General features: G+C 37.4%; 1 protein-coding gene across 4 annotated transcripts; it reads left to right on the top strand.

Annotated features, from left to right (window-relative positions):
* The first annotated feature begins 47,638 nt into the window (after positions 1-47,638).
* Positions 47,639-278,189, top strand: NTNG1 (netrin G1). 4 transcript variants are annotated; one of them, XM_025163541.2, is made up of 10 exons: positions 47,639-48,613; positions 55,287-55,988; positions 147,273-147,910; positions 196,909-197,081; positions 201,415-201,441; positions 227,367-227,432; positions 235,168-235,222; positions 243,574-243,746; positions 250,751-250,888; positions 276,916-278,189. In XM_025163541.2, the coding sequence occupies exons 2-10, from the start codon at positions 55,743-55,745 to the stop codon at positions 277,149-277,151; spliced, it is 1,752 nt and encodes a 583-aa protein (XP_025019309.1). In that variant the 5' UTR covers positions 47,639-48,613; positions 55,287-55,742; the 3' UTR covers positions 277,152-278,189. The 4 variants fall into 4 exon arrangements, with proteins under 4 accessions (XP_025019309.1, XP_088009942.1, XP_088009943.1 ...); XM_088153816.1 differs by lacking the exons at positions 235,168-235,222; positions 243,574-243,746 and having other exon boundaries at positions 47,641-48,613; XM_088153817.1 differs by lacking the exons at positions 227,367-227,432; positions 235,168-235,222; positions 243,574-243,746 and having other exon boundaries at positions 47,642-48,613.
* The last annotated feature ends 10,169 nt before the right edge of the window (positions 278,190-288,358 follow it).

The following is a 288,358-nucleotide window of genomic DNA, read 5'->3' as shown; positions in this document are numbered from 1 at the left end:
GTGAAAGAAACAGGAAAAGGGATATTTATTTAATTCCTATAATACAGAGTTAATAGGTTTGTCCTTTCCCTGCCTTCATTCTGAGTAAGTTCAGCCAATTCAAAGAAAAAGAATGTTTTCAATCAGATTTTGAGATGTGATCATATCATTGCATCATAATTTCTCTGCTGCCATTTCACATTAGTGGCTGACAGTGGGGAAACTGCATCATGCGGTGATGTTGTATTATATATTTCCTTAGCCACTTATTACAGAAATTCAAGAGGGAACTAGTCAAATGGCTGCAATTTTGTAACAAATCCATATTCATTGTAAAAAATATATATATTTCCTAAGCATTCAGACATTGGACAATATAGAGTAACTAGACTGTAAGATACATGTCTGCTAAACCCCCCAATATTTTGCTAGGAAAAATATCAAACAATTTTTTAAGAGAAGAGAGAGAGAGAGAGAGAGAGATTCCATATCAAGACATATTGATGCTAGGTAGAGGAAATAAATATAAATTCAGTATGCCTTGATACAGAGGAATTATTGCAGTCTGAATTAAAAATCTGAGAGTACAGCAAGTTATAATCTTGGCAAGATTATGGCATGAAGCATGGTGAAAAGTATAATGCCTATTTGATTTCTTAAATCAGTACTGAGATCTTAGCTTCTGACAATGAGATACAAGCACACATCAGAAACAAGAAAGAACTCTTGGTCATGCCACTAGCCCCATGACCCAGCATTTTGGAAGCGCAAAGAAAAAAATTGGTTTAACTTTTCACCAATTGGGGGAGTTGCCTGAAGGAAATTAGTGGAACTTTGAATTAGAAAGTTCAGCTACAATGCTGAGTCAGATTCATTAGAAAGGCAGGTTGTTCCAATGCAAAAGCCAGAATAGCCAACAGCCAACAGCACAAATTGGATGCAAAATGCAGGAGCTGTTAAGTGATAAATAAGAGATATTAAACCACATTTGGCTGAAAAAAATAAACCATATTTTAAATTGGCAAGTTCTGAATCAATTGCAGACAGTGAAAATTTCAAATTTTCCCATAATAAATATCTACTGACCATCTCCCCCCCTCCTTTTTTTAAATAGTCTGCAATGTGGGTATGTACATGTGTGCACACACAGAATTGATAGTTACAGCTCCCAGAAACAAAGTGATTTCTTTCTTTTGATGCTCCTTTATGCTTTATTATCAAGTCATTTAAGAAGTCCTTAGGGATATTCTGGGAGGGAGGAGGACTCTTGATGGTGTTATGAAGGACATAGAAGCATTTTATACATCCAGAATGAGAATCTAAGAGAAGAACTCTCATGGACTACTTCATAAAATCAATCTTTAAATATTTTTATTCATTAATGATACATGAACTACTGCATTTCCTAGTAATGCATTTGATGGAAATAAAATCTTGCTCCATTACTTTCATCTCATGGTTAAGTAGTTCCACTTCCTTGAAACTGTGATTTACATCCATGTTTCTCCATAAAGAGATGTGTTCACATGCTTTTCTTGTATACAGCTGGTATCTAGCCATGGATTCATAATATACTCAGATTACACATTCCTTAGGATATAATGGATTTATGAATCGCTAAATATATGCAAAAGTGACATGAATCCTAAAGAGGTGGGTGTAGCTACCCACCTTCAGTCTACTTTTGTTCTAGAATATTTGAAAGTAATTTTTCCTTACTATTACTGTGACCAGCTGTGGTGAAATCACCTTCTGTCCTCATGGAGGTCATCAGGAAAAAGAATAAGCAGACCAGAGCTGACTACATCCCCTAACTTTTGCTCAGATCACTTGGCTTGTTGGCTTCCCTGATTTCCTCATGGAAATCCTCAAGACAAGTTCGCTTGTGAGAAAGAGCCACCTACTCTATCCATTGCAAAAATGGTAAAGGCAGCTACCTTTATTATAAGCTCTTCAGAATGAAGTTTCGGATAGTAATGTTAATGTAGTGCAGTGCAATGCAATGCAACACAGTACAGGATTGTCTTGAATGTTCATCAGTTTGGATTTTGAAATGTCCTTCCCACATCCCTACCTCCAAAAACACTTGTTTGTTCTCCATCTATTTCACAATTCCCTCTTGCTTCCACAGTATTTTTCTTCGTTGCTACTTCTTTCTTTATCAATGCATGGTTTTGGCCATCCAAGAATCAAGAAGAACATGGCAGGAATGATGACAGTGAGAACTTCCAGATGACTAGCCTTTCCATCACACATGCAGGGTCTGAGTTAGCTGTTATTATTATTTAAAAATAAGCAGATTATATAAAAATCCCCACATAGATATTAGTTTTTTTATGAGTCTGCAGCGCTCATAATTGATAGCCAGTCATAACTTGCCAATTATGAATACAGAGACGTCTCAACAAATCATTGCTCAGCTATTAGTTGCAATTTGGTGCATCACATTACCCTTTCAGTTTTGCACTGAAAAGCAAATCTGTTGCAGGCAGGCAGGCAGGCAGGCAGGCAGCAGGCAGGCAGGCAGGCAGGCAGGCAGGCAGGCAGGCAAGCAAGCAAGCAAGCAAGCAAGCAAGCAAGCAAGCAAGCAAGCAAGAAAGAAAGAAAGAAAGAAAGAAAGAAAGAAAGAAAGAAAGAAAGAAAGAAAGAAAGAAAGAAAGAAAGAAAGAAAGAAAGGAAATTTCAAGACTCTCACCTGCCCACCATGATGGCATATAATCCAAAGTGATGGTTCTGTATTAGGATTCATTTCTATAGCCTTGTCATCATCCCACCATCATAAAGTAATAGATTTGGGATATGGGTACAAACCAGGCATCCCTTCCAATGCTTGTACAGATCACCCGATGCAAGAGATCACTGATCCATTTCTCCAGCACACTAGCTACTTCTCAGTTTGCACAGAACCTTATGAATGTAGCAGGAGAAAGCAGGACCAAGAAGGACCACAATGGTAAGTATCTAGCCTCAGCTGATCACTGGGGAGGCTCAATTCACTCCATAAACAGATTTGAACTTATGTCTGGTGATGCCCAAGATGCAGCCTGTTATAAGAGAAGATCTCAGAACTTCACAGACTGCAGAAAAGGAAAAGAGGAAGATTGTGATGGAATGTAACTATGAGGAGGAGAGTGATGTAGGAGGAGAAGGAGGGGGTGCATTCCAGGAGAGAGGAGGAGGCAAGAGTTAGTTGAGTCCACAATAGGAGCATGGGAAGCGAAAGAGGTTCAGAATAGCCACTCTTTAGAATCTCACAGGGTATATCCACTAGTTGCTGTAGTATAGATTTAGTTTGGCAACATTCTGTCTATAAGGTGTAAGCAAATAAAAGAACTGGACTGGACTGGACTATTTCATCATTGTTCTTGGGCTGGGCCTGACAAAGAACTTGGTAATAATTCCTTTCATCATCATTCTCTACTTAGGGTAAAGCCTTATGATGGCTAGAAAAATATGCTAGAAGGCATAGAATTCCCTTTCTTATCTAGAGTCCATGGGTGGAGAAGCAAATCCATCCTCACCAGCCTTCCTACTGTAGTTACTTGGAAGTTTGTACTGTGAAAAGAGAGTATACTGGGAATGGGGGGAGGCTCTGATTCAGTCAAATATAAACTCTTCAGATCCCCTGGGTATCTGAGGAGGAAACACGTTAGACCTCAAGCCAGATTTCCAGGGGCAGATCCATTGTCCAGTGAAAGCTCACCCACCCCATTTCCCCTTCTCAAGGGAAAGGGGATTTGGAAATCTGAAAAATGAAAAGGGAGAAAAGATTGGGTGGGGGGAAGGGATGTCATTATCTCTCACCCCCAACCTGCGATTATGAGCCCAGAAAAGCTTTAGATCTGGCTGTTTCTCCACATTAGATTCTCTCTTTCTTCTGTCCCAATGGTATTGTCCTATTAATATCCCATTTCTTCCATTTCTAACAGCTAATATCCTTTTTTAAAAAATGAGAAAGAAGCTGAAAATCTACAATATCTTATTTAACCAGGGCAGAAGATAAGACTGTTTCTTTGAATCAATCACAAGGGCAAAATTAAGTTAACAAAATTAATTTTACAGCAACATAGTCTCTATATATTAAAGTATTCAATTATTTTCCCTGTTCCTTCCTCCTAATGAGAAAAAAAGATTACATTCTGGTATGAAAGAGAATCTGCAAGAAAATATTTTTTATTCATTGCATGGCATATAGTAGCAAGAAACATAAATCACACATATACCAAGGAAGGGTTAGCTCCCAAAAATAACTAATAAGGGTGAAACATAGTTCTCAGAGAGAATGGCACAAAGGTGTACAGCTTTCTTTATCTTCATTATGACACAAGTCAGCCATATATTAATGTAACAAGAAGGTGTTCCTGCTGTAGGAAAAGTGGTAACTATGGTGGAAACATTAACAGGAAGAGAAAAGCATCCCAGAAGAATTAACTATCAGTGCTACAGCTAGCACAGGGTAGTCTCCTCCTTCTCCTTCTCCTCCTCCTTCTCCTTTTCCTTCATTAAACTTAAATTTTCTCCCTCAAGCATGATCAGACTGCAAGGGTTTGAAGTGAGGAAATAGAGCATACAACTTCATTTGTGCAAATATATTGGGGACTGTATTTGCTATAACAAAGGAACTGTCTGTTGAACACACATAATTGTTCATTTTTTTCACATAATGTTTTCCATTGCACAAGGCACCTTTTAAGCTATGCCAACTCCTACTGGTTCAATTAAGAAATGCATGCTCATTTTGTGTTTATGGCTGAGGCTGTACTTAAGTTGATCTTCCAAATATTGTTCAGCACAAGACGTGTTAGCCTATGGTTTAACTCATATACAATCTCGTGACCACATGAATCAAGCACCTTATTCTATGGCACTATCTAGGTCAAAATAAATGGTGTGAGAGACTAAGAAGCTTTTTTTTTTAAAACCAGACTATTAATTCACAGAGTTTATTAACAATGTTAGATTTGATTTGCACTTCTTATCTCCTTCCAAAAGTGTAAATCATGATCAGGTAATTCAAGAGGTCTGTCTCTAATGGACCTGGATGGGTTTCAGAGGGAACTTAGAGTTCTTCCTGGGGATTTGGTGGGCAGTTCAACCAACACCTAGAAGCTCTGGAATACTCAGTGTGTGCCATTTGGTGTGCCATGTACAATGTCTGTTTTGGTTAGGATATGTTTGTATCCTCCATTATGTTTACTGTATATATATATATATTTTTAAACATTGTATATGTTTTTCATCAGTATGCCACCCATAGCGAGCGTTGAGTTGAGTGCTCTTACGTATATAAATTACAGAGAAATATATAATAAATATGGTTAGTTTTGAAGGACTAATGGGGTGTTGTGGACTATATGCACAGGTATGCTTGCATGATGACTCACATATATACCAAAACCACTCCCACCATCTTCCATTTCACTTAGCTTCTACTCTGCCTGAACTGAAAGCAGAGGTTACAGTTCAGGCAGAGTAAGAGTTACTTGTCGAGCAGAAAAAGCAATGAGGTTTCTCCACCACTTCCAATGACTCTTCTAAAAATGGCTACTTTCTGCTGTCATTGACAACAATGGCAAGCTGTTTTGAGAAGGCTTGCTGGGAGGGAGGGCTGTAGATAAAATGAGACTGTCTTCATAACTATCCAATACATACATACACAGCCCCAGTTGCCACTGAAAATGACTACTGACAGCAGTAAAACAGTATCCTAAATCTGGTTGCTATAAGGGGGAAGAAGGGTGCAATTTGGGAGTCTTCCTGGACTCACAGTTTCTGCCTGAGGAGCAGGTGGCAGTTGTAGCCACCAATGCCCTCACACAAATTCATCTCCTGGGCCAATTGCACCATTCTGGATTGGGAGGATCTTCAGACAATCATACATGTTTAGTCATCTCACATTTGGATTATTGCAATGCACTCTACATGAGGCTGCCCTTGAAAACGACTCAGAAGTGGCAGCTGGTCCAGAATGCAGTAGCATGGAACCACATCCCCCCAGAGATTTGTTTGGACTCCATCCTAAACTTGTTTAAAAGAGTCCTTAAAATCTGGCACTTATCCCAACTTTGGGCTAGAGTAGATGATGGGCCCCTTGTATGTTATATGGATGTGATTAGAGATTGGTGGGGGGTTTTTTTCCTGGATTCCTGTTATTCTTTTATTTGTATTTTTAAATTGTTTTAATATTGTATGCCACCCAGAGTCACAGTGGAGTCAAGCTGCCTTATAAATGTAAAAAATAAATCAATCCTGGTCCTTTCCTACCCAGGGTTCTTGTAAACATGGATTTTTTGCTGTCATTATTGGTCGGAAAGCAGTGATCTGCTATCTGGTGTCAAGCTGATCTATTCTCTAATGCGTATCCAAGCACTGAGACATCAGGGAAAAGGAGGGAGCTGATCAAGAACAGCTTGATGCTGGTTAAAAGGATTGAAATTCACATTATATTATAACCTAAAAGAGATTTTTTTGCAAAATGATGTACCATTGATACATGACTCCAGAAAAATTATCTGAAATGTATAAAGGTACCTCAAATTTATGTTGGAAATGTGGGCAACATGAAGGGTCATTTTGTCATGTTTGGTGGACTTGTAAAAAAGCCAGAAATTTTGGGGTTCAAATACATATAATATTACAAAGAATTTTAAAGACTAAGATACAGTTGAAACCAAAACTTTTTTTTTGCAGGGATTAATGAACAGACAACTAGAAAAGAGCCATGGAAGATTATTTTTATATATGATCACTGCTGTGCGACAACTATATGTGCACAAATGGAAAGATTCTGAAATACCCACAATGGAGGAATTATTGGTGAAGATGACAGAACTAGCAGAGATGGCAAAATTAACTTGTTTGCTTAGAGAAAGATCAGTTACTACATTTATTAGTGACTGGAAACCCCTTATGGACTTTTTGCTGAAAAAAGAAAAAAATAAACTAATCATTTATGGATCTGAGGATTAGAAAGGGTAGATTATGAACAGAAAGAAACTTTGATGTAACTTTAGAGAGAGAGGGTAAAAAAATAAATGTACTTACAACTGCTGTTAAGAAGACTGGTAGCCATTTCTTTATTATTCTTTCTTTTTATTTTTCTTTCTTTTCTATCTCTTTTTCTTTATTTCTTTTTCACTTTTCTATCATATTACACACACACACACACACACACAGAGAGAGAGAGAGAGAGAGAGTTTGATGCCTGCATCCCAGAAACCAAATTCTTCCTACCGTGGTGGAGACTATTTTTCTGATGTAACTGAATACATGTATTGCATATTAACAGCCCGTAACCAAATTGAAGCATTTTGGAGTTCAGTGAATTCAAAACTTTGGGGAAAATACTAGGTAACATCATCACCTCTGCTTCAGTCACTTTCTCTTGTCTTGCCTTCTAATAAATGTATGAGATTAGATAACCAGGACGGTTCTTGAGTCATAGTCCTGGTGCCTGTGATTTAGAGCTGTCTATACCGTAATGCACTTGATTCTGCTTTCAGACTGCAATTTTCATTTAAGACCCTAATTCAGGGATACATTTCAGTATTATGGAGACATTCTTAAGAAAAATCCCTAAATCTAACAATTTATCAGGGCGTCACTAGTGGTTAAACTTGCATCTTTATGCTGGAAATCTACTCCTTTTTTTCATTTCAAAAAATTAATCTACTCAACAAACAGGATAATTTATAACTGAAGAGCACACCGGGTGGCTTTAATCTCAATTTGGCAATCCCTTCTGAAGTTATTTATATATTAGAGTATTTGGAAGTTGTTGAAGTCATCATCCACATACTGTGTTAATTGAAAAAAAAATAATTTTGAGGATAGAAGGATAAAAACTCTATGGTTGTGTGGGATGAGATTCAATAAGAGAGAGTGCAGGGGGTTGGCTGCCAGCTTCCTAAATTTTACCCATGCACTAATTTATCTGACTCCTCCAAAGATTGATAGAGAGGATTAACTCTCACTTCATACTTCAACCCTCCCACATATTTAGTGGAAGGTTCTCTTCTGACAACTTTTGGACCAGACATAAAAAATATACTTGAAACTTTCCCTGTATAATTAGGCATAAATCCAGTTACCTAAGCACTTTGAAGTCCAATTTATTTCAATAAAAGAGTTAATGACACAAATCCTACCCATGGAAATCAACAGGTAGGATTTAGCTTCTTTGTGCCCAGCGTAGCCATCCTGGTCCAATAGAGAGCCATAGACCAAATGAGATTTTTCACCCTGTCTCACAAAAGCTGAAAAATATTCAAAGACTTCGTTTTTCCCTCCTGTGAGTTCTTCTGCAAATATGGAAGAGGAGGGTTGTTTGGTTAGTTGTTATACCTTTTCTTTGTTTCATTGTGGAGGTGGTGACCTTCCCAATCTGGGATCCTTCAACAGGCATGTCGACAACAATTACAATTTTATAGAGATATAGGCTTCTGTGTTCTTGAGGGCTGAAATCAGACTGAAAATGTCTTTAGGGGGCCATTTTGGTAAGATTGCCTCAGCAGACAATCTTGTACATGTTCAGGGTACAGGGAACACTTCAAATGCCTCCATTACTTTATTGCACTTGAGTAGTGTTTGTGAACTGCTTTGTACTGTTCAAAATGTTCCATTGCTCTAGAAACAAAACAGTCTAGGGTGCGATTTCAGTGTCTTTTGGGTTGGGATTTAAAGCTTTGGGACAGACAAGACCAGGAAAAGATCTTGGGATGTTAGGAAACAATGGGGAAGGAAAGAAGGAAGGAAGGAAGGAAGGAAGGAAGGAAGGAAGGAAGGAAGGAAGGAAGGAAGGAAGGAAGGAAGGAAGGAAGGAAGGAAGGAAAAGTGAGGCACAGAAAGAGATGAATGGGCAGGTGATTCTTCTTCTGAAGACACAGCTAAGAGACAAGTATAGAACAGAAGTACATAAAAGGAAGGTGTAACCTAGAAATCTGGAAGCAAAGAGTTTAGACTCAAAATTAAATAATGAGTCATATGAAGGTTTTACATAAGTTTGGTACAGATGCTGAACTTTGTTCTAAATCCTTTTTACTTATGGTACTATTTATATATGTAGCTGGTGTATCTGTATAGCTGTGTGTATCTTCTGATTTAACCCTCCCTCCTACTTTTGTATTAAAGCTATCAAATAATCCATATGCATATGTATATGTACATCCATTCATTCACTCAGTATATTTATAGTATATTTTTATGCCCCTTGTCAAAGCATCTCCAGGCAGTGCATAACATTAAAAATACATTAGGTACAACATAAAGTGCAATAAAACACATACAATAATATTACCAGTGTTAATGATAGATATGGATAATCTATAGATATATCGACATAGATTATATGGTTTCTACCCTAATGGTGAAATCAACTTTGTGTTGGGATTACCTTGCCTTCCCTAGGTCAGGACTAAGATACTAAAACATTCCCACTCTTTTACAAAAGAGACAAACTCTCCATCCTATTTGGAAAGACTTGCTTCCAAAGAACAAGGTTATGTTAGTCCTTAAAAGCCAGTTAATCAAAAAGGAGACTAGGTTAATTTCCTTACATTCTAGTCACCATTGAATATTTTAACTGCTTTTGCTGATCTAATCAACGCCTTTCATCCCGATGCTCAATGCTAGTGATTTCTGGATCTCCAATTTTTGAAGTTCTGTATGCGTATTTCTTAAAAGAGGATTTTTCTTTGTTTCTTTGCTTGCTTGGTGCCTTCAGGTCAGTCTTGACTAACAGAAGAGAGTATGTGTAGCTCAGGGTTCTATAGGAATGCCCTGCCTACCGGCGTCAGATACAAACCTCCAATAAACTGCACAGCTGGGTGGAAAATAGTGCAACAGAGCGGCCTCCTCAGTCTTGACTCCTGGCGACTGCCTGGACAAGTCCCTGCAGTTTTCTTGGCAAGGTTTTTCGGAAGTTGTTTGCCATTGCCTGCTTCCTAGGGCTGAAAAAGAATGACGGGCCCAAGGTCACCCAGCTGCCTTTTTGCCTAAGGCGGGATTAGAAATCATGGTCTCCCAGTTTCTAGCCTGGTGCCTTGACCACTACACCAAACTGGCTTTCACAAATGAAGAAGATAGATGCATCCAAATTTGTGGCAAGTTTCAAGTAGAATGTTTATTTTTACTATTTGATATAACATGTATGAAGCATTGTAGTAAATAAAGCCTCTGCTTTAGCAGCTGAGGTTTATTCAGTCCAAAGAGCATTGAGTGTTTCTGACAAGAAACCATGTTATTCCCATTGCCACTGGGGGCTGCCCAAAAATATGTGTGTGGAAACTCTGCTTACCTACAAGCTGACTTCTCTCTCTTTTAAAAACACTTATCAGTTGCATGGAGTGAATCTTATCAACTCACTTGGTATTACAAAATCCATGAAATATCATCTCCAATTAGAATAAATCCAATCCTTAAGATTATATAACTAGAGTATGGTTACCATATTTTCCTGGAAGAAATAAAGGACAAATCTGGAAAAAGGGGCAAATCTGAAAGAGGTTCGTAAGGATAAAAAGAAAGTTTATAACTTTGCTTTGCAAAGGAAATTCAAGAGCAAAACCCAAAAAAACTTTACAAAAATGCATATTCTAATAAAAATATCTAAAATCAAATGTATATGTAAATTTATTTGAAGAAGAAATTCAATTCAATTGCCATATTTTTCACCTGAATGTGAAAGACCGCATTAAGTGGTACCATTTGTATGGTAAAAGTTAAATGACCAAAATAAAGGACAAAACTGAGTTTTTGAAAAATAAATAAACCTGAAGAACAGCTTTCTGAAATAAAGGATGGTCCTTTATTGTAAAGGACATATGGTCACTGTAAGCTAGAGTGAATAGGGACCATGGAAATAGACTGAATGTAAACCAATGACCTGAAGTCCTATATAGAAAAGATAAAAGTTAGGTAATAGATAAATGCAATCACATTCAGCCTATTCTAGAAGGGATTATTGTTCCTCTAAATCAGGGGTTCTTGAAGTACGGCCCGTGGGCTGGATACGGCCTGCCAGGGTCATTTATCCGGCCCGCCCGCCTGATTGGCCGCCGCTACTGTCTGTCAGAAGCGGAAGTGTCGGGGCTGTGTCGGGAGCTGCAGGCGATGCACGAGGAGGGAGATCGCAGAACTGGACTATTCTACGTGACAGGTATGCCGGGTCCGGCGGCTCTCCTCCTCTCATGTTTTTTTCAAACTATAGTCTGGCCCCCCAACATTCTGAGGGACCGTGAACTGGCACCCTGTTTAAAAAGTTTGAGGACCCCTGCTCTAAAGGATCAAGATCATAGCTTGGGTACTTCTAGACCTATCTTTGTATATAGAGCACCAAAGTCCTCTGTGGCAAGTGATCAATGATGATGTGCCATCAAGTTGTTTTAGACACCTAGTGACCACATAGGTAGATATTCTCCATGAAGGTTTGTCCCTAATCTGGTCTTTCAGGTCTCCCAATGGTGCACTCACTGCCTCTGTAACTGAGTCCATCCAGAGAGCACACCCACTCCCCTCTAGCACTGAAGATGTTGCCTAGCTGGGTAACAAAACATCTGCAAGAAAACCACCAAGTTCAGAGAGCCCCAACTACTCCACATTGCAAGTGAGCTACACATATTCTCTTCTAATGATTTCTTGACTGTCCACAGTATTCTCAGGAGTCTTCTCCAACACCAAAGTTTGAAGGCATCAATACTCTTCTTACCCTGCTTCTTCAAAGTCCAACTTTCACTTCCATGGAGTGTCACAGGGAACACCACGGCTCACATGATTCTGATCTTTGTAGGTATAAATACACCATGGCATTTGAATATATTTTCTAAGGCCCTCACGTCTGCTCTTATCAAGTGCTAGTCTGCAGCGTATTTCTTGACTGCCTGTGGCAGGTTGGAAGCATTTTTTTACTAGCTGAAGCTGGTGTGCCAGCTATGCCATACTTGCATAGAAACCATGCTGCTTCACTATTCTATGATCCAGTAATCTATTGCCTAGATTACATCAGTATGTTATTCTATCCTTGAAGACAAAGCAAAATATGACACCAGTAGTATTGGTTGAAACTGCATTATCATCATATTATGCCTACATCACATAACAGGCTTCCAATTAATTTTTGAACCCAGTTTGAGATGCTAATACTCCTCTATAAAGCCATTCAGTACTTGGATCCAATTTGAAGGAATGCTTTTTCCCATAAGGTCCTACTTTAACTTTTCAGTGCCCTGATGACAATCTACTATAAGAGCGGGTCTTCTGAATTATAACCCCCACTCCAGCTTTGCAGTGTTCTCCCTGGTAAAGCAGACCTGCACTTCTTTTGTTATCCTTCTTTTAATTTTCTTTGGGTTTTAACATTTTAATATTTAAACTAGTTTAGCATTCCATTTAGATATTTGTTATTACTTATATGCATTTTTTTTCTTGCTGTTTTAATTGAAATTGCAATTTTAGCCTGGGAAACTTTGGCCTAAACACAGAATAATATAAGCCAGCATTCCAGTAATTAGGAAGTATGGATACTTCTTTAAAAAAACTGCTCACATTCTTTTCTTTTCATCCAGTCTTCTGTCAAGCTGCCCTATACATATTTCCATACCAGTTTATTTTCACTGTACTCTTTTCTCTGTACATAAAGCTATGAATGTACCAATACCCTGTATTGATCCAAACACAGGAAAATGTCCTGGGCAAATGTTGGGTTTCATAACATAACCTTTATCTGTTGTATTAATATATTTAATGATGCTAATTCTGTAGGCATTCTTAGACACTTTAATGATAAGATGGGCTAACATATTTTAAATAAATAATCAAGGTTTGTCCATGTTGATATGGCTGGGTCTCTTTTCCTTTTTTATCTGATGCCTTTGATTTCTTTGGCTTACTTGTTCTTACTTATCTTCTGATTGTTGCATAACCTTGCTTATCCTGAAAGACAACAGCATAATAACTATGTATGTACATTAATAAATGGGTCACCTCCCAATTCTGTATTTCAAAGCATGACATGTATTGTTCCAGGGGAGAACATGATGCAGTTTTAAGTCGCTTTCTGATAGTGAAGGATATGAAAATATGCTTCAAAAGAGGAATGTGGTGCACATTTAAGCAGCTTAACATCAGCAAATGCACATATGACCCCCAATATAGCTTATACTTTCAAAAACTATGATTTTTCTTTGGGAAACATGATACATCTCTACACCAGTTTTAGAATATTAAAACACATTCATGTCTTCCAACAAAATCTCTTTCCAATGCTGCAGTCCTAAATATGTTCCCCGTAAGTCCCACTGAGTTTCTTCTGAGTAAACAAGAGGCCTGCTCTATTAGAAACAAGTGTAAAATCACTTCCAGGTGTAATCCATTAGGACCTGAGCCCAGACTTCTAACCCCAGGTACTACTTTTTTCCAAAATGTTTTCTCTTTATAAAATCACCTTCAAATTTAACTCTACTTCTAGTGACTCACAAAGACACACTTTCATAAATCAGAAGAGATTTGCCATCTTTTCTTTTTTCTTTTTAGTTTCTCACTCTTGTTGATGCAGATACAGATGATATAATGTGAGCCTGGATAAAGATGATCATAAAGATGCAGGGACATTCAGTATAATGATATCAGACACAAATATGGACAGACTCAGTTCACAGCCTGAACTGCTGGACTAGCAAGACAATGAACTTTTATTATTTGCTTGCTTTCAGCCAGTCCACTAGTGAACAGGTAAAATGGCGGACCTTTTTCCTTTTTAATTGGTCCCATAGAAATGGCAGAAAAGCAAAGAAATGGCAGAAGGACAGAAGGGAAGGGAAGGATCCTCGTTGTGTTGTGTGTGTGTGGATGAGCTACTGCAGGAGACCGGTAACAAATGAAGCAGACCCCAAACCTCTTCCTGGCAACCATAAAGAAGAGAGAATAAAAATAATCCTCCCCTCTTTTCCTTCTAGTGTGGATGTTCTTCTCAGCACTCCTGGACTAGAAGCAGGTTTGTTGAAGTCTCCTACTGGGGCTCCTACATGCCAAGTACCGGGAGAAAACATCTCTCTGGACTGAGCAAAAGGCTTGGGATAAAAATGACAAGAGTTTGCCTATTTCCAACCCAAGTGATAGCAATAAGTCTAAAAGAGTGAAATGGGGTGGGTGTGTTTTTTTCCACCAGTCCACCAGTTTACCTATGAAATATGCACCGTGAGCAAGCAAATTCTGCACCGAGCACAAGGTTGGACCAAATTGCCTTAATGGTCCGTTCCACCTGCATGATTGATTGTAGGATGCTAGATGTTGTTTGCTTATGCAAATGGAAACCCCATGGTCTCAAAGACCCAGCTCCAGAATGGAAAGTCATTGGTGCTTGCCTTCCTCGCAGGCGTGGCAGTAATAAAGAAATAGACTGGAAACAACCTATTGGGAGCTGGGCCAACTATCATCTAGGCAGAACACCTGGGCAGCACCATTGTCAAAGCTTGAAATTTGGAGGGTGATTTCTTTCATTTCCAGCTGGTATCAACATGGGGGAAAAGCAGCTTAAGGCTGCCATATGGAATTGCATATAAATTCTGATCCATATTGGGACCCACTTGTGGAAAAAGGGGAGTTTCGGAACTTTGCTGATTAGGAGGGGGACTGTGAGGAAAATATACCTTTGGGTGAAAGAAGCAAGTTTTTGGGTGAAAGAAGGAAATTTGTAGAGGTGTCAGATGAATGGGATCGCCTTAATAAAATTGAAACATAAAGGAATGTGCAGCACCCTTGAAGCTGGTGTGAACTAATCTGATTGTAAACTCCTTATCACAAATATCCCCATAGCAACTTAAAGGAGGATGCCTTCTTCCTGGCATTTGGTACTTTGAACTAATTTGTTTCTTTTCTTCTTCCTTGTAGATAGCAGTTGTCCTTGTAGACAGCAGATAACAGAGGGGCAGAAAGTAACTTGAGAAGTATTGATTATTTAGTATGCCTGCATCATTGTATGAATATGTATGCATATGTGAACATATTTTTCCCTTCCCCTTCTTGTAGAACTGTATAAATATCAGGGCATTCATTTTGCCTGCAGGGGAGTGTCTCCCACTAACCCTTGGTGGGGTCCTCCTCCAGTTCGTACTGCCTAATAAACACTGCAGTGAAGCCTTGATTATTTTGCATTTGTGTCCTGTGTTTTGATTCCACAGGGACTTTAAGTATTTGCCTCCTGCTGTATTCCTAATCTAGATCAGACTGCTCCATATGAACACCCAGGTTTGGCGGTTTCTTGGCATCTCCCCATCCCTGTAAATAGCTGGGACAGGGGCCATGATCTAGATGAGAACTGCATTAGGGAGGAAATTAAAATCTCTCCCATCCCCATATCAGGATTTGAATCTATATGGTGGAGAGCATGGCAGCAATTAATTTTTTAAAAGCCAATCACATTATAGCTAATTGTACGACTGAGAATCTTAGTTGAAAGGAATGAATGTAGAAACCAAGAGGCTTCGACCATGCCCATCAACCTCTACCTTTAGAAGTACTGATAAAAATAAATAATTAATGGAAGAACTCTTTCAGGATTTGCAATAAACAGATCTGTGCTGGGCTCAAGCATGACAATTAGGCACATTTTCTGGTATTTACAAACCATATTTTCAGCTTCCTACTTAATGCCCTTTGGATATAACAATCAGCCTTGACTATACGGTTCTTACCAATTCTAATTAACAGTTATATGGAGTTTGCTTCCAATAAGAAGGGCAATATGTTAGTTGTCTGCTTTTGCTACAAGTGGCCTTCCAAATGAGCTGCTGTCCTCCCCACTGGTGATACAGGGCTGATCATGAGATTCCTCTGAGTTGAGTGCAAAGGACTTTTAGTAGTAGATAGAAAATAGACTAATTTGCAGGTAGTGATTGCCAAGTAGGCAGATGGGGAACCATCAGATCCATTTCTTCTCAACAGATGCCCAAGTCTTTAAAAAAATAAAATATGAAACATTTTGGCATGGAAAAGGCAGGCCATTCCAGTTATGCTGAGAATGTGATGCTTGCAGAGTATCACTGTGGTGATCTTTCCTTTCCAGGGGGACTAGCTGTGCAATTTTGAGTGGGATGATAAGGGACACTTTATGACTTGGCATCTTCCTAATGGAGCAGAGGCTTATTGCTCTACAGTGTGTATTCAGAGCCTTCTAGCTTCATCAGTGAAGCTTTGCTGAACCTTGGAGAATGCTCCTCTTGCATCTAACAACTGCAGGGATGAGGGTAAAAAAACTTAGTGTTTTCAGTCATAGAGGGTGAAGACCCACATATCTAGAGGGCATATATCTTGTCTGCCAAATCATCACAGGGGAAGTAGGCAAAGTTGCAGATCATTTCCTAACTTGTAGATATTGAAGCCCCAGGAGGCAAGAGAACATTTACGGTGGTGATTTCTTGCTCTAGCACTTTTCTGACAAGTAGTCCCAAGAACAAAATATTTCCAAGAAAGAATTCTGAAATGACAGTGAAGTCATACAGCTCCCTAGGAAAAAGGAAAAAAAAAAGGAGGGAGAGAGAGACTGTGAATCATTGCCTTGAATTAAGGGCAAGATGCTACATTCTCAATATATATTTGGCACAGCTGATGTTTTGGAGTGTTATTCTGATCAAAAACACCCTTGGAACTCTTAATACTGGTTTTTCATTTCTGATAAAAATCAAAGCTTGGTAATCATGCAATGTAACTTCTATATCATTTTCTAATAAATAACTCTTTCATCTATCTATCTATCTATCTATCTATCTATCTATCTATCTATCTATCTATCTTGTATCTATTTAAATTGTGGGATTCGCTATTACAGATGTAGTGAAAGCCATTGCTTTATGTACCTTAAAAAGAGGATTAATGAAATTAATGGAAGGTAAGTTTCTCCAGGACCATTAGCCAGGGAGGCTATATTCTCAGCATAATATGTAAGAGAGAGGACATGAGCAGGAAGTGTTATTGCATTACTTTCCTACTCATTTCTGTGGGCATCTGTTTGGGCACTACGGGAATAAAATGCTGAACCAAATGGGCCTTTGGCCCAATCTAGCTGGTTCTCATAGACCAAAGCTATTCCCCCTCTAGGCAGATCCTAGGTTTCCTTTGTTAATTCCATTCCCTTCTTTCATCTCTGTCCCAGATTCCTCCCTTTGGTGTTCCTTCTCCCATTTCTAAGCCCACATTCTCTTTCAGAAAACATTTCCCATGGCCTCCTGACTTCCAAGGTCTCTATTTCCTTTCCTACACTGCTGCTTCTTTTGCTGTCTCCAATGACTTTTCAATCTCCCTTGTTCATCTCTGTGGTCATGCAGGGGAACTTAGGTTAAAAAGCCCCTTACCCAAATACACCTTCCCAGAGAAAACAAAGCACTAGTTCAGCTGTAAATCAGTCAGACACAAGGAACACTTGATTGGAAGAGAAGATATGGCATCAAATTAGGCAAGTAAAAATACTCCCTCCGTTCCCCAAATGCACTTTCCCAGAGAACCTGAACTGTTAGTTCAGCCATAAAACATTTAGAAGGCCAAGAAATGCTGAGGCTGGGGAAGGATACTGTACTGGGAGCCAAACAGAGGTCTGTGAAACAAGAACAATATAAGATAAAGTAACTCTCTGGAAAGAAACTATGTTCATGAAATACTGCCTTTTTATTTATTTATTTATTTATTTCAAAACCCCTATTGTCTTTGTAGAGAGCCAGTTTGATGTAGTGGTTAAAGGTATCAGGCTAGAAAGCAGGAGACTGTGAGTTCTAGTCCTGCCTTAGGCACAAAACCAGCTGGGTGACTTTGGAGCAGTCCCTCTCTCTCAGCCCTAGGAAGCAGGCAATGGCAAACCACTTCCGAAAATCTTGCCAAGAAAATTGCAGGGATCTGTCCAAGAAGGCACCAGGGGTCAACACTGACTCAAAGGCATCAAAATAATAATTATTATTTTTTAAATTAATATTATTATTATTATTTGTTGATAAGAAAGACAAAAAGGTCTGGATAGTGAAGATTGGACATGGAGACAGCAGAATACAAGAGACAGAACTGGAGAAAATCACAAAATATAAAGACCTGCAAATAGAAATAGAATGACTATGGCAAAAAAAAAAAAAAGTACCAAACAAAATCACCATCAGTCAATTGCAAAAGGCAGCTTTAGTTGGAACAGTTGAAATCCTGCGACAATACCTTTAACACCATCAAACAACAACTTCTGCCTATCCCAGGTCCTTGGGAAGGACTCAATAGGTGTAGAAAAACACCACACCCAGTCCAAACATCTGGCTGACTGTGTGACCAATAACAACAACAACAATAATAAGCTGCTACAAGACCCCTCTGCTGTTGCCTGTACCTTTGTAGCTGTACCCAATCACATGTATACTTTAATTTGCATGGATCTATAAAGAGGGACTATAATCACTCTCCTCTTTGGGCCTGTCTTTGCCTCCAATGCTGATTTGTAAACCAATTTGTGCTTCAGTGAAGATGTGCTGGTCTCTGGTTTAAGGAAACTAAAAAATTCTCCTACGGTCACAAATGGCAAGCAGAGGCATATTATGATCACGGCTATGCAGGCAACAGATGCCAGACGTTGCTTGCTTATCTCTCCTGTGGTGAGAGAAGAGAGAAAGAGAAAAATCTCATGGAAAAAGATCTTCAGTGCATTACACTGTACATCATATGATTCCTGAACCCGCGTCAAGTGGTAATTCCAAATAATTTAGAGGGGGATGATTCGTGTTATGTGAGAAGAGCAAATAAATAAACCAGTAGGCGCTATCTAAAGCACCATGCAACTTGACCTTCCGCAAGAAAAGTTCAAACTAGCACATCTAACTGTAGGAAAAAATAGACTTTCCAAGACAATATCCCTGAGGAAACGTGAAATCAGCTTAATTTAAATTTTTAATCTGATGTTTGAATAGCTCTTATGTATTGCATATATCGTGACCCCAATGATTGTCCCTATCTGTACAAGATTTGATCTATGCGCCTTATTTCTATTGTGAAATTGGAAGATGGGAAAATGTTATTTACAAAGCAGATGATTATTGGTCCATCTACTGAATCTGATACTGTCTTCTACATTGTGTGCCAGGGCTCTTCACTCTTTCAAGGTAAGTCTTTCCCAGTCATCAGTTGCCAAGGATTTAACCCACAAACTTTGTCACACAAGACATGTGCATCTTTGATCTACAGCTTTCCCCAAGTTAATATCCTTGGTAAGCCTCTCTTACCCAAATTCTTCCCATCAGATTCTGTTTAAACTATAGCTCCTAGATTACATCATCTAGCCATCCTTACTTAATATGGCATTTGCTGCTATTAAAATAAGTTTCTTCCTGCATCACCTACTCCTTTTTCTTCTTGACCTTATGGTAAAACTTGAATACCAAATTTGTAATTTCTATGTTTTGCAGTTCTGTATATCTGACTGTGATAGCAATGATTAAAAGTATTATGAAAATAAAGAGTCAATCTTTCAACACCAGCTAGATGCCACAGACATGATGTGAAATATGTAGTTATAACATTAAGAATAGTATCTCAAAATAGAGTCACGGTTTGTTCTTTTCAGAGAACAGCATATAATGTTGGAGCCTGCTACAAATTTTAGTTTAAAAGCAGCTTGGTCAATATTGCTCATTGCTCAGAAAAGGAAGAGTGCCCCCTAATTAAATTTAGTGGAGAGGCACCTATTGGGTAAAAATAAATAAAATAAAAGTTTTATTTGCTGATGGAACCATTAATCAAGCATGTTAGCCATGGCAGGGTCCTGCAGCTGCACTGAATGGCACATTTTTATTGCCAGTACAAGAAACTGAAGAAACTTACTTGCAAAAGAATTTTCTTACAGTAATTTCTAGATCTCAAAATTACCAAAAGCACATGCCTTTGCAAGTAAAAATTTGGGAAACAGACCCTTGGCTGAATTATGCTTAATAATATTTAACATTTTATTATGCTTTTGAGTGTTCAGTGTACCTTATGCCCATTATCTAGTTTAATTCTTACAATAGTCTTGCAGCCATGGGCATTCATAGGCAAGGGAGGGCAAGTAACATCACATGTATCGTGAAGCCATCATACAAATTATGCAAATTAAACAATTCACATCATTTGCTCAATTAGGGGCACATATAACATTATTGTGGCTTGTTTTGGGGGACACCTATGTATGTAGCTCTCAGCTTCCAAACGTAAAGGCTTCTGTGTGCACATATGAAGATGTGCATCTGTACATGTTAATGGATGGGTATATGCGTGTGCATGTGTTCCTGCAATCTGCAGAACCATAAGGCTGAAAGAATTTGGTCGCTCATGCTGTAAAGTCAATCAATTATTGGTATTTCCATTTTAAATATTGTATGCAATGACTTCTATAAGGTTCTAATGAATTAACAGCAGAGTGAGATTCAAACGTAGACTACCAGATTTACATAGCTCAGTCTCTTTATCGCTACATTGCTTTGTGTACAAAAGCAGGCATTCTGCACAGAGTTCCCAGGTCAGTCTTCCACAACATGTCTACCCTCCAGATGTGCTGGAACTACAACTCCCAGCAAGTACAGCCTGAATTGCATTCCTATCGCATCCAGGGAGATCCAGGTTAAGGAAGATGGTCTTAGATCAACCAGCAGCTGGAACTGCCTGAGTACAGCTCTCTCCAGATCACAGCAAGGAAGAAACGGTGTTACGTTTAATCCCGTGAAACAAAAATGCACAATAAGCAGTTTGTTCCTTTCTGCACTTTTACTTTATACCTTTTAAGCCCTAGCAGGCCCTGAAGCTATTTATCTTTCTGGGACGTCTTGCATGTACAGAGCAAACCCTGGTAGATACATACAGATTGCCTGCAGCCCAATTCTTTCCTCCAAATTGGTACATTGGGTATATCCGTTGTCAGCTCTTTACACTTTAGTATGAGTAGGGCCGTCTTCTTATGGCTCTTGGCTAGTTTTGTGCTGATGTGAAATGACTGGAACCACAGATATTTTAAAATAACATTATCACAAAGTATTAGAGGAACTGAAAAACACTGCCAAGGACTAGCCAGGAATGACACATTGATGAATAGTTATTGACAGCTCTTCAGAAGGCACATATTCATAAAAACTGTCAGGCCGTTCCTGCCACATTTGGAATGAATGAAAATACCACATCTGCTTATGTACAGTTGTAATCATATGTCCCTAAGAGAAAAATATAGATTGTGAAATCTGCTAAACCAATCCTAGCCTTTTCCAGATGCCCTCTAGAGAAAGAGTTATGAATTGAAAAGGAGCGTAAAAGGAGCGCATCGTTTTCTTTTCAAAGCTTTCCATTCACTGAGTTGCTAGCTAAAATTGCAATTACAGATTCAGTAGATAGAAATATGGAGATACACATATAAATAATAATCACCAAGTCCGGGGCAAGTTCCCGAAGTCCATTCAAAATGCGAGCTGGTACATTTGTCAATGTGTGCCTATGTTGTAATTCTCTGGGAGGGCACAGAACAGTTTCTGCTCCTTGAACAATTGAGCTTTCTTGTATTCCTTTCTCTTAAAAAGCATAAACAAGATCAATATGTCTGAAAGTGTGTAGGCATTGCCAGATGATCACACTTCATCAAAGGTGGTGGTGGCTGGTTGGCCGGAGCTGGTCCTTCCATTCCTCACAGAACCTCTTTGCATGACTTGGAAAATAAGGCTACTACTCCAAATAAATCATGCAAATGCCCCCTTTTTTTTGCAGAATTTATATGGGCTTGAGTTGCTATGGTTGTCATTGCTCAGATTTTATCTTCTTCCCCTGAATCTCTATGAGCTAAATCCCAAACGGAAAGTGGATATATCATATCTATTGACAGTGCACACGTTGCAACATTCAGGTGCTGTAAAATCCTGAACCTGCCAATTCAAATGATATTTCACTGATATACTTCAGAACGTGTATGTTTTTCTAATATATTTTTCTAGTATATCGTTATAATTCATTATTCTATTTAAAATGTAAAAAAATTCCTTGAGCGAGCTCACCTCCCGGTTAACTATGTGTGCCCATCACGTAGTTTTCTTTGCAATAATATAAAAGCAGTTTGCCGTTGCCTTCTTTCCTGGTAGTCTTCCATCCAAGTACAACCAACCAGCTTGGGGTTCAGGGGATCAGATAGCTACCTGTTTATTGTAAGCTATTGTTGTATTGCTTCCATCTGCTTTTAATATTGCTTCTTCCTCTTTTAACATAGTGCGGATTGCCCTAGAATCGAGTGATGGGCAATATATAATCAGTAAATGGGACAATATTTATTGAATTATTTAAATGATTTGTATGGCCACCAACTCACAGCGGTGACTCTGGGCAGTGTTCAAGATTAAAACAAAAACAAATTCACAATACAGACCACAATGTCTGAAATTAAAACAACAGGCCAATTTATAATAAACACTTTTAACCAACAGAACTTCCCTACCATCTAACCCAAATGCCTGGGGAGACAGCTAGGTCTTCACTCAAAACCTAGCTTTTGATGGAGCAATTTTTTCTTCTGCTTCATGGTGGACAATTCTCCTGCCAAACTATCCCTGATATTCTATTCTGAGAAGATTCTCATTCTCCTTACAGCATAAAACAGTTATGGAGCTGGTATGTTTATGGCATAGTTCATCATTCATTCCAATGAAATGCTTGTTTTTAATATTTATTATCATAACCTTCATCATCACTATCTCTACCACAGCCATTTATTTCTATTTCTATTTATTCCATGTTTTGCTCATACTGGAACTCAGGGGGGCATGCCTGCATTCGCGTATTATCTCCAGTCCAAGCATCAAGTCGATGTACCAATGCTTAGCTTCAGCAAAGTGATAACAAGCTATTGCCACATTCCTCTGGCCAGATAGTATTTACTTACCTAACATTGCAAGGTCCTCAACCAAAATTAAACACGTGTCCTAATAGTGGTTCAGATGGGCCATCTCTAAAGGTAGTCCTCATTTAGTGACCACAATTAGGACCAGCAGGTCTGTCATTAGGTGAAATGGTCATTAAGTGGGAACTCCCATAACCATGATTGTGCTTTCCTTTCCCCCACTCCCCCACCATTTGGAATGACTGGGATAATTAGCAAGAAGGGATTTAATGTTTGTATTTACATTCATTGGAGAGGAAGGGATTACAAGAGACCAAGTGGCTTCCAGCCCTGAGTATGCTAGGCAAACAGCTAGCACTAGCAGATTCCTTTCAATGTGTATTCCCCATTGTGTGCCTGCTGACTCTCTTGTAATCCCTTTCTCTCTAATCTCTCCACTCTATGGGGGGGGGGAGAAAAAAATCAGGTCAGGCACAGGAGAGATTGTCTACAGAATTTGCTTGTGTTTTTTGCCCCTCACAGAAAGCAAGGGAAGGAATTACAAGAGAGTAAGCAGGCACACAATGGGGAATACACTAAGCTGTTTCCTTTCTATGTGTGTCTGCTTACTGTCTTGCAATCTCTTCCTCTCTCTCTTCACTCTGCAATGGGGGGGGGGGGAAGAAAAATAACAGGTCAGGCACAGGACGATGCGTACTGACTGTAATGGCAATCACGTGACTGAGGGATGCTGGAAAGGTTGCAAATGTGGGCACTGGTCATAAAGTTTTTTTTTTCCAGCACCGTTGTAACTTTGAACAGTTGCTGAACAAGGCAGTCTATAAGCAAGGTCTACCTGTATTTAACATAAAGGCCACAGTTGATTATTTTTTCATTGACATATGGTAAATTCAGCCAAACAGCAACACAGCTGAGAAAGGTAATTATAAAATGTAGAAAATATCTTGAACTTTTTGCTGCTGACTTTTTCAATCTTTCCTTAGAAGAGTCTTATAATTTCAGATGATAGGACAATAACAAATTTGTACCCAGTCTAAAATGTGTTATCATCTTGCATGGAAAGCAAATCATTCACACTGAGAATAAAAAAGTCTATATATTTCATATGAGATTAAATGAATACAATTTATTTTTGAAAGCATGGGTAGCTTCAATAGATTTGTTTCTAAAAATGAGTGTAAGCAGCTGATAATGATTTAATAATTAGAAAATTAAAGAGCAAAAGTATAGTCTCCATACATAAAGGGAAGGGTAAATCAAAATGTTATGAGTCCAGTTAGCTTAAGCCAACAAGGAAGATCTTAATTAATATCTTAATTAAAATATTTCCATTATGAACAAACTATCCTCCTATTTTCTTCTGTGATAGAGGTTAGACCTGGAATGACATCAGATGAGTGAGCGAGGATGGTAAGTGATTTTGAAAAAAATATTCCCTTCAAGTTTTTGTTTTCTTTTATTTCCTGCCAAGGAAATGGCAGGCAACCATCGTATTTTTCTGAATCTTGCAATGAAATGTTAGTACCAATTTCATGGGGCTTTTGGGTCCACAAAGAGGGAAAGAGGGCACATTTGGCCAGTGGTCTATGTGTTGACTATTTCTGGGTTAAGAAGGGAAGAAGAATGGAAGTTATCAATCTTATACGTCAGGATGATGCCTATTTTCAAGATGAGTTTTGAGCCCATCCATTCTTTGGCAATGCCTTTCAGCTAGCTTTGGGTGCGCTATTCAAGCCTGGGTTTGTTCTTAGTTTAGCATAAGAAATAGCAGCTGCCAGTTGCATTTTCACTATCCAATAATCTTAAGTCAAACTTCAGTTTTCCTAGTCTGTCTCTTTTGTTATTATTCCAGTCTCCCTGGTTCACTAATATATTAAATTTGCAAAACAAAATGTCAGATCTGGATTGGCCTACCAACTAAAGCATATTAATCTACATCAAGTGATCCTGAGAATATATAGTCTGTATGTTTTCCACAACTTTGCCTTTCACATGTCTTTGGTTTCCAGCTACTACAGCTGGGCTACAAGCTTTCCCAGAGACAAGGACTATTCAGAAAGGAATTATGTACTAATTTTATACAGGAAATGGTAGCCATAACAGACAACTGAGAGTCTCTGAGCAGGTGGGAGAGATGAGAGGGAATTTATACCCTGTCATATTTTGTATCCTTCACACTCTGTAATGGCACTACCCCCTGTGAAAAGAAGTCGTGAGAGTCTTTTTCTCAATTGCTTTACCCCATCCCACTCTCCAGTACAGATGACTACTTCAAGTTTGGTTGAGGTTCTCCTGCCACTAGCAGAGCTCTGACAATTGGCCCCTCTGCAGAGAGTTTTTGAAAGCTCTAGCACCACAATACATGGGGGCCCAAAGTTGATAAAAGAGATAAAAACATGTTTAGAGATGTGGATGACACATCTCTTTCATGTGCATTTTAAACAAGAATTGATCAATCTGCAACTCTCCGGCCAACAATGAAAGTTCATGCATTATTCATTCATATTTTTCACTATTTGTTATTTTCGTAATTTTTCAGGATGACTTGCTTGTAAGAGAATAGGTAGAAAAAATGTATATGAAGAGAAAGCGTCCACAAATAGCCAAGATATGCACAAAATATAGTACTGTATAGTATATTGGAAAAGAAGAACATATAAGAATTGTGGCCACTAGGAAAAATGCATCTGCTTAATAGAAGTAAATATAAAATTGTGTGCGAATTTTCAAATGACTCTTTCCCCATTCCACCTCCCCCCCCCAAAAAATTAGGGCTATCATATTTGGGCTGCAAAAATGTCAGCAGTATCTAACAACAAACAGAAAATCTGAATTCCTCCCTGCCATCACTGATCACCTGGATTTTTTGCAACCCAGAGAGAGATTACATCACCATGATAACACTCAGTTTTCATTTCAAAACATATCCTTGCTTTATTAGATGCTTTCCATTCATCTATTCATCATGAACAATATGAAAAATTACATTTTAAAGCATTTAACACTGCCACTTCTTTTTGCCCCAAAGTTGGTCAGAATCTATTTTAAATAGCATCACTTAAATCTACTTATCTGACCATGTACCAGATTACAATACTACCTAGCAGAGGAAATGATATTGCCCCATAATACAACATAGTATCACAACATTGTAAGGAATAATATCTGAATCAACGTAGCCAACTTGATACTATTCAGGAAAACAAGGTATACAGTAATTATATATTAACCTTGGAAATTGTTTGAATTCTTTGCAAATTATATGCCAAACCTAGCATTTAAAAAAAAAATTGTTGCAAGGAAACATTTAACTAGAAAATGCATTAGTAATTTCAGCTAAGCCTTAATATTACAGAATTATTCTCATAAAATAGAGACTATATTAGACAATGCTATCATAATGTGGAGAAGAAGGAGCATTATATTAAAATAATTATAATATTTTTCTAATTGCATCTGGTAGATAAGCAACAGGGCACAATATTAAAGTCAAAGTGCACAAGTGCACGAACCCTCGAGCTATTGAGAAAGCTGTGCTACTGTAAGAGGTAAATCAGTTGCTGATCCGGGAGAAGCACAGAAGAAAGTCAAAAGACAAGGAAGGACTTGTTGCGTACGGCAGATCTCTGCCAAAGAGGTATTTTAAACCAGGGATGGGTGCAATGGCCAGCGAGAAGGAGCCAAATACTTCAGTCGCAGAAGCCCAGGAGTGATTTTTCCAAGTCATTTTGCCTGGTATAAATTTCAGCTGCCAGGAAAACAGGATTTTTATCTGGCCATAGCAAAGGAATGGATGCTATGCATTTATTAATGAATGCTATTAATGAATGCTATTGAAAGTATTCATATAAACAAATATTTTATTTCTTTTATTCTTTATTTCTTTTCCATGATATTGATGGGGGAGGGGACTGACTTAGGCATCTGACTTTGAGTGTTGCACAAGGGTATTTATTTCCAAAGAATGGGAGACATGCTTTTAAGATATCTTGCCCCAAGTACCACATTCATTTGACTGGCCTTGGGTATTACACATCTTAGAAATTTGGGAAGTATTTGACTCATACCTTTGGTTCCCCTTGTTTAGCAATAACTACTCCTTGGGTATTGTATTTAGAGTTGCTCTAGATGTTGCTGTTGGATTATAATTTTAATATGAAGGAAGGGAAAATGCTTGAAAAACAAAGATATGGAGAACAGTTACATGGCATTTAAATTTAATTAATTCTTATGAATTATCTGGCTTAATTTGTAGGGTAGTGAAAGGATGGATGGATAAGAAAGAGTGGGAGGGAGGTCCATCTAATCTCCATAGCAAAAGAACAGAGGCTATGACTTCCTCGTGGATTACATAGATGGCTATGAATAAATGAAAGAATGAATAAAAAAGTTACCTGGGGAAAGCAAGCAGAAAAATAAATGGACTTAATAAGTGAAATAGAAATCCAGGCCTGGGCCCAATCTAGACTTTATCAGCAGGAAGAAAGAAAAAGAAAAAGAAAAAGAAAAAGAAAAAGAAAAAGAAAAAGGGAAGGAAGGAAGGAAGGAAGGAAGGAAGGAAGGAAGGAAGGAAGGAAGGAAGGAAGGAAGGAAGGAAAAGTGAGGCGCAGAGAGAGGTGAATGGGCAGGTGATTCTTCTTCTGAAGACACAGCTAAGAGACAAGTACAGAACAGAAGTACATAAAAGGAAGGTGTAACCTAGAAATCTGGAAGCAAAGAGTTTAGACTCAAAATTAAATAATGAGTCATATGAAGGTTTTACATAAGTTTGGTACAGATGCTGAACTTTGTTCTAAATCCTTTTTACTTATGGTACTATTTATATATGTAGCTGGTGTATCTGCATAGCTGTGTGTATTTTCTATTTAACCCTCCCTCCTACTTTTGTATTAAAGCTATCAAATAATCCATATGCATATGTATACGTATATATTCATCCATTCATTCACTCAGTATATTTATAGTATATTTTTATACCCCTTGTCAAGATTATCAAGATGTGAGCCAACTACATAATTTTTAAACACTCTTTTCAGGCACCATGTAAAATAGAAATATAAAATTATGGATAGCTACTAAGCTGTCTATTTGCACACTGAATGTATTTTGGAAAGTTAGTGTTCACGATTAGTATATGGAACTATAATGTTGGAATGGATATATACAGAGATCCAATAGAGATCTTTTGTTTATTATTCATTACCATAATCTAATCACAGTTTCTGAGATGGTCCACTGACAAAATGACACTTGGTAGAAGCTCCCCCCTCACACCATCATTATTTCTGCATTGCTCAGCATGAAGAAGCTGCAAAATGTATTAGAAATCCCTGTTTTTAATGACTTTATCTTGAAACGCATTTCAGTTTATTTGCACTGAGAAACACTTATGGTTTGTATTCTCAGACTGCAAGGTTTTGCAAATTTAGCTCAACTGTCTTGTAACTCCTTGGCAACTGACTTGGGTGGCCATATAAATTCCTTAAATAATTATATTACTAATAGTAATTTGTGCTATTTTCATAATAACATTGTATAAATAACATAAATTGTGCCATTTATGTAATGACAGCAATATCAGTGAAAGCTATGTTGTCAAAGACAGGAATGATGATGGAATGCAATTACGCAAGTGGCATAAAGTGTCACAATGAGATACTTCTCTCTTGAATGGATGTTTGGAAGTAACAGAATTCCCCGCCCACCCTCAATGGTCCACTAAAATAACCATTTCACTTGTATTTTTTAAAATTTAAAATGAAGATATAATTTCAGACGATATAATGTCGATGAAAGTACAAAGAAAATTACTAAAGTTATACAATACTCAGTGTAACTTTAATAAAGATTGACCATACCAGATAAAATACATTGAGTTATTTTTATGATAGGAAAAAGAGTATAAATTTTTGAGCTTGGTGCCAATCTCCACTATATTGTTATTTATAAATACAAAAAAAATAAGAGAAAGAAAGAAAGAAAGAAAGAAAGAAAGAAAGAAAGAAAGAAAGAAAGAAAGAAAGAAAGAAAGAAAGAAAGAAAGAAAGAAAGAAAAATTGTATAGATAAGTATTTGATTTCTGACTTCCCCCTTCTTTGTACTCCAATCAATTTACAGTATGCTTATAACTTTAGAAACCACACTGTTTCTCAACCTTGGCAGCTTTAAGATGTCTGGACTTCAACTCCCAGAATCCCCCAGCCAGCATGGGAGTTGAAGTCCACACATCTTAAAGTTGCCAAGGTTGAGCTCAGTTACTTTATCAGCTTACACCTACTAGACAGAATCTCACCAGACTAACTCTAACCCCCAACGACAGCAACTATAACCCTGAATCCCTAGGGAGGGGCCAGTCTCCTTCTCTTCACTTTCACATGCTCCAGCTGGGGGCTGAGGAGATGCTTGGAATGTCTCTCCCCTTCCCTGTAACCTTGAAGCTCCATTCCAGGATCCTCCTCGCTCATGCCTTCCATCACACAAGGCCATACCACGTGAATCAGTGTTGTACTTCCTGAAAAACATAGGTGTCCACTATATATTAAATAAAATTTCTGTTGAATTAATCATAATTTTAAATCAATGGAAATACAATGTATAGAACTCATAATAATAATCTTTCATTCATGTTTAATTGGTAGGGCTAAAAATGTATGACCTGGTGTGTTCTCCAGTCAATTTGTGCTTAATTCAGGAATGTTATCTAAATTTAGCAGTAACTGTTTCCAACACTAATTTGTCATGTTTGCCCTTCAAAATGAGAAATATCAAAATAGTTGTTAATCAAGATGTACCAATATATCTTTTTTAAAAAGCTCTTATTATTCAACAAAGATAAAAATATGGTGAGTCACAACATCACCAATAAGAGATAGGTTTTCAAACTTAGTAACGCTCTGATCCCTTAAAATTTTAAATAGGATTGACCTTCCTTATCACCTTGATATCATAAATTCAGGATTCTGCCCTAAATAACATAATTTAAAACTAAAATTCAACTGAAACCCTTGAGAAATGTTCAGAAGCAAGATTAGCAGAATAATGTAAGAGGCTTTGAAATGTAAGAGTGGAAGAAAAAAAATATTCCATATAAAAATTTCCTTTGTGCTACACAGCATTTCTTGATTTAAAAAAATGATGACATAAAGAGAAATAGGTTGATGTGCCTTTTGAGCATGGATGGTGAAAATATTAGTGTGTACAGATTTCTTTTATTTAACTCCCCATTTAAAAAAAAATATTGCTGATATAGTACACAGGTAATTAAAAGAATTTTAAAAGGTTTACTAGTTAAGAGGCATCATTTGCAATTCTAAACTCACTGGCTGCTTAGAATTAGGTTGATACACAGTAATACAGCTTTGCACCCAGGCATATGTACACATAAAAAATTTGGGGAAAATATTAATCCATAAATCCCAATTATACACATGAAGGTATATTAAAAAAGAAATCAACATAAGTTAAATTCTTCATGAGCTGCTTAAGTCCAAGCGTTTTCAGTACAATTAGAGCTAAGACAAAACCTTAGTTTCTCCACTCTGCCTGGACAAGTTGGCTATATGGAAAGCCCAAAAAGTAGTAATGTCAAGGCTGTGGTTTTGACTGTTGTATGCAAAACCCAATCCCACCTCAGGTTTGTCCAGGCACAGCAGGAAAAAGAATAAGTTTTGGGCTTAAAGTGAAAAAAAATATAATAACTGGTTCTCATGAACCATCTGAACCAGCTAGAATAACATTGTGACAGCATGGAAAAAGTAGGACACTGTCTTCCATCCTGTCAAGAACTCTCTCAGACATACCTACCACGCTTGTACAATGATAAAAGGGCTGGGAAACTGGGAAAAAGAATTAGGGAGATACACGGCTGACCATACACAAAAACTTTCTTGGAGAAGAAGGGGAAGGAAGTGAGCAGGGGCAATGAGTTTGCAGGAAGAAGAATTCTTTAGGATTGGAAACAGATGGCTAGTTAACAAAGATGGATTTAGACAGTTTTAGGTGCTCAAGCCACACAGAATACAGGATGAGGCAAGTTCACCAAAGCATTCCAAACGAGCCCAGAAGAAAATCACTGAAGAAAGAGGATGGATGGCAAGGACATCTCAGTTAGGAACAGATCAATTCTATACAGATGGGCCTAATGACAAAGATCCAGAAAGTTATTGTGATGCTAATCAAAGAGATAGCCAGCCAAGTATAATTAATGCTCTTGTTTAACTCCAAGAGGGAAGAAGGGTTTTAGAATTAGACAGTTGCAAACACATGAGTTTAAGTATATACTCTGAGGAGGTAGAGAAATAGTTAACCTAAGCATGCTTAATCAAAAACACAATAAATCAAGCTCCTACTTCTTGCAGCATTTTTATAGCTGAAGTTATAAATGGTGGAGTAGTTTGTTTGTCTTGTTGAAAGCTGCAATTAACCTCGTATGGCTGAAGACGAAACTAAGATTTTCCTAATTCTGTTTATGTATAAATAAAAGGAAGAAACCAAAAAAAAAAAAATCACAAGGAAGTCTGTATGTGTTGTGGTTGTCTGATCACTTCCCAAGAATCCAAAGCTTCATGATAAACACCTCTAAAACAAAGCCAGACTTATTGTACCATGTGAATTCAATTACACTAGCTAAATAATTATGGGTAATCTACATAATTACCATGTAATGTAGAACAAAGTTTTTTTCTGTGGCACACAGAGAAGTATATACGCATACACACGCTTACTAAATTAATTCCTTTTCACATCATGTGACATGTATTTAATCTCTTTTGGTTTATGGCTCCTACCTTACTACTTTCTACAGGAACAGAAGGAATATTCATTCATTCATTCATTCATTCATTCATTCATTCATTCATTCATTTTATATAGCCATCTCAACAAATGACTCTAGGGGACAAACAATGTTAAAAGTAAAACATTAAAAACAACTAAAAAAATTAAAATACATAACAGCCAAGAGAAAATACAACAGTCACTAATACAGCCAGGAGACAGGTCCCACCATACACTCAAGGCCCCAGGCCCAGACACAAACATAAGTCTTTAGGACCTTATGAAAGGCCAGCAGGATTGGGGTCAACCTGATCGCCAGAGGGAGAATGTTCCAGGGGGCAGGCACTATGGCAGAAAAGGCCCATCTTCTGGGCCCCACCAGCTGACATCCTTTAGCTGACCAAACCTGGAGCATGCCCATCCTGCCAGACCGGATAGGACAGGTAGAAACAACTGTGTGGAGGTGGTCCCTTAAGTAACCTTGTCCCAAGCCATGAATTGCAAAAGAAAATATATGAAGGTAGAGTGGAAAAGTTGTGAGGAAAAACAAGATCAAGAAAATGAACTTGGCTATGGCAATGATCAACATTTATGAACATGTATTTATACAATTTATTTAAAACATTTTAAATTTACACTATAAAAGTAGCTTCTCTGTCTTTTCTATGTCTGCATTCTGGTCATTAGCCTTCCTGTTGTCCAATTCTCTGTTTATCTGTCTACTTCATTCAGGTATGCTCTCTAATTCACTTTTTCTCTAATACACAGGAAAAAAAAATCAATTTAACCAATATCTGCTTAGCAGAGTTTAGATGCAATGGACAAAATTTTCATCTAGAATCTGCCTGAAACATGAACAATTCTGCTGCATCTGAAGTAGTCATAAGAGGTGCTTAAATTTATCTTACTTTACCTTAAATTTACACTGCATCAATTTACACCATTTGTGTAATGACATTGTTACACAAATGAAGTAAATTGCTGCAAATGATGTACTTTGGATTTAATGGACATTCAGGAATAATGGACACCCCCTCTCCCTGAATGGTCCATTAAACTGAGGTTTTACTATATTTATCTGTCTAGTAAGCAAAAGTGTTCTTTCATTAAGATTCAGATGTGCTGAGAGGGCCCTAATTTATAGTTTCAACATTCTCATTTTGAGATCATAGACTAGATTTTTAGAGAAGAAAGAGAGAGGCCATAAACAGAGATGGATATATCTCCAAAGATATTAATTTAACTGGTTATCCATTATTTAAACCTTAAGCAATTAATTAGTCATTTGTCATTATTTAAGACATTTGATTACTGAATCAGAATATATACATCCATCCATCCAAAGATAAACATCATACTATTCCTTTTTATACAAGTCATGCAAAGGACAGACAAGCAGTAAACAATAGTAAGCCAAATGAATTAAGGTGTGAGATAAGCAAAAGAAAAGAAGGTTAACTCTAGTTTACCCCATGGGCATCTACAGGGGGACCAAAGGGGATCAAATGATGGAATGTGCATGATGACATCATTACAACTTACATATTGCATCAGATATCCTAAAGTAAATATATAACTGTGGTATTTTAATGACTACATGATTGGGCATCCATTCTAATGTTGGCATCATTATGGTTTATTATGGACCATCGGTTTACACCAACACCATTGACTGTACTGTACATCTTTATACCTTTCTATCCTTACAAACCATCCTTGTTTCTATTGCAACCTTCATACACTGCTTTTTCCCACCTCATCAGCTCCATGTGACTTTCTTGCTCTTCCTCTTCCTCACAATTTCTCTACTCTGTCTTCATATATTTGTTTTGCAATTCAGTTCTCATTCATTCTCTCTATATGACTAAATCAACTTGACATATCTATTTCATACTAGTTACTTTTGTGTTCAGTTTATCATCCATTCATTCTTGACCATCTCTTCCTGTTTCATCACACATATGTGATCCACTCAATACAGTTGGTTGTATTTTCTCAACACTCTCGTTTCTTGAAATTCTCTAACTCGTTCATCATATACAATTAAATCAATCATGCTTTATGCAAGCTAGCATCTCTAATTTATAGACTCCTTCAAGGCAAACTATTGTTTCCCTCATCTCACTAACTAGGAGACTCGGATATGAATGTCATATATCTGGTTCCTATCAGGTTCCTGCCAAAACATTATGCAGACCAAATAACAGTTAAATGTTGATTGTATTTTCTTGTCATTTTCAATGCTACACTCCATCTACCACTGATTGGGGGGGAGGGGGGGATAGCTAACAGTTTAGTCCGGAGGGCTGAATCATTAAGCAATGTAGATACAGGTTCCTTTGGAGTATATTAGACCAATATTACCACAACGTATTGACAGAGGATTTCCACATTAGCAATTTATAGTGTCAGTGAACCATCGCTATGGTGATAAATCTCTAGTGCAGGCAGGCTTTAGATCACCAGAGTGATGGCTGGGTGATGCTATAAATCACTAGTGTGGAAATGCTCACAATGATTAGCAAATGGAAACTAAACTCATGGAATCTATCAGCTGTCAGCTATGGTAGGTGAAAGACATTTGCAACATGGGGACATATAAGACATTTGCAACATGGGGACAAGGCTGCCATTGCACGTATGTTTCCCAGGGTTATTTGCCATCCTTACAGGAGGACTGAATGCTGAGAGCATATTTCTCCTTATGTTCCTATGAAGCAAACCATTAAAAGAAGAACAATTAGAAAGGCTAATTAGCTCACCGTAGTTAAATATCTAATGATTATTTTGATTATTATATTATTTCAGTGTTATTCTAAGAGGAAAAATGTATTTAGTTCCCCACCTCCCTTATTTTCTTAAGAACCCTGTGAGGAAGCTTCTATTTGGCTGGCTACAAGTTCCTTAGTGAGCTTTATGGCTAAATGGTGGCTCTGAATCAATATCTAATTGGTCTTGGTCTAACATCCAACAGATGTGCAAAAGTAGAACAAAATGTAGAAAAGTAGAATTTGTACAGGTCCATCCAAACACCAAAATACGTGATTAATAAATTTTCCATTGCTTCTGTGATGGTAATTAAAAAAAAAAGTCACCAAGCAGCAAATGTTTTTGCTGTTTACTTATAAATGAATGAATATGCTATAATATAAGGTCAACTATGGTTGGCCTTATATATTTTACACTTTTTAAAACAAAATATCCTGTTTTCAAAAGTTATATTTTTAAAACAGCTCAGAACTTCAAGTTACAAAGCAGATTTCACAAGTCTAACTTGGATAACATTAGAGAAGATTGGATGAAGTCAGGGACTATTAGTCTATCGAACAGCAGTATTGGGGGTGGGGGTGTCAAGAAAGGCAAGATGTTGGTTGCAACATGATAAATGTGCCACGTCTTCCTACATGCCTATGATGGTGATGCCACAACCACCATGTTGCCTTTTTTACTCACACAACCCCCCATGGATGCCACTGCTACGAATGGGTGTTAGTCTTGAGGACACAAGGCTATCACTGGGTTGGGGCAGAATGCCTCAAAAAATTAATCCGCAGATGAATAACAATGGGGAAAAGATATAGCTCCATCTTGCAAGCATTCCAGAAGTATTTGATTGGTCATTATGAGAAACAAAATGGGGGAATGAGAGGGGCATTGTCCAACTGAAGACATTCCAGAATGAAGAAGCTGTGTTCTCTCCATCTTTTAATTACCAATATTTTCAAACAGCATCTCCTGTGTCAGGCAGCATTTTAAAAATCTGATGAATTACTAGCATAGTGTGATTATTTTTGTTAAAAGTGAGGAATAGCCTTTCAAGCCAATTGTTTCATATGCACCCCACCATAGAAAGAGAATCATACAAGGAGAACTCAGGAGAAACAGGGAGAATTCTGGCAACCCTTTGTATTATTCTGGACTGTTTTCAGATGGTGCCCGGTCTTTCAGAGCATATTTTATGGAATTTTAAGGAGGCTGCAATGAGCTGAATTGTCTTTCTCCATGTTCTGCTGATAGAAGTAGTTCCATCAGGAGAAAGACTTAATTGGATACAATCCATTATCAATTATTAAACCCCATTTTTATTTTTAGTATGTTCTAATACAAATCTTGGAAAGACTAAAATATTCGGAGTACTTACAGAGGTTTCATTGTAGATTGCAGTCTGAGTGTCCTCCTTTGTGATCTAAAGCTTGACATTTGGAGGACTGAAAAGGGCTGGATCTTTCAGTCTGTAATTATATTAAATCCAAGGAGCATTTATTTAATATTGCTGTTCTTTATCCTCCCCCACTCCAAAATCATTACCCAAACAATGCAAGTTATTTCATAATTCCCTGGGAGCAGTTTTTTTTCTATTTTGTTCTACAAAAGGGGTGGTGTGTGGGTCTAATTTCAAACATAATTTTGGAAAACAAACCCAAAACTCCAAACAAAATTAGCCCAAGCCTGCAAAACACTCTTGCAATAAAAGTTTCCTGCTGCCAAATAATCTAGCTTTATTCTCTTCTGAAATGTTCAGTTCCATAGTTATAAGATCTTTTTACACACCCCCAAAAATGAAATGAAAGGATGGAAAACTAAAGCAAAATACAAAATACGTTAACATTTCTGTGGTAGTTTAGAAGCTGTACAAATATATTCATCTTTCTCTGCCCTCTAACTCCAGATCTGTTTATTGTTTGAACTGGTTCTGTTAGGCATTCCTTCTTTGTTACACGCTGTGCACACTGGATTAAGGGCATTTCTCTTTCCAGAGCAATTTCTCCCCAGTCACTCTTTTTCTTATGGGATTCACAAATAAAGCTGCTGAAGGCACTAAAGGTACAGGTCTGGATCAATATACAAATAATCTTCTATTGACTGGCCAGATTGGAAATGAGTGAGGCCAGAGAAATCAATAAGAAATCACATGGGGTATTTTGGTTCATGGGACCATGAGCTGTTGCTGATGGAAATATTTCAAGACCTGGGTGCAATTGCTAATCATGAATAAATCTTCATGTTCCTTTTCTCACTACAGGTTTCCTACACTAGAAATCATTTTTTATTCATGAAACAAATTATACATTATAAACACAAATGTTTACATATATACAACCTCAAACATTATTTTGATGATTTTTAATTAAAGCAATTAACTCATACTATTTGAATTCAAAAGATGTTCAACGGTCAAGCTGAATTACTGCTATAAACTCAGCCTGTTGAGCCATCTGATGCTATTATATACTATGATAAATCTACATTAAAATGTTACCTATCAGTTTGGAAAAAGGGGAAACAAATCCTAGCCCCTTTCATCGCTCCTCTCACTCTTTCATCATCAAAGCTTTAAACAGACAGATAAATATTATTAGTTCAACTAATGGGAAGAGAGAATTGAGGGAAAAATAGTCTTCAGAAAATTCTGAAGTCTGCAACTTCATTTCAAATGAGACAAGTTCGCCATCTTTTCTTGAGTGCAATGAAGAACATTAATGTGCCTGCCCGCTGGAACACCGTACCGTTGTCCTCAGTTGCCATTATGTATATGTATATGCATTATTGTATCATTGTTTATTATATTTGTGTTTTCAACCTGATATCAACTATCCAGAGACATTATTGCAAGATTGGTGGTCACAAAAATTGATTAAAAATAATTTTTAAAACAAATTGATATTATTATTATTATTATATTTTTATCCCACCTTTTTAATATATTTTGGCTAACTCAATGCAGTAAACATACCTAATACTTCTGCCTCCTATTTTCTCCACAACAACAACTCTGTGAGGTGGGTTGGGCTGAGAGGGAGTGACTGACCCAAAGTCACCCACCCGGTTTTCATGCTTAAGGGAGCCCTAGAACTCACAGTCTCCTGATTTCTAGGCCAGAATTTTAATCACTTCCAAATCTTGGAAGAATAGTGTATAAACACATTATTTAAAATCAAAGAAAGATATTCAATATAATACAAAACTTATATATGAACTATAACAAGCTCTCTTGGAAATCTTTTGAAGTTAAAAGATCATTTGGAATTTTTCTAGTAAAAGTTTAATTCTATTTTGGCAAAACATCAGGAATTAGTTATTAAAATCATTCATAGATATACTAGACCCCTTAAAATGGCATTCTAAAAATATTTTTATATAGTGGAAGAGGTCTGTAATTAATCTCTGATGGTGATGCCCAGTTAGCTGGTCACTTTGGTTGAATGCTTTTGGAAGAAATTAGAAGAATTATACAGCAGTTGTAATCCATAATAGTAACAGCTTTATTATCCATTAGTCCATGTAAAATGGGGCAAAACAAAAATATTTTTTTAGTGTTACCTGCCAAATTTACTATAGCAAAACAATAGAAAGGTAAAGTACGTCGTTCTTAAGATCAACATTGTTTAAAAATAAGGAAAATAGTATTGGCTGAAAAATAACACAGCAGCAAAGAGTTTTGAAAAATCCTTTAATTAAATATGATATTTATATCTCATTGAACTCTATTTTTCATTCATAGCAAGCATAGATTATCTTCCTTCATACAAATGCCATCGTGGATTGAAACTGCCTATATAGATTTTACATCTCTCTCCCTTACTCCCATCTCTCTGTATCAACATATTCCCAAACAAACTATAGTTTCATTTCATTTGTTTTTAGCTTTTGTGTATTTTCTTTCTTTCTTTCTTTCTTTCTTTCTTTCTTTCTTTCTTTCTTTCTTTCTTTCTTACAATTGTTCTGTGCATAAATGTTCAAATGCATTTTTAAAGGATAAGGTAAGTAATAATCATAAGGACAATAATCATAATGATGAATAATATGGTTAGGAATAGTAACTGAAAGCACTTTATAAATGAAATAACAAACACTCTTCATATATATTCATAAGACTCATAACAACAAGAATAACAGGAAGAATATAAAACAACATTTTTTTCTCTTTATATGTCACACCTGAACACATCACATGTGCCTGGTACAATGTCAGCCCTTCAAGGTAGTCCTAGTCTGTGGTTCCTCCTCCTGTCTCTCAAAGACATTCCCACAGATCATTACATATAGTTGCAGTAAGCTGAGAACCAAGCCCATGGTTAAAATAGTGAACAGTGAAAAGCAAACCCCTACTCTTGGGGAACAGAACCAGTTTGGTGTAGTGGTTAAGGCAGCAGGCTAGAAACCAGGAGTTCTAGTCCTGCCTAAGGCACAAAGCCAGTTGGGTGACTTTGGGCCAGTCACTCTCTATTAACCCTAGGAAGAAAGCAGTGGCAAACCACTTTCAAACTCTTGCTAAGACAACTGCAGGGAAAACTTGTCCGGGCAGTTGCCAGGAGTCAATACTGACTTGGAAGCACACATACATAATCTTGGGGAAATTGTTGCAGTGAAAGTAAAACTTTATTCTGTATTCTTGATAGCCTTAATCTACCGTCCTTTGATACTGCTTTCCTGAAGAAATAGGTGTCTTTTTGCTCAAGACAGTTATCCCATATTCAGATATTTTTTTCATAATATTTTTATTAGAGTTTTACATAATTAAAAGCTAATACATAATTAGAAAAGATATACAAACGAAAAAGAAGAAAGAGAAAGCGAGTGAAAGAGAAAAAGGAAAAAGACATATAAAAAGTGACTCCCCCTTCCCTCCAGACAAGTAACTTAACTTACAGTAAGTAACTTACAGTAACTTAACATCTTCTCTGATATTACAGAAAAAGAAACTCTTCTTCCCATTTCTCATCACTAAACAATAACCAAATGATTAAAAAATTTCATCCATCAGTTTTACACAGCAAAAGCATTAAGAGTACCAGTAATAATAACTCATATGTTTTAAGCTTAAACAACTAAATCTCTTTTACATTTTGAGTTATAACTTTCTCTAATAAGTAAAACATAAAAAATTATCCCCATAAACATAAAGAATATCAATAATAGTAATATATATATTTTAAACTAGATCCAATAGGTCCCTTTTACATACTAACCCCCAACTTACTCTAACAAATAGGAAATAAAAGATTCATCCCTATATAAAAAAATCTTTACATCGTCTTGCAGTCCTGGTCAGAAAAAAGATTCCAATAATGACAACCCAAAATCAAAACTTACACAATTTAACCCTGGTCAAATAAGTCCACTTTGAACACCTCTTTCTTCTTTTTAAGAGGCCTGATCTTCAGTCGCTTCTTCAAATAAAGTCCCACACAGTGATTTCATATCATTTGCTCCCTATCTGTTTTCAGAAGCAACTTCAGAGATTTAACGCTTCCCTTAGTAAAATAATTCTCCAACTCACTCTTCTGATTTGTAATCTGGATATCCCCTTTAATTGTTAAAACATCAACTATTAAAGTTTGTATATCCATTACAACTTCTTTCTCCATGTCACTCTTGTAATCAAACATCTTTAGGTCCATTTTCAGATCTACAGAATCTTTTTCCATATCTTCCGTATCTCTTTTATAATCTTGCATTTCTTTAAAATCCATTTTAAACTCCTTATTCAAATCATCTTCAGCTTCTGTATTATTCAGTATCACCTTTTCTTCTTCTATAACCTCTGTTAGATCCAATTTTAAAAATAAGTCCTGAACATATTGTTCCCAAACAGATTTAAATTCTTCTATAGTAAGACCATGTTCCCCCATTATGTTAGGATGTTAGATGTTAGGATGTATCTATTCCTTTTATTGCTCTCTGGTTCCTTCTAGATAACCTTCAAAGCCCAGTCTTATCTTTTGTTTACTTTCAGAGCCAAGACTTTCCCACAAGAGTTTTTTTACAATTAAGTCCAAAATCATCTGCTGTATTTTTATAACATTTAAAACATAAAAAAAACCCTATCCTTTCAAATCCCCCTGGCCCCTTACCTGTCCCCAGTCAGCATTCTTAACTCCCTTTTGCTGTTTCCAAAAGTTAAGATTTTCCTTTTTAATCTTTAAACTTACTTAAATCTTCTTTCTTCCAGGATAGAAGGAAATTCTCGCTGTGTACAGCAACTTGCCTTTCAGAAGGTTTTTAATGTCCAAGTAAATCTTTAATAAGTAATTTCCCATCCTAATTAAAAGAGGAAGCGAAAGCAAATCTCGTGTCCTTTTGAAGGCTCCGAGCCACAGTTTGGGCTCGATGTTTCCCGCGACTCCCAGAGTGCTCAACCTGCTGGAGATTGCTAAAATGTGATCTCTTCACAGGGAGCCTCTGTAAGGAGTACTTGTGGATGTTCCAGTCATCCCATATTCAGATATAAATGACTGCCTTACTCAAAGAATGATCTGGTTTTCATCATACTAAACAGTGATTTGCTTAACCTTGGTTTGTTGAACACTGCACAATTGACAGGTTTCACATCAAGTCATGACAGTCTTGCAAATCATGGGTGTGTTCAACTTGCTAAGCAAAGCCAAACAACATTTTGGGTTAACTCGAGTTGGTGTATAATGTTATAAAATCATTTTGCTAATAGCACATAAGGACTATTTCACTGCATTTCAATTATGCTTTTAATATATGTTTAGGAGACAAAAAGATTTTTAATATTGTGGATACTTCTGGGTGGCTTTATATTTAAACTAATCTAGTAAACTATTTCCAAGGTGTAAACATATTAGTTATGGTTTATAGTATTAGTTATGGTACAGTATTATGCGGCAAAACAACAGAGCAATTTGTAGTGCCTTAAAAAACAACAAATATATTAAGAATCATAAGATTCCCTGCTATTCTTATTATAAAGTGGGAGAACTGTGTAAAAAGTGCAACTAAAATGCTAAATGGATGGGTCATTTGTTTTACTATTTTTCTTACTGGAATTTTAGCATTCTTAATATGCGTCAGGATACTGCATATGATTCCCAGTTGGTTGGATGTGGCCACAGTATGTTGGTTTGCAAGACAGTATCTAGATTAGAGATCCTGGTTTACATAGACTAGTGCAAGTATGCTTGGGGATAAAAGTGGGCTTTGGTTGTGTTTCTGGCATTTAGCCGAGAATGCTACATGTGGCATCATTAGGACTAATGCTAGGAACCTAGTCTAGGCCTTCTGTATCTTTTTAAAAAGCATTATTTGAAAGCATCAGCTGACAAACTGTGATGGACAGAAAAGCTCTATGTGCTTATGGATATATCTGGTGACAAGCACTGCATATAATATTGCAAATTGGAATAAAAAAAATTAAATGGTAAAGAGCACTTTGAATGTAAGAAGAGTAAATGCTAAAGAGGAAAGTAAGGTATAGAGCAATTAACGAATATAAGGAAAAATAGAAAAACAGATGTGTTGTGCATCTGTGGAACTAAGGGAAAACTGGAAGGATGTAAATCAACTGAACGAAGGCAATTTGAAAACATGGAAAGACATTGATAAATACATTCAGGAAAGTGAAGGTCTATGTTTATGAATGAAAAGGCTAAAATGTATGTTAGAATCTATGAATTGGTATCATCTAGGTTGTGAGTAGGTATGAAAATAGACATCCATAGGTAATTATAGCCAGTAAACAGCGATAATGAAAGAAACAGATACGTTTGGGGGGAAATTGTGCAACATTCTGGAAAAATACAATTCAAGAGAAAATAATATCCTGCTAGTTGACATGAATGGTTGGCTAGGAATGAGACAAGAAAATGTAGAAAAGGAATTACATCATTCAGAGACCCAAAAACGAACAAAAATGGCAACTGCTGGGTGAGTATCTGCTTAGAAAAAAGTCAGTTTCAATTATATGGCCTAAACATAAGTCTATTTATATATGCACGTGGCCAAGCAATGACTAGCACTTTAAAAAACATTTATTTGAGTGTTTATGATTAAAAATTGAGATCATTAGTGAAGAATATAAAGGTGATGAGAGGTTATAAATGTAGGATAGGGCATTTTTTGCTGGTAGAGAATAGATCTTGTGAAAAATGGACATGAAAGAACAGAAAAGATATGAACAGAGTGAAAAGAATTTTATGGAGTGTTATCATGGGAAAGACAGTGTTATATTGAAGAGTGGAACTAAAACAATTGTCCAAGAAAAAGATTGAAAAGAAAGTTGCAAATGCTGTGAAAACACTGGGAAATGGTAAGACTGCAGGGGTAGATCATATAACCCATGAACTGTTAACATATACTGTAGATATGGTTTGCCTAGGGAATAGCTATGCAAATTATTGAACACATGTGAACACCCCATCTGTGTCTTATCATTGGAAGAGAGCCATTACTGTTCCCCTATACAAAGGGAAAGGTAACAAGAATGAATGCAAAAAACTGCAGGTAATTAGTTACCTGCACCCAGGAAGTGTATGGCAGAATTCTGATTACAACAGCTGACAATAAGCAAAATTTGAGAATGGCAGTATAGCTTCATGCTGGACAGAGAATGTGTGGATTTTTGCTCTTCAGCGGGTCATTAAGAAATGTATGAATGTGGCAAAAGGGTTCTTTGAGAAATTGCAGGATAAAGCGAATAGGCTTCGATTATGGAATATTTTGATGAATATGGAATTGAAGGTTGGCTGCCCAATGCAATAAGGGTCATATAAGATAGAAGTACAATGTGTCAGAATGGACTATTTAGCAATTGGTTCAGCACTGAGCAGAGAGTAAAACAAAAGCTGTAATGTCCCACTGGTTGTTTAATGTATTTATAAATGTATAAAAAATATTTGTGCAGATATTAAAAAAGTGCTGCTTGGGAACATGAATATATGTGTACGTTTGTATGCAGATTATGCTGGGTTGTTAGCTGGAAAGCTGAATGATGTGCAGGAAATGTTAGATTGTAGGATGCAATGAGGAGTATGGATCTGAAAATTAATGTAGCAAAGACCACAACAGTTCAAAATAAAGCGAATGATTGCAAATCATACATGAATAGCAAAAAATAAATAAAAAATAATAATCAACCATTAAATGAATTTGTGTATCTTGATAGAACGTTTACTAAAAATGGCAAAATGGAGAAATTTTAAGACATGCAAATGCTGGTAGAAGGGTAGTAAGTAATACGTGGTCTGTTGCAAACAATGAATGCTTGTTGAAAGAAGCAAAAATGACTGCGTACCAAACATGCTTCTGCTCACTTTGTTATATGGAAGTCAGAATTAGGTTTGTTAGGAGAAACATATAAACTGAATGCAATGGGAATGGGGTATGTAAGAAGTATATGTGGCATGACAAAAGTAATTCAAGAATAAATGAATAGATTGTCTTCAATGTGGATTGAATATAAAAGGGAGTAACCAGTAGGAAAGTATGTTGAGACGGTGGGTCATATGGACAGAACAAATGGCAACTGAATTGTGAAACAAATATATAAAGAAAAAATGAATGGGTTAAGAAGCTGCAATTGGATGGAATTGAAGAGACCCTGTAAAAGAGAACGGTGAAAAGTTTAAAGAACAAAAGGCAGTATATGAAGCTGTGTATGGACATGGTGGAAGCCACAATGGTTTGCAAGGACAGAAGGATTTGGAGATGTAGATATAGCAAATGGTATTGATACCAACTAATTTTAGCTAATTTTAGTTTCATCTTAAAGTCATGTCACAAATAGTTTTAGCTATATTTTCTTTTCTTTTCTTATATTTTTAATTTCTTTGGCTTATTATTTCTTACTCCTTTTCTGAGTTGCATTGCTTATCCAAAAGGGAATAGCATGATGGCATTGATGGGTATGTATGAGTACTGTATGTATGAGTTTTAGCCTGTACAACTAGTATTAGGGAAAGGTTTATTGGCTAGGAAAGACAGAAAAAATGTGTTCACTTTTAGTTTCAGGTAATGCATACAAAGCACACATATATAGTTGGGGTAACAACATGATAATATTATGGATGTTGTATATATAGTAAGGACAGGAAAGTCAGCCAAGCAAGGAGCTAACAAAAGTAGCACAAGCAACCAAATATATAATCTAAATTCACCAAAATAAGCAGCTAAGAAATATATTTATTCTACAGAACTATGGAAATTACCAGTGTGACAGAAAATTGAGATTAACAGCAGGATCCAAATACAAAACTGGGCAAATATTAAGGGTATGAAGCTGAGGAAGCCATAGTGATGGACAATTGCCAACCCTTTGACAGAGCTGGTAAATTGGAAATATCAATTTTTAAGACTGTCAATAGCGATCTATAATAAGAGAAGAGTAAGAAAGTCTGCCATATTACTTTAAGGTATTAAAAACAAGAGTGAGAAAACTATTCACTGATACGTAGTACATTCTTATTTTCTCAAGATATTATGGAAGAAAATTCACATTTCCAGCCCAGTAGATTTGACCAAGGAGGTTGAGAGCCCAGACAAAATGGGAGATGTGAAAATATATCCTCTAAATTTCCTCTAGGAAGGAGAAGAAGAGGTGGATGGACTCTGTTACAGCACAGCAGCTCTGCACTGTTGGAAGAGCTGAAGGACCAGGTTAGGCACAGATTAGAATGGAGAAAATCTATGTGGTCTCTGGGAGTCAAAAACAACTTGATGGCACATAATCAACAATCAGAAAAATCATCTAATAATCTTTTTTTAAAAAAACCTCCTTGGCACATTTTTCCTATCATAAACCTTTCTCTCTGATCCAGGGAGAAATCAATTATTTAAAATAAAATACTGTCTGGAATTTGAACTGGTCAATTGTCTCTTCTGTAAGTTTTTTTTTTTTCCTCTTTTTAGTTACAGGGTCACAGTCAGAGATTTAAATGATTTGTCAATAAAACCTGACTCTTTTCTCCATCCCATAGCTGCCACCATCCTTGTTAGCACACATATTTCAGTCAGATCATTGTAGCTTTTGTGAAAAACAGCACATTATTTTAATTCAGATATGTATTATTTATATGAATATATTTTATTAGCTGGTGAGGGCCCATTTCACTTCCAGTGTGATAAGCACTTAACTAGAATTTGCTCTTATAGGGAATGATATTGTTTTATTGTACCACTGACACTGCTTTTCTTGGGCTGAATCTGGAGCTGAAAAGGGATATAAAAATAAATAACATGTAATCCCACATATATATATCTGATATATACATACTCCCATATGTTTGGGAAGGGAACAGCACTAAGGATAAAAGCAGCTCAACTTGGTTGTTCCATCTGTGTTTCTAAACGTTCAAATGAAACTTCATTCTGTGGCTATCATGTGGATTGTGAGATATCAATAAATAGTTTTGCTAACATGTAATACTCATAATACAGTGTTTATATGTGTTGTACTGAAATTAAGACTCCTTCCTTCCTTCCTTCCTTCCTTCCTTCCTTCCTTCCTTCCTTCCTTCCTTCCTTCCTTCCTTCCTTCCTTCCACCTTGACTTTCTCCTTGCCTAAATTATTTTTCTTACAGTCCCTTCTTTACAGCAACAATTTATTCTCTTGAATATTTCCTACTACATCTGGGGAAGTACTCCCAAGGCGAATGGACTAACTCCTAACGTTCTTAGAAATTTCCTGGCTGGGCAATTCCTGGAGTTGAAGTTCACCCATATCTCAAGAACTGTAGCTTGAGAAAGCGTGCCCTAACTCTTCCAGGAGTATCTGATTTTTCTACACGTTTAGCCCAATAGTTGTCATTCGACCTCAAGCACCATTAAAAAATGCCTATGTAGTTTGGCTGCGAATGTTGGTAAATAGCTTCTTAAGATTCACAGCAGTATAAAACAGGTTGGTTCCACTTCACCAATGATTCCGTATTGTGTGGCCCCATCAAGTTCTAAACAAATTGTGTACAGTGCAGGTAGATGAGGCAAGAGACATAAGAACCCCTGTAAGGCTCAAACTTTTAAGTCACACTGAAATTACTCTAAATTTAAGCATGTTGAACAGAGCAAAAAAAAAAAAAAAAGTCCAGGTAACTATTTCTGATATTCTTCTACCATCAGGCAAAATTTCATTTTGTTGGTGCATTGTAAGTGGATTTTAGTGATTAAAAAAAAAAAGATTATTGCCTTATTTAATCTATATTTTATGGGATTATTTATTTTGTAATTTATTGTAGTATAATTGTTTAATATTTCCATTATTGTTAGCTGTGTTGAGCAAAATGTACACAAACCAGCAGTAACATACTAGCTTCTAACCAAAATTAAACATCTTTGTCCTGTTCGACTATAAGCTGAGCATAAATATGTGAAATCAGTGGGATTTAAACATTCTTAACCTTATCTGAAACATACAATTCATTTTAATATCAACATCAAGGTTGCTCACTGGATACTGGTGCTATGGAAACAATAAATAAAATATGAGTTTATGTAAAACTCAAAAAAGTCCCAACAATTTCATAGTATTCATTCTATTAAATAGGTATCCTGTGTCTCTGGATCTGGGGGCTTAGAGATTCATCACTTTTTAAATTGATCAAACTGTAACATGAGCAAATTACAGCTGTGGAGCATTTTCACATGCCTTTAATTTCAGTGAAAATCTACAGTACATACATTTCTACCACAGAAATTACTGAGACTTTAAAATGCTTAACTTCAACGGTGTCATGGCAGATGACTTGTTGGTTATTCATCCCACTAGATCAAAAAAAAAAAAAGAATCGAGACTATATAAAGCAGCCTGTTGCCTAGGAAAACTCATCGTTTTATTTCAAACCAACCAGAAATGAATTAAGAAAGTAATATGCACATGTGACATGATCAGTAGTGAATGGTACATCGTAGGCTTAGACGTGAGAGCAGTAATCCATCTCTTTGCAGATCACTGCTTCTGTGTTAATATGGAGGGGGGTGTTGTAGCACACACACTACAACTCACGGGCAACAGCGTCGAAGATTTATTCTGCCGCCCGAATTTAATAAAGGGAGTGCAAACTTGGGCTTGCCTTTTAAAATTGCTTAACGGCTAGAGACCGTCCAAGAAAAGGGGGACTTTCAAGCTGGAGCCCACTGGAGACGGCCAAGGGGAACGTCAGGCGTGGGGAGATCGAGCTCCTCGCACAGGGGCGCATCGGCGTTAGGACCGCTCGGAGCGCTCCGGTCTGGAGGTAGTATAAGCTTTGCAATCTCTCTACTTGCTGGCAGTTGCAGAAGATTGCTTTTAAGAGAAACGGCAGGGCCACCCCTTCTGCGCTTGCCTCCCCCCTCCCCAATTAATCGCGTCCTGTCCTTAAGTTTGCGAGCTTGTCTAAGCCGCGGCGAGAGCGGGAGCGAGGGAGCGCCGCGAAGCGCCTGCTGCCGCGGTCTGAGGAGCATTTGCAAGAAGGCAGCCTCGGCGCCGACGGGGTGCGTGCCGCTTCCCCCCCCCCCATGGACTTTTCTGACCGGAGCGCCGCGACGCCCCCGGGAAACCCCTCCGGCCCTGCCAGGCGGAAAGGAACTCCGCGGCGTCAAGGCTGATCGCGGGGATTTATGTCCCTTCCGAGCCCCTTCAACGCCGGCGATCGGAAATAAAATGAAAGCTGGCGGGATCCCGCAGCACCAGCAGCCGCCGCGGGAGCAGCCGCGCCACCTGGAGCTGCCGCGGCCGGCAGGCGACCAGCAACCGCCTCGCGCCTCCCCATCAAAAGTTTGATGCCAAGAAGTGAGCCGGGCTCAGGAAGGGCGAAGGCGGGGCTGGAGCGGGACGGCTAGAGGAGGCTACCTGGATCCACCGGTCCTCTCCCTCTCCCGCGCCGCCCTCATCGCCATCGCGGTCCGATCCCCGCCTGTCCCCGCTCGGGGAGGATTCCCGCCCCGTCGCTGGCCCAGCCGGGCTGGTCTCCAAAGGGGCAGCGCCAGAGGAGTGGCTAATCCAGGGGGCGCGCGAAAGAAGCGCCGCTCGCCCGCTCGCCGGGTGGCTCCAGCTCGGCTTTTGGCTTTTCCTCCCGACTCGCCCGCGCGAGTCTTTCGCCGCGAGCTGCAACTTTGCGCGGAAGGCGAGAAGGGGCGGCCGAAGGAGCCGCCGTTTCGCCCTGCATCGCCGCGGCTGGAGGGAGGGAAGCCGGCTGAAGCCCGCGCTGCCATCCGAGGTCCGGGGCACAGGCGGTGGTTTGCTTCCGCGGCCTCTTTCCTTAGCAAAGCGCGGCGATCGGCCCGTGACGGTGAGTAACCCCGCTGATCCCTGGCTTCTGCCTTGGCCCTCCCTCCCGGTGCGTTAGCTGTGCGGTTCGCGAAGGGGCGGCGGTAAACTTTCCAAGAAGGGGCTTCGCGCTTCTCTCTCTTTCCAGATACCAGGGCTGGAATCGGAAGAGTTTTCAAGCTGCCCTGGGAAACTTGGCTGCCTGCAAACGAAACTCCGCCGAAGCTCTTCTTCTTCCCTATCTAGGACAGAATGAAGAGGACCTGCCCAGAGGGTTGGAGGGTGGATGAGGTGGTCGTGTGGTCGCATTAGATGCAGGGCTGGAGCTTTCTGAGATCCGCTACAAATTGAAATTAGGAAGCGAAAGAGCGAGTCGCCGAGGTTGGGTTAGCACCTATATTCATTCATCCTTTGGAATTTTGACTACCTTCAGAATTCATATGATGTGTAGAATCCTTGCCTGTATATGGATCGCTCTGTTACAAACAGAGTTATTACACAATTAATGTGATTTTATTGCATTTCCTCCTCCCCCTCGCAATAACCAATTAAGAGATTTTAGAAGAGAAAAAGGAGATCAAACTTAGATACAAATAGAAACCGCGCCCTCTAGCGTTCATTTGGAAGTCTTCCACAGGGAAGGCGCTCCGATTGGTAATTCCCTTACTTTTGCAAAAAGGAAAAAATGTGCCAGCGGGGATTTCAAAGCCTTTGTTCGTAGAAGGTGCCCTTTGACCGATTTTTATATGCCAAATATGTGGAATGGTACAAAACTGGCATCTTTTCTTTCCAAGCTGTGAAGGTATAAATCATTTACTGGTAGGCAGTGTATTACCTTCATGTGTGTCCGTAACTCTGAACCATCAGATAAAAATCCAACTTCATATTGAAAATATGCAGTCACTGACTGCATCCAGTGGACATGGATTCCTGAACTGTTTAGCCACTGCATTTAAAGAAGACAGAGGCCTCCCTTTTATCAGTAATTACAAAAAAAAAAAACAATGAGAATTTTAAAGTAAAAAAAGTTACAAAATATACGACAGGCAATAAGGAATGAGTAGAAGACCTTTGAATGGAAAAACTTGTTCCTTGAGATGATAAGAGTCATGCTTTTGAATCTGAACATTTTTCCTGTTCTGTGTTCTGCGAATACAGCTTTCTTTTTTCTGCAGGGGAAAAGAAAAATCGGATACTAAATACAGCAGCAAAAACCTGGAGGAGGTTGTATTATCTCAGTCCAGTGTATCCTTAATTCAGATCTAAAATGTCAGTCTGATTTGATAAAGGGGAAATGTGCTCAGCCCTTCAAAAACACCAGATGATGGAAAAGGGTATTCAACAGCTCAAAATTTGTGATGCTTAATGAAAAAGAGACTTGACTCACATTCACAGAAGCTTTCCATATTAGCTTTTCTTTGCTCAAATTTCTGTTTTCCAAATACATTCCTTTCCAGATGAAGAATAAAATGTGGATATTATGACCTCTTTGAATGCAGCTGAATCAAAGTGCTTTTTACAGATCCACCAGAAATAAGTGCCTGAGCGTCGTTTATAGCGGGAATTGGAAAAATATTGCTCATCAGGTCCACATTGGAAGAAGAGTTTTAGGGTAACTTAAAAACTCCCTGTCTTAGGAAGTTGACTTAGCAAAAGATACCATTTTAAAACAGTTTGGGTCCTGCCTGGAAAATATTTCAGTGGCATTTTGTGATAAGAGATGGAGAAACATTCTGTGGCTTGTGGTCACAGGTAAATCATAACCAGAAATGCTGTTTCAAGACTGAAGTACAGCATTTCTTGTTAACAAAACAGGGACTTTTCAGCTCTTTGATACTCACTTCTTTGCATACCATTAGCCGCTTAAAATTTGGCGGGAAAATACACCAGAATGATACAGGAAGCTATCTGATGCAGAGGGTTACCTACTCATGGATGATTTATTACTGTGACACTGGTGGTGGAGTTTTAATTGCCAGTGCTTTCCATCAGCATTTGAAGGGTAATTTCATTATGTCACTGAAAATCCTAGCATTCCTAAAGAAAATACACGTGGTTAAAGAAGGAGAGGCAATTTGTGAATTGATAGGGATTACCACATTCCCTGCTTCTGACAGGTGCTAAGAATACTGCCTTCAAGTGAAAGCCTGTGATTCAGCCTTCCTTCTGTTTTTTGAATATTAGTGATGTGCCACAATTTGTAACATTTTTGAGGCTTGCTTTCCTTGTAATGCTGCAGGCAAGAGAAACTTGGAATTGTCTGCAATGGGCTAAGTATGTCTCATAGACCTATTTTTATGGTAAATCTTCCTTGTCTTTCTCTCCCTTGCTACAGGTTAGAATAATTGTAATACATGGTGTACTTTCCTGAAGAGAAAACATCTATATTTTCCATCAGTAAAATTTGTAAAAATAACTTGGTTTTTACTAGACTCATCACTATAACAATCCTATTGGAGGTTCCCCACCCGTTTTCCCAGAATGGATTTGACTTTCTTTCAAGCCTGAGGGCATAAAACATATATCCCATTATTCATATTGTCCTATTTTTACTCATTCAGCAAACTAATTTAGCATTTATGAAAAGCAGTGAGTTGGCATTAAATGCAGAAATTTTGTATTATACTCCAAAATGAAGAGATTTCTGACATTTGGAGAATTGGTATTTATCACTTTTAATCCATATTTGAGAGGATAAAATATAAAACCCATTAGATATGTATTCTGTTTAGTTTCCTAAAACAATTGAATGGATCCTCTTTTTTTAAAGCAGTGCATACATCTTTAAATGTGTGTGTGTGTGTGTATAAAATCAGTATTTAAAGATGTATGCGCTGCTTTAAACACATGGAACTATAGTTATGTATTGTGTTTATAGCATTATTATTGCTGGCGTTCAGGAAAACTCAGTCAGAATTCATACAGAGTAGAGGATGGAATACATTCCTTAAAATACAGTTGACTAATCTGCTTTATGGATTCCTCAGATGGTATGTGTCCGTGTGTGTCTTTATTAAAATAACTATTTTACCTAAGGCAGAGGGCTACATTGTTTGATTTGCAGATGATAATGTAAAAGCTTGGAGGTGCAAGCATACTTAATAACAGTGGGATAGATTTCCAAATAATATGTATAAAACTGTTATTTGGGGGTTTATTTCTTTATTTTTTGAATTCAACTCTGTACATAGAGACAGTCCTCACCGGGGAGTTCTATTGATTAACTACCCAATCAGCTTCTTAGTGCCAAATTCTATTATGAGAGAATGATTTTGTGTGTCTGTGGGTGTAGATGTGTGAGAGAGACAGAGAGAAAAGGATGCTATTTACAGGGATGAGACCACTACAAGATGCTTCATTTGCATCTGGGATATATTTCAGGGGGATCAGCAGTTATACATAAGCAAGGTATCACATGAGACTAAATAGCAGTCATCTGAAAGCCCCTACAGGGAAGCTAGGTTGTAGAAGCACTGGTAAGGGTTAATATTCTGTAGGGGTGATGAGATATCAATAACAAAGGACATTCTGGGTCTCTTTGTACCATTTTTTCCCCAGTGATTGCAGTCACCTTTTCTTTAGTTAGGCAAGATTCTAGGGATCACTTTAGTTTAACCCAGCAGATTGTGGGATCAGCACATGGTAAGCAAAGATTTTAATGTTAGAAAGGATTTAGCAACATAGTCATCTCTCAGTTTTTAACACTTGTGTTAGAATTGATCAGATATGAGCAGAGGAGAAAACATAGAAGAAAATCCTACCTTCTTGTCCTTTACCACACTAGATATTCGAGCCTGAAAGTTTGATCTTAAGAAAGCTCAAGTAGAAATCTTGATCTCTCAATCACAACAGCTTGGATGGCCTTGACATAAAATTCAATTCCATAGAAATATGTTTAGGATGGAAATAAAAATGTTCATTTCTACATTAAAAATATTATTTCATCATGCTCTTAATTAAGATCTGTATTCATGAGTTGCAATATACAAATGCAACATGAGTTGAATTCTGCTGTTATTAAAAATTCTCATGATCTTTAGCATATGATCTTCAAGCCAGTATCTTTCCCTGTGTCAACGAGAGCTCATTAATAATGAGATACTGCCGACTGCTAAGCTATGCTGCGTTAGCTCTTGCCAAACCATGACATTTTTAATACATTAATAATATGTCTGAAATGTAATGGAAAACTATTAATCACATACTGGACAGGTGCCAGAAATTTAAGCTATAATTGGCTGTTTCTTGTCAAGCATGCCAGTCGCATGTTCTGGCATTCGTCTGATACTTGAATCACCTGCACAAAGATCCCTACTTTCCTCTTGTCATCATGTTGAATGAGATCAATGCTATACTCTATAATTCTGTGTAATGACCATAATCATGACTTTTCACTTGCTTCAACAGTAATTCATTATACAGGGGGAAGAGTATAGTCTAGTGAGTGGAACATTTGCACCAGTGTTGCATTTTAATGCAAACCTTCTGCAATCTTGATGGTTGTTTTCATCTATTTGCATCCTGATATGAGTTTCCAATTGTTTTATTGTAGGTTGTTAAAATATATGCTTCTTGGAAGTAAAGCTATATTGAAAGGAATTGGGCTTAATTCCACCATTAAATGTTACAGAAATATATAATTTCTTCAGAATTCATTATATGTTGCTGCTTGGTAATTTGTTAACGTGGTACAGGACAAGGAATTATTTATTTCTATTTATAATTGTTAATTTAAAATGCATGCTTTCAATCTAAGTATTTGAAATGAACCAAATCCTGTTTCTGAATGATCAGATACATACAGAAGTAAGTTGATGATCAGTAGATAAGATAAAATATGTAGAAAACAAAGATTTTGATCCTGGACTAGATGGCATGGTTTTAAAAAGTATCTTCAAGCTCTTTAAAACCCTTCTAAGTTTGCTATCTGAGTTGGAATGTTGTGTACCTCATTCCTGAAAAGAAACTGAACTTTCTAATACAATACTGGGTTATGAAATAAATATAATAGGAAGCTGCATATGTCCATAAGGCAATTATTGTAATTTGCTATGGAAACACTATTCAGCCATCTGTTGGCATTGCATCAGAAATAATTTCAGATCCAAGATAGTGTCATATCTGAATAAAAGGAACCTGTTTACAGATTTGCTTTGCAGGCCAGATTCTCTCTGCCTGAAAGTAGGTATTTTGGTTTGAGCTATTATGCTGCACAGGTCACCAAAATGCAGTGTTCTTTTTATGTATATGTTATCACAACTCATTTCCTTAACTCATCAGATCATCAGACTCCAAACAGGAAAAAAATGGTCTTGGGAAACAACACAACTGTTTCCAGATGTTTACCTGCCAAGCATAGGAATTTAATAAGAAGTTATGGGTGATTCCTTAATAATAAAATGTTAGTTAAGAATACAGCAATATGACTGCACACTTACTTTTCAGTGATTGTGTGGGAAGGGCTTATTACTAATATAACTAGTAAGATAATACATAGTAAGTATTGCATTCTTTTTAGTAAGATAATGCAGTTAAAAAACAGGATACTGCAATGATTTTATCAAAGGTTTTTCTTAGGATTATGTTCTAGATTGATATAACCAAACTCTATGTACTCCAGTGTTCCACTATTTCATAAAATGGTTAAGATCTTTAGTATATCTGTCATAATTTAGGTGGCATAATTTTTAACTCAAGTAAATATGCACAAATGCATTTGCATACAAAAGCTAACCGGGGGTGGGGAGGGTGAACAGTTCTTCTATCACAACTTAATTAAAATCTAGTTAGAGAGGAAAGTGTTGAGGTTGGATTGAGCCTGAGGGCTGTCACGTAGCCATTCCTTGTGTTTATGTGCCTTTGCAAAGTTGACAAAGGTCAATGTGAGAATTTCTTTGAGGTGTGCCTTTTCTGTCACTTAAAGTATAGCCCAGCATTTTATGTCCTGCTCCAGTGAACACAGGAGGGAGTTTGGGAAGATTGCTTTCTGTTATGGAAATTGACACATAAAAGGACTTTAAAATAATAATAATAACAACAGCCAGCCTGTATAAGGAATTATTATTATCAGCCGCAAATGAGCCCACTGTTATCTTTATCATTAAACACAATTAAACAAAAGCAGAGCTTTTCCACTACTAATGAGAAAAAAATCCAGAGAGATAGAAGTGGGCTCATTAGATCACTTATTAAGCTAACAAACCTGAGACACAGAACAGATATTTTGAGCTCTCAGAGGTCTTCTTTTGAAGAGATGAAAAGCACACAAGTTGCCGTCAGTCCTTTGTCATTGTAATAAAAGCTTTGCCACTTTTGGTAGGCCGGGGATTTTATCTCCTATCAAGCTATGAAATATGTGACTGGTTTGAATACTTTGCTTGGGCCCAGGTTTTGCCAAGATGAAAATAATGTTCTTAATGTGGGTGGGTGGGTGGGTGGGTGGGTGGATGGATGGATGGATGGATGGATGGATGGATGAAAATGAGAGAAGAGTTAAATCTCTCATGTCAGAATAATTTTGGTGATGAGTGATTCAGACATTTGGTTTATTTTAGCAAAGTACCTCCAGTAAAGGTTACCCAGATTATTCCAATTTACCTTGTATTGCAGCAAGGCTCTCAAAATGTCAACATTTCAGATATTTTCTATTGCATTGATCCTGGAACAGTAACTCTTACTTTTATTGTTTCCAAAAGGGTGCTGGTGCCAGAAGAAAAGAATGATTGATGGCGAGCAGACTGTAAACACTCATCATTTTGGTCCACCAGCTGATTTATCAGTTTGGCTGACTGCTCCTCATGAGCCAGGAAAGGGGAGGATTGCTCAGGATTACTGACGGTACAGCTGAGAACTGGCAACACTGCTAAATTGCTACCTGATTTTGGACATTATTTACATATGTGATAAAAAGTCCTGAAACACCTGGGAATGTGACAAGCATCCTTCACTTGGCTTTGAACGGTATACAATATGCTTGGCTTCCACCAAAGTTTCCAAAATTAAAAACACAGTCATTGTAACTTAAGCTCTTCTCTGTTTTGGAACACGTTTTGCAATAACTTTGCCCGTCCCCATGTATATTTATGTATAATAAAGACTGCACTTAGTTCCGTATTGGTAATTGCTGTCAAGGCATTCAAAAGGATATAGAGATGTATTTGTCAAGATTCCTGTCTCTCCACGCCCTATGGGTTACTGTGTCTTCGGTAATGCAACATTATCCTTCAGTCTGGGGACATTATGATGTGTGCAAGACACAGATTTACATGGATGAAGACAAGATATGGGATTATACAGCCTGTCAGCCTGAAGCCATAGATATGATGAAACATGTGAAAGTAAACCTGGATCCACCTAATATAACATGTGGAAATCCACCAGAGACCTTCTGCGGAATGGTAAGGCAAAAAACATAAATCTTATCTTTTAGCATAGAGCACAGAAACAGAATAATGTCAGTCTATTGCATCATCACCAACATGTTTAATTTAGGACGGCTGGCATTGTTTATTACAGGGCTGAAAAATGTCTGGCATATAGGAAGCATTAGAAGCTTTTAAAGCTGAAGGGTTAAGAAGTCCATTTAGGTCCACTTGAATGAAGTGAAGTGATTCTTGAGTCAATGGTACACTTCTACTGCTTTTTTTAGGCCTCAGGACCACAGACAGCCCTGTATGTTACAAGGACCCCCCCTCAAAAAGTTGCCATTACATTTTAACTTTTGATTGGATGGAAAGGGAAAAGTATTACTTGCCTCTGTAATAATCCTATTAAGTGTATATAATTGATCAATTTAATTTTACTTACATTTAAATTAAATCTGCTTAGTTTGTGTTGTGGCCTATATAATTTTTAAATGTAGCCCCCGGCACATCATTCAGAGATGCACTTCCCACTAAGTAAAGTATACATATCCTCGCAAAAGGTGTTTGGGTGACAAGGTCCAAATTTTGATTTGACTCAAAATGCATTGTTGTTAGATTGGATGATAAATTTGTTTCGGTATTTTCAGCTTTGTAAGATGGTACATAAATGATTCTTGGATTTCTGTACTGTGCCAGCTAATATTTTATATTAAGACAAAGGCTTCTGCAGGATTTGTGGTTCTTAGCAAAATAATCCAACAACCTGTAGCTATAGTAGTTGGGTTTTTCAGAGCTGATTAAAATGTACATTTTTCCCTTAAATATACCGTATTTGATTATGTGTTTCTGCAAGTGCTATTATTTTTCTTTTAAACTGCAAGATATGAAATCTACTTCTCTGATATGAGCTGAATATTGTATTTGCTGAAAGGAGGATTGCTCTCCAATTATGGTGATCTTTCTGAAAGGATAAATAGGGGGACAAAATGTCAGACACAGTCAAAAAGCCTGTGCAGTGTCCAGCATCCATATCTTGTCAAACCAGAATTGACAACTCCAGCTGAAACCAGTCCTAGAGATTTCCATTCCCCCATAAATGTATGCAGGTGCCAATTTGTACATGTATGTGTGCATATGTGTTGCTATATCTATACAACTTGTAGAAGCTATTCAAAGAATAAGACAATCTCCCCCCACCCCCAATCTATCTCTTATTAAAATGAGTTGTGTGTAAAATTAGGTGTCCCTCTATACTAGAAAAGAACCATTCTCTCTTACACACAACCCATTCTCACACACAGAAACATACAAATTCAGGCACACGTTCCCTCCTTCGAGGAGGAACAAAAGAAAAGAAAGAAACCTCAGGATGGTGATACTGTGAGGAGAGGAAGTTGCACTGGGGAGGAAAGAAATGAGAAATTTGTGAACAAAACTGGATGGAAAAGAAGTGAAAGGCAGAGATAGCTAGACAAAGATGGGGAGGAAAGAATAGCCTCATTTGGGCATTATAAAAAAGGGTTAAGATTCAGTGGCAGCAGGGGTGAGCCTCACATCTCCAAGTTACTAATTTTGGAACACATTTTAGCAACTACGTCTGCAGCCTTTTGTACCTGCTACCCATTCATTTTCTTTCAACAGGTTTTCAGTTCTCAGTAGACGTAAGAAGATCCTAACAGATTATTGGGGTTTGGGCATTCTCCTTTCTGGGTGGCAAGGGTAATCTAGTGATGATTTAAAATAACTGTGATTTTAAAAATTGCTTTCATGTGAGACCTATGACTTCACATCTGCAAAAGTATTCTTGCTTCAGAGACAAGGCTCTCAGGGTTCAGAAGATAAAAGAAAGAGGGGAGATGTAAACTACATTCGTTCCCTAATTTAAGCACAACCAACATTTCAGATGGCAGCTTAACATCTGCTGTCTTGAAGCAGATAGTCATTACCTTTATAAACTATTTATATCTGGACTGTGTAAGTCAGCTCCAGCTGTGTGTGTACACTTTGTAAACTATTGTACACTTCAATGTTAAACCACTTGTACCCAGTTGATGGCATAGGCAATGGAATTGCATCACTTAATGCTATGATGTTCATATTACTTGATTATTCACAACATGTTGCACATCAATCCTGGCTCAATGTCTGTGCTGTCATATTCTGGGAGAGAAGCGCACTTCAAACAGAAGCCTCATTGAGATGAATAAGATTTCTGCAAGAGCAATACTAAGCATGACTCTTACTCATTTCATTTGGAATAGGGCACCAGAACATCCTACTGGATTGTACTTATCTGTGATCTACTATGTTTAGATTATGGCATACACTTCTGAAATGTGAAATAAGCTTTTCTATACAACTGCTGGAATTTGCATTTTTGGAGAAAGGCTAGTTTATAATGCTTTGCAGAGCTCTAGGTCAAAAAGCTATCAATCAGTGTCAGTAATACTGATCTAGGTGGAATGATAGTCTGACTCAGTATAAGGAAACTTCATCTAAACTATTTGATCTGGTGGAATGGAATGTGTTTAAAGGAAGATTTAATTTTGGATACCCTAACTTTTTAGGAATAGTTTCATACCAATAATGAAAGACAAACATGAAACTTTCACAAGATTTTTAAATAACGTAAGGTATTTCAAATCACATAAATTAAACAATTTACATATGATAGATTAAATTTTCTTTGAAATATGCCTGAAATCCTTCTGATAGGTTGTACCCTTTGTTAGAATCTCTGGTACATGTGGCTTCAAAAAGCAGAACTGTATTGCTCACAAGCTGTACCTCAGCAGTAAGAATGAACTTAATATAAAATGTATTGAGACTGCCATTTCTTTGATTCTTGAGCTTCCTTTTCTAAAATTGGTGCAGTGGCTCTAGAAAATGTGAAATGTATGAATTGTAATGTACAGTTATGATTTTGGTATATTTCTCTACGTGTATGACAAAGATGTTAGGGAACTCATTCAACAAATACTGCCAATAAAGGCAAACAGCAGGATCCTTCCTGTGTTATCTAGTCAGCTATATTATTTTAGGAGAAAAAAATTGTGCTTAAAGTTCTCTTGAGCTTTGGTTGTATATATAACCTAGGGTGCTACATACAGGTAAGTATACAGGTAAGTCTGCACTATATTTGATCATTCTAGCCCGCGGGTAGATTCAGCTGGTAGTTCTTAGTTCTGTTGCTTTTCAGGAAAAGTCCTAACCAGGTTTCTGCTGTTCAAGATTGGGCTAGTTAGACTTACCTTCTTCTAGGATAATACAAAGTTTAAGATGAATCCTGAAAGCATAAACATACTGATTTGATAAAGCCTGGAATAAAATAAAACAAAATATGCTATTCAACAAACAAAGTCTAGTAATTCTAGATCCTCAAATCTAAGACAAAATTTGGATGATGGGAACGCTTTTTACTATATCCACTATATATTACATATTGATGTTTGTATATGTGGAAATTTTTGTTGTTTTCTGGAATACTTTTCTGAAAAGAAAGATACCATAGAGAAGTGACTGTGAGGTTGGCAGAGATAAAAAGTGCTACTATCTGCACGATGCCAGTGTTAATTTGTAATTCACAATAAGCAGTTGGAGTTTAGAAGACTGAATAATGACATATAAAAGAGAAGGTTTGCTGTTAAGGTTCGAACAGGCCTGGCTATCATAAAGTAATGCAACATCCAAGGCAATTTGAAACAGTTTCATTATCCCTTTTTTCCTGGAAAGATCATATAGAGAGCTTGAAGGCACCTACAGATGGACATATACATTTGTACGACTCCTGGAGCAGAAGCGCTGATAACAGCAAGCCTTTGAGTGCCACTGTGGATTTCACAGCCAATCAAAACTAAATTAAGAAACAAAGGTTATTAAAAAGAAAAGTCTTCCCACATGTAATTTTGGCACAATGTTATGAGTTGGATGTTAGATGTTTTCCTTAGAGATTTTCAGCATCATTAATACCGTGTGGCTTTCATTACCAGTACATTTGCATTTGCTAAAAAATTACAGAAATAAAGGACTGTCTGGTACCATGATGATGTTTACCGAAATAATTAAACCATCAGATAACATTCATCAGACTAGTTTAGAAGGCAAAATGAAAATGAGGTTTTATTTGGAAATGCCTTAATAATACATGCATCCCTTCTGCAGAACAACAAATCAATACAGCGCTGCAGTGGCAGTATCAAGAACAAATCTGTTTTGGAAGGTTGCTAGCTGGTAATTTATCATGAAGAAGAAAATAATCAGTTCAGATGGTATGCTTCCTGTTTTCTTTACAAAATCTCTTAAAAGGGTGAGCTTTACCTTCTGAGGTTCCACACACAGCCTTTCATGTTTTCATGAATGAAGGTTATGTAACCTCTAAGCACTATATCAATATTATATTAATGGCTGGTTTTATTGAGGCTGTTTTCTGATACTATTTATTTGTTGGTTTATTTAACACGTTTGTAGGGCCACCCATCTTAACCAAGTAAGAGAAGAAAGGAAACACGTGGATAAAATAGCACATTTTAAAAGCTGTAAGGCAGCACAGACTTTTTTAAAAAGAAAATTAATTGAGGCTCCTTGCAAAACTGTCTCACAACACAGGAAGAGCATACATACTGGGCTGCCCTAGCATGTTGTTTTGCCCTTTTTATAGTCACCTTTAGCATTAACATTGTAAACATTTAATTTTTTTTTTTTTTTAAATGGACTGATTCCCACCAACAAATGTCTGGGGGCTTATGAGCTGTGCGTGTTTTCTGCCATGCTATAAGGTGTAAGGTGAATGATATATGAGTAAAGCTAATCAGGACACCTTCCTCTTCTTTTTTGGTGGAAAAGCTGGAGTAATCACATTTATACACACAAGGCGAATGAAAATGTTTGAAGCTAGCCATCCCTTTCCATTGTTGTGTGGGTAACATTGGGGCCGCTTCAGAGCACGTAGCTTTTGTTTGCTTGTTTAGATTTCTTATCCCGCCTTTGTTATTTTTTAATAAATAACTCAAGGCAGCGAATATGCCTCGTATTCCTTCCACCTCCTATTTTCGCCACAACAACCTTGTGAGGTGAGTTAGGTTGGGAGAAAGTGACTAGCTCAAAGTCACCCAGCTGGCTTTCATCCCTAAGGCAGGACTAGAACTCACAGTCTCCTGCTTTCTAGCCTGGTGCCTTCACCACTGGACCAAACTGGCTCTTCCAAGGAACAGTTTCTTCCATGGAACAAAAATCTGGTCACTTGGGATTTCTAGCCCCACTTCTGTAGCTCTACATGTGTAATAGCTCTTTGCTTCATACTGATCCCAGTTCCTAATTAGCTAGACTTTGACTGGCATTTGCTGTAGTTAGAACTGAATGCCTACAATGAGCATCAGCCATACATGTATTTATTTGATTTATATCCTGTTGTTTCTCCAGAAGCACAAGGTGGCTTATATGAGGATCTTCTTTCTTTTATCTCAAACAGTACCCCTGTGAGGTCAGATTACTTGAAAGTAAGTTAAGTGACTGACCCAAAGTCAACCTGTGAGTTTTCATGGGAGAGGGTGTATTTAAACCTGCATCTCTTCTGTCCTAATACAACCATACATGGTTATGGATGTTTCACAGCATGTGTGTGATAATGTACATATTATGCAGATGATAATACAGATGGTCACTATTGTCTTTTTGGCATGTACGTTGTTCTTTCTGTGAAATAGGGAAACAAGTTTGTTCAGACTTTTATTTTAAGTGCTTTTAACAATTATTTTAGTTGGTTTCACTATCTTATCTACCACTATTATATTGTGAACTACCTGAAATACATAACAGGATGAAGGTAGTATATAAGTGATTTAAATTAAAACAAAAGAGAAGAAAGATACAAAATTGCTGTAACACTTTATAGGGTAGTGACAATTATGGGATGGTTTTGATGCCCCACAGCAAACTATAGGGACTTAGAGAGAAAAAATTGTGCTGTTCACTAATCTATGCTGAAGACAAATAATACACTGAATTTTTTGTGGGCCTGGAGTCATAATTGTGCTGATCAACACTTCCAAAGCAGGTAAATCTAGAGCAAAGAAGGACCAGTTCCTTCCCAAATAAAAATTCTCCTACAGTCAGTATTACAGGAGTTCAGTGTGCTGTTTGCCTTCAGACTATTATATTTCTTTAAAATTCTTTAAATTTCTTTAACATTCAAATACTTTTCCATGTGATGTGGACCTCCAAAGAGAATTCACTGTGTTATGTGGCAATGGGGAGACAGAAATTGCAAATATGGTAAAAGTTCTACGTATCGTACTAAAATGTCGTATGTGATGTGTGTGAGGTAGTGAAGAGGCTTATGTGACCTCTCTGTGCAAGCAGCAGTGATGTCCCAATGTACTTATGAGCTGGGATGTAGCTAGATTCTGTGCTGCGCTCCATGTTTTTTGCATCTGTTATTGTGAAAGATAAGTTAGAGACATGAATTTGTCCAATGAATGTACTAATGAAATATGTCTGATTGTTTCCATTGTCAAATTTGTGTTCTTCTGGTATATACAAAACATGTTTCTTAATACTCTATTCAGATTGGGACTTTTATCTGCTGTTTGAAATGACATTTTAAAAATCATCAAAAGGACACAGATGTGCCTATTTTTTTATATAAGAACTTTATTAAGTTATAAAAAGCATAAATATAAAAGCAAACAAGAACTAATAATCAGGGAGAGAAGTAGAGAACAAGAGAGTTAGAAATAAAGAATACAAAAGTGATGGAAAGTAAAGGAAAGGGAAAAGGAAAAATTACAAAAAGAATGACTTCTGATTTCTTATACAGCAGATATAGATAACTCGTATAATAACCTTTTACTCTAAAATTACATCTTAACATATTTTGTATAACCTATTAATTTAACTAATCATCAAATCCATGTATTATTTCATTTTTTTCTGTCTCCTACAAAAAGTCCAAAAGGGGCTTCCAACTGGCATTAAAGTTAGTCAGTGTTTTAATGCTGGAAGCTTTTTTAGTATTGTTTTAATGCTGGATGTATTTGTGTTTTAGATATATTTATAGTTTTTATTGTTTTTTGTAAGTCGCCCAGAGTCCCCTCTTGAGGGGGAGATGGGCGGGGGAGAAATCCAATAAATAAATAAACAAGCAGGCAAGCAAAGCTGTCAATTTTGTCATCTCAGCTAACTCCATCATCTTTACCATCCATTCTTCGATTGTGGGTAATGTCAAGTCTTTCCACCTTTAAGCATATAAAAGTCTAGCTGCAGTTATCATATATAAAAACAAAGGTCCATGAGCTTTTTCCAATTGTTTATCCATCAGATGTGCCTAATTATTAAGTTTAAGCAATGACTTCCCAGGGGGATACTTGTTTGTACCCTAAAGTGAACAAAAATGAATAAAGAAGTAAAAATATCTCACAAATGAAAATTAAAATTGTACATTCCAGAAAAGAATAGATCCAGCTGTTCTTTAATAAAATGCCCATAAAATCCCCTCTGTAAATTATTAACAAGATTATGTTCTCATGAATTTGGCGCTATACACAAACACACAGAGACACACAAAACTTTGGGGCAGTCTTTTAAAAGAAAAAAATTAATTGTCTTGAAGTTAAAGAGACATTTCTCCCTAGATTATATAGGAAAGCAAGATTTTACACAGAATTATGCTATTAGGTTTAAACAGTGCTTAGCTGAGCCAAATTTTAGAGTTGCTCTCCCTGGCAGCTAATCCCAGTCCAGTGACCTATGTTGAGTTACATATTATAATTTAATTTGGCTTCATGAAATCTGCTTCTATTTCAGTGATCTGTTATGTAAACTGGCATTGGCTATTTCTGGCTTTCTAGCCAACCAAGATATTGCTGGGCATTTGGCTCAGCTAGTTTCTATGCTTCAGACAGACATCTCACCAAGGAGGAATATTATAGTAGGCCATTTTATGTATTTCTTAGAATTATATTTCAGACATGAATGGAAATCAACATCCATGTTATTTTGGAATGTCCTTGCTGAAAACTTGTAGAAACCTGAGATTTTCCCATTTCCTCTGCTTAGAGGTGGACTTGAATTGGGAGGTGGAGGGAGAAACAGTCCCTGCTCCTAATATTTGTTCTCTAATAATTTCAACACTGTTAATTTCGATACTTTCAGGAATGTCTGCTTCTAACTGTAATCTCTCCAGAATTTGAGATTATCAAAAGAAGCCTTGCTAAGGATTTCATCATATTTATTTAACAAATTTATATGGCTGTCCATATCACATAATGAGATTCTGGGTGGTGTACAGAGCAACAATTAAAACATTGTAACCATCTTAAACCATTGAAACATGAATGAAAAATAAAAACATAAAAAGCCAAGATTGTGGGAGAATAATTTACTTAGGACTAAATTCATCTTGATTTTCACTGGATGAAGAGCCTTCTCAGTTATTATCACGTAAGAAGTATATTTCAACTGGCTATGTGTTTAGCACTCCTATGGTATAAAACATTAAATTTCTTTTAAAGTACCATCAGCTGTCACTTGTATTGGGTTGAATACTACCATGACTGACAAGTTCCTATAATATCACAGGCCTAGTCATGACTAACACTGAATTGAACCTTTTATTTTTTGCATGTAAATGGTGAATAATGAAATTGTATATCTACAAAACCTTGTCTGCTAGCTGGTGCTAAATTAATTAAAAAGTGTACATGCAGGGGAAGTTTAGATAATGTTAGCTCTCAGACTATCATCTCAAATCTGGAGAGTACAGAAATTGCTAGGCCTATTCTGAGGTCTTTTCCAGAGACTTATTCAATAGTTACCTTTTGGGTTAGTTTTAAACTAGTACAGCTCTGCTTTGGATCCAGGGACATCACTCCCACACCAGAAAAGGACCCATATAGACATAGAGGGAGTCTACTTACCTGGTTCTGTTGCTTTTCAGTGGACCAAGCACGGAGTAAAAATGCATTGCTTTCCATGACATTAATTCATGTTGCACTATATTGCTTAAAATAAAGCTGAGATTCTACAACAAGAAAGGGAATATTTCTTTCTGTAAAGAAATCAGCTGAGCAACAGAACAGTTCAGCTATGGAAACATAATTTCCCAATCTTTACTCAATATTTTACTTTGAAAAATTGGCAGTAATCCTGGATACTTTATTTAATGGAGGGAGGCAAAAAAAGCTTGGGATATAAAAATGTTAGTCTCTTAAGAGCAAAAGGTTCAGCAATATCCTGAGGCAGAAATATCCATAAACACATCATTTCTTAAGGTTATATTTTTAGTCCATTTTTTTGCCTCTAGAATTTAATAAATCCACATGGGAACAGTCACTTGGCAGTGACATTGTCTTGATATTTAAATCCTGACAGTGTGAATGTAATTATAGAGAGTAGCCTTTGAATGAATTTTAATAACATGTATGCCCTATGAAGAGAATACTTTTTTGCGCTTTTTCAGGTTATTAATCTCCTCTTTTTACTTATGTGCTCAGTTATTTTCAAGCTTTAGGGATCAGTCTGAAACTCAATTCTGTACAAAGATGATTTTAAATCCAAACTATGGATTTCAGTATTGCAAAAGATAAGAAATAGAAACCGCAGAAAAAGTTAGATCAATTAAATCTCAGTAAAGTTTCTCAGGCACACATCTTAATCCAGTTATAGAAGTCTGCATGTGTATAGCCCCAAAAGGTAAGATCATATATACAGAAAAGATTGGATCCAGACTTAGTCCTGCTTATAATAGTGGAAAATATGTAGTGCAGGGTTGAAATTGTTGAGTTCTTAGTGCACTCTGAGATTGATTTTGATCTTATAGATTACCTTCCTTGGTAATACATCAGTGCACTAATATGAAGTGGAGTTTGTTGGTTCTTTAAAATAGTCAGCAAACCTCATTTCATATTAAATTGATGTTACTGAGGAAGGTAATAAAATGTCTGCAAGATGAAAACCAAGTTTAGAGAACACCAGGAACACAACAATTAGTCCTGCTTAGATGAGACCAATTAAAATCAATGGCTTGGGGTTTTGTTTTTGGGAGGGGAGGTCTACCCTAAACTTTAACCCAAAGATAATTCAATTCAGAAATTACACACACATGTCCTCCTGTAACTGGTATTGAAAGGCATTCTCTCCTTGGTAATGGAGGTAATATGTAGTTATCATGATGAATCGTCTTCCCACATCCTAGTAGCACTTTCTGAAGCAACAACAGACATGTGGCATTATATTAGGACCCCCAAGTCAAATTCCTAGTGTTTTCACTTATAATCTCCCTGCAGCTCCTCAAAATACCTGTCTTTCTTTTTCCTATTTCTTTACCCATCTTTAGTTAACACTGATTTTTTTTTTTTTAAAAAGGAAGAAGTGCTGCAGATTTTAATTACACATTTGTTCCTTTATGCCAGGAGGCAGAAGGAAAACCTTTTATAACTAGGTAGTTAAAAAGCCATTAAAAAGGACTTTATGATGAGGAAAGCATTTTTGTGCAAGTATTTCCATAGTGCCTTCTAACATTTATATCTGTAAAACTGTTGAAAGCCATCCTCTGAATTAATCAGTTTAATTCTTTACTGTCCTCATCTGATGGCAAGAATCATTCATTTCATTGAATGTTAGGAACCGTGCTGCTCATAGCTGACATTTACAGAAGACTGAAGTGGCAGGGAGCAGAGGGGAGGGAGGGAGGGAGGGAGGGAGGGAAGGAAGGAAGGAAGGAAGGAAGGAAGGAAGGAAGGAAGGAAGGAAGGAAGGAAGGAAGGAAGGAAGGAAGGATCATATATATCATATATGCAACCATAAAAGGAAAAAAATATACAAGTTGCCATGCTTGTTGCAGGCTGCAAACAGTGAGGTCTGAAATTTGCCCTCTTTATTTTGAATGCTGTTTCTAGAGTAGTCTTGTCTGTATTTGAATGGAAGACCAGCAGAAGATCCCAGGGATTGTAGGGTTGACTGAGATCTTGAAAAAAATATCTCAGAAAAAGGCAGTAGCAAGCCACTTCAATTGTCAGGAAAACTCCAGGGATGTGTCAGGAATTGAGCTCGACTGGAAAGAGCCTGATCTCTCTCAGTATTCCTGCATGCTGATGGATGTCTCATCTGCACATATCTGCGCAAAGAAATCATGCTACTTCAGTGAAATCAGCTACTGGAAATCAGTTTTGCACCTTAGATACAATAACTGCAGTAAACCTAAACACACATCCTCTAGTCAAAAGTATAGAAACTCCTCTAAGCAATCAAATGCTGATATCAGTCATTGTATGGATAGCTTTTAAGAATGATACAAATAATTGTTCAGAACATCATCATCATCATTTCAGAGCCTGTATATATCCTTACTTTAATAGAATTTAGGCTACAATCTTACACCTGCTTACCTTAAATTTATCAAATTTACTTCTGAGTAGGATGATATAGTATAACATTAAGAAAAGGTAATTAAGAGAGAGAGCCAGTTTGGTGTAATGGTTAAGGCATCAGGCTAGAAACCAGGAGACGGTGAGTTCTAGTCCTGCCTTAGGCACAAAGTCAGCTGGGTAACCTTGGGCTAGTCACTCTACCTCCTTCCCAGGCCAAGAGAAAGGCAAGCCACTTCTGAAAAACCTTGCCAAGAAAACTGCAGGGACTAGTCCAAGCAGTCTCCAGGGGTTAAAAAAAAAAAAATTACTTGAAGGGAGCAAAAAAAAAAAAAAAAAGAGGTAATGGAAACAGAATAAATTGGAGTTTCATATATATAGTCTTCATTGCAATCTGTCAGGAGTTTTCATTCCAACTATTCTCTGTTGACCTTGCTTTTTGATGGAAAATTCCCCATAATTTGAAATAAGACAAGACTCACTAGATGGTGTAGTATAGAGTATTTTAAGATTGAGCATTTGATTATTCAAAAGGAATGTTAGCGGGTCCAATGTTGATCAGATACTTTTGATGTCATCAGTAGATTTTAAACTCTATGTTGATGCCCTCAGAACTTTATGGAACAATAGGATTAATCTAAAAGAAATACAAATGATTATTGCATTGCATTGTATTTTTATTTTGCTCTTCCCTTAAAAAAGAATATAGTTCTTTTACTCTCAACAGTCCTGTGAAATATGGGCTGTGTGTGTTTGACTAGTGAGAGAGAAATGGTCCCTTCTAATCCTCTGTTCTCCAGGCCAAAGATAGGCAACCTGATGCCCTCCAGATATTTTGAATTGCAGATCATGCAACCCTTTGCCAGTTGTTATGATGGTTGGAGCCCATTTGGCCAACTTGCCTACTCCTGTTCTAACTAGTTGTTACTAATGAACAGTGATGGTCATTCCTAGAGATGCCTACAACTATAACGGGCTGCCAGGGGAAAATTGTTTCCATGGTTTTCAGTTTGCACTGGGTGACACAGGTCTGGGGGCAAGTTGTCTTCACATCTGCTGTTGCTAACAGTTGATAGCACCATATATTTTAAAGAAGCTCACTTGTCATCTATAAAGTCCCATTTTTGGAATATGTTAAAATTGAACATGGTGCTCTCCAGTTCTGGCCCAACACAACTCAGCTTTCACCAACCTGATGCCTGCCTTATGGATGTGGCTATGATTTCCGTAATCCACATTGATCTTAGTTATACAGTGCCACAAATCTGGGAGTTTTAATGTGATATATTGGGGTAGATACACCATGGTGGAGAAGACTTTTCTACCCATTACATCAATGTATCTAGCAATAAACATATGTTTATTATTCAGCATTACTGATGCTTTTAGATGTACTATTATGAAGCATTTGTCATCATTACAAGCAGTGTAATTATAATAAAAGTGCAAAAGATAAGAATGTGACTTCCAAAGCTTCCGCTGTCTTTGACAGTAGGGAGAGAACCGGGACAGGAGAGGGATGCCGATGGGAGATGTAAAAAATGCACGGAGCAAAAGTATTTAAATGTTGTTGCAATGAGTACTGTACTTCTACTCCAAATATTACATTTTTTGTTTTGATTGAAGCATACGAAATTCAAACTGCCAGCTATACTATAAAAAGGAAATGAGTTTTGAGACCCTTTTTTTTTCAGCCACAATTTCTTTGTCAGCTTGGGATAAAAGAGTTCCTTTCCAGAGCTGCCTAAGAGGACATCTGATAAAATCTCTTTAAGCCTGTTTTTTTATTCTGTTACCTAGATCAACCTTTTCTTGTAAGTTTCTTTAGCCAACATACTGATCTGTCTCCAGCAGTTTTTTAAAAACTTGTACACAGAACAAAAGTAAGGGGCCCCAGAGATTGTATCAAAACTGATAAAAAGCTATTATAAGCTTTCAGGCAACTATTTGTTGGTGGAGGTAATATGACATTCTCAGCTGACTTTTGCCAGATTTGGAGATACTGAAGTATTTCTCCAGTGAAAATAATGACTTTTAGTCATTTACTACTGCATGTCATATTAGTAGGATTGAAAAGAAAGTACATTTTTGGTGTTGGTAGCATTATTAACAAAGAATGCCAGAAATCACAGAACAGGACTAAACAGCACTAAATACTGTGCATTGTCCTGCTGTTGAATTTACCTATCAAACAGTTTGTGGCTTCAGATATGATATGAGCTTCTGAACCTGATTTCTAAAGCTGGGTTGAGATTTAAGTCTTCCTGCTGTTCCCAGACTTCTGTTTATTGCTTAAAAGAACAGTTAGTCTGACCTAACATAAAGTTAGAATAGTTCTAACTAAAGAAATCTGATTGTTTGAATTCCCAGTTGCCACCACTACCCCTACATACCAATCCAGGTCAGAATTGAAATATATCCAAGTTAAGAGTTTATCAGAATCTGAAAGAAATAGTACTATTTGGCAAGGTGGAGTCTGAGTCTTAGATCACTTGAGGCTCAACCATGCCACAGTCATGTAACACCTAAAGAAGCCATAATGATAGTGATTATAATGATTTTCATTATAAGGTTGGAGGAACTTTCCCCAGTGTGTTAGACCACAAGTCACAGAATTCCTAGCCAGCACATAACACCCATTTCTGAATATATATTCTCTTGAAGGACACATTTAAAAACTGTGCTGTGCATTTTGATGCATGGAGCTGAGAAATATCTCCACATTTCATATTTGGTATGTGATGGAACAGTATCACTAACTACTGACAGAGGAGAGAGAGAGAGAGAGAGAGTATCTTACAACTTAATTAACCAGAATATAGGGAAATAGCCAGCTTTTCATTTTAATAAGATGTCAGCTATCACCCTTGCTGTCTTATGCATCTTAATGTACCTGGCTGACTTGAGACTTGGAGGCTTTGTCATTGCTCGGCAATGCATTTCTCTAATTTCTTCTGACACATGGTGCTTAAATCCCCAGAAGTATAAGTGGAGGTAGGAAAGATTCCTACAGACTGCCTTGCTGTGAGTGTGCTCATTTGCATTATTCATTAGGGGAGAGCATTGATTTGCATCTCATTGTGGCTGTCGCCGGTTCTGAGGCAGAGACAGTTCTTGAGATTACTATATTTTTACAATATTAATATTGCTCATTGGGGATTAAGTTATTGTCATTGCCTTGGCCCCAGGTTTTGTCCCATATCACACAGGCTTCCCCAGGATGACATTCTTTATGTGAAGTGCAGCTCTCTGCTGTTATATGCAAAGTATTTTTTATTACTTGGGTTTGTAGATATTGAGTGTCTGTGATGGAAATATCACTCTGCTAGTTTGTGCCTCCAATTAAATGATAATTGCTGGTTGCTTGCTATTTTTATAAGGCAATACTTCAGATGCACATATCTCTCTAGTGGCAGTGTTTGCACACTGTTTAATAACAGCTCGAACACTTTCTGCCGCTTAAGGTTGTCTGGAGCAATTGCCTGTTAAGGATTGTATGCTTTCAGTTCAATAGGACAGCTGTTTGGAAAGTTTAGGGACATAGATATGAAATCATTCTCTCCTCCTAAATCTTGTTAATGTATGTATATTGTGCACTGCATTCACTCCCAGTTATTCATTCAGAAAACAAGAGGGGTAGGTGGGTGTCAGAATCACATATGCCATGCACATTTTGTTTTTGTTGTAAGTGGCTTTACTGAACTGTGCCAGGCTAGTTTATTTAAAGAAGCAAAATAACAGCTTTTAGGTTGTCTGCATGTGTATGTGTTCTTAAAAAAATAATCAGAGGTGTCAGGACAGAATATTCAACATGTACAGGAAAATCTGTCTTTAATACCACCTTCTGCAACCTGCTAACAACCAACTCCCTCATTTGCTTTAATAGTTATGCTTCAGCCATTTGTGTGTGAGAGAAAGAGTGAGTGAGATGACAATGCAGAGTGGTTAAAATGTCCTCTTTGAAAACAAGATAATTTTTCACTTCCACAGGATGTCCTTCAAACAGAGGGAACCAGGTGAGAGCCCCATTGGCAGTTCTTAGTCTCAGAGAGGTGTGAACAAGAGGAAGAGGTCCTTGAAATATCAGGATCCCAAATCGTTTAGAGCTTTGAATGCAGCTCGAGCTTGGACTGGGAATTTAGTCCCATGTCAGGCCTGTAAAACTGTTGTTAGAATCTATCCATCCCATTCCGCACCAGTCATCTTCAGGGACAGCCCTATCTAGATTTTCCCAGAGTTACTACATGGTTAAATATTTGTGTAAATCATTGTACTGTATCTGATATTGGCAGAAAGACCATTCAAAATACATAGGGATGATTTGAGATTTTAATGTAGTTTTCCCACACCTAAGTGAAACATTTTGACCTTTATTATTACTTTAACCCAGTCATATCTTGCCTGGGCTATCCATCGGCAAGCCACCATTTCTCAATTTTTATTTCTCATCCCCAAATTGGGAGATCATAAGTTCTAAAGCATCAAATCTGGACCATTTCTCCTTTTTCTGGCACTTCTTAGTCCTTTCTTTTCTGCTAGTGAGGTGCACAGATGGGCTAGAAGGTGAGATTGCCATAGATCTCATTGTCATAGATCATAGCTCCTTTTAGAGCTAGCACAACTTTTCACAAAAAACCCTGTCATTTCAAGGCTCAGTGGATACTGAACTGTGTGTCAGTATATCCTGATGCAGGCATTGCAATGACGCATAGGAAATGTGCTATCGTAATTGAAGAAATGAAAGTATGGCTATTTGTGTAACTCCAGCTCTCATAAAGATTTTGTACAGAGAAAATAAGCAGTTGTATTCACATTATGTGGCCAGAACACAAAAAAATGGGAGAAGCCAGATCCTGTAGACTTATATACCTAACAACTTGGGTGAAAATCAAAAACAGGTTATTAAGTAATTGATCTGTGGACACTGAGAAAATACTGCAATGATTACAGGTCATATACAAATCTCTTGCCTTTCTCTGTAGCTTTTGGAAGAAAACAGATACCATTGCTCTCTGAGATCTGAATGCCAAAGCAAGATTAAGGTGTATGTGCATGTGTGCAGGCACATGCAACATTTAGCCTTCCTGTTAATTCCCTCTGACAGTTAATGGACCAGGAACCCTTCTAAGAATTTAACACATTCCCATAATGTCCCTGATTATTACAATACATTGTTTATTTGGATACCAGATGTATTAGAAGTTTGTGGGTAGCCTCCACACACATAAATCCACCCATTGAGTGGTGGTTAAAAGTTAAAAGTTCTTTGTATACCAAAGAGGAAGCAAGAATGCCCATTATTCCAGCAAAGTGTAACATTAAGTTTAACCTAAAGACCATTTCTTGACCTGCTTGAGTTGGTATCCTGTGGCTAAGTGTTGCTTTTAGCAGATTTCTCATACTGTGGGTCAGGTTAGATTCCTTTCTGAGGTCTTCACAGCTGTAGAAAACCTGAGGGTAAAAAGAGAATTGTCCCTTTTGGACAGATGTGTCCTGATGTATCTAGGACAGCTGGCGATAGCCTCACAAGTGCATCAGGAAAAACTAAATTATGAAAGAGACCGTAAAAATAGTAGCTGGTTTTTCAGTGAGTTGTTACGAACTGCCAATGTCCATTAAAGTTAATGAAACTGGGAGGAAACAAAAATATATATAAGTGTTGCTTTTTATATGCACTTTTGGAATGGTCTGAGCTCAAAACTTGGTTTTCCAAATGACTTTAATAGCTTGAACCTTCATCCTCCAGCTTTGTATGTGGTGGGTGTGCTACGTTAAACTCTACAGGTTTCAAGAGACTGCTGCTTCAGAGATTTACATTGTAATAGTTCCACTCTTATCATATTTGTCTGGAGTAAATAGACAAATCTTGCAGATTCTCCATATGCAATGTTGGAAGAAGGCCAAGTCCTGCTTCATTTCTCAGCCAAACTCCCACTGAAATGAGTGGCATCTTTGCCTCATTAAGGAGTTCAGAACCAGACCTGCAATATGTAAAGTCCCAGGGCATGTTAATTTTGCATATCCCTTGTGAAAGGAAGAATTCTAAAAAGGCATGCTGTAATTCTGTAGCCCTGCCTCTTCGTTGTTCACTTCACATCCTTTGAAATGCCAACTTCCTTTTGACGAAATAGCTCATAATTATTTCTTCCATCCTGAACCACATGACTTTGTGAAGGAAGCCAGGCTGATAGAAAAATGGTGAAGTTTTCAGTCTGCTCGTATCAGCAACTCTGCCACCGAAGCTTGCCACTGTTCGCATGCAAATCAATTCATTTAAAAAGCACATTGGAATGACAAAGTAAATTTTTCACAGAGCAGGACCTGCCAAAATCAAAAGAGGCAAAATAAGCCAGGCTTGGACTTTTGATTGGTCTTCCAAACTATCTAGTGAAGTGAACCTGGATTTGGAAGGTAATGTTAACATCACTTCCTTTCTGTCTCATCTGGCAGGGTAAGCAGCATAGCCCAGATAAGTTGAGTGGATGAACCATTCCTTTGACAATATTTGGATGTACCTGTCATGTTCAGCGCAAGGAACTCCACGAGACAGTACAGATTTAGTTCTATAGCCTTTATTAGCTTTCACCTTCAAGACAGAATCTTGCCAGACTGAATCTAAAATTCCCAAGCCAGCAAGCCAACACTGTGAATTCCTTAGGGTGGTGCCAGTCTCATCCTCTTCACCTTCTCATGCTCTTTCTGGGGGCTAAGTAAATGCTTATCTCCCTGAGCACGGCCTTCACCAACCCATTCCATCACAGTACCTCAACTTTCTCCAGTCTGCATACATCCAGATGTATTGATCTACCATTTCCATAATACTTAGCCAGCATTGGCTAAATTGCAAAAATTGCAGTGTCTGGTCACTTTAACCTGTGAAGAGTTTTAAACTGATTTGGAGAGTTGAGATAACACATATGAATGTATGGTACTTATTGGGTGTGCATATATGTCACACATAGATGATAACCAATGTGGTACAGTAGTTAAAATATGAGACTACTACCCAGATTCAAATGCACCCACAGCCATGAAAACTCACCAATCATTCTTTTTCAGTTCAACCTATTTCAGAGGCATATTGTGGGGATAAAACAAATGGAAGCTCCCATATAAGCCATTTTGTGCATCTAAAGAAAATGTGGGATAAACATCTAAATAATAAATAATAATAATAATAATAGAATTAATAAATCAGATTATTTCTACTCCTTATTTTTGCATTTTGACACACTGCATCATTGAGGCACATATACTTCATTTTTAACTCTCCTTGTTGCATTAATTGTTAAAGCAGTTTTCCATACATTTAAATATCACTGATCTAGTGAAAGTCATATTTTATTATTCCAGTATTTTACAATAGCAGACTTGGCAACTAACAGGAATTGAATATATTTTGTATGTTGCATTAGTTTCTATGCCTTGGGAAATAACGGACAATTAACGGAGAGGTTCCCTGTGAAAATTGGGGTTATTTTTCCAGTTCCTTCAAGGATTATACAAATACTAATAATTACATTTACTTAATGAAAAAAATGTAAAGACAAATGTTCTAAACCAGAGATGGACAACTTTTGGCTTTCAACTTTTGGACTTTATGTTAATTTCATATGGCCCTATTCAGAATACTAACATTTCACTGTTCTTTGTAGAGTGCTTCTTAGAAGAAAAAGAGAGTGTGAAAGAAGAGAAAGAAAGAGGTGTTTCTGTGTAGATTAAGAGCTTCATTTTAAAGAATGGGTAACCTAGCCTGATTTTACTTTTCTGATGGAATGCACCGTTCTTTGAAATGAAGACTAAAGGAAATGCTGAGGCACTGATCTCTAATTATCTACATACAGTATCTGTCTATTAATCACTAGTGCTTTAATGTCTCTTTCTAGTTTGATTGAAAAGATTTATGTAATTCAAAGTATTGTTATTAAGAACTATAGTTTAGGTTATTTATTTATTTATATTTTTTATTCATTAACTTAATTTATTTCTTCTACCATAGATGTTTTAGTCCAATATTTACTGTTGTTAAATGCTAGGAGTTTGAATAGATTATGGAAATATGCAAGTTCAATAAATAAATAAATGTCTCTGGTTCTAATGTGATGGTGTGCTTGGTTAATGTCAATATAATATCTGCAAGTTATTAAAAAATTGGAACAAATAAAAACTATAATTAAAACATACTTTACTTTACACTTTACTTTACACTTTACTCTACTTTACTCTACTTTACTTTACTTACTTTTTACTTTCACCACACATCCCTGAGAAGTAGCAGTTGAAATTCCCATCTTGTGAATGGACAACTGAAGTTGAAAGTTACTTGTTTTCCTGAATTGGTCCAGAACCAAATCAGGAAGATAAAAGCTGCCTGTGAACGTAGCTTCTTCCTATTTCAGAGTACCTTTGCATCATTCCTTGATCACTGTCCTTAAGAACCCTGTTGATTTTCTTGGATTTGCAGTTGTTGAACTGTATATTTTTTTAAAATTTAAGCAGACATCTGCTGCAAGGCACCTGTAAGAGGCAGAACATTCACAGCAGCCCTAAATGAAGCCTATTTGCTACTTCCCTCACCCCCTGTTAAATTAAAAATGGCCCAGATCTCACAGGGAGCTCTCCCTCAGTCATTCAACATCTGGTGACTACATGGACAAGTTTGTATTGTTTTCTTGGCAACAAAATGAGAGTAGTTTGCCATTGCCTCTTTCCAGTTATTTTTTATTTTTAACTTCTTAGGCTATTCTGTAACCATAGGATTTCTTCCATCTGAATAGTAACTAGGTCTAACCTTGCTTAGCTTTTCAAAATCATTTCACAAATTCTCATGAGATCGTAGTGTTTCCTCCTGAAAAAGCTGCCAATCTCTGGTTTTAAATTGTTTTTCTTTTCATTATTATTGTTTTTGCTACACATATTTTGAATTTTTGTAAATAGCTGTGAAATTTTGGGTTAGTAGCAGTATAGAATTATTTTAAGCAGTGTAGAAATATGAAGTTGTTGGTGCTCTCTGAGCTTGGTTGTTTGCTTGCATACTTTTCATTACCCAACTAGGTAACATCATCAGTGTGAATGGGTATGGAGTTTTCTATCTGTTTATATACAGTAGCTTGCCCTGCCAGTTTTGGTGGGGGGTAGTTACCTCTTTGGTGGTTCCTTGATTAGGATATTGTTTTCTGCCTGATTGTTTGTATGGTGTTGATCCCTACTTATCTGAATGCTGGCTACTAGAAGGGATGTGTTCTAGTTTTTTTCGTTTTCTTCTTAGGTTTCTTTGTTGGTTCTTTTGAATGATTTGTAAATGTGGTTTATCTCTATGTGTCTATTGATGTCTGAATGCCAAGCTTCCAGGAATTCCTTAGCATTTTTGGATTTGGCTTGGTCTAAGATGCTGACAGTTTCACAGTTGAAACTGTGGTTGCATCTCTCCATGTGTTGTGAGAGTGTAGAAATACTTTGAGGCCAATTAAATTCCTCTTTTCCAACCAATTATCATCTTGCCGGGAGAAAACAATGGTCAGTAAATGGGAAAGCCCTTCAGAACTGGCATTTCACATGCATTCATTTTGCACCTAGTTGGGTCACCCAATAAATAGAGGTTCAGATTATGCAACTTTAGACTATGAATAAACTCTTTGAAAGGATCAGAATACTGTGGAATGTCCAATAAGTTAGGGATCCAAGGGCCACATCTTATTTAGATGTGATGGACCATGCATGGTGGAACAGCGGAATTTGTAGTATGAGATTTTATATAAAGGGTAGAAGTAAGTTGCTTCAGTCACAACATGCTGGGGACGGAGGAGAGATCTTATAAGATTGATCCTTAGTTGAATCATACATGACACCACTTGACCCCTGATCTGGAGTTATATTATCTAATCCTTCTTACTCAGATGCCTTCCCAATTTCATAAAACCTGTAGAGATCCTGATAGAGGTGTCTTCCAGGTACTTCTGACTCACCTGGAAATAGATATACTGTATGTATAGCTTTATATACAATGGCTTTCTTTTTGCAGATGCTTTCAAAATTAACATTGTTAAAGCAGTATCAGCTGGGAGAGAGGACAGGCAGGGCAAAGTTGAGCACTCTGAATAATAAACACCTGAAAAGGATAGTTGTTTTTGAGTTATTTCATTTGTTGTAATTATATGTTGGTGTTTTGTGATGGTTGATTTTATGAAAAGCTGGGTTTGACATATTTTCTTTTAGGAAAGGACCAATGAGCTAATCTGTTTCTTCAACTCAGATCGTAATAGATGGCTCTGTGGATGTCAGGAGGGACATTGTTGTTCCTTACCACTAAAAGTACCTACCTAAACACTGGAAGATTTTTAAGCCACTGCAGTTGGATACCTTTTCCTCAGCAATTTTAGGGGATAGGTTCATAAAGGTGACTTACATTAAAAGAGATTTCTGTGGGGGAACTGGAATAGTTGCTTTGATGGTTATTTTCTATTACATTGTGAATTTTACAGAGATTTCCATATAGGTTGGTAACTCCCTTATCAAACCTTTTCCCGGGCATCAATATGAATTCTGTCTTCCACTAACTTTTGGCTGAATTTTTAATATCACCACAATTTCTTCAATAGTTTTTAAAATGTGTCTGCAATTAACAGCTGGTTTATTTCCCTTTGATTATCTTCACCAACAGTCCTGATATTTGATCATATTGGGACACTATAAATTCAGTTGGCTTTATATTCACTTTTAGTGTTTTTAGGTTTTTCTCTCTCCCTTGCCAATGTAAACTGTTGCATTTTATTTGTTGTTATATTGTACTTTATCATCTTATTATCTAGTGACCTAATAAAAAATGGAAATGAATGGTTAGTTTTGCAACATGCATTTTTTTCCATCACAGTTGTTGAATAAAACTCACTGTGATATATATTATGAAATACACATTCTAAATATCCTAGAACAGAATATGTTGCAGTAGAATCTTTCATCTTTTGTAACATCAAGCTCCCCCCCCCAATAAAAAATGAATAGATCACAAATAACTGATCATCCTCCAGTGTTGAGAACTTATTACCACTTACTGCTCTTGGCACTTGTAATACCTGAAGTAAACAAAGTAATATTTATGACATATTTTATTCTATGTGCTACAGAAATAAACATGCTGCACCATCTTTCTTAATTGAAAACACATTGGGGAAAATGCATCATTTTTCTGAACTGAGCTCAGGGATTTTGCTTCCTAGTTTGAATTAGAATAATAATTGTAATGCTACATGACCCACCCCACCCAAAACCATCCAACCCCTTAATTAAACTAAGAGAAAAGCTTCATTTTCTGGCTGTAGCCAAAACATGTTTCTGACTATTGGAGAAATGCTTTCATTAGAATCCCATTTCTTCCAGCCATACAGGTGCAATGAATGAAATAGAATTAATTAAAACTGTGGACATGTTTATCCCCTCCAGGTGCCATTAAAAGGTACTGGTAGAGATATTTTTCAAGTAATTAAACAGGCATTTTTCTGTTTCCTAATGAGTTCTCAGTCTCCTCTTTTCCATTGCATCAAGCAGGGTTCATCATCACTTTGTGATCAGGGGACAGGAGAGGGCTGAATGGGAATGTGTGACCGGAGTGGGCGCATTTGTTTTGATTCTTGCCTGTGTCATAATTGATCACAAGAACTAGAAATATTGCTCATGCAGTATTTAATACAGGGGTGGGTAGCCTGAGACCCCAGGACTGCATGTGGAACTGTGACTTCTTGTTTTGCAGTCCCTAGAGCCACTTAGAACAGTTTCTGACAGTCACCAGCAAAGTTGCTGACCATCCTTCCTATTTTGAGATGGGAAATATCTAAAATCTATAGTGGAAATATACAGGGGTGTCTGGGAGGTGTCAGAAGGTCAAGATGGTGTTCATGCCATTGAAATCCCACTCCTTTTTTTATATGCATGTGTAAAGAAGGGGGCAGGGCTTTGATGGTACAAGTGCTATCTTAACTTCTTTGACAGCCCACTTCCCTCAAAATATAATTTTGGAAAACATACAAAAAGTACAGACTTAACCTAGATTTTAAAAAAAAAAAGCCCTCAAACCCCATAAAATTATGCCCATCTGTGTGACACAGCAGCATCCATTTTGCATCACCATCACCATTATCCTTCTAACGAAATACTAAGTATAGTTCCTGCTCCACAAAAGATGGCCAATCCTTGATTTAATGGCATATACAAGAATCTTACCAAAACATTTGTTTACAGTGCCAGTTCCAAGTTTTGGAGCACCCTGAGATAAGATTAATGCTTGGCCAAATTGGGGCACCGATATTCACAGGAGTCCTTTCTTCTTGTGAAAGAGTGATGTTGTTGTTTCTGCTGCACAGTCCGGTGATTAATATTTATTAAGAGAGAAGGAGGACTAGGAGTGCTCTCCTATCTCCTGTGAGTGGATGTCCAGCTCTTTTAAAGAAGAATTGAAGGATAAAAATAAGAGCTGATCAGGAGAGGCAGTCAACTTCCCTCTGCCTTCTTGTTTTTGTTTAAACTAGCCTGCAAGCAATGTAGCAGCTCTTCTGTTCCTTCATGTTTCTTAGCAAACAATGATATGTGATCATGGTAAGAATTCTCCTCCTCCTTTCTTCATAAATGCTCAGGGGACAACTGTTTGCTAAGAGGAGGAGGAGGAGGAGGAGGAGGAGGAGGAGGAGGACTCTTATATCTCATAGTAGGATGCAATTATCAGAAGTCAAAGCAATCTGCCCTCCCCTCCACTGACATAACTTGCAAAGAATCCTTCCCCCACCTGACAAGGGTCCCGAAGAGAGGCATTGTGCTCTCTATCAAGGAGAGGACTACCATTCATGCACTTCCCATAATCCCTAAGTAGCTGTGGGCAAGCCAACTGGGGAAGCCTGCCCTACATCAAGAAAACAGATGACATTGTTATCTCAGAAAGAAAAGTGCTTTTGTTTGGCTTTTCCTTATTTAGTAAAGCTGCAATACAATAACACACTCTCAGCAGCTGCATGTGGGTCTTCCACATCGATTTTGTTTCCATGTCAGGGAGAAATGCCAAAGTGCAGATGTTATGCCAGTTAAGATTAATTCTGTAAAGATTTTTCATTTGACCATCTCTCTCCTTGCTTTATTGTTTTGAAAAAGAAATCTTTAGGATTCTGATATTTTTGAAGCAGGTTGCTAAATAATATCAGTGGGCTTTTCATATGAAATAGTGGCATGACCTTCAAAAACCTCACATGGCTACCACAAGAATTTTTATGAAAGTTGCTGGCTGCAGTCTAGCAAACTGAAATAGGCACACCATTTCCATGGGGGGGAAGTTACCCAAAGGGAAATGTACAAGAATTAAGACGAGCATGCAAATAGTGAGTTGTACATAACTTTTAAATAATTATCTATGTTAAATAACTTTGGGCCTGTCACTTTCTCTCAGCCCACGACATCAGGCTCGGGCGACAAGCCGGTCGGTAAATTCCTGTTGCAACCAATGTATCAGTTGATCCAAAAAAGCAGACTCTGCATCTGCGGGAAAAATGCTGGGAAGGAAAAAAAAAATCTATTTTAAATAATAAAGGAGTTAGAATGTAAAGGATTTGCATTTCCTTTACAGCCCATGGTTCTTAAAAGAGACTTCAGTATGGGCTGCAGGAAAGATACTAATAAATATTTGTAAAGACAATTGAGCATCACAACAAACTGCTTTGTAGAAGTCTGCATGCCTTGGAAGAAGTAGACATCATAAGAAGTATGTGGCTCCAGAACTATAGGTCTGGCAAAGTGAAAGCCGAGGGGAAAAAAAGCCTAGAACCATTGGGGGTTAAGGGGAAATTAATTTTTCTATTCATTATGGGAACTTTCTCACCATTTTCCTCATTTGAAAAATTAAAAGTCCTGGTTCCTGGAGAATCTGCATAACTCTGTCCTGCACTTTGAGCCTTTAGAAATATTCCACTTTGAAGTTATTATCCTCAGTCATTAGGACTCGGTGTCTGCATTCACAACCATCTTCAACCTAGTGTGTTTTTGTACATACTTATACATACATAGATGTATTTATGTATTGGTTGGTTGATTGATTGATTGATTGATTTATTTATAAGCTGCCCATTCACTAAGGCTTCAGAACCAGTCTTCCCAAACCGTGTATCCTCCAGACTCCAAGGCCCAGGAGACCTTCTCAACTGGGAATCCTGCAAGTTCCATTTACAAGACTCAGGATCACTGTAGTTTGGGAAGGCTAGTTTAGAGGCATGGAATGCACTAAGACTTAATAGCACAGGACAAGGTGATTATAAATTATTTTCTTTAAGTGGCTAACCAAGAGCCATTTTCTTTCTTATTCAGGATTATTGAGGTTAGCACTGGCTTGCTAACCAAAATCTGGTGGGAGAGAACTATAAATTCACCAGTTGTATATTTGGGAGATATTTTAATGTATTTTCAGTGTGTGTAATGTATTTCTTAATCAGGCTTATAATGTTATTTTATCTGTTTTTAATTTCCTTGTTAGTTCCTTTGAGTGCTTTTTAAGTAGAAAAGTAGTATAAAATATTTTAAATAATACATTCTCATATGCATCATAATGGAATTTAGCTGTAGGGGTATTACAACAAGAATGTGTACTTTGCAAAAATATGAATGAGGAATTTGAAACTACACTCATGCTTTTCATAATTTAGATTTGTTGCCAGACACCTTCAATATATTTGAGTTCTCTTGCTTTACATAGGAAGTGAATGTGTTCCATTAACAGAGTTTTGTTCTATTGTACTTGCCGTAGTCAAACAGTATTCTTTAGCAGCAAGTGAAGAATTTGTGCTGAAAACTATGCTTTATTTATGGATGGACAAGTCAGTCAGTTTTGGGTTCATATGATTGTTCATTAGCCCATTCTGTCCTTTTTCTGCAGTTTTTCAAAATCTGCATGAAACTCAATATTTTAGTGATCATTTTTTAACCATTTTCCTCTGGAAACATGTTTCAAAATGTTATTTTCCTAAGCATTCCTAAACTTACTGGATCCTAATATTCATCAAGATCAAATTCTGCAAGCATCTAACCCCCCCCCCCCCCCCAAGGATCTGTTCTTTGTGTTAAAATACTTTCAGAGCACTTTGTCCTGAGGCAGTGGTGAGCTACAGTTCTAGGAGGAAACTGTTCTTCCTCTGGTGTTGGGGAGGGAGCTAGGTGGTTATTGTCCAACCTCTAGAACAGATCATAGTTCAGATAATGAATAGATCTGTGTGGATTTTTATAATTATGAAATCTCCATTCAAGTGTTACTAAAATGTAATATTCAACATATGACCTCTCCAGATAATTCCTGGGATCGGTGACCTCACTTAAATGATGTCAGCTTTTGGTAGGCTGTCACAAATTCAGCATCATTACCTGCAAGAGGAACATGCTTGTAGAGAATCCTGGCTTACATATAGCATCAGGCTTTTCTCCTGCAGTCATTTATACCTAACTCATAATGATGTCCTCAGAGAAACAGACATCATTGGAAGGGGGCGGGGATATAAATTTTAATAATGCCTGAAAGGGGCTAAGATTATCTAGGGATTCACATATAATCAGTTCCATTACTTTTCTCTGTGTGTGTGTGTGTGTGTTTTTAAGCAGCTGGAAAATCCACATTCACTGCCATTTGCTAGTATTTGGAATGTTGTATGCAACATACTTTTTTAGTCATACCCTGAGAATTTCTGAGCAGAGAATGACAAGGTTTAGTGGAACTTATTCACTGCTGTTCCTTTGGTTTGATGGATCACATTGTTTCCATTCCTGTTGAAACCTGTAGTATTCTTTTATTTTCCTATCTGTATTAGTGTATATATTTAACAGTAGGGATTAACTACCCAATATTCCCTCTTGGTGAGCTTTCCAAGCTTGTAGACCCTGTTGGAGACTGTATCCTGAACTAAAGGAACTCTGAGTGATCCACCAAAAACAATCCTTGCCTTTCTATTTTAAGGAAGATACAGCTACTTCTGAGGACAATAATTTTAGGTTTGAAAAAGGGCAGGGAAGTAATGTTAAGGCATGAGAGAATAGACGTGACACAGAGGCATAATCATTACTGAGTTGGCCATATAGAGTAGAAACATATATGTAATCAGAATTAGACTAGAATGTGCCAACACAGATTTGGCATTTCTTATAGTTTCTGCAAATGTAATGTCTATTTCCCTGCTTTGTGGTTTTATTGCTTTGTTATTTTACAATTTTTAAAAAGTTGTGTGCTGCCCTGAGTATCTTGTTACTTAAAAGCAGCTTATAAAGAAGGTAATAAAATACGAATCTTAAGAAACACATGAGCTCTGTGCTTCAGAAATAAAGACTATGCCATGTTACAATATGAGAAAACCATTCTCACAAATGTGCTTGTCTACTCCATTATTACATGAATGAACTCTGTAAGAGTAGAAAATAGCATTAGGCATAATCTTCATAATATGGATATTCAGTGTCCATATTTTAAAGGATTCTGATAATGGATAATCCAGTGAAGAGGATATGTATGCTAAAGGAAGCTTCCATGTGCATAGCATATGTGGATCACCTCTTCCTCATTAGAATCACAGCGCTCCTCTGGGCCATTGAACGGTATGGGTGTTCCTCAGTCACAGTTAGAAGATGGTACCAAATGGGTGGTTTCATCCATTATAGGGGCAGAGGGATGAGACCATTTCTAGTGATCTAGATAGATTAATTCTGAACAACATATTCTGTAAAATGGACTACCATGAATCCATTTTTCTAGCTGACAATGGTCCATTTATACAACAGGGTTTAAAGCTTTTTAATTTCATTTTTTAAAATTCTATTCAACATGGAATGGTAGATTGGGGGTGGGTTAATGGAGCAAAAATGTTTTCTGTCTACAGTTCCTCCCTCCCTTTAATGTCTATGCACTTGACTATGCAGTTGTATCAATAAGTATTCCCCAAACATTCTTAATAGCATCCAAACTTTCTGAAGCATAAAGTGAGTCTTACCTGGTAATCTACATTGTAAATGAATGCAGCATAGACAGTTTCATTAAGAGGTAGGGGAAACTTTCTGGAAAAATCAATTTTAACCATTGATATATTATGTTCTTTATTGGAAAAGAAAGTGCTTGTAGCATCTTAGAAAACATTCTGTGCACACCTCAACCCTTTTAGCATACTTCCTGACAGGCCAAATCTAATACAAGCCCTTAAATTCATAAGTAGAAGCCCTGACCTCGTTGCATATTTAAACCGACAGCCTCAAGTTGCCACTCAGTTAAACTACTTTATGGTGTTCACAATTTACCAGTGAGTGGAATACTTCCTTCCCAAATTCTTTTTTGTTCCAATGTAAAATAGCCCTCATTTTTAAAAATCATATATAATTACATTTAGTCACATGGATCTCTTGTGCACTCCCCCCCCCCTTCTTTCTCTTCCTTTTGTCATACCTTTTTCAAAATTTTACACTGTAAGTTCCTTGGTGCCCAGAATTAGAATTGCTATGATTTATTTTGCATTAGATTTGCCAACAAAATAACCACAATAACAACAATACTTTCATGTGCAAAAAATTGTTTGCTTCTCCCTGAGTGAGGGGAATGTTTACAACTATCACCCCAATTCTAAGTACTTGAATCAGCGCTGTCTGTACCCAATATGAATCAAGACTAAAAGCAATAGCAGTATCTTAAGGATGCTTTTACATAACAACCCACCTATATGGTAGACTATTCAAAACTATATTTGCCAGGATAAGATCCCTGACCAAAGGGAGGCCTTGAAGTGCACCTCTGAGATACAGTATTTGCCCCTGAATTGTAGGGTGCACTTATGAAACAGACATTGGTGAACACTAAGGTATTAGGTGACCTCATCCTGGGAGTGCATGTTGTTATGCCCTGTGATTTTTTTCTTGTTATTGACTTGGGGTTTGGGGGGCAGATGTTGTGATCTTTTTTTATGGTTGTACATCACCTGAAGACATACATGAACACATGAATACTTCTATACACTGTAAAGTTAAGCTTGGGACTGTAAAACAGAGAAAAAAACTTGCTTTGTGCTAACTGATAGGGATTCTTAGTATCAAGTAATCACAGAACCAAAATAAACCCAGAATTGCTCTGAAGCTTGGAGCTGGGAAACAGAACGCTGCAAAAGCTAGTCATACCATTAGTTCATATCCTTCGGCACTGTTTACAATGACTAGCAGTGGCTCTCCTGGATTTCAGACAGAGGTTTTTCCTATCCTTCCTTAGAGATGTTTAGAAGATGGGTTATCCATATAGTAGGCAATTGTTTTTGCCACCCAGTACAGTTCCAAAATTCACCATTGTAAGAAGAGCTCTGTGGATGTAATTAATAAGGTAGCAGAAATGACGTCTATACAGGACTCATATACTGTATAGAAAAGTTCTAAATACATAAATATAGAATACACAAATACACAAATTCTAAATACATAAAATCAAGTCAAAGATTTTCCTGCATGTTGCAGACGCTAGAACTAAATGATCCACGTAATTCCTTCCAACTCTACAAATTTATGATTCGAGGATTCTGACTGGAATTCATACAGCTAAACTATCAGTACCATTCAAGAATTTCAAGAAAGTGGTTTACTGTTAGGTTCTTGAGTTTTAGATTACATGTGTTTCAGGAACACCTGTGTGTCCAAGTAGCACTGTTCTACATATTAATGAGCAAGCTAGGTTGATGTTTGCAATTATGAATGATGTTGGGCAGCATGAAATAAAGTTATTTCCTTTTCAAGACTTTAAATGCAACTGAATCTTGCAGCCCTTTTCCCCTCTCCAAGCCCCAAACCTGTTTAACTTGTGTTTGCAAATTGATGTTGCAGCTGTTGTGGTGACATTGGACTGTGCAATTTTCATAGGGCACTGAAACAAATGTCAGGCATTCTGGAAAAATTATATATCCTGTGGCTTCTAATCATTGTGATGCTGCTCTGAAATCCAAAATGGCAACCCTAAGAGAATGTGGCACTCATGGATACAAATCACTATTTATGTAGTAATTGCCTTAAATATAGATTAAAATGATTAGAGTCTTTTCAAACAAGATAGCAAATTGTTTTTCTTGTTTAAATTATGTGACTAGAAAATAGTTTTATAAGCATTGCCTGAATGAGAAGAAGCTGCTTTCTCCAATGATTCTGGATTGATGATGTTTCAAAGAATACATGCAATTTCATTTGAAACAATGTTATCATCATCATCTTAATAGTAGGAAGAATAAACTTCCTTGGTTTTTCCATAATATAGTATAATAGCATATGTAATGATTAGCTTTTCCCTCAAACTTTCAGAAATCATACTTTAGTAAGAAGCTTTTGTTGAACTTTGAGAGCCACTAGCTGGAAGCCTGACCTCTATGTTTGACATCTTCACAATTTTTAAAACTATCAGCATTTGGGTAGCACAGGAGTACAATAAACAACACTTCAAAAATCCAGTGATGTGTTTATGTCTAACCTGTGTACAGCTGGAGAATATTTAACTCAATAATAATGCTATTAGAAGGGGAAAATCAAATGCAAAATAATTCTCTAGGCTTTGTATGTATAATGACACTTGCTCTTTTGATGAATTGTTAATGCAGCTGTGTACAGGAGAACTAGTAGAACAGCCGGGCCTGAAACATCCCTTTCCCTTAGTTCTGTTCAGCACTAAGTTTTATTTAATATTTACAGTTCACCTCCAGTGCACTGCAGAAGAATCACACTAATATCCAATTCTTAAATCCTATTAAATAACCCCCTCCCCAAAAAACTTGTAAACTTAACACCCAGACTGTATTTGGATGCCATAATCAATCACCGTTGAACACGATGGGAAGAAGCCTGTCTGGACGGTTTGGAAAAAAAGGCATTGGGCTTTCCATAAGCACAGCCTCTCTCTGCTGTTTATTAAAGCAGCTTAGCAATTTTCAGGTGTACATGCAAGCTGTGAGCCTGGAAAGAAAAAGAAAGATGCTCCCGCTTCAAGGAATCTACTCCATAATGTTAATGCAACTCTTGAAACACCAGCAGTTTTTATTCAGGCTCACATGGAAATTTTAAAAAGTCAGGTGACAACTTGGTGAGATCAGCACACTTCTGAATCATGTTTGAAAGGTGCATAGTTCTAATACTTTGACTTTAGAAGTTTTCATTTACATTTTTATGTCAACTACAGCCTTTCATGGCAACTGAGCCCCAATGTCTATAGTGAATATTAACAAGCACTGAGTTAAAACACTCAAACTCTAAGCCATGGGTTGTTTCAATCTTGAGTGTGTATACACATGAATGATGAAGAAAACTAAACCATGATTTTAAAACCTGACATTAACTTGTAATTTTAAAGATGAAATATGCAGTAATTCTTATAAATGTCATTTTATAGAAAGCACTTGGATTATAAGACTGTATCATTCAAAAAACAGGCAGAGATGCCGTGTGATCAAAAACACCATGACTGGTGAAATTTAGCATACCAGCTTGTACATTGTCTGTGTTTCAGAAATGCTGTGGTTAGTTGTTTCTTCAGTCACATGATAGTTTAAAGCTACGCAGAACTTCTAATGGTTCTTTGAATCCTTCAGAGTTCAGTTCATTCTGTCTCTTTTTAAAGTAGAGGATATTTCTAGATCTCAGGGTTACAACAGAGTAATTTGAACAAGAAAGAAAAAGTTTTTACAAGCTGAAAGCTAAACAAAAACAGAAGAAAATAATACAAATGGTTAATGCCTCAAAGAGTGTAAGTAACTGCAGATTCCCAAGTGTTCTCTGGATTGCCATAACATATTGATTCCAAGACTATTAGGAGGTAAATAGTTTCTGGCTTAGAAAGGCAATAAATATTTGGCAAAAGTATGTCTTTGCTAGACTTGAAGTAAGAAAGACAGTTCTTAATTAAAGCAGACAGCCTTACCAATTCATATTTTATGCATTTGTGGGACTTTAATACAGCCACAACTAAAAGGTTTGGTTCAGAAGCTTTGAAACCTCTTATAACCCTTTAACAAAGCACTTTTGACTTAATTGATGTACTTAATGCTACTATGATAATGCCTGTGCAACATGCTAAAGAGATTTCAAGTAAAGGCAAATGAAATATTTACTCCAATTCTCTTCTATACTTGTATGCTTCTTTGTTTTTCACAGGGTGATCATTATTGATAGTGTAATCCTAAACATCTGTGATTAGAAGTGAGTTTCATTGCTTTTAGTGGGACTTACACCATTTGGTGTAAGGAGCAAGATCCATCCCAGAATTACACACTTAGTTTATCCACATCTGGCTTGTCAGGGCCCAGAGACAGCCCACTAACCATTTATATGTTCACATGATGTCACCCATCACCCAACACATTGTTAGCCTTCTCCTGAGGAAGCCTATTGACTTTAGGTGTTCCAGTGTGAAAATGATGTTTTTTCTCTTATCCTGACACAAAAGTTTCCGAGCAGATAATCTAGGGCACATGGAAGAGGAACCTTGGAATGATATACATGTAGTCCTCATTTAGTGACCACAGTTGGGACCGGCAACTCAGTTGTTAAAGTGGTCACTAAGTGAAACCACAACTGTGCTTATGATCTTGCTTCAGCTTTCCTTTGCTTTACAGACCTGTGAAGGTCATAAATGTGAGGATTGGTCGTAAAGTCACTTTTTCATCACTGTTGTAACTGCAAGCAGTCGCTAAACGAGAACTACCCATACTCAAAATCAGAGTACTGCTCAGCTCCAGTTGGCTCAGCAAATCTGCTGTGGGACCAGATCCTTCATCAAGTCCCTGGACACTGCCTCTATGGCCAGTTTGGCTGTGGTATGAGAGAGATTGGACACCTCGTAGTGGGTGGGTGAGTAGGGGTATTTGATATAGGTACACTAACCTTTTCTTTCTTTTTGATTCAAAGGAGCATTTGGATTTTCAAAGCATTGTCCCAACATGCGTCCTATATAGCGATTAGTTGTAGCTTTTCCCATGGTTGATTATGTTGAATGGGGCTGTAATTTCAGTTGGGGAAACCACCAATGTCTGTCCTCACAGGATCACCCAGTGCAGCCATATGGACAGCAGCGCAGTATGGCTAAGCCCCAGTTGTGTGTTAAGATCACAATGTGGGGGCATATGCCAATATGATTTCTTTCTGGTTCTGTGACATGAGAAAAACAAGGCAAGGCAGATGTGAGAATAAGCTCTCAAAGTGATTCAAAAGGCCATCCTCAAATTACAATCTCAGAATGACTAGAATATATTACTTAGGTATTGTCTGACTATAGTGTTTTCCAGTCCTTTAAAATGTCAGCTGTGCCTACCTAAACAGTCCTGAATGGCCTGAGGTCTGCCAGTCTGAAAGATCATTGTCCACCATATAGGCGTCCTCCTATTCAGAGAGCCCTCACCATCTGAATTTATGCATGCATCTACTGGGAACAGATTTATTCCATCCCTTCCCAAAGGATATCTGGATACTCACTCCGACATTGTATGCCCAAAGCAAAATTAAGAAAAGTTGTCTCTTAGGAAAACATTTGGAACCTGCCAAACCTGTGTTTTTCTCTGTTGTTCATTTTGTCTTTCTCCTTATTGATATTTTATCTTCCTTTGTTCTCCTTTTTGTTTCTCCAGCAGGTATGTATCTTGTGTTATTTAAGTCTTTCTTTTTAATGAAGTTTGTTTTTGAAATTTGCATGTTAGCCATTTCTGGATGCATTTTAACTGAAACACAATAAAGCTAGATAAAATGAAGTTCAGTGCTTGCATATTCCATTGGGAGGGGAGGGGAAGGAATGCTTTCTTTTGGTAATCTTTATCATGGGATAATCAAACCAGTAGTACCACCTATACCAGATTGCAGTATGTACATACAGACGTCTCTCAATTCAGCTCCTGGTATTTCTAGGTAAGATAGCAAAGCTTGGAAGAGCTGCTGTCCCTAGCTAGGTTTGGGATCAGGCATCTTAGATTATTGGCAGTGGCTCTAGATTTGGCATCCACTGGACTCAGAAATTGTCTTACCATCAACTGCCTATACAGCTATCTACATGCCGTCAGCAACGGATGATATTTAGGCTGCCATGCTTACTTGAATTATGTGGGACTTTCATCTCAATTGTTATGTAATACCAGTCGTCATTAGAAAAACTGGCAACCTGGGAATACTTCTTTGGGGCCCACAGGATTACAGGGTCAGTCTTCACCTGTAAATATGATGAGATACAGGTCTATGACTTGTATTAGTATTCAGTTAAAGGGCTTCTAAAAATGTGCAGTATCTCCTCTCTGTCTCTCTCTCAGTCCTGCAAATTAGGATCAAAATTATGAATCAAGACAGAAATGCAATAATGTAAATTGGGGAAAAAAGAGAAAGTGCCAAGAATGATCCTAAGTGCAGCAGGGATTGGGCCAGTTCCATCTGCAATCAGAAAGCATCATAGATCAATAGTCTCCCCATGAATAAAGAAGTGGCCTGGTATTTTATGCGGAAGGTAGTACGAAGCAGTTAGCCAGATAACTGGCCATCTCACTTAGACAATAGAGTGAGATGAGACAAATGGAAATGACGGCAGCCATGATAGCCTGAGGAAAGTTTGGGACTTGATGTGTGTCAGAAAGCTTGGAAGCAACCATTACTTTTGTGCATTTTACACTCTCTGTAAGCCACTGAGGGGATCTTTTTGGCATAAAGGCATATATTCACATTACAAATTACGTTCTGTCTGAACGTTTAAGGTTTTGAAGATGTTTGAAAGATCGCATCACTGGCATTCTAGATTGCACTGAAACGTTAAAATATACTCCTTTGGGCTTTGCATCTGGCTCCATTCTAGCCAACTTCAAATAGAACATCATGAACCACCCCTTTAATTTGGCCTCTTAATTGATTTTAATAATGGATGTGTGGGTTATTTTAATATTTTCATTTTTAATTGTGTTATTTTTTAAATGTTCATTGTTGCACATCTTCCTAAGGTGAGAAGATGGGATACAGCCCTAGTATTAAGTAAAAAATACCCACCATTTCATGCATTCAAACTTTTGACACATTTGAAATGCATATGTAAAAGGGTTTTTACTGAAAGGTTAAATACATTCCAGACACAAAAAAGGATTACTTGTCAAGAAACAAACTCTTATTAGGAGAAATTATTTGGCATTGTATAAACTAGTTTTAATTTAGTTACAATGGCCAGAAGTCTCCTCATTTGCATTCCTGAAGGTGGATTGCAGACAGTAGGATTAATGGAAAAGTCTGCTTCCTTCAGACATCATTATCTAATGGATACTGTGTTTTTAGTATTGCACATTGCCCTGCCACCCCGAAAACATCCCTAGTCCGAGATTGAATTTCACCAATTTCTGGATCCTCAGTAACCGCTCTATTGTATAGATATCCATGTGCTCTAGAACTATCCAACCTTTATTACAAATTTTGTATAAATTTGGCATAATTAACCAGAATGTGATTTATAGATAATGAACATACTTGTTCAGGTCATATGAGGCATGCCTGCTCGAAGGTTTTTTTCAACCTGAAGGCTAGTTTTTGGAAGATTATGAAAAATTAGATGGTCTTTGATTCAATCTAGTAATTTTTTTTACTGTCCTAAGGTAGATGTATACACTGAAGATCACTTATTATGAATTAGTTAGTTCTTAACTGTTAGTAGTTTTCCTACTTTGTAAACTTAACAGACATCAGTGGATTATACAGAGACTTATGTGTTGAGAAAAGTAGATCATGCAAGATTGCTAGTCAGCATATTTTTAGTTTATAAGTCATCCATAAGAGTGGTGGCAGGGGGGAAGTAAGAAACTCAACAGCTTTTTTCTTTTTCTTTTTTTCAATTTTTTACCTACTTTTTTGTCTTATTATTAGTATTATTTTAGTGTTTTAAATTTTCTAAACTTGTTTTGTTTGGCTCAATTATTTCCCTCTACCAACATGTATAAAAACACATATATCCATACTCATACATATATGCATGCAAACATATATACACATACCAAGTAATAACATGATAGAGACTTTAATATCAAGTTTAATTAATTAATTTAGCTTAAGATAGAAACCCTTATCATAAAACAAATACCTTGAAACTCATTATTTTCTCACTCATTCCTAATATTATATTTAATTTTGAAGAAAAGGTTAAATAGTAATAATGATTGTAACATTAATATCCAAAACTGTAATTAATATTGATAGAATATCCACTTATCTATATTCATTATTCTAAGGCATCTAAATAACAGAATATTAAGAAGTATATTATATAAATATTGTTGAACTAAAATAATATACTGTATTAAAACTGAGAAGATGGAGTAATAGATGGTCTATATGGCTAGTTTTAATAATATGTTAAAGGACTGAGCTGGTTTTATATTAATAGTTTATGGGTATATATCTAGTTTCTTCAAATGTCACTCTATTATTTTATATATTACTTTATTATTAGCAGTGTTATATTTTTGGTTGTATTTCATCATTTCTTCTAGTTGTTATACTTAACTAATAAAATATTAAAATGTAAAAAAAGAAAAAAAGATGGTGGCAATCAGAGGTAGAGGTATGTTCCCTGAAGGATCCCTTCCAGAGGTCATCAATGCCCTTCTAGAGTGATGGTCAGACAGCAAACAGTATAATTTACATAGAATATATTAGCATTTATTTATTTTTTAAAAAGAACTTGCTTTAGGTGTCAGATATCTATAAAAGTTGACAGGTGACTATGCAAGCTCCTCTCAAGTACCAATGCTAAGAAAATGGGACTGTACATTTAGGACATGTCACTGCCAAGTTACAACTAAAACTAAGACGGGGTGGACAGAAGAAGAAACGTGTACTATACAGAGACTTCTGTCAGCACATGGACTCCATTTACGTTATCACCTCAGATTTGTTAGCAGCTTCTATACAGATTGTAGTATAGACCTGCAAAAATGTATGTCCCCACCTTCTCAGAGGACTGCTGATCATCATAATTGCATCATGGGGAAGGGTCAGGGAGAAGAAAGCAAGCCCAAAAGATGTGTGGTTACGAAGGAATTAGGGATCAACAAGGCAAGCATAGGAAAAAAAATTAGGGTTATTTAATGTTGGTGCAGAAGCTTAGTCTATATCCAGACTTGGGTCTTTACTTTGAAAATGTATTATATGATCTACCAATTGTCATATTTCCCAATACATTTCATCTCTAAGCAGCTGCTGTGGATGGTCTTGATTGATTTAATTGAGGAAGCAATTAAATCTGTTCACCTAGACAGAAATCTGTAGCTAGTTTGTCAGCTATAGAAATAGAACTGTGCTGTGTAGCATGATTAATTTCTCAGTGCTCATTACAGTTAGCTCCACATTTTGGAAAGCTATCACTGTCTATTTTTTTTTCCTACTGGGATACACCATGTTCTCATTATTGTTTCACAGATCTGTTTCTTCAGCCTTCTTCCTCAATCTTGAACATGTTTTAAAAAGGTCAGTTCTTCAGTTCACTGAATTAAAGCTAGTCAAGTGGCCCAAGTTGTGCTTTCAGCTGTTGCCCAAAAAGGTTGCTTGGAAGAGCACAGTAAGAAAAGACTACTACAATGTAGATCCCCAAGTTCTGAAAGAATGGACTTCATCCAACATGTTAACTGAAAATTAGCACCTAGTGCCTGTTTAATGTCCTGATAAATCACTAATTCTTTCTTTGAATTCACACGTTTGCCTGTGTCTTTGTATTCAATATCTGACACTGATTGAACTGCTGCAAAACAGAACAACCCTCCACAAGTATATTGTATGCTATGATCTCCAGTCCTGAATCAACATTGATGTAGCATTGTCATGAATTATAATGATTATCTGTTGCAAAAAGGTGGAAATAGGTGCCTGGTAAGTCGTTCTTCCTAAAACAATTCCTTATATGTTTTGTCCAGGAATTGTTTACCTTGAGTGTGAATGTGAATTTTCTATTTCTTCTTATCCCAGTTGTGTGCTTGGAAATTGCCTCTGCTAATAATAGTATATGAGCATCCTTGCTTGACTGTGGTACAGACTTAATAATTCTTTTGCCATATACTGATAAACTCAACTTGTCTGAGAAGAGGGTGGAATATATAACTGCCTGTAGCATGTATCAAATTTATGGTGCAGGCATATTTGGAATCATGTGCATAGCTTTATTACATCATCTCAAAAATCAATATTTAGGATCGGAGTGAGGTTGAAGGCAACCAAATTTGGAGCATCTTGCTTACAAACAGCATACAGTACCTGGGAGTTGAGTTGAGAAAGACAATGACTAAAGGAGAAAAGGACCATTATGAATACTCACCATTGGGCCAACAATTCTTTACAACTTTTAGGAATGGAAACAAATTCAGTGACGAAACCCATACTTCATATGCCAGAAGTTCCACTTTCAGTCCCTGGCCCCTCCAGTTAAGACTGGAAAGGACTCCTGACATTGGATATAGATAATACTGAGCTAGGTGGAGGAGAATATGATTTAAAATTAAGCCAGCCTTCAGCATTCCTTTTTTCCCACTGGTAAGGTGGCTAGGATTGAGAGATGCACCAAGCTCGGAAGAAATCAGGGCATGCCCACACTGAATCATGTTTTAAATATTTTGGCAATGCAAAGTGCTGGCTAGTTAGTTTTCCATTCAACGATCTGGATTACCCTTGCTAAAGAAATAAGTTCTAAAACTGACAGATTCAGTTTTAAATCTTCGGACTAATATTTAAGGGAATTTGATCTTCGTTGGAGGTGACAATTCACAGTGATGCCAGTTCCATATCAGAAGAAAAATTAGGTCCAAGGGAACTTTCATAAGCAATATGGTAAATTCATTAAGTGGGAAGATGCCAAAAGAAAAAAAGAAAATTTTGGAAGCCCATGGTAGCTTATCCATTGATATCAAGACTTACATAAAAAAACAGAATAGTTAGCACTCTCCTTTTTTTCCAGTGCCAATGGACTGTACTATGTGTTTAGGATAGGCTGTAGCAAAGATAACTCTGAAAATAAGGACAAGTGAATGTCAGAGCAGTTTGCTTTCGAGAAACAAAATAGCTCTAACCCGTTATTCAGGTTTTTGCTGCCAAAATCAGTAGCCTCACATTTTGGTCTTTGCTTACATCTAGAGAGAGTTGGTTCTTCATTTCCAAGGCACTGCAGTGCTGTGGCATTAATCATGTGCCAATTGTCATTGGCAATTGGCAACAGGCACCAAGTTACCTATCCCCCTATTTGCTATTGTTCTCTGATTGGGACCCATCTTGGTTCATATCTCACAAACTCAATTTTTTCCCACAGAAAATTCACCCAGAAAGTTGCTTTTGTTTTATTCTTTGAAGAAGTGGTAAAAGTACTTCTGATTTTTCCCATTTAAGACAAAAGAATATCATAGTATATATTTGCCTGATATTCAGCAGGAAAATGAAGCAAGAGAAAATAAGTATTTTAAAATGTTTAAGTCTTTTTTCAGGATGGAGGAAAGGAAGGAGAGAAAGGAAGCAGAGTGATTTTTGAACTGGGAAAGTTTTTAAAAAATAGGAAAATTAAGAGGAAGAAATTTATTTATTTTTCATATTTGGACACCGCCCATCTCACAAGAAGTACATATTATCAGGGCTGTGGAGTCAGCACATAAAACCTTCAACTCTGGCTCCAACTCCTTTATTCATGGTACCTCTGACTCTGACTCCTTTAATTATATATCGATATAGGAAAAAATTATAAATATACTAATTATATATTTGCTATATTGACTGCAAGCATCCAACATACAAGGTATTTCATCACTCCCAACATGAATCGGCAGGCAACTTTTTAGAACCCTAACCTTTTGGTCTAAAGGCTATAGCTAAGACATTCTGTTTTTTAAAAATTTTATTTGTTAAAGAAATTACAAACATTTATTAATCTTATAGTTTAAACAAAGGATAAAAGCTAAAAAATAAAAACAATGAGGTTATGTTTTTATCAAAAGACTATAGAGTAATAGGATATAAAAGAAAAACTATAAAAGAAAATCAGGAACAACTTTCTCTACTAGATCAAAAATCTAAAGTATATCCTTTGATATTACTAAAAAAATTCAAAGTCAAAACCACAAAAAAGTAAAAAACAATTGAACACCTAAGACAACTTAGCAAATTATTGTTTTAAAAGAAATGAATTCAATTAAGTACATAAGTAACATAAACTTTCTTTTTTGAGATTAAAGTATCATTTGGATATAAAATTCAAGTGAATATAACATGAAACGTTACACTTAATGAAATAAAAATTATATTGTAGAAGGTTGTTGAAGTTGAAGACTAATATATTGTTCTTAGAAACAGAATTGCTTCTGCCAAATCCTCCCTCATAAAAGCCCTTACATCTGATTTGACTATTTTCAGTGCCGAAAACAGTCATTCAACACTGACCTGGGGGGTGGCATTTCTGTTACAGTTCTAGCTACATCACTAATAAGCTCTGGATCAACAAGGATGGCTTCTTCTATAATCAGTTTCAATGAGTGGTCATACTTTTTCACTTCTTTAATCCTTCAAAAAAATCTTGCTGAAATTTCTTTATTTGGATATTTACTGGTGGTTTTTCCATGCTTAAGCAGCGTCACTTTGAATGTTCCATTCTGTCCAAGTAGGCTTCAAACTCTAATTCTTCATTTGAAGAGAATGATTCTGAGTTACCAATGCTTCTAGCTGCATCCAGTGGTTCAGGTGTTTCCAGTAGTATTTGTAATCCTTTCATGCGAACTGCTACTTCATAGAGTGTCTGTTTTCCTGTAGCAACTTAGTCATTGCTCAACAAAAGTTGGTTCATTGGATCAATGTAAAGAGCAGCTAACAGGATTTGATTATCCAGCATGAGAACCTCCCTTTTCTTTATTGAAGATACAGTGCCATCAGCAATTAATCCTCTTTTGTTCAGGCGATACATCAAGCTTTTCCACTCCAACAAGAATTTACCAGGTGTTAAATCCTCAGATTGCAACTTCTTGGTGATAGAAAAAGGGTGAGAAAGTAGACTTTCTAATTCTATCACTTGTGCCCACTGGCTTTCAGTTAGTGAAACATTTATGTTGTCCAGATCTTCAAGAAAGTCTTTTAGTTCAAGCAAACACTTTATCGTCAAATAATTGCTTCCCCAGCATGTTGCTTGATCCAAAATGGCTCCTTTTCCAACACACCTCTGCAGAATAGCATCTGTTTTAGGGGTCCTGGCTGCAAAAGCTACTTGCCTCAACTTGCCAATGAGAGTAACTGCATGACAACCTTTCAATCCATCTCTTATTGCTAGTTGCAAAGTATGTACAGCACAACACATATGTTGAATTGTAATAAGCTTAGATGCTTCTTCAGCAATATCATCTAACGTTTCAGTTTCACTACTCTCTTCTCTTTGCACCGTTTGTGGATTACTTGCAGGAATGGGATCTTCATCTTCTAATATTTGTGTGCTTTCTTCGTCAACTTTATTCATTCAGCTTAACATATTTGAAGCATTATCTGTTCCTCTTTAATTTCAAAATCTTCCAAAACATCTTCCACTAACTTCTGAAGATATTCGCTGGTGTGATGTGCCTGGGTGTCCTTTACTCCTAGTGTACGAATTACCAGTTTATTGCTTTCAACAACAAATCTAACATTAATAGCAAAATAATTGACTCTGTGCCATGTGCATGCATCCATTTTAATGAAGACAAAATGTCCCTTCAAACTTTTTCAAAGTTCTTCTTTCTTACATTTGGCCTCTTCAGTTATAAGTCTCCTTATGCCTTTCTCTTTCTAGAGAAACTCCAAGTTTTCTAGCCATTTCTCCATTTAAGCCTAAAAAGGATGGTTGTGAAAAAAAGGATAGAGGTACACTATTCTTCGTTGCCATTTCAATGATGTGGTTTTTAAACTTTTCTTGTGTCATAGATACGATAACGTTGTCAGATGTAAAGAATCTTGATAGTTGTATTTGGCCTCCAGTAGACTTCTGATCTTTCTTTAGCCCTGAAGTAGATGGAATGTTGTTATTATCTTTCTCATTCACAGCTTCTAACACTTTATAGGGTGCAAACGCTGCAAGTGTCTTTTCAAATTTGATGCTCTTGTAGGTGCATTTTTGTCAGAACCACTAAAATATTTGCATTACATGTTTTTTCAGAATCATCATCTTCTATAATACACTGACATTCATAATGTTTCTCATCTGTTATTGTAAAATGTTCAAAAACAGCCAACTTTGTTGACACTCTTTTGGCCATTGTGATGTTCTTCATAGGGTGCTAGAATATGTTATATTTTGAAATTTGCAGAGAATTTGAAATTAAAATATAGCCTGAAAAAAATAGGTTAATAAAATTATTATCTGTGAAATAGCAAATTTTAACATATATTATTTATATTATATACAATTTAAATTTATTAGGAGTCCGAGTCAGTGCATTTTTACCAACTCCAACTCCAGTAACCCAAGAATTGCTTCCAACTCCAATTCCACAGCCCTGCATACTATGCTGCCTGTATAGGGAGAAAGTAGATGATATAGCATATATTGATATCAGTATGGTCAGAAGAAGATAGCTGCTAATGAGAAGTAGAGTTGATGTAACCCAGAGAAAGAAAATAGTTTGTGCTATGTCACACCAAAGGAGAAGATAAAGAAATGGCTTATTAAAAGGGAAAAGAAAGAAAGGAAAACTGGATTATAACTATACCTCATTACAATTTTTCCATTTGGCCAAAACCAAATAAATCTATACTTGTACAAATTGGGGTGCAAGAAGAATTGAGTTTCCTACCATTTTTAATTCAGCGAACACATTTGTGTATTCAGATAAAGGATAATACCTGGGCTAGGCTACCACCTGTTTTTTTCACTCTGAGATACTGTGAGGCCTTTTATGCTGATTCAAGTCCTGGCTGGGGTAGTCCTCTTGATTATGGATGCAGGAAGTTTAAATGCAATTTCCTGCTCAGGCATTCTAGCCAGCAACTCAGACTACAACCTTCTTGAGCTGAAGTACCTGGACAGATCTGCTCTTCCTGATGCCAGTGGAATTAAATTGGTTTAAATCGAAGCACTTAACTTTAATTGGGGTGAGGATTTGGTTTGTGCATCTGACAGCACATATATATGTGATGAGGGTGGTGATGCTGCATTTTCTCAGTTTGTGATCAGTTTCAGTGGGAATGAAAGTCACAAACTGCTGAAATGGCTTTGAGGGTCTGTTCTATTTTGGCCATGTGATTTTTTTTCCTGCTATTCATCTTCACTAATAATTTATATCAGCAGAGATGTAACAGGGCTAGAGAAGAAAACAGCACAGATTTCTTTCTCTCCCCCTTCCCCTTTACAGGTAGTCCTCAAGTTACAACCATTTGTTTAACAATCATTTAAAGTTATGGCACTGAAAAAAGTGACTTACGACCGGTCCTCACACTTACGACCATTGCAGTGTCCCAGCAGTCACATGATCAAAATTCGGGCACTTGGCAACCAGCATGTATTTATTACGATGGTTGCAGTATTCCAGTATCACGTGATTGCCATTTGCAACCTTTCCAGGAGGCTTCCAACAAGCAAAGTCAAAGTTTGCTTAACGACTGCAACAAAAAAAGTAAAATCTGGCACAACTCACTTAATGACCACATCGCTTAGCAACAGAAGTTCTGGTCCCAATTGTGGTCATAAGTCGAGGACTACCTGTAGTTCAAGTTAAATGTTGACCTCTTTAAGATTTTGGAACTTTAACTCCACATTTTGATGAACTTTGTTCTGAAGCTTTGATGGCTTTGCTTAGGATCTAAAGCTTTTTAAGTCTTAGCTTCTGTTTCTTTATCTCTTTTGCCAGTAGTAAAACCATAAGAGTTTGAGAAATTATTAGAGAGAAGGTATATGTTGCTTTGTCCTACAGTCCTCAGGATATCTTTAAAAAATGAAAGAGATAAAATGGAAAACAAAATGAGTTTGAACAAAGACTGTCTGCCTGTATATAGGGCACAGCAGAAAACAGCTACTTCAGGATCACAGTGATAGTAATATTGTTCTGAATGGGAACAAGAACAATCATGTTCTTTTAGCTTCTTCCATTCTCCATTTCCCAGGCAATCACAAGTGCTGTTGTGTGCTTGGTTGGCAAGAGTATACATTTCATTTTCATTGAAAAGTTGCTGAATACAGCAGTATATATTCTATGTGCTAACCACTGAAAAATATACAGTCTGTTATTTTCAAGCCCATCTTGAAATGTGGGCCCCTTTCACTCTTCATTACATCACTGGGATATGATTGAATCTAAAGATCTCTTCTTCTCTGAAAGCTCTTCAGAACCACTCCCCCCCCCCCAGCCTTAAGCTCTTTCCACTGGCCCCAAATTTACTTTATCGTGGCAGAGGGAATAGAAGTTAACAGGAAGCCTTTAGGCCGGGGTTTTTGTGAGGATCAACATCACCTTGAGCTACAAGTAGTCCTTGTTTAGCAACCACAATTGGGAACAGCAACTTAGTCATTAAGTGAAGTGGTCACTAAGTGAAACATCACGATTTTACTATTGCTTTACACACCTGCGAAGGTTGTAAGTGTGAAGATTGGTTGCAAAGTTATTTTTTCATCACTGTCATAACTGTGAATGGTTGCTAAATGAGGCAGTTGCTAAATGAGGACTACCTATACTTACATACTGATGTAGACATTATATTCTTAGAAGTGTATGTACAGATACAGGAACACACACTCGCACAATTTATCTTTATACACGCACGTGTGTATATTTGATGTAGTGTTTAAGGACTGCCCAATACCATCAAATGTACAGTATTGTACATGAGAATATAAACAATGGATCAAATAATGAAATGTCCTGGGAGCAGTGGTAGGAAAAAAGCCATAACATATTACTATTAATTATAATGCTCACAAAAACCTGGGTTCAGGCTTTATTTTAGACTAAGAAAGATAGACTACTGCAATGCGCTCTGCATGGGGCTACCCTTGAAGAGTATATGGAAGCTACAGCTGGTCCAGAATGTAGCCGCGTGGGCTATTTTGGCAGCCCCAAGAAGGACCCACATAACACCATTGCTCCACGAGCTGCATTGGGTACCAGTTTGCTTCTCGGTCCAATTCAAGGTGTTGGTTATCACCTTTAAAGCCCCACATGGCATGGGACCAGGTTACCTGAGGGAATGCCTCTTCCCCATGACTTCAACCATCCCACCCAATCACACAGAGAGGGCATGCTCCGGACCCCCTTGGTAAAAGAACTCCGATTAGTGGGGTCCAGAAGGCAGGCCTTCTCTGCTGTAGCCTCCACCCTTTGGAATATCTTGCCGCTAGAGGTGAGATTGGCCCCCTCACTCCTGGTCTTCTGGAGGGATTTGAAGACCTGGCTCTGCCATCTGGCCTGGAGTGGGGAGGGAAGACATCAAGTGTGGGGTTGGCTAGCCCCTTAGAGGCTTGGCGTTTGCTGCTCCGAACCATCGGCCTCCTGGACTCTTTCTTTCTTTTTTGGTAATTGTTTTGTATAGGCTTTTAATTGTATATTTATTTATTATTTTTAATAAGTTGTGAGCCGCCCAGAGTCCCCCATTGGGGGGAGACGGGCGGGGATAAATTTAATTAATAAATAAAATAAATAAATAATATTTCAGTTTATTGTTGTTTGTCCATTTTTAAAATGCTTTGGTGCCATGGCTTCCTCTCAGTTTGAGAAGCAGCTTCCTTTATTCAGAAATTTACTTTTTATTTTGTTTTTAAAACATCTACAACCTTGTTTCTCAAAGATTGAGCTTATCAATAGTTTCACTCTACATACCCATTTAAATGGTATACATTTATTCTGACCAGAAGGGTATTCTAGAAGACTTACATGTACTACGATTTAAAGCATTTTTTTAATGAAACATTGCTATTTTCATTGAAATACATAGTTTTGTCAGCTTTTCCTAAAATCCCTTTGGAATTGTTTATCTCCTTTCAAATATCACCTTCTAGGAGACTAAGGCAAGGCACTCTGAGATTTTCACCTTGAAACATCTAAGTAAATACCTGAAATAAACAAAACAGCTGAAATCTGGTCTTGAAGCCTGTGACAGAAGAACTTATGAAACTTAATTATTGCTGAATATTTGTCAGCAAGGGTGTGAATTGCATTGGGCTTTAATCTGTCTGTAAGGTCTCAAAGTATAGAAGTTGCATAAGGTGAAATGAGATTCTTTTTTCTTTAGAGAGGTTTAAATAGCAGACCGTAGTCCTCTTTAGAAGTTTAAAAGTGGGCTACACATGTATAAATTTGCTTGTACTCCCAGATATCTATGCATTCAGCCTTGAGGTCAGAAGAATGGTTGTGCTTGTATTTTCTTAAATGCGAGTATAAATTCTCTTTCTGCCTGGAACCCCAAGAAAGTAGGATTGTGTATCATGTGGAAAGCTGTAGTTATATTCAAGCAAATGTGAGTACGGCTCTCTTCACATCTCCTGACTGAACACCCAGAGGCTGGAAAGAATAGTAGGTGGATCCGGTGTGTGCGTTCCATTCTGTAATAAGTTTGAAGCTCTCATGTGTTTAGGTGAATGTCTGAAGAGGCTGAAAATATGCAACAGTATGGTTGCAATTAAGACAAGAAAGACTGTGTATCAGCCTGTATTGAACCAGAGGCCATGAAAATATCTTTCCCTGGCCATTTGTCTTATTTAATATTCACAAGCCATGTCATTTGGTGATGTCTATATTATTTTCCCCTCAAAGTATACTTGTCCTTTTTGTTCTGCTTTGACACTGGCTCTATGCTTTGCTTCACTCTGAACATGAAAGCATGCGTGCCCTGTGCTGCTTGTGTCATCTATTCCACCTGAAATTAGCATTCCCTTGTGTCAACCAGCATACTTTTACAGAACATAACATCCTAACTTTGACAAGTTAGGAAACAAAAACCAGCGTACAACCAACATGCCAACTGAGGCTGATGATATTCATTGTTATTCATGTCAGAGCTTAGATTAATTATTATGTTTGTGTAGTGTGTTGGTTAAGTGGTTGCTTGATTGCTGCTTAGAAGATTGATTAGTTATTGCATTTACCTTGTGGCTTCCGTGGGAAAACTGCCACTTGCATTCTGTCAATTAGAAGCTCAGCATTGAGGCAACACATTCACTGCAGCAATTATAGCAATCCATCTCATTCGTTGTGTGGCCTTTGGGGGCTTGGGGTGCAAGAGAACCATCTTTAAAAGATATTATGCTATTAAGGACTTTTATAATTCTCCTTGTTTCACTTTACATTATTTCATCCAATATAAAATCCTTGTTTTGTCATAACTTGAGTGTCTTCCTTTTCATTCTGTGATGATATATGATTTCTATCTATAATATATGATATACTAATATTGACTGATCTTTGATTGTAATAAACCAAAACTCATTTTTTAACAGTCATGCAGATCCATCAGGACAGAGAAGGAGTACTAAAAATATGAATACTATTATTAATAATTAAACTGGTCAATTGTTTAGTAATCCTTATTCTTTGGCTTCTTAGAATGTAAATGGAATTGTACTCCATTGAGGTAGCTTTTTCCACTATCACAAGGAATTGTGGTTGTTATCCAACCCATGTCAACATTTCTCTCTTTAAATAGATTCTACCGTTCATAATATGAGTGGCACCATCTCCATGAGATAGGCTTGTAAGAAGCCTTTCCTTGTGCCATAATTTACACTGATAATTACGTATGATGTTATCAAGTCAGTCATGTGATTCTTCTCAAAGGATCACATGCTCAGGGCTTCCTGTTCATAAGAACAATATGTGTGTGTGTGTGTGTAAATAACCCCTTAATAAATAATTTTCATGAAGTCTCATGCTGCCATCTTCAAATGTTGAATCTGTGAGGCTGCCATATGATTACATGCATCTGTGGTTGGTTGTTTTTGTTGTTTTAAGCAATACACTCATGCTGAATATAAAATACAATGATTTAGTGGACGTAGATTCATTGGATGAAATTCCCATTGTACTGACATTATTTTATGTCATTTGCAAAGATGTAAATTTATGTCATTTGTATAAATTTGTGCCATTTATGTCATAATGCAAATGATGTAAATTGATGCAGTTGAAGTAATTTGCATGATTTGCATAATAACGTAATCACAGATTATGTACTTTCCAATTTAACAGACGGTAGGGAATAATGGACACTCCCGCCACTGAAATGAAGTTTTACTGAACATTAACATTTTATTCCTGATTAAAGTTTTGCTTGCCTTCATCCAAAGCTAGGTGAAATAATACGATATGCTATCCTCCGCACAAAAAACCCCAAGCTTTAGATTTGTTTTTGTTTCTATTTTAGAAAGCAGTTCACAGCTGAGCAGCTATTACTGCATTTTTTCTTTGCCTTGTCCTTTCCTTAGAAAAGATGGCCCACAATGTGAGTTTGGAGAACATGAAAGTGTTCATGTTCTCACTGACTGCAGTTGGGACCGGCAACTGCATCACTAAGCAACATGGTAGTAAAGTGAAATGTGACCGTGACAACTTATGACATCAGTTCTGGCTGCGGTCATTAAGCGCAACATAATATGACCACAACTTGTGACTTCCTTCTGGCTTCCCTGTTGACTTTGCTTGTCAGAAGCCAGCAGTGAAGGTCACAAATGGCAATCACATGACCACATGATGCTGCAGCTGTCATAAATGCATGCAGGTTGCCAAGTGTCTGAATAACAAGCATGTGACTGCATGGATGCTGTGAGGGCCACTTGAGGCAACTTTGAGGACCAATCATAAGTCTCCTTTTTCAGCACTGTCATAACTTTGAGCGGTTGGTAAGCGAGGGCTATCTGTATTATTTTTGTATGCTAGGAGCAGAGGAGTTACTAGAACTACTGAGAGTTGGCAGTTAATAGTATGGGCCATGCTGCATGGAACAGTCAGTCAACTGCATTCGTCCCCATATTTGTCTTAACTCAGTTTTTGAAGAAATAAAGCTGTTAAGTGGAAGGGCCACGTTCTTGGCTTTATTACTCATTAAAACAGAAAAATGTATAGTGTCCCTCCCCACTGCTATTGTATCATGAGCAGAAAATCATGTTCTGGGAAGAAAGACAAGGGGAGCAACAGTGAATCCAAATAACTTCTTACAGTTAAATTTTGTTTTAGCTGCAATTAAAAGAGACTTGTGCAGAACTTCAAGTGTGAGAAGTCTTTGCTATTCCAATCAGTCATAGTCCAAAGGCACAATGTTTTTAAATTTCACTTTCCTGGATGACTTTTTTGCTAATACTTTTCTAGACTTTTTTCCCTACACTCAGAAATTGTGACAATAAAGCAAAAGCATCTGACCCTCATCTTATCCCACTCTGCCCCTTGAGAAAAAACTCATTAGGCAAAATTCAATATTTTTGCTCCCAGACTTTGCAGGAATTTTTAAATAAATAAATAAGCAAATAAATAAAAATGGATTTGAAATATAGGGCATTTCACACAGGAGCCTCCTGAGTTGAAGTCACTTTGTGCAACTCTTTGTTTTTTTGAAAGAGCATATATTTTTATATATATATATAGAGAGAGAGAGAGAGAACCTGCAGATACTAAGCTGCAAATTTTGTAATAGTCTGTGTGCACTCATCCATGTACGTTAGCTGTTTATGATATAAAGCATACAAAAAAGAACCTTCATAATTGTTCTTTGCCTTTTCTTGTCATCAAAAGAGCTTCTTGCCTTATGATATTCTGCCACTAAAGGAGAACTGCAGTGGTCCAAGAGACAGCTGCTGCCCAAGGCTACAGTCGTGTGAATGAGCTCAGGAGGGCAAAATCTCAAGGCAGCTTGGCATTTGCTCACATGACTTTTTTGAGATTTCAGAATAGAATAGAAGAAAGAAAAGCGATATTAGAGTCTTCTCACCCTTGCTCTATCCTGCTGTTATTTTTCACTGACCCACTATTTCGAAATGAAGCAGAAGCAAGCCCAATTTTATTGTTAAATTGGCAGCGCTATCTGGAAAGGGAAAAATAGAAAACAAAACATTGTTACCACAATTCTTTGTTATTCCTGCTTTCAGCATTGTCATGCGACTATGAACTTTTGTCCTTTCTTTTTCCCTTTCAGCAAGGCTCCAAAGAATCACTTTATACTTTAGATATTTAGAGGTAAGTTTAATTGGGAATGAAATTATGCTGTTCCCCACAGTTAGAAATTGCATACAATTCAGTTTGCATGTTTATCCTTTCACTTCATACCTCCCATGTGGTGGTGGGTGGATGGATGGATGGATGGATGGATGGATGGATGGATGGATGGATGGATAGATAGATAGATAGATAGATAGATAGATAGATAGATAGATAGATAGATAGATAGATAACTTTATTTCAGTAGTGACCAGTTTGAAACAAGATACAAGATTATCCAATCTTCTATGTGAACATGAGAACACTGGAGTAGAGCAGGGGTTGGCAACTTCTTGGAAGTATGAAAGGTCAAAGTATGCATTGTGACATCATCGCACATGTTTCATCATGTTTTCATCACAGTTTGTACCAAATGCCTATGATTTTGCATTACCATTGCATTATATCACATAATGACTAAGGAAACCCATAAAAATGATGAAAATTGTGATCTTCAGTGAGTTTTTAGAAGATTGGAGCATGAGATTGGAACTTTTGTGCATTATGACATTTTATTTTATTTTATTAGGAAGGGATTTCAGCTGCATTACATATCTAAGAGATCCAGGGGACCCCCAAGCCCTGGATAGAATTAAAACAGAAGGTTTGACTTTTTTGTAATATATAAAATGGTTCCTGAGGCTGTGATGGCATGTACATTTGCCTTTGAGTATGCATTTAGAAATGCAGCATTAAAATCGTTCCGTGCACTACCAAGAAAGATCACTAAAGGTTACTCCAAATAAGGAGTTATAAAGTCAGTCTTAAGAAGGGAGGGAAAGAGGAAGGGACTAAATATAATTAATTGTCTATGTGAATATATATGTACTTGCATTCATATGCATTATCCTGGGGCCTATTACATACACCTAACATTTTTCATTCCCTGATAAAACATTGCTCATTTTTTATAGAGTTAAAAAAAAACCCTCTAAAAATAATAGTAATTTTGCTTTGATGTGACAAATCTTGCCAGCAATGGAGACACTCATGGGAAGTGCTCCTGACTATGGACATGCTTCAGCTGCCTGAATCAGATTGCTCATTTTCACCAAAGAGATGAAATTGCTCCCTAGAAGAAATCAATTCCTCTCAGTGACAGGCTATTGTTCCAAAAGCGGACAAGTCCCATCAGATGCAGATCCAGCCAACGTTAAACCCTCATGTGTATCTCTTAGTTGCATATACTACATAAGACACCGGTATAATGTTTTCTCCCCATTATGTCTCATTCTTTAAAAGCAGGAGCTCAGGTAGCTTAAGTTCCTTCATCCTGGAGAAGCATTATAGCTATAACTGTCAGGCTGCTGGTTCTTGTTTAACTGGAAAGCCATAAATCATCTTTAGCAGCCTGATTGCCTTGTACATTCTTTTTACTTTTTTCCCATGCTATTAGCTTTGGACATTCTGAAAAGATCTCAGGCTAGCATGCAAGACTTCAGGAAGAAAACAGTGAGACTCCTCCAGGAAATCTTGTCACAACTGTCTTCATCCTAACTAGTGATCTCTCTTGCTAACCTATGACATGAAGAACTGTACCTTAGCATACAGCAGGTTCACCACCCAAACTGCTGATGTGATTAGAGGAAAATAGCACTTTTTTTTTTTTGTAAATCATGTGCTCTGCGCCATCAAATGTTTAGCCTCTGACTGAAAGTACATACATAAGTGATAAGTTATAATTGGAACTTCCTCTTAGCAAAAACGAGTGGGAGAAAACTTGCTCATATTCCTGTTCTTTTGCAAGACATGCATACATTCACTCCAATTTACTCATTCACACGTATACACACACAACACATAAATAAATATATTCTCAGCACATCAATTACCTATGTGTTGCTCTCTTCCCAGTGTTTGGCCCTGTTATCTATTCTTCATAGCTCATTTATTCCTTAATTCTCCTGCTTTCTCCATTCTTTGCACAAAGACCTGAGCACAACATTTTGATGTATGCTTTAGGCAAGTTTTAAATTTGTCTGGAAGGAATTCTGAGTTACGCCAGACAGTGTGTGTATAGCCCTGGGAAATCTGCTATATTTAAGGAATATCTCAAAACAAGAGTTGCTGTCCCCTGATCCTGCCATAGGCTGTACATGTGTAGTAGCAAGAGGTATTTTGTGCTTGCCTACATGATGCTCAGTGGGAAATTATGTTTGCAAACATGCAGTCTTATATTTAAAAAGCTAGCAATCTCTTCAGGGAATACAAAAGGGGATAACGTTAGCCGCTCCTCACTATTCCTCCCAGACTGCAATCCGTGGGGAGGTTGATAAAGAGCTACGCACAAGGACCTATATGCATGTTCCCAGTGGATCACACCTGTAGAATCAATGTCACATTGGACATGTTGGAACATTTTTAGTCTTGATGTAAACATATTTGGCCTTTGGGGGGTTTGTTAAGTAGAAGTATGAGATTTAGTACGAAGACTGTCAGAGCATAAGAATGAGGGATGCGGAAGGCAAACGTCAAACAGAACTGTCACCCAGGCTTTAAAATGTAATCCGTTTCTTTCTGATGACTTGAGTTCTTCACACCCTCTTTTTCATGCTTCATACCATTATCAGGTCTCTATTTCAGTCTTTAGTGATGCTGCTTACAATTATCACTGTTATGTGTCAAAGTAAGATTCCCCCCTCCCCACCCCACAACAGCAACAACTGACTGAATTGAAAGCATTTCTAATACACTGTAGGCCAGACTTTGGTGCCCTTCAAATGAATCCTGGGAGGTATTCGGATGAGGAAGGCTGCTTCCTCATTGGATGATTTGCTTAAAGTACCACATATATCAGGGAAGAAAAGTAAACCTCTACTAGTAAAGCATATTATATACTATCAATCCCTGTTCAAGGGACTCATTATCTTAGGCAAACTCTGTGATTTATATAAAATTCAAACCCTTTAATGAGCAAGAATTTTCATGATTTGGCATCTTGTTCAGGTATTTGAATTTGACGGACTGATGCTGTGAATTTCTACATCAATTGCGTGTGGATTTTGTTCAGTGAAAGCAGGATTTTTCAAACTATTTTTTGTGGAACCCTAGGATTCCGTGAAACCTTGATGGGGTTCTGTGAGAGACAAAGGGCAAAATAAAAAGTTGGCTCTAAGGAAGGCAAGAGCATCCATAGCAAATTTTTAAAGGCACAGCAGAAAGAGTGGCACCTGACATTGGGAAGCTCCATCTTTGGGGATGTTTGTGCTCATATAAACATCATCCTCTGTGGATCTGAAAGAGAGGCAGCAAGGATTCTGGGAAATATTTTTTTTAACTAATAGTTTCCATGGCCTGAAAAAGTTTGTAAAGCCCTAAAGTTACTTTTCTCCTGTTTCCAGAATACATACATGCCCCCTTAGAACAAGGCTAGGCAATCTGATGTCCTCCAGAAGCTTTGGACTTCAACTCCAATAATCCATTGTCTGTGCTGTTGATCCTAATGAAAGTTAAAGGCTAACACGTGGAGATTACCAGGTTATATATCCTTGGATTGCAATGTCACAATGGGTCAGAGTCAGATTAAGTTGCAGTTTGGTCCCACTGTAGAGAATGCGGCAAAGTTGTGACTTTGTTCAGGATTTAGCATTGTAGCTGCCTCAGTATACATGGTAATTGCTTGGCCTAGTTAAACACCAGTATCTATCACTCTTTGAACAGAAGTCTTCACTTTCCATGTTTACCACTTAGCAACATTATAAAATGACCAGAGGAAAGAACCTGGAAACATTTGAGACAGTATTTGAAGGAATACGTCACACAATAACCATTTACCTGGTATATTTTAAAACCATCTGTTAGGAGATCTTGGTATAAAATCCATGTTACTAAGTAAGTTAAAGCATTTGATAACTAGGTGTTATTATTTCCAGAGAATAAACTAAAATATTATAATTTGAGATAATTAATGAAAATATACAGATTTTATAAAAAATTGGAAAAAGTTTTGGGATTATGGTGTCTGCTCTGAATTTTTTATATATTTTATTTAGACTAATCATTAATTTGGGATGTGAAACTAAAAGTCACAGATATAACATGGTTTTTTATACATATAATTTTTAGTGAAGATTTTAATTACAATAGTAAAGCAAATACAAAGCAAACTCAGAAGGAAAGATAGAAACAATTAAAAGTGCAAAGAAAAGAAAAGAAAAGAACAATATAAAGAAGTGATTTCAGTGTTCATCACAACAAATATAAACAAACTTAATAACTCTTCACCCCCTATAAGGTTACAAAGAAATATCTCTTCTTCCCATAACCCATCTCTTATCTATATGCAAATCCATAAATTATCAACTTTTCAGTCCTGGTGTCAGCAAAAAGCCTGTAAAGGGTTACCAGCACTTTATAGAAACATGTATTATTTTAACTTTGGTCAAACAAGCCAATTTTATATTCCCTCTTTTTACTTCTAACAATCTTGATCTTTAATTCATTCAGGTGTTGTAGGATGTGATCTCTCTTCAATTTTTCTTTTTCCCACCCCAAAGGCTTCTTCAAGGCTTTAGCAAATCTCTTTTTTAAGTCCAGTAAAAAATCATTATCGAGGTCATTCTCTTGGTTTATCATTTGTATTTCCACTTTGATTTTCAAAGCTTTAACCAACTTCTTTTGTATATCCAGTAGGAAGTCCTTGGCTTGTCATTTGTGTTTCCATTTTAGGTGCCTTCTCTGTCTTATAATCCACACTTTTTTTTGTTATCCAGTATTTCTGGTTCTAATATTTCTACATCAGGCAAAATTTGTTTCACATCTGTCATTCCTTCATTAACATTTTTTAGACATAGTCTATCCATAGAAGCAAACATCATTTCTGACATTGTAGCTGCTAATTTCTGGCCCCATTCTTCAAAAATCTCCTAGAGTATTTCCAGTATTATAACGTTTTATGTCATTTTGTAAATCCCCTGTACTAACCAAAAACCAAAGCTTTCCTTTTCTGCCTGGAATCTTTACTCTTCTCTAGTGCCCAATTTCTGAAATCATAGTCTCAAATCTCTATTATGACTTAAGATAGACAAAACAATTTGGTTTTCATGAAAAGTGTTTATTTTATATAATTATTTCCAAAATCTTATAGCAAAAGTCTCAGTATTCCTAATTAAAAAAAGAATTATCTGGACCTTCAATTCATTTATAACTTTCTTGAATCAAAGGCTTATTTAGTTTTTTGCCATTTATTTCCAATTCTTAAACTTATGGTTAATTTTTCTTTTGTTCAAGAATGAAGGTAAACTCACCAGGCGGCTTTTCAAAATTGATGTTCCAAAGATCTCTAATAGCCTTAGGATTGTTAAATAGGCAATTTCTGAAAGTGATTTGAAAGTGAGGTTAACGAACCCAGTGTCCTTTAAAAGGCTCCACCGCAGTTGTGAGCATGATGGCTGATCCCTTTCTCTCCTGGCACTCAAACCCGCAGGAGACTGCTGTCCTGCAGTCCTCAGGAGGAGCAGCCATCCAGAGCACGTGTAGGTAATCTCCTGTCCTCTCCTTATCTGGAGAGGTCCCATAGAACTTGTCTACTCACTGGTTCTTCAGTCTTTGCTGCGATCATCATGTCCACTCTTTCAGAGACATGCTTAGCTTGCCACACTTCCTCTGGAACTCCCACAGATATAACATGACTGATGTGGATGAATTCAGTTTCTTTAATTGCCTTTATTTCAATTATTATTTGCAGTTGGGCTAATCACTGTCTTTAAAATATTATACAGCTATAATAAATTTGTAAATAAACTTAGGTTAAATAAGGTATAATTAACTGGGATATAAATATAGGTGATTGCATGGAATAGGAGTTTCAGGAGATATAATTGGAGGATTAAGTGGTGACAGAGGGTTACCACCACTGCCCAGAGGATCATTGGTTGCCCTCTCCCCTCTTTGGAAGAACTTTATAGTTCCCGCTGCCTTAAGAAAGTTCAAAACATTCTTAAGGATCCATCCCACCCGGGACATTCTTTTTTTGAACTATTACCATCTGGCAGACGGTACAGGATAATGAAAACAAGGACAAATAGGCTGAAGAATAGCTTTTATCTTAGAGCTGTAACTATACTGAACTCTACCGCATAGTGCAGTATTAATGCAGCATCAGGGGTTGTGCAATGGTGAATGGAATGTGAAGGTTGTGTTTTATGTGTTCTATGGTTTTTATATTTTTAAAGCTGCACTGGGTTGGTATTTAATTTCGTTGTACGAGAAGTACAATGACAGTAAAAATTACTTTGACTTTGAGATGGTCAGAGGAAACATCAGATCACAATTAGTGTAAAATGTGAGTAAAGATTCCAGCACTCTGTAGAACTGTAGAATTAGAGACAAATCCATGCATCCCAAGGTTTTGCAAGCCCATTCTAATATATTAAACAGGCTTTGTCCAACATGTAGCCATTTAGATTGTAATTCCAACAATTACAAGACAGAATTATTTAGTCATGCTGGCCAGGAATTCTGGGAGCTGCACCTGGAAGGTGCCAGGTTAAGGAAGGCTGTACTAAGGTATGCTTTAGTGTACATCTGAACCAGCCATTTTTTCCCATGTACATGAGAAAGGAATGCACCTTTTAAGATACTACAGGTAATCCTCAATTAATGACTGTCTTGTACAGTGACCATTTGCAGTTGCAACAGTGATGGAAAAGTAACTTTGTGACCAATCCATGCATTTATGACCTTCACAGGTCTGTGAAGCAAAGGAAAGCTGAAGTAAGATTGTAAGCAAAGTCGCAGTTTCACTTAGAGACCGTTTTGCTTAATGACTCAGTTGCTGGTCACAGTTATCACTAAATGAGGACTATCTGTACTGCTCCTCGTGGCTTTGACTTTACTACTTTCCTGTGTAAATCTAACCTGACCAAGAATTGCAACAAATAATTTCAGTATTTCTTAACACTGATTCCATTATTTAAAAATAATGTGTATTCATTTATTAATCTGATTGAAATACATAAACTCAACAAGTATTTCGCTTTTCCTTCTTCTAATTGCATTCTGGAGTAGCATGTGCATGACTGCAACCTTTATTTTTAAGTGATTGTGAGTGTCATTTTTTTCTCTCCATGGAGGGATTCTTGGAACAATCTCTTGGACGCAGCATGCCAACGATAGGTGGAGCAGAAACAGTCTGTGGTGGAATGAGAGCAAACACTGTAAGCAGCTACCTGTTCTCTTCTTTTCAGAAATCTCTTTCCTTCCTCTCCCCGCATCTTTCTTATACCTCTTTTTCTTTCTTTTTTCCTCTTGCAACATCTTATTCTGTTTCTCCTACATAGCAGGCTGCCAGGGTGGAGAAGGGGAAGGTAGAATTGCTTGCTTGCAGAGGATTTCTGAAATTAAGTTGGGGCTGCATGTGATCTTAGAACTGCATGTCATTTCCAGAATAATTGAAACAATAAAAATAAACTAAATCATAAAGCAACAAAGTAAAATATGGTTTGGTAGGTAAGCACCACTGAAATGGAATGTTCTCTAGGAAAACTCAATTTTTAGCAACCTTCTGAAAGCCATCAAGGAAGGAGCTAGCTTGATCTCCACAGGGAGGCCACTCCACAGCACTGGCCTGGCACTGAGCAGCAGTACCTTTTTGCTTTGGCTTCTTTCACCTCCCAGAAGTGTTGAACCATGAAGAGTTTCTCCCTCTATGACCTAGTAGGTTAGGCCAATATAGGTTGGAGAAGATTGTCCTACGATACCCAGCTGCCAGGCCGTAAATCACTTTATAGGTTAAAACCAGCATTTTAAATTGTGCTCAGAATTAAATAGGTAACCAGGGCAGGGCCTGCAGTATTGGTGTTTCATGCTCCTAGCACTGGGTCCTTAACACATGGGTTGCTGCATTCTGGATCAGTTGAAAATTCTGAGTAGTTTTTAAAGGCAACCTCATTTAATAGCCTATCCAGGTGTAACAAGGGCATGAGTTGCTATAGCCAGTCCTCCGAGACAGGTCAGGCTACAGTTGAAGCTGGGCAGAGACTCCTATAACCGTAACGTCTATCTGCTGTTCAAACAGGAGCTGTGACTCCAGAAGGATCTCAAAATCACAAACCTGCTTTTTTGCAGGTAGTGTTTGCCCGTTTGGAGGTAACAGCCTCTGACAGAAAACCTCAGTGTACAGATAGCAACTCCATCTTGTGTGGGTTCAACTTCAGCCTGTTCTTTCCCATCTAGACTCTTACAGCTACCAATAAAAGCAAATGTGTGTAGCTCAGGGTTGAACTGTGGAGTCCTTGGGGTTCTCTGAGCTTGGCTGTTTTCTTGCAAACAAGAAAACTTTTGGTTAAGCAAACCAAAAGGCCCAGTAGCCCAAGAAGAAAAAACAGGAGTCATCTACAATACACAGTATAAGGACTGTAACAGCCACTATGTAGTACAGACAGGCAGAAGGCTAGCAGAGCGCATCCATGAACACCAACTAGCAGTCAGAAGACATGATGAAAACTCCTTAATCTCACAACACATGGACAGATTTACCATAGTTTCAACTGGGAAATTGTCAGCATCTTAGACCAAGCTAAATCCAAAAATGCGAGGGAATTCCTGGAAGCTTGGTATTCAGACAAGACAGCCATCAACAAGCACATAGAGATAAACAACATCTACATACTATTCAAAAGAGACAATAAAAAGGAAAACAACAGACCAAAACATCTCACCAGCAGTCATCACCCAAATAAGCAAAGATTAATACCAAGATTATCACCAGACATACAATCAGCAGTAAACAATACCCTAATCAAAGAAATACCAGAGGGAAAAAATGAAACAAAACAAAACCCACACCCCTACCAACACTGGCAGGGCATGCCACTGTATATAAACAGAGAGCAAACCCCATTCCATTCTAGCACTGAAGATATTACCTAGCCGGGTAACGAAACCTTTGCAAGAAAACAGCCAAGCTCAGAGAACCCCAAGGACTCTACTCTTATAGCTTTCATGCACTGGGATAGAACATCAACAGCATCTCCCCTCGTGTACTGTGTGCATAATTGGGTATATCAGGAGCATACTGATGATACCACACCCCAAACTGTTGGATAACCTTGCCCAGAGAGTTCACATTGAAGTTCAAGAGCAGGGGAGAGAGGACCTATTGCCATGGGACAATAAACTAAGGTGCCAACTGAGACCAGCCAACAGAATAAGGCTGCTTGGAGCAATCATGTGCAGTGCCCAGCTTCCCTCCCATTGCCAGTGGCTTACCAGGCACTGAATTAAACTGCCTGGCAGAGAACTGCACCATCCAAATCAGTCCTGCCATACTACACAGGTGGCTCTTAAACACAACTGGATCAGGGTGTGATCTGAGCATAGCAATGCAGTCGTGGAAGTCCCTTCCATCTTTAAATTGTATAGCATCTGCTCTGAGATAAAGACAAGCTCTAACATATGACCACCTATATGTGTTGGGCCTGAAATTATCTGAGACAATCTGTGATTGCCATGGAGCCCATGAACTCCCAGATCTTACCAGAGCCAGCCACCAGGGCACAGAGATTATACACTCCAGCACTAAAAGGAGGTGGTTCTTCATTATCAGTCCTGAAACCAGGACCAGCAATCCAGGAAGGGATCCAGATGGGTGGCTGGTACACTAGCAAAATCCTAAACTTGCCTCTATAGGTCAGTGTAACATATAGGCACTCACACCCAACTGTCTCAGGAGTCCCTGATCATAGGTAAAGTATTTCTCATAATCAAGGCCACCATCTCCCAAGCCTTGGCATGAAGCCTGCTGAAGAATCTGATAGCCAGCTGGGCAGACTTCACCCAAGGCCACATCATTGCCTTCACCCAGGCAGGTTTCATTAATGCATTCGTCAGCAAGTTGGCAGATGAAAGTGCTGCTAAAAGAGGGAAAATAAGATTTTGGCACATTGGTATATAAAATCTCCATTATAAAACAATATGTGTCATCAATTCAACCTCTTCTGTGCTACACAAACAAATGTAATGTGCTGTAGGAACATTGTGGTATTTGCCCTGTAACAGCGCTGAGAAGACGGCATTGTGATATGCCCTAGTAAAGGCCCATCTATGTTTTTGGTGTATCAAGCACTTCTTCTCCCATTAAATATTTTTGGTGTCTTGCAGAAGCTGAGTAATTGGTTCAGATTATATTGTAATTCAATCATGCTTTTTGCATTATGAATATTTTTGGCCATGGCGAACCAGAGTTTTAAAATAACATCAATAAAGAAATCCTCATATTTAGTTCTCACAAATAGCAGACAATGTGATCAACTTGTGCCTAGATGATACCATTCAGGCTGCAAATGGGAACTCCCATGAACTGCCACATGACTATTCCTATAGAAAGAAATCTAGCATGTCAAAGGAAATGTACAGCTAGAAGAAAACTGTCTTGCAACTGTCTAAGCTGTCTGTGGTATCCTAAGAAGCGTTCTAATTTATAACTCTATCTTTTTCTATATTTCATAACTTTAGGAGTCATAGATATTTGAAAAGTTTATGCTGTAGCTTTTAGGTCATTAATACATAATCAGGTCCATATCCATTTGGACGTAGTATCTGCAAAGGTGATTCCATATTAAAACGGTTAGACTTTCAGTCATAAAGGAAGGGGGGCGGGGAGGTTGAGCAGCCTCAGCAAATATGGAGAAGGGGTATCTGGCACTATAAAAGCTGTAAATATTGTGAAGCAGTAAGTAAGAGAGTGCTGGGAAGGGTTACAGGGAACAGATTAGGGGCAAAATGAACCTCTGACACTTTTGGGGCTGTGATGTAGAATCTGGCTATCCTGACTTCCACAAAGAAAAGAACGGCACAGAAGGATCAGTAGCTTGACCCTGGGGAATGAAAGGACATTTTAAAGAATTTTCCTGGGCACTTTGTGAGCATAGCGTAGTGTGTTACTGCTCCTATTGAGTGGATGTTCCCAAATCCACTTATCCCAACAAGTTTGCAGTTGTGATTCAGAGGAGATTGAAACAAATAGCCATGAATTGCTGGACTGTAATTTATATAGCAACATATAGGCTGTAATTTATATAGCGGCATATAGACATGTTGTCTCTTCTGTGGCAGTATCCAGGATGAACAGGTCAGTATTATGGAAAGCTCCTACTTTCCAATTCCAGTGCTAGCCTTAACAGGGCTATGGGTAAATTCTGTGTTGCTGCAGTTAAAATCCATCATCAAATATTGCATCCCTGATCACTATGTTTTTATGTGTATCATTGATCATAATCATAAATAAAATAATGAAAAATAAAGATTGAATAAGCATTATGAAACATGCTTTCAAGAAACAGAGATGTTCAGAATAAAAGAAGAAATATGACAGGTGCTCAGTTGGCATTTTAACCTGCTGATGCAGCTTGGTTCAAGATGGTGGGGTGTTTGTCTGGGGTGTCAGATGATAATTAGGAAGTAATTATTCAATCAGCTATTAAATTAATTGGTTTAAAAGTGCCAAACTGCATTTGGATCTCACAACTCTTTTGCTTAAGCTGCAGAAAAGAAGCACAGGATAACCAACTATAAATTGCATGTAAATCAGGTGCAGGGCCTTGCCCATGTAGCTTTTCTCAGAGCAGTTGCATGCTAGACAAGGTTGTAGTATGATGCCAACAAAATAACAGCATATAAACTATTCATCTGAAGCTTCTAGCAAGACTCAGTAGAAACAAGATACAGCTGTCTCTTCCATTAATGTAACCCATCTCATTCTGTATGCTTACCATGTCATCCAAAAGCTAAGCTGTGATTTTTTAATGTATCTATACAGAATTCTTTCTGGGGTTCTGGTTTTAATTGATGTTAAACTTGTAAGACACATTACTGCTGTTCTTGTCATTAAAAAAAATTAAAATTGCCAATGATTCTTTTTTCCTCACATACCTTGGGAATCTTTGCTTGCTTATAGAAAGGCAATATATCTCCACATTATGTTACAACATGTTAGAACAGCAGTGTGCAAAGGTTCATCTTTAAAAAATCTAGTTCATGTAACATCTTACTGAATATCATTTATGGATACTCCTATGACCAAGTGACAGATTTTTTTTCAGGTGGAAAATTTTGATCTACATTGTCTTTCACTCCTGTGAGTTTAGCAGTGTATTATGTTCGATGCTCTTATAGTTGAGAGAAGCCAGCTGCTTCTCCGTCTGCTTTCATTTTTATGTCAGCCATAACAATGAAGGGACACTTGTATTGTCGAAGGCTTTCACGGCCGACATACGATGGCTGGTGTGGGTCTTCCGGGCTGTGTGGCCGTAGTCTTGTTTCCTAACGTTTCGCCAGCACCTGTGACCGGCATCTTCAGAGTGCAGGAGCACAGACAGGAGCAGTTCTCTCTGTGCCCAGGGTGAAGTGACCCTTCTGTGGGTATTTATAGAGATATTGGGGGGTGGGGGGGTGTTGGGTTACTGAGTGGCTGCTTGTTTTGGAGTCAGCATCTCTGTGTATTTTCCTGGGGATTAGGCAGGGTTTTTTCTTCTACTGAATTGTTAACGAGGGGCTGCTGGGGGTGATTAGCAAGTTCATTGTGTGAACTGTTCACATGTCCTGGTGGTTGAGCTGAGTTCGTTGACCTTTTGCAGGCTGTATTTTTCAGGATTGGTAGCCAGGTTTTGTTGATTTTTAGACTCTCCTCTTTTTTATTGAAACTGTGCTGGTGTTTGTGAATCTCAATGGCTTCCCGGTATAGCCTGGTATAGTGGCTGTTGGTGTTGTCCAGTATCTCTGTGTTTTCAAATAGGATTTTGTGTCCAGTGTGCTTGAGAGCATGTTCAGCTACTGCAGATTTTTCTGGTTGCTGGCCACCGCTGCAGGAGTATACCGCATACCATGCAGTTGCGGACAAGTATACATCGGGACCACAAAACGCAGCATCCATACCAGGATAAAAGAACATGAAAGACACTGCAGACTATCAGTGACTTTCCCCTTGGCTGGCTGGGGAATTCTACACATCCTAAAGTTGCCAAGTTTGCGAAACTGTCCTAGATTAATTGGTTTTTCTCAGTTTCAGGCATTGACAGTCCTTTGTCTAGCCTATGTAGAACAGGCTACATCGAATTATATGAAGATCACAAAGATACATGGATTTAATTTAGAGAATATTCACAAGTATAGTGTTAGTAATTTATAAGTGCTACAATATGTTGAAGCACTGATATGATATAATTGGTATATGTGTGCATATGAAGTATGTTATGCATGCTTCAGAAATGATTCGGCAGAGGTCCTTTGGAATGTGAAGGAGCAGAAGTGCAGCTTTTTTAAGGCTTCAGGGTGAGCCTGAAAACTGTTGATGCTTTAATAAGGTAGCTCATTACAGTACTGTACATTACAGTAACATGATTCATTAAAGCAGACGCATCTTTTTATAGGCTCACACAGAAGTCTGAGAAAAGATACAGCTCCTCTAAAGAGGCGCTGTGCTTACACTCTTGGATGCTCCAAAACACCTCCTCCAAATCGTTTTCAAAACATAAACAGCCCTATAATATTTATAAAGGTGATGACAATCAAGGTTCAATAAAAAAAAATCAACACTCTGATCAATATTGGGACATTTGTATCTTGAGTTTTTAAATAAATGTATAATTGTGTATAAACTTATTTTTTTAAAAAAGCATGCTTCTTGCATTTCTGCTTATGAAGTTAGATGGACATGTATCTGCATAGCAGCTGCTATCATAGTCCTTTAATGCTATATATTATTTTTTAAAGTAAGTTTATCAGATTAGAAGTATTCCATTTGAATAAGATTGTTCTATAAACACAATGACAGCAGCTTACATGCTGATTAAACAGATGCAATTTCCATTTATACAGTGGGATTTCAATGTTGAGGAATAACGTTCCCTAAGGTGGCAAATTCTAGATTGCGACCTGCAGAAATCCAAGCCAGCCTGGCTCTCCAAAGTTCTCTAAATCACCTTTCTTCTGTTCAAAATAATTTCATCTCTGGTCAGCCTTCTGCTCTGCTGCCCCCAAGGTGCAAAATCCAGAAACATCCATCTCATGTACTAAGAGACTATTTACCTCATGGCATATTCACTCTTACATTTGGCTTCTAGAGGAATTTGACTTGACATCTCATTCTTCATCGTGATTCATTAAAATAATATTTATTTTGGCTTCATGACAAAATCAAATGAAGGCAAAGTAATTTAATAGCCCAAGTGATCCCAAAAGTATGTGTTACCAATGTGACGTAGAAGGTTACATACACAGATGTATTGATTCCTACAATTGGTATTGGGGTCATTCAGATCACCATTTGTATCACTTCAGTACCACCTTTAGCTCCTGAATAAATCCAATAAAGACACACAAACAAGGCATTAGGATTAAAATTAATTTAACTCAGTGCTCCAGAACTGTTTTTTTCTCACACTATCTTCGGTCACTTTGGGCTGTTGTTAATTGTGAATGGTGCTACGCTGGCATACTGTACCATGCTGCAACACTTGGACTAGCATAACTCACCAGCTCAGTATTCAAAATCAATATAAGAGCAAGCTGTTGAAAAGACTATTTCTTCCTACTACTGTCATTCACATCCACATCATGCAATGGGAGAGGCTATTCTCTTTTTCCAGTTTCTCCAGAGATGCAGTTGGTGGGACACCATACCTAGAGAGATGGATCTGGTTTCCTCCTTTTCGGTTTTAAGTGATTTTATAAGGTACTTTGGTTACTATGCTGTCTGTGGTACTTACAACATGTTCTTTTGGTCTCAGTTATGCTTATATACTGTTTTATACTTGCCTTTTTTTCATTTCTTTAGAAAAAATAAAACCAACCTGAGAGGCATTTTTTTTTTAATTCCTGCCACCAAAAGTCTTATTCAAGTCAAGCTCAAGGCCATGAAGTTTTCTGGGCAACAGTACAGAAGTAGTTTGCCACTGCCTTCTTCCAAAATGTTTCTTAGCTTCCCAATTTAACCTATAGCCCTGAGATTTTTCTGGAGGTCTTGTATCCCAAGACTAACTCTGATCCTGCTTAGCTTTTTGAGAACCATCCATGCTGCCAGCCAGCTCTGCTTTAGTCCAAAAAGTAGAATACAATTATGCAAAGCCTTTTACAGAAGCATATAAATAAATAAAACATGAAAGAAAATTATTCTGTGTGCAATTAACATGTTTAATTTATTATCCATGCTTCTGTCCTTTGCAGATAAGTAAATAAGTGGATCTATGAAGAACTGCAGGTCTTACTACCAATAATGCTATTATTTCTAGTTTTTGCAGCTAAGAGCTATAAGATGGATCTTCCTCAGACTGTATGCATCCTGGCTTTTCTTCAAGACATTCTATAGGATTCTGGCCTTAAGTTTCATAGGGCTCCATCTTGCTCAAAATCAAGCAACGTCTGGATAGATGAGAAAATGTCTGTAGGAGTTGCCTCAATCCACTTCCCAAAACAACTCACAGAATGTGCCTCAGCCTTTATAAGCCAATTTTAACAAGAGGTCAATAATTGTCTAGGACATCCAGACTGAATAATGTTTTCTTCAGGAAAGGGTGTGCCATCATTTCCTTCAAGGCCAGCAGTATCACCCCTTCCCTTAAGCAGGTACAACTGTATACATTGGGGGGGGGGGCACCATCCCAGTGGACTAATCCTGCATGTGATATGACACTTAAAATAAGGAGCTATGGTATATAAATGGAATCTTTCACTTGACTCAAAGATGAGTCTGTCCTAGAGATTTGAACATTATGGACAAGCGAGTGGTTTGTTGGCATAGTTTAGATAGAAGTTTACTGATTCTTCCTCTGTTGCTTGCCATATTTTAGTAAATTTTCCATTAGTTCTGACTTGGTAATGACCAGAGTGCTGATCTAACTTCGTTTTATGGTACTAGAGGTTTGACTTCTAAGGGGCTCCATCTGATGATGCCCATAGGTATCATTTTGGTTGTTTGAAAACTGTGTTAGCAACTAAGAAATAACTGAACTGACAGAAATTGATAAGTCATTCTCCTGCCTAATTTTTGTTTCCCAGGCCATATAGTCCAACTACATTTTCCTCCTTACTATTTCCAACATTGGCATTCCAGTGTCAAACCAGAAGAGCATATCTTGCTTGCGTGTACTGTCAATTTCAAATTGAACTTAACCATAAAAATTGCCATCATTCTCTTCTGTGTCAGTGGATGAAACATAAAGTTGGATAACTGTCACATTAAAGGGTTGTCCACAAAATCTAATTAATATTATTCAGTCACTGAATGCATTGTACCCATTGTCATTGCTATATCCTTGCTGTCTATGAAAGCAGTAAAGATCTTTGTTTTTTGTGTCCTGAGTAGTAAACAGTATGATTTTCTGACTGAAAGTGTCCAATTCCAGCCCTTTTCAATTTACCGATGCCTAAGATGCCAATAGGTAGTCAATTCTTTTCATCTTTCACCATGGTGAGCTCTCCCTTATGTTTATGCTTCTTACATTCCATGTTCTCACTGTAATTCTGCTTTTGCAGCTTCATATTTTCTCTTTCTGAGTGGCAACATCAGCAAGGCTTTAATTGATTAATTATATGCCATCAAGTCATTGTTGACCCCTAGCGACCACTTAGATTTTCTCCAGGATGATTCATCCCTAACCTAGTTTTTCAGGTCTTCCAACAGTGTATTCACTGCCACTGTAACTGAGTCTATCCGCCTTGCTGCTGCTGATCCTCTTCTTTTCTTTCCTTCCACCTTTCCCAGCATTAGAGCCTTCTCTAAAGAGCTAGGTCTTCACATATTGTCTCCAAGCCTGATCATTTGTGCCTTGAGTGATAAATCTGGATTGATTTGTTTGATAATCCACTTGTTTGTTTTCTTGGCTATCCATGGTATTCTCAGGAGTATTCTCCAACACCAAAGTTCAAAAGTATCAATACTCTTCCTATCCTGCTCCTTCAAAGTCGGCATATACTCCTGACATTCTTCACTCATTCCTCCCAGGATTTCCTGCTATCTGACTTGAGGGGCCCATCATCCAGCACTGTATCATCAGTCACTTTATCTTGTCTATCCATGTGGTTTTCTTGGTAAAACAGAGAATTGGTTTACCATTGTTGTCTCTTGTGCAGTAGGAAATTATGGCCTTGCTGTTGCCACTAAAGTGATTATCTGCCTCCAGCATCTTCCTGTAACACTGCTGCCCAATACACTGTAGGTGTTTGCTTGCATTAGCTGGGGAGCTGGGATGACCTTCACACCTTGGGTGACCCTGCTGGGAGTACATACTCTTGGAGTACACTCCTAATGTTCTTCACTCATCCCTCCCAGGAAATCCTAGTGCCCCATTGCTATGACAGTGAGGCAACATAGCAAGCCTTGAGAGGGTTGTATTATGGTAGAGACTATTTAAATATTTTTAAAGTCTTTTTAAAAAGTTTTATTGAGTAGTCAGCCTAGTGGATAAAATGTCTGGGAGCACATTTGGTGAGCATGGACAGCCCATTATCTATCACTGTAACCATTTGCCTTTCTTTTTCTTCTACTTTCTGTCCCCTGAGCTACCTGACCAATCCTGAAGACCCCATCCTATAAGGCTTCAAGCTTTCATTTTTCATTATCAGTCTGTCCTGTACAAACTCATAGATACACTGAAGTTCTTGAAACAATGTAATGCTGTGGAACATATGATCAGACACAAGATAACCAAGTGTTGAATTCTCTGTCAGTAAGTCAGATTTTTTCCCCCATCTTGTGGGGAAAGCACCCTGTTTTTGCATAACATTAGCAATTATCATTGTGGTACTTGAAAAATTGTCAGGAGTAATACTTGTTAAAAATGTAAGATGAAATGTCGAATATAGCAGGAATACAGATTTTGCATGGAATGCACAAGTACAGAATCAATAATATGCCAGAGAACAGTAAATAATGCCTACAGATGCAGATAGTCCTGGCAGCACTACACTCTTATTATAAAATAAACCCCTTTGTTTTAAAAACTATGTTTTAATATCTTTGTCTATGCAATGCCCCCTAACCTAAACCCCCATTTGATTAGAATTTACATCTGAGAATAAATTCCAATTGTGAATCAGTATTTATCACTAAACTGCAGAGTGATGGTGGTCAGATGAGTTCATTTACATTTGTCCTGGCCTTCTGAAACTCCTGAAAACTGAATTATTCCGTCATGAGTGACAGGGTGTGCAATTTTGTGGTTTTAATGATGTTAATGGTTTTAGGATTGTATATAGATTTAGTTCCTACTCTGGACATTTTATTTAAATACTTGAATTGCTAGTAATTACTGTAAACTGAAAGTCTCATAATTGTGGTGAGTGTGAAAATGATAAATAAGTAAATAAAATGTGCTTAAATGTTTATTTTTCAGTGGGGAAACATGGTATTTATTATCTTTGCAAACCCTTTCCAACAATAAAGAGACAGAGGTGGTAGTAGCAGTAGTTAATGTGTTATTACCAATTATAAACAGAAACATAGCACTGATTGTGAGCCTCTCCAGGCCAAATTATACGGTACATCTCTGCTGTTTATACTATTTTTTGAGGCCATGAGATTAGCCTGGTCCTTGCTTCTTTATTTCAAGGCATTCTTGGAAGGTTGCAAGATAGAAATAGCAGGAGGGATCTATCTCTCTTCTCATCTTGCACTTCAATCAGAGAGTGTGGGAAATAGCAGTTAAGTCAAAGAGACAGAGAGTTGCTGCCTCCAAGCCTGATTAGAGTCCAGTTATTTTTCACTTATTCACAAGCCGTATGGACAGCCATTAAGAATAACTCTCAGATGCAGCATTCCTGGACATCGTTTGGGGCAATTGTCACTCAAGAAGTAGGGGGAAGACTTCCTGTTATCTGCATGATATTACTGTTCCTTTTGATACCCCAAGTTGTAAAGCAGATTGAGAGTGGTATTTGGAGAGTTAGGGACAAGGGGAAGGGCTTTTCCATGTCACATTAATTTGGAAGATGGTCCAAGGCATTTCCAGTGCAAAATAAGCCCCAGATAGACCAGAAAGTCATGAGCTGCAGCCCCACTGTTAGGCTTGATACTCTTTCCCAGTTTACTCAGTTTGGCTTGCTTAGAGTTCTATGTTAGCTATGGGGCTGCAGCACAGGTGCGAAATTTGTACTTGAGGGTTGCATGGTGAAAACTTGTATTCTTCCCCCCCCCCCCGTTTCTGTGACTGACCAGCAGCAACATCCCTTTTTCTTACCTTGTTCTGATCATTCCTGCAAATATAAAATGTTTATTTCTCTCTCTCTCTCTCTCTCTCTCTGTGTATGTATGTGTGTGTGTCTATGTGTGTGTATAAATATGAAAGAAAGAGAGAATGGGCTATTTTTACCCTTGCCCTTCATTTATTTTAAACTTTGGGCTCAGTTGAGACAGATTATTTATTTATGTGCCATGCCTCCCCACAGAGGACCCTACAAGTGCTATATAACAAAAAAATAAGGTTTCTACAAAAACAATCAACAGAATACCCCCTCTCCCAAAACAAGCTAGATAAAAATAAATGTAGATGGATTAAAATAAAGTTCATTTTAAAATGCTGGTCTAAAGATATTCCTGGAGCAGTTGTTATTCTGCAAATATTGCTATATACAGGCCTGTCTACATTTTGGGGAGATTTCTATAATTGAGTTCTTGCCAAACTCACCAGACTGTGAGAAGGCCTCCCAGCAGATCTTAGTAGGGACATTTGTTGCAATTGCTGCATTAATTAGAAGAAATAATAGCATTTTACTTCCCCCACTTTTTAAATCTTTTTATATGCCTCCATTTTTCAATATAGGTAGTCCTTACTGACCACAATTGGGACAGGCAACTCCGTCATTAAGCGGCGCAGTCATTGAGTGAAATGTCATGTGACCATGCTGACCTACAACGTCAGTTCTAGCTGCAGTCATTAAGCAAATCACTATGGGTCATTAAGCATAATATCACATGACCACGACTTGCGACTTCCTGCTGACCTCTCCATTGACTTTGCTTGTTGGAAGCCAGCTGTGAAGGTCAAAAATAGCAATTGTGTGACCACGGGATGCTGTGACTGTTGTAAATGCATGTCGGTTGCCAAGCGCCCAAATCATGAGCACGTGACTGCGGGGATGCTGCGATAGCCACAATTTCAAGGACCAGTTGTAAGTCTCCTTTTTCAGCACTGTCATAGCTTTGAATGGTTGCTGAATGAGTGGTCAGTAAGTGAGGACTACCCATAAGGCCCCGAGAGTCAATGTTAAGGTATTGTACTAGGAGTGGAAAGATCCAGGTTCTAGTCTATCCTCAAACCACAGAAGTTCACTGGATAATTCTGGACTGGTCAATCTCCCTTATCCCAACCTATTTCTCAGGTTGCTGTTGTGGGGGGAAATAGAAGGAGGGGGCACTATGTACATCACCTTGAATTCCTGTGCAAAAGATGGGATAGGAATTTAATCAATCAGTAATATACAATTCAAATTCTTGGGCAGTTTTTAGTTCAACAAAAGTTGCACATCTCTGGCTTATGCCTTTTCTTGTGGTGAAGAGACATCATGCCCCCACCCCACGCTATTTTTAAAGAAAAATTGGAATCAGTTGCCCTTCCACAGCATTGTGGTCTCAGTTTGGATCAGGGAACTTGAGGCTGCTTTGATTTTTGTTGTTGACATATTGGTGGGTCATCACAGGAATTAATGGCTGTGAAAGATCCTGTTAACAAGATGGTAAGAGGGTTTCCGATGTATTCATTTTCACCATCTTTCTGGGTCAGTAATCACAATAACTTCATGATAGTTCTTAACTTTGTCAAATGCATTCATTCTTATGACCAAGAAAAGGGCACGTACTGTATGTTGGGAGAAAGGAAGAGATACTTTATCTTTACATCATGTAGTGAACAAAATGTTCTTTCGTTATTAGTTCAGCAGTGTGATTGTTGTTGCTCAGGATGGCCTAATGAGATACTGCAACATGTCAGCTGGGTCTGGACAACACTTTTCTATTACAGCAATAGTTAAAATGGCTTTTCTAGACTGCATTTTAAGAATGGCTGTATCTGAGCTGAGTGTGTGTGTTTCTGCAATTCATCTCAGTTCTGACTGGGGGAGGAAAAAGTCAACATCTCTTTGAGTATGTGTATCTGTATGTATGCAACAACTATCCCGGAAAAAGATTACTGAATTAATGTATTAGTAAATTAGCTAATTATTAATAAATATTAGAGAAGTTTGTTACTCTGTTTATTGTCTTGTTATAATTGATACTCAGTATCCCAGAGACTATGCAGAATGGATGGTGTATCCCACGTTACAAGCACATTCTATTTTATACATTGGTGAAAGAAAGAAGTGAGAAATAAACATATCAACTTCCCTAGATTAATTTAAACCTTTTTTCATAAGGGATGTAAGGTTTTTCTCCGTACACTAGACTGGTCCGGTGGAATGCAAATACCACCAGATAACTGTATTTTACCATTACACCAACATTTATCATTAAAACCACAATGTTATGTTTGTGTAAAACAGTTTGAGGGATCTGTGTTTGTGGTTCTATGTCCATTTTTTAGAAGGGAAAATATTAATTATAAAATTAATCCACAAATATACATAGGGATATGACTCTGGAGAATAATTGGTATGTCATTGATATACTATAACAAATGAAGTATTGAATAATTAAGATATGCTTCTGTCAAGTTAGCATCCTATGATGGCAGCATATATGAATGTAGAGTGCATTGAATACAGTGCAGAAATGGATAATGCATAATCATGCATGGTTGATTTGGCATATCTTGGGCATCATAAGTTACACGTACATTATCTGGACAAGCAAGATCACGGCATCATGTGATCTCCCAAAAATGTCAATATTGTTTTGTTTCCCACACCTTAAAACAGGGCACAGCTCTTCGGTCTTTGTACGTAATATGGAAAATAATAGAATTTGAAGGTTATTGCAAATTCCTATGTATGCCTCTGTGATTAACTAGGTACAGATCAAACTAAGTTCAGTGGTGCATTCTCTCAGGAAAGGAAACATCCATTTCTACCAATTTGGGAGAATGAATCATTGAAATTAGTGAAGCTGAGTAAATATGCGTAAGATGGCACTGTAATACATGGGGAAAACTCTGTAAGCTCTTCCAGTGTTGTGTAAAAAATACACTTCTCCTATTTATAATTCATTCAAAGCTCTTAGAATGCAGAGTACACTTTTCAGTCCAAAACTGAAGCGTAGCCAAATTTAATATAGAAAAATTAGTGTACAGTAGTTCAGCTTCCCTGACCTAGCTGTCCAGATGGGATAGACCATAGCCCCATGATCTCCAAGGTTATTGTTATTGGAATAGTTAAGCAACAGACAATAAGCAAATTGCATGAAATAAATGCAGAATTGATTTACAGAAGACAACTGAGTATTTAAGTCTTTTTAAATTCAAAGCTGTTTCAAGGCTCTTTCAGGGACTATTGCTAAATGCAGCTGCATAAATTAAAGGGAATAGGAAACTCCCAAATGAAAATATTAGTGGGAGTAACTAAACAAAATGGCAGAATACCAGAGTAATCTAGGAAAGAATGCTAAAAATTGATTTGCAACCTCAAATAAACAAAAGCCCACAAAATTCAAAAGGCTTCAAGGATGTATAAACAAGGCATAATTTGAATATGGAAACAAGATCTCAGGATGACTTATGTTAATTTAATGTTAATTTAAAAGGCAACTTTGTATTTTCATTTTCCCCAGTATTACCTATACATCAGGCATCTGCATGTCATCATGCTGGTTTCTTTCTCTTGAGTATTACGAAATACCACGGAGAGGTTCCAGAAGTTAGGATTAAGACTTATTTGGATAAACAGACACTTTTCAGATCAGGTCACCATAATATGGAATTCACCAGCCAAGATTGGTGACAACCCAAATCTACTCTCACCAAATCCAGATGATACTGACACAATGCCTAGGTGGGATATTTCCACTCAGACAGAGATGCTGCTTTAGGTGATTTGTTTAACTTGGAATATTGCAGTTAGCCTGTCCTAAATTGGTATTTTTTTAAGAGGAAACTTTACAATGTCGAAGCTGCTTTTGGCCCTGAGTCTGTGGCTCATAGTATCAGCATTAGGCTCATGTTGCACTTGTAGGCATTCGTTCTAACAATGTCCTATTTGAAGTGTTGCAGTCTGTTTTGCAGAAAATTGCCCTTGAAGGCAGTTTGGAAACCAAAGTTCTGTCTAAGGCATGCTGGCTAAGGAATTCTGGGAGTTGAAGTCCACTACAGTAATCTTAAAGTTGCTGAGGTTGAGAAACACTGGTCTTAGGTAGCAGAGACCAATGTAAAGGAAATGCATTACATGAGGCCTGAAACAGTTACCCTATTTCCACAGACCACTTAAGGTTATTGTTTTTAAAACCTTCTAAACTTAAAAACTTTACCAAGCTAATTCCTATCACTAAACCTTTACTGTAATATCTTCCATCTTTTTGCTTTCCCAGATAAAATAGTTACCCTGCAAGGTGCAGGTGCTTAATTTTCATTTGACCTTTCGTTAAATCCATCAGTATTCCTTAAAGAAAACAACACATTCCAGATTTTTATAGTCTGGAGAAAACTTGTTTTATAGCTTGTTGTTGTTCTTGTTAAAGAATAAAGATGAGGCAACTTCCACAGACCTAAATCTGATTCCAAAATAATTTAAGTGGGACAGATTTCTTTTCTGTGGGCCTTTCTAGAGCTCAAACTCCTGTTTCCATTCTTAAACCAGGTTGTCAGCAAAATTCAAACCCTGTGCCACATCTGCTGCTTTTCACATGCACTCCAGAGATGGAGAAGGATTTTTAAATAACTGCCACCATTGTGTTTCATTAACAAAGCATTTGCAAACTTTCATTTAAAAATAAAAACTGTATAGTCTGTTCTTTATTCATTTATGACACACTCACCAAAACATTTTTAAGTTGGCTTCAGTACTACAGAGCTTTTACACCAGAATTTCCTATCCCTTTCCAAGATCCTCATTCTGTCCATCTAGTTCTTTTATTCATGATGCATATCTGAGCTAGCTATGCATGTAGATTTTGTCCATCTTAAGTATGTCCTAGCTACAGGTGAAACTCAAAAAATTAGAATATTGTGCAAATGTTCATTTATGTCAGTACGGCAACTCAAAAGATGAAACCAATATATGAGATAGACGCATTACATGCAAAGCGAGATATGTCAAGCCTTACTTTGGTATAATTGTGATGATTATGGCGTACAGCTTATGAAAACCCCAAATTCACAATCTCAGAAAATTAGAATATTACATGATATCAATAACACAAGGATTGGAAATAGAACAATATTGGACCTCTGCAAAGTATAAGCATGCATATGTACTCAGTACTTGGTTTGGGCCCCTTTTGCATCAATGACTGCCACAATGCGGCGTGGCATGGATGCTGTCAGCCTGTGGCACTGCTGAGGTGTTTTGGAAGACCAGGATGCTTCAATAGCGGCCTTCAGCTCCGCTGCATTGTTCGGTCTCATGTCCCTCATCTTTCTCTTGGCAATGCCCCATAGATTCTCTATGGGGTTCAGGTCAGGCGAGTTTGCTGGCCAATCAAGCACAGTAATCCCATGGTCATTGAACCAGGTTTTGGTACTTTTGGCAGTGTGGGCAGGTGCCAAGTCCTGCTGGAAAATGAAGTCAGCATCCCCATAAAACTTGTCTGCGGAAGGAAGCATGAAGTGCTCCAAAATCTCCTGGTAGACGGCTGCGTTGACCCTGGACTTAATGAAGCACAGTGGACCAACACCAGCAGATGACATGGCTCCCCAAATCAACACAGGCTATGGAAACTTCACGCTGGACTTCAAGCATCGTGCATTGTGTGCCTCTCCATTCTTCCTCCAGACTCTGGGTCCTTGGTTCCCAAATGAGATGCAAAAGTTGCTCTCATCAGAAAAGAGGACTTTGGACCACTAGGCAACAGACCAGTTCTTTTTTTCTGTAGCCCAGGTAAGACGCTTCTGATGTTGTTTGTTGTTCAGGAGCGGCTTGACAAGAGGAATACATTTGAAGCCCATGTCCAGGATCCGTCTGTGTGTGGTGGCTCTTGATGCACTAACTCCAGCCTCAGTCCACTCCTTGTGAAAGTCCCCAACACTTTTGAATGGCCTTTTCCTGACAATCCTCTCCAGGCTGCGGTCATCCCTGCTGCTTGTGCACCTTTTTCTACCACACTTTTCCTTTCCACATAACCTTCTATTGATGTGCTTTGATACAGCACTTTGGGAACATCCAACTTCTTTTGCAATTACCTTTTGGGGCTTTCCCTCCTTATGGAGGGTGTCAGTGATGGTTTTCTGCACAACTGTCAGGTCAGCAGTCTTTCCCATGCTTGTGATTCCTACTGAACCAGCCTGGGAGACCATTTAAAGGCTCAGGAACCCTTTGCAGGTGTTATGGATTTATTAGCTGATTAGAGTGGGACACTTTGAGCCTAGAATATTGAACCTTTTCACATTATTCTAATTTTCTGAGATTGTGAATTTGGGGTTTTCATAAGCTGTACGCCATAATCATCACAATTATACCAAAGTAAGGCTTGACATATCTCGCTTTGCATGTAATGCGTCTATCTCATATATTGGTTTCACCTTTTGAGTTGCCGTACTGACATAAATGAACATTTGCACGATATTCTAATTTTTCGAGTTTCACCTGTAAGCTTAAAATATTCTAACCCCTAGCATTCAGGAAAAATGCCTCCACCAATATTAAAACACAGAAATGATCTAGTGAAATTAGTTGGATGTTAAGTGAACCCATTTTTTTTAGTTTTGGAACTTGCCATTATTTCTGCCATAGACACTGGATATGTTTATACAGATTTTAAACTAATCTCTCTCCAGAAGGATCCCTAAAATGCTTTAAGGGATTTTGTCCCCATTCCAGGAAGTACTTTTGGAACCTTCTCTGTATTTACTGTTTATTGTATCCTAATTAATCAGAAAACAGCTTCTTAAAAATCTCTTTTTTGTGTGTGATTTAATGGTTTAGAATTTACTTTCTGCTCCTTAAACCCTTAATCTGTCTGACCTTGGGGGTCTTTGCTAGTTTCATTTAGTCAAGTGTTTATTTTAGGAAATAATTTGTGATACTGCTTCTCAGTAGTTACACTGTTCCAAGTTCAAATCCTTCCTTTGTCATTATTTATGAGCAGAAAGTAAAGACCAGACCGTAGTGATGGAGATATATAAAGGAAGTGAATGGAACTAAGTAAACATTTCAATCAAGTCTTGAGTTAGGAAATGCTGCAGAAGAATCCTAGTGTCAGGAAGCAAAACATCAGTCTTTAAACAGGAATAATTGTTAAATCACCATAATTGCAAGGATTGATGTAAAGCTCATAGCAGAAAATTCTAATATAGCTAGCATGAATAGTAATTTCCAACAGGAGTCCTTCATTGCCAAGAACCTTTGGAATTCTGCTCTGGATCTTCCCATTAAATATGGGAAAATTGGGGTGAAGTTGATAAGAATGAGAATGCTGATTGAGCAGATGCAAATAACTTCCTGCTTTCTTCACACTTTATTTACGTTTTCTGAATGTAAGCATCAGGTCTTAAATCCACTGCTGAACTAGGAGACAGGGCAGCCATCTGTTCCCCTTTCCTCAGCCTGTTCACTCATCTCCCTTCCTTCCTGATCAGATGAAAAGAGCTTCAAGTAAAGGGAAGGAAGTTGAGGTATTGGGGAAAAGATGGTGAATGAAATAAATCATTTCTGTCTCATTTCCCCATGTGCAAAATTGACAGGGAGAGACTCTGGGTTTCAGCATAGGTTACATTTAATTTTCAGTCATGGTTAGTGAGCAGTATTGGGCTAAAGGCAAAGCTGAGCTGAAATATCCAGGGGTATATTTTTAGAGATCATTTCAGACAATGTTGTTTTTCTCAACACCTAGAAAAGGGATTCTTGGCAGAATTTTCTCTAAATAATTATCCGTTCCTTTTTTGGTTTGGCAACCTCCATTCCCCTCTCCCTTCTTCAATATGCAGAACACTGGAACAGCATTAGTTGTGGGGCCTATAAAAAATTCCAAATGAACAACAAGCTGCCAACACAGTTGATGCTACTGCTGTGTTTTCACCAGAGCAGAAAAGAATGAGGAAGAGATCCATTCATCAGGATTTCTCCTCCTCTGGAAAAAGCAATGAAGTGGTTTTCTACTTCCTGTTTCTGTAAGCAGGAAACAGCCTCAGAGGAGGCTTGAAGAAGTTTGGAAGGTATTTGGAATATGGGGGAGCAATTACATGAAGCAATAAGAAGGTAGTTTGACCTGAAGGCTGAGATGAGGATGCCAAAATACTGTGTAGGGAAAAAAAATGTCTTGGTGGAGATCTTCTATTTCCACTGACTAGTCTCTGCTGTTTGCTATACATTTGAGTTTAAGGCAATCTTCAGTGAAGAGATACAGCTTCCTGGAAAGGCCTGTTGTTGGTTTTTCTTCACAACTACATCTTGGTAAAAAAGTTCCATGAAAATCCATTTGACTTGCTGCTCAGGAAGTGTGTTGACAATCTGGGTGGCAGTAGAACAGTATGAAAAGGATTTTTGTTAGAAGGATTGATTTCATATTTTAATGCCTCTGTGTTAATCCTCCTTAATGTGCCTAATGCCAAAATGAATGCAATAATGGAATAGACATTCCTCAGCTTGCCAGAACAAAGCACTTTTTCTCTCCTAGTCATATCTAGCGGACTTGAGCAGAAGCAACTGGAGCTAATTATTCTGACCAACAGGCAGCCTCAAACAGATCTTAGCTGAAGATTTCCACCTAGCAATTCTGCAGCTGGACTAAATGAAAAAGCCCATTATTGCTCTTAAAAATAATATTTAAAAGATCTCTAAGTAACTGAAGCGAAAGCTTCAAAATACTTTGCCAACTATTAATAAAGAAAATTGTGGAATTTTGTCCTGTCACCCCTCCTCTGCATCACCACATTCTAATGAGTATGTGTTATTTCACAGCACCTCTGGGAGTGATTGGGGCTGCTATTAATTAGCACATTGCCGCCAATAACATTATGATGTTATTATTTTTGCCTCATCACACTTGGAGAAGTCAGCAATTTAGTGAAACATTTTGGCAGACTGCAACAAAATTCTATTTTAATATATGCACACACAGAGAGGGTGAGGTCACCTATTGGCTCTCACGCCACTGTACAGTATAGGGCTTATATACTGGACAAGAAGAAAAGAACTCTTCAACCATGAGCACATCCACTGGAGGCACCAGAAGGCCCGGCAGTAGACTAAAAAAGCAAAACATGTGGTCTGTCAAACATTTAATAGGGCATGGCTGAGAGACATATACCTATTTGCAATCTGGCAGGGCTGCAGATGCTGGAGCATTTCCAACATGTTAGGCACCATGTCATAGTTTGGGGACCCAAAAACCTGCCCTGTGCTGACCTACACAGCAGAAGGGCAGGATTAGATCTTAGGGTATAAAATTATGGGAGAGTAGATTTTGCTTAAACCGTTATTATTATACTAAAGCAATTAAACTGTGGAACCAGTTCCCAGAAATGAAGGCTTTTCCTTCACTGATAGTCAGCTGTTCTAGGTTATGGATAAGCAACCTGACATCCTTCAGATTTTGAACATATAAGCCATAGCAAGCATAGCCAATGGCAAGAGACTGTAGGAAACCAAGATATCCTAGGAAACGAAGGTATTGCACAGTGTAGGGCATAAAGATGACCTTGACAGAGAGAGGAAAGATCTGTTACCAAAGCAACTATAAGGGTAACTTTGCTTAAGTCCAAACAATGAGTGTGGATTACAAAAACATCTCAGACACCTCCTTATTCACATGAATATAAAAGAGGGAGGAGGGAAGCACAATCAGACTTGCAAGATTATGTTACTCTAGCCAATCTAAAAAAAAGTAGTTTTTAGTCTTATGTAGAGTCTGTTTCTTAGTCTGGTCTGCGTCGTACGGCTGACATACAGTCCGTGGCTAGAGATTGTAGGAAACCAAGTCATTGCCTAACTCTTGCTGGGTCTCACTTTCATAGATCATGCAAAGAATTGAACAAGATACCCAATTTCATTTGTGCAACTTAAAAGGATTTAAGTCAAAGAATGATTATTGTGGCCTATTCATTTTAATGGGATATAAATATAATTAACCATTGGTTTTGTTCTATCCTTGTTAAGTATTTGGTTTAGTGTTCTATTTATTCTGTTCGTTTCTTTTGGTCTGAGAATTTACTGATACCTTGATAGTTCAATTGATTGTGCACCACAGTCCACTTCAGAAAAAATGGTTTTAAACTAAACTCAGAATGTGTGTAAACTTAGTCTTCATATCTGATCTACTTCTGTGCTACAAATAAGTTATCAGCAATTAAAAGCAGAAACCGGAGGAGGGCAAAGCAGTTAAATAAATTGAAAACACATTGTTTAGTAGCTATTCTCAGATCACTGGATCTTTTCTTAAGTCAGTATGATTGTTTAACTAGGGTGAATATCAGAGTTTGGTAAACATGGATATTTGAGGGTTAATTTTGATGCATAGGAATCTATCGGAGGACAAGGAAATATATGTTGAAACACATATGGTAACATAGAGTCCATTCCTGACCTACTTGAGTGTGACGTTGCTGCAAGTGCAAAGGAATGAAGATTGCATCATGATGTTACAATGCACATTTCATCTTTTTGGTGATATCTGGTTAAGAACAAACACCAGTGTATACTCAGTATACATTGAATATATACCAGTGGCTGTTGACAATTTCTGGAAACACTTGTGAGTTGAACTCATCATACCTAAAAGCTGTTAAGAAGGAGAATGCTGACAAACATGTGCAATTACCAGAGCAGTTTTTGCAAACATGAAGCATATTATGTTAAACAGTTCCCAGAAAAACTTCCCTGCCCCCATTTTTTCTTTCACAGTAGTGCTCAGATCTGTTTTAAGTTCTTACTCTCTCAAAAGGAACATTTCCTTTACTAATCAGGACTGGGATTTCTATTTTTCCCTACCTAGCATTTCCATAAGCTCTGGTTTTTCTTCCTCTCAGTAATCACCAGATCATTAACCTATAAAGCAGCATGACAAAACCAAGTTGAATGGCTTGACTTATTTCTTTGCTGTAGTTGTTTGAAGCAATTCGCTTATATTCTAATGTCTGTAATGTTTTGCTACTGAAATGACTGTGGAGAATAAATTCAGATGAAGGACAAACCTGTTGTTTAGGTTAGTCATCTTCCATATATACCAAAACTGGATGTTTAAATTTTATTTTATGTATACACATAATTGGCTGTACTGTTAGGCATAATGAGATGAGAAATGTTAGAAAAAAAATCCATGTCAGCTTTCTCATTATTTTTTCTTGAACTGATCCTACTTTCCTACTCTTGGGGTAAAAGAATCATACATTTAGTTGACATCCGTTGCCTTCTTGTTTTCTCTCCTTGCATCATAGATGATGCTCATTGGCTAACCAGGAAGGTAAGCCTGGACACATACACAGTCCAGGTGGTATCATGGGTGTGCATTCTGCTCACTTAACATGCAATGAGGTTGACACTGATGCATTGTAACATTTATTTGAGTGGACAGAGAGCAGGTGGGGCATCATGGGGGGAGAGATAGAGAATGTCAGTGGTTTGCCTTCTAGTTGTCAGCTCCTCAAATTGCATTTTCTAATCACAGTTGATAAAATTCTACTGTCTGGCTTTGGAACAATGAGATAGTTTGATTTTTCAGTCTTTGTCTTTGATATCTTAAGTTATCTGGAATTGTGTGCACACACATGCACACTCATGCAAATACATGCAGTTGTTTCAGGGTGAACCTGAAGACCATGTCACTCTATCCAAAATGGACCTGAATCATGAGACTTGCCAAAACCCCGTGCTGGAGTTCCTTAACTACATTGGACATAGGCTGCAATGTCCAGGCAAGGGCAAGGTCTGCACAGAGATCATCAGGCCATCCAGCTGGGTAATCTCAAATCATTTTGGGAGTTCCCAAATTACTGTTGCTGCGGCTTACATCACCAGTAACAGAGGGCACATCTGAATCTGGTGCCAAAGACTTTAATCCCATAGCAACACTTATGTTTAGATTGCAGCTAAAGCAAGCCTGCTATGGATTGTCCTCTAAATGGATTCTGCTTTATACCTAGGCAGTTGCAAGAGCTAGGATTCCTTAAAGCAAAGAGGGAAAGATTATTACAGCGCTAAATTTTGTGGTGGTTCTTTTGCTCTTGCTGCACATTATAGTACCCTGGGAATATGTGTCTTGGTATATATGAGAACCTTTCCTGGTCACTGGGGAGCAAGGGAACTTACTTCAGCCTGAGCTTAATGCCATTTCTACCATTCAGCCCTAGCTATTTCCCCTTCTCATACTCTTGATCTACGCTTTGCCTGCTGCTCCTGTTGACCCTCTTTTCATAATTTTTTCCTGAAAATTAGTCAGGGCAAGGTAGGCAGATTATTATACCCCACAACTAGATTCCTGGGGCTTCAACTCACCTCTTTAAAGATGAAAAAGATCAGCCAGTTTCTTCCCAGTCAGATGGTTAATACTCTTTCTAGTTCCTGCCTGTGCCATTCTGCTGCTGCAGTGGAGTTAGCAACCTTTTTAGGAGACATAACAGCATGCAATCTAGATTATCCATTTCATAAAGCATGTTGTTTTCTAGCACATGATGTATCTGGGTAGCCTTTTCAACAGAAAGAATCACAACAACTCTTCATTCCGGATTTCTGGGCTGTGTGTTTTAGGAAACCAGACCAACTGGCAGAATGACTTAATATAAATTTGCTGTTCAGTAACTTTGATTTTCTGTGTTCTGATATCCCTGACCTCTAGATAAAGTAGCTTTTCTCTTCAGGAGGGAATAAGTGGGATGTAAGTTAATAGTATCTCAGACAAGCCATATGCTGACACATTTTGAAACACTCTCATTTGCTAGATTAATTTTAAGGCAAGGTATGATTTGTTTAGTCCTGATCTCCTCCTATAAAATGCATATTTACATATATTTAGAATGTAGAATTCTCAGCAGAGTTGACAACATTTAGACTTTTCTTTTAAAGGAGAAGGTGTTTTAAAAAGAAAAAAAAACTAAGCAAAGGTAAGGTTATTTGTGATATCATCCCTGAATGAGTTAAATTGACTGTTTAAATTGTTTTGCACATTTGCCATTTTGCTTGTAACTTGTGTTATTTTTAATTTTTTCACATTTCATTTAACATATAGGTTAGGTAGAAGCATGCAGAAACATGTTTTGTTCAAGATGCATGAAGGAAAAACAATGAAACCAGGGTATGAAGAAGCCAAGAATGAAAAAAAATAATTATTCTCAGTGACAATAAAATGACTGTTTTGGTGGACTGTGTCCTGATGGTTCAGATGTGGAAAGGAACAGGCTCTCTGCAACTGAACTCCACTCTTAGGGACTACAGGAATATGTGCATGTAGTGTTTTTTGGCAATAATACTGAAATGGTTTGCCATTGCCTTCCCTGGGATGTTTCTTCAACTTCCCAACCTAGCTTTCACTCCCAGAACACCCTGGTTATCTCTTAGCCAAGTACCAACCAGGCCTGACCATGCTTAGATTTCTAGATCAGCTAGATGCTGCTGTTGCTGCCTTTTTGAGCCACCTGGGATGTTCTCCCATTACAGTTAACTATCAGGAACCTAGTAGCAATAGGAGCATGTTCCATTTTTCTGACTACCCTCCCACCCATTTAGATGTGATTATGAGTCTAAATAAATAAATGAATGCCATTTCGGTATAATGGTTAAAGAAGCAGGCTAGAATTCAGGAGAGTGTGAGTTCTACTCCTGCTTCAGACTTGAAGCTAACTGGGTTACTTGGTCCAGTCCCTTTCTTTCAGTCCTAGGAAGAAGGAAGCGGCAAGCCACTTCTGAAAATGTGGCCAAGAAAACTTGTCCAGGCAGTTCCTAGGATTGACAGGAAAGGTTTACAATGCAGTCCCATATCTACTCAGAAGCAAAACCCACTGACGTCAATATGACTCGCTTCCAAGCAAATTAATATAAGACATCTCTAAGAGCAATTTAAATAGCATTTCAATACACAGTAATTAATTTGATGTTGGTAATCTAGATATCATTCCTGAGGACAGATCTTCTAAGTTAGGGATGCCAAATTTACTATACAAAAACAGCTTTTCTTTTTTTTTTTTTCCTGAAAACATAGAAAACATTTATTGCAATAATTAATTAAGGAAAATGCTCTCAGGGCAGTTTACAAACTTAAAAACAAGAACAACAAAACAATTAAAAAGTCATTGAAGAAGCCAGCAATAAAACTAGGTAAAGTGTTAAAGAGAAAAATATTAGTTGGTGTCTACATATAGCTACCATATGCAGCTACATATAGTAAACAAGGCAGATCTCCCTAAAGAAGGCATTCCACAGATGAAGGGTTAGGGTAGAGTAGTCCCTGTTCACCACCTAGGATACACTTGTGGACAGTGGCATCTCCACAGAGATGAACCTCTGAAGAGGTCTTCACAATCTGGTAGGAATCTATGAGAAAGATAGCCCTTCATTTAAACTGGTCCTAAACTATTATGGGATGTAAAGGCCAACCTTAACCATATGCTAATTAAATCCAGAAATTGACTGGCAGCCAATATATAACTGCACACTGGAATGAGCGGTTCAAAACAGCCAGTCTTACTATTCTGTGTGGCACTGTTTTCAACCAGCATTGCAATAATTTGGACTGGAATTTTTCCGAGTATGTATAACTGTAGTGTGTCTAGATAGGGTCTTAATTGGTATATCAACTGAATTCTATAAGCAGCCGATTGTATTAGTGTCATTGACCATCACTGGACAATGTCTACAGTATTTCTTGTAACAAATGCACAAATCTGGATGGCTAATAATAATTACATATTTTTAGAAATTGCATTCTTCTGCTATATCACTCCAGCATGTGAAAATTACTCATTTAGAATTATGCCCCAAGGTGAGGCTGGCCCCAGAGAGGCTGGTCCAAGCAGTGCTGGCTTTTCGGAAGGCCTTCAGAACATGGTTTTGTCAACAAGCTTGGGGATCCCATGATAGAGTAGAGCCTGTTAGATGGTTGTATGATGGTTAACTGATGCATTCTTGGTATGCTTTGCTGCCATTTTGTCATTTTGTTTTTAACTTGCTTTTATTCTAATTTAAATTGTGGTTTTAATGGTTTTAATGTGTTTTGTTTTTATTATGTCCAGCTCCCAGAGTCACTATAAGTGAGATGGACAGCTATAGAAATACAACAAACAAACAAACAAATAAATGCTGGAAATATTGCAAGACCAGTTTCCCACAATATACTACAGAAAAACCACCAGATAATCTTTACTTGTTTGGGGCTTTAGTTACTATCAATCTCTACCATAAGTCCAATGGAGGGATTTATGAGGATTGTAAATATCTGGAGGACACCAGATTGCCTACCCACACAATAGTCTGTCTTTTAAAGTTCATGGTTTAAGTCTCATACTTCATGTGCTGTGAATCTCCCGTAGAACCAGTGAGACTTAGAAGGGTTCACTTTGCCTTTAACATGCCTTAGTTACTTGTCTACTTTCCTTTGTAATAGTGCGGGGTTATCTGAGGGACCGACTCTCCCCGATCACATCAGCCCGTCCCATTAGATCTGGCAGGGAAGGTATGCTACACATTCCATCAGCTAGGGACTTGCATTTGGTGGTGGGCCTTCTCTGCCGTGGCTCCCTCCTTGTGGAACATTCTCCCTCCTGAAGTGAAGCTCACCCCTTCCCTGCTGTTGTTTAGGAAATCCCTCAAGACCTGGTTGTGTCATCAGGCCTGGGGGTCTTTGGGAACCGGAGACATTCTTAGATGGCTCCACTGTAATTGATATTCTGCTCTCTCCATGGGGTTTGTATATTTTAAATTTTATTTTTTTAATCTGTGATAATGTTTTTATTCTAATAATAATTTTTATCTTTTTATAATGCCTGTTTTTATTTACTTATTATTTTATTTTAATTGTCGTACGCCACCCCGAGTAACTTGTGTGAGATGAGCGGTTATATAAATGTGATGTTAAAATAAATAGTGAGCCATATTTTTAAAATAGGAACAGAATAAGACTTTATACCACAACAAAGCTGTTTCTCCCAGCTAGTGTTTTTTCCTGCTAGTGTAGCTGTACCATTGAGAGAGCTAGTGTGTACATAGTTGAGGTTTTAGATTAGGAGTGTGGAGAACCAGGTTCTAATTGATCCTCAGTCATGAAAGTTTGCTGAATAACTTTGGGCCAGTCATTCTTTCTCAGCCCAACCTGTCGCACAAAGTTGTTGTAGGGGGAAATAAAGCAGGTGGGAGCCCTATGTATGTCAACTTGAGTTGCTGAAATAAAGATGGGAAAATAAATAAGAAACTTGTTTTGTTTAATTGTGTAGATATACCCTAAATCAGGCACAAACATCTCTAGAGAAGGCAGGACTTATTAATATTTTGGCAGTGTGTTTGTGTTCATGCGTATGTGTATATGTATTTATGTTCGTAATGACTTGTCTAGTGAGAAGGTAGAAGCCATTACTGGAAATTTGGGTCACCCACTGGTGGATGATCGAAAAGGTTTGAAACCCCAAGGTAAGGAAATGATAAGAAATATGGTAGCAATTAGTGGGAAAGGGGAAGATGAATTATACTACAAATTCTTCCCTCGCTTAGATATAAAATGAACTCTCAGTAATTAAAGGAGCTTCTTGCTATGCAGTTGAAGAAACTGCATTTAACTGCTCAGTGTATAACATTTTGACTCCCCAGGTTTGGAGAGGAGTTTGTCACAGTCACTACCCTCAATTTGGAGATGTTTCCTGAAAAAGAGTACATCAGTGTTTTTCTCTTTATATTTTCTCTTCATATTTATTATTTTCTAAACCAAAATACACTGAAAACAGCCTGTACAAATAATATAAAGACAAATGGGGGTGAGTGGTTTAAGGAAAGGCAGTGCAAAGAAAACCAGAAGGTAGCCTAAGAAAAACAAATAAATAAAAATTGGAGAGAAAAATTGTTATTCGAATGCATGTCTGGACAAATAAAGGGCAGATTCACAATTCATAAAGTCGTAGAGTTGGAGGGGATCTTGGGGTGATCTAGTCCAACATCCAGCACAACGCAGGAATCCTCAAACCATCCCTGACAAATGACTATCCAGTCTTTTCTTGAAAACCTCCAGGGATGGAGCACTCATAACTTAGGGAGGCAGGCTTTTCCAGTGCTTAATAGCTGTCACAGGAAATTCCTCCTTATTTCAACTTTGGAACTCTTTCTCTGCTAAGCTTCCACCCATTGTTCCTTGCCTTACTGTCTAGCGCTCTGGAGAATAAATCCACACCCTCTGCCCTGTGACATCTCTTCATGTATTGGAAGGCTGCTATCAAGTCTCCCCTTACCCTTCTCTTTCCAAGGCTAAATATGCTAAGTTCCTTTAACCATTCTTCGTAACACTATGTTTCATAACTTCTCCATGCTACTGCAACAAACAAACATTTATTTGATAGCCAGAATTCCTTTAAAGGTTTAAATGAAAGGGTTGGGGACAGAGACACCTACAGAAGCCAACAGTTTGTCAAAATAATGAAATAAGTGTCACAACAACACAGTACAAGCCCTGCACCTTCCACATACACGTTCAGCCTTCTGATGCGCATACAAAAGGATTGTATTATCTAAATAGAGGAACTGTGCCTTGATTCCTGGGTCCTCAGCATGGTGCTCAGGGGCAACATAAGGTAGATCCTAGAAACATTCTTAGAAAATAAAATAGTAGTAGCTGGAAACCAATGCTTCATTGATTTTTTTGCCTTCTGATATGGGGTGTTTTTTGTAGTTGGCCACACTGACCATGGTATGGGGCCAAGTTATTTGCAGGACCAATTGTCTCTGCCTGTCCCATTCAGTCTGGCAGGAGAAGCATGCTGAGGGTCCTGTTAGTTAAGAAATGCCATCTTTCTGGACCCGGTGCCTGCCCTTTGGAACAGAATTCCCCCTGAGTATAGAGAGGCCCCAACTCTGCCAGCTTTTTCACAAACCCTTGAAAACCTGGACCTGTTCCCGGACATGGGTTCAGACTGTTAGTTATAGCCTGTTAAGTTGGTCATTTGTGGCAAATTGGTTTACCTCAGTTGCTGTTTTATGTTGTCTGAATTTGTATTTTAAATGTCATTAGCTGCCCAGAGTTGCTATGGTGAGAGGGGTGGCCATATAAATTGAATTAATAAAATAAAAATTAAATCAATCAATCATGCTGTGAGTTTCCATAACACACTCTCCAAATTACAGATGTGTCCACTGGCCCAGTTACAGCATAAGGTAATAAAATTGTGCATCTCAAGTGCAGCAGTTAAGTAAATATATTGCCTGTAATTCTTATGTGCAACATCTGTTATTCACGGAGAGATTGTCAGTGGCCTTTAGAGATTCTTTTAGCAGTGCAAGCAAAGCATTGAAACCATGATCTCCTATAAGGAATTCCAGATTACTTGAATTCCCTGGAAAGGAAAAGTTTTGTGAACTGGATATATCGGGGTTTTTTCCCTTCATTTCAGACTGTTCTGGGGAAACCAGGTTTAGGTCCATCTTCAGCCACAGAAGCTCATAGGTGACTTTGGACTCTTTCTCTCTCTCAGCCCAGCCTACCTCACAGGATTATTGTTGTGGGGTGAAATGGGAATATATACCTCTTAGACCTCATGAAGAAAAGCCAGCATGGAATGTTGTTATTGTTAAGCCGTACAAGTTAGGGAAAATGTTTCCACTTTCTTGTGTCTCTGCAACTTCCTACTTGCTGGCCCACAATTTACTTGTCCTGTAAGATGGTGCAAATTCATTTCCACCCAGATCTGTCTATAAGACTGTGGGGTTCTTCAAAGTGTCACAGAGTCTATGCTGTGCTTGCCAGTAACGAGGTCGGCATTAAACTGCAGCCATGTGTCACGGTTAGCAATCCATTGGATTTGAACTGTCAGCAGCAGCTGATCTGATTGATACACGGATGATTTAAGAGACACGATTTTGAGCCTGTTGTAATGCTCGTGGAACAGCATACTCAAGCTATCCCAGGCTCCAAATGAGATGGCCTTTTGCAGCGAAGGCAACAGTGGCAGCAACTCCAGTTAATGTGTGAAAAGGTCAAGAGGAGAATAATTCACTTTCACCTTGCTACAGAGGAAAAGCTGCAGTAAAAGCTGCCCGTTTATTGGCGAGATTATATATAAACACGAAGTTCATATCTCCAGCTACCACCTCAGGCAGCCATCTGGCCTGAGCTGTTGTCATCACCTACCTAATCAAGTGGCGGATTACCTGGCCTTGATAAATTGGAGAAGCAGCTACTGGGGTTGGAGGGAGGAGGGAGGTGGGGGGATACGTCAAGTAGTTTGCTAGCCTGTAGCAGCTAATATGGGAGCAGATGTCTGGACCAAGTCTCTAAGCTTGTAGTATGCAGCACAACAGAATGATTTGTAGAGAACAGTGTAAATGTCTTTAAAGGAAGACATCCGTAAAGAGCACACAGTTAAGTATGATATATTGGAGGCCAAGGGACAAAGGGAAATGGAGGTGGTGTAACTGGCATTGTTTTAGAAAAGAATACCCACAGTCTGTATGATAGGCTTGAACTCATTTGTGTTAGAAGGATCCATTTTTATGAACTGTGCTCACAAGCAATGTACTTTCCTTGAAAGGAACATAGGACATCTCTAAAGCAAAATCAAGAGTTATTGCATTGTTGTCCTTTGTTTGTGAGTTGATTGTAGGCAGTTTGCTTAGGGTATATTAATTCTTCCTCTTGAAATCCTACTGAGAGGAACATTAGCATTTCCTAAGCGCACAGTTGTGTGGAAAGGTTTTGTTTAAGCAAGTGGCAGTGCAAGGGAATTCTTGTTCTGATAAATAAATCAGACATTTTGTTTTATCAGAGAAGTCAGTCTGATAAGGTAGAAATGCAGCTGTAAAATAACTATACTGGTGTAGTGTAATATATAGCCATTGATATAATGCTGAGGGATGATGGGGAAAAATTGGATTCTGGACATAACTGCATTTGGTGGAAACACTATTATAATCCTGCCAAAGCAAATTGCATTCCTTCTTTGCTCCTGGAATCAGTGGAATTTATCAGTGCTTAAGCACAGCTGCACTGTGCCTTTGATTTCATGAAATTTTCTTATTGTCAGAAATCTGAGAATAAAGTAAAATAAAATCTGAACCCAAGTAATTCAATTTCTATGCTGAGAATAACCAATTTTGCTACCTGTCATAAGAAAACAGGAAGTTGCCTTCTTCTGAGTCAATACTGATAGTAACTTTCCAGAGTTTCAAGATAGTTTTCTCCCAACTCTACTTCGAGATACCAAGGATTGAACCTGGGATCTTCTGCATGCAAAACATGTGCTCTAATGCTAAGCTGGGTGTTCCTTCCTCATGTTTCGTCATCTGATTTTTAAAATTATTTTGCAATTATTTTGGATTTTCTATTCATAGGTAGTCCAAACTGAATACTATGTAACCATCTTTGAAGATTTCAGCAAACAGTAACCATAATTTTTCAAGCATATCTTGTCCCATATATCTAAAATTATTTTTTTCTTCTTTGTGAGCTGAAGATTATGCCCAATTCCGCATTCTTTGCTTTTCTAATTCTTTAAGAATATTATCATACACAAGGATAGTTCTTTCTACATTAGGTTTTTCCATTTGCATGTTGCACAAAGGCAATTTAGATATCCTCAGTTGGCCAAAATATTTGAGAAATGCTGAGAAGCAAGCAACATTTAAGATTAGCAGTTGCGTAGAAAATGTAATATTTGTTCTATTGTAGAACATGTATCCATGTTGAGAGGCGCAAGGGTTTACATGGAGTAACAAGTGGGGGATACACTGTCTAGAAAGCTGTCCTCATTATTGTTCTGCCACATCAGAAGTTATTTCCTCCCCATGGCTCTGTATACAGTGACATTGCATAGATGACTTACAAAACAGATGGGAAAACTGGGCTCTTCTTTCAAAATTCTATTCAAAATTTGAGAAGTTTATTTTTATTGGTGATAATGTCAAATTGTTATTCTTATTTTAAGAGCCCTGATCTCTTTATTCTTCTCTTTTCCTTTTATAAAATGATGTGTTTGCAAAGCTTCTATTAAAAATAAGGATTGAAATTTGACCTGCAGGAAGAGCTCCAAAATCCAAAATTACGTCTCTGTGGTTCAGTGGTAGAACCCATTCTTTGCATGAGAGAGGTCCCAGGGTGAATCACTGACAACTCAGCCTTTCTCTTCTGTGCAGCTGAAGGAAGACTCTACAGAGTTAAAGGGTTTCAGGGAAGTGCAAGGGGATCCAATAATAGTTCTCATGTAATTTGGTTTTGAAGAAGCATTTGCAAACTTTACCCCCACCCACCCCTCCACTTTCCATTAATTTCATGGTGAAGGGTAACTCCATATATCAAAGAATGCCTTGAAATACTGAAATTGGGCTGGAGACTGTGGCCTTCCAGATGTTAGTGAACAGCTCCAGTACGCTCAGCCACCATGGCTAATGGTGTGGGATACTGGAAACTGTACAGTTTTCAGTAACTGAAGGGCTATCAGTTCTCTACCCTGACCTAAACTACTGCTGTTCCAGCATACACGTTTTGCCAGTTCTTGTTTGATAGGTTGAGTAGGCAATGGAAACCAGTTGCTCTGATCTCTCAGAAACCTTTTATCCTGGTGACCATACTTCTTACAGCTGTTTTTCCCCCTTCTTTCCAGGGGAATCCCTACATGTGCAATGAGTGCGATGCAACCATTGATGAACTGGCACATCCACCCGAACTGATGTTCGATGCCGAAGGAAGGCATCCGTACACCTTTTGGCAGTCTACCACTTGGAAAGGTTACCCAAAGCCTCTCCAAGTGAACATTACCCTGTATTGGAACAAAACCATCGAGCTAACGGACAACATAGTCATCACCTTTGAATCCGGCCGCCCAGACCTAATGATCCTGGAGAAGTCCCTCGACTATGGTCGGACGTGGCAGCCATACCAGTATTATGCTACAGACTGTCTAAATGCTTTTAACATGGAACCAAAAACAGTGAGGGATTTATCTCAACAGACAGTCCTAGAAATAATTTGCACAGAAGAATACTCTATGGGGTACATGGCAAACAGTAAAATCCTCCACTTTGAGATTAAGGATAGATTTGCATTTTTTGCGGGGCCTCGGCTTCATAATATGGCTTCTCTCTATGGGCAGCTCGATACAACCAAGAACCTAAGAGATTTCTTTACTGTCACAGACTTGAGGATAAGACTGCTCAGGCCAGCAACTGGGGAATTATATGTGGATCCGCAGCACTTGACACGCTACTTTTATGCAATCTCTGACATAAAAGTAGTCGGAAGGTAAGAGAACATAAACAAGTGTATATGCATTTGCTCTTTCAATCACACCAGTCATTTCCTATCTTCCCTTCTCTTCTCTTCCCTTCCTAAACTGGATACTAATTTCCATTGTGATCTGAAATGTTGATTGTTTTATACAAACCTTTTGCATACATAGAAGTTATAATTTATTGATTTCTGAGTCTGATGATACCAAATAAAACACCTGTTAGAATTACATGAATGAATGTTAGGGTCTTTTTTTGTTTGTTTTGTTTTGTTTTGTTGTCAACGGCTGTGTTCCCACAACAGGAATCTTTTGGGAGACACTTCACCTTCATACATGACAATGATGGCCAAAGTTTTCCTTCTTTCCTTCCTTTTCTCTCTTTCTTTCTGATATCCTCTTCTGTTTCCTTTTTTTCTTTCTCACAAAACAGGACACAGGGAAGAAACAGATCACTTTTGTCAGAGTTCTCAAATAATGACCTGCAGTAGACATTTGAAATCAGGCCAAGGACTGGGCTGTGTGAAATTCTTTCAAGCTACCGGGTTGCCTTCCCATGATTTACAGCATCATACAGGAGATGTGTGGCTTGATGGTTGAGGTTTAGCTTGGCAAGCTCCAATTACTAAGTGTGGTATAGCAGTGTTTCTTTACCCCTTTAAAGGAAAAAGAAATAGGTTGCATATATTAAGCACAAATTAGGGTTAATTCATCCAGTGCCATTCCTTGGTGTGAATTTAAACTATTATTTTCTAAAGATTTGGAGATGGAAGATATATTAGGCAAAAATGGAGGGGAAATGCTGCATTACCTAAAGAGAAGCAGTAGATACCACTTCCAATGAAATAAATGAAAAAGAAAAAAAATGTAAATGGTTGTTTGGTGATGGAGGTACTTTTTGTGGTGGAAGCAGACACGATATTATTATGAGGGAAGATGAAGTTGCCATAGGTTGAAGATTTGGGACAGGACAGAGGGTCCATTGTGAGATCTAAGGCTGCTCATATGTATTCATTTCATTAGGGCTTCTCCATGAAAACGTCTTAGTGGATTCTTAATGGAGAGAATACCATTTGGTGTGCAAGAGATATGCTGCTGATTTTCATCTTTGAAGAGAGTATTTCGCTGAGATGTTGGGAGTGCTGTCATTCAAAAGGAACTCCTTGTGGGATCAAGCAGTCTTTCATTTATCTTATGTCCAATCTGTGCTACCTTGGTGCCAACAGAATGACTGCTAATTCCAGTGCTTACTCAGTCAAGGAGCACATGGAAAAATACATTAGAAAAACAAAAACAGAAATATCATAAATATGGCAGACATGTTCCTAGAAATGCTACCACGTAAATCAGGGATTGTGCCAACAAACCCTGTACTCTCAACAGTGGTCCCTTTTGTCTCTGCCTGCCTGCATGCCTGCCTTCCTCTTGATAATATTTAATTATCACCTATCATTTTATGCATCTCTCGTCAGCAGTTCTAGGCCAGTAAAAATATTCTCCAGGTTAGTGAAATGTTCCACAGGCATATCAAGATAATTCCACCAGTATATTTCTTTCTGATGACTAGGTGGTCTCTACCAATTTTCTACAATTTCTCAATTGGATGATTTTCAATATAGGACTGCATTCCTAAAATAATGCAGTAAAGATCACAAAATAATCAGAAGTGAGATTGCTGCCTCTCAAGGCAGTAATGAATAGTAGGTATGTGGGAGAGATGTCTGTGATTTCACCGGCACCATTGAATAATACTGTGGTCCCCATTGCTTTTCTTTATATGAACTACATTACCAGTGAAAACTTTTGAGAATCACCACCTAAGCCAAAAGTCAGCACCATAGTGCCTGTGGGCACCAAGATATATGTGACCTATCCTCAATGCATCCACAGGACTCTAACAAAAATATCACAAAATGTAGTTTTTTCCACCTGTAATCTTGTGAAATTTGGAGCAGAAAAGCCCAAATGACATTAGATTTTAAGCAAAACAATAAAAACCTTGTAAGATTTTGGCCATTTCAAAAATTATATTTATTTTGGTGCCAGAGACCATCTGCAGTACCCATGCAGACTATCTGATGCCCCTGATCATAGGTTGAGACCATTGGAATAACAGATAACTAAAGCATAAGCGCACAATTGTATATTCAAACAGCTGTGTGTAGAACCAAGCAGGGAAAGCAGATGAGTTGCATTTTGTTTTAAGTCATATGTGGAAAAATGTAATCATGAACCTATCAGCAGGCATTGACAATTATATTTTGCTTCCCTCCTGCAATGCACTGTCCCAGACACACTTTATCCTTTGAAAGCAAACTTCCTGTATCGATAATCTAGTATGCTTGGTACTTTATTTGATCACTGTATTTTTCCCATAATGGAATTATGTGATTCATACTTGAGATTGTAGGAAATGCTTTAATATCTGGAATTGTGCTGTGCCGGGGAAACTAAAATTAAATATAGTGATTTTTTAAAGTAAGTCCTTGTAGGGATTACCATAGTTCATTGAGACCTACTGTATGTAGGAGCAGTCTATATTTGTCTGTAAAAGTAGCTAATAATAGCAAAGCATTTTGTTGGCTAATTTTTAGCAAAGAAGCTAATATATCATCGGTATTGTCAATCCTTGTCATGCTGCATTTAAAGTGGAAACTACTGTTGCAAAGTTCAGGGCCTCAGCATAAAATTATATGAAAGGTACACAGTAATGAGTCATATTATGTTGGTAAGAACTTCTGTCTAGAGAGAGAGAGAAATACTGACACTTGTGCTTTATTAAGGAACTTACTTGTAATAAAGTGTTCCATGCAACTCATCATACTCAGAGAACAAACGTATACTAGGGCTTCATATGGCAAAAGTAGATGAGCGTTTGTTTTGCCCATCATTAGATGAAGATGAAGGCTGATTCATACCTGAGCTGGACAATGCATTAGTACATATTTTGACCCTCTCTGTGCTGTTCATGTGTTAGAATGTGTGCTGCAAGAACCATGCATGCTTCAAGAACCATGCATGCAGCATCAATTGCTGGATGCAAGAATCCAGTCAAGAATTTTGCATCAGTCTTCCTTGCATAAATTCTCCTTTTGTCTATAAAGAGTAGATTATTTTACAGTTGTCTATAGACTTGAGGGATGTCTCAAGGCAGCATTGATTGTTGAATAGATACAAGGAAAAAATATTGGCTCGGATTGTTAGAAAAAGCCAGAATATCCAGAAAATGTAGTCATCAGCCATTGGGACTTGTTTAGATGATTGGAAGCCAATCTTAATATATGACCATACTCTTACGGATCACATCTAGGCATTGATGCTTTGTTAGTGGATGAAAAGATCATGGTATAAGTACCTTAGTTCTAAAGTTTAGTGGCATCTAAACCCACTACCCTCCATATTTTCTGTCTACTAATAATTTCTGAAGTGCACTTGAACCTCTCACCATAAGTGACAAGGACAAGAATTATCTGTAGCAACCTTCTACAGCTCTCTCCCCAACATGGATACCCTCCAAATATGTGGTCCTTAACTCCTCAAAATTCTCAGTAGTGGCTATACTTCTGGGAAATTACAGAAATTAGCCTACACATCTGGAGGGTGCCCTGACTGGAGAAGGCTAATTGTCATAGAAACAATATAGTCCACTCTACCCTTGGGTTATATTACTGTGACATGTTTCCCTGCCAGAAGTAGAATAATTCCGCCTTTTCCTGAGATTTTCCTGATACTAGACCAGCGAAATGGATGACATTTGAGCTCAAAGTTTCTGTCACACTGAGCTATCCATTTCAACATAACAAAAAAGGAAGATACTTTTCCTTATTCTAAATGCAAGAAAAGGTATTTAATTTGTAGGTATTAATACCATATTTTGCATACATTCAGTTTTTGATCACATAGTGTATCAAGTGTACAGCAGGAACTTAGTCTGATTTGAACCTATCAACACAGTCACCTAGTGAAATTGTGTTTTTTAATGAGAAGAAATAATTCAGAGTGGAAAAAATAGCTGGTGTCCTAGTTAACATTCTTCATGCCCTTTTTCTGACATGTATTAACAGTTATTAATTTGAAATGTCAAAACAGTAAAGTGTTCTTGGGTTCATAATTGTTCTTTAAATGCACAACTATTGTTTGACTAATAGTTATTTGGATACCTTATTTGTACCTGTTATATCAATATTGACTCATATCTTATTTTTTTCACTCTCTCCCTGTCAAAGGCATGCACCTTATGTACATTTATGCAAAACCCTTCCCATCCAAAAGTATTTTAGGTTTGGGAGAAGAGATTTAAATCTATAGCAAAATTCAATTGCATTTTCATTGGTTTGTTTCAACTATACATAATCATCTCCCTGGTTTATTTATTTATGTATTTATTTTTAAAGCATTTGGAATGACAGTATTAATGCTTCATAGTAACTTGTATCCACACAAGAACACAAAGTCCTAAGAAATAGTAACATGGCAGAGGAAGCTCAATTCCCCAAAAACCCAAACCTTCAAAATGTAAAGGGTTCAGGTTTTCAGCCGAAGTGACAGTTTTCTGATAATAATTAAGAGAGAAAAGAGAAATAGAAGTAGAAGAGCAAGAGAGACAGTTACGGCATTTAAAAAAATAATCAGCTCTCCATACAACTTACCAAAACCACCACCACAAACAACAAAAACTTTGCTCTACTCTCTCTAAAACTTAAGTGTGATTGTAGAGAGCATTTATCTGATGGCGTGGCTTGTTAGTTAAACCTTCTAGTATCAAACATATACTAGAAAGGATCAGATACATAGTTATCTGCAATGTAATCCTATCCTAGTAGATTACATTCCTGTGACTTCCTTTTTTGGGGGGGGGGTGTCATCTTCCGACAAGCAGCTGGTGCTGATAAAACACCTCTTGTTAGTCCCCTCCTCCCCTTTCTTTCAACTCTTGGATACTTACCTCCCTTTCACTGATAAAACCTTAAGCAAACTTTCACTTCTGGGTACTGTCGCTACTTCAAGAAGCAGTAGGTTTTCCCCTTCTGCATGATGGTAAGCATGTGACTTCTGGGAGAAGCTGCTCAGAAGATTTAGTATTTCTTTATTGGGGTAGTGCTTACTTATATGGATATATTATTATTTCTGGCCATTTAGGACTTGCAGTCTATATTTTCCCCCTTCCTACCAGTCCAAGAGTCAAAATTCAGTAGTCAAAAATGAGAATGAAGAGTAAAACAACAACAACCAATTGTTCTGATGTATCTCATATTCTCATTACATGATTACAACTCCATTCAAGTGCAGAAAAAGAACAGGCTGTTTTCCATCCCACTGTTCATACATTAGTTTAAATGTATGCACATATTTATTTACTTGCAAAATTCCATAGTCACCCTGTAGTAAACATTTTCAGAGCAATATTCAGTGTTAATATTTTCTTTAATATCCAATCCATCCTATAACGCAGAGTAAGGGTTAGCAGAATTATAACCAGAGGTGCCGTGATGCCCACACCACCACCAAATGGCAGCCATTTTGATCTCCAAAATTATTTAAGAAAAAAATTCAGGAGATAGTCAAATCTTGTAAGATGATCTGATCATCACTTTCCATTAATCCCTTATGAGTATAGCTACTTATGATGTAGCTATTCTTCCATTGAGAGTTGTGTTAGAAACTGGGGTGTCCATATGGGGATCCTGTTGCATGTAAAAAAAAAAGTGGGGCTTCAGTTGCATGGTCACAGATGCCACCTTGACTTTTTTGATACCGCCATACACAGATGCCCATAGGCTTAGGTCTGATTTGGCAGCTGGGTTAATTACGTACCTACCCTTGAGCATCTTAAAATGGCGGCAGTGCTAGGACTATCACACTCTTAACCCTGCTGTTTCCACCTGGAAATGAATAGCTCAATAACCTCTAGTTCTGTGCCGATTCAAGGTAAGTATGTTCTTTAGGGATTTTTTAAAAATAGGATTACTAAATTATAGACAAACAGAAACATAGCACTTTGATAATGCATACATTGCCCCAAGAAAATCAGGACAGTTTTGCAGTGTTTTGTACTTCTTCACTTGGAAGATTGCAGACTGGTCTCTCTTATGTCTCTTCATGTGTATCCAGAGACAACTTGAGAATGTAACTATTTTTGTATTTTCTTATATTCGGGATCTTAAATAGGTTCAAAGCCAAACCAGGTTATTAGCATTAGCCACATTTAAGTGTACTGTGTTAACTGTGATTGAACTAGATGTAGAGATTTTCAGATCAACAAATAATGATAACATGGAAAGGTGTGCCATCAAACTGAAATCTTAAATGAAAAACAGAAAACACAAATTTCTAGAGCCCAACTCATATCCTATATTTGAAAAAAATGCCAGTTGAATTAAGTATGTGTAAAATTTTACAGGTAATTAATGTCTGCGAATGCTCATAGTATGCAAAATCCATCTGAAAATCCAATACTAATCAAGCAAAGCAGGAACAAAATAGATAATTATAAATTAATTCTGTGGCCTTTGAAACAGAAGTAAGAGGGGAAAAACGTATATGAAAGCTACCACATGGAACGTACCAGTTAAATACAATCCTTTTCAATACATTAAATCCAAGACTCTTATTCATTTAATATGCAATTTGCTTTTCTCATTTAGCTGCGTTTTTCTATGAAATTAGTCTAATGTATATTGCATTTCAGATGGAAATGCTGCATTCTGATGATAAACATTTCATCTCTTCCATCCATTACAAGTTGTTTATTCAGGTTTCATTTGCTACCTTTTGTTGCATGCTTATTAAGATAATAAAAAAGAAGAAATGTGCATGTTAGCAGTTTCAGCAGCTTCATTGTGCTACCATTATTTGATAAACCTAATAATCCGCATAAACTAATTCCGACTTATGGACAGCCTGCTTCACTAAATCAGGACCATTTTCTCGAGTGAATAACAGACGAGTTCAGTGTGCCAGTACCTTAATTAAAGAGAGCCTCTCTTCATCTTGATCTTGTTTTAATTTACAGGGTAATACTACAATAATATCACTAATGGAAGGTACATTAAAGGGCATCAAGTAGCATTAACTGTATTAAATTATGGCACTTGTGTTAATTAACTTCTGGAGTAAGATGGTCCTAATGGCTAAAAAGGTCCACTAATGTATAAATAGAGTAAGTCTGGCCGGGTGAGAATAGAAATGGAGGCAAGGAAAGGCTTCCTTCCCTGTTCATTATAAACCAGAGATAGGATTTTTTTTAAAAAAGCTCAGCAATGCAAATAAAAATTCCATTATCTATATTTTGCAGTCCTTGAATGTGTTTGATTAGTTTAAGAGGTTACTTTGAATATTTGGTTGGAAGACCTTTATGGAGAATGCTCACAAGGGGTTACATAGAAGGAGCTACGTGTGCCCCAAATGTTCCTCTTCTACTCAGATACATAGTGACCAGATTAGAGGTAACATTAAATTGTTGCTTAGTGTTACACATGCAGGCTTCATGCTAAAGTGCCCCTCCTTTTCCTTTCCAGTTCTGGTGTAGGTTGCTTCCACTCCCCACCCCTCACCCCCATTTAGCCAGTTTAATACTATAGGCCAGTGTTTCTCAACCTTGGGAACTTCAAGATGTGTGGACTTCAACTCCCAGAATTTCCCAGCCAGACAACCTAGGACTACCATATCTGGGCTGCAGACTGTCAGATGGCAGCAAAAGGGTATCATGTGCTGTATTTCTTTCCTGCCATCTAGTGATTGTCCAGATTTTTACAGCCCAGGTATGAAAACCATAAGAAATGTGATGACAGTAATGTTTTGGATTAGAGTTGTCCCAAATTCTTGCTATTGTCCACTCTAGTTGGCCTTGATGCAAGTTGAGCTCCAAAGCCTATAGAGGGCCCCAGATTGTCTAGTCCTGCCTTACATTGTGATTAACTAATTAATGTTTATGCAGCAAAACAAGCCAGGATCATGAATGTGCTACACATCTTTGCAGGCTCTTGAGAGAGAAACATACAGTGAGAAATAGGACAGTCCCATGCCTGCGTAAGTCGTCTTGTAACTGAAGTACATGTGAATTTAATAAATTTCTCCTTTAAAATAAAAGTCAACAGCAATTATTTTCTATCACTGAATAAGAATGGTTGGAAAGAAATGCAGGAAAAATGTTCAGTGCAGCACTAGTTGCTTATGCCCGCATTTCTCTTTTCTATGAGTTCGAAGAAATCAGATATTTACATTTGAAATGATAAAACTTCCATTGCTGTAATGTCTCCTTGTTCCTTTGAGCTCAGAAGGGAGAGTCAAACTAAAGTCCAGGGACTGTTTTCCCAGTTCTTCAATACATAAACTGCTGCTTTAGTCTAAAACCTAAAATATCTTCAGTCCCTTTGCAATACATACCATTAAGCCTTTCATTTTATTTTTATACTCTTCCCTCAGATGGAATCTCCAGTATTTGAACCCCAGGGTTTTCCAACCATGTCCCTGCAATAACAGCAGCTCAGTTTTTGTCCCTCACAGTATCACTTTTAAATTTAATCTACCTCAGGGCCTGAATGTGTTATCCTTGAGGGAGGGAGGGAATGAGAATTCCACGTTTTACCCTTCAGTCAGCATGCCTACAATTCTACCATGATTCTAAATGATCACTACTGAGGAATGTGCCTGAGGTTTTCAGCAGCAATTTATTTTTTTATACAAGTTAGGATGTTATTTGTCGAAAACATGAATATGGTTAAGGAATACTGTACATCTAATGTTTTAACTACATTTTCCGGTATTCACAAAGTGATACGTTGTTAGGCTCCAAGTAGGTCAACTGTTAAATTCATTATTCTGATGTTAGTCTAAACTGAAATGATTTAAAAAAAAAATTGAAACATAGAGTGGGGCTGGTTCTGCTATTATGCAGACCAGCATCTTTCTCCTCTGGTTGCAGAATTTGGGATATGGTTGAAATCGAATTTCCCTTCAGATAGTCCTCCTCCATAGTCTTTCAGATAAGTAAGATGGATGATAGAGAGCACAAGAGAGTATGAAGAAGCTTTATCTTTGCTTCATTGACTACAGGAACGCCTTGACTCTGTATATCATGCCAGAATATGGAATCTGCTTATGGGGGCCAGAACACCTGAATGATCTTCAGAGGAATCTTTACAGTGAACAAGAAGCTAATGTAAGAATAGAATGTAAAGAAACAGAATGGGTCAGGACAAGAAAGAGAGTAGGATAAGGATGTGTCCACATATCTCTTTAATGTATATAGCAAATACATTATAAGAATGTCAAGACTTGGGAGACATGGCAGCTAAACCCAAAACAGGAGGCAAAAACACGTAACAGTGTGTTTTAAATCTACTTTACTTGGGTCTAACACACCTTGTTAGACCCAAGTAAAGTAGATTTAGAAGACCTCCTTATGGAAGTAAAAAAAAAAAAAAAAGGAAAGGAAAATGAAAAATCCAAGTTAATGCTAAATATTAAGAAAATAAATATAATATTAACCAATAACTTTAGTGAACCTACACCTGGTAGTGAAGAAATGCAGGTAGTAGAGAGTTTTGTTGACTTGAGCTTAAGAATAGGTAAGTATGGATAGGTAGGTAGGTAAACCTTTATTATGGTCTTTGTCCAACATGTATATGTGTGTATCTGTATATGGTCCATGGTTGATCTTAGTTTAATGCCACTGTAATTTCAGTATTCTTGCTTAGGAAGGACACCATCCTACAAAAAGTGCTCCTGCACAGGTAGTACTGAAATCAGCCCATTTGAATAGTGCTTATTCCAAAAAAATGCATCTTAAGTGGTAGGACAAGAGGGCAGTGGCCATCTTAGAAGTAGTCTTTGTGGCCCCACATCCTGCTGAGTGCTGCCACAAGCAAAGAAAGTGGTATACTGCCAATGACATTACCACATGGGATAAGTAATGATGTCCTTAACAGGGTGCCAAGTGGCACCATCCTTGCTCCATCATAGCTCCACAGAGGATGCAGGGAGAAGCAGTTAGCTTTTACATTTTATTGGGAAGGGGTATACCTGAACTCTCTCCCTTCTGTCTTTTGGAACACATGATTGATTAGTAAATGATTCACAACCACTAGTCCCATCCTGTCTATTCCAGATCATGTGTGTATCTTCCATCAACAAGCATACATTCTTAGCAGGTTGGAGTATTATTTACAACCCTGCTATCCTCTGTTAGTATCCCCATGAATAATCACACTAATAATCTTAAAAGCAATTCAGATTTAAATCCACACTCTTTACACACAGTAATGTTTCATTTTAAGGTAAGTCCTATATCTTATCTTAGCAATCCATCTACTTCAGGCTGTTATGGGAAGATCAAATAATCAACACAGTTCAAAACATGTTGCAGTAACACCTATTACTAGCCTGAACTTCTTCAATTCCTTTGGGATTCTGACAGCATTTAGAATGACTGCATCTAACAATTCTTCCAAATACATTGCAAACTTGGCGGGGGGGGGGGGAGGACAGTTTATATGCTTAAAATATGATGTTGTGAATTAATTCACAGTTCTCATGTGATGGTAGAATTTTTTAAAATAGCTGCTCTACAGTATTATTAAAGGAAAAAAGCATTAACACTTTAGGCTTTCCAAAGGAAACATTGTGAATATAATGAACAAAATTAGTTGTGCTTCCACTGGCCTAACTTGATTTCCCAGTTTTCCTTAGATTACAGCCTGGATTACAAATTCTTTCTGAATGGGTATGTGCTAGTTAACTCTTTATTTTCTCCAGAGTGAAACTCTTCCGTTTCCTAATTTTCTTTAATACTGGAGCTTTCATTCTCAGAGGAAGATGTACTGTCCTGCCCCTGAAGGGCTCTTTTACAAACCTATCTGCCTCACTAAACTTCTCCAGATTCTTGATTCTTGAGTTGACCTCAAAAGGAGAAACTTGCTCCCTAATAACTTGTTCATTGTCCTGATTACACATCCATTTCTGGCTATTGGTTATAGTTGTTGGATTTCTTTTAAATGGATTTTGTTTATCTGAAAAAATTAAATTTGTAGATAATTTAAGGATAGCTCAACTTATTCCTAAAAAGCATCCTAATCTTACTACCAAACATATCTGGGTGCTTAATCCTCTGTAGTTTATCTTCTAGTTTATCTTCCCTGGCATTGATTCCTCCTCACTGGGGCTAAGTTGCTATAATAGCTCAGGCTTCTCCCTTAGCTTGTAGAACAAAGTTTGCTCGCAAGCCTGTCCTATTTTATAGCCTAAGTTCTCAACTGCTATGGCAGCCAATTAAATTAGAAGGCCTAATTTTAAAAACAAAACAAGTCTGTAGTTTGTAAAAAATAAAGCCTGGTTTGAAAAATCATTAGCAAAACTTTAGGCCAATCTTCATACCATCAGATCAAGAAGAGGCAAATTTAACTTTCTGACATATGCGCACATTTACAACCTTCACAGGTCTGTAAAGCAAAGGAAATTTGGGCTAGATATAGATTCAGTTAGGTGTAATACTAGCATTGATCTGTCATTATTTGGTTCCTAAAAAACAGAAGTGAAAACTATTTCAGGTAGCCAGGACAACAGTACAGTCACCCAGTTAAAGATGGTCAGTGAACTCTTTATAACTTTATGCAGTCAGCCTATTAAGAATAATAATGCAGTCAAAGCGCTCTTGAATAGTATGGATTTGTCTGTTTAACTAGATGGAATATCAGACTTTGCTCTTGACAGTGGGTAAATTCCTCTTTATTAAATATAAACATTTATGAATAGCAAAAGAGCTACCAAGACAAGAGTACCTTTATTTGTATTTATTTGCAAAGGGAAGCTACTTTGTGGCTATGATTTTGCTTCTAAAGGACCTCAAGAGCTTACAGTTTGTAAATTCAGGATAGGCAATTTGTTTTGGCTGATAATTTGAGCCTTGCCATTTGGACAGCCAAGAAAACAAACAAATGGATCATTGAACAAATCAACCCAGAGTTCTCACTTGAGGTATAAATGACCAGGCTCAAATTATCCTACTTCAGACCTTTTCGAAAACTAGGTTTCGAAAACATGGAGAAAATCTGTGTAGACGTTAAGACTCAACAAAGACTTGATGGCGCATAATCAATCAATAATTTGTGACTAGAGTGGGAACTCTGCATTCATTTGTTTGATGATCCATTTGTTTGTTTTCTTGGCTGGCTGTGGTATTCTCAGGCATCTTCTCCAACACCAGAGTTCAAAAGCATCAGTACTCTTTCTGTCTTGCTTCTTCAAAGTCCAATTTTCGCTTCCATAGAATGTCACAGAGAATACAGTTGCTTGTACCATTCTGACCTTTGTAGGTATAGACACATCACAGCATCTGAATATCTTTTCCAAGGCTTTCATGGCTGCCCTACCATGTGCTAGTCTATAGTTTATTTCTTCCCTTTTAGAGACATCTTATAAATTAGGAAAAAAGCAGAATAAAAATACAAGGTAAAAGCAACAATAATAAAAGAAGAAGCTAAGTCAAATTAAAAAACACCCAACAGTTAAACATAATACATGCAGTAGAGATTATTCAAGTGGTTAAACACCTTTATGTCTAGCGTCAAAAAATACAACAGAATAGCATCTGGCAACCTGCTGTAGAGGACAATAATAATATTATTATTAATATTGGGGAAGGGATCTTAAGCCTCAGCAAGGAGACCTTAAAAAGGAGAAAGTATTCTTCAGAAGCCAGAATCAAAACAATGTAGAACTTTCAACATGAGCAACAGCATTTGTAATCATGCCTGGAAGTGGACCATCAATCCATAGAGGTTTTAAAGTATTCTTAGAATAGGTACTGTTCTAGTTGGTTACTTGGTACCCAAGTAAATTTGTGAGACAAATAAATCTTCTAAGGCAAAGCATGTTCAGTGAAGAGATGTTGATACAATGATATTCTAATATGTGTTTATTCTTATCTTTTTGCCAAAGAACCAAATGATATCTCCTGACGTAAAAAAAATATGGAATTAAATAGTATTATACGATTCTCTCCATAGTAAGGAAATTAAATTTCAAGGTTAAATGGGAAAGGAATTTTTAGAAGAATTTTTTTTTTTATGACTAATAGGTCTGGTTCTCATCGATATGATCCAAACTAAAGTCTGAATAAGTTATCTCCATTATTACAAAATCTTTCATCTGCCAAACAGTGTATCATTGGGATATTTCAAAAGTCTTATTCTGGAAGAAGACCAAAAAAAGGACTGCTCATTTACTTGGCCTCCACCAGAAAATCTGTTAGTTTATCCATGGAAATTACCATAGATGCAACCAAGATAATAGAATTTTGAATTCATTTCTAAGTAAAAATTAAGGGCTGTAAAAATACCAAGAAATAAGCACTAATGGATACATTTGTAGGAAATGTGTAGAGGTAAGTGTAGAAAGCATATATGTCTTGAGAGAGGTGGGAAATCACATTAGAATGCAACATTCAGTTATCAGATCCAACTATATGATATCATTTCACCTATGTGAAGTTATTCTTTCTGCATTATAAAAAATAAAGATCCCCAACAATCATGTTCTGTGTTATTTGGTCAAACAGATTATATTAGCTGCATGGGATCAACAAGAAGAAAAAGAGCAATCCCCCCCCCCCCGTTTCCATTCTTTTCTTGCCGTCAGTTGCTTAAAATGATTCTAACTGTTTGTAGGCCTCTTGATTATTCTCTGTGACTTTGAAAAGGAACATTGTGGAACATCCTTTTTTTATGCTTTTATGCAATAAAAATGGGGCGGGGGGGGAGGAGATCATCTAGCAGCCGAAATCTTACAGTACCTGTTTCAGGGATATATTAGTGAGCAAATAATCACTGTAGCAGCAGGAGCAAATGTTCTCTTTGAAGTAGAGAAGATCCTAAATAAAAATATATGCATGAACATTTGATTCAATGAAAGCAAGCCCTAAGTCCAAGGGTCCTTCCTGCTGCTGCTACCTTACTCAGTGCACCATCAGGAGATGTTGCAGTAGAGAACCAATGAGAAGTCTGTTAGACTTTATAAAGCATTTTCATGCTCTCCAGGCATCTTATCACTGCACTGTTTTGCAGTGGTTCTTCTCCTTTGTCCATGGCCGGTTCCAGTTGGTGATGTAGAGGGCAGGGGAGAGGTCAAGTCCTAGGCCCCTGCAATGCAGGATGCCTCAGCTCTTGGGTCTCTCACCTCTCCTCTTTAACATCACATGAAACCACTGGGCAAGGTCATTCAACAGCAAAGGGTGTGATATCATCAATACGCTGATGATACCCAGTTATACATCTGTATCCTAGGCCAATCAAATGATGCTGTTGTGGTGCTGAGTGCCTGGAGGCTGTGAGGCCCTGGATGGAAAGGAACCAACTTCAACTCAACCCTGGAAGAACAGAGTGGCTTTGGGGTTTGGGTCCTCTAGGGTCTGGTAATATGATCTTTGACTCTGGATGGGATTGCACCTCCCTGACTGAGCTGGTGTGCAATGTGGGAGTCCTCCTGGACTCATGGCTCCTGCTCAAGGAGAAGTCGGCAGCTGTGGCTAGGATGACCTTTGCATAGATTCATCTTGTGTACCAATTGCACTCTTTCCTAGATCAGGAGGCCCTGATCACTGTCATTCATGTCTTGGTCACTTCCTGTCTGGACTACTGCAATGTGTTCTGCCCTTGAAGATCACCCGTAAGCTACAACTGGTCCAGAATGCAGTGGCGAACCCAGTGTTGGGTGCCCCTAGCTTTGGCCATGTTGCATGAGCTGTACTGGCTCCCAGTCTTCTTCCAGGTGCAATTCAAGGTGCTGGTTATTGCCTTTAAAGCCCTACATGGCACAAGACCAGGTTATTTGCAAAATCCAGGTCCCTTCCCTGAAGTGCTGCCATCTACTGAGACCTAGGAAGCATGACTTTTCCATAGCTACCCCTACCTTGTGGAACACCCTTCCTACAGCGATCTGGCCGGCCCCTACCCTTTTAGCCTTCTGGAAGGCCATCGAGATCTGGTTCTTTAACCAGACACTTAGGTAGAGTGATGGGAGCCTATGGATGGTTGCTGGGGCATCCTAGGAGATGACTGAGGCACCAGGGTTTTTTGTAGTTCTTGGTTTTTAGTTTTTGTTTTTATGGTTTTCAGTTTTATTATTGTTGTGAGCCACCCCGAACTGTGCTCTAAAATGGGCAGCCATGCAAATCTTTTTAAATAAATATCACAGACTGCAGCCAATCAGCGTTGCAGTCATACAGTCATCAGCATTGCAATCATCTTAAAAGCTTTATGTGCTTAATGTGCACGTGGATTTATGCGTACATGTACATCCTTAGCTTGCTGGAAAATCATTCATACAAATAGGGGATATGTAGTATCCTATGTATGCTTTGAAGAATTCAGTCTTGTGACTCTCAGCATAACCCTGAAAAGTAAGTAATGTTAAAATTGGAATGTTATCCATCAGTTTTTACACATTTTCTATATGCATTTCTAATGTAGCCCTCCTCAGTTTAAAACCCATATCATTTAAAAAAAGGAAAAGAAAAGAGCACACATCTGGAAGGAAAATGTAAATGAGCACTTTGAAAGAAAACAGGTTTTTAAATAAGGATTTAATTATGCATTTAAATATGGTTATTGCATATTTAAAAAATGCAACTTAATGCAGAAATTGGCTGAAATGGACTGATGTGCATGATTTCCAATCTAATAACTAGGAAAGAAAAGTGAATTCTACCAGTTTACTGTTTTAGTAAAAGTAAGGCTTTTACCTTACTTTACTCCTAAAATAAAGGAGTAAAGACTATCATTTTGCTTCTGTTGACACTGTATATGGGAAATGAGGAGAAACTAAAGACAGTGAATAAATGTTTTTGGTTCTCATTATAATATGAACTGACCTACTTTGCCCTTTACAGATGAGCATGCAGCCTAAATCCATCAGTTTTCACCCTTTCCACTTTTAATGATGTAGTTTGCCAATAAATATGTGAGTAAAATGTATGTACATTAAGAAAATAGGAAAAAGTTCTTGCAAAATGAAGTTTATATTAGAAAAAAATGCATACAGAAGTCCATGCCATTTTAATTTATGTACATATATGAATGTGCACAATAACATATAGAAATATTTAGGTTTCTTTTTAAAAAGCACACACTAATATGAAAAGCAGCATAGAATGAGCTTATCCTTAAAAATGTGAATCGTATAGAAAATAAAACAGATTGGTCCATCTGCTTGCTGTGATAACAAGTAATTTCTACCTTTTTGTGTTCTCCCTAAAATATTACAGCAATTATCATACCATTTCCTATATTCTAATTAGGATTGGTAGGTATGGTGGAGAAAGGAGTAGTTGAAGTTCAGATTTAATTGCTGTCTTCCAAAGCACAATGGGCAAAAAGCCACAGATTTAGTTAGCGCAAGGATATATCCTATGATAAGCACCTTTACATCTGAGTAGTTTTTTGCCCATGATTGCTTTTGATATGTTCAAGAACATGTGGCACATAAATCATTACAAAATACGTTAAAGCAAATGGTTGCTAATAGAATCACCATCTCTTTGATGTTGGAAACTTGTGGAAGAATCTATCAAGCATGTCATAAAGCTCAGGAAGGCTTCTCACCACCTCAAAGAACATTTGTGTTGCTTCTGAAGCATTGATGGTATATCTGCTATTTTTCTGTTGTTATCTATGTCACCCATGTATCATAAAAAGTCATTTTTATTGCAGCATGATCTAGACTTCAAGACCATCCTATGTTAAACAGTCTTGGCTGCCATATTCCCTTTAGGGTACATTCATTGCTTGTCCATAAACAAGCTGGCCCATCTTCTCCAGGACAGCTTTTAATCTGGAAACATAATTTGACGCACTTCTTCCCCTTCATCAGCTCACTCAAACCTATGGAAAAAATAGTTGGCAATGTTTTGTAATGCATCAATGACATTTTCCTGCCCAATAATATATTACTGTAGACTCCATCAGTGTGCACTTTCCAACTCATAATCTCTCCCTAAAGTATTACTCTTAAAGATCTCTCCTTTTCAAGGAAGGGGAAAATCAATTCTCTTGCCCCAGACATACATTAGTGGGTGCTGTTACATACCTTCCTAATGAACATTGGTAGACAGACTCATGTGTGACAAAGTAGTGCATTAGGAAATTGCTGGTAGGATATATGGGGTTTAAGAATCCAGCTGCTTGAACAAAATCCTCTGAAAACTAAGCAGTCAAGGAAAAGCGTCTTATTTTTTTATTTTGATTATTTCAAGAAATGATGCACTATCAAGAAAATTTAGATTGTAACCCAATACAGAGCCTCCTACAGCATAGGAGTAAGCTATCTTACTCCTACAGTAAGATAGCTTACTGGTGCCCCAGAAGATCAGTCTATTCCTTACTTCCTGTTTTTTCTCACTTGCCCTCTGTCTCTGCTCACATTAGGATAAATGTATTGCTTCTTCCTTGTTAAGTACTTGTTCCCACTGGGAAATGAGGTTGTTTAAAGATGTAAGGCAGTTGGATAGCACGGCTGTCAAACGGGGAACCAGATACGATGTTTGTTGAATGAATAGCTTGCACAGAAAAGAGCTGCAGTTCTTCTCAGTCACACCATAGCAAGTGGTAGTGTAGCTATCAGTTTAGCGTGCAGTGGGCTCCATCTGTTGTTACAACTTTGCTGACTCAAGCCTGCATATGCACAAACTGAGTTGCTTTCCTGCTTGGTGGCCGAGCTTGACTCTAGACTGTAAGGTAATCTCTTCATTCTTGATTGAAAAGGTCCTTTTTAGTGTATTAAGTCTAGGGAACAAGATTTTTCATAGCCAGCTTTTCCTGTAGAACAGCTTAGGTAGAGAGAATTCAGCTCTTCATTTGAAATGTGGTTTTGTCCACAGCTTTAAAAAACTCTATTTTTTCTGGGCCCTTGTGTGATTCCAGAAGAAGACATGTTTAATTTAAGAAAGTACCAACAGATGGAATGTGCATGCCAGTCCATGCTCTAATTCACCATTTCCCCCTCAAAACTGGATAGCTGCACAGCCATATCTACCTTTCTATATATGATATCTCAAAGTTATTTTCTTCAAATTCTAGCACCTTTGATTGCAGTCAAGGAAACTCCTGTTTCCAATTACTGTGTTCTAGGTTACTCATCTTATGGTATAGAAAAATAAATGTTATTTTTATATGTTCTGTTTAACGCCAGTAAAGCTTGAATGTGCATTTGCAAGTTCAGTGATTTAAAGGAAGGCGCTTCCAGATTTCTTAGGAATGCAAAAAAAAAAAAAAAAAACCTAAGTGTTAATGTGTACTTTTTCAAAGACACAAATGTCTCAGAGAAACGACAGAGAAAATTATAAATGGATCAACAGAAAGAGAAAGGCTTGAAAGTTGAACCAGACAGGGTCCTAGACCGCTACCAAGGGTGAAGCAAGGTGCAGAAACAAGTGACAATGTGAGAGCAACTTGTATGATGACTTTTGACAGGTGCATTGTCACCATTCTAGATCTAGAGTACATTTTCCTATGGGGGAATTTGCACATCTGTCGTATTTAGATTACTGTTATTTCAAAGAAGCACATCTGTACAATTAAAAACTACAGATGGACGCACAAAGGTAATCATGTGGGAAGGCTACAATCACATAAGCATTTCTGAGTTAACATCATAAAAATGCACTAATAGTAATCTAATTGTTTAAGTGTGGCATTGAAACCTGTTCTGGGGGCTGTAACCAAATCCAGTAACCAGAAATCACTGTGCTGTACTGTATAGCTTTGACATATTGCAGCTTTTCAGAGAATTCTGTATTAGGGCAAAAATATCTGATGAGTCGAAGCGTTAGGGCCAACTAGATTTGCAGGAGAAAAGCAATAAATGCAGGAGGAATAATTAATCTTTCCTATGTGCCTTTCTGCGTTCCTTTCTCCACTAAGAATTTAATGATAAGTCTTTGGGGCAGGTAGGAGACCATCGGGGGATAGGAGTTAAGAAAGAAGTTGTTCAGGAAAAAGCAAATTAAACATCTGCCCCACTGCCTTTTTCTGTTTGCTTCCTCTTCTACTTGTTTGTAAAAGTAGATCTGATTTCTCAGTTTGGCCTATGTCTGTACATGATCACTACTACATGCTACCTAGTTATATTCATCTGAGCAGAAACAAAAAATAATTATGGCTTAGAAAAATTATTTAAATAGCCATGTTACTCAAGTATGGTGCTCCACTTTCTTCTTGCATAGGATTAAGAACATTTTACTATAGTAATATATCAATAGCTGTAGCAGTAATAATAGTAGTAGCAGTAATGAAATAATGGAACAATTCTGTAACCACAGATATAAAAGTGGGAATTAAATGATGCTATCATGCACTGTTGTTATAATATTTTGACCCACAGTAGGGTAAAACAAGGGGAAGAAATCATTACTATTCCATATTTGTTTCTTGCTTTCTGGTAATGTTTGTTTAATCATTAATCATTTGCAGTGGCTTATTTATGCCACGTTTATAGCACTATATTTTTCTTCATATTTGCACTGCCATAAGGGACATGTCATGTGGGCTGTGGTATTTGAGGCTACTCCCAAGGCCATGGTATGCTGCAACCTGTAGTACAGTACAATATTTTAGGGGTACATTTGAACTGGATATATTATATTAAAGCACAAATTGGTTTACTGATCGCACTGGAGGCAGAGACAGGCCGGGAGGGCAGGCGGTTATAGTCCCTCTTTATAAACTTATTAAAATTAGAATATACATGCAATTGGATAGAGCAGCCAAGCATTTTATTGGGAATAACACATCATGTGCCTAGCGTGGCCAGGGAGATAATGAGGCAGGGCTATAAATATATTGGAGTATTTCAGGAACATATTAGTAGGTTTTGTATTTTTCAGTTAATGGCCTACTTTCTTTCTATGGAGTTACTTTCTTTTGCTTTCCCAGTACAGTGGAACCTCGGTTTACGAACTTAATTCATTCCGTGACTCTGGTCGCACCCCGAATTGGTCGCAACCCGAAGGAAATTTTCCCATAAGGTTCAATGTAATTACTGTTAATCCGTTCTGGCGTGGAGGACAGGGAGGTGGCTATTGCTTGGAGGGAGAGTCCCCCTCCCTACGACCACATGTCAGGGGTGGAAAATGGCCGCAGACCACGTGTCAGGGGCGGAAAAATGGCCGCAGACCACGTGTCGGGGGGGGGAATGGTCGCGGACCACATGTCAGGGGCAGAAAAATGGCCGCGGACCGTGTCACAGGAGGAAAAATGGCCGCGTATCCTGTTCGTACCCCGAGGCGGAGTTCGCAAACCGAGGTAAATTTTTGCGGCCGGAGCTGGTCGTAACCCGAAAAGTTCGTTAACAGAGGCGTTTGTAACCTGAGGTACCACTGTACTGTATCTTTTCCCACGTTAACAGGATTCCTTGGCCTTCTATAGCTAAGATGACATTTCCTAGGAAAGTGTTTTTTGTAATGGGGTAGTTGTCCAATTTAGCTGAGCCTGGGAAGATGTGTTTGGGTTAGGAGCTTTTAACTTGGCCCCCCAAATCCTCCTTCCCGCATAATGCTCTTGTGCTTGGAGTGAGTAACTACAAAGACCTGTGTATGTCCTGGAACCTCGCATGTTCAGGATGCCAAAGTGCTTTGGTAGTTGCATCAATTTTCTTTCAAAAATTGAGGGGACAAAACACAAAAATTGTAAAATAAAACAACTGATTAAAAATACCTCTAAATATTTATAATTTTCCTGGCATGCAAGCTAATAGTTCCCAGTATTTGACATTTATCAAATATGAATTCATTTTATCTCAAAGTGAAAACTAACAGGATTTTTCTGATTTTATGGTTTTAAAGGATTCCATACAGTATCAAGCTAATTATGAAATTGAAGTCTAGATCAGCATCCGAGAACTTCTTAGGCTGTTCCCTGGCTGTTCCCTTCTTAGGCTGTTCCCTCCCCATATCCCCTTTTCTCCCCCAGTATCTACAAGCATACCATTATTGCTTTTTTCCCCCTTGAATACCAGGATAAACATCCCAAAACCTTTTTCCAAAGTCAAGATTTATTTTAAAAATAATTTTGCTAATGGACTAGTTACTTAATAGACTAGTTACCTGAAAATAAACTTACAAATTATGTATATATACCACCGAGTGGCTTTGATAATTGGTAGTAGCAGTAGACAGATAGATATACAGGCACACAGACAGACAGACCATAAAAGGTTGGATCTGTTAAATTTCATCTCCCATCCAGATACTAAAGGTACAAGGTTCCTGCCCTCCAGTCACCCTGTCTGACCTTCTCTTTAAAAATTCATCAGTTGCATCTCCCCACAGACTTCTATCCAGAAACGTTTCCCATTTGTGATATTTTCCCGCTTAAGCTATCATTTTACCAAGCATCTGGGTGAGCGTGAGGAACACAAGGAATCCTTTTTTCCTTTCTGATGAGCTTTTCTAAAGCTAGGCAGAGAGCCAGTTTGGTGTAGTGGTTAAAGATGCTGGATTAGAAGTCAGGACACCATACGTTGTAATCCTGCCTTACGTATGGATGTAGCTGGATAGTTTAGGGCCGGTCACTCTCTTTCATCCCTAGGAAGAAGGCAACAGCAGACCACTTCTGAAAATGTTGTCATTGTCCATTTAGTCACCAGAACGCAAGACTCACTTGATGGCACCAAACCCCCCCCCCACCAGCAAATAATATCTCCTAAAACCTCCCTGGCAGGCTAAATTTGCCCTACCCTGCTACTTCTATGGGCATAGATCCAGTGTTGTTGTTGTTTCTGCCTTCACCTAAAATGCCAACTGCAGCCCAGTTTTTCAGATGCAAATTTGTCTTAGGCACACAGGCCTTTCTAATCCTTGGGGTGATAGGATATTCCCATTTGTTTATTTATTTTTAGGTTATCTGGAGCATTTCTTTGTGAGCAGAAGCAGCTTTTGCATTTTTCATGGCTGAGTGATGGGAAACTTGAATGACATTTAAAAAGGGAGACTGGGGGGAGAGAAAACAGAATTTGTTTAAAAAAACAAAATAAAAAGACCCAAAACAAAAAAGTGAAGGCAGGCGAGGCAGAGTCGAAAGGTTTGCCCCTTAATATAAGCATTGTTTTCGTCAGCAGTATTTCACGATCTGTTTTCCTTTATGACAGTCATAAATTATTTATAACAAGCAATCTATTCCTTAAAATGTTCAGTGGTGCATTGTTCGTTGCTGTTGGGGTAATCCTGAATGGAAGGGGGGGGGGTATTGATTTGAAGGATTTGAAATATAAATGAAGTTGTTTAGTCTTTCTGGTGGATGGAATTTTAAAGCAATTGGATCAAATTCAAGAGACCAATTGGATCCAGTCCTCCCCCCCCCCAAAGAAGAAAAGAAAATATTTGAACTTCTAGTAGCAAACAACTAAGATTTTGACTTGCAAATGATGTTCAACTCATGTCTGCCTGTGAGTTAATATTTCTGATATAAAAAAAATGGATGAGAATACTTATTCATACATTTTTAGCTCTACTAACATTACTTTCATGTCAGAGTAGTCCCATTGCACTTAAGGTAATACTCACCTTCTGCACTCAGCATGGAACAGCATATACTGTAGCATGCACAAGTATGCATAGTTGTAGCTGGATGGTCAAATGGAAGAATTCAGAAATGTGTCCTCTGCATCAGATATCACTTCTAGATGGTGATGGAAAGAACAGACAGTGTGAATGGATGGGGGAAAATGGGTTCCTTTAGTGTCTTTTTTGGCTATGGTGAGCACAGGTGACATTATTTCTCTTTTTCTTAGGTCAGCTAATTCTAATTTACCAATTTTCTTCCCAAAAAGTTTACAACAAAATATGAACAATTCCACTTGAAAGAGGCATTTTAGTAGAGGCATCTACTTGCATATAATTTTGAGATAAGAGTCTGTTTGCTTTCCTCTTCCCATTTCATTTAAGATGCTTTGTGTCCTATGCAAATCAATGAAAAGATGAAAAGGTCATAATAGCAAACATCAGTTTATAAATAAACGTCATTGAAAACAAGTAGATGTATCTTAATAGTTCAGAGTAACTTTGAACAACTTAAGAATATTTCACAAATCAGAACTATGAATTTTAACAATTAATTAATCTGTTCTCTGTTTTTAATAATAAAACATGAATGTCTGTTCTTACCAATAGATGCTGTAGGAAATTAGTCCAAAGCTACTGACAAAACCATAACAAGATATATTAACATATCATGACCTTATATTTTGTCCTAAAATTCCTAAAGAAGCCATTCCAGGCTCACTTTAGGCTGAAGCTGAATAGGCACTGGCCCAGTGTGCCAAAGCTTAGGGGGTACTAATGCTACCTTGTGCTTTCAAATTTTTCTAAAAATACAAATCTTCATATTGGCGCGGCTGGTGCCATCAGTCAATGTAGCCTAGGGTTACCATATAACCTTGAACTCTCATTGAAACCACTGTTCCAGGCAGTTCTGGCTATAGCGGGGAAGAGTGGATCATTCTGACAAAAGCAGCAAGATATTGTGGATCCCCTGTGCTGAATCCAGTGCACATTCTGGCCAATAATCAGAAGAAGAAAAAGAACAATTTTTCACTTTGAAGACAGCAAAGTTTGGCCAGATTGGCATAAATTCTCCCCCCCATCTCTGGGGAAGATGGGTGGCATATAACATACATACACACACACACACACACACACACATACATAAAATTAGATTCCATTCCCCCCAAAATGCAAATTTTCTGTGCCTAGAACATCTATACATTCTTGCAAGTCATATTATTAGGATTTAGTTTGAGCTTTTGCCAAATATTGCAAAATATCAAATATATGGCACAACAATATACTTTAAGCTATGCATTTGAGGCTCTGATAACAGCAGTACCAACTCTGGAGTTCCTACCATGAGGATATCAAAGAAGAGGTCAGGAATGGCAGACATTTTTCCTGAAAGGTAGAAGGCTCAGTGATACTGATCTTCCCTTGTAGTGCAGAAGAGATGCTTAAGGAATGTGACACATGAATTCCTATAGGAAATGTCCCGATTTGCATGATTAACTAAGGCAAATTAGTACTTAGGGATTTTAAAAAGTGTGAACCTGCTTTAAATATGAATTTAAAATAGGGTTGGGGACTTACTATTTTAAATTGTAGATTTACATGGAAACAGAATACTGTAACTATAGATTCAAACATGATCAAGGACTACAAATAATATGACTCAATTGTATTGTACAATATAGAACCACCAAGACATTTAATTTTGTCCTAGGTACATTTCTGTTTAGCAGAACAACTATGAGACCTTTATCATACACCAGCCTGCTCAGATCTGAATCTCTTCTCTTAAGTCTGCCTTATCAGAAGGTGGTACGTAATGACAAAAAATGCTTTTTCAAGGAGGTTGTCCAAGTTTTGGAATGCCCTAACATTTTTCAGTCTTTGTGCCAAAATATTTCTGCAGGGATTTTAGTTTGTTCTGCCAGTACTTACTGGATTCTCCTCCTCCTTCTCCTCCTCCTCCTCCTCCTCCTCCTCCTCCTCTTCCTTCTTACATTATGATTTCTTGTGGCAGTGCTTCATTACATTGGGGCAATTTTTTTTATTTGCGCTATTTGTGCACTATCCTGGAATCTGATTTGATGATAAACAGTGATATTGAGGTTTTGTAAATATCTAAAAGCCAGTCTGGCTACCACTTCATCTCAGCTATGAATCTTCACAAATATGTTCTTTAATCTTGATTTGCACTCAGAGGTTTCTCAGCAAACAAGATAATGTGAAAATTTAAAGTCAGAATTTGAAATGCATTATTATGTAATTATATATAGCAGGATATAGTCATCTGTAGGTTATCATGGTTATCCTTGGGTTATCATGCTGTATGCTGCCTGAGATAAACTTTGGATGTGCAGAGCAGAAAACATAGTTGTCAGAATAAGGATTTTCATTTGTATCTTAGTTGAAATAGAGTGTTCAGATCTCTTTCTGGACCTTTATAAGCTGTCTCTGCACTGAGGTCTTTATACCTCTTAGAATGTAGAAATGCGAACATGATAAGATGAAGCAGTAGGGTTTGGATTTCCTGCAGCATTTATGTAGGAAGCTACTGTTAAGAAACATCTTATTTGCTGAAAATCTTGGCTTGGAATTCTGAAATTTTAATTTCCACTTACTAGAAAGGTAAGTAATTGGAGAAAAAAATGAATTATGCATCAGTAGCTCAGAAATAGAAATAGATATTTTAAAAGAGCTCAAGTACGCATATTGCTATGAAAATAAGCTTCCCAGAATACAGTAAGAATAAACCTATTTCATGTGGATAAGTTTGCAGCCTACCTGCATTCTACTTTTCATCTCAGTTTTGTAAGATAGTCTATAAACTATCTGTGCTAGCTAAGAGATTAAGATAGCATTGTAAATTCAATTGTATGAAAGATTGTTTCAGCTAACATTGTTTAAGAAATTTGATCTTGTATTTTGATTATAAAACAATATGATTCTTAATTTTTGAACTAATGTATGGATCTGAATGTAGCATGCATGGCTGCCCAGAGTCTTTTGGAGTGGCCAGCCATAATAAATTTAAATAATAATAATAATAACAACAACAACAATTCATATCAGAATACAGAGTTAAGCAAATTATTTTTAAAAAATCACCTTGAAATCCATATTTTGGAATCAGCTATGGAATATGCATTAGATATGTACTTAAAACTAATTTACAAGTTTTTTAAAACACTTTTTAATGTCCAAAAGGATATAGTAGCCAAAAGACAAAAAATGGACATGGACCAGAAAATGAGCTAGATTGATTGATTTCCAGCAATTATGGCTCCTGACAATTCCCACAATAAGGCAATCTGACCATGTTAGGCGTTTATCAAACCTCCAGATCAGCCAATTTTTTAATGTTCCTTCGCACAGTTGCCTGAACTTTTCACTGTTAAGCAAGATACAAGTGAAACTCAAGTATTAAATTTGCTCCCTCCTTCCTTCCCACAATAGCAGCAAACCTGCATTCATTTCTAGCTGTTAATCAGATTTTATCATTACTAATTCCACTTTTATTGATGTTTGTGTGTACTATACACCTGGGAAAGGATTTCACTAGATGTATAACTAAAAGGATTTTTTAAATTCAATATAAGCCATACTTGCTATTCTAAGTTTCAACAATCTTTCCTTCTGGCTTCCATTCCTGGATGAAGGTTGCAATATTTCTCGCCAATTGTTGGCAACATTAATTCTGTCCTTCTGTAGCAGCTCTGTCTACAATTTCTTGGCTGGTCCTATATTTCTCTCTACCTGTTAACATAAGACTAGCTGAAATTGGCAGGTTGAATATTTTTTGCAGGACTTGCTGTGAATCTAGAAAATTAACTTCTCAGGTTGTTGTTTTTTTCCCTGCTTGTTCAATGGATGAAGTATCCTTTTGTTTTCTTATCTCCCATTTTGCAAGACATGGTTTTGTGGGGGGAGAGGGAGTTTTTTGAAAATAGGTCACTAGTTCTTGCTGAGGTGGTAAACTGCATAAAGTTTTTAATCCATTTTAGACTACAGCTGAGGTGTGAAATGATTTTTTTTTTAAAAATGCTTCTTTTTAAAAAAATAAAAACTCTCCCATATTAAAAACAGGATGCCAAGAGAGATGATTCTGGCTTGTAATAAAACTAACCATTAAATTAATTACTGTGCTTCTTTTCTTGGCTCTCCTAGTTCCCAAAAATACAAGTCCACTATCGGATATGGAATTTAATCCCTTTCTTCCTCGCTGTTCTCCACACTACATAATGTATGAAGGGGAGAGAGGAAGGGAGCATTCCATAAGCACCAATGGATTTCCCCCCCCCCTTTTTTTTCATCATTTCACATATGTGGGTGGGACAAGGAGCTGGCTTATTATGCAATTAGTATGTTGTTTGACCTTTTTCCCTCTCCACAAATAATTATTTTTTCTTGTGTATAGTAGGCTTTGTTTGGAAGGGAGAAAATATTCAGTCGTGTGGGAGTATCTGCTCTCTGAAATGGTCCTGACCAGACATTACAGAACATTTACAGAATGTGAGTTGAAGCGTGAGACAGGTTTGCAAATGCTGACTTTATCCTCTCTCTCTCAGTCTGTTCTGCCCCTTCAGTCCCAATCCCAACCAGTTTCCACGTGCTGAACAAAAAACTTTGAAAAAGAGCTCTGTTCATATTTGCTTACAACAGTATTTCTCAACCTTAGCAACTTTAAAATGGGTGGACTTCAACTCCCAGAATTCCCTAGCCAGCATGCTTGCTGGGGAATTCTGGGAGTTGTAGTCCACCCATCTTTAACACAGAGGTAATATGTTCTATGTGACTGGGACTGGAATGCCTGGCTTAGTTCTCAATGACAGTTCAGTTTTAGCAGAGTTACTAGTGTTTTTGTAGTCTCTTCTTTTTTTTTTTTAATCCCAAATCTTTTGCCATCAACAGCAGCATAAATGGCAGGCATTAATAAACAAATATTATGACAAACTTTAGTTGCCGATCAAGGGATTCTTTACAAAAGCAAAAGCAGGACAGGCAGTAATATTGGCTTTATTTTGTTTTGGGGTCTCATAGTTGCTGTTTGTTTTCAAGGTGTGGTCTGAAAATTCTAATTTGCAGTTCTTGAAACAATATGAAACTGAAAGGCAATTTTATTTTGGTATTAGTACTTATTAAAATTTTGCAATACAGTTCTTCAATTAAAATAAATATAGAATGTGTACATAGTGAATATTCACATGAACTGCATATATTACAGAAAATATACAAAAATGTTAGAGACATTGCTTATAAAATGCATTATGTCTAACTGCATTGCATAGTCAAAATTATATATTGCATGATAGTGTAAACAAATGTATTTAGATGTGGAAATTGGAATAAAAATAGGTTAATTCATCCGTGCTTACTTTCAAAAAGGTATAATACAAAATTAACATGATTTTATATTTGAGGGCACAAAGATGCAAACAAAAAAGTTCATAAACACCAAGAAAAAAAAATAAGAGTTGCTCTTTGTAAGTGCTGTATCACATACTTGAATTCTCTATCTTCTCTGGTACCCTTTCATTCTGGAGGAATAAAAATCAAGCCTCCACTGAAGATAAACGTATGTCTGAATGCAGATTTGTAAGGGCTGAGAGTTGGAATGTGCACATTGCAAGCAAAAATAAATAGTTTAATTCCCACTTCCAGCATTTGGCTTATCACTCTTGATATGAGAACCACTCATGGGGGGAGGGGGACTCTAATGAAAGTAAAGGGTTAAAATGTGTTTGAGGCTGTTTATAACTTTTAGAACTACTCCCAAGGGGTGTTAAGCAGAGAAATGCTTTCTCCGGCTATTGAAAGAAGCAAGCGTGCAGCAAGGAGCAGGGCTTCCTGCTGTGTACTTCTGTACCTATCACTCAGTATGTGGTTGCATGGTGTGCATTGTGACAGTGATACTGTTGTGGCAGAGAATGTTCTCTCTATGGTATTACCTCTCTGGCTTTTTAAAAGGGGTTGTTTAACTAGGAATAGTGGTGGAAAAAAGCTGTAGAATCAAGAAAGCAGGATAAGCCAAAGTGAATCTGAATGAACCAGTTTTTCAGGTTAAATGTAGCATGACTGTAAAGGCTTTTTGAGAAAATCGGTTGCTGTTGGCTCTGCTCCTAATTCTCCTAACTTTTCACCACAGCTTCCCTTATGTAGAAGGTTTAATTTCTGCAGTGAAGCCTGCTCCAATTCTGTTGGCTCCCTGTCTGATTTCCAATAGGTATAGGTCTCCTGAGACTCTTCACACTAGATTCACAAAATCTAACCTTACGAGGTTTAGGCTGCAAATATCTGGACAAACACAAGATGGCAGTAGAGACCCACAGAAGGCTGCTACCATCTAATGGTCATTCAGACTATTGCTAGCCCTACCACAATCCCTTGTAGTGAATGTGGGGAAATTCCATTTCAAGAGTTTCGGACCATGAAAGAATAAAGAAAACATCATCTGTCAATCCAGAAAAAGAAAAATGAAAATGAAAAAATACATACCAATCCACAGAAAGGACAGGGACTGCCTGGAAAAGTCAAACACTAAGTGGCCAGTCAGAAGGGTGTGTTTCTTCTCTCAGGTGGAGTGTTACTAGAGGGTGGGTGGTCTCCATTTGGTCTTTGTGCTTCCTCCTCCAAAACTGGGGATGAATGAAGTATCAGTCAGCAGCACCTTCCCTGAAATCTAGTGACTGTGAACACCAAGCTAGGATCAGTAAAACTAGTTGCAGTGTTCAATCTTTTCATTTTGTGGATTAAGATGTGCTCTGTGTGCATTTGTTCTGGTAGGAGTTTGTAGAAGAGTCTGGGCTGAGGGATCAGCTGAAATCCGTCTTTCCAGAAAACAGTTGTTCATTCTATCTCCTTTTTTTTTTCTTTTCCACTTTTTTGAGGTCTCTGACCTCACACTATGTAGTAAATATTTAGAATTCTTAATGAATTGGTGATGCTTATTCTGGAAAAAGGATCTAGCCTTTAGCATATGCCTTCCAAGAAGGAAGTTAAGTGGCAACCCTCTTTTTTCAGTATTGAAAAACCTGCTATTGAAAAAAGAGGATTGGCACTTAACCTCCTCCTTAGTAATCAAGTGGCAGAGAAGCGTAAAGGGACTGGTAACAGCATACCTCATAAGCTATCCTCAGGAGCAGTGGGAGGGGTGCAACAGGGTTGTGGGAAGAGGATTTGCAGATCCCTTGTGGGAATCAGCAGGAGCACAAGCCACCACCACAGACTGTAGATGTGCACCCCATTACACTTGCCATTAGGTTTAGCAAATCCCAGCAGTTCAGCTAGTTTGCGTCTTGTCTCACTGAGCTACCTGGCAGGTTTTGTGTAACTTTTAGTTTATAGATGAATTGGTTGCTTCTGCCACAGATTTCCCAGTTTGGTTTGCAGTGGTTCTGGCTTTTCCCTGTTTAAAAATCTGATACAGCGGCATTCTCAGCAAAGAACAGTGACACCAAAATGATGGCACACATATGATGATTTCATCACACAATTGCTATCTTTATGTCTTTGTATCCTAACATTTCATGTAAGTACATATGTGGCACCACTTATGTGATTATGTCATCAATGGACATTTTGTTATTTGCCCCTCATGTTCCCCATGGGCAGTTTAGATAAGCATTCATTCTTTCTATTTCTCTGCAAGAGTATTTGACTGCATTCCAAACATATATGTCCTATTCAGTTGTTATTCCATGTATATGACTATAAACCTAGTATATGGATAAGGATGACAAGCCTGTTGCCTTCTTCCTAACTCCATCCTGCTGAAATAATCCCTCAAATTCTTATGCCCTATTTCGTTCTCTTCCCAAGACCAGCACAGGTCTTAAACATTCACTATAACACATGAAGGGGACTTCTCTGTAGTCACAATTGACTACTTGTGCATCAATATACTTTATGAAAAACCAGTGTTCTAGTTTGAAAATATATTCTTCCAATATGTAAAAGGCAGAAAGGTCAGCAGTAGAGAACAAGGCTACTGGACCCCCCCCCCCACTTATGCCCCAGATAATTTTACTAGTGAGAGAAATAAATTTCTAAATATGTTGATTTAGTTCTCTAAAACCAACCATTCACCCCATCTCTCATTTATATAGGCATAATTTTTGGTTATCTGCCACATTCCATTTGGACAGAAGCAAATGTTGTCAAGCAGATTGGTTTGTCTTAATGTTGAAATACAAATAGAACTTACATATTCAGAGGAGGTAAGTTTATTTTTAAGTGAAAAATTAAACAGCACACAGCAGAAGAGGCCATCTATTTGGCTTATACTGTTCCAGAAGCATCTGACTGAGTGTGTGAAACTATGCTAGTAGTCTTATTTACTCATTAAATAAAGTTTTATGTAAACAATCAGGAAGAAGAAGATTCAGTATATAAATTTCACTACATGATTCAACATTCTACATTTGCTCTACTGGCTTTTAAAAAAAAGGTTGATCCAGTTGTTTAGCCTGGATTTGATTTTCACATTTTGAAAAAGTTAACATCTTAACCAGATAACAGTGCTTTAATTGCACACTGTAGCTTCTGGCTATGCTCTGCTAAGTGGAAATACCTATAACTTTATGGGGACTTTTCTTTAAGAATTAATGATAAAAAGCTTCTATAAATTCTTATCATTTATATTCTCTCCCTGCCCTTTTCCAAGCCAGTGTACATTTAACATCCTGTTGTGACACTGACCAGACCTAGCTTCCCAGGGAGAAGAAAGTCACTGATTTATACTTTCTTCTGCATTTGAGTTTCTCAGCAAACTAGTTATTAGGCCAAATAAAATGCAGTATGGAAATAGGGTATCCATTTACATGTTAGCACAAAAGAGAGAGATTTATTTATTTCTCTTATTTGTTTGTTTGTTTGTTTGTTTGTTTATTTTATATGTCCTTTAGAAAAGGGGGAAGGATTTAGATTTGCCAACAAAATATACTGTGTATCACATGCAACAGTGTTTTTTCATAATTCTTTAGAATTAGGCTTAACAGTTTAAGTTGTATCAAACTTTGATGGCTACTTGAAAAGGTAAAGTTCTTTGGAGTTGAGATTGAATTGTGATGACTACATGGATTCATTGTTTTCTTGTCGACAATATGGAAATGGTTTCTTGCTGCCTTTTTCTGGGAAGTTTTTTTCAAATTCCTAGCCTAACCTGATATTCCATGATAGTTTCCCATCAAAGCAGGCCTGATTTTGCTTACACTTGCATCCATAATGAACCACAATGATCCTAAAATGAGAAAAAGTGTATTGTGATGCCACAGTGCAAACTCCTCATTCTGTACCTCATAGGCTTGTTGTTGTGGGGGAAGGAGGGAGGAGAGAGATAAGTCATCTGTCTTAGTTAAGCAACAAATTTTTTTCTGGCTTCCTGAATGGTGCATCTTCTAAGCCTTCCATCAATTTGGGTTACCCACAATTTGAGTTGTGGGAATAATATCAAAAGATAGAAATGAGCTGTATTTGAATTTATTAGCCACCCAATTCCAATGGACTCATGCAACATGAAGTGTCTTAAGGAACATATTTATAATAACTGCAGTGCTATTTATTGTTTTTATTTATCCAGAGATTTAGGACACATAGAAATAAATGCAGGTTTATAACTTCTGTTCACTTTCACATTATGAACCAAAAGCTTCACTTGCTCATATAAACAGCCATGCATACCCACCAACTCAAAATCTTGTTAGCCAGGGTAGATCTAAGTTCCAGAAGAATCAAAGTGGGGAAATCCACCATGTACCTGACCTTTTTCTCTGTGATGGTTACAAAATACCAAGGATTGGCCAGCCCCAGCTTGGTACATTTTTTTGCTCCCTGGCATTTTTCCACTTGAATGTCATAGCTTTATCCAGTTCACATTGGCAGTGACTCTGGTTTTGGCAGTCACTTTGCATTTTGAGAACCACTTTTTGTTGTGATTTCTTAGAAATTGCAGAAGCATCTACTAAACTAGAAGAGTCTTTCTGCCTTTATGGACTTTTTTGAATGGATCTCATGTATGCCATCTTTCATATGTGCTTCTCAACATTTCGGGGTATTTCTGTTCACAAAAAAACCAAGTATGAGGAGATTGTCCAGCACAGGTTAACTGCTTTCCCATACACAAAACTATTTACAGATTTAAGAAGTTTATAAATCTTATACAACATTAGTCATTGCTTTGTAAATTGAAAAATAATTAAACTGTGGGTGTAATGAGCTTATGTTACATTTTCTTTTGACTGGACAATTCTACGATTGTCTATATTGGCCTATTCAATGTTCAAGGTTTTCATTCCCCCTCCCTATTTTCTCATATTGGCTTCCCTTAGAATTTTTCCCAGAGCACAAATATATATGTTCCTCTGATACTTTGTTTTAGGAAGAACTCTGAAACATTTGAGGATTGAATAAACACATCCAAGAAATGTATGAAGATTACTTTAGTTTTTTTCTTTTTTCTTTCTTCAAGCAAGAACACATTTGCCTCAAATTTTATTTCAGGCAACACTGTAAAGCAATCAGAGAGAAAATATATTGGCTTTCCTTTCCCAATAAATTGCTTATTTTGACGACAGATCATCTTGATATCTCCCACATATTCCAACTGTCCTAGTAAGCTATGACAGTCTAGATTTGCCAGAACTAGTTTCTTATAAAACATCACTTCTCATTTGCCTTGTGACATACCTATTGTTTATACTCTTACAAAATGTCAGCATACACCCAGAGGACAGTCTTTTAAAGGTAGAGGCCTCAGTGGTTAGGTTTGGCCAAAATAGTAAGGTCAGGACGCATGGAACAAAAATGATGGATTTGTTGTAGATCAGCAGTATTGGAGGGCTGTCTGGTCTCCATCCTTGAAGAACATCCTACTATCAGAGCAGTTAGAAGTTTCAGGGCTACAGCTGTGTTTTCCATTTCCTGGCACATCCTCTGTGGCTTATTCATAGCATACCCTTCTGTCTTTGGGGGTCAGTGAGATCAGCTAGAGAGAGGATTAGGGAGAACATCCTTTGCTGCTCACACTGTAATTTAAAAAATAAGAAATCCTTCTCTGTATCTCAGCATAAGATACAGCACAACAGGACTAGCCCCTTGAAATCAGAATCTGACTTTGTGCCAATTCTGGTGGCTGGAGCCCCTTGTGAGTTTTGTTGTTGGGTGGATTCACCATTGTTTTGCTTTGTTTTTAATCCACTTTCTTATCTTTTTTGTTGGTTGTTTTATAATTATATTGTATTAATTTATTGTATTGTGGACCGCCCAGATTCGTTTGGAGCTGGGAGGCGCCTAAATCAAATAAATTAAATTAAATTGTGTTATAACTTGGCAATAATGTGCAAAGATCCAAAGACATATCTTAAGAGAGGAGTATGTGGCTTAGGAGGGAAAAGTGTTGTATCAACTAATGGCACTCCCTTTCCTGTTTCTCCCCCCACCTCCTTAAAGTTTGACAGTATCATTGATTCCCTCATGGGACCTCTGCTCTGCTCTGCTCATTGGCACTTACAAGCAAGTGAACCAACTTGCTATTAGCAGTTACCTCAGCGATATTTACAGCATTTTAAATGTCAGTTACACAGATGTAAATAGAAATGGCAAGAAGCTGGGGAGAAAAAAGTCCAACAGCGAGAGTTAATTCTGATGTGAACGCTAAAACTTTTGCCTTAAATACATAATGCTTCCTACATTGTATGCAACTGTTTAAAAAGAAGCCCCAGCCTATAGACAGAGAAAGCTTTAAAAATGGCTTCCTGACCAAGTAATGTATAGAAAAGATGAATGGTCCAAGGAAGAAATTTCTCCTCTTCCACAGAAAGAGCCCATCTCAGTGATATTGAACAGTAACCGTAAGACGTGGCAAATAAAACTGCACCTTTAGAGGAATTGTATGTTTGTGTGCTTTCCTCAGAGTGGGGAGATGGAAATAATTTGAGCTGTAACAACTGACAGCACCAAGGTTTCTAGATACACAGACTACAGTGAGCTGATGTTGCTTTCTCAGTCTCTACCCTGACAAGGTGACTGCTACAGTGTCCAGGGAGGGAAAATAGTCTACAAATTGTGCTTTGTCATCCGATTTATTAACTGACAGATGATCTCTCCTTTTTTCGACTCTCCCTTTAGATAATTTTGAAACTAGATTGGTTTTAAGAATACAAAGGAACCAGGCAATATGCAAACTTAAAACAAAAACATATTCTTACCTGCTGTTTTATTCTAACAGAACTCTTTTTGTTTTATTTTGTCTTGATTTCTCTTCACAGTGCTTAATGAGTTCATATGGCAAAAAGCCCACCTGGCTGTGTTTTTATTGTTTCTTATACTGTGAGCTGCTCAGGGTCAGCTGGAGTAGGGTGGCGTCCAAATTGAATTAAAGAAAGAAAGAAGAAGAGCCAGACTACTGAGACTGGCTTTCCTTAGAACACGGGTGGGAAACCAATGATTCATGGATTGCTAGAATTCCTTAAACCATTATCTTACTCACTCACACCCACTGGGAATCAATGGCACAATTAACTTTTGTTTTAAGGGTTATTTTAACACTTAGTTCCTCATGTTCTTTGGTACTAACTAGGCTCCATGGCTCATCAGAGTTTAGTTGATTTTTCTCTTAATTAAAAAAGAAGGAAGCTGGCATGCTGTGAAGCAGAGCGCCAGCCTCCAGCCTCATCTCTTTCCAAGAATGCATTTAGGCCTGGATTGGCCTCACAAACATTCTTAGAAAATCAGATTGTGGATGGCCGTATGCCAGTGCTTTGTTTGGAACTATACCCAGTTACCCAGAAAAAAGGAGGAGGAAAGTCAGCTAAGATAGGAAACTTCTTTTTGGGAAGCTAGGTATGATGGTGAGAAGCAACCTTATCCATTTGCCTCCCAGTAATTCGTGTTTTGTGAGTCATCATGCCCACCCCACAATGCTGTTTTGTTAATGCCCATAACATGCCCTCAAAAATCCATGTATGCCTCCTGGCTTGAAAAGGCTGGGGAGTGCTGTTTCTATGCTTAATCCTTCAAGGAGGCTTAATACATTAAAATAAACCTACTCCCCCCCCCCAAAAAAAAAGTCAGAGAAAGAAACAAACAAAAAAACCTTTTGCGTTGCAAACTTGGCCAGTGTGGTACAGAGGTTAAGGTATTGGACTCAGACCAAGGAGAGCCATGCTCATGTCCATTCTCAGGCATGGGAGCTCATGTAATGATTTTGGGGCAGTCACTCACTCTTAGCCTAAAGAAAAATTGTAGGAAGAAATGTTGCATACATCACCTTGAGCTCCTAGAAGAAAGATAGAATGTAAATCAAATACACTAAAATAAATACATTGAAAGGATGACTGTGCCTACCACATGCGTACTATCAATTAGCATTTTGTTAAGCTAGTCCAGGTTTTGGCAAATGGCCCAGGAGCAAAATCTGACCCACCACCTGTTTTTTATAGCCCACAAACTATGAATGGGCAGACAGGTGTCAGATCATCAGGCTCAAGTCTCAGGTGAACTCCCAGTGCAAGGGGCAGTGGCAAGAGACAGAGGCAGGGGTGGGGCAGCCTGGGTGGCAGCCTGTCAGCAGTCTCCTTGCTGGCAGGCCAGTGCTATTCAATAGCTGCCATGCTTCTTGGCCTGCAGACATGCCAGCCACCCCACAGAGATGGAGAGGGTCAGGGTCTGGCTGTGATGGTATGTAGGAAAGACCTTGGGAGGCTGGACCAAGAGACGTAGCCAAGGGAACAGTCAGATAAGAGAGAGCATAGCCCACAGCTACATAGTGGGCAGGGCAAGACTCAGAGGCTCAGAAGGGAATCTCCCTAGTTTCTTAGGCTGTAAAGGAGATGCCATGAGAATTGTACTTTCAGGCTTGCAAGATTCTGTCAATGTGGCTTTACAGTAAAGGAGAATTAGCTCCTCTGGTTGTGATTTGTATCTGGCTTACCCCACGAGGATGACACTGGCCTTTACAGAAAAAGTTTGCCAACCTCGGCCTTAGTCCAGGCTTCTTCAGTCTAGTGCTATCCAGATGCGTTGGATTACAACTTCTACCTTCTCTAGCCAGTTGTGTCAGTGCTTATGCTGACAAGGTAATACTGGAGACTCTTGTTATAAGGTATTCATCCACAGGAGTGACATCGCATACAGGAGAGATTAGCAGATCCTGTCAACATAAGGATTATGGGGCTAGGACAACTAGTCTACTGTATAAGTAGTGAAAGATCTTATGCCAGATTTTGTTCTACCCTCCTTCCCCAAAACAACTTGGATTAATGTTGCAGAGAGTCTGGTATTTGGAATGGATCTTTCAAATGGAGGGGAAATGCTTGAAGGTTTTCAAGCTTCACTTTACCAAATTAATGTTCACACTGCTCCTTCCCTCCCCCCTTTTTTTTCTTTTTTTAAGGTACAGTTGAACTGTAGTCATGTCCAGTAGTTACATAGATTTTTCTACATTATAAAGGAGTGGAAAATTGTGCAATGCAACCATATGAGCCCTGGAAATGGTGTTGCTCCATTAAGAGATAGCCAACACATACAGAGGGAGTGCCCATGTCAAATTATTTTGCAAGCTACTATAATTAAATCAAGATAGCTCTAAATTCTTCCCTTTAGTTCTCCTGTCTCTGGCCTGCAATGGAATGTGATAAAATGCAAACAATTACCGCATTACAGTATATACTTGAACCACATTTTTCATTTTTAATAGGTTTGTATGTAATTAGACCATCTAAAGCAGTAGCAGATCTCCACTGATCACAAAAAAGACTTAAATCCTAGGCCTGGGAAGTTAAAAAATGCAGGCTGGAAGGAAAACAAAATCAGTTTGCCATGTAGTCACCAGTCACTGATTTCAACTTGAGGGAGTCTTTATCTTTTAATGCATAGTTGCTTTTGATCTACTGTATAATGCAATATTCTCTTCAGGTTAAGCTGATAGATACAGTGGTACCTCTACTTACGAACGCCCCTACTTACGAATTTTTCGAGATACGACCAGCTCCGGCCCCAAAAATTTACCTCTACTTACGAACTCGCCTCGACTTACGAACCGGATCCACGGCCATTTTCCGCCCGTTCCACATGGTCCGCGGCCATTTTTCTGCCCGTGCCACGTGGTCCGCGGCCGTTTTTCCGCCCTGCCGTGTGGTCCGTGGCCATTTTCCACCCGTTCCACGTGGTCCGCGGCCATTTTTCCACCCGTTCCACGTGGTCTGTGGCCATTTTCCGCCCGTTCCACGTGGTCCGCGGCCATTTTTCCGCCCTGCCGCGTGGTCAGCGGCCGTTTTTCCGCCCCTGACGCGTGGTCCGCGGACGCCAGAACAGATTAATGGTAATTACATTGAACCTTATGGGAAAATTTACTTCGACTTGCGACCAACTCGACTTGCAATCAGAGTCACGGAACGGATTAAGTTCGTAAGTAGAGGTACCACTGTATCTATATTTTCTGATATCAATCACATCCATTGTAGATACAGAATCCTATATTCTTCATATTGATACAAGGGTTCTTCAAACTCCCATCATTGCAGAGTTATTGCTTGATTGAGCTAAGCATTAATTCAGTTCTTTTATCCATTTGCTTCATTCTTTCCAGTACACTTATATTTTTCTTGTTCAGAATGAATTCCCTCATAATCATGTACACCAAATTTAGTAGTTCAGTTCTGTCACAGTAGGTTAACAAAGATACATAAAAATCCTTTGATGGTTTTTCAGAAAGCAGTGGTCTTCCATACACAGCACAACTTATAATGGCTGTCCTCTCTTATCTTTAAAAGTGTGAAATTCATGCTGTATTTGTCATATATTGCAGTCACCAAAACTCTCAGTTCCCACAAAAAACAAAAAGTGAATGTTATTTTACTAGTGATTTCTGCCTTAAAACCACAAAAGGGATCCTAGTAAACCACATGCTGTTTGCAGGCTGTATTTTTTTCCCACCCCAGCTGTATCTGAATAGTAGTATAAGAGTAATTCAAAACCAAATCAATAAGTCAGCACTGAATTCTCAAAGGTTACTTCCTGGAAACATGGCAAACTGAATGAAGAAGACATTGATGGCAGAACACCAGAGTTCATGCCTTAAAAAAGAAACAGGTATTGATGGCTCATTCCAACCTGCTTCTAGATAGAACTGTTACTGTGCAAGATATGTAATATATAGCGCTCATTACAATATTTTCTTAGAATATCTAGGCAACATTGTCATCCTTATTCATCAGGCCATATTTTACCTCCCTTTTGTCCATTTTTTGCCATTTATGAGGATAATCCATTTAGACATCATCCTTCGAACAGAAGCACACAACTGTGAAGTTGTGTATGTTTCATAGCAATTTGTCTGCAGTATTTTTTTTAATTCACACAACCAGCAGTGAAAACCAGAGCAAAGGCTTTTCTTACTATATCATCTGTTTCTGTATGCTAAGCCCAAAGAACACTTTATCCAGGGTCCCTTATAAAATTGTTGGTCTTAGTTTGCAGCTCCAAAAAAACGCGATAAAGAAAAGGAAGGAAAACAGTGTTGTGCCATTTTAACACATTAAACTACTTCCTGCCTTTACAATGATGTTTTGCAGTTATTTTCTGCAACCTGAGAAGGGACCCTTTCCACACCTCTGTGCCTTTAACGGAGAATTGCCAGGTGCTATGTTACATAAGGAATGGAATGCAAGCAAGATCTTTTAACAAAAAAAATATTTAAAAACAATGATGACCACACAAAAATGGCTTCAGAGAAAGTGACTGAGCTTTACTGAGAAACAACACAATAAAATCATGTCAGTGGGAAATGGCAATGAAGGACAAAGTAGCAATCAGTATAGCATTCAAGGAGGAAATAGTCTTTACAACAATAAACGCTGTTCATTAAACAGTGTTGATGGCATGAAAAACATTTAAAAAGCAGTTAGTAGGGGAAGTACCAGTCATTGTGGAAAGGCAGCAAACCATTCTTGGGGACTAATGGGACAACATGTCCAGTGTAGTTTTTAGGGAAAAAAGCAAATGCAATATGTTCTCTGTAAAAGCTCCCTTCCCTGTTTTTGACAAGTAGGAGGAGGGATCCTGGCACATGTGCCTCAGCTTTGAGAATCAGGAATTCAGCAGGAAGAGGAAAACAGAAAAGTGGAACCAAAAAATCAGTCTATATGTAACAGGAGGAGAAAGATGAATAAGGATTGGTACACCTTTCTTCCTCGTGGTCCTGTTCGTTGATGGTAGACTCAGCCTCCAGATGTTCACAGAAGGAGGCCTGTATTGTAAGTCACTTGCCAGGACTGGGACTGGGACAACTCAGTACATTCCTTGGCTTCCTGAAGTCTCAGACCAGTTCAGAAGATGGATAATAATAATAAAGCTGATGCTTTCTATCATCTGGATTCAGCTGATCAGGCAAAGTCAGCCAGACTTTGAAACCCAACTCAGCATAGGCTGCTTTAGGGACCTGGGAAGGTTCTTTTTCTGATATTTAAAAAGGCAGTACACAAAAGAAACTAAGTTGAGCTCCCTAAAGGCCCACTATCCTCCTTTGGGCTGAAAGTCCAGCTCAGTGGATCCAAAAGGCCTAGGTTATGGTCTCACTGGCTGGGCTGAAGTCCAGTCTGTTAATGTGATAGAAGACTTGAGTGAGGAGGTCCAAGGTCAGAGAGGAATCTCAAGCATCTCCTCAGCCCACAACCTGAGAGTGTGAAAACTAAGAGGATGAGACTGGCACCACCCCAAGGAATTCAGAGTGTTTAGTTGCAGTTGTTGGGGGTTAGAGTTAGTCTGGCAAGATTCTGTCCAGTAGGTGTAAGCTAATAAAGTAACTGAACTGTTCCTGAATTGTTCTGCTAAGTTTCTTGGGCTGAACCTGACAGTTAAGGTGGCAGCCTCAGATAGCTCAAAGAGGTTCCCTAGGATAAGCAAAGGCCTACAAGGGGAGGGATACTTCACAGCTGGCTGCCCAAGCTCTGCAGTTTTCCCTTGAGACTTTTTGCTAGAAAGGGAGAGAAGAGCTCAAAACATTTTATTTTCCACTTTTCCCACTGGCTGGCCAAAAAGTTGAGGGTGAGGGATGGGAGGAAAGCAGTTGTATTATGCTTGCCAGCTATTATTTAGAGGAGTTCCTGAATCATTCCCCTTGCCCAAGGGCAAGTTCACAAAAGGCCTTCTACATCTGATTGTCTTTAAAATGTGCTATACCCTTCCTCTTAAATCAAGGAGATCAGCATTGATGAAATTTGTAATCCACTCAACCTTTCAACAAGATGCCTACTGCTTGCTCCATCTTCCCATGACAGGTTTTATCTCTACCTCTGTTCACGGTATTGGCATTAAAGCAAAGGTCAAAGGAAGATTCCTCATAAACATTGCCCTGTAGCAATCCTGCATCTCCTCTGGTATTGCCATGTTATGAAAGCTTTTCTCCCTGTATAACCCTAAAAAAATGCAGGATTGGGATTTCAGTCTCCCAGGACAAGCTGAAAGGGAGGAGATTTCTTATCTAATTGGGGATTTCATTCCAGCTGAACTTTGGACCGTTACTTGCAGAGTATGTGCTGTATTACTAATTTATATCCAAAAAGAGTAGAGAATTTTCTACTTGCTACTGAGAACTTAACACTAACCGTGGTGTTTCAAAAATAAATAGGAATTCTGACAAATTATTTTGGTACATTCTAGAACTGTGTTGCACAGTTATTGCAAATCTCTGTGAAGACTTGTTCTGGTAAATCTGTCTGTAGGATACAAGCAAATAGACATGGTGAATTCTGTGGAGTCCTTGGGGTTCTCTGAGCTTGGTTGTTTTCTTGCAGACGTTTCATTACCCAACTAGGTAACATCTTCAGTGCTAGAAGGGAGTGGGGTTTGTTTTCTGTTTATATACAGTAGCTTGCCCTGTCAGTATTGGTGGGGGAGTTGTTTTTTCCTTGGTAGTTCTTAGATTAGGCTGTTGTTTACTGCCTGTTTGTCTGAGTTGTTAGATCCTTGATTAGGGTATTGTTTACCGCTTGATTGTTTGTCTAGTGTTAATCCTGGTGTTAATCCCTGATTATCTGGGTATTGAATGCTGGCAAGGAGGTGTTCTAGTCTTTTTGTTTCCTTTTTATTGCCTCTTTTGAATAGTGTGTAAATGTTGTTTATCTCTATGTACCTGTTGATGGCTGACTTGTCTGAATACCAGGAATTCCCTCACATTTTTGGATTTAGCTTGGACTAAGATACTGACAGTTTCCCAGTTGAAACTATGGTTAAGTCTGTCCATGTGTTGTGAGATTAAGGAATTTTCATCATGTCTTCTGACTGCTAGTTGGTGTTCATGGATGCGCTCTGCCAGCCTTCTGCCTGTCTGTCCTACATAGTGGCTGTTATAGTCCTTATACTGTATGTTGTAGAAGACTCCTGTTTTTTCTTCTTGGGCTACTGGGAACGAATACATTTTGTATTTGGACTACTAATAAAAGAAGAATGGTGATTTCTTCTTTTCTTAGCAAAAATAAATTTGCTCTTAAATCTCAGTGGAATGAAAATAAAAGAATGCTAGTTTAAGAAAAATGTTATACTCTGATTCACTAAGACAAGAGAAAGTGAGTATGGGGAATCTGAATGCCATTTTAGTAAATTCTGATTCAAAGTTCAGAGAAAATACATAGGTTGTTCTCTTCAACACTGTACAGATGATATCACTTCAAAAGATTGAATGTTTAAATGATCGTTCATTTAAATAAATGGAAGACAAGAACTGGGAGAAGAAATTGAATTTGGTGTTCTCTCAAATTTCTACTCTTACATCTCCAGCAACTCTGAACAAGTCAAATGACTTTATTGTTTTGTAAGCTATTATAATTTAAATAAGATCAACTCCAAATGCTTTCCATGTCTAGTTTGGCTCTCCTGTTCCTGATCCACATGGAATGAGATAAAATATAAATAAAACATATAATTGAATTAAAATGTCATATTTAATGGCCTTATGTATGCTAGACAAAGTGCCAGCATCTAGCCAACCTTAGGTGATTTCAAAAAATAAATAAGCAGGGTCAGATAAATTAGAGCAAGAATGGAGACCACTAGGAAATCCCGGGGCTGTAGGCTAGACCAGGAAGTTCAAGAACTGCCCCGGAATATGGTAGGGGCAAACCATATCATCTGGTCATCACCAGGAGTTGAGCTCAGTGAAGTCTTTATTTTTAATGGATAGTTATTTTTGATCTACTCTGCAGTGGGACTCTGTTTTTTATATAAGCTGATGGGTATCCATCTGAATCTGGTTTACTCCTGAAGTTCTGCTTTTATTGCACAATAAGTATATTGTTGCATAGAAGAGTATTCAAATGTGCAAAGCCATAGAAATACACACCCTTTCTTTTCTAAATTGATTTAGACCTAAGAAAATGTATAAGTTGCTTGGATATGTTCCTCTGAGATTCATAGCTATCATGCAGCAAAATGAAGCAATCTGATCCAGATAGGACGTGTAAGGAGAAAGTGGTGTCAAAATGATGCAGCAAGTCTCTAAAAGCTTGGCTCTGACCTGAGGGAGGAAATGACATATGAGATCCAATTTAGGGAGCAAATATCTTCACCTAGCACTGGCATTTAGCAAGTAGTAGCTTGTCTTCCTAAAAGTTTATTTATTTAACTAGCAGATTTATATGCTACTAAATCATAATTGACTCACAGTGTTTTATAAAATATAGAACACGCTAACATCTACAATAACAAAAGATCAAGTAAAATAACATACGAAAACAATACAGTTTGTAAAAGTAGCTAATGAAATCCCACTTAGATGGGTTTTCCCCAACATTCTCCAACAAGGGTTGGTTTTTCAACCTTCAGGAAAACTAAGGGGACCAGCCAAATCTCAAGAGGCTAAAGGGTTCTAAAGTTCCATTCCTTGACTTTCAGCCTTTGTTTTCTAATATGAGCACACATGATAATTGTTTATATATGAACCAGGGATAGGGAACCTGTAGTATTATAGAGTTTCTATATCACGATTGGTCATGATGGCTGGGGCTGCTGAGGCTTCAGTAACATCTCTAAGGCAAATGTTTGGGCTATGCAGTGCTAGAGACCAGGCAGGGATGGGAATGTAGTACCTGTCTGCAATTCTTTATGCCAGGGTTCCTCAACCTCAACAACTTTAAGATGGGTGGACTTCAACTCCCAGAATTCTCCAGGAATTCTGCTTTATGCCTTTTCCTGGGACTGATTCTGGTATGTGGCTGCTTTAAAGTGTTCCAGAGAGGTGCTGTGTTCACCTTCTGGCATGCTTTGTAGTGTATCTTCCAAATTGTTTCCAGTGCACTGTGTGGCCCTATTCCTTACCCCTGTTTTAAAGGATGCTTTTCCTTAAAAATATCTGAAGAAACTAAAACATAAGGAAGTCTAGCACATTAATTATTATTAAACTGTCTGCTATGTACAACAATTTTTCCCTGTCAATTTTAATTACAAGAAAAAGGTGTTTGTTAATATTCCTACTAGAATGAGCTATTATTATTCTAACAGCCATTCAGATAATGTCAGTCTTTAAAATATGGAAGAAATGCATACTTTAGGTGCCTAGTTATTTAATCTGCATTTTTTAAAGCTAACAAAAGTTTGGCAACCATTCATTTGTAGTTGTTTAATTAAAATTGTGCCCAATTTTTCAGTTGCTTTTCCCTAATTACTAGTTACTCCGTGGAATTGGTGTCAAATGCCCACAGAAGAAGAATCTTTCTAAATATCTAATATAAAATAATCAAAAAGATAACCAGCCAGGGATGCTAAATTTTTGAGCACCTCTTCAGCCTCTACATGAAAGAGATTTTAAACCATTTGTGAAACTCCTGAAAAGAAATTGCAGTGATCAAACAGGTTTTTCATGCTGAAAGCATCTTTATTACTTGGAATAGTCTTTTATTTTGTTTTTTGTTTAGGGGACTTTTAGCCATTTTAAGGTATTTGAAGCATTTTCTGGTTTAATCCACATATATGAAATATTTTGAATGGTAAGAGATGGCCTAGGGGTCTCCAAAAATGGCCAGTAATTTAGGTTGACAAGATTTTGTCTAAACTTTACATTGTCATAGTTTTTCCAAACACTTTTCAAATTGTTAGAATTACCCAAGGTGAGTTCCCATCCCAATTACTCATATTACACTGATTGAGGGGGGTGCCTTCGATTCAATGTTGACTCCTGGTGACTGTTTAGACAAATCTCTGCAGTTTTCATGGCAAGATTTCAGAAGTGGTTTGCCACTGCCTACTTTCTAGGGCTGAGAGAGAGTGACTGGTCAAGGTCACCCAGCTGGCTTTGTGCCTAAGGCGGGACTAGAACTCACCATCTCCTGGTTTCTAGCCAGTGTTAACTACTACACCGAACTGGCTCATATTACACTAATACAAATCTCATTTTATTATAAGAAAATTGAAAGAAAATAACAACAAAAATGGACTGACTTTACAACTCCTCAGATCTAACACATAAGAATGAATACGGTTAATAAAGAAGCAGATTAAGTCAAAGGCAGTTTTGTGGGGATGCATATTTTTTCAGATTCTGTTAATTCTACTATATATTTATAAATATATATATATTGATAATTAATATGATGTGCTTTTTCAGAGCCATCATATGGAATTCCATACTGTTAATGAGTTCTTATGCAATTTACTTGTAGTGATGCTTTGCATTTTATCAGAACATTACCCTGGTATCTGGGTTAGAATCCATTTTTATTCAGGGAAGAATGTTTAAAAATTGTTAGGGATAAAAATAATGCTTTTGGGAATTATTATTTTTATTAGAATTTTACAAAATGTTAATATAAAAATGAAAAGAAAAAGAAAAAAATAAAAAAATTGGGAATTACAAGGCATGTCAGAACTGCACTGTTAAATAATTAAAAAGGAGTTGCCCCCAGAGAGGTGTTGATATGTGCAAATGTTTATCTGATTGCCAAGTCATTACACAGGTAATTGAACTTTGAGGATACTGGTAAACACAGCTCAAATATTCTCACCTCAGCACAGACTAGTTGATTAGAGTATAACAATGCCTCTTTGTCCCTTGTAGCATGATGGATTTTTGCCCATCAGATCTAAACCAGTCAATTAGCTAAGAAGTTTCATGAATTTTCATTTCTTTATTCACAATAAAACTGGGATATTGTTTGGCCAGTCGAGCTAATAACAGTTCTTGAGTCCGGATACTTTTGGTCTTTCTTACATCCTTGTCTTTGACCTCCAGTTTGAGCTAAATTCTGCATGTACTCCAAAATTGTTCTTCTTGATCCTTTCTTAGCCTTGTTTTTTTTCTGTATTGTGATTTCTAAGTTTCATTTTGAGATCAAAATCCTGCTTAAACCATTTTGATATATCATTGCCTAGAGCGCTCTATATGTCTTTGTATACTCAGAGATAAATCTTTACTTACTGGTAGAGCATGTGTTTATCCCAAAGTCTCTTCCATACATAATGTAACATGGCTTCTACATATCCCCAAGCCATTATTGGTGCTAGTTTTGAGGTCAATAGTTCTGGAATTCCAGGAAGCTGCTATCAAATTGTCTCAAGATGAATACAATAATTTAATCATCTTGTAAGTCTATTTTTGTACCAAATGGTGAAAAACAGCTAAACTTCTGTTTAATCACCCTATCTTCACCATAGGAAACTATTGTGTCTGCACTATGTTAGAGGCTCAACAATGTTCTTAAATAGTTAGAAGTCTCTGCCCCTTTAAATTCATAATCAAAACAGTAATGATTACTCACTATTTATTACCTTTTTAAATAACTTTTCCTAAAAGTCTACCTTAATATGTTCAAATGTCATGTAGATACAAGGAAGTTTTATAAAGACACCTTTTTCAACCTGGGGAAGCAGGGTTGTGTAAACTTTTGTGTACTTATTTACAAGTCTATGTATGTTAAGGTAGATCCAAATAACTTATACAGTACTTCATTGATATATTAAAACTTAAATATCTAATGACAATAATAAGAGGATGTAAGTAACAAGAAGAATCACATCATTAGATCTTAATCAGGTATAGGTGGGTAACATAAAATTACTTTGCATGTTTTTGTGGGAATTAAGAGTTTTGGTGATCACAACATGGCATTCAGCAAGAGATTTGCACAAGTGACAGTAGCTGGTAAGTTTTAACATAACCATTTTGCCCCTCCAATGGAAAGTTTCACTTGCATTTTAGTTCTGTAATCCAAATATTTTGGGAAACATAAATGTGATCCATGTGTCACAGGTTGCTGCCATACTTGAAAGTGAAAAGAAAAAAATCTAGACTGGTATAATTCCTTCACCTACTATACATGGTGTTGATTTTGTCTGTAATAGCCTGACCTGCAGTGGTGGTGGGGGGGGGGGAGAATTAGTGCACAGATTCTAACACTCCTTTGTCAAAAGACTATTTAATCTCATAATGAATATGGTCATATTTAGTACAGAATATCTGTTATGTTTAGTATCTGAGAGCAGATCTGCACTCTTGCTTGGCACATCATTAGAGAATGACTCACCGTTTCCTGAGTATAGAACTGGTGGTATTGCCTTCCTCCCACTCCCAACTCATTGCAAATGCAACCTATACATGTATTTTCCAGCTTCAGTTCAAAACTACTGTTTTCCAGCCTGTGCCTTCTTAAGTCCTCCAGAGAGGATAATGGAGTTTCTTCCATTCTAGTAGTAGCTCCATTTCCAGTTGGCTGCAGTGTCTACCACACCCTGTCCTCTCCAGAGCTAGTTGCTGTTCTGTACAGCTATTTTTGCTGGAGTGCTATATTCTCTGTTGATTATCAGTTGCCTTTTTTTTTTTTTTTAATAATCTTCAGTTGATCCAACGATGGCCCATTAAATCAATGAACTACCCTCACCCCTAGAAGCTCATGCTCCATTCAACCCTTTCATCTTCTAGTCAACTCCCTTTCCATTTCTGTCCAGGCTGGGTGAAGCATACTCTACTTGCTTTCCTGCTCCCTGCTGACAGCTTTGCAAAGCTTCCCTTCCCTTCCTTTTTAATCCTTAAATTGGAATGTAGTGACACTGCCATTTTGTTTCTGAACTAGCAGATCTTGCTTACTACAGAAATTCTGCGGACCTACAGAAAAATGTAGGAACAAAAGAACATGCTCCCCGTTAGTTTTATTCTTAGAGCATCAGAGCAACAATGGAACCATGAGGGAAAGAAAGAAAAAAGGTAGGTTTCTATGTTAGTGTCAAAGGAGATAATGTGCAAAGGGAGTATGAAGGCATCTGTGTGTGCAATCATCTGGAAAGCAAAGGAAAAGCCCAGGGACTAGTGAGAAAGAAACAATCTCTAAAAGAAAAAGGCAGGCACTAGTAAAATGGGCCACACGGGAGCCAAATGTGAGCCTTGCCCTCCCTACATGTAGGGGAAGGGCAAGAAGCAGGGAATATCCAGTGAGTCCCTGCAGTGGCCATAGTCTGACATGAGCACCTGCCCAGCCCCGTGGCCAATCCACTGTAATCTGGACTGGAATTTCTGAAGAAATTTCTTAAGAAATGGATGGAAACAACATGGGAGACAATCAGCTTGGGCTTTTATATATGCATATGTAAATGTATTATCAAATTGCATTTAAATTCATGTCTATTTTATGGCAATGAGGGTAGAATTGGTGTATTCTTCTGAATTTGGTCTGATTTCCTAATTGAAAAAGGTCCAGTTTCAAGAGCTCTCAAAGAAGCTCTTTGTTTCAAGCATTCTTCTCTGAAGGGCTGTAAGATTTGATGGCATCTTCTTTTTGAAGAGCTTTCTGGTTATGATCCAGTGTAAAGGCAAAGCACAATATGAAGAGAGAGTAAGCCAATCTTGAATTTCCCACAGCAGGTAGTTTATGGATCTCTCTCTCTCTCTCTCTCTCTCTCTCTCTCTCTCCCTCCCCCTCCCTCCCTCCCTCCCTCTCTCTCTTTTGACTGATATGTAAATGCACACCCTAATTTCACACAACTCAACCTGTCAGAAGTTATTCTGAAGAACTCTAGAAAATATAGTTTAGGAACTACTGAGAAACATGTGTTGTCAGTCTCTACTCCTACAGGTACATGTACACACACATACACAACATACACAAAAATAAAACTTCCAATTGTCAAGGTTTATAACAAGATGGAATTAGAATTAAGTCAAATCTGTAGTTCTTAGAGTGAGATATAATACCGCTCGATTAATTATATGTAGTTCTTTTGATCTGAGCTTAGAGAATCAGATCCTACCAGTTTTTCTGAAGTTATTTCAGTACATACAGTATAGGTATATCTGTCACTGCATTTATGGAGGAAAGTTATTTGAAATAGTTCTAGGTTGTTCATTCTAACCAAAATTAAATTTCAGCATGAAGAACTTATTTTTATTATGTAGATTTTACTTTGTTTATTTATTGCCAATCACTGAATTTCAGCTAGAGCAACATAGACCGAAATGAAATTGAACGTGTGATAATGCCTTGCTTTTTCTTTTATTAGGTGCAAGTGTAATCTTCATGCCACTGGCTGCAGGGTTGAAAACAAAAAATTATTATGCGAGTGTGAGCACAATACAACAGGCCCAGATTGTGGAAAATGTAAGAAGAATTATCAGGGACGACCCTGGAGTCCAGGCTCCTATCTCCCCATTCCTAAGGGCACTGCAAATATCTGTGAGTAGATTGCTACTGCTATTTGTACTACAGCTACTATTTAATGTACTTTTATATAATTTTTAACGTTTTATTAATGATTACAGGTCTATGTATTTTATTGTTGTGCTTTCTGGCCCATAGGCCATAATAAAGGTTTGATTTGAGAACTTGTGCATAATATTACAACTGTAAAACTGATACTTTTGGTCCACATTGATTTTTTAAAAATTATCCTAACAAAATTCTGACCCAAACTTAAAGCATATCTGAGATGACGTAGCTTAATGGAAAATTAAAATCGTTATGGTTAGCCCAACATTATGCATCTTCACTTATTTAGAATAAGTGCTGTGTGTTATGCTCTTGGGTAATGATGCAAAAGAACTGCATGCAGTCTTCAATGATTCAGATCAAAAATCTGTTTGAAATCAACAAGAAAATTGTGACATCCCTCTTTCATAGTATTTTATCAAATTTGCAATGCACTCACATACACACACAGTATAGGACTGATACTCAGTTTATAAACACAGAAGTCCAAATTAGGATAGCTGAGATAGTATTACATGTCTAAAATCTAATGAACTGAATTTGAAGCTGATTTTTTTCAGTCCTTATCTAACTACTACTAAACATTGGCTCATATGTGGTTGACAAATTCTAATCTTCAAATAAAAGTGCAGAAATTGTATAGTTTGATATTCAATACTTTGTTATGATGTCAAGGAACCAACCAATCTCTGTGGTTTGAAAGTGTGTGAGCCAATTATGCAAATGTTATGGCAACTTCCCAACTTGGCTAACAACTGTATTACAAATGTCTAGTCATGTGAACTGTGCTGTTCTTCACCCAAGAATGTGCCAATGATGTCACATGAATTTTATTTGTAATACATGATTAAATTGCTTGAGTAAGGAGACCAATAGAAGAGAATATATGTAGCTCGGGGTTGAACTGTGGAGTCCTTGGAGTTCTCTGAGTAAGGAGAATACTTCCTTTTTATAAGGTTAGGTAGCCTGTGCAGGTTACAATTTGTTTATGTTTTAAGAACTTTTTTACATTAACTATTATAATTCACCACTGAATAAAGTATGCATGAGCCCAGTAATTCTTTGTTGAATTTTTAGGTGGTGTGTAAACTTCAGGCATTGTTTGTTATAGAAATGTGTTTTATTTTCATCTGTGGATCACTTGGTTCTTAAAATCATGGTGTAACATTACTTAGAATGGATCTTATGTTTTCACCTACATTCTACCTCTGGGTCTCTGTGATGTTATCTTATAAATATCCTTATGTTCATGTAAATACTATTCAAGAAACAGTTTGTTCCTCCTGCTTCCATATATCAATCATTCTTGTGGGATTATTCAGTTTGTGGGTGCATTCAAAATTAAGTACTCTGGTCCTAATGATTTTGATGAGAGGGATGAAAGCTGGTGTCCAGTTCTCTAAATCAGTGGGGCTTAATATACTTTTTGACTCTATCACCTCCTATACATCTCTCTCTCTGTTTAATAACAGTATTGAGAGTAGAACAGTATAGATTGCAGACAAATAACAGAAAGTGATATAAAGAGAGGGAAAGGCATTGAAGTAAGAGATCTGTCAATATCTTTGAATCCCTGGTAATTAGATGTAGATACCTGAACTCTTGAATTGGGGCGGGGGGGCTGGAAACTAGCAAAAAATAAGCCATCAAACCTTTTGGAATTAAAATCTGTAATTTATTTATGTATTTGATTTATATAGGTGCCCGTCTCACATATGTGGCTCTGAGTGGCTTACAATGAAATAAATAATATACATAAAATACAAAGTATAAAAAAATAAAAAATACATAGCAGCTGGGCATCATCCAACCAATTATCCACACAGCCAGGAGACAAGCTGTATCACATGCCCAGGACCCCAGACTCAGGCGCAAAACCAAGTTTTCAAGGCTTTATGGAAAGCCAGCAGGGGCAGGGCCAATCTAATCTCATGTTCCAAAGGGCGGGCACCACAGCAGAAAAGGCTGTCCTGGGCCTTGCCAGCCAACGCTCTTTCACCAATAGTACCCGGAACACGACCCTCCTGCTGGATTGGGTAGGATGGGTAGAGACAAACTGTATTTTATAAAGAGTTAATTGCTCTGGCTTATATAAAATTGAAATACAAACTTTGGAAATAATTATTCAGTGAAGAATTATTTTGAAGAAATGGGTAGTTCTGTGATTTACATACAGCTGAGGGTGGGACTTCTAAATAATTCTGTAAAGTCTAAAAGTTTACCAGTGGGCTCTGTCTGGTCCCATAGCCCATATGTATGAATTCAGATGACCACTCAGCTGCAAGGACAGGTAAGTATTAATTCTTAATGTGCTTCAGCTAAATGAAGTTTATGGAAAAAACAGCAATATGCTATATTCTGAATGTTATCTCAAACTTCAAAGCAACAGCTGTGAGGAATCAAGCCTCACAAATGAATATTTCAGGAAACAGAACCTTATCTAGCTTAATATAAAAGTCATAGTTTAAGTAACAAACCATGATGAGAGCATGAAATTATTATAAAACACCTACCAAGCAAGATGAGAAAAACTGAACCTTCAAAAAGAATGAGAAAACATTTTATAAGAGTATTAACTTTTAGGGGGAAAGGATACTTTGGCCCACTGAATTAATACTTAGAAGCTGTGTTCAAGCTACTGTATTGAACATTTTGAAAAATCATGGGATTTTTTTTCTCTCATAGAATTCACATTTTCTAAAACGCTTCTAAACTCACTCAGCTTGAGTGATGCTCCATAGAAAACTCCATTTATCCCCATTAATTTCTGTGGTACCTCTCAATTATTCATTCTAGTTAGGAGAATTTCTCATTTGTTTTTCTTTAGAACTGTCCAGGTTCCACCTACTTCTCCTTTGTAGAGAATTTACTTGACTATATTATCAAATCCAATGTATACTTCACAAAATTACCTCCCACCCATTCATCCACCCCCAAAAGCAGATACCTGACTGGATTTTTCCTAAAGCAGACAGCAGGAGTTCTCAGCGTTAGAAGTTTGTGTATGCTATCAAACTTTGATTGGAGTAACATTCAAAATGAAATTTGGGTAGAATTTCAGAATAGACAAGTACTGTATCCTTAGACATTATGGCAGTATGAGAGAGAAAGAGATATACCCCATTTGTTTTCTCTCTCTTTCTCTTTGCTTTGGCTGCAGTTAACTTAGATGGGTTAATTGGTCAAGCCTTGTTGAAGGTCAGCTCCTTAGACGTCTCTAATTTTGGTAGAATTCTTACTCATAAATTAATGTTGAGGGAAATGGCACAGTTGGTAGTTTACAGTACTATATACGTCTTGGTAAAGAAATTAACCAAATTTAACATCTGCATCCAACATACTGTGTGGACAATGGTTTATCAGTATATCTATTGAGACCTTTGAGCAACATCCTACCATATCCCTGTATCCTCAAATCCGTTCTAGAGACTTACGGGACTGCAAGAAAAAATTGGAGGGGGGATGCCGATAGGTTATAGGGTGTGGAAGGTCATGAAAAATCCATAGTGAATGAAAATTTGCTCGTGAAGCACTTTGGACATAATGCTCGGATTGAAACCTAAGATTAACTGTTCTTTACTTTTACTGTTCTGGCATTTAATGAACATACTTTTGCTTTTGCAGATAGAACAATGAACCAGTTGATCTTATGTATTCAGTCTGCCTTTCATAAATGCCATTCTGTGTGGCCTTGCAGGCTTTCATTTGTACAGTGGTTCCTTTTTTCTTTAGAGTGGGCAAGCAAATGCTATAGTCCTTCCAATGAGAAAATGCCACCTTGTCCTAAGTATGTATTGAATGCATCATGCATAATTCACTTTTGAGCTATTTGGCTACTTCATAAAATTACTGCTAAATTTGTTAGACTTGCTCTCTTTTGTAACCTATTACAAAGATCTTTAAAGCCTCATTCAAGCATTAGTACTCACTGGATAAGCAGTGAGGGTGAGTAGTACCCCCCCCCCCCCTTCAGTCATGTTGGTGACTCTAACAAGGCAAAATACCTATGCACACATGTGAATGTTTGTAGGAAGAGAGCCTTTATGTGTACTCTACATCTGTATATAGTACTATACACCTGTGTATAGAATACAGGTGTACCTATATGTACAGGTATACAGATTTCACCCAAACCAGGGATTATTTAAAATGCTTGACTTGGCTAATTGAGTCCTTTGATTCTTAATGCTTATTCTTCATCCTGATATCAGTGCAGCCATGTAAAAGCTCTATTGGATTAGTGTCAAAAATGCATATGCATTCCTAACCAATATTCTTTTTTTCTTCTTCTTTTTTCTAGGTATGCCCAGTATTTCCAGCATTGGTAGTAAGTAATAAAGAGCAGACTTAGGCCAGCTTGGCTTGTTGTTCAGACTCTGAAAATCTATTTTTCCAACATCTATTTCTGTTTTCTTTGACACCTGCTTTGTGATAATGGGAAAAATAGTATTATCTCCTTCCTTCAACATCTGCACATCATAGATATTTATGCTGAGAGGGACAAAAGCTTTATATATCTCATAGCACTACATCCTGTGGGAAATGGATATTCTGTGATCACCAAACAAAAGTGATGGGAAGCTAAGAGATCCCACTCAAACTCAGCTAATATTTTTCAAAACAGGGTCTATATTGCAGGAATACAGAGGACTCTAAGCTTTTTTTAAAATATATTCTAACAACTACAGAAAATAAGCTACACTTAAGATAGCTAAAACAGAATAAGAAGTTATATTTAAATGATTTCTGTGTTATAGTGTTTTTAATTATCTTACTTCAGTGCTATAAAGCATCTTGTAATCTTATAAGGAGGGTTGATATCAATGTAACCAGGTAATATATAAATATAATTTAATAATACTCATCTGCACGATACTACATTTTCTCTCCTAAGTTTTAACTGTTTAAATAAGGAAAAGATCACTTTCAATAAACATATTTTCCTTTAGTGACACAGATTGTAGTTCCAACAATATGTAACCCAGTTCCATTTTTGTTCAAATAATTTTTTTTGGTCATTTCTCTATTGATTTTCAACAAAGTAGCCCAGTTATATAAATTATTTAAATCATTTTTTCATCCCTAGATTTCTATCAAAATTTCCAACCTCCGGCCCATGCGGTAGCCCCTTGTGTCAATGTGAATTGAGAGGTTGGCACTTTTGTTGTAAATCTCATAAAATTCTTATTAAGATTCTTATTTTTTAATTTATTTTTAAATGTGGAAATTAATATTTAAATTGAAAATTTATTAATGCCATTTTAGTACAAAAATAAATTAAATTGTATTTAATGTTGAGATCCTATGGATGCCATCTAAAAATGGTCACGTTGGCTTGGTGCCCCCTGAAGCTGTGTTGCCAATTGCTGGCTTATCTTATGGCCCTCAGAGGTTTTTGATGACAATGTTGTGATCCTCATAAAGGAAAAAAATGGAAACCTAACTTAAATTAAGGTCATTTCAGTTAATGTTTAACAATATCCTTGGTTTTTTATATAAAATATTTAAATATAGTCTGTATTGATAATATTTTTAATACTGTATTTGACTAAGTCAAAAGTTACTTTTCCCTAAATAATGTATCCAGTATTAAATAAAATGATCTTACAATACTCCTAAGATGCTTAAAGGAACAGCTGTCCACAGCTAAAAGTTTTTGTCAAAATGTGCATTGTGACATCACAATTCAAAATCCATCCCTTAGGTATTTATGTATGATTTGGTAACACAAGTACAAAATGGATGGGGTTTGTGTTGTGACGTACATTTCAACATTTGCTCTCCTTTGACAACGTTACTTACAGGTGATTGTGAAGAATTAACATATAAAATGAATAGTGAAGTCAAGCATTGCCATGTTCTGATAATATTGCCATGTTCTATCAGATTCCCCATGCATAAAACAATACTTAAGTTATTCCTGCCTGTTGTCTTATAAGGCATTTCAGATTTTTGCCCAACTGTATTTAGTTACTATTTATTGCCAGTGTTGTACTTTATTGATATCATTAATATAATCTATAAATAATAAAATCCCCTCTAATCAATAAAAAATATAAAGAAAACTGTACCAATTCACGATTAATTTGTGTAAGGTCATTATTTTCTGTAAACTAATTGCCCAAATAGCAGATTCGTAGCTTTTCAATTTAGAATATTGTATGTTTAGTAATTTGTTTAATGGACAAAATCAGCGGTATCTAAAATCCTACAACATTACTATATCCCCTGGTTATTCAAGTTAAGATCACTCAGAGAAGTACTTTATTGATGTATCATCTTCATATATACAGAATCTAAATAGCCCCCCACATTTAGATAAGAATAGGCAAGGATTGAATAGGGAGCAATATTTGTATGGGAGAAAATGTATTAAAACTGATTCTTGCTAAATAAGATTTAGGATTGTATTTATCCATCCAATAAATACAGTTCTGAACCTAAAGGTGTCTGAAATATCCTATTCAGCATAGCTGAAAGTTGCCTTGAATGATACCTTAACTGCATTCTGTGCAAAAAGGATGAATAAATAAATAATAATAGTCTACATATATAACATATATTACTTTTCATCCCTCTGCCTGACATGGTCTTTTATGCTAATCACACTGATATTTTTTAAGAAATATATACTGCCTCACTTTAAAACAATCTGAAATTTTTATCCTAAAAAAAACCACAAGAAACAAACAAAACACTTTTAAATCATAAATGGGTAACTTTTTGGAAACTAGAAGCCACATCTGTATTTTATTTTAGGAAGATGGAGGTAGAGAAATTGTTGGATAGGGCTGAGATTTTCAGTGGAACTGAGTTTGGGGGATCTGGAGAGGGTTTTTCTTATTAAACCTCTCTGCTTCTCTTGTTGTTTTTTTCCCCACCCCAAATCATCAGGACACTGTGTCTCTATTGTTCAGCAATATGTTGCTGAATTTCATTGGTGCAATTTCTAGAGGTCCTAAGGAAATAAGAAGTCCTTTTTTTAGCTGCCGATATTAAATGCAACAAGACATACTGCTGGCAGTCATCTTTTTAGCAGAAGAGCAATGCCTTTGAAATCACAATTCTAGCCTACCTGCTTTATGTAGGTGGCAGTACATCAGAGCACTGGGAGGCCTGGCAGAGTACTTGTGTCATGCAAACTACTAGAGCAACTGAAATTTGCACAGAATAAAGAAGCAAGTTTGATGGGAATAAGCACCTTATTCCTCATAATGATCTGATTGACTTAATAATACCTAAGGCCGAGAACACAGGATAAAAATAGGGCTTTGGTAAAGTATAAGGGGATAATTGCACCCACAATAGGAAGAACCATTCTTTTTTGTTGTTGTTGGACACCTGCATTTATGTTCTGTCCTTTAGCAAACACTCGAACTCAAGGGGACTTAAATTGGCTGGATTATACCCAGATTTTGGGTGATGCAGGGATATCTTAAAAACCAACAAAATATTTGTGACAACTGACATCCAGCTGAAAACCAAGACATCATTTCCTAATAATTTAACAATTTCATTGCTTCTTATAAATGCCCAGTCAGGGTTCGTTACCCCGCTCCCTTTTTTTTTTTAATTCATTTAACTGCTTCCACTGCCATTTTTGCAGGCTACAGAAATAACATTGACAATGTGCAGGAAGGACAAAATTAACATTTTCTAAGATTGTTTTCCTCAGCATTTGGTTTATCAACTCCTGAAAATGAATTAGCCATGTTTGACTTGGGAGGGTGGGGAAGATGGAAGAGAACTAAGGAGGAAAATACTATTGTTCCTATATAGAAAGACAAATGAATTGTCATAAGTAACAGAAATGGATATATGGTAAAATAGTTCTTGTGCTACTGACTGTTGGTACTGTCTTGCATGTATTTATGTGGTTGTAATGTCACCTTACACTCTCATGGAGCTTTTTTCACTGCATTTGCCATCTCTGAGCATCAGCAAACTATGGCCTTCAGTCTCTTAATAGGGAAACTCAAAACATCCTTGGATTAATCAGAGATGACCTGGAAGGATGTACTGTTGACTTCTTTGAATTTTGGATGCTCTGTACAGAAGAATGATGAGTATCATTTGCTTTTACTTAAAGGAATTTTAAAAGGATTTTGAAGAGTATCTTCAAAAATCAACATCTTTTATGCATAAAAGGTAACTCTACTTCATTTTTTAAGAGTTACTGGAATATTGTTCATTGATACAATACTCTCACGATGTATTCCATAGAAGAAAACAAAATTCCTTGCCACGCTCTGATCCACTGTAATTCACAGTAGTGAAGACAGTGCTCTCTCTCTCTCTCTCTCTCTCTCTCTCTCTCTCGTTAGTTAGTTAGTTAGTTAGTTCGTTAGTTTAACGTCAGGTTTTTTAAATGAATTCTAAGAAGCTTTTTTTTTAACCTGTGCATATACAGTATTTGTGTTCATGTTATACAGATTTTCTGTCAGAGCAAAATTTTCTCAACATTGCCTGCTTCAGAGTACAGGTCTAGGTATTTTGGCTTTACTCAGTTCAGTAGAAAAAGGAGAAAAATGAACAGAAAACATTAAGAAAGAAAATGATTTAAGTAGATGCTTGTATAACATTGTAATTGTGAGCTGCCCAGAGTCACCCTCTGGGGGAGATCAGCGGCATATAAATTTAATAAATAAATAAAATAAACATCACTAAGATTTCAGTGATCAGAAAGCGGCTGAAGAATGAGTAATACACAAACACATACACATGCACACATTTATGTGTATATGCGTGTGCATGAAATTGTAGAAAATGCAGAATTTTATGGATGCATATGTGTATTTATCTGTATTTTCTCTGATCTCAAAGAATCTTGCAGTTACATAGTATGTGTGAGAGTTAAAAGAATTGGATTAAAACAGTACATCGTTCATATTTAAGCACAGGGCAAAGAATGGTCATTTTTAAAATGCATCCTTTCTGATCATCTCCAGGATAATTACAAAAGAGCTTTCCCCATTAAGGTCATTTGTACCTTCAGTTGTCTCTCAGTTGAGTAATACAGTATGTACTTTGATAATTTCCTACATACTTGATTCTAGTGCTGACCTTTTCAACATTTTTCAGATCAGGCTGGGGAAAAACAAAAACTAAACAAAATTGGTGAGATGGTTAGCAATTAATGAGTCCCAAAACCAATTTTAGAATCTATAAAACTTTTTGTTAGTTATTTCAACATAACACTCAATACAACCATTTTTAAATTATCGTAATATAGGCAAATGTGTCAATAATATTTCTGAGATTGAATATTAGAGAGTAAAACTTGTTCTTTTGTGCCTTCCTTACACATATTATGTAATTAACCATTTCAGAAGTTCAGGCTCTTCTTATTACAGGAGACGTGATATAATTGTTCACGAGGCTACTTCAAATTCTTAAGTAGATTGTCATATTTTTGGTTTCTCTGAACATAAGAATTCTTTATATGTAGACTGGAGTACCAGGAAAAGAGCTTTTCATATGCTGCATAGAATATATGAGTTTATTAATGTTAGAGAATATTCAGATATATGACCCTCCCTATCTCAAATAGCAAAAGTGCTAAACTGCAGGTTCTACTTCCCTTATGTACCAACCTATTACCGCTTTCTCTGCAATAATCTTATTAGTGCTTAAGTGGTATATATAAATATTTTTTTATAAAATGTGACAGACAAAATCTACCCTTACAGCTTGCAATGAACTCTGCCTTTCTCTCTGGTCCTCTGCCTTCCATCTCTATGTTGTCACTGCCTGTCACATCTGCATAGCTAAGCTTGTTATGTGCCAGGTAGTTATGTTGTCACTCAGCATGTCTGGTTCCTATTCCCAGTTTCTCCTCCTCTAGCCCAGAAGAAAATAACCTAGTTTGGAAGCCCTGCTCTAAGTGAGCTGATTCTTAACTAAGTACTGCATCTAATCTGCATTGAGTGCACCATAATGTCACTAATTATGCTAAACCGCTAGTTAGAAAGAGCACAGTTAGATAGAACATAAGATTGACATGACACACAAATAGTTTCGTTGGGATGATTACCACTTCTGAACTCTGTTAGTAATAAAATAAATGAGTAGTATAGAAACAAATGAGACATTAAAGTACAAAACAGAAACAAAGTCTGAAGCCATTACATTGTGTTTTTGTAGCTGTTTTGCTTTTAATTATCCAGTTCAGGTTATAATTTGTGCCTGATGCTTTCCCCCAATAGTAGGGTGCACCTGAACTGTTCTTTAATGAGCGTAGGATATGGGAGGCTTTGTTTATATAAGCACAGATTGGCAGATGAAAACACTAGTAAGGCAGAAACTTTATCAAAATTTGCCAGCTCTAGTCCACAATTTAAAAGCTATATGTGGCAAGGGAAAGATAAATCAAAATCTACCTCTTTGCCATCGTAAGTAAGCCAGTAGAAGATGCAGTAGTGGTTAAGAGCAGAAAAAGAATGGCATGGCAAGGCAAGTAAAAGATACATGTCTTACATGCCATTGATGATAGAGAGTTAGTAATTTATTTTTTAATATAACCAAATGACCAAACATTCAGAAAATATGGGGACGGGATTTAAAAAAAAAGACCGAAACGGAGTAGAGGTTCAAGATGGATTAGGGTCATCTTGCTAACCTTTTGCTCCTATCTATGGTTGTTACAAACATAGTAAATCCTATCTATAGATCTTTCATGCCATATTTAATTTAGCTCTTATATGCGGTATCTTCTCCAAAAATAGGCTGTTGCTTTATCTATAAGATTGAGTTGTTCATTCTAAAGAAAATATTTTTGTGAGACTAGTTTTTGTTTAGTTAGATATATCCTTATGATCATGCAAACTGAATATAAACTGAAAAAGTGTTTCCACAGCCAATTCTTCCAGTTTATGATACCATTTCTTGATTTCTGTGTAACAAAAGAGAAATATCTTCTTGTGGAATGACTGATTAGCAACTGCCAATTGTTATATCGGTTAGTTAAGGTTGCCATATCTGGGCTGCAAAACTCTGTATGGCCACTAGACAGCAGCAAAGACACATGAAGAAGTCTTCGCAGCCATCAAGTGGTTGCCTGGATTTGAGCAGCCCATTTATGGCAACCGTATTCACAGTGAATCTCAACTATCTAAATGAGATGGTGCCAGGAACACAAAAGCAGATAATTCCATATAGCAATACAAATAGGGCAGAACAGGGGTTTACAGCAAATTGTTTATCCTATGGTAGTCACTAAGAGACTGTTCATTATGGAAATTCTGACTGTTATCCATGAAAATTTGGCAATATGATAAACTAAGAAATTAATGAAGGAACATGATGAGTAGTAGTTATTGCAAGGAACTGTGGGTATCAGGGAGGGGCGGTTAGTATTTGGAAGTATTTGGAGAACTTAAGAAAGCACACATTCCACAGAAAAATGCAACTTGGGTCACCTAAGATAAATATTTTCTGTTTAAATTCAGAGAGAGATAATGAATTATGACTGATATATGATTAGATGCCATATTTATCCTACTTAGGCCATATCTACAGATATTATTATACTAGCATGTAATATATTCTGTGCCAGCCACAAGTCTGACAAGGCCACAGCAAAAGGGCCTCTTCTGCATCCCATCTAACAGTAGTGGTCTTCCCATTAATCAAAATTTGCAATCAAAGCTGCCCACCCTTTTGGTATTCTGACATTGTCTTGGATTAACATCGCTCCAGAGCATATCAAAACCGGAGACAGTTTCACAACACATGAAAAATACAAGACTTCAGCTGTTTACTTATTGCCTTACATGTTTTGATAATGTATTGCCTTACATTATCACCCAAAAAAGAAAGAAAAGACAAAAGACATTTCATATGACTTGCTCATTGGGATACTGCTGTTTCCTTATTTTACCAAGAGTTAAGTACTGATGGGTAGATCTCATTTTTAATAGTTCCTGATTTTTTATCTAGACCTGGGCTAGGCAGCCCTTCAGACAGAGAGTCCTTTCTAATGGGACTGTGCAACATAAAGGGGTCTGTTATGAGGGAAAGGGCAGTCAGCAAAGAGAAGGCCACAGCAGTTCCTGAAGAAAGCTAGATGTTACCAACAGGGCTAATTATATTTGATTTTACAAATCAAATTACAGTTATGTAATTTTATTTTAAAATTGGACAACTATCGAATAAGCTTTAGGCTCTTATAGAGAAACAGTAAAAAAGACTATTCTTTTTATTTCATTCTGAAGATATCTCAGCAATTTAAATAATATTCAAATTATTCAACCCTCTGAAATTAGGGTTGACATACGTTGTTATGCTTTCAGAAATAGATTTGTTAGAAATCAACAGCTGAGCTTTTGCACAACGTGGACATACACATTAACTTCTCCTAATGTTTGGAAATCATAGTGTGTTAAGTAGAGGAATTACTTCAATTGCTGAATGATCCTAATTTATAATTCAGACTTGTTTTTGAAAATATTAAGACTTTTGTCAGGATGTTTTTCCTTCTTTCAAATTGTTCTTCTGTGTAGGCTACAGACCCAGGGTTTCTTGGACTGTGTCACTTCAAATTACATGTAGGACAATCAGATTTGAATGCCATTGCCAACGCTACATAAATAGCTAGCACATAGGGGAAATACTTGGAGAGACTGAACACAAACAAATGTGTGAGTGTTACAGCCAACCCTGCTTCTCTTAAGGCACTACTCAGCTGTCCCAGAGTAATAGAGGATGGCTGCTCTGCTGCCAGTGTTGAAATAAGGACCAAAATGCAAGTCGTTGATAAATGTGGCTATAAATCACAGTATTTATCACATAATTACAGGGGCTTCATTTCAAGTAAATACCCAGTTCTTTAAGGTGCTTAAGATATTGGAGATTTTGAAAGCAACACTGTGATCTTCACTTTAGTGTGTCATAGGTTCAGGAATGGTGACACACCCAGGCAGAACGTACTCAGGCCAGTTGCCTTTGGAAAGATGCTTTTATTACTAAAGCATGTTGCTTTTCATACAAAAAAAAAAAAAAAGTACATATCACTTTTTTATTTACAATAAGCTTCTTATCCCATGTCTGCCATTTCTGTAAGCTATCATAATCTTCTGTTCAGTTTCCCTTATTTAGGTTCGTTAGTCTAGCATTTATTTCTGTGCTGTTTTACTATTCTACATTAAGCTTGCTTATCTTATAGCTCTATCTAAGTTCCTATATTCTGTTCTTATCCACCTATTTTCTAACGATAGCTCTCTTAGTATTCTTTCTTAGACTGTATTGCCTTAAAACCTACAGTCCCAGTACATCACCTTTTTTTCATTTTTCAACTCAATCTTTGCTCTGTCAATCCTGGCCCCAGACCCAGGTACCACTAACCCCCTCTTCCCTGGCTGTCTTTGTTGCTGGACATGGTCTCTGTGGTCAGCTGGCCTTGACCATTGTGGTGTTGGGACTGCTGCTGGTGTTGCTTGATGTCACCACCAGGCAGTGTCATCTTGGCTCTATGACACTTGTTTTATTTCAGCCTACTTAGGTGGTTTACTATGCTGTCGGGATTCAGGTGCTCACTTCCCAGACCTCCACTTCCAGCTGTCTACTTGGCCTCTGTACTTCCCACTTAGGTTCTTCTGTGTCTGGAAACCTTCCCTGCCAGGTTGTCCTTCATCAGCTTTTACCCCCCTGGATTCTGGTTCTCCTACCACTTTGATCCTCTGTTGTGTGCCACCAGCCACTGCTGCTCCCAACTTTCTGCTGGGGGCTGTTCTGCTTGGCTAAACTACTTGGTGCCAGCCTTGAGTTGCTCTACTTCCTCCTGCTTACATATGCTTGGGCTATAGCTACAGTCATGTGAAAAAGTAAGTACACCCCATTGAAATGTTTGACTTTTTCAACATATTTCAACATACAGATACTTGATCTTCATTTCAGTAAAAAAGTATTGATAAAGAAAGGGCATATAATATAACAAATATATTCACCATTTATATTTTGTAGTCTGTTGGGTAATTTAAATATAAATGCATATTTTGCATGTGGAAAAAGTAAGTACACCCCTACATTTATCACTACCCTCAAATACTTAAAATTAGAATGATGAGAACTTCCTTAGAGAATCTAACGAAGAAGAACCTGTCTTATTTATACCTCAGACAGTTAGTTTGATTTGTTCTTTGTTGTTGAAGTGTATGGCATCACCATGCCTAGATTGAAAGAGCTCTCTGAAGCATTCAGAAATAAGGTTATAAATGCCTATGAGTCTGGGAAGGGATTTAAAAAGATTGCCAAACAATTGGACATCAATTATTCCACTGTCCAGAAAATAATCTACACATGAAGAACAACTGCCAACTTGCCCAGACCAGGCTGTCCCAACAAGTTCAGCCCTAGGGCAGAACACAAGATACTGAAAGAAGTCTTGAAGAACCTTAGAATTTCATTTCGTGACTTACAAGTCGCTCTCGCCACTATTGATGTCAAAGTGCCTGAGTCTATGTGCATGAGTCTTCTTTCTAATGACTCAACCATTAGAAAGGAGTTGCACAAACTAAATGTGCATGGGAGGTATGTCAAGAGGAAACCTTTGCTGTCCAGAAAGAACATCAGGGCACGACTAAAATTTGCTCATGAACACCTAGGCAAAGACCAGGACTTCTGGAACAATGTGCTCTGGACAGACAAAACAAAGATATAGTTACAGTATTTGGCCACAGTACAAGAAAACATGCTTGACAAAAACCAAAAACAGCATTTCACCAGAAGAACCTGATGCCAACTGTAAAGCGTGGTGGTGGAAGTGTGATGGTTTGGGGCTCCTTTGCTGCCTGGGCAGTTCACCATCATAGAATCCACTATGAATTCTTCATTGTTCTAGAGGGTGATTGAGGATAATGTAAGACCATCAGTCAGAAGATTGCTTGCAACGTGACAATAACCCTAAACATTCCAGTAAATCCACCAAGGAATGGCTGGACAGACAGATGGACAGAAGGAAATGGAGGATTCTGGAATGGCCAAATCAAAGCCCAGATATAAATTTCATTGAGTTGCTACAGGGTGATTTAAAATGGGCTGTGCATGCAAGAAACCCCTCAAACATTGCACAGCTGAAAAAAATTGTGCATGGAGGAGTGGGAAAAAAATCCTCCCAGTTGATGTCAATTCTAAGAAATGCCTACTTGAGGTTTTTCTGCCAAAGGGGGCAACACCAGGTATTAGAATCAAGAGTGTATTTTTTTCACAGAAGAAAATGGCATATCTGTTGATTTTTTGTTGAATGAATGATTTCAAAGTCAATTTTCAGAGTTTATTTTTCTTCAATTACATCACCTTTATCTTTATATACTGTTTGAATGATAAAATACAAGTAGTTCTTGCTTAACAACTGCCCTGCTTAGCGACCATACGAAGTTACAACAGCACTGAAAAAATAACTTTACAACTGGTCCTCACATTTATGACTGTCGCAGTGTCCCTGCAGTCACATGATCGAGATTCAGGCATTTTGCAACTGGTGAGCATTTACAAATGTTGCAGCATCCCATGGTCACATGATTGCCATTTGTGCACTTCACAGCCAGCTTCTGACAGAGTCAATGGAAAAGTCCGCAGTAAAATTACAAGTTGTGGTCATGTGATGTCTCACTTAATGACCACAGGTGATTAGCTTAACAACCATGGTGGAAGTGAGGTTGGAAGTCCATTGTGTCATGTGATGTCTTGCTTAATGACTGTGTCACTTAGCGACAAAATTGCTGGTCCCAATTGTGGACATTAAGCAAGGACTACATGTATCGATATCTCCACATATGTAAAAAAAAGAAAGAAAATTACATGGAGTGTACTTACTTTTTCACATGACTGTATGTCTGCACCTACATTGGTTGTGAAGGCCCTCCTGCTGTTGAACGCCAGCACCTGAATGGCTTATCGCTTGCCTGGAGGCTGAAGAAAAAAGCCTGCTCACCTTTCCCCTTTCCCTAGACTTGCCTACAAGGACTGCTCCACCATTCTCCCTGCCATGAATACGGTCTCATTTACCTCTTCTCCCACCTCCTTTTTGTCCTTTCTTGCTCCAGGCAAAAGGTCAGCATCTGTTAGGGCTGCTGCTGCTGTGGCCGCCCCATCTTCATCCTTCCTGCCTTCCCATTCTCTTTCTTTCTTTCTTTCTCTCTCTCTCTCTCTCTCTCTCTCTCTCTCTCTCTCTCACCACTCCAAGATGCCAAGCCTCCACTGACATGTTCTTCCTCCCAGGGTCAATGAATGACCACTTTGTGAGGCAGCCAAATGCCTTTAAAAAGTCCAGCTCCTTATTTCCCATAGGGTGAGGGCTTAACAGAATCCAGGTGAAGGAAGGGGGTGGGATCTTTGCGTGGTTGCAATTTGTCTAGCTTCTCACACAGTGAAGAAGAAGGAAGGAAGAAGAAATTCAGATGAAAAACCTTTCCATTTCTGGGATACTATTTCCTCCAGCATTTCATAATTGAAAACAGGAAAATTCTTGTATACTTGTAACACTCCCGTCCTCACACATAGAACACACACAAGTTCTGACACATTGCTGAACTCTTTACCTGCTGTATGCTTTTCTTTTATAGCTTCCCCAGGGCCTGTTTCAATAGCTGGTGTATCAGCAAGCTGATCATAACAGCTTCCTTTTAAGAAAAGAAATGAACATAAGGTTATTTAATGCAATATTTATTATTGTAGCTGATTTGGTTATATTCATTATAGAGGAACTGCAACTCAAAACACATATCCACCAACATTTACTATACTGAATTCGTGGTTCTGGGGGGAATAGCTTTAGACATTTAGCTACCCAATCCTAGATATATTTACTGATAGGCCGTCCTTTGGATCATACTAACAGACACAATTTTACAACTAATAGCACAGTTTTTAAAAAGAGTTTGAATCTGGTTGCATGTTATAATAAGAAAATGATGGACCATTTGATAATACTTTGCACCATTTTTGCATTTTTTGAACTCAGGCTACTTTCCAAACCCTGTTTTCAACATGTTCATTCTTGCCATGTACCCTTGCTGCTGTGTGTATCTGTAGATATGGAAGTCAATCCAGCACCAGCCTGAGCTATTTTCTTATTTTTAACATGAACAGTTAGTTAAAAATCACAAAGCTCTCTTGTAAAGTTACATACGCAACACAGCAACTCACGAACTATGAGTTGGAGCCTTCACCTATATACAAATGGAAGTATCCACATTACCAGTATCTAACAGGATCTGTCAATGGTCAAAGCGTTCTTCTTGGCAGAAGTAGACTTAGCCTTTTCTGCACTGTCCAGTTGTACTATAAAGGTGTTATGGCTCTGATGGAGGAGGACTCATCCTTAGTTGAGGATGGAGTTGGGGGACTGCAGTCAGAGGCATCCAGTAGCAGCAGACCTATTGCTGGAGATCTCACAGCACTGAAACCAGTGACTCCACTTTGGCTTTTACAGGACCAGCAAGTTCCCAGAACCCCTCTCTCACACCATCTGAACATCTCCCAGACTCAGAACTTCAGTCCCTCAGTCCTAGGCAGAGGTGCTTAACAAAAATTCAGGAGCAGAAAGCTGAACTTCATAGTTGTGAGAGGCTAGTTAAAAGGCACGGGAGTACTAATGGAAGGGGAGGCTCCAGACCTCCTGTGTGATGTGCTTTAGCTGTGTACTGGATGGAGACTCAGTGTGGCTTATCTATGTCATTCTCTCCCCAGGAAGAGTGCTGGGAACTATTTAAAACTCAACCATCCTCATGTAGGTTGCTTTGCCATACCTCGGATCCTGGATTTTGCCTCACCTTGTCTCTTATCTCTGCTCTGGATTCTTTACTGGTTTCAATCTGTGCCTGACCTGTTGGACCATGAGTGCAGCCTATCCTCAAAGTACTATGAAGCAACTTTTTCCAGGGTTGCTTGTTCTCTGTTAACTAGGAAACAGCTTAAGTTCAGTTATCTCTGGCTGCAGCAGATTTAGAGCTACTAATTCCCATTCTAGCAGACAGTCAAGACAACACAAAAAAAAAAATTCTTAAGGTTTTCTGTATCCCTTTGCTACCATCTAATGATGGTGTAGTCAGTACACCCTGATTTCATGCACTTGCCATCAGCCTGTTTCTGCCAACCACTCTGTCCCCAGCCATTGTGCCACCAGAGGCAGATCCTATGAGATTCACCAGCTCTGCAATTGACTGGAATCAAGTTTGTTTGTTTAAAGATTGAAGGCCTGGCCAGGGGGGAAGCCACTACCCTTACCTTAACCATATTAATGCCACTGGTCCTGCTGCATATTAATAAATACCGCTGCAGGAGTTCTTAACCTTTTTGTGCCATGGACCTCTTTGAGAGTCTAGTTAAACCAACAGACCCTTTCTCAGAAAAATATATTTAAAGGGGTAAAATAAAATACATAGATATAGATTGTACTAGATAAAAGAAAGCAATTATGTTCAAATACCAGGTATCAAAATAACAAAAGATAACTAATGTGTCATGTTGTACATTTAGTCAGTTTCGATCTTTTGTTTTAATGGTTACAAACATTCAAAGTCCTGTTATAATTTTTTCCCATACAAATTCACAGACTCTCTGAAACCTATCCAGAGACCCCAAGTTAAGAATCCCTATACTAGTGCCTTATTCATTCTGTCTGCAATTGCAGGCATAATGACCACACTGTCTGGTTTGATTTCACGTCTTTATTCCTACACACACACCCGAGCTTTCAGTGTCATCTAGCCTTACGAACGGTGCATAATCTTTCGTGGCTTTTGGTTAGACCAGTGTTTCTCAACGTCAGCCACTTAAAGATGCATGGACTTCAACTACCAGAATTCCCCAGCCAGCATGCTTTGAAGTTCGAGTTGAAGTCCATGCATCTTAACAGTGGCTGATGTTGAGAAATACTGGGTTACACCAGAGAGGATCTTAGTTTCTACACAATAAAATGGCTGTGCATATAGTTTCCATAGGATTGAGAAGCCCAGTTGTGCAGGATTCCTGAATCTATCAAAGTCTTTGCATGTAGACTTCCCTTTTGCAGAAGTCTACACTCAAACCTTGAAGCCTCCTTAGTTTCACTAATACATGGAGCAACATTCTTGTAAAAGATTCACAATGTTCCCATTTTCCATTCCCCTGTGGAGAAAGACTTTAAAAGACAAACTGGCTGCAGTAGTAAGGCAGTAACATTTGCAGTAATGGGATGCAAACAATTCTCTGTTATGAAGGTGGAAGACAATCTCTTGGAACCATTTAATAAATTTTATGCTTCTCTTTTCTCTGCCACCTCAAGAAACCAGACCTGGAACAGCTGCAAGAAAAAACCAGCCGTTACCTAGCAACCCTGCCTTAATTTTCTTTCCCTGGAAGAGGCCTAGGGGCAGCGGCAGCAGCAATTAGTGTGGCCAGATGCCAAGGAAGACAGGGCTTCCTCCGCCTCCGGTAATTGTCACAGGGAATTTCAGCAGGTGGAATTTGTCAGGCAGGGACGAGAAAATGCTACACCTGCTGGATATCCCAGTGCGGTACCCTAAGGTTAAAGGTAAATGAGTCCGGAATCTTCTGTCCCTAATCAGCCTAGCAACCCTTTAGATTTTGAGCTTTATAACCACACGGATTTCAGAGAGTTGCCTACAAAAACAAAATGGGTCATTCCTTTATTTCTGGATGGCAGTCCCATCTGCTAGCAGTTTTCAGGCTTATGGACTTCAGCATTGGGGGAACAGAGCACATTTCAGCGCGGGCATGATAGAATAGGTACTTATGCCTTTGCAAAAACAAAAAAAAGGGCAAAATCTCTCAAGAAGAGGAACTGGGTAACACCAGTTGGGATCAAGTCAGATACATTCTCTTCATTTTGGTCAGTGACCACATCATGCATACATACATATAGGATAAAATGGCTGCAATTTCAAAAGCACAAAACAAAAAAATCTCAGATTCTGCATAGTTAAAAAAGAATTAGTGTAGCTGTCTTGTGCTAGTTAAGGAGTACAAATATGTTTTTTTTTCTTTTCTAATCCTATAGACCACTACACAAAACTTATCTATTTTTATTTTTATATCTGTCTATCTTACCTATCTATCTGTCTCTCTATTTTATCTATCTTTTATTCTTCCTTCCTTCCTTCCTTCCTTCCTTCCTTCCTTCCTTCCTTCCTTCCTTCCTTCCTTCCTTCCTTCCTTCCTTCCTTCCTTCCTTCCTTCGGATTCTGACACAACATGGTCATGCATGGTCAGCCATAACATTAGAACAATGGAAGAGTGCTTTATATTCTTATAGAATACCCAACTTAGGAAGACATCTTCTGTTGCTTCAACCTCCCCAGAGCACAAAGAGAAAACTCTTAATATATGGATAATTTGGAATGAGTGACACACCAAGTTGGTAATCTGTATCTTTATTCTTACCATAATATTGCCTCCAATACTTTCTTATCCTAATGACAACACTGATCCTGGAGAAAAAACATACCATTAAATCTTAGGCTCCAAAGAGGACTCCAAGAAGATTGGCGAGAGTCTATCAATAAATGGAGAACATACCCAGGCATTAGATTAATTTTTAGCCATAGTTAAGATCCAAATCCTCTACCTTCTAAAGTCTAGCTCAGTTTGAATATATTTTACACTTGCTGATTTATGTGCATATATGCACATTTGGAAATAATTCATGTAATAGGCTGGAGTTTGTTTGTTTGTTTTGGTGCCTTCGAGTCAGTGTTGACTCCTGGCAACTGCCTAGACTAGTTCTTGCACTTGGCAAGATTTCAGAGGTGGTTTGTCATTGCCTTCTTCCCACAGGGCTGAGAGAGCGCAATTAGGCCGAGGTCACCCAGCTAGCTTTGTACCAAGGCAGGACTAGAACTCACAGTCTCCCAATTCCTAGCCCGGTGCTTTAACCACTACTCCAAACTGGCTCTCTTAATAGAGATTAAGGGCTGTATTTAAACTGGATCCTAACTGTCTAGTGTACATGTCTCAGATTAGGATGCTGAAGGTTGCTTCCCTATGTGAAATCCAGGGGAAAGCAAGTTAATCTTTCTCAGCACTAGCATCTACCCAGTGAAGTAGCTTTCCACCAGAAATCTAGATAGCTCCATTGCTTTCAACCTTTAGAAAAACCTTGTAAGCAGAGCTGTTCAGAATGGCATTTAGTTAAGATCTGTCATTAGTATCCCTATTGCTATTGCTGATTGTAGTAATTTATGAAAAGAGGCAATAGATCTAAGGATTATTGTTTGTGTTACTCTTACAATTACTTGGGGGAGGTGCCCAAGTGGAATGGGGGAGTGTATAAAGTAAATTAATAAATTTGTTATCTGGAAGCAGGTGGCTGTGTCCAGATTCCACACTCCAGGGACTAAAATTCAAAGCTTGCCCTGGCTAATTATTTGCTACCGTAAAGAAATAAAGGCTTAAACAATGACCCATTTTATATCACCTGTCATACTTACACAGATTGTGTTATCCCACCCACTGTCAAAATTTGCCTTAAGTTCCAGTTTCCAGTGGAAGTTTTCTTCACCCATTTGTCATCTTAACCTCTCCCAAAGCTGGGCAAAAGTTTTCAAGAAACTCAAAAGGAAAAGTCTTGAGGTACAATCATGGACAGACTGTGACATTCATGTCTATGTTGTATGTCTATTTTAGAAAATATTACCTTATGTCTATTTTAGAAAATATTACTTTATTTAGGCATAAAAACTGCCCCATGCAGAACCATGTTTCACTAATCACATCCCTATTTTTTATTATATAATTATAACTTCGGCAAATATTTTTTTCTAGCAATGGCTCCAATATAACCAATTTAAAAAAGGCATGTATTTCCCTTTGAACACATTTTGAGCCCTTTGCAGTGTGGGGCCATTTCTGTACTGAATCCTCAGCCAGGTGACCATGTGAGCTATCCTTAGAACTGTAAATCTGCTCTTGGCTAACCTGAATTAATTAACACAACCAATCAATATTACATAATGTCCACAAATATTTACTATAGTAATTTTTTTTTTTTTTTTTGGTTTGGTATGTGTATCCTTTGGCTCTAACCCTAGCAATAGTCAAAGAGCTGGCACTCTACAATGCATCATTGTTTGTGTTAGAAATTTATTTATTTATTTAACTTGTCCCCGCCCATCTCCCCACAATGGGGGACTCTGGGCGGCTTACAACACACTAAAAACATAAATACAATTAAAAGTTATAAAAACCAAGCATTAAAAAATAAAAAAGCTAAAAAATCCAAGAGGCCGATGGGGGCCACACCAGACCGCTAAGGGGCCAGCCAACCCCATTTCTGATATCCTCCCTCCCCGCCCCAGGCCAGATGGCAGAGCCAGGTCTTCAAATCCCTCCAAAAGGCCTGGAGTGAGGGGGCCTGTCTCACCTCCGGGGGCAAGATGTTCCAGAGGGCGGGGGCCACAGCAGAGAAGGCCCGCCTTCTGGATCCCGCTAAATGAAGTTCTTTTACTGCTGGAATCCGAAGCATGCCCTCTCTGTGAGATCGGGTGGGACGGGTTGAGATCATGGGGGCAAGGCGGTCCTTCAGGTAGCCTGGCCCCATGCCATGTAGGGCTTTAAAGGTGATAGCCAACACCTTGAATTGGACCCGGAAGCAAGCCGGTACCCAATGCAGCTCACGGAGCAAAGGTGTTATATGGGTCCTTCGGGCCCCAAAAATTGCTCACGCAGCCGAATTCTGGACCAGCTGAAGCTTCCGGATATTCTTCAAGGGTAGCCCCATGTAGAGCGCATTGCAGTAGTCTATCTAGGAGATAATGAGGGCATGAGTGACTGTTCGTAGGGCATCTAAATTACAATAGATGCAGTCCTGATTTACAACATAGATATTGAAATAATCAAGAAAACCTAGAGCAGTGTTTCTCAACCTCGCCAACTTTAAGATGTGTGGACTTCAACTCCCAGAATTCATTGGGATGGCTGGCTGGTGAATTCTGGGAGTTCTCAAAACGAAAGTGCACCTCTCATTGGCCCTGCTCACATAAGACATCACACAAGGCTGTTAACCAAGGGTTAATCCTTCAGCCTTGAAAGCTGCCTGGTGAATTCTGGGAATTAAAGTCCACACATCTTAAAACTTGCCAAGGCTGAGAAACACTGCCCTAGAGGGTGAGCAAGCTGGACCTCATTCTCAATCTCCAATATTTTTGACCTATTTTTGTTTTGGGAGTTTTAAGTATTCAAATGAGGGCTGCAGAATGTTAAGGCAAAAAAAGTCTACCCTCCCCAAAAAAGCTTAGGGAACCTCTTTTGTCTTTTAACTACCTCCCCCACCTCCAAAAAACAAAAAAAACACCCCTAAGTACAAATTTAAGCCCAACTGAAACTGGTGGATTACTTGTTACCTCTTTTAGGGTCCTCAGGCATGGAAGAAAATCAAAGGCTAAAATAGTTTGCTCTGTTCCAGTGTGGATGAACGGACACGATAGCCATAGGAGTGAGCACAACAATCCTATTTTACATTGCAGCTGGCTCCTACAGTGAAGCATTCAACATATCAAATGCAGCAGATCTAAAGAGATGGAAATGATATATTTTAACTGCTTCCTTGTTCAATTTTCCCCTTTTATTCCCCTTCTATTTTTTTTAACTTTCATAGTTTTTTGCCCCAGCTCCAGTGTTATGGAGGGGTATGTCAGAGTGGGAGAGTTTGGCATATCTAGGAAGTTTCCAATGCCCTATTCATTTCCTTCCATTGATGTCAGAGCTCAGATAATGAAAAAGAAAGAATGTGAAGTTTCTGCAGGGGTTGCAAGAGGGGTCCTGAGATGGGGTCTCACCATCCAAAACCTATTTCTTCACCCTCAGGGGAAGATTCCGTTTTTCCTGTGACCTACTAGATGGTCTCATAAGACCATAGGATTGCATTTTCAGGATTATTTATATATTCATTTGCATAAGTCTCTGTCCCAAAGGGCCTCCGAGGTAATGTACAACCTTAAAAACAAACCAATTAACTTAGGAACACATCTGCCATATTCAAATAAAACAGAGTGGAATAAAGCTTTAATTCATTAAAAACCATGTACTGTAACATCATCTGACCACATTAAGAAAGGAATTCCAGAATTGGAAGGTTACCACTGGTTCATTATTTTCAAGCTACTTATTTTCCATTATTTTTAATATGATATATCATATCTAGGTACCATATTATTTTATTGTGTACTCCTATGCCTTGTGATGGTTGTCAAGCAATAATTTGCAAAGTATCACAGCACATATCCAGTGGGGGAAATTTGAGAACTCATTGTTAAGTATAACTATGTTTTATGTAGCATAATCTTTCACAGAAATAAAGACCTATTCTCAAAACCCTGTCTCTGGATATAGCAGTGCTTAAGCTAATCAAGCTTCAGCTTCTGTTCTTTGCCTAGATAGGAAGCAGTGTGGAAATCCTATAAATAACATCCTGGAGGAAATATGAAATGTACATGTAATGAATACATTCTCTGTCCTTTCACATATTCACAGTGCCTAGACCAACTATATGTCCAATCCCTGTACTTTTTAATGTTTTTCTTTAAAAAGCCTTTTTGAGATTATAGACTGAATTTTACAATTCTGTATCTTTTCTTTATCTGTACCTCTGCGGTGATCTCAGCACTATTATGTTATTTTCCTGCTGTTCGGGAAAAGAACGTTCCTAACAAATTGCAGTAAATGAATGAGTGGCTATTATATACCCCAGCTATTAAAGGAGTCTGACTGAAGCCTGTTGAGAATGACTCATCTTTTCCAGGTACCTAAAGACTTCACAAGCAGCCTCCAAAAAGTCTTTGGGTGACTCAGAAGTTTTTGTCCTACCATTTGGGCGTGGAAAAAAATGACAAATGGGCAGAGATTGGGTGATGTTCATAGAACAGTCAGCCAAGAATGGACAAAATACCAAAAAGAACCCCCTAATATCTTGTATGACTGTCACATTTTTCACAGAAAAATGGTATAATTAATACAAGGCTCAAAAAGAAGTTGTGTTCAGTGGAAATAGTTTTAATCCATTGTTCAGTGGGGTTTGAACTTGTAAAAAAAAGCAGTATGGATTCAATGAGATAGATATTTGAGTAAAGTTAGGAAAATTATTAGACAATGCAAATGTCATAGGTAATGAATCATACATACCAATATGACTTTCACTCAGGTAAACAGGTACAGAACTGTTCTGTTAAACAGCAATTTATGCTGAAGCCAGTAGGTGTTATTTCTGAACAAAACATGCATAGGATTAAGTTGCGGTATTGAAAATGGCTAAATAAGATGTAAGATCTTGCATTTATCCTTTTCGTCCATCAGGTATAACCACAGTTATGGTGCATACTATTAACTGGGGACCATGCTAGCTTCTAAGGAGTCCTTCAGGCCATGTTGCTAATTGAGAAGTTCCCTAACTCCTTTTCCTGCCTCTGTTTCCCCCTCAGATGTACACTAGATTTTTACTTCTTTCTATATCTTCCTTCTATCACACTGCATCTACTTACCAGTCCTATCTTCATGGCCTCCACCTGCCTTTGCCTCTTCTTCCGCCTGCCCACTGTGATCTCCTAGTCTCCCTATTCTCCCATCACCTCCTCATCTAGAGGTTCATCAGTTCAGAATAGAAACCACTTCCACTTTCCATGCTTGCTAACTACTGCCAAATGTTAGGCACTGTATCGGAGGCAATGTAAGACAATGAGCAACTGCTCTAGAGGTCAGCTCCAACTTAGCTTTCATTTCAAATGGCTAATGTTCTCCAGGGAACATTCTAGGCTGTTATGGTGGTCCTTTTAGATAGGAACCAAGTCAGCACTTAACCTCTATTCTGCATCTGTTGCTGCTATTTTAAGGATTGGCTTGGTAGGGATGGTCCTTTTGAAGCCCATGGAACTTGGATAGATACCTTGCCAGAGCAGAGCCAGGTGACAGCCTGTTACTAAATTTTAGGTTTACAGCCCTTCTGAGACAGTGAAAGGAGTTCCAAATAAGAATGAAAGCTACCGCATTGTTAGAATTAAATGACTACTTTAATATGTATTTTTAGTTTCCTATTACATTAATGCAACCAGAATAACTTATAAAAATAAGACCCATTGATATATTTTGGATTTCATGATAAAAAGGAACCTCATGAAACACTGGGTTGGTGATTTTGTTAAAAATTAATCTTCAACTTAATCCACTTAAAGGTTTCAGCCCCAGGCTACAAAGAGCAGGTGTTTTTGCATGACTGATTTGTAAATGCAGCAGAAAATGCTAAATATTCTTCATTCCTCCTGGGACAGACATCTGTAAAGGCCAAATTACACAATGAGCTAAATTGTTTGTTATAAACTATATGTAGATTTTTTTTAAAAAATTGCATACAAAGAGGGAAAGTTGCTGATTCTCTCCTCACGACTGAGCCTGTGCAAGGCTTTCAGGACTGGTATTATATTATGCTATTTAGCCACCTCACTTATTAACTGTGCAACTACATTCTGTACTAGTTGCATTTTTGGGGCCATTTTGGGAGGTAACCACACATAAATTATATATCAAGAGATTATTAGAGAATGTTCATTGATGTTAAGTTATCCTGAATCCAGGTAGGGTTTTCGTTTATCAGCTAAAGTTGGGCCTAAGTCTTCCTTGCTACTGCAACCACCTTGTAGGGACCTGTTCCTTTGGAGAGAATACTACCTCATCCCACAACATTACCATGTTATCTGGTATCAGTTTCAGCTTCCTTTTCTCATCCAGTCCATCACTTTTGCCAGGTAACTGCTAAGCACCTATACAGCTCTCCTGATTCAGGCAGAAAAGAGAGTGCAAGCAGTGCTGTACTTCTAATTAATTCGTGCAGATATTGAACTGCAAGGCAGGAAGAACAGAATCCTTTGGAATTCCACAGTACAAGCACCCTGGAGCCAAACAGAAATCTACCATTGCTGATTTCTGGTGATGGACCTGCCAGTAGGAATCACAGAAACCCTGTGCCTCCAATTCCCAAGCTCCTGTTCTATTCCAGCAGTATCCCTTGACTTGGATTGATTTGGAGAAGCAACATGGTAGCATTTTCCATGACCCACCCCAAAAAGAACTGTTACTGGATTATATCCAGGCTTAAAACCAGACAATAATAGATCTAGATAATTGGTTCCTCCCAAATATGCTTGTAGATGGGTGGCCATTACCCTTTCAGGTTAAAAAATAAAATCCTAACATATGTGTTAATTATGCATTTAATTTGACCCTAAAATTTCCAGAAGAACTAAATTGGTTTAATCACAAATCTAGCACACAGCTAGTATGCTTGGAAGTGGGTCCCATTGATTTAAGCAGTGTCTGTTATCTCAACAATTGCTGCTGAGGGTCATCCTTCAACACTGTTCCTGAGAAGACACTTTCCTACCACAGACTAGTGCTTACAAATCTCATACTTTGGAATCTAAAGTGATCTAACTGTACTATTGCCTTTGAATAAGTTAATGGATGTAATTGTCTTATGGATGAATGGGGATATTACATATGCATGTGTGTTAGTAATTCAGTTACAAAGCTCATAAACATTACTTATCTTTCCCCTATATACATACCATATTTTATGACTGAACTAACATTCCAGTTACAACAAAGCAAACAGAACAAAGCCAACTATTTGCCAACTCTATAAAAAGATTAATTAGAACATGTATTTTCATTTTAAACTCATTGTGACTGCTGGAATAAAATAGAGTTTACCTCTGCTGAACTGATGCCAAATACATTTACTTGGGAACAAGTCTTACTTTGTTGAAATAAAGATGTACTTATTGTAGAAGTAAACATTTTTTTAAAATGACATTCTGTAGCCATATACATGCTCAGAATGACATTCCCTAACATTTAAAAAAAAATGTGGAATTCTGGTGAACAGTATGATGCCTTTGCAAGCCCTGGTCTTCCATTGCATGCCATTCTCTGGGTCATTATTAGGGCCATGAACTTGGGCATGTTCTACCAGATTACAGAGCTATTGGTGGCAAGCAACTTGACAAGGGAAAAACTGGAACCAAAAGAATTTCTTCCCTGGAGGTGTGATGTTTGGAGAGATGGGAGTTTGCATAGTTGCAGCTGCAAGTAACTGTGCCCAATTAAGTAACATATTATATAATGAATAACTATTTTAAAAAAAGAAAGAAAGAAAACCAGAGCAGACTTTGGCTGTTTTTGCTAGACTTTAAATTATTAAGCCTATTTAACAGAATCTGGAAGTGATACAGAAAACCTTAGTTTGTGCTTTGAATGAGTAGAATAAAATGAATGACAGCTGAGCAACAACAACAAAAAATAGATATGAAACCAAGCTGCTCATTTACACAGCAGAAAAAACATGTAATTAATTGAAGTGTCAAGTCATTCAATTAAACTAGGTCATAGTGCTTTAGGTGAGGAACAGTGCATGAGATTAGAAAAAGCATGTTAAATGAGGATTCAAACAATTTCAGCATCACAAGAAGTGTATATTTTTCTATGGTTACAAACATGCAATCCAATTTAGGAAAAAGAAATGGTTTATAGATATTTAATATGAAAGTTCTTCCATGTTTTTGCTCTCTATATGAGACACACATAATGGGAGAGTCAATTAGGAATACCCTTTAGCACAAGAGAATCAAATTTGATTTCATTATAATCAGAATTATTATATAGTGCATGCACAAACACACATAGCTTTTTGGAAATTGCAAAATAGTTTTCACCATGTGACATTAGCTGATTTCTACCTAAGTATTACATACATGCACACACAACAAAAATAACCACTATAGCTACTTCCATATATTTTTAGTATTTAATTGTTTGTAAGAGAAGCAGAGAATTTCTTTCTAGAAAATAAATTATTGCTAACTCGGCACACTTATGTCTTTTTCTTTAAACATGCTAACACTTAAAAAACATACTAGACAAATGACTCAATGACTTAAGCAGATCTTTCCAACTCTATGATTCTTTATAATCCATTGGCTTTTGTGAAAGGAACAGTAAGATTCAGCAATCTTATATGATTGGTTTGAGTTATATATTATAGATACTATGGGTTTTTCTTCACAATAAGCAAGCTCATGCACAGGAATAGCATGATTATAGTGTATGCAACCAGATACTAATTCATTTTTTTCACAACTGGTTTCATTGCCTTCAAATGTAACATCAATTCATAAACTGACCATCAAAAATACAATGCAACAGAGAGAACTTTCGTATCACATCTCATCCATGGTTCACTCATTCCACTGCTAATTTTAAGTTCACATTACTTACTGTAGAGGTACAGTGTGAAATACCAGATTAGGGATAGATCACAATGGTGAAAATCTAGCTATGTGGTCACTAGGAGTCAAAAATAACTTGATAATCATCAATCAACAGTGTGATGCACATGTATGTGTGAACCATCCTATAGTTCAAGAAGATCTCCCAGATATGTAACAGGATGAGGTCAAAGGAAAAAAGAAAAGAAATTGGAAATTGACTTATTGCAAATCAGAGTAGAGTGTCCAAGGAATGTGTGGTTAAAATGCCATTTTGCATTTTAAGAAGGGATGGAAAGAAGCATACTAGGAAGAGGCCAGGTGATGTCCCCAGCAAAGTTCAGTGATACAAAATGCAATGTATTCCAAAAGTTCAATTGTAATTATTTCAATTTTTTTGTTATTATTTGGTACATAAATAGCAATGCTGTCAACATTGCCCCAAATCATTCTTTTTAGATTTAGGTTGGGGCCTTTGTCTGCTTGGTTTAGTTGCCCATGCTAATTAGGAATCTTAGTATGGAATTCCTGGACTTCTGAAGAGCAAGGTTGCTTTATAATAGTGCCATTTGATGCCTAGAACCAGGAAGTTCCCCAGAGAAATAAATCCTAAACAAATAGTCAAACAACAGCTGAAACACCCACTTACCATCCTTAACCATTATGCTACTGAAGAAGTAGGCAATCTGCCCTCCTCTGTAGAAGCCGTTAATTTAGAGAAATCCAGAATGTAATTGTTACTGTTAAGTTATAGAAGATAAAACATTATCATATGAATACACAAAATCTTTAAATGTACATTCAGTGTTTTGGGAATCATCAATTGCTTCTGTTTGTTCAATGTGGCAGTGGTGTATTGTCCTAATGTTTCATTGATAAAGTCCAGTGATAGATGTTTGTGCTCTGTTGTTGTTCTCCATACCCATGTGTTTAGATACAAAACTAAATTTTAAAAATCTATCGCATATTGTAAATAACAAATCCTAATTTTTCCCCCCAATACATGCAGCTCCTCCAAAGTATGATAAGATATGGCCGAATATATCTTCCCTTGGGGTTTCTAACCCAAATCAAGGTAGGAGTCTATAAAATTCCTACTGGTCTGTTATGACATTAACTGCTTTTCATAGAATCAGAGACCCAGAAAAAAAAATCCTCTCTTGCAAGTACGAAGAAAGTAGACTGTCCAAAACATCCTATTGAGAATTATTATTATCATAAAAATGAATCTTACATGAAAAGGCTTTATATAATATGTACAGATCTTCCTCATCAAAGTTATAAGCACTTTTATAGCTTAAATTGAATATGGGTCCCTTGAGAAGAGCGGAATTGTATAGATATCAGGGTTTGCATGATAAATAAGGTTTGAGACTTAAGTGCCAGAGATTCCCTTTGTCTCTATCAGATCATTTTAATGTCTCTCTCTTCTGCTTTGTTTGCTTAATTGAAATGAATGTTATTTCAGTTGATATTCAGAGCTGAGATTGCAGTGAGACCAATTTGTGGTAGTTATAGCAAAACCATATTCTCAGGAAATTTATTTGAACAATGCAGCATTTTCAAAACACTGGGCTTTTTTCTTGCTTCCAACTCTTTATTTTTTCCCCACAAGGTTAGGTCACCTTGTAGATTACTTCCCGTGCATACATGTATATGCGCATGCTTGCATGCTGAAAACGTTACATTTCCACTAGTACTGACAGTAATCTTTCTCTCTGGAATCCCTAGTGCATCAGTTTCACATCTGAATTCCAACAACATTCACACATAAAGAATTTAGTGGCAGACTGGTGTGATGATTATTTCAGGGGGAAAAATGATGTGGGTTTAGAAGAGAGGCTGGGGTGGGAGAATAATAAAATAGCATTAAAAAAAATCAGCATTTTAAAGTTGGTTTCTATAGAGCTTTCATACAGAAAATGCATTCAGTCAGGTGCAAGTCTGTTCAGTACTTCACATGGAATTATTTTGTTTCTTCTCCCTTAAAACAAATGGTATTGGTCTACAGCTTGCCATCATTATACACAGGATGTTCCTTTTAAACTCTAATGAATACAGATGGAGGAGGAAATGAGCATAAGAGGATCCAGGAAATAGCTTCTAAGCTAAACAAAATGTATTAGCAATTTGTTGGAGAGCTAGATTGGAAAAACTGCTGCCTTAGTCCTTGATCATAGGGAAGAAACTGAGACTGTCCTAGATACATAAATTACTAGCAGCTAGAATTGTCTTAATCATGGGTTCTATATTATATTTTACAATTTCTTTGCATGCTCCTTGGAGAATTGCAGTGCCATGCTGGGTAAATTAGACTCAGTTTACTTTGCTTCCATGTTACCATGATCTACTTTGTTTTTACCAGAACCACAAAATCTACCAACCAAAGACTGGTGCAGAACAAATTTGTATTAATGTTATTGGACCCCACAGAAATTTATTCCCAGTTACCACAAGCTATCATTATTTCAGAGTATTTTATTCCTGTGGTACTTAAATAATTAAAAATCAGACATCTTTTTGAATCTACTGCAAATCACTGAAATTATCTGTCTCCACCCTATCTCTGCAGTAACAAATCTTAGTCTTACAGCTACCCAGCAAGATGAGTTCTGAATTCTAGATTGCATTATTTATTGTGCAATTTATGAACAGTTCGCCATTGGTGATAATGAGAGAAATGAGAAGCGTTCACAAAATACATGTTGTACCATAAATGATTGTAAAGGATCTTAAACTATTATTTGAAAATACTTTAGATCTTGACCAATATATAATTAAGCTTTTTTTTTTCTTTTGGTAGCAAAAGAACTCCTGCATCAGCTAAGCAATTAATAGTCATATTGTCCAGGTTAGATTGCAAAATGATAATTCCACAAACCTGTTGCTACTGGAAGTGTACTGCATTCTCTGTGAATGATTTTACAGGTAATTCAACCCAGTGGTAGTTAGTGAGAAAGCGGCATGATTTAAAAATGCCTGATTTATGATCAAGCAGGAAAATCCAAGCATCAGAAAAGAAAACACCAACAAAAGTCACAAGCAAATTGTGAAGGCAGCAGAGGTGCTGTACTAATGGTATGCAATACAGAGCATTCTTGCTGACCTCCCCACATGTAAAGAAAGATGTGACCCGCGTTGTCAAGCTTGACAGTGCTGAACAAGTTTTCTAAGAGGGAATGATGTGCCTGGGCTAAATTGGCCACGTAATTGAATTGGTCTTGCACTTTACCTTAGCATTAAGATATTTTGCTGCTGTTCATTATTACTTCATTCACAGTTCACTTTTTAAAATAGGGGAACTTGTGAATTGTTATGACTGCTGCAAAAACTCTGCATATACATTTTTTGTCTTTTTGCGTACGATGATGAATCTTTTAGCATCTCCTGGTACAGGTATGGCATTCTGCTCAGTATAGACATATGTATGAATCCTAAACATTAGGTGATAGAATTGGGAGCTGTGTTGGTAGACCAATACAGAAATGCTTCTGCAAAATGGGATAGTGAAAAAAAAACGTATGCATATGTCAGTTTCGTTCCAATTCTGATATTTCAAAATCAGGACATTTTCATATCTCAGCAAACCATCTTCATATCATTTTGGTTTACAGCTGAACCAGAAGGGAGTCTATTAGTGGAGAAGAAATACATACCTTACACATTTTTGTTTAATGTCTTGAACTCCTGATTTGAATGTCTAATTAAAACAACACATGGTGATAACATCCATAGAAAAAGCCTGCAAAACATTTCTCCCTGAGAAATAGTATAAGTAGTATAAGAGTTCAAATTCTGTTGTTATAACCGTCAAAGTACCACTATGAATTACCTTAGAATAATGTTTATAGATGAATTTATTGGAAGCTATTCTGAGCAGCATTAATCCATTGACATGTATATCAGGTAATCCTATAATGTGATATACTGACCTCAGCAAATAAAATACACTGAGCCATTTGCCCTAATATTAATAAAGACAAAGAAATCAGGGCTGTCCTCTTGAACATGAAGATTTTATCAGTGCCTTTGTTATGATGAGAATAACACACAAAATCAAAATTAAGTATGAAGCCCAGTTCATTAAAGAGGGAGACAAAGGGAGAGAGATTATACAGCAACATAATATGGAGGCTTTGTTGCTTGATAGATCTCATTAGCTGCAGCTTCCTTGAGTAAAAGTCACAATCATTGAGCTTCCTGAAAATGTAGAAGCAATGGAGTCTAGCTCAACTGCAAACCAAGGAAAGTTATTCATGTCTGATTATATTTTGTCAAAAGTCACATCCATATTAGCTGTCCGATCATTCATTTAATTGTGGGTAAATGAACACAATGGACTCTATGTTACCAGCCATTTGGGACTAGCATTTTTACTTTTTTGTACACATATCAAAATAGCCACACATATATCAGTATCCATGATAGGTACATATAGAGTACTTGCAGTTTGCTACATAGAAAATCCCCTGTGGAGTCACTAAAAGGATTAAGCAGTACTCATTTTGATTAATCAATCCATATTCTGATGGCAAGCCCTATATTATGGTCCCTGTTTTATAAACCTGCTTTACAGACAACCCAACATTGTCTTTGCTATATATATTTCACCCATCAGAGACTGGCAACCACCGATTGGTGGCAAGTTCTGCAATGGTGCCATAAGGCCATGAAGTCAAGTGCCTTATTGTCATCAAGTGACTCTGCTGGTAAACAGAGGATTAAAACCAAACAAAAACACGATGTAAAATGAACATCCAGAACAACAGGAAAACGTGAGAACTAATATCATCCCACTTCTAGTCCAACAGATGGAACTGAATGAATCAATCAAACGGGCTCACTTAACCTCCTGGCCCCAAAGCCTGAGGGAACAACCAGTTCTCTAATGCCTTACAAGAGGGCAATAGGGTGGGGCTATCCAGATCTCTGGAGACAGGGCAGGCACTGCAACAAAGAAGGCACAACTGTCAAATAGAAGGGACCCTACTCAACGTGCCAGTTCTAATGAGAGAGCAGAAGCAATCAGCAAGAGGCTGTTCTGCAAATAACCTGGTACTTGTGCCATGTACAGCTTTATAGATAACCAGCACTTTGAATTTCACCCAGAAGCCTACTGGGAGCCAGTGCAACTGGTGAAGCAGGGGTTCTATATGAACGTATTGGGGGAAATGGGCAGCATATAAATGTAATAATAATAAATAAATTATGAAATGCCCCAAATTCACCACAACACTGCATTTTAAGCCAGTTGCAGCTTGCAAATGGTCTTCAAAAGCAGACCGTATAGAACTTAGGTCTTTCTTTTCTGCTCTCCTCTCTTTTCAAACAGAAGGGAGGCATTTAAAACTCTTAAACTCAGTTTTAATCTGTTATTATCCATTGAATGTTGGCATCAGTTGAGATGATTCTTCCTGGTTTATATTCCAGAAGACAAGAACTGGGAGAAGAGGGATAAGTGGAAGGGATAAATGGAAAGGCAGATCCAAGGGTGGCTCAGAGTTCTGGCCAAGGAAAACCTTCACGCATCCGGGAGACAGTATTAGGAGTATTTTTAGTGCCAGAGTAGGCACTAAAGTAGGCAAACATTGTGGAGGTATAGATATACTATAGAATCAAGTGGAGCTATTTATAAACCATTTAAAAGTATTTAATAACAACCAAGTGACTCTGCTGTCTTACACTTTCCCTACATTCCACTTAAACATGTTACATCAGAAACTAAAGAAATAATGAAGGGCGGGGGGAGGAAAGAATTTCTAAACCAGAAGCAGTTTAGTGGTAGCTGCAAGTCAGATAAGTAGAGATTCATCAGGGAAAATGGAATTTTGTTTAATTTTAAAGAACAAAAATTTAGTAAGAAGATAACACCTACAACCAAGAGGATACATGACAGTGATCTAGAACTCAGGAAAAAAAGATACTGCGTGAAATTTCTTCACATAACAATGTTACACAGCCATAAGGAAAGGGAAAGAACCAGTGTGTTCTTTTTTTTAGTAAGATTTTTGGAAAGAATAATAAAAGGTAATACAAAGTAAAAGAAAAAAGAAAGGAAAGAAAAAATGCAAAAAATCCCCCCCCCTTTTAAGAAAGCGACTTCTCACCCTCATCATGACAAGTATAAACAATTTCATAATCTCTTCACCCCTTTTAATTATAAATATAAAACTCTTCATCCCAGAACCCATCTCTTAGTAAAAAAACAAATCAAATAAGTAACATCTCCTTACCCAATCATCAGCAAAAAGTCCAGACGGAGCTCTAAAATATTAAAATTAATTAAGAAATATAAAATTCAACTCTTCACGTCTCAACTCTTAGCTGTAAGCAAAGCCCCATTTAAAAGGCATAGAAAGGTCTCAGTATCCTAGTATAAACAAGTCAAACCTAAAGTTTAACTTAAGAAAAAGAGACAATTTCTCCTTTAAAAAAAACAAACTCCCCACCTGCCTGTCCTCCCCCCATCTATGCCCTCTTGGCCCCCTGCTGCCCTCCGCTCTGCCACCCAGCTGACCTTCACCATCTTCTTGCTCCAAAAGCCCCTTTGCAAAAAGCTCCTGCCAGGATTGCAGTTGCTAAGTAATGTGGTCATGTGACATCTCACTTTACAACTGCATCACTTAGAAACAGAAATTCCACTCCCAATTTTGGTCGTAAGTCAAGGACTACCTGTATTGTTCTCAAGTGGAATTTGTTGCATATCTTGTGTCAGGCCCAGCTCAAGAACAATGGTGAAACAGTCCAGTTGAGTAAAGTTCCTTTATTTGTTTACACCTTATAGACAGAATCTTGCCATCTGCTACTACTGCAACAAATGGATATACCCTGGGAGATTCTAGGGAGTGGCTATCCTGAACCTCTTACTCTTCCCACGTTCCCCCTGTGGACTGTGTTGCCTTTTGTCTCCTTTCCTCTCTTGGAATGCACCCTCTTTTTCCTGATAGCCTTGATCTCTCACATCTTGTTCTATAACATCTCATTCTGATGACAGACTACTCCCAGAAAGAGACAACATAGCTGCCATAATTGATTCAAAGTCTCTACACAGTCCTTGATTGAGTTCCTCAAAGATATATCTAAATGCTCTGAAAATTTATTTCCCACAAACATGTATTTGTTCTTTAAAAAATAATTTCAAAGTCTTAATATTCAAAATTCAATATTCCAACATTTCCTGAGCCCTTAGTCTTTTTAAAACTTTCTGTAGCCAAAACCTTCTTGCTTTTTGCTATAAAAAGGATAACACTGCCATATATCAGAAAGGTCTCAGAAACTACCAACAGACTATTACAACCACATGGCATCTCCATAGCACACAAACCAACTAAAGCCCTCCAAAGCATCTTAAGCAAACGAAAAGACCCAGTAGCCCAAGAAGAAAAAACGAGTCATCTACAACAAGGACAACAAGTGTAAGGACTGTAACAACCATTATGTAGGACAGACAGGCAGAAGGCTTGCAGAGCGCATCCATGAACACCAACTAGCAGTCAGACGACATGATGAAAACTCCTTAATCTCACAACACATGGACAGACTTAATCATGGTTTCAACTGGGAAACTGTCAGCATCTTAGACCAAGCTAAATCCAAAAATGGAAGGGAATTCTTGGAAGCTTGGTATTCAGACAAGGCAGCCATCAACAGGCACATAGAAATAAACAACATCTACACACTATTCAAAAGAGACAATAGAAAGGAAAACAAAAGACCAGAACATCTCACCAGCAATCATCACCCAGATAAGCAGAGATTAACACCAAGATTACCACCAGACATACAATCTAGCAGTAAGCAATACCCTAATCAAGGAACTACCAGAGGGAAAAAAATAAAACCCACACCCCCACGAACACTGGCAGGGCATGCCACAGTATATAAACAGAGAGCAAACCCCATTCCATTTTAGCACTGAAGATGTTACCTAGCCGGGTAACGAAACATTTGCAAGCAAACAACCAAGCACAGAGAACCGCAAGGACTCCGCAGTTCAACCTTGAGCTACACATATTTGCTTCTATTAGTTGTTTCCTTTCTCGACAAATCTTACTAGACTTCTGAAGAAATGTTACATTCATATTTGTTTATGTGTAAGTACAACTCTTCTTCCAATCTACTAGGTTTCTAGTAAAGCAGGGTTCCAATTCACACAGAGATTTATACCCAATTTCCTGCAAATGTGAGCTCAACTCTCCTTCACATTTTTGGCTAAAGGCATGGAAGTCGGGAAGAAAAAAGAGGGAGCCAGCATATTCACCCTATTCTCTGGCCAGTTTGAAGGCCACCACGCACTCCACTAAATGCTTGAAGTGAGCTAAATATCAGTAGAGATGGAATTTTGTGATGGTACTATTAGCTTCTTTTCACAATAAATTCTTTTACCAGGGTTAAAATTTGATGCATATTATGCTTTCATAAGCCTTTCTTGAAAGTTTTGTTTTTGTTAGCAACAACACAAAACTTTTTTGTAGTCACCATTGAAAGTATCATGTTTCACATTGAGATCCCAAAGCAAATCAAAAGCCTCAGAATCAGTATATTGTCTTCAACTGATTCTGAAGCTTTTGATTCATATATATATATATATATGAATTTTCTCCACTATTTTCTCCATATAAGAAAATAGTAATCTGTCTATTTTTTTCATGTGAATTAAAACTGCATGTGCCATGAAAATGCATTATATTATTCTGTATAATATAAACACAAAAGACCGAAATACTGAGTTTATCAAATTCATCTTCCTATAAAAATCAGTCAAAATATGATTTGCTTTAGGACATAACCCTCCAAATACCTGTTTTCAGTTATTCCAAATTTAGCAGTGCTTGCTGTTTTTTCAGTCCAAATTGCAGTCCCCAGGGAGGCAGAAATTCTTGCATTCGTATAGTGGTTTATTAGCATTTCCATGTATTGTGACAAACATTGCATTCTATAAATATGGAAGAACAGCGATATACACTACTTAAAGGATGCATATTAACACAATGTTACTAAGAATGGGAACCATGCAGTGAGCAATGCAGGAAGGAATTCTTCAGCTGAATCTTCTTTAAAATAAAACAGCAGATGTATCTTCTGCAGCGTCAAATACTATTGATACAGTATTTGAAAAAGAAAAACATGATGGTGATGGTGTTCAGCTTGGTTTGCAATGCGCTCGCTGCAGTTCTTATAGCAAAGCTGCCAGTGCATGATGCAGCAAGGAGTTTTATTTTTCAGCCAGCTTGTCACAGAGCTTGACACTGATTTTTCCTTTAAAAAAACATATATTTTTTAATTTCCTTATCTGTTAATTTCATACAGTAAATGAAGAATTATTTTCCAGCAAAGTGCAATTAAGTGCATCACAAGATACTGATTCCATATATAATTTTGAACAGGCTGTGGAGAACTTGCAGCTCCAGTGCCTTAGGTAGGTCTTGACTTAATTTCATTTCAGATTTCTGGCAAAAGTCATCTGTCTTGTTTCTAGTAACCTAGATGAAGATGGAGGGAGGGAGGGAGGGAGGGAGGGAGGGAGGGAGGGAAGGAAGGAAGGAAGGAAGGAAGGAAGGAAGGAAGGAAGGAAGGAAGGAAGGAAGGAAGGAAGGAAGGAAGGAAGGAAGGAAGGAAGGTAGGTCAAAGAAAAAGAGAGGAAAAGAGGAGACTAAGAAAAAGAGCCACTTGGGGTCTTAGCATTATATTGGAAATTATACCCAATATACTTTGCCTATTTGCTATTTGCACAAATGAGTTACAATCTGTAAGAAGGTTCTCCTGTAACGCATCCAATGAAATAAACGGGTTATTTTATACGGGCAGCTTGCTCCTTGACAAATGTCTCAAACTCTACTTGCAGCACATGGATTTTCTGCTGATACTTCTCAAAAGTTCTGAGCAACACTGTTTTCTTTTTTGAGGCCACTAACAGTCGCTTTGAACTTCTTGCTGGATCATGTGCATTTTGGATATTTCCTGCACTGATATGATTTCAATGTTTTATCAAAATAATGGAATCATATTGACATTTTGAAAGCACAGCACAGTTGCCTTGACAGCTCCCAGACAGCCTGCCCCAAATGAGCATCTGTCATTCATAGACTGGAAGTATTTCTGCTATTTTGCTATTTTTCACCTCAATGTTTTATATTCATAAGCACATCAGTGAAATATTGCAATTTTATTTAAGCTATGCTATTGTTGGCAATAAATCATTAGTTACGGCATGAGAGCTGCAGAGACACTTTCAGATTGATTAAGAAAAAAAAATGACCTTAGGTTTACCCTGGGGATAGATAATGAGCCAGAATGGAGCTGCGCAAATTAGGGCTAATGCAAAATTTCTAAGTCGATAATGAAAATCAGATTTGTTTCTCAGTTTGTACAGAAAAAGAAAGCAAATGGTGGGTATGCTAGGGAGATGGGTGTAAAGATACTTTTTCTTAATTGCAGCATAATTAGGGATGTGAAACACAACTGCCATGCATTTCCACAAGAGTGAAATGGCTTGATCCACAGCAGTTCAGACAGCTTGCAGGGAATGAAATCCTTTGTCACCCACTGCCCTCTCTGCAAAAAATGGCAGAAAAAGCACTTATATGTGGGAAAAAATGCTTCCAGAAAAGAAGGTATGTTTGCCCCAATCACATAGAAAAAAGACATACAGTAGAGGCAGCTTTTTTAAAAAGCACAGATTATCAGTTCTACTTTTCAAACTTTATATTAGGGCACTATATATACAGAAGTTTATCGATCGATCGATCTATCTAGGAAAACCCTACATGGAAAGTTCTGCTATATATTTTTTCATATTAACCTGCATCTTCTGTCATTACTTGCATTTAGAAATCTAAATGAAGAGATCATGAGGAAATCAATGGAAAAAGAGTGTGCCAGTTGGTGTATTTCCCTTATCCATCCACCCTTCCTCAGAAATCAGTGTTGCTTATTCTCCTTGAATAAGCAGTGCATTATTAATACCTCTGCTAGGATTAGAGGTTCAGATCTTGCTCAGATTCTCAGCTCCGAAGTGCTTGAAGAGAAAACACTTTAGGATATGATATTCAATATTTTCTTGTTTTTCAGGAGATGGTATGAACATTTCTTTTGTAGGGCTGAGTGGTGCAGGAGTTTCTCAGTGAACTGATAAGATCCTTAGCTTAATGCAGCCATAATACAGAGGTGTCATGGATTTCAGTTTCTGTAGCTGAAAAATACTGCATTGTTACATCGTCATGTTTCCTTTCCACTGTTTGCTACTCTTAATCTAAAGAATTCTTTTTTACTAGCCATCTTAGCAGAGATACGGTTTTGTTTGTTATATATGTGTTTACATTAATTCGACTAATTAAGAAGACAGACCGTTTTTTCCTCAACACTAAACAGTTTTGATAGATAGATAGATAGATAGATAGATAGATAGATAGATAGATAGATAGATAGATAGATAGATAATCAATCCAAGGAGTATAAGTGGCTGGATTATGCTCAGTAATAATTATATTTTCTCTGCATCTGCCGTTTTCCTGCCCAACTTAATTTATTATTCATGTTATTCTTATACCTGCAGTTGTGTCATTCAATCTGATGGTCATTTTTAACAATGGCTCTGTTTTGTTAGTTTAGAGATGCTTAAAGCAATATGGTCAAATTTAGTACCTCGTTTTCTTTTAAAGGATATATTTTAATTACCTCCTGATTTAAAATTATGGAACAGATTGTTGTTAGTTGGCAAAGCAATGGAAATGATTTGCAATATGGCTTTAGAATTTGATCAACAGGATTTAGTGTGGGTTTAATGTGAATCATTCCAGAATGACAGAAAAGTAGTTACTTTGTAAGAAAATGCAGAATTTATGAGTATGGGAGAAATTAGAATGAGATGCACTTTCAATATTTAATTCGGGATTAAAAGTTCTGATGTATTCTGTTCTGGACAAGTTATCTATCCTTTTAAGAACTCTGGGAATGATAGAAATCTGTCCCCTTACAAAATTGTAGTAAGGAAAGAAATAGAAATAGCATCTGCTTGACTATATTTTCCCATAGGGCCTCAGACAGAGAAATATTCCAAAAATGAACATGATTGTATTAGGCTGATGGCTTCTCTGTATGATACCTGGTGGGAATGAGAGACCCTTTTATGCAGTTAGGCACCCCAAATGGTTCTCTCAGGATTAAGTAGAAAAAAAAATTCTCAGTTCTCAGGAAGGGGCTAGTCATATAAGTTGTTTCTTTCACATATGATTTTGGTGCAAAAAGGAACATATAAAATGCATAGTTAGGTATCCTTCAACTGCTTGTGCTGTTTTATGCATATAATGCACCCTGTTTATCTTAGTAGCTACATACTCTCATTTCTGTATCTAGGATGCAAACTAGGAGAGATACTGTAATCACCTACATAATTTACCATTCAAAGTGGAATCCACTATTACTCAAAAGGAGTTCCAGTTTCACAGTGGCGCTCTCCTTCTCTTTTCAGCCTTCACCCCACCTCAAAGTCTGTTCCAAATGATTGAGAAAGCCAGACTTCCCCATTATTCTGCTCATGGAAATTAACAATTGTACCCTGCCATTAATCTGTGTCAACTCTACTTTCCCCTATTTCAAAACAGCATGTAAGTTCCACTGATTTCATAGAGCTATGCAAACAAAGAAGTGGAATCTCATAGAAGTCCCTTCGCTTCATAAGGGCTCCGGAAGAAGCAGTACACAACAGGAACAATAGTGTAACCTCACATGATTCCCCCACCCAAGATGCCTGAAATCTTATGAAATTTCAGTGATTTCATCCCAAGTCATTGTGAGACTTTCTTCAAGAACACCAAAGTCCGTGAATTTATTATTCAGTTTGGAGGATCTGTGGACACTGTGGGCATGGAGGGGAGGAGATAAATGCCCTGAAATATATCTTTGGTTGCTCTTTAGAAGTTCTGCAATAACCAGTTTACTATCATAGTGAGATCGAATGAAGTTGCTCTCTCTTATTCAGCTACTCTTCTACTAGAATAGCTTGAAATCATTGTCCATTCATGCAGATCAGAAGCATATACAGTAATTGGTTTGTGCTTCGTTCTGTGCATGTATCTTACCATGCTCTATTTTCCTAAATGGGAATATTCCTATTTCCATTTGACCATAAATGCTTACAGTGTTGTCCAATGGAATACTGCCAATAGAATGTGCAGTGTGGTATTATTACATGCCCAGATTTCACCACAACATTCCCAAACTGATGAGCATAATTTCATGCACAGATAAAAATAACTTATAAGTTGGAAACACATGGTGCCAAGTTGAGTTCAGAACTTATGACAATTCTTTTAAATCTGCAATATTTATTTACAGCAATATGTGTAATATTTATTTACTATCAGAACCCCCCTGATCCATTGCCTTTGGCAGGGCACATGAAAGAGAACCTTAGAAGAAACTTTCAGGTAGACAGTTGGAGAGGAGGGGAGACCATTCTCCAGGTAATTTTGCTTCAGGTGGTTTAGGGGTTTAAGTAGAAAGGCTGTCAGTAAAGTTGACAAAATATGACTGTATCCTCAATCAAATGATTGGTCTACCCTCAGTCCACATTTTCTGATTATTTCTCCTAGCAATTTTATGTAAATATTGCATTGAGAAGAACAATAATACCAGAAATCAGGTGGACCGTTGCAGTTCTGTATCCCCCCAATCCAGAGAACCAACTTATTTATTTGTTTGTTTGTTTGTTTGTTTATATTTCAAATTTAGACACTGCCCATCTCACGAGGAAGTGACTGTATCCAGAAGAATACAGTGGTTGACTGTACAGATAGCCATGAGCAGTTGACAACCATAGATAGCATTTGATGCCATACAGAGGTCAAAGATAACTAGCAGCAAATCAGGTCTAATGGAAAGTATGGATCTTCTGACTGTGCCTGGAACTGATTGCTGTTGAGGAGGATGCTGACAACTAGCTTTTAACTGTTTGAAGAGTTTTGTGGATAATCATTCCAATAATGCAATGCTAGATGGAAGTAGCAATGTAAACAAATGCCAAGGTTTGGAGTATCCGTAATATATGAATATGAATAGTCCTTACGAGTGATTTCTTACTTCTGGGTAAGGACTGAACGCATGTACACATCAGACGAGTTTATTGTCATATTACACATTTTTCTTACATTTGCAAAATATTACAGTGATTCTCACATCCCCCCAAAATGATTTAGACCAAGTTTTGACTCCTGAAACCATTAGACACTCATAAGATAAAATGTTCTACATAGTGGCAAGTGCAACTGTTTGTTCTCTTGTTGTCACTCGTTCTTTTCTCAGAATTTGCTCAGAGGAGGGTGATGAACTGCTGACAGGATGACAGAGGAACCATCATAGATACCAGTGCTATGGCAGCATAGGGAAGCAGAGCAGCCTGGAGCTGCCAGATTCCTACATCCGCCATCTCCGCTTTGCTACAGCTCTGTGTAGCTGGAGAACTGCCATTGGGAAGGGCAGCTGAAACTGGAATGTGCCCCTTTTTTTCTGTGTGATACAGTCCCAGTGAAAAATTAACCCAAAGTTTCTATTTCTAGTGTCAGGATAGCGGGATAGCTATCATGTGATTCTATTCATAATTTTGCTAAGCTATGATAAGGCAAGCTGGGTGGTCAGATGAAAAGAACATGGCGAAACCCATTGGTGGTACTGTCTTAAAAGTAAGAGAGAAACAAATGCCACCAGTCTGAAGTGTGAAGAGCATCAGGTAAGCACTGCTGTCAATCATATTTATTTTGTTCTTGGCTTTGTACTTCAAAAGTCAATTGTACATAAGTCAAGAGACACTGAGCATTATAATTTGCTGAGCAGCTTTGCAAATTCAAAGTTCAATTCATGGCACTTAACTGGGCTTTATATTTGATGGTCTCAGTGTTTTTAAACTGAGATGATATTAACCCCTTCGCCTACGTTTGTAAAAGTAAAGAAGTGGTCTGTCACTGAGAACTCTTCAGTCTTCTGCATTATTTGCATTAGTTCAGAGCCAGAAGAAATCAGCTGCCATTTGAGAAACAGTTAATAGGGGCCCTGTTATCATTACAAAAGTGATACAACTAATCAAATCCATAACTATAAAGTAGAAAGGGAAGTATGACTCTTACTTAGAATGCTTCAATTAAGACATTAAATAATTGGTGAAAACTAGGGAGCTCCAGGCTAATATACATATGGATGGCTTTGGGTTCCTTTTTTCCCCCACTCTTCCAAATATCCCACCTTGCTGGTTAGAGAATAGCAATTATGTATAGACCATTTTCAAGACATTAAGGGAGGTATTTTATTTGGCATATTAAAGGAAATTGTGTGATATTATAGGACAAGCTTTACAGCTTCAGTTACAAGTGTTGCATGGACATTAAACATCCACTTCCTCCTTTTTCAGTGGATATAACTTTAATTCCATTCATTCTGATTCATTATGGGAATTTTGGTGAGAACAGCCAGGATAAACATGTGATGAGAGGCATTGGACATGAAGGTGGAAATAAAAGAAGTCAGATCACCTTGATCACATGTATTTTTTTCACTTTAAGCATTCTAGTATATAACCTGAAATTATATAACATAGATAACCTTAAAAATAATGTTTTTTTAAAGGAAAAACTGATAAAAACACTCTCAAACCAAGCCAACAAAATAAAAATTATTTATTATTTGTTTGTTAGGTTTTTATCCTGCCTTTCATTTAGGAACTCAATGCAGCATGTATAGCACTCTCTCTTCCCAGTTGATCCCCACAATAACCCTGTGAGTTAGGTTGGGCTAGGATAGAGTGACTATCAGGCTTTCAGGTTAGTCCAGACATGGAACCAAAAGCATGAGTACTAATACTACAGGTAGTTCTCACTTAGCAACCACAATTGGGACCAGCAACTCGGTCACTAAGCACTGCGGTTGCTAAGCAAAAAAATCATATGACCATGACATGTTTACAACCTCACTTCCCATCTAGTCATTAAGCAAAACATCATGTGACTGTTACTTACAATTTTACTTCCACATTCTCTTTTAACTGTGCTTGTCACAAGCTGATTGCAAAGTGCCCAAATGGTGATGACATGACCATGGGACACTGCAACGGTTGTAAATGTGAGGATTGGTTGCAAAGCTGTTTTTTACACCATTGTAACTTTGAACGGTTGCTAAACAAGGCAGTCAGTAAGTGAGGACTACCTGTACCTTTATTGTAAGGTTACCATAACAGATTCTTGCAAGTCTGAAAGCACTTCCCCCCCTCCCCTGCTTTTACTTTCCAGAGAACTAGAGGAAGTGGAGAGTTCTTGAAAGGTCTCCCCAAAGGCAAGTGACTACAGTCAATCTGGATATTTTGGTCTTAAGCTATTCATAGTTGGAATGTACAAAATGTTCCATCACAGAATGCTCTAATCCAAAGCAATCCCTTTCCAAAGTCAGAATGGCCTATTTCAGTTCCATCCCACCATGGAACATTTTCCACATCCTTAGCTCGAAAATTACATTCTAACCTTTTGAACTGAGCCCAGGAATGAATCAGGAGCACTTAAGGACAAGCACAATAAAAATCAAATTCCTGATCTCCCTTAGCAGCCTAGTGGCTGTATTTTGAACTGACACTTTTAAACAGTCTTCAAAGGCATACACATTTCAACATAGAACCATAATCTATATTACATGTTACCAGGTGATTGCCACCAGGCAGTCTCCGTTAACAAAAAGTTAGGTCTAAAAATCTTTGGTGCTTTTGCTGGACAATAAATATATCTAACCTTTGAAGATGATCATATTGCTACCTTCCAGAATATGTTGCATTGCAGTTGTCGTCAAAGCAATGTGCAAGTAACTTGAGAAAATTCCAGAGAAGTATCAACTTCTGGCAAAGCCACCAGAGATTGTGTTACTGGAACCTGTGCGCACAAAACCAGTAAAAGGTTTATAACCACAAATGCTTTGGCTCCATTAGAGCTATTGACTATATAAAGCTACCCTCAATGCTATGATATGGATATCTCATCATTCTCTCCTGCCTGAAGAGAGATACCACCTTCATAGCCCCTGTCATTGTCCATGTACGCTACCATAATGTTCATGAATGTATTGTCCTGCTGTTCATTCATAACCTGCTCATGTGTCATAACTTTTTATTTTGAGAAAAGAAGAGCATGTGAATTGCTGTAACTCTACTACAGAATACCCTTTTGTATACATTTTTGTTCTTCCTTGCAAGACTGTGAATGCTTCGGCCACTCCAACCGGTGCAGTTACATCGATCTGCTCAGTACATTCATTTGTGTGAGCTGTAAACACAACACTAGAGGGTACCAATGTCAGTTGTGCAGGCTGGGCTACTACAGAAATGCTTCTGCAAAGCTGGACGATGAAAATGTATGCATAGGTCAGTTACGTTCTAATTCTGGCGTTTTGTTTTCTGCCTGTTTTTAGCTGTTTGGAACTCATTAGTACTTAAACAAACTGTTTCCATCTTTTAATTTTGCCAACTAAGCCAGAATGAGCTTTTTCAGTGAAGATCTGTGATTATATATATGTTTGATTTTAGATTTGAATCCATAGCTTGACTAAGTAAGAAGTTTATGTGGTTATGAATGGCCATGATTAAATATTGTAGACATTTCTTCATTTTTTGTTTTTAATCTTTACTGATAGTTCTACTGTCATTTTCGGTTTTTGAACACCAAAGCCAAGCTCAAAATAGTAGATTAAAAGTGCTATTTTGGGAATCTCTGATAATCTTAGGGATTGCAGCACAGGTACATAATTTATTCATGTATAATGACACTCATTTAATTGTGCAGTTATATGCACTGGGTCAGATAGCTTCATATCAACATGAAATAAATATGTCAGGCTGTGTTGAAATAAAAAACGTATTTACTCAATAGGAAGACTTGTTCCCAAATAGGAAGTCTTGTTCCCCCAAAAATTACCTGTAAATGGGGGAACCATATCATCTTCATTCACTGAGACAAATAGAAGTTGCTGTTGAAAACCAAGCGAATGGACAGAGATGAAAATGGCTGCAGATTATATAGATGTCTTTAAAGATTGGCCTGAAGATTAGCCATAGCTTGGGGTGGGGCTGCTTGCCTGGTGACTTTAACCCCCTTTGTAATAACTTTCCTCTCTTTGATAATCTCTTCCCCTTGCCTCATCTGCATCCCCCGCTTCCCTTCCCAGTGCAGCTTCTCCTTAGCCCTATTATTCATTTCTCCTGAAAAGAGAATGACATGAATTTGTTTCTTTGTGTGTGATTTGTGTGCGTGAGAGAAAGGTTGCTGTATTCAAATGGGGGAATCAATTAATTTTATAAACTGGGCATCTTATTTTACAAGCAAATTTTCTTAATTAACAAACTTTCATTTTGCCTTAATGGGCCAGTATGACTTTTGGCAGATACACACATATACAAGTGTATCGTATGTACACATTTTATATGAGAGGGTAGATTTCCAAGACTGGTTTCAGCAGGGGTTGACAATCATAGGATGACAAAGGTAGACCTTATGTATTTTTTTTCCCCCTATCTTTCTCTTTCGATTGGGATCATCTTAAATTCAGGGTTGTCTTCCTTTTGAGCAAGTACAGTGAATACAAAATCTTTCTGGCAATAAGAAATAGTAAAACAAAGTCCATCTCCTTAAAAAAAAACTATTTAAAAAGATGACCCAAAAAATATTTCTTGTAAAACTCCCTTTCCCCATCACTGCTTTTTTCATCACTAGGCAGATTCTCAATTAATTCAGCTGTTACAGCATCTCAGTGCAGCCAAATACACCCAAATACAAAGGAGAATAACATAAAGTAGAACCATTTCACATATGATGTATTTCTAGTATAGAAATCACGTAACTGTAAAAATGGAGTCTTCTTCTATATGCATACCATTTTGGGTAGATAAAAAGCCTTTCTCCACTATCAGCTCATCAGGGCTACCTGTTAAGTATATATGATGAACTTCCAGAATAAGTGCAATTTCCCTCCCAGAAGAGTTGTCTATGTAGAAATCCAACTTCAAATAATCCTATATTGGAATTTGCCACATGTTTGGAAACTCCCTGGTTTTTGCAGCAGAGTAAACAAAGCAGTGCAATATAACTATTGGTGTTATTAATACTACTACTACTACTACTACTACTACTACCACCATCATTATTATCATCTTCATCCAACCTTCCAATCCATTTAAACTGCTGTACCTTATGGATCAGAATATCATCTGGACTGCCATACAGCCATGAATTTAGATCAGTGATCATTATCAGCTATCCCTACTTTTTGATATGATGGGATTCTGTAGACTTAAATGGAATATAGTGCATACTTGTTTAGATCTTGAAATAGAATGCTATTAATAAAATGCAATGTAATGGAAATCTTACCATAAAGCATTCACACTTGAGCAACAGACTACCACTGTCTACAAACACTGGTTGGAATATATTTTCAAGATAAACATTGACTCTTTTAAAAATATAGATTATTAAAAATACAGCACTCTGTGGATGTTAGAGGTCAAGATACCTTTTAAAAAAGATATATTGAAGATATTCAATATAGTTTCTTAACTGCACATTAGAAAACTTTGTATAATATTATTTATGAATGTACTTTAATTACACCATTTCATGCCTGGATTATAATTGAACCTATCATGCCAATGCATTTTATTGCTTCTTGAAAGATTCATTATTGTAGCCATTTAAAAAAAGATATTTTCTACAATAAAAACACCACAGTAATCTGCATATTAAAATAATTGGTGAGAGGAATCAAGATATAATACATTTTCAGATACTTTCATAAAACCACACAGCATCATGAAATGATGCTGAATTATGGGATGTTTTGTCCATAATATATGAAATGAAGCTAAGTAAAATTTGTAAAAATTATCCCTTTGAATTAATTGATTCTGTTCAAATATTAAGAAATGTGACAATCATTTTTGTTGACTTGGTCAGTGCAATGCATATTCAAGCATAGATCAAATAGAAGACTCATCTACTTATTACTGGCTAATATAGGTGAGACATCTTAGCTTTCTGATATTTTATCAGAAAAAATGCACCTTCATCTGGCAATAGGAGAGAAGAGTTAATTGTACCCAAGCACTGCAATGTTGAGTGTGAGAAAACTCCACAAACACAGTAATCCATTTAACCAGGACAGGTCATTGAACCACTACTGAATATAATTCCATTGTTACAGCAAAGCCAAGAGTGAGCAATTAAGGAGTCAGATATTTAAGGAACCATCTTGGAAAAATAAAAATTAGGATTGAAAATAAGATGTACAGTAGGTATCCTTGCAATTGACAGATTTAATCAATGGATTTAAGGTAAGATAAGATGTAATTTTAGAACCTGAATTTGACTTAAATTTAATCCAAACTATTCAACTTGTGATGACATGTCTGATTTCTGCCCCCTTTCCCATGTACCTCCTTTGTGCAAGGGCTGAATCCCATCTAGAAATCATACAGTAGCTTTTGCCTTCTCTATGGATCTGCTTACACCAGGAATAGAAGCTGCTTTAGGAACCCAGACCAGGAATAATGGCATCTAGATTTTTGCATCCTTGCTTTGCACCAACAGCTATGATATTAATAAACAGAGTTAACAGTCATGGTATTAATAATTCCTTTAAAGCTTCAGCATTTCTGGGCATGTACCAAAGATCAATAGAAGAGAATATATGTAGTTGAGGGTTGCATTGTGGAGTCCTGGGGCTTCTCAGAGAACTCCCAGGACTCTACATATACCAAAGATTTGTGATGTACTGTCCTGAAATCCCAAGATGCTTAATAGAGAATAAATCCTGTTGAACTTGATTAAACTCACTTGTGAGTCAAGAAAATACTAACTTTGCCCCAATCAACACACTCGTCCTTCCTAAAGCAAACACTATCCAAGGCAATAAACATTTTAGTTGTAGCTTAGCAAAAAAAAAAAAAGGAATGTCCAGGAGAAAAGTAACTATTTCTCAGCAATTCCATTGATTGCATTTTTTAGAACCACCACTTTCAAAAATACATCAAAATCTTAATAAAGCTGTGATTCAATGAAATTTAGGAGCCTTTGGGATCTAGCAATATTTAGATCATAATCTGTAATGCAGTATTTACATTTCTTTGGTAAGTTTCTGTGACAACAGCCATCGTGTAATTTGCAGTATGTGTGACCAAAATTACATGAGAACATCACATAGTGCATGTGGCTGCAGGCACCTAAACAAGCAGTTTCTTTAAAAGCTGAAAAACCCCTTGGAATGCATGAAAATACAAAATGGATATGGTCATGTAAATAGTGGAATATTTTAAAAATATAGATTTTTAAAATATTTTATGATGATCATTCTTCACTACATTAAATGTATTTGCATACATATATTCTGTTCAGATTTCCAGTCAGGTGGCATCGGACTGTAACTCTAGATCCAATTCCCATGGTCAGTTTCTACTACCTCAGTAGTGCTATGAACGTGGTGCTAATTGTGCATGTACCACAGTCATGAAAAAAGCATCAATATGTAACAGGTTGCACTTGCAAATTTGCTAAAAGCTGACTGAACTGGTTCTTAGAAGAAGTGGTTTTATTTGAAAAATAAGCATTACATTCAGCCATGGTGGAAAGAGTAATTTGATTTTAGTATCACAAACAATATTTCTAGAGTATAGAGCAATCCTAACATTATGCTTGGTTTAAATTATTGCTGGTTGTATCCTTTGCAGAAAAACCTGAGGACCAATCAGCATTTTTAGCATAATCATGTGGTTCAACATTGCTCCAACTGGAAAAAACCTAAGCAAAGCCTTTCTTCCTGATTTAGTTTTGGGCTGGGAGCTCAGGTTATATAAAAAGAACTATCCCATAATTGTACTCTAAAGTGACAGGTGTCTAAAGGAAACTATACTACACTGTTATTCTGAATTTATAGACTGACTCTTAAATCACATACTGTAATAATACCAGGCCAGTATACAAAGAATATATACTTCGCCCTCTCTTGGGAATGTCATTCGTAATTCATAGAAATGAAAAATTGCACAATGTGTGAACTTTTTTCTATTTGCAGTGTAGAATGATCACCTTTTAGCTTTCTACTTTTTCTTTTTTCCTCTTGCTGATTTGTAATCAAATTCCAGTAAACAAACATAAATGGAATGATTTTTTAAAAACAGAGCTTTTCACCCAGCATGGATTCAAAAGAAATACTTTGGGATCTTAACATTTAGTAGCAGTAGGCAAAGTTATTGTTAGCCTGAAATATAAATTCTATCCACAGAGGGGTATTTGCAATCAAAATCAAATTCTTAAAGAAAAAAAATCCAGAAAAACCAATCACAAGAATTAAATGAAACAGGAAACTGATCTAGGGAAGATGCAATAACAGCACTTCTGTTGTTTCAAATTGCATTAAAACAATACAACAATTTGAGAAATGTTGTACAGCTATTGACAGTAGGGACTGACAATTTGCAGCCTTAAATCAAATCTGGTTTCTCAATTATTAAACAGGGAAAAAATGTTTGGGCAGAATTTTGTTGCATCCATGGGAATGACTAGCAGCCTCCTAAAAGAGTGGTTTTGAAAGAAAGGGTCAGATTTGGCATTATTGCTAATATTATAATTTCTGAAAGATATCCATGGGGTACCTACACATGGAATACTGTGTATAATTCTAGTCACTATAGATAACTTTCTATAGAACTGGAAATCTGTAAGAAGAAAAACAACCAGAATCATCAAGGAAAAGTTACAATGCCTGGACAATTTAGTTTAGAGAAAAGATGAATAAATAAGTGTGATATAGTAAAATTATTCTTGCGCATAAAATGTAAATAGGGGAAGCTTTCCCGCCTCTCTCAGAATACTATAACCAGGGTCATCCAGCCTAGCTAAATAGCGGAAGAGACAAAAAAGAAGTTTATATCGTGCATAATTAAGCAACAGAATTTATTTACAAAAGCTATAGGGATGGCCTTCAGTGGCAATGGAAGAGAAAACATAAATGGTTACTATCTTGATAGCTATTTATTATATCCAGGGCACATTTTGGGGGTACCTTTCTTTAGGCATTAGGTGGCTAATGGGAACACAGTGCTTAAACAACCCCTTGGGTTAGTCTAGCTACGATCCTATGTTATTATGCTGCCCCAGTGGGATTGTTCAGAGATTTTGAGGTAAAAGGTGAACCAAATATGAGTATATATTTCTTAGAGCTAAAAAAAAAAAAGAGTTGTGACTGTTCCAGTATGTAATTAGAGAATTGTTATTTTTTAAATATATATAAGGTCAACCATCGTCCTCCTCACTGCCCTTATATTTAACACAGTAACAGAAAAGATAGGCTTGAATTAAAATCCTGCTAACCAAGCTTCATGAACATTCTAATTTCACTACTACCTATCTCAGATTCTCAAGGTAGGAAAGGTTAATATTGCAATAATAATAAAAATACCCAAAATCCAACGCCTGTAATTTCTGAACACTAAAATGATGTGAATAAATTAAGCTAATCCTTGTGACTATAAAGAAAGACTATTCTGGAAATGCTTAAAATGTCCTTTCATTGCCAGCAGAAACTATTCAGCACTACAGTATGTATGGAGGAGGGAGCCTTACTTTCTCTATTTTAATAATTTAAAATGTATTTTACTTGATGGCCTATTGATGTTTCTTGAAATGCTAAGCTTACCTAATGTTCATTAAAACACATCTTAAAAACATGAAGATCAGATTGGAGGGTTTATCATGGTCAGTTGCCTTTGAAGATATCAATGACTTCATTCTTTGTTTTATTTCTACATCATCTTCTTATTCCATCATAAAAATCAATCATTAAATCAGTTACCAGCATTTACAGACAGGAATTCATATTTAATTCCAAACTGCAACAGGGAATCTACCTTCAGGTCTTTGCTGTCCCTCTCTTTTTCTTTCTTACTCTCTCCACTTTTGTAGGAAGGAAGGAAGGGCTATGATATTGTGGCGCTATGATTGGTGGGATCCACCCTAAATTCGTAATATGGCTCACTTACAGATCTATATCCTTTCGTTGAAGGCTAGTATCACAAACCAATTAACAAGCAGGCTTTCATGCATGTGTTTTTCTTTCCACCATCTTTAAATGGTCTTCTTCTATAGCCGATGGAGATCCATGGCCCTACAGCAGTTGTTGAACTATAATGCCCATCATTATATTCCAACGTTGGCCATAATTCATCATTCCTGATGAAACCCAGGATCAGCTAAAAGACGATAAATGCCTCAACCCTGCATTATATTTACAAAGTGAACATTGTTACCCATTTCAGCAATGCATTACTTATAACCATGTATCCCTGGCACTGAGTTTATGTTTGTTGTCTTGTTTCTGCAGAATGTAATTGTAACCGTTTGGGCTCAGTCCATGATCGCTGTAATGAAAAAGGAATTTGTGAGTGTAAGCAGGGAACAACAGGGCCTAAGTGTGATAAGTGTCTGCGGGGATATAACTGGCACAACCAGGGTTGTCAATGTAAGTAATTGCCCTCCTTCTGCCCCCATCCCTTGCTGCCTGTGCTTCCCCGTGCCAGCATGCGCAGCCCCTAAGACCAGACTAATTTTAAAAAGAGCAAGCTTTCAAATGTATCCTGCCTGAACCTGAAGTCTAATGAGAGCATTCCAAGAAAGGCAATAAATTGGCTACGCAATCCATTTGTTTCAATATGCTGTGTAGTGCCCCTTTTCCTTCTTTCTGCTAATGCTTGGGTCACTGTTGAACTGAAAGTAGCACGTATTGGTGTCTTGCCAGCTATAGTCAATGGAACTATGACGAGCTATACTTCTTGTGCCCTGGTTCCAAATGCATACCAGAAACATAAAAATGATACACTAATATGCATGTGCATTTATGTCTTTGCATTTACCTTTTCCTAGATACTGGAAATTTGAAGCCATGAATTAATCTATTTCTCTCTATTAAGCCTCACTTTGGGTATAGTTCTGTTACTGTCTGCTTTTTTTTTTTTTTTGCCTGTATGAACCTAACAGTGTTTAAATTGCTGCAGGTAATATAGAGCTACTGGTTCAAGAAGTGGGAGTTTGTTATGCATATTTGGGGCCTACTGAGACATGGGGACTTATGTTGATGCAGTCTTGTCCAACCTCCCAACCGTAGTTACTAAGTCTGCATCAGATTCAGTGCAAAGCATGACTAAAGTTTGAAAGCAATATCTGAAGCAGGTTTGTAAAACTGCTCTAGGGCTAACTTAATTATATCAACATAAAGCTGATCCTGGGAAATGCTGAGAAGGAAAAGAGAAGTTTTAGTGAAAAGAAGAAGAGGAAGGATGGAAAGGAATATGTGAGGTGTTCCCAAGTCATAACTATGGTTAAGTGCGTGGGAAATAAAAAAATGCACTGCACCAAGTCTGGAACTCATGTGATGATGCCAGTGTTTTTGCATTACAAGGCAGTGAGAAAAAACACCGGCAGGCTATTTGAGAAATAGAAACAAGAATGGAGTTTCAGGTAGGTAAAATGGAACTATATCCAGTTAGAATACATCAACTCTCCAGGTTTACAGTGGAAGTTGTATTGGCACAATTACAAATAAACATTTTGTTAAGACAGTTTTAAGGTTGGCTAATCATAGTTATCAGAAACAAATTGTAATTTGATGTGCTCTTTATCTCACGTTGTGCAACTACAACAAATATATTTCCATTTGTGTTTTCCCTGTGCTCTTCATGATTATTGGTTACTCATTCATTCTATTTTTTTGGTTATCACACACATATAACCTCATCTTCCAGGATATATTCAACTCCTCTTCATTCTCATCTGTTTGGATGCATCCCAAATCTACAACAGCGACTGAAGGTGGTTGCAATGGCACATGTAGGACTGAAGAGCAAGTCATCCTCCAAAAGAGGGTGCATGCAAATTTCATCTATCTCAAATGCAAAGTACACATAATGGTTGGAGTCAGTAAGAAAATAAGAGTTGGTGTCATTAAGACTACGAATGTGTGATTTAAAGCAGGAAGTAACCATTACGCCGCCCAGAGTCACTTGTTTTGTGAGATGGGCAGCTATATAAATTAGACAAATAAGAATTAAAATAAATAAATAAATAAATAAATTGAAAACTTATCTCTACCAAAATTCGGTAGGTGATTTTAGATAAAAACACATACTTTTCCACAAACACTTTCTAAAATAACAATAATAGATTATTCATGAGAACATTTTGAGTATTTTTATAATGATTTGCTTGTGGTGCAGTGAATGAATTTGTAGAACAGGTACATTTTCTGAATTGATATGGATGCTTTTAAAGCTACACCCTGTGTAGTTCACATTCTGTCTATTCTAATAGCTACTCATTCTAGCATGCTGAGGCTTGATATATCTTTTTATACAGATGGAAGTGTGTATTATAACCTGGACCCATCAGTGTTACAAATTATTTATTGTAAAGTATAAAGCCGTTTGCTGCTGAGTTTAAACTTTTTAACTTGAATGAAATTGCATTTATATATTTTAATTGCTCAGTGTGTAGTATTAAAATGAGGCAGCATTCACTCTGTCAAAGTAACTGATATACCCAAGTAGAAGTCCTGTGATTTTAGAAGAACTGCAAGATGTTCACAGAGAGACAGACATGGGAGGACTGAAATTATGAAACAGTGGAGTCATTTGTTTGTTTTTTCCTTCCATAAATTGGTAATTTCCAATTCTTTGGGATTAGCATGCATATTTGAATGTTGTGATTGCAGTTATAAAATGCTTCTGTGATAAAGTAGGAAGATCCTTAGTACTGCCTCTTATATTTTGTCTTTTTCCTGGCCAAGTGGGCACAAATCAATGGGTTGCAACTCTTTTTTTTTTTTTTTTTTGGTCTAAGAATGCATTTGGGGGCCCATGTGGGGGACATAGGCATTCTTGGAAATCATGGTGATAAGAGAAGCTTGGATCTTTATGTTACAGCATGACAGCTTGTCTCATCATTAATAGTGGTAGTAAAATCTAAAATAAATTATTTGAATCTAAAATATATTATAAAAGGTGGAGCAGAGAACCTAGCAAGCATCAAAAGAACTAGGCATGATATTTGGGTGTCTGCAGATGTATTGAGTACTCCCACTCTTAAAACATGGAAATATCACAGATATTACTAAGCAGAGACCTTCAAATTCAGATTGGTAAGCATATCAAACAATACAGCATCTGCAAGCTATAGTCCTATTTCCCAGTACTGTATTATTCAGTCCTGGATTTACGTGGATAATCAACTCTTTTTCAGGTTCAGCTTTACTTATTTCTCATGGAAATTTATTACTGCATTGCAGAAAATTAGTAGAACAGCAGCAACAGCTATAACATCCCTTTAATGTGCAATAAAGATTCCCTCAAGATTGCTTGCCTGTGAACATGCAAAGCAGACCCTTGATCCCATTCCCAGTGGTGGCTGAATCTAAACCATTATCCAGCCTCGCTTAGTGCTGCTGTTAGGGGTAGGGGGTAGTTGGGGGGAAAAGGACATGAAATGATTGGAATAAAAGGCCTCAGCTTGATTCATTTTTATTTTAAAGAATGTGTATGCCACACTTCAAATCCAAGTTCTCCCAGGCAGTTTACAATGCATTACTACCACAATATAACAATTTTAAAACTAAAGCAGTAATTTAGAAAACAGTATGTAATATCTAGACAATCGAAGCATTTAGTAGCAAACTTCACCTGCTTCTTACTTTACATAGGTTTAGGACTTACATCAAGAAAATGTTTTGCCATTATCATATTACAGTAGAGGGTCAATAAGTATAGACAATAAATCTATAAGTCTGCTGAACAGAGGGGCACATGGTTTCACACCCTGCCTCTTTAGCAAAATTGTCAGTTCATCAGAAAATTTTAAAGTTAGGTATTTTAAAGGACTTGGTTCTGTCTCCTGCCAAAGGATCTTTCATAGTCGAGCTAAGAAGCTGCTCAGCAAGTTGTACAGGAATGGCTTCAGCAACTGACCTAGTCTACATATAGGCATTACTTAGAAACAGCCTAGATACTCTAAGCTCATGTCCAGAGCTATTCCATTACTGCAGAGGAACTTGGCTGTGGGCCCCAATGGTTTCCCTAGTCTCGTCAACCAATTTCTGTGTGTACAAAAGCCTCCTGCTAAGGAACAAGTAGATGCCACTGTGCTTCCAAAAATTAGGAAACAAGATAGATCTGCTGTTGTCATTGAACAGAGGAGGCCTTCTGTGACAGCACAAAACAATAACTTCAGTGACCCATGGCAATGCAGGAGTCCTCTGTGTGTGCACAGCAGGATGTTGCAGCCTCACAGAAATGAAACAAAACGTACTGGTTCCTGTCTAGTTTGCTTCCTTCATAAGTTGTACTATGCATCTACTGCCAAATTTCAATTCAATTTAGTTTACTAACATTTTTCCCACTTGCACAAACATACCTTGTCCACGTCTGTTTTCTGCCACATCCTAAGGATGTTGCCTTCATCCCATCTTAGCCCCTGACACAGATAGGCTTAAGTGATCCTTAGCTGTGCTGGTATTAAAGTAATATTTTCTCCCTTCTGACTAAACAGCAACTTTTCTTTCCTTAGTAAGAAAAAATCTGAATCTTTATATTTTAATTTGATGTTAGGATTACAAACCATAGTATCCCCCTTGCTACGCTCACAATGAGACTTCACACAAGCCATTAATTATTTCTCCAAAGTGATATTTCAGGGCAAATTGGGAACCAGAGAATGTTTGTCACTTGTTGTAGATTGACAGTGAGCGTCATCTGGCTTCATCTGCTTGAAAGCTTCATCTGGAGGGAATTTGTTGAAGATTTTAGATTAATTAGAAACTATTAGCATAACATTTTTAGAGGATTGCAATGGGTAGCACTGAAATATACCACAATTGTGCATACGCTGTATTAATTTTTTTTAGTGGAAATATTTCATTATATATTACATGAAATTAAAAATTCCTTACATTCCATCCAATTAAAGGAGCAGAATAACAGCCCCCTTATCTAAAAACCATATCAAAAACTGGAAAGCATGACCACTAAGCACTGATGTGACGAAGTCAGACACTCAGAAGAGAGCTGTAAAATCAGGAATAGTTGGGCTGCTGAAACACATTTTCCCAAGATGCAATTTTAAATAAATGTTTATTTAAAAAAAAAAAAGTTGTGCAGGTGTGAGGCCCAGTCCCTATTTCTAGATAAGTAAGCTTTGCTTTCTTAAGATAACGAGCTGGCTTCAAGGTCACCATGTTCACAAAGCACTAAAGATCTTCCAGCTCCACTGGACTCTGTATCTATATAACAGACAACTTTGAAGGCTCACTCCAGATAGGCAGAGGTTCTTTCAGACTTTTTTATCTTCCAGGTTATATCAGGTGTTATTCAATTCTAAATCAGTACTCTAAGCTTTCCCATCATCTCAGGGGGTGAGGTGCCTTCCCAAAGCTTGTTTCATCAGGAGCTCTCCATGGCACAGCCTCTTACTCTTGTGCCCTTGGTATATTGAACCTTTGATTTCCAACCTGGAACAGGTGAAGAAGCTGTCTGTGATAGTGAGGGAAAGTGTTGTAGGCATCTTCAGGATGACTCCCCTTTTTGTTTTCAGGTGAGGCATATAGGTCTCATCATCTTCCAGCTGAAAGGTTCTTCTAATCCTGATCTTCATAGCTAGTGCTCCGTTAGCTGTCAGTATATGAAGAAAGAATCAACGGGTCAAGAGAAGTACAGAAGTGAGAAAGTAATGATTGGGTGGAGTTAAGAAGATCCTCAAAAAGGAAGAAGTTTAAAGGATAAAAGGCAATGTATGAATTGATGTAGTAACTCATTTAGAAACTGCCTTGTTTAACAACAATTTGCAATTATGATGGTGATGAAAAAGTAACTTTATGACCAATCCTCACATTTACAACTTTCATAGGTCTGTAAAGCAAAGGAAAGCTGAAGTAAGATCATAAGTGCAGTTGCAGTTTCACTTAGTGACTGCTTTGCTTAATGACCAAGTTGCTGGTCCCAATTGTGGTTGTTAAACGAGGACTACCTGTGTAGAAAAGGTGGAAGCAAGGATGATCTGTAAGGATAGAATTATATGGAAAGGTATAGTGAATAAAATGGTGTAAACTAGATTTCTTTTTCTCTAATCTCTTTCCTTCCTTTCATTTTTTTTTTTTTTGGCTTACTACTTCTTATCCTTTTCTACATTTTGCATAATGTTGCTTATCTCAAGCGTGATGAATATATAGATATGTATTCAGTGAACATGCTATTTGGATGAAATTCATCCCTGATAGTTACTATTCAGTTCTCTTAAGCATGTGCTGACTTCAGAAAACTATATACTTTTCAATATATGCAATGTATTTGCCGCTTGACCTATGCCATTTCAGTCTCCATGCTGGCAGTCTGTCATTTGTTGGTGTACATATACTTTTCTTTTTGTACATCTTTTCCTCACTATGCTTTCTTTCAAAATAATTAGTGTCAGAACCCAATTATAATAATTTGAGAAAGGATAAAATGGTGTATGGTACAAGTAAACATGAAGATGTTAACTATACACTGTCGCAATCTTGTATGTACAAGTTGAAAAGGAAGTGCAGATGAATATAGAACTTTACAGGAAACAAACATGGTGGTTCATTATACCTAGCTTTCTGTATAGTTCCAATAATAATTCTTAAAACAATGTTATGGGTTTTTTTGACTGAAGTTATTTTCCAGTTTATCTCTTTGTAAATAATAGCAACCTTAATTTATTTGGCTGAGAATCAAATTAATGAAGCAAGTCTTATGATGTTAGAAAATTACATTTTTATGTAGCCCGTAGCAAACATAACTACCCAAGATGTCCTAAAAAGGTCTGGCATCTACAGAACTATGATTGTGCCTTAAAGTTGCACTTGAGAATTGGTCAAGTGCTACTACATTTTCAAGTGAAGACAGACTTAATGGAAATTATTATATACTGGCTTAATGCCAATCTGAGTACAAAATAGGCCCCATAGGCTGGTTCAATAAGTTGACTCTGGCCTAGGAGGCATGGATGTCTGAGCCAGTGAGGCAGTGCTATAGAACCTAAGTGAATTACAAACATCAGTTTTCTACATTGTCATCTGTCAACTTTACTACACTCAGTTCAATCATGATATTATGCCATGAGTAAGATAATGGGTTCTACTGTACTGAAAAGAATAACCATATGACATCATTGCAATAAAGGGAGAGTGAATTTTTTAGCTATATCCAAGAATTAAATGCCAGGTCTCAGACAATGGATCTGATTGGGCATTACCTTTTTTCTTCAGAGACCCGCAACTCTGTAACTAGCACTAAGTAGGTATAACCATATGCTTATATGTGTCCTTCTCTTGTCCACTTTAGATGATATTTAAACCGCACCATACTATGCTGTAGGACAAGTCATTCTTCACCTCTCATTAGGGTAATCTCAGGTTGTTGAAGTGAGAAAGATACTTTCTTGCCTGAGACCTTGAAATACACCATCAGAATAGGAATGATCAGGCTAGATTTTGTTTATTTTAAAATACTTTGTATGACATGTACGCTATTTTTATACAGATTGTTGATATCGGCACCCTATGACTTTGATACTGTATCCCAGTAACAAAAATGTTGGGGTTTGAATCAGACATCTCTGGGTTTTGAGTTGGGATTGATCAATAGCCCAAGTTGAATACAAAGTATCCAAATCTTCCTTCAGATGTTGAAGGGAATTAGGATTTGGGGCATCAGCTATTATGATTGTCAAGAAATATGGACCAGCCAGGCTTGATATTGAATTACATATCTTTACCTTTAATAGCTTATTGAAGTTATTTATTTTGACTGCTGTTCGTCTGTCCTGATACAAAAAATAAAGTAGCACCAAACTGAAGCACAATATATTTAGCTTTTCAGCTTTGTGTTTGTACCGCATCTTCCCACCTCCCCTCAGTGTTTTGGGGAATGGCCTCAGAGATGAGCAATGTTATCCAACAATTGTGATAAGAAATCATCCTTGCGTTGTCTCTGCAACAAAGGGACACTTTCCTTTCTTCAGGTGCTGCTTCGTATGAACAGTGGGTCATGAATACATGTACAGTCACAGATCGGAAGCTGTACGCAATTCCTACATTAAGCCATTGTAAAGAACTGATTTCAGAATGTGCTATCTGTTTGAAAGGATAATGACCAACCCACAGAACTGTACCACTGCCCCCCTCATCAGGCATACAACTTCTTCTGTGATCTACAAAATATATAAGTGACCTTGCATTCATGCATAATGTAAGCTTCTGAATGATTGAAACCCCCTATCTCATGGAAAATTCAAATGTGTGGAAAATATTTGTCATCTTCACTTATATGTATCCTTCTTTCCTGAACATTTCTATGCCAGTATAAACTGTGCCAGTTTCAGGGGTATGCCACAGAGGGTGAAGGTGGACCCAGAAGTGCAGCCCCATTCCATAATATCAGCATAGATATTTATTTTTATATATAGAACAAATAAACAGTATAATTGATACACATGCTTGCATGAATGCACTCATAATTTTCTACTGCTATTTTTTCCAAGGTAGTTCTACATTAGTGCTTTCCAGAACTGAAAGTTCCACAGTAGCTATGCTGGGCAGAAATTTATAAGAACTGTCTGGAGAATGGATACCGCTATTTTAGTCTATTGATAGACCTATATAATATTTTGTTCAGCACAGGGATATTCACAAAAATACAGCAAAATTGCACAGTTAGATAACCACTATATGTATTTACAGTTTCTCTCCATTGAAAGAATGGTTTGGAAAATCCCAAATGTGGTTAACAGATCATTAGAAATAGACAGTCAAAGGCAGTTTGGTTTATCAACTTTATCAATGGTATGTGGGAATAACTGGCAATTTGTAGCATTAGTGTATTAGGAACTGCATAAAAAATTAAACAAGCATATTTGTTTCCTTCAGTCTTTGTAATATTTAAATAGTTAATACCTGATGGCTTGATAATAAATATTTTAATACAGGATATGGCGATCAGCAACGGCTCAGAATAAGAATGTAAAATGAGCTTATAAAGAGATAGAGACTTCTCTTCAGCACATGAAATAAAACATACCGCTTGATAGCAATTGCCGTTTTAATCTGTGTTTGACTGCAGATCAACTGTAGGGAAAGGTTATCATGTCATTAATGGAAATGAATTATTCATTGCTCATTTGAGCACATGCAAGCAGGCCCAGCGCCAGTGTGGAGTGACAGGTGAGAAGCCTTCTTGGAAATTTTTCTGTGCCCACTGAAGATACTCTTTACCTATAAGCTTTGCTTTAACTCATTAGTTCACTCATTAGCTTAGGACAGGGTGAAAAAAATATAACGGTATATGAATCCAGAACTGTGACTGGCAAATAAAGCAAGCTACAAGAATATTAAATAAAAGCATTATGATTAAGTTAAAGTATTATGACAGAGTTCAGCAGGAGAATTTTAAAGAGGCACAGGAGAGAGTTAAAGGGGACTTTGATTTTATTTCTCTGAGAAGTGTTTGATTTTTTTTTCTTTTGATTTGGCCATGCTTATTGTGATTCAGCAAAGCAAATGTTCTCTTAATATGGTATTTACATTTAATGCCAGTTTTAACAATTTCATTGTACTGTTTAATAAGGACTAGGGTGGGCAGAATGGTACAAAAATAAAAGTGGAATGAGCCGGGCTGGCAGTTCTCTTTATGGCCACCCTTGGTCTTCACCTCCTCAAAAAATACTGTTTAGTGTCTTGATAGGGTGGGAGTTGATAAGAGCAAAAAATAGACTATAAATCATGCAAAAGAATGTTACATTATTGGCCTTAAAGAAACAGAATCCCAAATTTGATTATTTCTTCCCCCTCCCCCAGCCAAAACTGGAAGTAAACACAGGCAAAAATCGGACTCAGTGAACAGATTCCCCACTTGTCCACCAAGGGTTGACAATTCAAACTGCAGCCAATTTGGAGATTTTGCATGCACACCCATCAATTTGATTCCATGTTCCAAAAAGGACAGGGCCAAAACATAAATTAATATTAACTGAGTTAATATCTACCAATTACAGTAACTTGACTGTAAAATGGTGCATCCTCCTTCTAACATGAATTAAGTTCCCATCTGCATATCCACACAGAAACCTTTCTCAGGCAGAAACACAGGCATCTTCTTCTCCCCCTGCAGAAACAGCAAAGAGAAAGGGAGGAAGAAGAGATGGAGGAAGGGGAAGAAACTGAGATGGAGATAAGGGGAGTGGAAAAAGGGACTGGAAGGGAAAGAGAGGGTGACTGCTTGCATAGAAACAGGAAAGGGTGAGAACCTGTTGTCATTGTTTCTGTGTCACTAGTAATGAGGACACTAAAAACTGTATGTCAAGTCCAGGGACCAAGGATGGACTCCATGGATGGAGTCCAAGCATATTTTTCTAGCTCCTTCATTCCAATAAGGCAGGAGTAGCTTCTTCCTTTCAGTAGGATCTGTTAAAGCAGGACTGCTTCTATTCTGAAAATATAAAATGTTCTCTCTCTCTCTCTCTCTCTCTCTCTCTCTCTCTCTCTCTCTCTCACACACACAGACAGACAGACAGACAGACAGACATCCCTTTTTCAAATAAATAGGGTATCTGAGCACCATTGGAAGCATCAGCATTTCTTGATGGGTTTCTAGCTTTAAAAAAAAAGTTGCTATCCAGCATCTACTAGAAACAACATAGTCAAATGTTTGGTATAGATTTGGGGAGCACTAGTTTGGCCAGTCCTGGTTTAATCTCAAGAACCCCGTTCTCCATGGAGTTATCTGCTAACCAGGGATTCTGCAATATATTTTGTTTGTTCCTATGAGTTGCTTTTGAACTGAGCTTTTGACCTGAAACATACCATAGCTCATATTGAAGGGAAAAAAAACATGCAATGGGAACACTGCATGCAATGGCATGTTTAATTTGCATTTCTGGTAAAACTAGCCCAAAATATCATATGTTAAGAAAAATGTTAAAAAAAAATGTTCAAGAAAAATCTTATGCAGAAAATATATCCCATGTTTGAGCAGTTGGAAACATTGAAACTGAGAAAGAAATTAGTGTGAAAGTTACTGTCAAGGCAGTCTTATACAGGTCTGTTTAGAAATAAGTGGATTGCAATCTGGAGCTCTTTACTATTCCCTCCCAGGATTATTTCAATACCTAGAGGAATATTATTGCCAACGTGGAAGAAAAAATAAGGTTGCGAACTTATTATCATTTTACCTGGATTTAAGCCCTATGAGCTCAGTGTCTTATTGCTCCATAAAAATACTTAAGATTGGACTGCATGAATATAAAAACAGCCTGATTTTTTGTGCATCAGATGCTAACAGTTCCAGATGTAAACACAAACTAGCAGTTTCCTCCTCCTACCCCCAGTCAGGCTAATGAATACAGATCTCTGGTTTGTGTCCCATTATCATATATACAAAATGATGCAAAGATTTTGGTCTGAAGAGCAGGTTGAGAGCAGAAATGCATACTCCATTCTCATTAAAAGAAATCTGCCAGCAGGCAATGATTCAGCAGGGTGTTCTGTTGATGAGAGGCTGCGCGGTAGTAAGTTTGGCAGATAATCCAGTTTAGTATCTCAAAATGAACTTTTCTTTTACTCTTTAAAGATGCTTCTGCTGAAACTTTAAGTATGTGATGGAGGGGTTAAAAAGCCGATCTCTGTTAGATCTGTTGAAAGCAGACAGTTTGACTCTGCTGTCCCTAAGAAATAAAATAGGATTTGGAGAATAAGGGATTTATTTGAAAGAAAAATAAAATGGATGACCCTGAACAGGATTCGCACCTTACATGGCGCCTGCCAGGATTCACTGCATCAATGGAGTATGGCATCACCTCAGTGTGACTGCAGGGCCGCATGTCAAATTATAGATCACATTGTGACCAGCTGTAAGCTGAGGGCATATAATGGCCCAACATCTGATTTTTTATATATATAAAGGATGCTGCGCTTCAATGGTTAGATGGCGTAGACATGGGTATTTGAATCTAGATCGTTTTAATATTTATATTTTAAAATGCTTTTAACTTAGGCTAAATGTTAGTATTTACTGTAAGTCCATGTATGAGATGCCATACACTAAACAAATGAAAGAAAAATAGGTCCATTTCATTAAGTCCAATGTCACGCTTTTACTGTTTGGGCTAGAATCCTATGTGTACCTCCTGCATCATGAACCATGTTGAATTCAGTGGAATTTACTTGGGAATAGACTGCTGTCCAGGAGTATTATCCAATAGGGTTCTACTACTGGACTAAAACAGACTATTTACCATCCATCCAACTGCACCATTTTTACTTTATACCTTTCCATCATTTAACATTTGCACCCAGAAATATTGCCAAGAATATTTTTTTTGCAGATGTCATCAAGCAAACACAATAGCAAGCCATCCCTGCTGATCCAAAGTCAAACTGCGTCCTCTGACATTCTTGCTGAAGAGTTGACTTTGGTACACATCCCAGTCCTTAACATGCCGTTGCACAGAATATCTCGTACCATTTTACACGTGCAGCCGAGTAGTGCACAGCAGCAGCTGAGTTTCGGGTTTCTTTCTGTCTTGCCCATTGTGACCATTCTTATTTTCCTTCCGTCCGCCCGTTCTCACCCCAACCTGGGACTAAGTGAAGCCTTGGGCACCCCTGGGTGGCAACCATGAAATAGAGCAAACTCTAGTTTTTTGCTATCATCTGGTGGTCACCTGGATTTTTACTGACTAGTTTGGGTAGCCTTAACCAAAGCAGCAATCTGATAGGCCCTCCCTCCAATCTTAACAAGCAGAAGGCATACAGAAGCAGAAATGAAAAGCATTGAGAGGATGATGATGTAATTCTCCGGAGCTGCAGAATTTAAAAAAATTCTGGATTTGTTTTGGGAAGGCTGCTGCAATAATTCAGCTCTTTTTTCTTCTCATAATAATCTCTGTGGCTCATTTGGTATCCTCTACATGTGACTACATATCCCAAAATCCCCAGCCAGCGTTACCAACACCTTGGGAAAGACTGAATGTATTGCTCTACCTGTCTTCTCCTATAGTCTGGCCTCTGTTGAATTCATCAATTTAAAAAAGCAAAAAATAACAATAGATAAATAAATGGCAATTTCCCCATTTGAAAATGTGAATTTCACAAAACTTAACTTTCAGTTTTGAAAAGCATAACTTAAGTTTTCAGTACCAGTATTTTATATCTAAATCACTCAGTATACTTGTTCATAAAATCTTGTAATTTTCTATTAAGAAGATGCCACATTTTAATATTAATGTATGCATTACAAAGCCATAAACCTAATTCTTTCTGGAGAAGGCACAAAATTGCTATTGACTTTGTGATGCTATCAGTAATTCAAAGAGAAATGGTATAAACATGTTCATTCTTCGTAAAAGTTCAAGCCACACTGGAACTTAACATGTAATTGTTCAGTAAGTGTGCCTGGGAGTTATTTTCAATCAAGCTATTATACTGCCCTATATTTAAATTGCTGATTCTGTGACTTAGCAGGAAATTACATGCTTTACTCCCTATATAAAATAGATGCATGTGAGAATGCATGTTAGTGCGTGCAACATTATGATTATACATTTTACTTGTTAACCTAATTAATCAACACCACTCAATATGTTTTCCCCATTCTTCAGCAATCCATTGCTGATGTTTTTATTTTTTAAGATGTGTCAGTCCAAGTCTTCTCTATGTTCCATATAGCTTTAAGGCTATGAGAAACAACTTATACTACAAAGATAAAACCATTCTTTAGATCTGGTTTTAAATAACTAACAGTCATATGAGTGATAATCTACTGTGCAGGAGTAGAGGCAGAGATTACCTGTTATAATATTCATGATCTATGTAACTCAGGCACTAGCAACATTTTCAGCTCCTCCCCCCCCCCTTTGGAGGGGAACCCACCCCCTAAATTATGAGATTTCAGAGATCTCATGTTGAGACCTTGAATAAAAATATTGTGAGATCAGCAGAATGCTGGCATTCTTTCATTTCACCTGAAATTATTCTTAAAAACAAAGATTAAATGTTATTTGAGAATTAACAGACACTAAACATCATGGGGCAATCATGTTGCCAATCCTAAATGGAATCATAATTAGGATAAATGGAATTCCTTTAACATCTCCCATTTTAACCTGTCTGCTAGCTTTTCCTGTTGGAAACTTGATGTTACACACTGTTAAAAGTGAAGCAAGTTCCCTCATAGCTTTGTTTAAGATTTTCTATTTATCAAATTATTACCCCAAAATGTTTCAACTAATTACATAAACTCACAGTTTAAAGCTCCAGCATAAATCTTTTTACCTTGTTGGGAAAGACATCAAGGACATTTTATGATGTCTTACATTTTTATTGTTTATTCCTTTTTTATTGTACAGTTTAGCTAAACGATTATTTGTTCATTCATCTATTACTAATATTTCCATTGTGCCCACTTCTGATTTTTACTCCAGTTAAAAACCAAATAATGAAATGTCAAATGTTGGTGTTTTATCAAACTTCCCAAAGGTTGTGAAAGGCTGTTTATGTATTTGCTGAAGCATTCAAATATACTGAAAGTACTAAAGAAACAGGTTTAGGGTTCTCCTTCTGATCCTGAAATCTTTACGGTCTGCAAAGCAATTACCGATAATTAAAGACACACAGAGAGAAAAGCAGGTATTTTAGTTTATTTGGATCACAGAGCTTGTCTAATCAGTACATGTTTGGTGGGCTTCAAGATTTCCATGATTAATTTCTTTCCTAAGCTATGCAGGTCAGTGACATCATAATACATATTATCACAGTCATTGTTCAGAACCATTAATATGGACGGCAGTCAAGAAAGCACATACATACTGACCCCAATGCATTTAGCAGCTCATTATAAATTATGTGAAGGGAAGCGTGTGTTAGTGTCTACACCAGTTCGTATTTTCATAGGTAGGCTACAAATGGAAACCTTGAAAGATTGTATATTGGATGATTCATTTGTAAATGTTAATCTGCACATTACCTGTCCCACTAAGGCATGAATTAAGAACTGTTGGCCAGATCTGGACCTTGAAAGCAATATATATATGGCTTAAATCTGTGCAGTTCAACTTCAGCAAAGGTATTTTAGAGCAGAACAATTATAACTCTACAGTATATGGCTGTGTTACAAATGCACTCTATTTAAATTCCCTTCTCTATACCATTTCATGCAATATATCTGTGTCATGGTATTTTATATTTGCCTCTTCCTGTATTTGTTGTTTTAGTTCAGAATAGGCAATATGATGTTCTCAGATATTTTGGAATCCAGTTTCATCCAGCCTGTCTGGAGAATTCCAGGTTACTTATCTTGGGATTAGAGCTTAGAGAGGACATGGTCCCAATCTTTTATGACACATCAGTGGGTCACAAGCCATGTATACTTTGCAGAAGAGTGTAATTCATATTTTGTTTTGTATTTCACATTAATAGGCATCTTAACTGTGTTGTTCTGGAAGCTAAACTAATATTGAAAATGATCAAACAAAATACATGATTGAAAGCAGGAATGATATTATGACCCAAAATCAGAAGCCACCCAGTCAGCAGGGAGAACAGGCATCATCTGATGCACGCTTAGTCTTGTACATGTATGTATTATTCTGTCTGTGGAACTGGATGATACTATCCTTAGTTACATGCTTTTCTTATAAACTTTTTTTTAAAAAATATGGACATCCTATATAATTTAAAATAAATTTTTAAAAATTTAGTGGTGAAAAAAAAACCCTACTCATGATGCTGCAGTTAAAATTCTAGTGACATTTTCATTTTTACATTGTATAAACTAAAACCTAGGCATTAAAAAAAAAGTAATTTCCAACTACAAATGGAACAGAATTTGTCCAAACTGTCAGAAAACCCAGCTGCTCACTTTTGTTTTATTCAAAATCACAGCCACATGAAAAGATAGAATGAACTTTAAATTCTCTCTTTCTGTATAACTATGGAGAAGTGGTAATTAAAGTTCCAATTCGCATGATTAAGACAGAAAGCAATGTAAGATATTTCTCATTGTGTGCAAGTATAAGTCTAAAGGAATATCCTTTAGCTACTCAAATGTGGAATAATTCTTTTTTTTAAGATTATTTTTTAGATTTTTGATATGCAAAGCATGTGTCACACAAAATTTTTAGAAGAGAGTTTAGTCTGTGGATATATCCAGTTGATTAATTAAAATGATTTAAGGCATAAATATATAGCAAGTATAAATTTCATCTAAGATAGGTATACAGCTTCCAAGAATAGTATTAGATAGATGCATTCCTTTATCCAGACTATTTTTTTTTTTAATGTACACATCCCTCATTAAGTAGCAATAAGAAGACACATCTTGCTTTACAGTAGCCACTGAATCATACTGCATTTCCTGAAAAACTGCTCCACAATTATTTATATTTTTCCTTACATCTCATAGTTGTATTCCTCTAATCCAGATTCCACTAATCCAGTGTATATCTTTCATCTGGTATTCAAAAATAATATTGAATATTTATCATGCTGCATGGTCAATTAATGAGACCCGGCTGCATGCATGTAGCTGCATCACATGTGCAGATATTATAGAAACAAATACAAGCCTAGTTGAAATTAATACCAGTATTAGGACTTTCAAAGAGAGATGTATCTCTTTTTAGGAGATGAACTTTTCTTATACTAATGGAATACACTCATCTTACCTGCTGAACTCTTGTATTGAGTACTTAACTGAACTTACTGAAATAAGAGAGACAGAGAGGCAAATGTCTATTATTTAGCCCTGATCTGAAACAATGTTGAAAGCTATCTGAAGATGTTCTAAAATAGTTCTAGATTTTTCTATACATAGCTACCCATGCATACTCATCTGTTCTTCTCTTGCTTCTTCTTCCTTACATTATTTTCAAATTGTAAGCATTTAAAAATTTTACTATGCAGGAAAATATTTGTTCTCTATTATGCATATCACATTTTAAAATTCTGATTTTCCCTTCATTTTCTTATCTGTAAGCTAAACATCCAGAGTTGATTCTGCCTCTTATTACTAGCTTCATGTCTTTGAAATTGATTTTCACATTTACTGCTTTCTCCAGACTTCTCAACTTTGATTGTGCCCCTCAGGTTACTAAAGCAGCTTTTGGATCTTAATAATGGACTGACTTATAGTCCAAGGCAATAATAAAGGCTTAGGACAAAGCTGAAGTTGAGAATTCTTTCCCATCCCTAATAATTTTCTCCCTGAAAGTGTTTGATCTAAATCAGATGACTTTACAAGCTCTTAACCATTTCCCCCTTTAAAGACTCCATTCCCTCTGGAACAATAGTAATTCTTAAATTACTAATCCTGGATTTGTTTCCAATTTCATCCATTTTAGAAAGCAATTTCTTGTCATCCTCTAATCAATCCTGCCAGAACAATGTGAGGTTATGATTTATGTCTAGACAACACAGACACTCATTCTTTTGTGCTATGCTGAAATCTATGTTATTTCTCCCTTACATTTTTTCAACATTTTGTGGTTTTGTTTTGTTTTTTCAGTATCTGTAGGAACTTGTGTTTTTGCTATTACATATCTCAGAAATTGACTAAATGCCATCATAAAATTTTTGTGCATAGGAATCTTGTGAAATTTTTAATTTTAGTTTCCTTGTCCCCAAGAACTATGAGACTTATGTACACCTCTTCCACTAATCAGGAAGAATTGTGGTTTCAAGCCTGCAGGTTAAGCTCGTCACACGAAAAACATCTAAATGAGAAAATAGAAAGTCATTTAGCACTCCTGGGGTTATAACAGCATAAAGTCTATTGGATTTGCAAGGGATGATGAAGCCCTTGTTCAGCCTGATCAGAAGTAACTTAATCACAAAAAATTATTACCTGATCTTTAAAAGCCATATAACTTTTAGAAAAAGTATTTATTTACTGGAGCGCTAATATAGCTTCAAAGAAATACTTTCAGTGTGATAAATGAGTGATGATTTGAAAATAGTCCCATTGGATTCAGTAAATTCAATTGAACAATTGTTAATTGCTTCAAGCCACAGTTCTGTGAACATTTGCTTGGGGAATAACCCCTCTGAATTTATTAAGGTTTACTTTCTGAGTAGATCAAGGTAAAAACAAGCTTTTAATTTCAAGTTCACATTTCTTTTCCAGGAATGCTTTTTAAAAATTGTTTATTTTAAATATAATTTACTTGTTTGATCAACTGAGTGGTTGACAGTCCTATTACAGATGCATTGTCATAGAATTACTCATAATTCTCCTAACTCAATGTTTTTTTAAAAAAAGAATTCTGTACTGATGTATATTTAAAAGGTCATTGGTATTAGTTCATTGTTCCCACTTCTTCAGCTTGTAACTATTATATTACACTCTGTAAAATATCTTTTTATCCAGATATGCTATAAATCATTATTTGTTCTGAGAGTTGCAAATTGCTTCTTATTTGGTTTAGTAAATGTGTAGAGTAAATTGTATGTACTAATCTAGTATGAATAACATTTCTCTCTTTTTAGACTCACTACTATGTAAGAATAGAAACTTTTTTATTCAAATTTAACAAAAAAGACCTTTAATTCTACAATTCAATTACTTGATTTTGCAGAAAATGTGGATCTGGCAAAACCTTTACAGAAGTGTTAAGAAATATGAAAAAGTTGCAGTTAAAACATAATAGACTTACTTACTGAAGTTCCCACATACTTTAAAATTTATGGCTCAGTTATAGAATAATTGCAGAAGAATATTTGAAGGACATGTCTTTTTTCTGAGTTTCCTTTTTGGTACTGAAAGCATCATTGTTCCTATTTATTAATTAATTTTAAAAGGGGTGGGAAACTGTAAAAAATCTGGTGAAAAATGATGTGCTTGGGAATAAGAAGAAAGGTCAAGGATATCAAAACAGTCGTATTAGCCATAGAAAAATATTTATGAGTTAATGCACAGGAATTATTTCCTTCTTTTTAAGATTTAATGCTGTGACCCACCCAGTAATGACACATAACTTATTTACTCTTTGGCCCCTGAGATTTTGTACCATGGTAAGACCAAGAAATAGTCTCAGGCTTAAATAACTTCTTCCCAGGAATTGAACAATTGAATCAGAGCTTACATTAGTTAAAGTTGCTTGTTCCCCATTCTCTGTGTTAGAACAGATGATGTTACCACAGTGTTAATTATGAAACCAAGTAAAAAATGTTCCCTTACAGATCTGTTAAACGTCCTGCTTCAAAGTCCAACTTGATGCCTCCCCAATCAGCATGTGTTATAGAATTGAAGGGCACCAAGCTGTCCTGGTAGTTTGATTTTATCTGAGTGTTAGTATTTTGGGTCAGCCCTTTCTCAATTGCTTGCTTTTTCCATAAAGACAATAGCAGTTACATACTACCACCTTGGTATCCTTTTGTCATCCCTACTGAAGTCAGTGTAGCAGACAGCTTCCATCAGTGCTATAATATAGAGATTTATGGCCATTGATAACATTATTTTAGATATGTGCCCTATGTTCTAAGTAATGTTCTTTGCATACACACAAAAGCCCAATGAGCTCTCTGGTGTGCAACTGGAGGAAAAAAATAGCACGCCCAAGGATTCTGGCATGTTCTTTCAATTGGTTCATCATTCCCGTCAGTTCTGTCACTTCTCAAGATCATGAAAAGAATTACATGCCCTGGGAAGGTGTTTTTACTACAGCATTCATGGGTCAGTATGCCTTTTTTTCCCTCTAATGTACAGTCATTCAGTAGAAGATGAAAGATATTCACAACTGCATATACATAAGCATACAATGATGGTGATGATGATGATTTGAATATCTATGAAGAGCTTGACCTATAGAAGTCTTCAGTATTTTATTAATTATCACTTTGTGGAAAAGAGCTCTAGAGCATTAATTCTCATTAGCACCCAAAAATGTATTTTGGGAGTCAGAAAAACTCAAGAATTTTCTCACCATTTCTGCTTTTGATCCAAACATACAAGCCATCTGTGAAGTCAAGAATACTTTTAAAATGTTAAGTACTGGGTTGGCCACAAAGCATAATTGAACAGTATAACCACAGATTAGTCTGCTAAAAGAACTGCTATTCTGTATTACGAATGCAATACAGAAGGACTCCCTGTTTTATTTGTGAGAAGAATGCTTAAGGATTTGAGTCAATTTTGCATTTTGAAATTTAACCAGATCTGCACCTTGTCTGTACATTGAAATTATTGCCATGGGATTACAAATTGCCCACAAACAGTAGAGTGCACTGTTCCTTTCAGAGATTTTGCATGGGCAAAAATACAGTTATCATAGCAGACAAATCTTGAACAGCTATTATCTGTTTTAAAAGCAAGCAAACAAAAAATGAATGCAACAGTGACAAACCTTTAACAGCGCATATCAAAATATTTTGTCTGTAAAAATGACCCTTGGTTCAGTTGTTGTTGTTGTTGTTTTAAACAACTTGCAATCAGAAATGTGCTGCAATTATTTTGGAACACAGATATGCAACAGAAATGTGGATTGATTGTTCCAGCTCTAATTTATGGCCACAAAATATGCATTCTTGGATAATGTTAGTTATCACCTATGAATACGTCTATCTGTTGTCAAATATTGTCTTTGAATAGATCCTACAGTGGCCTAAATCAAAGGGAAATACCCCTCAAGATTTCTGTCTCAGTTTTGCCTTATCTATTCTGATTTATCTTTCGTAAACATAGCCAACAGATTAAATTGTTCAATAGCAGGCTCTCACTGCTAGGCAGATGGCAATCTTCAAGTAATATTTCTGCTTAATGCAGTTGTTAACAAGGAGGTTTTTTTGCATTGCCAGACTTATTATCTTGCTATGTCAAGGTAAGCTATCAAAAAAAAAAGGTGTCGGTTGGAATTAATAATCATTTCCGATTGTTTTCCAACATTTCCAGCATTTAAATTCAAGATAGCTTTGTACTTCCTTTTACTTCTATTTAAATTTAAAGTTTTCAGTTTTTTGATGATTTTATGTTTCTTTTAACCTATGATAATATTTATCCATTGAGCAACAATTGTGAGATTCATCTGAAAATTACAGTCGATTGATGAGTTTCATTCAAACATCAAAGGTAAAACTAGATCTAAAATAACGTTTATATTTCCGCATTGGAATTTGTCTTTTCAAAATGGTAGAACCTTCCATCCAAAATGTCAATAACTGATAAAAAGGCATAAACTGGGCATTAAAATCAGATAATTGATGCATAAAAAATGTGTTTTCTTCCCCTCATAGCTGTGCAGTTCCCTAGAGATCCACAAGGAGAAGTGTATATTTCTAAGACATGGGTAAATTTACTGCTTAGAAATTTAAGAAACTGCGTAGACCGCTAGGATCGAATATTAATAATTTTGTGAAAAAGTGGATATAATTAGCATTTATGATTCAGCCATAATGAAAAATAAAAATGGAAAGTTGTCTTAGCGTCTACCTCAGTAAAAACAAATCTACAGTTATCAAACTGATGTAGACGTGTTGTCTTGAAATAATTGCACAACAACTTAAACTTAATTGAACATCATACATTGGATTAGGCTGCCACTCACACCTTTATGATTATCTTAGTGTTTGGGATCAAGTGTGGCAACTATTTCATTAATGCAGTGTCATAAAACACATCATTTTGCCACCACTGAAGGTAAAATACATTGGCATAAATCGTTAAGGTAGAGTTTACATTATTTTTTGATAAAATGCTACATTACTGTATGGTAGCAAATGCCTTTAAAACCATAGGCACAGAAGTCAAAAGATTTCCAAATAAAAATCAACTGAAACTAAGTTTATTATGTATATAAACTGGCAAACACAGGAAAATATCCTAATTTGCATTCAGGATCCAAAGATAAACAAGATCTTATCTGGAGTCTAAAAGAGGTACTTAATTAGCTATTGATTTATCATTAATTATTTAAAGCCAGTAATGGTCAGTACTGATGACATCAATACGGTTGCTGTTTTCAAACATGTTATCTTCACTTTAAGCTGCATATTTTTGGAAAACTCCTATTAGGTTCAAACCAAATGAAATGAAAGCTCAGATGTAAATTAGAGGTCAAAACATCAGTTGTAGTACCATAGCCCAGTCTTTCACAAACTTACTCAGGAGTTTGCTACAAAGAATCGTAATGACTAATCAGACCGTTGCTCTAAGTGGAAATGAATATTCAGTGATGAAGCCACAGAACATATCTTCAAAATTACTTAATAGCTACTGAATGAGAATGATTTTCAGTGCTTTCTGAATGGACCGCCATAGTTCTAACATCACAAGAAATATCAGTCATATCAGCGCAGTCAGTCTATTAATACTGCAGTGCTTAAGTGCAGTTATCTGGGTGTAAATCTTATTGGACCAATGTCGCTTTCTTCCAAATGGAGCTGACATAGTGCTGCTTGCCAGGCATCAAGTGATGGGTAATCAAGTAATATACATGTCTGTGAAGCAGATTCCACTGGAGGTAAAGATTCACAAATAATTAATATCTGTGCCTGATTTCTAATCATACATTTGTTTCTTCTATCGCTGTTTGCAATTTCTCAGACTTGAAACCTCATTGGATTTGTTTATGGTATATTATTCCTCTTGGTTGATACTTGCAATATAAATTTGCCCAATTAAGCACATTGTATGGGCTGTATTAAAATGCAGACATATGGCAGTCATCAGCCTAATTTTCTGAGCAAGCAGCATTTATTATAACTTAATATGCAGTTGTGACATTTGCAGATCAGAAATGCTAGATACATTTCAGTGCTGTGTCAATGGGTCATAAAAAATACATTAGCACCGTAAAAAGAATCACAGAGAAAGGTGATGAAGGAGGAACATGTTTCAATGATGCCTGTTGGTTGCCCTCATATTAATTATGGCACGGCATGCTGGAGAGGAAGTGGAAGAGCATCATTATTCAACTCATTTGCATGCAGAAAATTAGAAGTCAGCTCAACATCAGACACCAAGACACTGCTTTCTTGGTAACTGCCAGAGCATCCAAGCACTGCTGTTGTACAATCTTTTTTAATTTCAATATGAGTCAGGATAAAGCTGTCAGTTCTTAAGGAATTTCCATTAAACATGGAAACAGTACACTTCATTAGGAATGCGGTGAAGAGCAGATTAGTAGGGAGTGGAAAAATTGTTGGACACCATCTTCCAGAGATTATGGTTCAGAGCATCTGGAGGTGGCCCTCAGGAGAAGACTGAAAGCTTTAACAGAATTCTGCAAGGAGGAATCAGTCACTCTAAGATGAAATTATGATTTTCTAGGGAAGCCCTAGTCATCACAAACCTCAATGGCAAATCGGAAATAATTAAATCGGACAAGTTCCAACTTTAAAATACCTTGGTATAATTTTTCAAGCCTTTGGAGCTTGTTGGGAACAAATTAGAACCATTTCTCCCAAAGCCAATAATAACACTGGATTCCTATTTTGCTGTTTATACTTGATCTTAAGTTGTAGTCTGTTTTACTACATTTTATTCAATTCTCCCTTTTCTCCTGTTTTTTAGAAAAATCCTAATTTTTTAGGTTTTAAATTACTGTTACACTATCTTTGTTGTATTTGACCATTGTTTCTGAGATTTTTTAAAATTTTGCTGGTCATTGGCCATAATTAAACGAGTTTGAGTTTGAGGCACAATTGATTTGAAGGTGCAGAAGGGTTGGTACAGAACCAATTATAAAACTGACAACTGAATTTACAATTTAATCTATATGATACTTCATACTGCATTTCAATCAGTATTCAATATTCTTATGTTTATTTTTTACAGATGATTATCCTGAATATTTAGCAAGCCTGAAATATCTTTAGAAATAAAATTAAAAATTATGAGGAATTTGCCCTTCCCATAATTCTATTGAATCATGACCAAATTCTGTGATGTATCTGGGATATAAAATGTACCATGTCCTGTGTTTCATAAATCAAGATAATAATTTAAAGCATGACTCCTGAGCATTTTATGAGAAGTCCTCCTCAAATGGAATATTTTGGATTACTTGTCTTCTACAATGAAGTCCCAGTTCATTAAGTAATCATTTAAAAATCTCCCAAACACTCCCATGCCATTTAGAGCCCCAGTAGTCTAAGCAGCAGGTTCAGATAGACAGGAGATTATGTTCAATTGGTAAAGCCTAACCATGAGTTTCATTACAGCAGAGGATTCTGTTAACAGATCTGGAGTGTTATCTTTAAGGACGTTTGATAATTGACACATCATTTTGTAACAGCTTTCTATTATCCATCAGACTTGTCAGATTTCTTTCTTGCTGTACATATGTCTCTTTTTGGGGGGAAGGAATCCATTGGCACTGCATCAAAAAATTAAATAATAGATAAAATTTAGGGAAATAAAACAGAGAAGAGCATGGGAAGTGAGTCAGCTAGCTAAGAGATAGAAATAGAGAAATACTAATATAGAAAATTTCCTTATAATGTCAGAGATTGGTCCATTTTGCTATCTCTTTCATGTTGCAAGAACTGCCCAAGGTCTTCATGTTGTCACTACCTGAGCGCTTTGTAACTGGAGTTAGATTCCATCCTGGGAAAATAAAAACATGGTAACATGGGATTATGAGAGTCTAAGCTGTTTTACAATATATCAGTTTCCTACAAGAAAGATAGATTAAATGGACAGAGTATGTAAGGTGGGTGGAAAGCAAGGAAGGAAGACTATTAAAATAGGTCAGCGTGATTCTGTAAGATGGAATGATCATTCCTATCTGCTATAAATAGTGGTTAATAGAAGTTTTATGTATCTGATTTGTCTCACAGGCCATATATATATTTAATATGTTTACACATTGCAAAATGTAGAAGTGGTCTATGGAAAAAGCTTTGCTTTTTATGTTTGGTGGCATACTCTTCATCAAGAAGCATGCTTTCTTTGCTGCACTATATCTTCTTCATGCTTTTAGCTTATTTTTCACATGTAAAATCTCTCAGTGGGAAGGATTCATTTCTCATTTCTTCTCAGCAGCAGGATGTTGCATTTTTATGTGCTTGATTTCTGTGCTACTTGCTGCAAATATTGGCTTTTTATGGTAAATGTAATAATCACGGTGTACAGAGGCTTTGCAGAGACGTATTGCGTCTAACTACTTGGCCATGGCTAAGGAATCAGGAGCATTACCTCTGTATGCATTCATAGAAGTACAGAATGACTTGGATCCTGACCAAGTTAATCCTATAATGCATAAACCAGTATTAATCCCAAGGATTCAAAGAGTGTTTGTATCAATAAGCACAAGCCTAGGTGCATGAACCCAAGATTACTTGATTACTCACTTAGGATTACGTTAAAGAAATATTTTACTATGAAATTGATGGCGTGATTTCTGGACATTGCAGACAGTTCTTAAAGCTTGTCAATACAATCAGAAATACATTTAATACAACTTTCCCAAGGCTGTAACCCTTGAAAAAACAGCTGGGGTAAAAGCGTATTTTCCACATCTGGAAAATTAGCAGGTTAGGGAAAAGGTCAGATACGGTTATATCTAACTTTCTACTTTTCACGAGCAAAAGAAAAATGCTCAGATTTAGGATTCTCCAACTGTTGCCTAAAGTGACATAGTCCCAGCAAGACTGATCTGTCTAAATGGATAGCTTGGCCAAAGGATTAGATTTTTCAGTGTACCCATTTGCTACCATTCACAAGTGCAAAGCACTTCAGTCAAAAAGATTTTCCATTTAGGGACCATCGTGGCTTCCGTGGATGAGACTGACATTCTCAGTATATTCAAGAGTATCCGAGCAATTTTTCCACAATCCCACCTGTGCCTCGAGTGTGCTTATTGGAATGCGCAAAGCATTCAGACAAGCTTCTTCTCAGTGCCTGAAGTCAAAACAAGGACCTCTCTTCAACTCATAAAAGCCGCCACGTCTTTAGCAAGCCTCAGGTGGCTGCTTTGAAAGCTGCTCCCAACCATCTCTGTGTGCCAAAGTGAGCAGCTATATATAAGCCAGAATGCTTTCAAAGCAGTTGCCCGAGTTTTTAGAAACACGGGGCTCCTTTAAATGTTTCGAAGGGAGCTTTGTTTTATTCATCCCTCCTTGTTCCATTTTTCATGAAGATGTGCTACAGTCTGAGGCACAACAACATATGATCTCACGCATATCAAGCTGCTCCAAATCAAGGTGCACAGTACTTAACTTGGCTATTAGGGTAAAAAAAAAAAAAAAATCTCAGGAGCATTTCTATCATCCTTGGTAGCAAGAATCCAAAAGAAAAATTAATAGTTGCCATTTTATGACCCTCAGTGTGTACTTCTGATGGGCACCGCTTTCCTCTAATGGTAGAGCTGGCCCTGGTCTTCATCCTTAAAATACCTTTTAGGGAAAAAAGCCAGAGCTTTCACTTCCTGGTTGTGTTCCCTAACCAATTGTCTTATGTTGATTATGCTTTTCTCTTTCCTTCCCACTCCAACTTGCAGCAAACGTATGTGACAATGAACTTCAGATTTGCCAGAATGGAGGGACGTGCCACAACAATATACGCTGCCAGTGCCCAGAAGGCTATACTGGTGTGCTGTGTGAGAAGCGGAGTTGCGATGTGGATCCGGACGGCTGCAGCGAAAGCTCGGGGCAACAGGCAGGATCAGTACCAAGCCTGCTACTCCTACTACCGCCGATTGCTCCATTAGGATTAAGTGGGCTTTTTATATTTTAAGCTACGCAGCTTGGGAGGCCTCAGCTTCAGACTGCTTTAAGAGGAAGGTGTCCAGAAAAGAAAGGAAAAGAACTAGATGCAAATAAGTATTTTAAAAATAAGGGGGGGAATTATACAATTTTCACACATATATAGACTAAAGAAAAGGCCTGACTGAACTAAGCCATATGTATACATTGTGGACAACCCAATCAACCAAGACTGTTACTTCTTGGCTCAAGCTTAAGTGAGGCAGCTGCCAATACTATTACTACTATTCAACACAACGACAGCTGCAGGCACTTACACAGGTTCAAAAAGGCTTGGGTAGCCGCCCCCGGATGGGAATCCAAGACAGAAACGATAAAAAACTCGCTCCTTCCAACTGGTGCGCAACTGTACCTCTTCCCAGTGTGTGGACCAACCAAATAGAGGCATTCTTTGCTGTCAGTGCATTGTGGGTAATGAAACAGGAAATCTGTTTCAAAGCTGCCATATTGGCCTGCTTCAGCCCCTCAATCCCCTTTTCCAACTGTGCTTTAGTGAACGTTGCTCTGTAACCTTTGTTGGTTGAACGATCTCTTTGTCTGATGTTAGTCATGCACATGTGTACCAGCCCCAACTCAATAAATCTCAAGCTGGTCATATCCTTGTATATCTTAGAAGCACTGTGCCCTGTCAACGCAGTGCTCACCTATTGTACAAGAGTGGCAGTAGGACAAAAAGAAAGTGTATTTATCCTTTTGTAATCAAATGAAGTTATTTTTCTTGACTAACGTAAGGCGTAGATTTTTTGTATTATTGCCAATTTGTGTTAACAATTGAGTAATGTACTTTAATCCTAATCAGATGGGGGTGGGGGAGATGATTTTTAGTTCATCCTCTTTTTTTCCTTTTTCTATTCATTTAATTGTGCAGAGATTTCTCTGTATGGGCAACGTGCTGGCATCAAAGAATATCAGTTTACATATTATAGCAAGTGTAATAAGATACCACCAAAGGACATTCTAAATGTTTTCTTGTTGCTTTAACACTGGAAGATTTAAGAGAATAAAAATTCCTGCATAAACTATTTCTGGGGGTTAGTACTGCAGTTTCTTAATATTATTTTACCAGGTGGAAGACAAAGAAGTTCCAGTCCAGACTTGTGCGAGCACAGCAAAATGTTAAAACTCAAATCTCCATGCTGTCTACAGAGAATAATTAGGAGTGACAACAACATGAGATGTATTGTTTAGGTCAGCAGACAGTGGATAAGCTCCAATCAATTCAAGTTAGACTGCAGTCCTAACTTGGAAGTAAAACCTATTGCATTAAATAGGATGTTATTCTGAAGATTGCATTATCAAAATACTTATTATTTCAGTTTAACTCATCTATTCACTTTAATACCTATGGGTAAAAGTCAAACATTGTGCAAGTACATTTCCATTTACATAACTATACTTCTAGTTTCTTTCTCCTTTCTGCAGCTTCCCACATTTTCTCAAACTGCTGGCTTTCTAGAGCAAAATGTGAAGCCCTGTCCATCAAGGCCAGGATTTAATGCAGTATTATCAACATGGGCAATTCAGACATTCATGTTGAAGCTTTCCCTCAAAATTCAACATTCCAACTTTAGTATGCCATTTAACATCAAAATTCAACTTTCTGTTATTTATTGGTTAAGTGGATGACATTAAGACACCATGTGTCCTGTTTTAAGAGTTCTATGAGAGCACTAAATGTTAACTGCAGCTGTTTCAGATATAAGAACCTGTTGATCTTTAACCGAGCTTTGCACCATCAACAGAAATAGTTGTCAGGATAATTGACGAAACATTAATAATAAAATAACTTCAAATAACATTTAAAAGAACTTAAAAGGTTTAACAATCCAAGATCATAAAAAGATCTTTACCTAGTTGTAAAAAAAGGTTAAAGGAAAGTATTGGGAATGCTTTTAGGAAAAGATTTCCAAAACGTTGTGGTGGGGGGTGGGTACCACAACCAAGAAGATCCTCTGTTTGTCATCTCATTTGAAACAACAGACATTTAGTTCTTGCAGGAGACTCTCGAGTTAACCTGGGATTGTGGAAGTGGAAATAACTCTTTCTGTGGGTCAGAAGCAATCCCATGTGGATTACTGCTCAATTTCTTCTCATCATACAGTCAAATACTGAGGGCATTTCCACACAAAACTCTTACGTATTCCATGATATCAACCAGGTTGGAAATTTGAGCCAATTTATTTCCAGCTTACCTACAGTGCAGCTGAAACCAAGCAAGGCTAGTATTTTTTTCTGCAACACTTTGATACGTTTTCCTATAGGAGACCATTCTTGCCTCACTCCACTTCTGGTTCTATGGTTTCCCCTTAGCAGGTCCTTTAAAGGGAACTGGGGTTGCAGTTAACCTTGCTGCAAAGGGCCAGGCTGCTTGGGATGTTAATTCCCCCCCCCCCCCATTTTGTGTGGAATTGGGGTGGGATTTTTCTAACTCTAGCAGGCCTATGGCTGCCTGCAATGAGACAGTGATTGATCGACATTCTCTGCTCCTTGTTCTCCATGTTTCTGAGCTAGCAAAAGTAAAGCCGCAGATTATTCTCCAGTTTCTTTCTGAGAATCAACAATGGAAGTTATCAGCGGCACCAGCTGGGCAGTCGAAAGAGGCCAGATGGCAGCCAGAGCAGCAGCATCTCAATCAAAGCCCTCTCCCTTTTGTACATGTGTCATGTCACACACACGTACAAAGGGACAGAGCTTCAATTGCAATGCCATGATTGCCATCTTGCCTTTTTTGACCTGCTCCTGTAGATCCCATTGGAAGCAGTGTTGTAGAAGTGCTATGGGTGATACCAGATTTCTTTATTTTTATTGCAAAGTTATTGCAAAGCTTCAGATGAAAAAAGCTGAATATTTGCAGATTGTGATAATGCTTACTGTCAAAATTCCACCAAGGATAATTTGTTTTATTGCATCTTTGCCAGAAATATATACATACTTACATAAAATAGATTCAGGTTACGGTTAACAAAAGTGTGCTCTGCTTATATCGATTAAGAACAACAGATCTTTTGTAAGCAACTCATTGTTCTTTCTTTCACATGTGTGCTCTAAGAATAGGATTTGGATAGAGGGAAGGTTTGCTTCTGCTTTACCCAACAAGAGTGTGTGGTGCATAATGGTCTCAAGCGTTGGATGGTTGGGCCATATTCTGTGAGAAACCATGCATGATCTGCCTCCCATGTCCTGTAAGGTAAGAGATGAACCGTGGGGTTGACGTGGAAGAGAAAAGGCAACTTATATTAATTTGCAGCCAAAGCGTCTCTTCAGTGATCAAGATAACAGTGGGTGTGCTTTTGGGTAAAATAGGAAAGAACTAAAATTCTTAGGGTCATGTGGAGGGGTTTTATTGGGAGCAATACAATCAGCACACTAAATCTCATTAAACAATGTGGGAATTTGGGTATGTAAGTTATGTAGCTGGATCATATCTGAAAACAAGCTCTACAGCTGAATTTATTTAGAATATATTCAAGGGTTTCTGCGGAGGAATAACCAAAACCATGGAGGAGAAACAGCGGGTGGCACTATGACATCTCTGTGCCAACTGATTTTATTTGATTTGCGATTTGAGTGCTGCTTCTGTTATAAAACAGGTATAAAACTGGTAGTCTGGCCAAAATCTGTCCCATCCCACAAGTCTCGCAAAGCTGGACATTGCTACCAAAGATGGAAATGGAATGGAAGATAAATTAGCAAATTATTTTTAACACTAGAGACCACAATAGGAACAGCTTATGGTGAAGCCTTGCAGGGATAAACATCAGTCACCTATTGAGAAATCTGTAAGACCTTTAAAGACAACGTGGTCCCACAAACATGACCCACATTACACCCGAGGGACATTTAAGCAATAGGGTTTCAAGTTAAGGTGATTTACTTGCATTTTTGTTAACTCATCCAAATACATTTATGGACGTCTTAAGAGAGGGATATTTTTTGAAGTTTTTTGTAAAATGTAATAAAGCAGCAGTAGATCCTGTTTGAAATATTCATATTTTTCCCAAACTTTAACCTACCTAACAAGGTATACAAAGAGCTCCTGTTGCACATATGCACAAAAATAAAAACATTTCTGTATGATTTAACCTTTAATAGACTCTCTTTAGTATTTAAAAGAAGCGTCAAAATATACAGTGGCATGTAGGGAGAAAGTGCTGCTCCAGCAAATAAAGTTTGTTTTGAAGCCCAAGGTGTAATAAATTCTTGTTCCTGCCTTTTATTAGCCCAATTATTGTGAGTGACAGCAAGAAGCAGAGCAGCAGCAGCAGCAGAAGAAATCGAGGCAAAAACACCAACCAGACCATGGTTTCAAAAGCAAGAATCCAAAGTTGGCAACAGAGCTGAATTTGCTGACAAGCAGATATTCTGTCAGACCCAATGCAAATATTTTACCAATATAATTGCCTTGAATGGAAAATAATTAATTAGCACCAGCAAAGTCCGTGGAGAACTGCATATTTTATTCTCTCCCTCCCAGTCTGGTCTCTGAAACATCAGCTTTAGCTTAGAACTTCTTTAGTAGGTGTTCCTTCTTCCCTAGGAAAATGAGTATTTTGCTGGCTAATCGTCTGCGGGAGTAATCATCAGGAGAAAACCCTATCTTCTTCCCAGATTTGCTGCTCAAGGAGCTTATATAAAGCCGAAAAATAGCAGCATTGAGCGAAACGTGTCAAGACCACCACACTAGTGCAGCTGATGGCCTGTTTTGTTATGCACACCACCAGCCTCTTTGGGTATACTGGAATAAGATAAGCAAAGATAAATTAAAACTTTGGCTGACTGCCAACCCCATCCTACATGAAATTGTAGATTTATACCAGAAGTGTACTCATGATAATAAACAGAAAAACTATATTGCAGCCTCACAGAGAGGTGTAAATGCAAATACAGCTGATTGGCACATGGCACCAAGGATTACTTATAATTAAAGTGGATTTCTAATATTAAAATGTGGAATTTAAGCTGCCTGGAAATGTATTAGCACAGATGAAAAAAAAACAGGGTATGTAATTATCATAAAAGTTGTACTTCAGCTGTCATTATACATTCAGAGCTTTGCATAAATGCTTGGGAGGTAGATGGGACACACTTTAGTATACTGAAATTTGCAACCCAGTGTAAGCCACAATGCATTTGGTAGCTTTAGAACATGGGCTGTTTTGTGAAGGCATCATGATGGACAATATTAACTTTTTTTTTTAGTAAGATGTCCTTCACTATTTCTGTATATCTAAGGTGGCTTTGGGCTTTTTCTTCTTCTTTCCCCTGTAGTCTTTCCTCATTAAGAAAAGGTAAAGATGCCCTTTACCTCTACACATCCCTGCAGTTTTATTGGCAGCCGTACAGAAAAACCATTCTCCATCTTGTAGGAATTTTTTTTTAATCTCTCAATCTGGTTACAACTCTAGAATTTCCAGTTGATTTCCCATCCAACTACTAACTGGACCCAAAGTTGCTTAGCTTCCAAGTTCAGGCAAGTTTAGCTGAGTACTGCCTAATCAGGCAATGGCCAATTCCAGTTTCAACAATTGGGATGTGAACTGAAGGTCTGCATTTAAAAGGAGGAGTGAAAATCTCATTTGGCACACTGAAACCTTTTGACAGCCTCAAAGGTCCTCTCTAGATACTGATCAACTTAGTTCTGTGACAGGTGATTATTTGGAGTCTGGGAACAACCTGTCCATCAACTTTGCAATTACACACCTCTTTCCTCTTTCAGAATTTATACTCAGGGTATGCTTATCATTGGAGATATACAATTATATTCAGGGTATGTTTATGATTAAGGATATACAATCTGGCACTATTGCATTGTAACCGTGTCACTCTGAAATAGTGTCACTCTGGGGTAACTTTGAACTTTCATAAAAATAGGATGAGTTTGAAGGCACATTGAAAGACACCTATTCCAACTCTTTAGCAATACATTATTTTTATTATTACAGCATCAGTAATCATTGGGCATCCAACCTATGTATACAAACATCTAATTCAGTTCAACAGAATCAATAAACAGGCTACCTCAATAGTTTACTGCACAGCTAATTAAGCTGCAGCGAATGGTGGATTAACCGGCCAATGAGAAAAGCATCTGCCAAATGTGGGATGGGGCTGGGGGAGGAGGCAAGTTCTGACAGATAGCTAGAACACTGAGTTTAGTCATCTGTCAGAATTTGGTCTGAGAAAGCATCCCAGTAAAGCCTTACATGGAAATCACTGGGCACCTCCTGGAGCTGCAGCTTTTGATCTGTAGGGTGACAGATACACTATATTCTCTCCTCCATGATCTCATGCAGCAGGGGGCAGGTCAATGACAGTGCTGGTGGCTGAAACAAATGTCCAGCAGATTCCCTGCATGGCACGCCAAGAGCCACGCAAGCATATACGGTGAAAGTGCTGGCTGAAGTGGAAGAGTGATGTGGAGGTGTCCTTCAAGTACAGTTAATTAGCCTAAATGAAGCCAAACCTAATTTAAGGGGTCAGGTAGATGTGCTCTCAGTCAGAAATGTTCATAAAAATTACCAGGTAGAAGATCTGAGTGATATTCTTCTATTACGTATTTGCACACTTCTGATTTAGATGTGTAGGTTAGTAGAGTATTCTCTGTTTTTTATCAAGCAATGATAAATTTCCTGTATCATTAATAACTGCACTGAAGATTTGCTGTCTGTGTAGTGAATGACTCTAGCCTTGCTTAGTTGGGCTTATTGTAACTCAAATGATGTCCTATTGAATGCAGCAATTGACATTGGATTGATTCTGATTTGAAATTCAGAGTCTATCTAGATATTTTGCCTCAGGAATCAGGAGAAAGAGTGACAGTAGGAGAAAGTGTGTGTGTGTGTGTGTGTAAATAAAAACAAGTGAATTAAGGAAATGCCATATTTAGATGGTGAAGAATATACTTGACTTTGCATTGTAGACCCATATAATCCCAAATCACATTTCTCATTCTGTGGTTGGATGTTACAAACCCCTATTTTTGCTAAGACACAACAGTACCCCTTAAAGCATCTAGAATTTGACCCCATACAGAGAGGCCTGTGTAGATAAAATTCATCTCTGGATTTTCCAAAAACCTTTCCCACATAATGCTTTTTATACAGTGGCACAATTAATAAAATCTAGCTAACATTTTTTTCTCATTCAATCACAAGATTATTAAAAATGTGGATTCAGCTGCCAGATAATTTTCTGATTTGTTGGCTAAATCCATACAGTAATATAGAAATGTAGCATTTTGCTTGATTGGACATAGTGACAATCTCACCAAAGGGACTGGCTTTCTTTTATCTAGTTTTTTTTTTATTGAAATTTACAGATACAAAGATAAAAAAAAAATACAAACTATGGAAACAGAAAAAATAATTGCGGACAAAAAAATTAAGAAATTAAAAAGTAGTAAATAGTAAAGAAAAAAGATATATAAAGGAATTACTTCTCCCTCCATCAAGACAAGTGCAAACAATTTCAGAACTTATCATCTTCTCTAATATTATAAAAGTCTTTTTCTTCCCATATCTCATCTCTTATCTATATACAAATTTTAAGGCCTTGTCATTCAATCCTAATCAGCAAAAATCCAGTAAGAGATACCAAAAATAACAACATATATATTTTAACTTTAATCAAGTAAACCAACCTTGTATTCATTTCCTTTCCTTTTAACACCATAACTTATCACTTTCTCTGAAAATACAACAAAAAATCTCTTCTTCCCATATCTTATCTCTTATTGTAATGGAATGTGAGAATGGCCTTGGAAGACAGGGGGAATGATCAGTTAAAAGGGTGAGGAGCCCGCAACTGAGTAATGGGCAGAGAAAGAAACTTAGAAAGCACCTGCTCTAACTAATCAGGTGGTAAATAGGGACGGTGGGAGATTTGTACTTTCAGACTTGCAAGATTTTGTTAATGTAGCCTAACAATAAAGTAGAAGTATCTCATCTGGTTGTGTTTCCTGTCTGGTTTACCTGGGAGGGCTGACATCAATCTTGCAAGTCTGAAACTACAAATCTCCCACTGTCTCTGTTTACCGCCAATATAAGGTTTCCATCTGAGGACCATAAAAGGCACAGATTCCTATAAATAGATATTAACAGCACTATTTTTGGACTTAAGAATTCCTTGATTGGAACAAGAAGAGGACTTTCCATCCTTCCTTTTTGGCTCTTTTTCCCATAACATCTAGACAAGGCTGTGGGGCAAAGCTCTTTTGTGAAGTGAAACATCTGAGTATTTAAACATTTACATGTACAACATGTCTTTTAGTTATCCTTTTTGGAAGGAGGCATCTTCTAATTTAAGTTGCACATAGCCAGTGCTTCTTGGCAACTCCTTAAATTAGACCTTTAAATAAGCAAAGAATATGGTTATTTTTAGTTTTATCTGATATGAAATGAATAGGCTGGTGTATAATTAATGTTTTGATTCCATCTTTGCTTTGCCCTTTTATTTGGAGAAGGGAAGGAAACCTGGATGGCAAATTAACAAAGGGAAAATATGAGATTAAGTAATCCTTTTATTAACTTTTATAATTCTACTGAAATAAACCATTATTCCACGATGTGCAATTATAGTTATAATCAGGTCTGCTGAAGAAAATTAGGGAGATCTCAAAAGTTTTTTTTTTAATGTCCATTTTGTTCTCATCATAAAATTTTCCTAAGATATATAACTTTTACTATTCTTTCATTAAAGACCTTTTCAGTAGAAGAATGATTTATGAAAATTAAATGTGCAAATTCCATTTGTATCTGCATAATCCCTAAGATTCTGACACATGACAGAGTTTAGACATTAAAAGTAGCCATCACTTCCTCAAGGATTAATAAAAAGGATCGGGAGCAGATTCCACACCTAATTATGCTTATTTATTAAAACATTACAACTGTTCAGGGTAGTCATGTGATACAAAAAATATAATACAAAAACTAACTAGCACTACTTAAAAAAAAAATCATTTAATTTTGAATATCCATTCTAACCTAATTTTCACAATTCCAAATAGTCTGTCAGGGCCTTTTCATTGCTCCACAGCTACAATGAGCTCTTTAACCAAAGGAGGCATATACAAAACATTTGACTACATGTATGTTTTCTCCACCAAGATTATGGAACACATTTTGGGAGAATAACGGAGAAGGAACTGTATGGGTTCTTACTGAAGTACAAAAACAATTCATGTCATGATACAGCCTTCAGAAGAATATCCATGTACTGTAATTCATTGAAGACAAAAGACTAGTAAATGCCATACTTTATACCTACTCCTCTCAGAGTATGCACACATATGATGAAGTGGACAATAATCCATAAATACTTCAGCCATAATATTTATCTTCAAAGTACTCCAAGTTCCTTTTTGATTCTTTATGATGTTGCGTGCCTAACTCTTGGCACACATTTGTACTTCCTGAACTTTCATTAAGCCAACCACCTTCAACTCATATAAGATATTATCCATCCAATTAACAAGTAGGCGTAACGAGGGGTGTTTATTCATTAGTGATTTCAAGGTTGCAAGCCATCAGCAATTTCCATTAGAGCAATTCTGTTAGCTTGATTGAATAGACCTGCACCAAAGTAACTGGCTGGAAGTCTATAGACAAAATATAAAGTCTCTTTCACAAACACCAACCAACAAACTGTGAAAGTCAAATAAAGGATCCCACATCATCCCAGTAGAGGAGTGATTTTCATGAAGGTGATTCCTAGCTATGATTTAGGATACAAAGTTAATTAATGCAAAGCATGGGGATACATCTGGAGGACAATAATACTTTAATAGAAACATGAATGCAAAACTTTCAGAAATAAATTGAGTATTTATTACAATAATTGTGCCCTTCCTCAAATTTGCTAATACCATTATACTTCTCTTCCATTTGATTTACACACACATTTATACATGTATTCACATACACACAGGGAGAGAAATATGCATGAAGAAGAAAATTTAGAAAAAAATAATGCAATACAGACTATACTGGTTACAGTATCCATATTTGTGCGTTTTGCATAGGATACAAATAGTTTTGACTTTGGCAGCTGAAAGTTATATTACCAAAATTAGGAAATATGCCACTTCCCCATTTATTTCTTCCCAAAAAGAAGCCTCTGGCACAACCTACATTTACTGTGTTCCATTTCAGGAGACTCTTCATTTCTCTATCTAGCAATGTATTCTCTACAGGCATGACGCCCAAGATCACCCAATGTTTTCTTCTCATCATCTCAGCTCATCATCTTTCACTTGATAATCAACACACTCTGGAGGTCTGGAGATTATGGATCACCCCAGATTTTGGATGCCTTGTTCAGTTCAGTTCCACCCAGTTGCAAGCAGAAAAAATGCTCCCTTGGAAGGATTTTAGCATATATGAAACCAGTCCAGTAATCTCCCTTAGGATTCATCATACCACAGATCAGTGGGAATAACAGGCAATCCCACTGATGTGCCATCATAAATACTGTATATTTTTCATACTTCAACCAACTCCACCGGCCTTTCAGAATCTCTGAAACTATTGTTGGCTGGTTTATTCATTAAGCCTCTTCAGTGTTTATAGCTGATCTATATTGGAGCATAATTTTTCAATTTGCTAGGAAACAGTAAAACTCCACTTCCAGAGATGAAAACAGAACTCTAATAACACATCAATTACACTTAACTCATGTCCGGGCAACTGATATATTACATAGGCCTTTCTAGCTGTATCTCCAAAGCTGATGCAATTTAGCATTTAGTCATTTCTGAGTGAATGCAAGTAATATAGAAATTAAGATTTCTATATTACTTTTCAAAGAAATTAGCCATAAAATATTTGACCCTTTGCCCCCTTTTTGTTACATTTATTAACGCTGGTACAACTTCTATATTAAAGTTCTACCCATTAACATATGAAGGTTCTTGTACCTTGAGAATAAATTCCTTCCCCTCCACCTGGGATTTTGACTTATTCAGGTCCTGATCTTCCCAGAAGCTTGTTGCAGAAGGTCTCTCCATTTTGAATGACCTCATAAATATATATTGAATTTTATCTTATAAAGGTAAAACTATTTTCCAGCTGTTTAGGTGGTTTGAGGGCTGGTTAGGAGAAACAGATCCTAGAAATACTTTTCTTGTAGGGAGCTAATTAGTTCATAAATCAACATGTCTAAGTATGGTGCCCATTACCC

Source organism: Python bivittatus, unplaced genomic scaffold (genome assembly GCF_059951505.1).
Source record: "Python bivittatus isolate LINGU-HERP-01145 unplaced genomic scaffold, Pbiv_v1 ctg000700_np1212, whole genome shotgun sequence".
Classification (NCBI taxonomy): Eukaryota; Metazoa; Chordata; class Lepidosauria; order Squamata; family Pythonidae; genus Python; species Python bivittatus.
Note: the sequence above shows the minus strand (reverse complement) of the source record. Positions and strands in the feature narration are given on the sequence as shown.

Coding starts and splice junctions, on each gene's coding strand:
- NTNG1 (XM_025163541.2), top strand. CDS start 55,743: ATGTATTTGTCAAGATTCCTGTCTCTCCACGCCCTATGGGTTACTGTG. Junction 147,911..196,908: donor GACATAAAAGTAGTCGGAAG/GTAAGAGAACAT, acceptor TTCTTTTATTAG/GTGCAAGTGTAATCTTCATG. Junction 201,442..227,366: donor CAGTATTTCCAGCATTGGTA/GTAAGTAATAAA, acceptor CAATACATGCAG/CTCCTCCAAAGTATGATAAG.